Source organism: Sorex araneus, chromosome 3, assembly GCF_027595985.1.
Source record: "Sorex araneus isolate mSorAra2 chromosome 3, mSorAra2.pri, whole genome shotgun sequence".
Lineage (NCBI taxonomy): Eukaryota > Metazoa > Chordata > Mammalia > Eulipotyphla > Soricidae > Sorex > Sorex araneus.
Genome location: NC_073304.1, coordinates 88,419,629 through 88,703,489, shown reverse-complemented (window position 1 = coordinate 88,703,489; position 283,861 = coordinate 88,419,629). Strand labels below are relative to the sequence as shown.

Below are 283,861 nucleotides of genomic sequence, written 5' to 3'. Positions count from 1 at the left end.
GTAGAGCACCACAGGGTATGGCCCCCAAAGCAAATCAAAACAGAATAGAGGGGCCAGAGAGAGAGAGAGAGAGACAGACAGACAGACAGACAGACAGAGAAAACAGGGGATCAGGCACTTGCCTTGCATAAGTCCAGCCCAGATTCGATTCTCAGTACAGCATATGGTTCCATGAGCACGGCCAGGAATGAATGACCCTGCAGCACAGAGACAGGAGTAAGTCATAAGTACTGCTGGTTGTGGCTAAAACCAAACAACTACAGTGTGTGTGTTTGTGTGTGTGTGTGTGTGTGTGTGTGTGTGTGTGTGTGTAGGGTCAGTTAAAGTAGGCTACATATGGTGGCACTAGTCCTTCCCTCAGCTATCACTAACCCCTGAGAGTTAAATACTCAGAAGTCTTCTGGTAGAATATTTGAGAAAAAGAAGTGCCTTTCACATTGTGTTTGGACTCCACTGCTGAGACTCACCTTATTCTCATTCCCTTTCTTCCACTCAGGTTTCCCCTATGTTCTTTTTTTTTTTTTTTTTTTTTTTTTTTGGTTTTTGGGTCACACCTGGCGATGCACAGGGGTTACTCCTGGCTCTTCACTCAGGAATTACCCCTGGCGGTGCTCAGGGGACCATATGGGATGCTGGGATTCGAACCCGGGTTGGCCGCGTGCAAGGCAAACGCCCTACCCGCTGTGCTATCGCTCCAGCCCCCTCCCCTATGTTCTTTTATCTGCCTCCTCCATTTGTGGGTATCCTTAGAAGCCTAGCCCTTTTCCTCTGGGTCCATTACTTAACTACTTCTGGCAAAAAAAGCAATTATCAGAGAAGAGAGATAGTTTAGCACTTGGCATGCGGTCATTCTCTGAGAGCTGGAAAATATTACCTGTGTTGTGGGGATTTATTAGGTGTATTAAGGAGTAGTTATCAAATAAACCTCAACTAAAACTATCAAGTAAAGCTATCAAGTAAAACTACTGGGGTTGTGTATATTTACACAGGTAAAAGAGGGAGATAATTTTCCAGAGAAGAGTTGTTATTTGATTGAGAGGGTAGCCACTAACACTAATAAAAATAAGAAATAGGGCAGGAAAGATATTTTGCCGAATGTGTGTATGGTGGGGGAGGGACACATGTGTCCTTGCTTACAACCAACCCTGTTTCCATCCCTGGCACCATATATGGTCCCCTGAGTACTGCCAGGGTGGCCCCCAAACCCCGAACAAAAGCAAGCAAATAAAAAAAAGCCACCAGGGAACAAGAAAAGAGAACTACAGAAGGAAAAATAAGACTTGCCTAGATGAGCAGAGAAATATTTCAAGTTCAGGGAGCATCTATGCAAATATGAACAATATCTCTACTAAGAAAAGATCCAAATTTGTCTACTTATTTTCAGTGAGAGTAAGAAAGCACAAAGTGTCAGGGGACCGTGCAGTGCTGGTGACCAACCCAGGACTTCCATGTGCAAAACATGTGCTCCAACTCTTTGAGCTATCTTCCTAGCCATAAGACTCATTAAAAGTGAAAATAAAAAAAATCCCCACTCCACCAGAGCTTGGGAGATAGCTCAAAAGGCTGGAGTGCATGCTTTGCACGCAGAGACCTGCTTCAATCCCCTAAACTGTATGGTCGCCCAAGCATCACCAGGAGCAACCCCCGAGCACTGAGCTGGGAGTAGTCCTTGAGCGCACAGGTATGCATTCCAAATCCCTTCCCCTCTTCCCTATTCCTTCCCTTTCTCCCTCCCTCTTCCCTTTCCTTCTTCCTTCCTTCCTTCCTTCCTTCCTTCCTTTCTTCCTTCCTTCCTTCCTTCCTTTTTTCTTTCTTCCTTTCTTTCCTTTCTTTGTGGTTTTTGGGCCACACTCAGTGGTGCTTAGGGCTTACCCCTGGCTCTGCACTCAGGTATCACTCCTGGTATGCTTGGGGGATAATATGGGGTGCCAGGTTATAAAGAGAATGAACCCAGGTCACCCGTGTGCAAGGTAAATGCCCTACCCACCGTATCCAACCTTCCAAATACATTTTCTACAGAATACAAGAAATAATCAAATATAAATGTGGTATTAAATTTAATAATTATTATGGATCATTAATAATATTCAATATCTATAAAGCACTTTATAATGTGAGGAATAATGTATGATCCTTGAATTTTTTTTTAATCATGGATAACTAGAAAACGAATCACATTTTCAGAAGGAAGAGAAGATATCTAGAATTGCCACACCAAACAGTGCTCAAGTCCTGGCTTTGCGCTCAGGGATCACTCCTGACAGGGCTCGGGGAACACATGTGGTGGTGAGGAGTGAACCCAGGGCGCTACCCACTCTACTACTGCTCTGCCCCCAATCTAGATGTTTTATTAACTTGTTTGAAAGATTGGAGTGGTGGAATTGATAGGAAGTCTGAGCATGGATTAGGGAGGTATTGCTTTCCCTTAGGGTCAGTCCTTAGAATCTTCTCCAGATCATTTAGAAGGCCTGGGAGTCAGGATAATGAGGGACTCCACTGATGAATTGGTATGATCCTTGAGACTGCAGGGAAGATGCAGGGAATTTAGAACTGTTTTGACTAAGAAAACCTAAATGAGGATGTAAAAATAATGACAATACAGGGCCTGAGAGATAGTACAGGGGTTAAAGCACTTGCCTTGATTCACCAACCCAGCTTTAATCCTCAGTACCCTGAGCCCTCAGTACACAGAGCCAGGAGAAAGCTCTGAGCACAAGGGGATGTGGCCTAAGAAAGAAAGTAATAACTGAATATGCTTTCATATTCAGTGTCCTTGTGTTTAGTTTTTCATTTTACTCTCTTATAGATGAGAAAATGGAGTCTGAGGAAAGGTCACGAATCTTCAGTTTGCAAGGCTGCACAGCTTAGGGAAGTGGAGACCAGCAATAAAATCAGGACTTGTCTGGTTCCACACCTGGGTGGTTGAGAACAAGCAAAGTTGTGGGGCTAAGAATCTACTTGCTGCCTTGTCCACATCCCTTGTCCTCACACCAAAAACCTGTTTCTTCCTTTAGCTTTCGGATGTTGTTTTGCCTCTGTTTTTGTCTCCCACCTCCCTACCTCCCTCTGATTCTACTAACACTTTAAACCTACATCTATTGGCTCTCTGCATATTTCAAACTTCGTTTTTGTGTTTTGTTTTTGTTTTGTTCGTTTGGGGGCCACACCCGGCAGAGCTCTGGGCTTAATCCTGGTCTGCGCCCAGGAATCACTGACGGTGCTCGCGGTACCATGTAGAGTGCCAGGGATCGAGCCAGACCAGTCGCGTGCAAGGCAAGCGCCTTACCCGCTGTACTCTCTCTCCGGCCCCTATGTTCCGTTTTCACTAAACAAACAGAGGCTATGATTTTTACTTTACACAGGTGTAAGGGCACAATTCTTACCTCTTCCTCTGCAACTGGCTTCCTCCCTTCCTCCCTCGCCCCGCCGCCCCCTCCCCACCCCTTTCTCGGCCTCGCAGGCAAGTCCGTCGGGAGGCTCGGAACTGGAGCGACGCAGTTCGAAAGGAAAGGAAGCCTCAGGTCGCGCTTTATCCCCAGGGCCACTAGGGGCCACCCTCCTCCGCGCACAGGCGCGGGCCAACGCAGCCTGACTGGAGCCGGATCGCGCCCTCCGCTGATTGGTGGCTCGGCGGAGAAGTCGCGCTGCCATTGGGCGGCTGTCAGGTGTCGCTGCCGGCAGGTTCGGCTGCGCGAGCGGAGGGAGGCGGGTGAGTGAGGGCCGGGGGCGGTGGGGGAGTGGCTGGGGCTGGGGGCGGTATCGGAGGGGGTGGGCGCGGGGCCTGTGGGCGCGGGGAGCGCCGAGGGCCGCGCGGCGGGCGGTGTCGGGGCCGTGGCGCAAGGAGGCGCCGCCGCCGGGCCTCAATGTCAGCGTCGGGAGAGCGGGGCGCGGGCAGCGGGGGCGGGCAGAGGCCAGCGGAGTCTGGACGGGAGGGCGGTGTTCGTGCCCCGCGGCCGTGGGGGGAGTGGACACGGAGGGCTCGGCGCGGGGAGAGAGGTGCGCGCGCCGGTCTGCGTGAGGACCAGGGGGGCTCGCGCGGGCAGAGGGGGCGGACGGGGGCGGCCGAGCGGCGTGAGGAAGGGCTGGTTGCAGAGCGAGGTGAGCCGGGAGGAAGGTGAGGAGGGGAGAGGGAAGCCGGGATCTCACCGGCAGGCGCGGGGCGCGGGGGCTTCGGGCAGACGCTGCTACCCGGCGCGGTGACTCATCTGAGGGTGGCTGAAGGCTGGGAGGGGGGAGCCGGGAGCGAGAGGATGTGTTGGGTTATTAATTGCGCGAGTTGGCCTGCGTTGGTGCCTCCGCAGTCTTGTCGCTGCTTGGGGAGAGAAGAGAGTTGGTAGGGAGAACTGGGGGCCGCCGCGCAGTTCACTGTGTCAGGATAAAGACTTGCGTTACGTGGGAAGGGTCAGAAATGGCATCGAAAGAAACGGAGGTGTCGCCTGTGTGGGTCACCTGCGGGCATTTTCTTGCCTGGACTCTGCTGAGGCGGTTCCCGGCCTGAGGTACCTAAATCATCAGGTGCCTGGTGATTTAGGAACGCCAAAGGCTATTGACAGAGCCCCAACTTCTAAGGAATAAGAAGTGTACCCTTCTTTTTGCTTCTTCAGAACTGATGTATGGCTGGTTTTTTTTTTTTGGGGGGGGGGGCGCCGCACCCAGCAGTACTCAGGGCTTACTCCTGACTCTGCACTCAGGAATCATACCTGAGGGGTCTGGGGGGCTTTATGTGGTGCCAGGGGTCTAACCCAGGTCAGCCTCATGTAAGCCCAGTGTCCTACCTACAGTACTATGACTCTGGCCTCCAGATCTGATTTACACATAAATAACCCTGAGGAGATTGCCCTCTGCTCCTGGCTCTGCCCTTACCAACAAGTTCCCTCCTCCTTCCCTTCCTTCCTCCCTCTCTCCTCACCTCCTCTGTCCTTCCTTCCCTCCCCTCCTCCCTTCCTTTTACATTGGTTCAGGCCAGAGTAAGACTGCCCTTTAGCCTAATGTAGAATAAAGTTCTTTTTTCTTTCGTAATAAACTATTGGGGGAGAGGGGGAAGAGGAAAAGAACACAGAAAACAAGGGAGTGACTTTGGAACACCACATTAAACCCAAGCTTCTCCCAGAGGTACATCTAAATAAATCTTGGCTTATTTCATAGCTATTTTTGTCAGGCTTCTATTTTTGCTTTGTTAACTATGGAATTAGATCTTTCATCTCTTTAGACCATATTTGAGAAGACTCTCCTTTCCTGTTCTATTATCACCCCCTGATACAGAGTTATAGAATTTCAAAAACTTGACTGTGTAGAGTCAATAGAAAAATGAAAGGATCTGATTGGCTGAAAGGGTCAAGGGTTAGGAATCTTAGACTTGAGAGAAAGTTCCTGCTTCAGATAAAGGATAAAGAGTGCAACAAAACCCTACTTGCTTAAACTCTACCAGGATTTCTGGAATGCCTCAAGTCATGGAAAATGGGTCAGGTCACTTAAAAGTTCAAAGAAATAGCCTGTTAATCAGGAGCAGCAAGAGTACTTTTAAGACCAACAGTCCATTACTGGAGATGTTAGTTCTGAGGAGAATGTTATAGTTGTTGAGCAATGGAGCCAGCAGATGGTGAAGACTGCAAAGGTCGAGCACTATATGAAGGACAGCTATAACTTTCTAATTAGAGCTGCAAACCCCACTTGTAATAATGCAGGGTTTAAATTTAAAATGTGAAATGTAATTACTGAATACTATTTCACAAGTCCACTGGGGCCAGAGAGACAGCACACAGTGGGTAAGGGCATTAGCCTTGTATGTGCCTGACCTGGGTTCAATCCTGGGTATACCATATGGTCCCCCTCCCCTCCCCAAGCCTGCCAGGAATGATTCCTGAGTGCAAGCCACACCTGAGCACTGCTGGGTGTGGTCCCAAAACAAAAGGGTAAATCTGTTTACTTAAGAACTTTGGCTTTTATTAGTCATTAGTCAGTGATTCTGGGAACTTTTGGAAACCATGTAAAATTGCTGATTTATGACTCAATTTCATTTTTGGAAAATAAACACCTGTAGCGCCACAATTCAGCACTAATAAACATGAACCTTTTGCTTATTTATTTCACATTTGTTTGTTTGTTTTGGGCTTATATCCAACATTGCTGAGAGCTTACTCCTTGCTCTGCTCAGGAATCACTTCTGGCAGTGCTTGGATGTCTATATAGAGCTGAAGATTATACGAGGGTTCATCATATGTAAGGCAAGTTCCTTAACTCTTGGACTATCTCTTTGGTCTGGTTTCAGATCTTTTTTAAAATAGAAGTAGACATAGGTTAAGTTTGTGAAGTTTAGTTCAAATTCTTAGTTCTGTTCTTCTCGAGTGTGATAGTGGTTTTCTTTATGGACATGCATTTCTAGTCCATGTTTTTATACTTCTAGTTATGCATATGGTCTACAGATACATATATAATTATATAGTCATAAGCATAGTAATTGTATTTATTGTATTGCCTGTATATTTCTGCAATTTGTATTGAGAAGCTCTTCATGTTTTCACCAGTAACCTTAAAAGTTGCTGTTAGTCTGTAATTTGTGTATACTAGATTGTAATTTTTTTTTTGCTTTTGGGCTATTACTGGCAATGCTCAGGGGTTACTCCCGGCTCTGCAATCAGGAATTACTCCTCACAAGCTTGGGGGACCATATTAGAGCAACCGGGATTGAACCCGGCACAGTTGTGTGCAATGCAAATGACCTACCCACTGTACTATTGCGTCGGCCCCAGGTAGGGGATTTTAATATATCACAAGATACCCTCAATGAATGCTTTTTGAGTTCATGCTTAGAATAAACATGGGGGTTAAAGGTAAATGTAGCTGAGCTCTTTCATTCCTCATCCCTAAAGTAAATTCCCTGTGTTCAGAAATCACTGTGGAAAAGGGAAGGGTGAGGCATGGTTTGGGAATGAATCCAAAGTTTGAAATGTCACTCTAACCTTCTCTTCTAATAGGAATCAGTAGACGCCCTCCATGAGAAACTGCCTGTCCCATTTGCTGCTGGAGTGAATGGTGTTTTCTGCTGGCTGACTCAGGGGCATGCCAGCACTGTAAGGGTTAATCTCCTGATCCTCTTACCAGTCTCCTGGTTGTGAGTGGGTGAACGGGATGGAAAAGGGAGAGCAGGCTTTTCTTTTATGAATCTTTAGTCATTTCAAGCCATTGCCCCACATGCCTGTTTTTCTGTTGATCTTCCTTCCTGTAGAGTCTTAACTATTTATCCTAGTCCTGCTGTAGTTCCCTCTTACTTTCTTATTCCTTGACACCCCACCCCCACCCCAATCCCATCCCTATTCTTTGCTAGAAGAGGGGTTGGAGAAAGGAGGGACTTGGGTTGATGGGATATGGGACACCCTTCACTTCATCCCTGCAGAGCGGGATGAGTGGGCGCTCCGGCGGGGATGTGGTCATTGCCGGCCAGTGAGGGCGAGAGCGCCACAGCCCACTTCTTTCTTGGAGCTGGAGATGAGGGCCTGGACACCCGTGGAATAGGCATGAGGACAGACGAGAGTGACAGCGAACTCCTTGAGGAAGATGAAGTGGTAAGACTAGGGCAAATGATGGAAATTGATGTTGGGACCCCTTCTTAAGAGATTTCTTTGGTTGGCAACAGCATAGACTCCCTATCATAAAAATGCTCAGTCCAATTCAGGACTTATGAATTGGACTGAGGGTTATGGCCATGGGTTACACCCGGCGGTGCACAGGGGCTACTCCTGGCTTATGCATTCAGGAATTACTCCTGGTGTTGCTCAGAGGACCATATGGGATGCTGGGAATCAAACCTGAGTCTGCCACATGCAAGGCAAATGCCCTACCCACTATGCTATTGCTCCAGCCCCAGATGCTGCTCTTTGAAGCCTCCACCTATTCTCTCTCTTGTTGTCTCATGTATATTGGTTCTGTGCTTGAAAACCATTTCCTATTCTGGATAGACTGCTATACAATAGGAATCCCTCAAAATGCCCCAATCTAGAACATACTTTGGAGACAAGCTTTACCTTATATATTCAAACAACTCCTGTTAAGAAACTTTGCCCTAAGGCGATTGTGTTCCCTGGTTGGGATGGTCTGTTTCTGAGTTTCTGACAGCACTTCCTCTCTGTAGCCCCCTGAACCACAGATCATTGTTGGCATCTGCGCCATGACCAAGAAATCCAAGTCCAAGCCAATGACCCAAATTCTAGAGCGACTCTGCCGATTTGACTACCTGACTGTTATTATCCTTGGAGAAGATGTCATCCTCAATGAGCCTGTGGAAAACTGGCCATCCTGCCACTGCCTCATCTCTTTTCACTCCAAAGGTTGGGGTCTGGGAAGAAGTGATTTGGGGCCACTAGACTGGGAAGTGGAGTTCCTGAGGGTCTTAACACAGAAAAGAACATTGCTGGGGCTGGAGCGATAGCACAGCGGGTTGGGCGTTTGCCTTGCACGCGGCCAACCTGGGTTTGATCGCCGGCATCCCATATGGTCCCCCAAGCACTGCCAGGAGTAATTCCTGAGTGCAAAGCCAGGAGTAACCCCTGAGTATCGCTGGGTGTGACCCAAAAAGCAAAAAAAAAAAAAGAAAAGAACATTGCTGAGGGATTTCTTTTCCCTCCATCGGGGAGGATTTATTGGGGGTATTTGCAAGCTCATATTTTTTACCTAAGAACACGCTAACTTAGGGTCTTTGATTGAATTTGGACCTAAAAATTGTTGCTTTTTAATTTTTTTTTTAGATGAATGTTCAGGGAGTTGGGCTGAGAGATTAGTGGTGGCTTGGGTCGGTTGAGAAGCTTAGTAGAAGCTAACAGCTTTAATCTATTTCTCTTATTGTTTTCCCACTTTATCTCTTTAGCTTTCTTTTGATCTCTCAATTTCTCTTCTCCATCCCAGGCTTTCCTCTGGACAAAGCTGTTGCTTACTCTAAGCTTCGAAACCCCTTTCTTATCAATGACCTGGCTATGCAGTATTACATCCAGGACAGGTATGGCTTTCTGTAGGCTGGTGGGATGGTGGCCCTGAGATCATGGGTTTCTAGGGAATCCACCCTGGGAGGGGCAGAGTCAAACTAACATGTTTAATTTATATACAATTGAGTTTGATACCCTGGTGTTTCCAGTTCTTGAGTACAGGAAATCCCTAGTCTTCCCCCTTTGACACCATCCCCCACCTCTCCCAGCTAATTTATTTGGGGGTGACAGGAGGGAGGTGTACCGGATCCTGCAGGAGGAGGGTATTGATCTGCCTCGATATGCTGTACTCAACCGTGACCCTGCCCGACCTGAAGGTGAGTATCTGGCTTTGTCCAGTTTTATCCTGCCTGGCCTTGTATGTCTCAGCCCACTTTGCTATCCTCTAGACATCTATGTACCAACTATTTTAAGAGTATATTTATTGGATTATGGGTGGAGTTAGAGCCATGCATCTTGAGAGCAGAGCCTTGGACATCTTATAGAATTTATATAATACCATATGACAACATGGCTATAAAAATGTGAGGTTGGGAAGTAAAATTCAGAGAATTGGGAGTTGAAAGTATTCTATAACCCTTGGCTCTGGACACACACACACACACACACACACACACACACACACCTCTAACTATTTTTCAGAGTGTAACCTGATAGAAGGTGAAGACCAGGTAGAGGTGAATGGAGCTGTCTTTCCCAAGCCCTTTGTGGAGAAGCCCGTGAGTGCTGAGGACCACAATGTTTACATCTATTACCCCAGCTCAGCTGGAGGAGGAAGCCAGCGTCTCTTCCGTAAGGTGCATTTGTGGAATATGAGAGGGAGAAGGACAAGAATGAGGTTGTGGGGCTAGATAGATGGTACAGTGGGTAGGGCATTTGTCTTGCACACGGCCAACCTGGGTTTGATCCCTGACATCACATATGACCCCTGAGCCTTACCAGGAGTCATCCCTGAGTGTAAAGCCAGGAGTAAATCCTGAGCACTTCCAGGTGTGGCTCCCCTCAATCACCTAAAAAAGTAATGAGGTTATGGGGCCCCAGAAAGATAGCACAGGGTTCAAGGCATTTACCTTCCATCCAGCTCACCCTGATTCGATGACTGGCACCTCAGTGATCACCTAAGAATTGCCAGGGTCACTCCTGAGCACAGAGACAGGAATAGTCCCTGAGCAGCAGTACTGGATAAGGATCCCCTGCACTATGCCCCCTCCCCCCAGCCAAAAAATGATGAGAAAAGCTGGATGATTTGTGGACCAGGGAGAGGCAGCTTTTTTCTATTTTCTTTTCCTCCTAAAGATTGGTAGCCGGAGCAGTGTTTACTCTCCTGAGAGCAGCGTCCGAAAGACAGGATCGTACATCTATGAAGAATTTATGCCAACAGACGGCACCGATGTCAAGGTTATGGTGGATACAGGGATTTAAGAGATTTTAAGTGTTTGGGTGGAGGTGGGGTATTGAGAAGCCAATGGAAATGCATGGAGTGGGAGGTCATAGAAAATAAATATTCAGGTGAAGATAACAAATGGTTGGGAATGAACATTTACATCATCATTGTCACAGGGCAAGAGTGATTTGGTATGTGGTATAGGTTGGTGAGTTATTTCTTAGTAAAGAACTAGTTGGTAGTGAAATCTTAAGAAATGTTCATTGTGATGCTTCTTTAGGACTTAGCAACAAAATTGTTAGTCTCCTTGTTCTTAATTCTCGGGGTTTTTTGGGGTGTTGGTGGTGACAGGTGTGTTTTTATTATTTCACTTGAAACTAGTCTTCATATCTAGTGCTCACATTGTCTTCTCACATGCAGGGTGAGCAATGGGCATACTCAGTGGTGCTATGTACCTGCAGGTGTATACAGTGGGGCCCGATTATGCCCATGCTGAAGCCAGAAAGTCTCCTGCTTTGGATGGGAAGGTTGAACGAGACAGTGAAGGAAAAGAGATTAGATATCCAGTTATGCTGACTGCCATGGAAAAACTGGTGGCCAGGAAAGTCTGCGTGGCTTTTAAGGTAGGAGTCCTATGGTGGGTTGCAGAATGAGGGAGAGGATCTGGAAAGGAAGAGTGACCTTATTGCCTCTTTTCTCCCAAAGCAAACAGTTTGTGGATTTGACCTTCTTCGTGCCAATGGTCACTCCTTTGTGTGTGATGTCAATGGCTTCAGTTTTGTCAAGAACTCTATGAAATACTATGATGACTGTGCCAAGATTCTGGGGTAAGGGACACATTGTCCAGACTGGGGAAGAATGGGTCTAGAGAACAGTTTGAAAGCTTTTCCTTCTTTTACATCTTAAAAATATCATGAAAAATGACTAAAAAAATGACTAAAAACAAATGAACATACAAAACATAGAAATGGCTCCTCAGCTCCCTTGACTTCACAACACTGTACTCCCAGAGATAATTGCTGTTAAAAGTCTTATTTTTTTGTTTCGGAACCCCCTACACCTCCTACACACATACACACACACACACACACACACACACACACACACACGCACACACACACGCACACACACACACGCACACACACATGCACACACACACGCACACACACACGCACACACACGCGCACACATGCACGCACGCACGTAAACATACCTACCAATACCCAGGAATCCAGGGGGCACTCTGGTGTACCAGGCCAGATGGTTCAATATGAGGGTCCAAGGATGCTTCTGTGCTGCTATTTGGAGCCTTTGTAGCTGCGCCCCCACCCCCCGTCCTGCTGGGTCACCTTAGCTGTTCTCAGTCCTCCTGGACTATATCTGGTGAATGTCTAGGAGACCATATGGTACTGGGACTCAGATGTCGTTGAATCATATCATGCCTTGCATGTAACTTAACCCCTGTGCTATCTCTCTGGCCCTTGTTAATAGTTTTTTAAACAAAAGAGTATGTTGTTTCCTTCCTTGTATAACTGTTTATTTTTATTAAATATTGTTGCACTTAATGCTTCTAAGAATTGACCACATGGGGGGCTGGAGCAATAGTTTAGTGGGTAGGGCATTAGCCTTGCACACAGCCGACTGTGTTAGATTCCCAGCATCCCATATAGTCTCCCAAGTACTGCCAAGAGTAATTCCTGAGTGCAAAGCCAGGAGTAACCCCTGTGCATTACCGGGTGTAACCCAAAAAACAACAACAAAAAAATGACCACATGGGGCTGGAGAGAGTTTAATGCATAAGATGCTTGCCTTGAATGCATCCAACTCAGTTTCTGTTCCCTGCACCCCAGATAGTCCCCCAAGCACTGCCAAGAGTGATCCCTGAGCACAGGAGTAAGCTCTGAGTACTGTACGGTGTGATCCCAAAACAAAAATTGGCCATAAGACATAAAATATTTTAAACTCTAAAAACTGTAAAAATTAACATGGTAAGCATCCTTGTATTCACCACATATATTAACTAAAATACTAGGGCTCAGAGAGATAAAATAGGGTTTAAGGCACTTGCCATACACATGATTGACCCCAGCTTTGATCCCTGATACCATATGGTCTCCCAAACACCACTGGGAAAGACCACAGCATAGATCTAGAAGAAATAAAATACTAAGAAACAAAATACAGCTGAAACCTCAACATTCTTTTCTTAGTTATATTCCTTTCCCTCCCACTTAAAATGAAACATAGCACTTAATTTGCTGTTTGTCATACATGTGCACTTATTAATGATTTTACTACAAACGTTGGAGTCCTTAATACAGAGTTTAGACTTTATGTTAATGTAGTCTCTTGCAGCTTTTCATGCACTTCAGGCACTTCATGAATGTAGCTTATGTTTCTTCATTTTCACAAAGCTGTTTCATCTTTCTCCTGCCAGGAACACCATCATGCGGGAGCTTGCCCCACAGTTCCAGATCCCGTGGTCTATCCCCACAGAGGCTGAGGACATCCCCATTGTTCCTACCACGTCTGGCACTATGTAAGCAAAGTGGTAGTGAAAAACAAAGTGAAAAACTATGGAATAGCCTCCTTTAGGTACCTAAGTTGAATCAGTGATTACTTCCTGACCCTGTGCTATTTGACTAGTGGAACTTGCATCTCCTCCTGGCAGTTTTCTCAGTCCTTCCTAGACTTCGAATCTCACGCTGCTTTCCTCTCTTCTTCAGCCTGTCAAGTAGGATGAGACTGTAGGAGGTAGTGCGGCATGGGGCTGGGAAGAATGCTTAACTTTATTCCCTATTTCAGGATGGAACTTCGTTGTGTCATCGCCATTATCCGTCATGGGGATCGTACCCCCAAGCAGAAGATGAAGATGGAAGTGACCCACCCCAGGTAGGAGGAGTGTCCTCATATAGGTTATCAGTTTTTGGGAAAGGAAAGAGGGCATGGTCAGCTGCTTGAAGCTTTGATTGTCTCACTCCACACTAAACTGTCTCCTCATTTCTTCAGGTTCTTTAGTTTATTTGAAAAACATGGAGGCTACAAGACAGGGAAATTAAAACTGAAGCGGCCTGAGCAGCTACAGGTAGGGTGGTGTGAATATGGCCAGGAGGAAAAAGATAGAGGATATAGGATTTGGGGCATTGATGCAAGCCCAGACGGACATAAGTAGCTGCTTGAGACTAGGCCACCTGCATGGATACCCTTTTATCTCCTCCAGGAGGTGCTGGACATCACAAGGCTGCTTTTAGCTGAACTGGAGAAAGAACCAAGTGGTGAGATTGAAGAGAAGACTGGAAAACTAGAACAGTTAAAGTCCGTGCTGGAAATGTGAGAAAGGGGACAGGGAAAAGGTGCCAGTAACAGGTAGATGTAATGCAAGGGTGGAAAGAGAACTAAGCTTTATCCTGCAGGTATGGCCATTTCTCAGGCATCAACCGGAAGGTGCAGTTGACTTACTATCCTCATGGAGTGAAAGCTTCAAATGAGAGACAAGGTAAAGTATAATACCCCCTGCCCACTATCACCTGAGCTCTTATTAATTTTTTGGTTTATTTTGTGGGCTACATCTGGTGGTGCTCAAGGATTACTCCTGGTGGGTTCAGGGAGGCATATGAGGTACTAGGGATTGAACCCAGATCAGTAGTGTGCAAGACAAACTCCCTATGTACTGTCACTCTGGCTCCCCTGAGCTCTTATTCTTTCTTTCTTTTTTTTTTTTTTTTGCTTTTTGGGCCACACCCAGCGATGTACAGGGGTTACTCCTGGCGGTGCCCGGGGGACCATATGGGATGCTGGGAATCAAACCCGGGTCGGCCGCATGCAGGGCAAACGCCCTACCTGCTGTGCTATTGCTCCAGTCCCATGAGCTCTTATTCTTGAACCCTTAAATGACCGCTACCTCAAATCATCATTCTGGGCCCCCCTAAAGACTGATCCATAAAGTGTTCTACTTCTGCTCCTTAGACTGGTACTGATGCACTGTTGTTTATTCGGGCAGATTTGCAGGGGGAAACTCTGGCTCCATCGCTTTTGCTGGTACTGAAGTGGGGTGGAGAACTGACTCCTGCTGGTCGGGTGCAGGCTGAGGAGCTGGGGCGAGCTTTTCGCTGCATGTACCCTGGAGGACAGGGTGAGTGATTGCGGGCTAGATGCCTAGCTGGCTGGGAGGGGGGAACAGTAAGTTGAAGGGATGAAGGTTCAGAGGAATCGGGGAAGTTAGAGGAAAAATGGCCTTTCCTTTCACATGGGCAATTTATTTTATAGTAGTTTATTTCTAGTCTACCCTTTGCCTTCAGGTGACTATGCAGGTTTCCCCGGCTGTGGATTGCTGCGTCTCCACAGCACTTTCCGCCATGATCTCAAGATCTATGCCTCTGATGAGGGACGGGTCCAGATGACTGCTGCTGCCTTTGCCAAGGTACACACAGTCCTCATACAGCCACAGCTTCCATTAGGTAGAGAAGCAGAGAACTGGGAGAACTTGGTAGGAAATTTCAGTGTCTTTTCTGTGCCTGAGCCCCTTTCCTTCTACTGAAAATGTGCTGAGAATAATGAGCCTGAACGGGCCTCTTGACCTAGGCTCCACCTCTCCCAGCCACATTCATCTGATCTCTGGGGCAGTCTCAGACTAGGGCAACTAGATTCAGAGGGTAACTAGTGGATTTTGTGCTTCTCCTCCAGGGTCTTCTGGCTTTAGAAGGGGAGCTGACACCCATTTTGGTACAAATGGTGAAAAGTGCCAACATGAATGGGCTCCTGGACAGTGATGGTGACTCCTTGAGCAGCTGCCAGCATCGGGTGAAGGCTCGGCTCCACCATATTTTGCAGCAGGATTCAACTTTTGGCCCTGAGGATTATGATCAGGTCAGACTCTTCCTGTCTTTGTATTCTGGATCCCAAATTCCTGGAATTCTAACGATGTTAAATTATGGTACTTACTCTATGCCAAATACCATTTTACATGCTTTCTACTTATCTTATTTGACCATTACCACTTGCAATAGTTATGGCTCCATAATCTCTGAAACATTTCAGAAATTCAAAAAATTATCATGTTTGGCACCAAAAATTCATTTGGCTGGAAAAACTGACATGAATTGTCATAACACTATTTCTAATCCTTATTTTATTCATTAAGTATAAGTATTCATATGAGCATTCTACAGAAATATTGATGTGTCTATATTTTTTTAAGTATGATTCAAATTATAATAATCTCAAAACCAGGCCAAAATAAATCAATTGATTTTAATTTTTTTTTTTTTTTTTTTGCTTTTTGGGTCACACCTGGCGATGCACAGGGGTTACTCCTGGCTCTGCACTCAGGAATTACCCCTGGCGGTGCTCAGGGGACCATATGGGATGCTGGGATTTGAACCGGGGTCGGCCGCGTGCAAGGCAAACGCCCTACCCGCTGTGCTATCTCTCCAGCCCCAATCAATTGATTTTAAAACTCAAAATATGTAATGAGATGTTATATATTGGAAGGAATTTCTGGGTGCTAGAAATACACTCAGATTTCTTGACCTGGTAATAATTATACATGATTGCTCACTTTGTGAAATTTCATTGACTGTTACTGTTGATCTGTGCACTTTTTGATACATATGAATATTATAAAATTCACTGATTTTTATTTATTTGCTTTAAAAAATTTTGTTTATTTTTAATTAAATCACCATAAGATATAGTTACAAAGCTTTCATGATTGAGTTTCAGTCATACAATGATCAAACACCCATCCCTCCACCAGTGTACATTTTCTACGACAAATGTCTCCAGTATCTCTGCCACCATTCCCAGCCCACCTCACCCCACCCATAGCCTTTATGGTATATGCCTTTATATGCCCACTTTCCTTTATATTCTTTCTGTACTTTTGCGCATTATGGCTTGCAATACAGATACTGAGAGGTCATCATGTTTGGTTCTTTGTCTACTTTCAGCACACATCTTCCTCCCCAGTGATCCATCCCTTCAACCATTATTGGATTGGTGGTCCCTTTGCTTTCCCAGTTGCCTTCTCCCCCAGTACATGAGGCAGGCTGTCAACTGTGGAGCAATCCTCCTAGTCCTTGTCTCTACTGTCCTTGGGTGTTAGTCTCATATTACTATATTTTATATTCTACACATGAGTGCTTTATATTATATTTATCTTTATGTTCCACAGATGAGTGCAATCTTTGTATGCCTGTCCCGCTCTTTCTGACTCATTTCACTTAGCATGATACTCTTCATGTCCATCCACTTATAGGCAAATTTCATGACTTCATCTTTTCTAATAGTTGCATAGTATTCTATTGTATAGATTTTCTAAAGTTTCTTTCACCAGTCGTCTGTTCTTGGGCACTTGGGTTGTTTCCAGATTCTGACTATTGTGAACAGTGCTGCAATGAACATATGGGTGCAGATGTCATTTCTACTGTGCTCTTTTGCTCCCCAGGGATATATTCTCAGAAGTGGTATTGCTGGGTCATATGGAAGCTCTATATCTAGTTTTTTGAGGAATGCCCATATTGTTTTCCAAAATGGCTGGACTAGTCATTATTTCCACCAACAATGACTGAGAGTCCCTTTCTTTCCACCTCCATGCCAGCACTGCTTGTTCTTCTTTATTTTGATGTGTGCCAGTCTCAGTGGTGTAAGATGGTATCTCATTGTTGTTTTGATTTGCATTTCCCTGATGATTAGTGATGTAGAGCATTTTTCATGTGCTTTTTGGCCATTTGTATTTCTTTTCTGAGGAAGTTTCTCTTTATTTCTTCTCCATTTTTTGATGGGGTTAGAGGGTTTTTTTCTTGTAGAGTTCTACCAATGTCTTGTATATCCTGAATATTAACCCCTTATCTGATGTGTACTGGGTGAATAATTTTTCCCATTCCATGGGCTCTCTATATTTTGGTCACTGTTTCTTTTGAGGTGCAGAAGATTCTTAGTTTAATGTAGTCTCATTTGTTTATGTTTGTTTCCAATTGCTTGGAGATTGGTGTTTCACCCTTAAAGATGCCTTTAGTTTCATTATATGTCTGTTTATACTGAAGGTATTGCTGTATGACATATAGTGTATGCACTGTATTACTTCCCTAAAATCCAAAAATTTTCATTTCCAAAACACAAGACCCATGGAAAAGATGTTTCACCTATCTGTTGCTTCATGAAAAAACTATCCCCAAGTTCAGCTAATTAACACAACAGCCATTTCATTCTCCTATATAGTCCTATAGTTCTAGCTGAATGGGTCTTACTTGGGTCTTTTCCTGAAATTTCCTGAATGTTGACTGGTACTCTGACTGTAACTGGGATGGTCATCTGGGAAGACTGCACTCTCTTTCTTTTCAGGGTATCTCTGTGGTCTTAGTTGTTTTTTCCACATGTTTTCTCTATGTGATTTCTCTAATTTGTAGCATAACTGCTTTTGTTTTTATTTTGGGGCCATACCCAGGGATGCTAAAAAATGACTCCTGGCTAGGTGTTCAGGATTTATTTGATGCTTGGGAGACCATGAAGTGTCAGGGATTAAACTCAGGCCTCCATATGCAAAACATGCACTCTAGCCAATTGAGTTCTATCTCTCTGTCTTGTAGCTGACTTCTTATTTTGTTTTGTTTTGGGACCACACCTCGCCGATGCTCAAGGGTAACTCCTGGCTCTGCATTCAGGAATCATTCCTGGAAGTGCTTGGGGACCATATGGGATGCAGGGATAGAATCTTGGTCTGCCGCATGCAAGGCAAATATCCTACCTGCTGTACTATCTCTCTGGTCCCTCATAGCTTGACTTCTTAAAACATCAATTAGTTAGTTGGCTGAAGAGACAGTACAGGTGTGAAGGCAGTCTCCTTGCATCTGCCCTGACTTTGATCCCCACCACCACATCTGGTTTTCCTGAGCATTTCCAGAAGTAACCCTGAGCACAGAGCCAGAAATAGTCTCTGAGCACTAATGTGGGTAGCCCCAAACCTAAAAAAACAAAAAGTCACTTAGGATTCTTCCAAAGGTAAAAGCTCCCAGCAAAAGTAACTCAACATTACTTTATTCCTTTGTTTTGAGCAGGAGAGAGTTGGGGTTTGAACCACACCAGGCTATGCTAATACTTTACTCCTGGTTCTGTGCTCAGGGATCACTCTTGGTGTGCTTGGGGGACTATAAGAGGTACCAGAGATTGAACTGGGGTTGGTTGGACAAGTGAAAGGCAAGCACCTTAACCTCTTTACTATATCTCTGGTCCCACCTTATTTTATTGCTTTTTAAATTTTTTTAAAATTTTGGTTAAGAGGCCAGCCTGGGGGCTGGAGCAATAGCACAGCGGGTAGGGCATTTGCCTTGCACGCGGTCGACCCGGGTTCGATTCCCAGCATCCCATATGGTCCCCTGAGCACCGCCAGGAGTAACCTCTGTGCATCTCCAGGTGTGACCCCCCCCAAAAAAAGCAAAGAGGCCAGCCTGGATTTAAAGGAAGGGAATGGTGTCAAATAATTAATGTTATCTCTAATCCACCACAAGAACTATGAATTTGTACTACTTTTACCCCATTTTACAGCTAGAAAGTCTAGGCTTAGATTTTATGCCACTTTTTCAAGGTAACCCAACTTTATTTATTTATTTATTTATTTATTTATTTATTTATTTATTTATTTATTTTAGTTTGTATTTTTTTTAACTTTTTATTAAATCACCATGTGGAAAGTTACAAAGTTCTCAGGTTTATGTCTCAGTTATACAATATTCAGACACCCATCCCTTCACCAGTGCCCATATTCCACCACCAAAAACCCCAGTATACCCCCCGCCCCCACCCCCTACCCCCTACTGTATAACTAAAGAATTTCACTTCATTTTCTCTTTACCTTGATTACATTCCATAATTCAACACAAAATTCACTATAGTTGTTGGAGTTTCCACCCAAGAGAGACAGACCTACTACCAAGGAAGCATTTGATAATTAGTTTTCCATTGCTGAGAATGAAGAGATATGTAGCCCCACTGCTACAAGTACATAACTCTCTTTTTTTTCCTTTTTCCTTTTCCCTTTTTTTTTTCCCCCTCATCCCCCTTCCGCGCCTCATAGTATGGTGTACACCACGCCGCGTCGGCCAGCATGGGGCTTTTGCTTAGTTCCCAGTCCAGAGAGGTGGCTGCTACATTAATAACCTTCAATATTTCAACAAAAACTTACTGTTATTATTTGGAGTTCCCCCCCGCAAGTCAGACCTGTTCAGAAGGAACCGTTTCATATTGCTGACAATTATAAATGTCGCGTCCGCGCGACTTTGGATTTCTGTATAAAGTCCAGGGAAAATTCTACCAGAAATTGCATAGCCCAGCTCACAGTCCCAGTCCATTGCTATAAGAAGTCTCTGGAGTCAAAGTCTTTAGGTGCAGAGGGTCCGCTTCACGCTCAGAGGCTCCGGATTTATCTGGGCCGAGGGCGCGCCGGTTACGCCCCCTTCCCATGAGTTCCTGGGAGCCCCAAGAGTAAAAACCGAATACCTCTGGGTTTGGAGTCTTAGAAGATGGCGCCTGCCACGTGGGTGCCGCCAACCCACCATTTTCCGTGCAGGAAGACAGGGTGGGGAGGAAAAAATCCACCCCTGGGCAGCACAGAGTTGTAGCCCAGTTCACAGTCCCAGTGCATTGCTATTAGATGCTGCGCTGGATGCCCGAATGTGTTAGAGCTCTGGAATCAAAGTCTTTAGGCGCAGAGGGTCCAAGGTAACCCAACTTTAACCCAAGAAGTCTGGAACCCAGAATGTAACTCTATAGAATATTATCTCACAGTATTAACTATAGGGGATGCAATAATCTAACATTATTCTTTCTCCTATGGATAAATGCCTTAATTAACTCGCTGTCATATTCTAGATCAGTGTTTCTCCTATATGGGTTTTCCACTATGGGCTCCTTTTAGCCTTTCTCTCTTGTGGCCTCCCTGTCCTAGCAGTTGGTCTCCTCCTGTGCCATGTCCTCCTGTTTACATATTTTCACCCCTGGCTCTCATAGAATATCCTTGGGACCTACAAATGAGCCATGGATGAGAAACTTCCTACACAATGATTTTTGTTTGTTATTTTGTTTGGGGGTCAGGATGTGCTCAGGGCTCACTCCTAGTTCTGTATTCAGGGATCATTCCTGGTGAGGATCAGGGGACCATATGTGGTCATAGGAATTAGACCTAGGTTGGGTATGTGCAAGGCAAGCACCTTACCCACTGAACTGTCTTTCTGGCCCAGTGATTTTTTTTTTTTTTTGGTCATACCTGATGGTGTTCAGGGGCTACTCCTGGCTTTGTACTCAGGATACCATGAAGCATGGCAATCAAACCCAGGGTCTCCTGCTTGAAAAGTGTATGCTCATCCTGTTGGACTATCTCTCTGTCCCCATGACATTGCTGTTGTTTGTTTGTTAAGGGGCATTGCCAAGGGTGTTTAATAGGCCTGGGGGCTCCTCTGAGTGATTTTCCACTACCTAGATTGGTGGCAAGAACCTAAGAATGCAGAAGCTGGTGCAGCTCTACAATGGTGGGGATTACCTGGGCCTCCTTGGTGGTTTGAGGGATCCTACCAGGGTCAGTCATAAGCAAGGCATGGGTCTTAATCCCTGTACTTTTCTTTGGCCCTTAGACAATGGCAGATCCTTATTTATGATAGATTATCCTTCCCCTCCTTCCTCTTCTCTACTTTAACCATGTTAGTGGTTTCTCAGTGATACTAAGTGGTTCACACTGTTGTATAAATTACTCCTAGCTCTGTGCTCAGGAATTACTCCTGATAGTGCTTGGGTGACTATTATATAGACCAGAGATATAGAGTGAGCATGGACCCTCAGCATTGAACTAGATCTAGTTCAAACTAGACTCTAGATTGAACTAGGGTTGGCTGCATGCAAGGCAAGAGCCTAAACCCCTTTATTCTCTCTCCAGCCTTGGACTTTAAGACTCCTTAAGATCAGGGGCTGGAGGAATAGCACAGAGGGTAGGGCGTTTGCCTTGCACGCGGCCGACCCGGGTTCGAATCCCAGCATCCCATATGGTCCCCTGAGCACCGCCAGGGGTGATTCCTGAGTGCAGAGCCAGGAGTAACCCCTGTGCATTGCCGGGTGTGACCCCCCACAAAAACAAGACTCCTTAAGATCAGCACTTCTTAGATTATTGTGCTACAAATCTGTCTTCATCTGAATGCCCTAGAACTGCTATTATGTTCAGAGACCAGGGTGCTCATTAGAGTGAGCCAAAAAAACATGTTTTGTTGTTTCTAATAAGCTCACCAGAATCTGGGCAATGACAACAAACTTACCATGTTTTTCTTCTCTCTGATCCCCATAGCTGGCTCCCACTGGAAGTACATCCCTGCTCAACTCTATGGCTGTCATTCAGAATCCTGTGAAGGTCTGTGATCAGGTATTTGCCCTGATTGAAAACCTCACCCACCAGATCCGGGAGCGGATGCAGGACCCCAGGTCGGTAGGTGGGTATGAATGCTACTATCTTCCCTTCAAGGTTTCAGGTATGGATGGGTACTACTGTGTCCTTTCCTATTTGTCCTCAACAATACATTCTCATCTCTCTAAATCTACTTCAGATTTAGTAGGATCTCTTGTTAGAGGTAAAATTGTTGGCTCTCTTGGGGCTGGAGCGATAGTACAGTGAATAGGGTGCTTGCCTTGCATGTGGCTGATGGTCCCTCAAATCCCAATAGGAGCGATCCCTGAGCACAGAGTTAGAAGTAAGTCCTGAGCACTGCCAGGTATGCCCCTGTCAGCTGCCCCCCCAAAAAAGCTGGATGGTCAGGGGGCTCTCTCTGACTATTCTTCTTCCTTCCAGACCTGCAACTCTATCACAGTGAAACACTAGAGCTAATGCTCCAGCGTTGGAGCAAGTTAGAACGTGACTTTCGGCAGAAGAGTGGACGCTATGATATCAGTAAGATCCCTGACATCTATGACTGTGTCAAGTATGATGTGCAGCACAATGGAAGTCTGGCGCTTCAAGGCACAGCAGAGTTGCTCCGTCTCTCCAAAGCACTAGCCGATGTGGTTATTCCCCAGGTGTGTCTTGAATAGGATCTAGCCTGGCTGGGGAGGAATAGAAGGGGAAGCAGAAACCAGGGAAAAGAAACTCAAAGAACAAATTAGTTGAGTTCCCAGAATTCTGAGGGTCCATGCTCACTCTGAATAAGTGGATCCTTTTTCAGGAGGCCAGCTCATAGCACCTGGAGAGGGGGAATACGACTGTTATGAAAGTAACCTGGGGGCTGGAGAGATTCTACAGAAGGGAGGGTGCTTGCCTTGCACATGGCCAACCTGGGTTCTATCCCCAGTATCCCATATGGTCCCAAGAACCACCAAGAATGATTCCTGAGTGCAGAGTCCCCTGATTATTGCTGGGTGTGACCCAAAAACCAAATGAAAGAAAGCCCTCGACCTGAGGTAAAGACAGGCATGATCTTGGGCTTGGGAATGTGAGACAAGAGGAGAACAAGATTCATGGAGGTACTTATCCCTGGCCTGTGACCCCTAGGAGTACGGGATCAGTCGGGAAGAGAAACTGGAAATTGCTGTGGGCTTCTGTCTTCCACTGTTGCGAAAGATACTACTTGACCTACAAAGAACCCACGAGGATGAGTCTGTCAACAAGCTGCATCCCCTGTGAGGGAGGGCTGGGAGGGGTGCTGGATGGAGGGAGGGGCTTGTCAGGGAGTCTGCTCGGGCATCCAGGCTGGGATAGCTAGGGGAATCAAGTATAGAAGGTGTCCTGGGCAGGAAAGGAGAGGTTTAGAGATGGGAGGAGCAGGGCTGCGGAGGGGTGGGACTGGATTATCTGACATTGTTAAGTGATTTAGCTGTTAATCTCAGGTACTCCCGAGGAGTGCTATCTCCAGGTCGCCACGTTCGAACGAGACTGTATTTCACCAGTGAAAGCCACGTTCACTCCCTCCTCAGTGTCTTCCGTTATGGGGGACTTCTTGATGTAAGGCTCCTGCCTCCTTCAGCCTGTGGACATCCTTCCCCACCATTCTTATATTTTCCTCCTACTTCTCTCTCACTGCAAACTTTCTCTGTTCTCTTTGTTTCCCTGTCCACTACCTAACTCCCTTATCCTTGGTCTTTGGCTCATGTTTTCTTTTGTTTGGTAGGAGACCAAGGATGCACAGTGGCAGCGGGCATTGGCATATCTTAGTGCCATTTCAGAACTCAACTACATGACGCAGATTGTTATCATGCTTTATGAGGACAACACACGGGTGAGGAGCTCATCGGGTAGGGTGAGAAGAGGCCTCTTCTTTCTCTTCTATCCCTTTCTAGTGAAGGAAAAAAAACCCCAAAAAATAAAACCAAAAATACCCAACTCTCTTATCCTTAGAATTAATAGAATCCAGGCAATTAGGCACAGCAAGACCTAGTATCCAAAAGGTTCTTGCTAGAACAGAATGATGTTACAGGATGCCACTGATCCAGAGGGAAAACATGGCATTAGTTCTGGCACTAGGGAGATATGGAACTTGGGAAGGTATTTACATGATTCTTCATTTGAACATTGATTCTCAGGGCCTCACATTTGGAGGCATATGTTCTGTCACTGAGCCACCTCCCTGGTCCTACAAATACATCTTTTGTTTGTTTGTTTGTTTTGAAGCCACAACTAGCAGCTCTCAGGGGTACTCCTTGCTCTATTGTTGGGGATCACTCCTGGCAGTGCTAGGGGGACCATATGTAGAGCCAGGAATCAAGTCTGGGCCTTCTTTGTGCAAAGCATGTGCTCAGTTCATTGAACTATTTCTCCAGCCAGCATATATATATATACATATATACATATATGACTTGGGGGCAACAACCAGAGGTGATCAGGGCTTACAGGGCTTACTCCTGGCTCAGTGCTCAGGAATTACTCCTGGTAGTACTTTGGGGAGCCATCTGTGGTGTTGGGAATTTAATTTGGGTATGGCTGTATCTAGGGCAAGGACCCAACCCTCTGTACTACTCCCCAGCCTCACAAGATATCTTTAGGTATGCTTTTGCGTGCACTAAATTATTGTGAGATGGAGGAGAGTTGCAGAATTGGAAGTTAGAAAGTCACGTGAGTGTAAATTGCAAATGTTGGAAGTGAGAGAATGAGGATCCTGTAATAACAAATCACAGTCAGCTCTAGAACTGGAGAGATAGGGTAGGGCGTTTGCCTTGCACTCAGGTTTGATCCTGGCATGCTATATGGTCCCCGAGTACTGCTGAGAGTAATTCCTGAGCATAGAGACAGGAGTAAGCCCTTAGTACTGCTAAGTCCACCCTCCCATTCCCAAAGAAAAGAAAACAAAAATCAAAATACAAATGATAGATCAGCCCTAGACCTTGAAATCTCAGCCCTGGGAAGATACACCATTGGGCGTCCCTCTCTCTTGTCTCACCTGGTCTCCCACCACTATATCCAGCTTTTCAAATACCCTCTTTATCTGGCATCACCCCATAGGATCCCTTCTCAGAGGAGCGGTTCCATGTGGAGCTGCACTTCAGCCCTGGTGTGAAAGGTGTGGAAGAAGAAGGCAGCGCGCCCACTGGCTATGGGTTCCGTCCAGCCTCTTCTGAGGTGGGTCAGAATTCTGGGGTGGGGGACTAGGGAATTCAGGGACCCAGTGGTGGGAAACATGGAAACAACACAAAAAGCTTCAGGATTGGGGAGTTTGAGCCATCTCTCCTATCTGTTTCTGTTGTTGAATAGAATGTGGAGATGAAAACAGACCAAGGCAGCATGGAGAACCTGTGTCCAGGGAAGGCACCCGATGAGGCCGACCGGGCATTGCAGACGTCACCCCAGCCCCCTGAAGGCCCTGGCCTCCCCAGGAGATCGCCCCTCATTCGTAACAGAAAAGCCGGCTCCATGGAGGTAACGGGAAGGCTTGGGAGAAAGAAATGGGAAAAGCGCTCATAGGACAATTTCCATCTTTCTTCTGAATCTCCTTGGGGATGGCGGATTCTTGGGGCCTTAAGCAGAGTCCTCCTGGCCCTGATAGATATGTTTTACTTAATCTCTCTTTCACAGCTGGTCTCCCAATAAAGCTTCTTTAAGCTGTTGCTACTTCTGAGATTAAAAGACATGCCAGTGAGAGGTACCTGAGAGATAAGGATTTTAAGAGATGAGCTTGAGGAGGAGGTCTCTGGATGAAAATGAAAAGGCAGTTCTTTGGAAGGAAATATAGTAGGAACAGCATGAACTCTGAGCTAAAAATCTCAGTCTGGTACTTAGAAGTTGTGTGACCTTGGACAGGTAACTTCAAACCTCGCATATTTCCATCATAAATTATATCCACCTCATAGATGCTCAGTAAATGGTAAAAATAATCATACACATGGTATAAAAGGTCGGACTCTATTTCTTTGTTCCTTTGGCTTAAAGTAATTTGTTCTTGTTCAGACAAGAACAAATACCTGTCACTTTAACCCCTCCAGGGTTATTTGTACTGTCATCCCAGAAGAGATAATCAGGCCTGAAATTCTATCTTTCTTTTGTTTTGATGAGGTTTATTTGCTGGAGCCTGTGCTCAATTATCCTTGATACTGGTTCTTTAGCCTAGAAGAGGGAACTGTTGTAAATATAACATTATTTCCAGTCAACTGCCCTAGGGGGTTTGATCTTTTCTTCCTGAAAAGATTATTTCCCATTTGGCCCCTTGATATATCCCTGCCTGAGAGACTATCTGATTTTTGTTTGTTTTCATACATTAATCTATTCACATGACTCTGGGACAACTCCCTGTCTTAAAGGAATTGGGTCTATTTCAGGGATATTCTACAAGACTCTGTTACTAGCTTATATAGGTGTAGTCAGGGGGTTATTGCTCAGATTTTGGAGAAAGCTGAGAAGACAAACTGCCATCTCCCTGTGGAATTACCCTTTTATTCCCGATAATTTAAGGAGGATTTGAAGTTGTAAAACTCAGAAGTTCTTTAAGTGGTAAGTGTATCATTTTCTCTTTGAGGTGCAAGTTAATTTAGTATACATAGTGTGCTGTACCCTACAGACTACCGAGAATAGAGCAAATGGTCAGATGACCTATAATTTTCTTTCAGTAAACTGCTCCTCTACATCTAAATATCTGTCTCTATTCATGTGGCCTGGCAGTCTCTCTGGCACAGTGGTGCTTATCCCCCTCTTTTTGAGGGTTCTCTGTGTATCGTCTGTTTAACTTGATGGTAACTTCTTTATTAGGCCTACAAGAAGCTTCTTTTTATAATCACATGCCTTTCTTTCAGTTGATTGTGCTTCCAATATCATGGCTCATCCAGGATGAGGATTGCCCAGGATATGCTCCTAAGTTGTGCAAGAAAAGCTCTCTGCTCCTTAGTCACACACACAGTCTTTTGGGTTTTCTTGTTTGTTTGCTTTGGGCCACACCCAGAAATGCTCAGGGCTTACCTTGGCTCTGCACTCAGGGATCACTCCTGGCAGGCTTGGGGGACCATATGTGGTACCAGGAATTGAAGAAAACACCTAACCTGCTGTACTGTCTCTCTGGCCCAGTCACACAGTCTTTTGACATTACTATTTCCTCTCTTTGTTCTTTAAGTAAAGGCACTGGCAGTTTTATCCACAGCAACACCTCCTCTTATTTCTTCCTTTCATCTTCTCATCTCACTTTAGATGTTTTTGGAATGTCAGATCTGTGAACTTCCTGTCAGCTGTGCCCTAAGTCATCATCTTTACTAGCACTATTACTAGCTTTTCACAAAAGGCACTGGGGCTTTTGGGAGCCTAAGGTTTAAAGGAGCCATGACCGGCTTTCCAACTGGTGTAATTGCAGGTCATGAACATGCAGTGCACGGGGAACCTGGACCTGATCCCCTTACGGGGACGGCGCCGCAGGAGGTCAGGAGACCTCCCCCGGCCTTCCCCAACCATCGGCCTACAGCCCCGAGCTGTGTCCACCACTCACCTGGCGTCCTGCACACAGGTGTCCCTCCCTACCTCATCTTTCTTTTCTGACTGTGTCTTTGCCTTTTGGGATCTAGACATAGAACCCTGACTAGGTGGGTTAGAGGGTGGGGTTGTATGACTGGGCACTTTTTAGAAATCTATTCCATGTCCCCCGGAAAGAAGGAAGGGCTCTTGTTTCAAACTTAGCCGTGACTACTAATAGCTGTCCCCTGGAAAGAAGGGAGAGAGTGGCCAGACTTTATTTCTTACTGTTGCCAAATGATGGTAGTGGGCTTTCTCAGTGCTGAGGAATGAGAAAGCTAAGGAATCCTGCTCTGCTGAGTACTGAGAATGGTTGAATAATGATTTCTCAGGTTTGGAGTGGGAGGGATATGGGGAAAGGCATTTTGGAAATAGAAGTATCTTCTAGTGTAAAAGGATTTTCTTGTCAGTTCCTCCACAAAGGACAATCTTTCCTTTTCATTCTTCACTACTAAAAACCCTGTGATTTCTCCCAACTTTTTGACACTGCTTGACTTTATAGGGGCAGGAATTCAGGACCTGGGTTTTAAACTTCTTGGTGGAGATGACAGATGATGATACAGGTTCTTTTTCTCCAGGTGCTCTCTGAGACTTCATCCTCAAGACCCGGTGGCTACCGGCTCTTTTCATCCTCACGCCCACCGACAGAGATGAAGCAGAGTGGCCTTGGTAAGGCTTTCCAGCCTCTCTTGCCTGATGTTGGAAGGGGGTGTCTGTCTGTTCTTAAAAGATTTTTTTTGGTGTGTGTGAGAAACCTTGGTTATGGGAATTGGGGTAAGTCAATGGAGCAGTCAGTGGGACTAGGGAAAGTAAATTGGAAGATAATGTATGATTATTTCCTTTTCAGGAAGATTGCCTTTTGGTACTTTTTCTCTTTTAGAGGAAGTGGGGAAAGGTTGGGGCCACACCTGGTGGTATACCAGGGCTGCTCCTGGATCTGTGCTCAAGGGCTCCTCCTAGGTGGTGCTCGGGAGACCATGAGATGGCAGGGATCAAACTGGGGTCTGGAAGCATGCAAGACAGAAGCCTTAACCCCTGCGCCCTCTGTAGCTTGTATCTTGGGTTTTCTACACTAGCTCCTGTTTCTCTGGCTAAAGGGATTTTGGCGTGGGGGGGTCTTTCTTTCTCATTCCTTATCTGTCCCTCCAGTCTAACCCAGACCTTAAGTGGCTATGGAGACTGTGAATCTTCAGAGTTAAAAGAGACAGAGTAATAAATAGAGGTACTTGTGAGTCTTTTAAGTGTCATAGTACTCTTTTGGAGAACTTCTTCCTCTAAGGCCTATATTTATTACAATTCTACTCTAGCCCTTTTACTTTCAAGACCCTTTCCTTCATTCTTTCCTAATCCTGTCATTTTTTTCCTTCCTTTCTGAAAATTGAGGGACAAACCTGAGACTGGTGTAGTGGCAGAGGCTTCTCTCAGGATTTAAGAGAGTGTCTCTTGATATTTTTGATTCCTGGAGAGGGGTGGAGAACATCATTCAACCCTTCCTAAGAACGCAGACTGCAGGAAGGACCAAGCCTCAGAGGGTATTGTATTTTGGGGGAGGTGGGGAGTGATCCTTGGGAGGGGTTTTCTTTGAATCTAGTGCCTTGTGAACTAGCTGCTAGAACTGATGCTTAGAGACAATTGTGTGGGGTGTGGACTTAGCCCTCTGCCTTTTTGTCATGTCTTATTATTCCTTCTACTTTGTTCCTTTTTTTAACCCTTTTCCATGATACTCAATTTCTTAGCCCCTATATAATTAGCATTTAGGCCAGCAAGTGAGGGAAAGATTTGGTAGCTTTCCTGGCTACTTTATGGGAACAAGTTGCCATCTAGATCCCAGAAATGCAAGATGATTTGGGGCATGAAAAATAGTGGCAAATGCATAGAACTGTGACATAAACTTTTCTTCCCAGAAGTCCTTGTAAAGAATAGGATTCAAGTAGGCTAGGAGAAGAGAATCGGTATATTCGACCCAACTGAGAGTGCTGTCATGATCAAGTCAGGGGCACAGCTGTGGGACTGGTTTACAGACTGTGGTAGGAAGAGAGATGGGTCATCCTCAGACATATGCCAGGGTCTAGATGTGTAGGATGGGTAGGGAATTACTCGGAGGAGAAAGTTAAGAACAAAACTCAGTGTGGTCTGTGATAGGGCCTGCTAGTTTCAGCCTCTCTGAAGAAAGCAGCCTATTTTGTGAAACTTTTTACTTTCCAAAACCCCATTCTAGAGCCTGTTTGAGCATGAAAGCTAGAAGTTGATGCAAAAAGAGCAGTGGTAAACATCCAACCATGACCCTGCCTTTGTGGGCTTGAAGGCAGCTGGCCTCTTTCCCACTTAATCCATCTCCTTTATGAATATTAAGGGTGTTAGTGTAGATTTATAAGTAAAGGGACAAATCCCACAAATTTGGGGGTTGATGTGGTTCCTTCCTGCTCAGTCTGCCTTCATTGGCTACTGTAGGAGAGAAGACCAAGGTTTCACAACTCTGTTCTTGGCTTCATATTTGTCTTGTTTTATTTTGGGTGTTGGGGCCCCACCTGGCAGTACTGGGGTCCTACTCCTGGTGGTGCTCAGGGGACTCTGCAGTATCAGGGATTGAACCCAGGCTTCCTACATGTAAAGCAAGTGCTCAGCACTTTGAGCCATTCTGTGGTCCAGCCTCATCTTTGGAATAGCATATATCCTGATTTATGTGCTTTGGAAGTTCTTTAAAAAATTTTTTTTAACTGGGGCTGAAGAAATAGTACAGTGGATGGGATGTTTGCCTTACCAACCCTGGTTTTGATCCCTGGCTCTCTCTATGGTTCTCTGAGTCCCACCAGGAGTGATCCCTGAGTGCAGAGCAAGGGGTAAGCCCTGAGCACTTCCAAGTTTAGCCCCCCAAAACAAACCCAAAAGAAAAAGTTTTATTAACTCTTTGGCCTGACAATAGAGTTTTCTTTTTCTCACTTTAGTTGTCTAGGCATCTATCTTGCTTGAGCATAGGGCTTATAAGACAATAGCTTTTGAGAGCACAAATTAAAAACATGTGAGTTTTATTTACTGCTCACCAGGGCACTTTCTTCTTAGCACATTATAGGCATGCTCTGCTTACAATCAGCTGACTCCTAACATGTTTTTCTTTCTGTACTTATCTTGTTTGTTTTGGGGATCACACCTGGTAATACTCAGGCATTACTCCTGGCTCTGCACTCAGCAATTACTCCTGGGAAGCTTCAGGAGCCATACAGGATGCCAGGGATTGAACCTGGGTCAGCTCCGTGCAAGGCAAGCACTCTACCCACTGTACTATTTCTCTGGCCCCTCTGTTTGCATTGATCTTCACACAGAAGCAGTGCTCTGTTTCTTCTTGACTAAAAGTAATTATTGATTTTATGATTGAACATAATTGATCCTTAGGGCCAAGCTTAGATCACAACAAGCTGTATGACTCTGAGAAAATGAGGTCCCTTCTGAATTTCCGTGTTTATAAACTGCAGGATCTGAATTCCTTCCAGTTTAACAGATGCAGTGAAAGCTAGAACAATTATATAGTGGGTAGAGCACTTGCTTTGAATGTGGCCAACTTGGGTTCGATCCCTGGCACCACATATGATTCCTTGAGCTGACCAGGAGTGATCCCTGAGCGCAGATCCAGGAGTAAGCCCTGAGTAATCCCCCTGATGTGGTCTAAAAACCAAATAAAGGGGCCAGAGCGATAGTACAAAGGGTAGGACATTTGCCTTGCCTGTGGCTGACCCGGGTTCAACCTCTGGCATCCCATACGGTCCCCCAAGTAGGAGTAACCCCTGAGCATCACTGGGTGTGGCCCAAAAAGCAAAAACAAAAATAAATAAAATAAAGGGATACATTAAAAAAATTATTGTATTGGGGCTGGAGTGATAGGACAGCGGGTAGGATGTTTGCCTTGCACACAGCCGACCTGGGTTCAATTCCCAACATCCCAGATGGTCCCCCGAGCACCACCAGAAGTAATTCCTGAGTGCATGAGCCAGGAGTAATCCCTGAGCAATGCCTTGTGTGACCCAAAAAGCAATAAATAAATAAATAAATAAATCGCTGTATCACTGTCATCCCATTGCTCATCAATTTGCTCGAACGGTCACCAGTAATGTGTCCATTGTGAGACTTGTTGTTACTGTTTTTGGCATATCAAATACACCATGGGTAGCTTGCCAGGTTCTGCTGTGTGAGCGAGATACTCTCAGTAGCTTGCGGGGCTCTCCAAGAGAAGCGGAGGAATCGAACCTGGGTCGGCCTCGTGCAAGGCAAACACCCTACCCATGGTGCTATTGCTCCAGGTAAATAAAACCAAATAAATAAATTTAAAAAATTTTTAATTCATATTTTGTTTCTTAGGTAAGGTAAGAAGGCCTAAAGAGGGGCTTGAGTGATAATACAGGAAGTAGGGTGCTTGCCTGGAAAATGACCTGGGGTCAATCCCTGGCACCCTATAATGGTCCCCAAGCACTAGCAGGAGAGTTATCCCTGAATTTAGACCCAGGAGTAAGCCCTGAGTACAGCTGCATGTGGCCCCAAAGCAAAAGCAAAATAAAACCAAAAAAAGGTCAACCAATAGATTGAAGAGGAAATACATCAGTGAAAATCTTAGGAGGAACTAGAACATAGGAGAATTTGGAATTTGAGCTATGTGCTCAAACTTAGTCTCTAATTTTAATCAGTATTCTTACTTTTATTTAGGCTTTTGCTTCTTTGTTTTTATTATACCCAGTAGTACTCTGAGACTAATACACAGTAGTACCCTGGCTTGGGGGTTACTTCTGGTTGTACTTAGGGGTTATCTGGTGCCAGGATTTAAGCTGGACCTCCAGTATGCCATGCATAAACTCAGCTCTTTGAGCTATCATCTGATCCTGTTCTTTCCTTCTAAATCTTTAATGGACTAGATTTCTGGGTTCTTTCAACTCTAAATTCAGGATAAGGAACACTGAATTAAATTTAATTAAAATTAGAGAGATCTACCTGTTCTTGCTTGGTTTATTTTTTGTTTTCTCTTTCTCTTTCTTTCCTTCTTTCTTTCTTCTTCCTTCCTTCCTTCCTCTTTCTTTCTTTCTTTCTTTCTTTCTTTCTTTCTTTCTTTCTTTCTTTCTTTCTTTCTTTCTTTCTTTCTTTCCTTCCTTCTTTTCTTCTTTCTTTCTTCTTTCTTTTTTTTTTTTTTGCCAACTATACCCAGGAGTTTCTGGGAACTATTTCCAGCATGTGCTGGGAAGCCACTTCCAGTGGTGCTCAGGGGACCATGTGTTACTGGGGTTAGAACCTGGGGGTTAGAATTCACATTTAAAGAATATATTCTAGCCCTTTGAATAAACTCCAGCCCAATCTTCCTCTTAGCATTTCTGAGTGCATCCTGGAGAGTGTAGTCTATCCCTTTGAGAAGCTTTAAATCCTCTAATATGACTAATCCCGTATTTGTAGTAGCAACTTGTATCTGCCATGTAGAACTTTAAAATACCTCCTGTGCTTGCCCAGTGTGGCACTAGTGAAAACTGTTTGAGGTCATGTACAGTGGCCTACAAGTGGTGCCGCTGAGTGGCTGCGTGTGTCTTGGTGTTGTCCTGTGAAGTTGTGTGTACTTTTTGTGATAATTGCAGCTTTGCGTGGCTACTAATCCACTCCCGGCCTTGCAGGCTCACAGTGCACAGGGCTGTTCAGCACCACAGTGCTGGGCGGCTCCTCCAGTGCCCCGAATCTTCAGGACTACGCCCGCAGCCATGGCAAAAAACTACCACCTGCCAGTCTGAAGCACCGAGATGGTATGTGGGTGGGTTTTGGGGGGCAACTCTTTTCTTCATTGTGCCCCCAACAAGGATGCAGCTCAAGAGCTATTCATGCTTAAGATGGCAATGATTCTGGCTTTATAACAAGTGTTCTTCATAAACTATAGAGGGGAGAAGGAACCATAGATCCCATGCACCCTTCCATTTGCATTCCCTGTCGCCATATTAGTATTACTTATTTATGCTTATCCCTCCATAATCTCCCACATACAGCCCTGCTACATCAATTTACTCCACTTTTGTATTCTTTCCTGGATTCTGGTCTGTAGGGTAAGGATCAAGAAGATTGGTCCATGATCAGGAAGAATGCAGTGGAACCTCAATCAAAATCTAGAGAATCAGAAATGGGGAAGTTGCTCAGCCAAGGCAGGAAAATGTTATGGAAAGAGATCGGGGGAAGGGATGCAAGTTTCTTTTACAAAGATTTTATTTTTAAATTGCCAGAAAGAGGACATGGTGGTAAAAATAGGGTTGTTTGTGGGACTGTATTGTGGTAAAGATGACACACGGATTCCTAAGATGAGATTTTACTAAAGGAAAAGATAGAAATATAGTTGTCAGGAATCTAAGGGATAGGGTGGGAGCAGATCATATAACCGCTAACTATGAAGTATAGAGTATTTTGCACCAAAATCCAGAGCAGAGGGTGGGAACAGGGGTGGGTATAATCCCCATGATGTCTTTTCTCTCCAGAGCTCTTGTTTGTCCCGGCCGTAAAACGATTTTCTGTGTCGTTTGCAAAGCATCCGACTAACGGTACGTTTGCTTCTGACTCAACGTCATTCCTCCTCACCACATCACCTCAGACACTTAACCTCTGAGTTCTGACACTAACTTTTGTCTTTCCTTCCACTGTGTTCACACCCAACTGTCTTGGAATGAACCACTCCCGAAGTGTCCCTCCTGGGACATATCCCTTTTGTGGCAAACTTTGGCCTCACCTACAGCCTGGCTGCTTGATCCCTGAGGCAACTCAGGGTCTTATTTCCATGGTCACCACCATCACCATTGTGTTCCATTTTTCATTGTGTTTACCCAAACATGAAGTCAACTGCTTCCTTTCCCATCACATGATTGCTGGACTTTGTACAAACATGACAATTAGTCTCCTTAGGAAGAGAATAGTACTTCCTTGTTCATCCTCATTTCTTCTCTTTTTTACCCCCCTTCATTCCTTCGCATATATAATCCAAATCCTTCTGCGTTTTTTTTCACCTATTCTTTTGTTGGGATAGATGATTTGTCTGTCTCTCTTTTGGAGTGCTGTAATTCTCAGCAACCAAGCCATAAGAGCATTGGTCTTGAGCATATAATTTTTCTTTTCCATATTCCTAACTCCTGCCATTTTGTGTACCTTGTGTGGTTCCTGTGCTCCTGACATCTGCTTCATGTTACTACTAACCTACTGCCGGGACCTGGAAAAAAGGTGCCCAGATTGATTGGGATGAAAGGGAAAAATAAGGGAGTAGGACATAGTAGATGAAGGAAAGAGGATTATACCTCGAGTCTCTGCTCATGGTTTCCATGTAGCCCCTATGACACTGTTATCTCAGGGAAACTTGGTGAAGAACTGAGATATCTACTGAGGAGTTTATGGGAACTCAGAAGTAATATTTCATGAATTTTCAAGAACTTAGTTTGCCCACACCAAGTTGGGAAATTTAGGGATCTGTGTAGCCCCAAAACAAAAAGGCTGTGATCTCTTTATAGAGTGCAGCAGAGAAATCTAGGATTCATTTTCTATTTTTTTTATATCCATAGTTGTTTTTTCCCCTTAATTGGATATTATCTTCCAGGTAAATCCAGTTGTTTTAGCTATGGTTTTCTTTTTGTGTAAGATCTAAAACTATCTGAAAGGAGAACAATTAGTTTGACTTCCAGACTGAAAATCTCCCTCAGGTACTGATTTTCTTCCTTAACCAGGTGTGTGTCTTTGCCAGGCAGCTGAAACCTCTCTTTAGGTTGACTATCCCACTGGTTTTCAACCTTTCTACACCTGCAGACCAGCACCACTTTACAGTCCAGCAGTGCAAACCTCCTGGACTATGCTATATTTGCTCAGTTTACATCCCACCCAGCTCTTATTTATACCTGTGACAGGAACTCCCTACTCAGAGTGGCTTGACTGTATATACACATGTTTAACTTTGTGCTTTTCTGACCTTTATGTGCACCATTGTTTCCAGAATAGAACCTCATGTACAACACAATACATGTCCCATGTGCCCGGGACACATGGACTTAGGAGATATATAACTTAGAGAACAGGACCCTGAAATAATAACCACATGAAAGATTTACTTTTTAGGCTCAGGCTCTAATTTGCATGACCATCTCCAGTGTGTCACGTGAAAATGTTCAAAGCCATAAAACAACCTCCAGCCTGTTTATTTTTAGCTCCCCAAAACCTTAGTTAGCAGCCTTAATTAGTTGAAAAAAAATTAATCCCACCAAAAGAAGAAGAAAGACAATGACAGTTCAGATATTGGGCAGGAGAGTAAATTCTAGATATCCTCCAACCCACTGTATTTTTCCCTCAGGAGTCTTCTGGCCTTTGTTGTTCTAGTACTTGAGCTTGGTGGCTAAAGTATAAGAAGCAAGAAGATGGATTCACCTGTTGGCAGTGAGAAAAATGGGATGCTTTTGATGTCTCTTAGTAAAGTTTATCTAGATCTAATTTAATCCTCAGGATGATAGGATGGCTCTGATCTCTGGTCAAATCTTGCTTTTGACTGTCCCAGCAGTCTCTGAGTGGATACTCACTCTGCAGTTGCTTGTGGCAGATTAATCACAATAATATGTCAGTCTACTGTACTGCCATCAGCATCTCCGTGTCATGATATCTAGTTTTGAAAGAGAAGTTGGAAAAATGAGCCTCATTTTGGGAAGGAGGCAAGGCCATGTTGTCTCCTTATTTTGATAGGAAAACGTCTCTCGGCCAATCCTGCCTCTTTTTCTGATAAGGTTCTATCACATCCTGTGACCGTATCTAGTATATAATATGCCTCGTTACTAAACTGCATGCAGACCTCACCAAGGTAAACTAATGTAATGGAAGAGAGATTAGGCCACTCTCAACCAAAATATCAGTATGTCCATTGGATTTGCCAAGCCATTATCTTCTAGGGGCCCACATAACTGTCTATTCATTGATATAGTTAGTGCTCACCACCAGACTCACATGGGTAAAGGCTTATCTTCTGATATTCAGACTAAAGCCATAGTTTTACAGGATACCCTGTTGAACTAGTTCTTTCTGAATAGTTATCCTCAGTTCTCTTCTCTATAACCAACCCTTATCATCTTGTCTTAAAATTCCATAGTTTTTTCCCCAAGATTTTTCCTTACTCTTGTACCATTGTCCACATGCCTTGCACTTTCTTGTACCTTATAACTTAATGGCACATATCCACAGAGTTTGCTAAGCAGGTAAAATAATGAGTAGTTCAGATTTGAAGCCTCATCACTCACCAGCTGAACAAAGTACTGTGAGACTCACACCAGTGGGAAAAACATAAAATTGTCTTAATGTTGACTACTGTAATAGACATAATATCTCCCAAGTCCTGAGATTTATGTAAACTTTTTAATAAAACCTGTATATTTAATTAAGAGGAGGAAAAGAAAATCAATATTGACATTGTCATATGTTTATTTCCTTTTTACATACGCCCTATTTTAAAGGACTCTTGTACCAATGCCAGCTGCCAAATGCAGACCCACTAATATGGCTTTAAATCTGGTCCAGAGGGCCAGAACCTTTAGAAGCCTTGTTAGCTTAACATTTTATCTTGATACCAATATCATTCTTTACTCTCTTTCATGATGGAATCTTTTCATCTCTATCCTAACCTCATAACTGCTTTGTGCCAATCTTCTGAGAAGCAGGCCCTAACTCAGGTTTGCCCAAGAATGATCAGGAACACTGGAACTCTGGTCAAGGTTTCTGGCCACAGAACTGCGAGCTCTTGACCATCCACAATATGACTTCTGTCTGCAGGCACTGGCTAAATTATGGCCAATGAGAAAGGAGAGGGCCTTGCTGGATGATGAGGTCTTGCCTCTTCCTTGACATTCACTGTGTGATATCAGTTCTCTTCTTCCCAACAAGAAATACTCAGTGGCTCTGACCACCTCTACTTCTCTCTTAGCTCACCTTGGAGCTGAGTGGCCCCCACCTCCCAGTAATGCTTATGCCAGTCAGTGCCCCCCTCATTGTCTCTTCCTCTTTTCTTTCTTTATCTTTGTGCTTCCTGCCGTGGTTCCCCCAACCCCTCCAGAGCTGCTGGATGACCAGCACCCTGTGGTCCAGTTGCTGCGCAGTTTTTCCTCTGACTGCTCAGGGGGCCGGCCAGTCTCCTTGGATGCCACGCTGGCGCATCACCTGCACCAGTGCTCCTACCACCTGCGCCTCTTCCGGAACTGGCTGCGCTCAGGCCAGGATGACCCCGAGTGCCTCTACGGTACCCCCTGCCACCAAGCTGGCTGCTGCCACTACCCTGGCTGGGACTGACTGCTTTGCTTATTGCACTTCTGGCAGGAGAGCCCACCTGTTCCTTTCTCCTATTTCCCCTAAGGTTATGTGACTTGCGTTTAGTTGCTTGAATGGGATTGGGGCCAGACTGCCTGGTAGCTATAGCATTGGCTGCTCATCCCCTTCCTATTCGCCTTCCTCACTGCCTCCTAATGTTACTCAGTTCTAGTTCTGTGCAATACAAGAGTAGTCTCTTGCCCTGAAAACTGTTCTGATCTCTGTAACCCTTCACTACCACTATCTTCAAATCTAAATATTTTTCTAACTACTTTAAGGAGCTAGAAACTAGAATACTTTTGACCTACCACAAGAGTATGTGTGTGGGGAAGAGGGGGAGGCACAGAGGTTATGAGGCACAGAGGTTTCATTGAACCTTTGAAGCCAACTAGGGCCAGAGGTTTAGAAGATGGTGAGGTATAATCCTTTTGAGTTATAGGTTTTAGTCATTGGTGAACAGGAGACCATATTTTCTGTATGTATTGCTGTCCTGGCAGCCATTTACTTCCTTTGAATAGATGTAGAAGAGTTACAGATAGGAAATATTGAAGACCAAAATAATATTTGAAAGGTATGCATCTTGATCCTCCAACGGGAAGTGTTTTTTTACCCTTTTCATCTATACTCCCTAAATTAGGTTTACATGTTTAGTTATACCCTTCACCCTACCCAGACTTGTGAACTTACATTGGAATTGTTGGATTCAGAGCAAAGAATCAGTATTTACTCTTTTTTTTTCCTAGAGGGTTTGCCTCGTTTTCTATTGAACAGAGAGATCCTAGCCAGTCTGGGGTCTTCCAGTGAGAGAAGAAGGGAAAAACTTTGATGTGATGATGTGATGGAAATGACCAAGAAAGAACTTCCATCCCCAGCTTGTTCATGCATGTAGTTTTACTGGGCTGAGCTTCATGTGTGTTGCATGCTCTTCAGCTTGCTTTTAAAAATATCCGGCTTTTCTACCCATATCCTAAATCTGCATGAGTCCCTCCTCAGATTTCATGCCCTCCTCTTTAATCTGGTTCTCTTTTATGTAAAACCTGAAATCTGCTGTTTTTTCCCCAGCTCCATGGCCTCCCTGTCTCATTTTAGACTTACAAGGTCACTCCTTGTCTCTGGACCCTTGTTAACATTCCCTGAAAAAGCACAAAAGTAGGCATTTACCCTATTGGGATTCTGTTGATTTATTTTAATGGACCATTTCAGGCTGTCCACAGGATGAAAGGTGATTTCTTTCACCTGGAGGCCTTAGCAGGTAGTTTTTAAAAGAAATCTGAGTGAGAAAATAGACTCCTATAGGGGCTCTCAGGAGTTCCCTCTTCTGAAGTCTTGGATACCCCACACTTAAAAAGCCACAGGCTCTTCTGTTGGCTTTCAGGGACTCTCCATACTTCCTTGACCAGTTGGAATAGATCTGGCAAGAATAGTACTGACTTTGTCCATCCTATTCTCCAACAGGATTTGAAGGATGCTCCATGGTGCCTACCATCTACCCGCTGGAAACGCTGCATAATGCTCTGTCCCTTCGTCAAGTGAGTGAATTCTTGAGTAGAGTCTGCCAGCGCCATACTGATGTCCAAGTACAGGCATCTGCAGGTATGGAAAGTACCCATGTATATTCTTATCTTTGTGCCCTCTGCCCATGCTTCCTAGAATATAAGGAGTACATTTAAAGGCAAACAATCCAGAAAGATGGAAAACTAGACTTGAAAATATGTTTAATTGCAGAGGCCAATTCCATATCATAGAAATGTCACTCCTTCCTAAAATAATTTATAAACTAAATACAACCCTATTAAAAATTATATGTATAATTTCTAGTTCAATAAATCTCATGAAAAAACAAACAAGCAGGAATAACCAACAAAACCCTGAAAGGAAGAAGAACAAATAAGAATTAATATCCCCAGATTTTAAAACACTCCACTAAAAAACTTAAGTAATAGGGGACCTGATCAGTAGTACAGAAGATAGGGCACTTGGCTTGTATGAGGTGTACCTGAGTTCGATCTCTGGCACCACATATGGTTCTCTAAGCCCTTCAGGAGTGATCCTTGAGCACAGAACCACGGGTAAGCTCCGAATACCACCCAGTGTGGCTCTTTAGGAGGGCTGGAGCAATGGTACAGTGGGTAGGACACTTGTCTTGCATGCACCTAACTCAGATTAGTCTGATTCTCGACACCCATATGGTTCCCTGAACAAGCCCCACCAGAACTGATCCCTGGCCATAGAGCCAGGAGAAAACCCTTAGCACTGCTGGATGTAGCCACTCCCTTCAAGAAAATAAATAAATACATCTTTAAAAGGATTTATTTAGTCTGAAATTAAAGAGCACTAAAAAGTAACTTGAAACAATACCAAAATATAAAGAATTCTGCTAAAGAGAATTTCTTTGGCAAATATAAGAGCCAATATTAATGTACTTTGGGCTTATAGCATTTTTTGTTTCTTGTATGACTTAGCACAAAATCAATAAAACAATCTTTATAAGTCGTTGTTAAGAGACACACAGTGTAGAAGTATATAAATTTTAAGGTTCAATCCCCAGCACTGCAAAAACAATTTATATAATATATACATATAGACTAGAGAGATAGTATAGCAGGTTATACAAGCCTGAGTGCGGATAGGAATAAGCCCTGAGCACTGCCAGGTGTGCCCAAAATCTATCTATCTTTAACAGTCACATTTAAGAGTAATATTTAATAGTAATATCTAAGAGTCACACTTTGTAAGCCTGCAGTCCTAGGACCACTCCTATTAGAACTTGATCAAGAAGAGGCTGTCGGTGCTCAGGAGAGTGAGACTTGGGGGCCACCAGGGCCATATATGGATCACCATGGCCACACCCAGCAGAGCTTAAGGAGGAGTATTGCAGTGCTGGGGATCTAACATGAGGCCTTGCATATGCTCTGCTTGAACTATATCTCTGATCCTTAAAGATATGCTTTATGATAAAAACAAAATAAGGTGGGGGGGCTGGAGAGATAGCACAGCGGGTAGGGCGCTTGCCTTGCACGTGGCCGACCCAGGTTTAAATCCCAGCATCCCATATGGTCCCCTGAGCACGGCCAGGGGTAATTCCTGAGTGCAGAGCCAGGAGTAACCCCTGTGCATTGCCGGGTGTGACCCAAAAAGCAAAAAAAAAAAAAAAAAAGGTGGGGGCTGAACTTCATAGGAGCAAAGTTTTTATGTAACTAAACTTAAGTAGCCAGCGATTCATTTGTGACTGTCCAAAGGGACATTAATTGTAATCCTTGTGGTAGCTACTAAGAAAATATTTTTAAGATGAAAGTAGAGGGCTGAGAGATATACAGGTGCTTAAGTGCTCGCCTTGCAAAACAGCTGACTCAGGTTCAATCCACAGTATTTCATATTAGTCCATATGGTCCCCTGAGCACCACCAGGAGTGATTCCTGAACATAGAGCCAGGAGTAAGCCCTGAGCACTGCCAGGTGTGGCCCCAAGAAACAAAAATGGGCAATTAGCGGGCGCTGTAGTGATGTATGCATGTAATGATGTATGCATGAAACTGTCATTAATACTATTGTAGGGACTGCAGCAATAGCACAGCGGGTAGGGCGTTTGCCTTTCACATGGCCAATCCAGGTTTGATTCTCAGCATCCCATATGGTCCCCTGAGCACTGCCAGGAGTAATTCCTGAGTACAGAGCCAGGAATATCCCCTGTGCATTGCCAGGTGTGATCCAAAAAGAAAAATAAAATTTTTTTAAATAGTATTGTAAATCTTCCCCCTCAATAAAATGGGAAAATAAAGAAAAACTTGAAAGAGACAGCAGGGCATGGAGAAACTAGCACAGTGACTTAGCAAGCATATGGTTATAAATTCAAATTCCCAGTGTCCCCTATGCACTGAACACCATCCTGGCAGCTCTGCTATTGGTGATCCCCAGCACCACAGGTGATTTTTCAGTTGCTTAGTAGCCAAGTGTATATAAACACCACAAAATGGGATGAAGCCACTGGTGAGCACTGGAACTAAAAATGTGCCACTCTACAACTAGGAAGTGTGATCTCTGGTGAGTACATGCATGAGAACCACAGCAATTCCCTGTGAAGGATCACAGCTGTAACTTGCATTCATTAGCTAAGAGTGGGAGCCCAAGAGCCCCTGTATAGGAACTGTAGCTAATGGAGCGCAAATCTCAGAGAGCACCAGCACCAAGTGTGCAAGTGCAACCTGATGTGTGACCCCTGGCAAGTACCACAGCTAAAACTGCAAATACTACAAGCAATCGATGTTATAACCCTTGATGCTGAAACAACAACAGCTTCAACAACAATGAAGGGAAGGGGGAGGGGAAGAGGGAATAAATGAGCAGACGCATACATATGCCTATAGTGGTGATCCCTGAGCACAGGATCAGAAGTGAGCCCTGAGCACCTTCAATGTGCCTCCCAGCCAACCCCCAAAACCAATAAATATATTTTGAAAATAGGCCCCAAAGAAGGCAAAAAACAGAGGGGGTGGAAGCTGAGAGATTGTACAGTGGGTGGGGCATTTGCTTTGCACGTTCCTGACTGGATTTGATCACCCCTGAGCACAGAACCCTGATCACCGCCAGGTTTGGCCCAACCCCTTCGCCCCCAGTAACTATTTTTAATTATATCTCCAAAAACAGTTTAAAAGAATGGACAGTTGAATGGGCAGTTCTGAAAGGAAATATACAAATAACCAAGAAACACATAAAAAGATGTTCACTGTCTATAGTCATTAGGGTTTTGCAAATCAAAACGACCTGAGACACCATATTATACCCACTAAAATGGCTACAATTGAAAAGGAAAATAGAAAATGTGTTGGTTGGTGAGGTTGTCTTACATTACAGAGAGAAATGTAAAATGGTACAGCCTCCATGGTTTTGACAGTTCCTCAAAAAGCTAAACATGGAATTACCATATGGTCCAGCAGCTTCACTTGCAGATATACCCTGAAAATTAAAAAATGTAGCCAGAGAAATACTTATACACAAATGTTCATGATAACACTATTCACAGTGGTCATTTTTAAAGGTTTATTTGTGGTATGTGGCTATGTATGTAGGGAGAAGATTCTTATGTTTTAGAAGTGCATATTAAAATATTTATTAGAGTTAAATGTTTCATAATATTTGCCATTTATTTTAGTATGAAGGAATAGATGCAACAAATATGACAAGGTAACATACTAATGTGTTACTTCTAGGACATTAGTATGTAGGTACTGACTACCTCAGCTACTTAAATTTTTTGGAAAATATTTTTAATATAAAACATTTAATATTAAAAATGCTTGTGTGTAGAGGCCCTTAAAAATGCTGGTTATCAGCTTGAGCAAGGGTAAGTTGATTTTTATATTTATTGAGAACCTGTGGTCCTTGGATTCTTTTCTCATATGCTTTCCCCCTTCCTTCTCTCTCCCCCACTTGTCCAGCCCTCTTTGATTCTATGCGCAGCAACCAGGTCTCAGATAACCCATTTTCCCCACCCCGTACTCTTCATTCACCTACCCTACAACTCCGGCAGCGCTCTGAGAAGCCCCCTTGGTGTAAGTAATCCTTCTGGGACTTTCTAGAGGCAGGCCAGGATGAAAGGTTTGGTGAATGGGAGACCTGTCACTTGTAAAGGAAGAAAAGATGAGGGTGAAAGACCAGCATAACCCACTGGGGAGGCTCTTTCATCTGTTTCATGATAAAGGGAGGATCTCTTGCTCTATTTTGTTACCACTGACCTTTATGCCCTCTTTTTGTTTGGGGCCACACCCAGAGGTGCTCAGGATTTACTCCTGGCTCTGTACTTAGAGATTACTATTGGCAGGGCTAACGCACCAAATGGGGTGCTGGGGATCAAACCCAAGTTGGCTGCGTGGAAGGCAAATATCTTACCTGTATTCTGTCTCTCCAACCCCCTTACATACCCTCTTGATCCCACTGGAAATGCTCCTAAAAGATCCAGAGAGAGTTCTTTTGGGAAGAAGATAGAGACTTTATTCTCAGATTCCCCATTTATAATCTACAGGTTTTTCCAATAAACATACTGGAGAAGAAACCTAGTCATTTAACCCTAGGTGTTGCTTTGCATCTCTTCTTTACAATATCTAACCTATCACCAATTATCCTAGGTAACTGTGAATAGTGAAGCCACAAGGAGTTCTTAGATTGTAGGTAGGGGGAGGTGCCAGTGGTAGTCAAAGGGAGGATTTAAAAAAAATCATTTCTTGGGGCCTGTACTATCTCACTAGCCATAAGAAATTAATTTTTTATCTGTGGTGTTGGGGAGCAAATGCAGGGTCTCACACATGCTATGAATCTGATGAGCTTCATTCCTGGCCCTTAAATTCTTTGCTTTGTTAGTTTGTTTTCTGTGGCCACATCTAATTTTATTCATTTTATTTGTTTTCGGTCCACATCAAGTGATGCTTAAGGTTTCTCCTGACTCTGCACTTAGGAATTACTTCTAGTGGTGCTTAGGGGACCATATAGGATTCTGGAGATCGAACCTAGGTCAGCCATGTACAGAGCAAATGCCTTACATACTGTCTCTTCGGCCCTTGGGCCCACATCTAATGGTGCTCAGAGGCTATTCATGAGTGTGCTCAGGGTAACTCCCAGTGAATTCTTTGTGTGTGTGTGTGTGTGTGTGTGTGTGTGTGAGGGCGCATGTGTTATGTGTGTGTGGGGACCAAACCCAGCAGTGCGTAGGGGTTATTCCTGGCTCTGCACTCAGAGATCACTCCTGGCAGGCTCAGGGGACCATATGGGATGCTGAGGATCAAAACCAGGTTGACCACGTGTAAGGCAAGTGCCTTGCCCTATTGCTCTGATCCCATTCCCAGTGATTTTCAATGGATACATGCGATGCCAAGGATAGAACCCAAGCCTCTTGCATGCAAAAGCATGTACTCATTGAACTATCTCAGTCCAAAGAAAGGATTCTTAACAAAAGATGTGTATTTGTTTTTATTAAGGGATTTTTTTGAAAGTAGAGAAGTTTATTGGAAAGCTGCAGAGAGAAGAAAAGAAACTTCCAAATGGGAAGGAACTTAATGTAATGTAGGACTAAGTTATTAAGGGATTGTTTTAAGAAAATGTTATACTTATCCTTTTCCCTCTCTCCCTTTCTCCCCTACATTTTTCCTCTTAAACTATAGATGAGATTCTTTGGAGCTGGAACCTGGACACTTTTTGTTGGTTTTGGTTTTGGTTTTTGGGCCACACCCAGGGATGCTCAAGAGCTATATTCCTGGTCATGTGCTCAGGAGTAACCCATGGCAATGCTTGTGAACGAGGGATAATCCCGGGTTGACTGCATGCAAGGCAAGCACCGTACCTACTGAAATATCTCTCTCTGGTTCACTCTTTTTTTTTTTTTAAATGAGTGTTGGGGGAACCCACACCCAGTGGTGCTCAAGTTTTTCTCTTGGCTTTGTGGTCATGGATCACTTCTTGCAGTGCTGAGGGAATCAGATGGGGTGCTGAATATAGGACGATGATTGGATGTGTGCAAAGAAGTCAGCTTAATTCCTCTATTGTCTCTCTGGCTCCCACATTTCAATTTTTATTTCATATTTTAATTTTTTCATTCTTTAATTTGGTGACCACACATGGCAGTTCTCCACTATATATTTAGGGATCATTCCTGGCAGTGCTTGGAGGGCCATGTGCAGTGCCAGAGATCAGTCCTAGGTTGATTGCATGCAAAACAAGCACCTTAACTTCTGTTCTGTCTTTCCATACCCATTACTAAACATTTTTGATTAGAATGAAAAACTTAAAAATTAAAGAAGTGGGCTGGAAAAATAGTGCAGCTGGTAAAGTGCTTGCCTTTCATGCAGGCAATCTGGATTCAGTCCCCAGAACCCTACCTGGTTCTGAGCCTCTGGGTTCAGAGCCAGGAGTAAACCCTGAGCACAGTTTTTTTCCCAATTTTTTTTTTAAAAAAGAAGTTCTCACAAGGGCTGGACAGATTGTGCATTTGACTTGTACACAGCCAACCTAGGTTTGATCCCAAGCATCCCATATGGTCCCCCAAGCACTCAAGAGTAATTCCTAAGTACTGACCCAGGGGTAACCCCTGAGTACCACCAGGTATGGCCCCCTCACAAAATTAAGTTCCCATAATTTTATATATACTCCAAACACAATCTTATTTATAACCCTGTTTGACTCTAGGGTAAAATGTTTAAATGCTTCCAAAATAGGATTTATGATCCAGTTGGAGTTGTGATCATCTTTTTGTGAAAGAACTTGGTGGAGCAAGCACTCAAGCACTTTCTTCTGAAGTCTTAAATGTATACTTCAATGTTCTTGCTGTGATATAAATTAGGCCAGAGCAGCAGTTCCTGAACCGAGCTAATTGAGAACAACCTAGGGAGAATTCAGACTCTCTTGCCCCAAGACATGAGTATCAGGCTCTCTGTTCTGGCATTTGAAATATCTAGTGTTGATTCTCCTCTTCTACCTTGTCTGACTTGTTCTCCTGACTTTGCTTTACAGACAGCAGTGGCCCTTCCAGCACTGTGTCCAGTGCAGGTCCTTCCTCTCCTACTGCAGTGGATGGTAACTGCCAGTTTGGCTTTAGCGATCAATACTCCCTAAGTTCACAAGTGACTGAAGGAAGTCAAGGTCTTGGGCTGCTCCAGAAGAGCCCTGGAAATGGGGCACAAGAACTTCCTATAGAAGGTAGACAGGAACCTTTCAAACCAAACCAGTTCCCACAGGAACCACTTGCAGAAACCGGCCAGCCATGTCAGGATATCCCTGAAGAGGACAGTCAGCTGTGCCAACAGATGCCTGACTGTAGCCCGCCGTGCCCAGAGAACCAAGACAATATGAACCAGTCATGTCAAGAGGTCCCTCAAATCAGCCTGCTATGCCAGAAAGTCTCTGAGGAAGCTTGCCAGCTTTGCCAGAAGAGCTCTCTGGAGACCAGCCAGCCATGTCAGGAGGGGCCTGTGGAGGCTGCCAGACTTGTTCCTAGGTTCCCTGAAGGGGCTAATGTCTTAGCCCAGGAAATCCTCCTAGAAGTTGACAAACCCACACAAGAAATGCCCAAGAAATCCAGCCAGTCATGCCGGGAGTTCTCTGTGGAAGTTGGGAGGTTGATCCAAGAGGCTTCTGTGATCAGTTTGTCTCAGAACACCCCTGAAGTTGAGAAACCATCCAGAGAGTTCCCCAGGGAAGGTGACCTGCAGGTCCATGAGGTGTCTGAGGAGGTTCATCCCACTTTCCGAGCCGTCCCTAAAGTGATTGGCCCACTGCCTACACAGAGTGTGCCCCAAACTCAGTGTCTGTCGAGTGATTCAAGTCCCCAGAGCCAGTCTCCTACACATGACCAGCACTCACCCTTCCCACCAGCAACACATGAGTAATCGTTTCCTCACTAGTGGTGTCACAATATACCAGCTATTTGAGCTAGCAACTTTTTCTGTTGCCTAACTCACCTGCCAACAACAGACCTTGGGTCTCACCAGAGATGTCTGAGGAAAGGAGCCCTCTTGGCATCATGCATACCAGGCCAGCATTGGGCCTGGGGAGGAGCCAATCTCATGTTCAAAAGAGTCATTGAGTCCTCACCTAACTCTTAGACCTGACTTAAATATTTTTCTCATGGCTGGACTGGCCTGTCATTACCAGTCTTCTCAGCATCCCAGGAGATGCCACTTAACTGCTGAAGATACTATCAGGACAGCAAGAGCAAAGTGGGACTCTAAGATCTCCATTTTTCTAAGGAAATATTCAGACTTCTCAAGGTACCCTTAGACCATATGTGCATTCAAGGGGATTCTTGTCTTTGCTAGCACGCCTCAGGTAGTTTCAGGATGGCAATCTGAAATGTCCAGGAGAAAAGAGTCCCCTTCTCAAACAAACATCCATTGTGGCCAGTAATCTGTAAACTGGACTTATGGGTGTTTTCATATCATCCCCAAGTGCCCCCTCTGCCCCGGCCCTGTTCCTCTGGACAGTAGCTCTAGGGGGAAAAATAGGAAATAGATTGCTGTGAAAATTTCCAGAGTAATGACTTACAAATGCTTTAGGGGGTCTTGACTATTCTGTGAAGCTGTGCCTCCTTTTGTTGTGGGGCTATTGGCCTTAGGAAATGCTGTAGTAGAATTGAGGTCTATTTTAAGCAATCAACAGAGATCAATATTGTACAGATGAGCAAAGATCAAATATATATATATAAATATATAAATATATATTTCTGTAATAGCGTCAGGGGCAGCCTGGCCAAAGACCAAACACTCCAGGGCCCCCAAGAGGTTTGTTCTTACATCCTTGTGTCTTTAGGGCCAAGTGTGATTATGAAGCTTTTCCCAAAGATTGGGGGATGGGAATGGGATGGGGTAGAAACATAATACAGTCATTAGTCGGGGGCCGGAACATTATGAGTGCTCAATAAATATTAAATCATGAGAATGGATAATGATGGTGGTGATGTCCTTGTGGATTTACGAATGAATATGACAGGGCTGGAGAGATAGTACAGCGGGTAGTGTGTTTGTCTTGCACACTGCTGACCCAGGTTCAACCCCTGGAGTCCCTTTTGGTCCCTTGAATTTGCCAGGAGTGATCCCTGAATGCAGAGCCAAGAGTAACACCTGAGGTGTCCCCCTCGTCCAAAAAAGTACCTGTAAGTCAATTATGTCTGTGACTGAATTAGTAAAAAGTCATAGTAATTGAGGGGCTGGTGAGGGAGGTAGTATAGTGGGTACAGCTCTTGCCTTGCATGGGGCTGACCCAGTATTCAGTTCTACCCCGGCACCATTATATGGTCCCCAAAGTACTGAATGGAGTGCTCCCTGAGCATAGAGCCAGGAGTAAGCCCTCAGCACCACCAGGTGTGACCCACTCCACCACCCAAATTAATTATAATTGAGCAGAAAGGGGCTATAAAAATATAGAGACAGGCACTGCAGGAGGTCCCTGGAGCAGTCAGTCCACTATCCTGAAGTGTCTTATATGAGTTGTGTTGTGGGGGAGTAAACTTCTGTGTGAACCCAGAGGATATGCCTTTCTAACCAGTTACTTGGAATCGGCCTCTTAGTTTTTCACTCTGATGCTTTGGAGTATCAGGAAACAGTTACAAATGGGTTATTTCTTGATCCCTATTCATTGAGAGTCCATCATCACTGGGAGGGCTCAAATGGGCCCATCCTCATAGTAACGTTCACAGCTTGTTTTTTCCTGACATTACCAAGACTGGACTGGTCTGGAGCAATAGCATAGCAGATAGGGCCAGGTTCGATTCTTCCATTTCTCTCACAGAGCCTGGCAAGCTACCGAGAGTATCCTGCCCATATGGCAGAGCCTGGCGAACTACCTGTGGCTTATTCGATATGCCAAAAACAGTAAACAAGTCTCACAATGGAGACGTTACTGGTGCCCTCTCGGGCAAATCGATGAACAATGGGATGACAGTGCTACAGACAGTGCTACATTACCAATCCTGACGGTTCAGTAAGAGATGCTTATCACTCCAGTGGACTTTGTATTTTGCAGGCCCCCCTACTTCTTTGTGGCTTGGTGTTGGATCCACACCTGCTGGTACTCAGAGGCTACCCCCAGTGCAGTGCTTCAGAGCCACTCCCAGCAGTGCCCAGATTACCATGTGGTATAGGGATCGTACCTGGGGTTCCCACATGCTTTGTGTGTGCTCCATCCCTCTGACCCCAACTTCTTACCTCTTTGGTGGTCCCTATTCAAGGTATCTAATGCTGGTTATTGATTGGGTCCTCAACACTTGATGTGTAGATCCCCTTCCATGGAGTCCCCTGTTCCTCTTTCCTTCCCTGAGTTAAATGTCAGTCCCCACACTAGGCACTCTCACTGATATTCAGGTTTTGCTGGCTCCCCGTGACCTTTTCTCCCCTCCCGCACCCTGTTCTCTGATTTCCTTGGGTTCTGCAACAGCTCCCAGCTATCAGAGACATTGAGATAAATGACAATGCTAGGAGAAGCACAGAGGGAAAAGCTGACACCCACTACTAAGCAAGGTGTGGAGTCAGAAAAAGCCTAAGCAGCACTACAGGGTCTATAATGAACTTGATTTATTGTTAGAGTTGGAGGCGGCTCCGTTACAGCAGCTGGGAACTATAGCAGGGAAGTGTGGGGAGGAGCAGAGCACAGCAGCACAGGGAAAGTGGGGGTGAGGAAGAACACAGGGTGGGCTCATTTTGGTTTCCACAGTCATTTGGCAGAGAAGCCAAGCCCTGACAAGAGCAAGTGTCTGGATTTCTCGGTCCAGCAGTGATCTGGCAGGGCTGCTCATGGGCTTGCTTGGGGCGAGGTCCTCTTCTGGGGGTTATTTTCAGCCTGTTTTCATCTCATTTAGTAGGAGTTCAGCTGTAGCTCAGCTTTTTTCTCCCGCTTTTCTTCCTCCCTCTCATTGTCCCCAAGTCCTCTGGCATGGCCTCTACCTCCAGATCCAATAGTTTGGGGCTGGAAAGGCAGCCAGTGTTCCCATTTCAGCTGCAAGATGGCAGAGTGGAATGTTGGAGGAGTTACACATTGTTGGGGTGTCATATGTTGGGATGTCAGGCAGTGGCTTAATTTTAACCCATTACACACCAGGCCACAGCAGATGACCACATGCAGAGAAGCCAAGCAGGGGGTGAGAAGGGAGCAGTAGAATTGAAATGGGTGGATGAGAACTTCAGAGGGTCAGGAGTGTGGAAGAGTTCAGGAATTGGAGCAGGGCTCTCCTTGTCCCTTTGTATGCTGCTCAGCAGGCCTGGTCCGGGCACAGCCCTGTATGTGAGTAGTATGAAGCAAGGGGTGGGAGGCTTAGCTCCTTTCTTCTCTCGCCAGTCTGTTGATCAAAAGAGCTTCAAGTTTTGAATTGAGACATTCAGATGCGTAGGGAAGCAGTGAGATGGTGTAGCAGCGCTGTACCCCTGGTCCCTGCCGGAACCCAGGCATTGGTGGATAAGGAGATGGGAGATGGAAGAAAGGACACAGCTCTGGGCACCTTGCTAGCAGTATCCTGCCCCCAGGTCACATAATTTACTTTTGGAAATCCTTCCTTGGGATGCTAAATAAATAGGTTCAGATAAAGAGGCCCTGGGGTTGGGGATCTGCTCTCCCTCTGTGCAGAAGGCTGCCCTCTGAGATCCGTCCTCACTGCCCACCCATTACCAGCATTTTGCAGTCCCAGGAGAGATGGTCACCCCAGTCTCAGGTAACCTCTTAGCTTAACTTTGTACCTTCTCAGGTATGGATGGGGTGGGGCAAAGATCACCCTCTCCCACTTAGCCCAGCCCAAGTCCCCACAACAGAACATCCCATTCTCCTGCCCCACCCCCAGCTCCCATCTCTCTCGACCCCAAAGGACTCTGCAATAGCCATTCTCTAAGGGAGCAGGGGAGAGGTGCCTGGGGATGGAGAGTGCTTCTTTCAGAACTCAATCTTGCAGGCAGGGAAGGACTCATCCTGCATGACCACAGTGCTGCTGCTCGCCAGGACGAGGACGTTCAGTTGTTGCTGCTGCTCGTGAGTCTGCTGGTACCACTCACGAGTCACTTCCGTGTCATGTGTAGGGATCAGAGTCACCTAGGAGAGAGAGAGCACATGCCAGTGTGAAAGGAATAGGATTGGAAAGGAAGTGTGTGTGTGTGTGTGTGTGTGTGTGTATGTATGTGTGTGTGTATGTGTGTGTGTGTGGTGTGTATACATGGACCCAGGGGAAATCCAACAGTAGGGTGTCATCTCACAACCCATAGAAAGGGCTTAGTCCTGGGAAAGGACTCTGGATCCCACAGTTGCTTCTGTGATGCCCCTTACCACTCACCTGAAGATTCTCTCCCCACTGGGCCTTGCCCTCAAGCAGGGCATCCAGCACAGCCCGGCTTGGCTCACCATTGGCAGGGTCATTCCCGCTGACCACATAGTAGGATGCACGCACTCGACGGAAGAAGTCGTGGTCAGCTGTCTTGCCACTGCAGTGATTTGGGATATAGGCGAGGTCCACATAAACGGGGAGGCCAGAGCCACCCTTGGAACCCAGGGCCACTGTAGAGACAAGCCAAGACTCATTGTAGAGGGAAAGCAGGCCATTTGGGGCCACCTTCTCCTTCCTTTTCCTCCCACCCCTGGAGCCTCTGACCAACCATCCCCAGCTCAAACCCAGTCTCTGACCTTCCAAGTTCTACTTACTTGATCCTGCCTTGAGTCCATTGGCGAGGCCTTTGGACATTGGGCTGTGTCCATCCTTCTCCTCAGCTGCAGTGACCTGGCTTGGAGTGCTGCGTGTTCGGGGTGTGACCCGGGATGCTCGATCTGTAGGTCCTTTACCAGGGGTGGGTGAGCGCTTTCCCCGAAGATCCAGACGTCGGGCAGGTGATGCTGGCTTGGCCCTGCCCAGGGGCCTGCGCCCTACTCTCCCCTGTGCCTTCTCCTTCTCCCGGATCCTCTCTACCCTTCCAGATTCTGAGCTGAGCCCCTCAGGGTCAGCCATGCAAACATCAGGGCGAGGAGGGGCTGGGTGGGGGTCTGGCTGAGGGACAGGGGGTGGGTCATGGCCAGGCCTGGGATGGTGAGTTCCACTGACTCCCCCGGCTTTGTCTACAGGTAGGAAGTCCCCGTCTTCATCTGAGTCGAGGGCTGCCTCAGCCGTGATGGAGGGACACTCCTCAGTTTCTGGAGGAACGTCAGAATCAGACTGTGAGGAGCCCGAGTCACTGGCTGATGTTGGAGGGGTCTCATCAGCCACAGGGCACGGTCCCCCTGTGACGCCTGGCCCCCCTACCCGGCGCCTTCCCCCTCTCCCTACCAACCGAGTTTCTTCGGTGGAGGGATCACTGTCCCCCAGGGACTGGAGCAGAGGCGGGTTCAGGAAGGAGGGGGACAGCTCTCCACGGTGGGACCTGGGCTCGGCAGCACATCCCTGGGGCCCAGCCTCCATGTCGGGGGAGATACTTCTGGGCCGGCCTCCAGAGGCCCCTCCAGGGAATAATGGCTGTTCAGGGGACGCCAGTGTCTCGGGCCGGGGGCTCCTCTCAGCTCCCTCGGGCCAAACCCCTCGATCCCAGGCAGGACAGGCCTCAGCCTCTTCTTTCTCCACCTTGGCTGGAGGAGGACCTGGGAGGTTGAGGCTAGTTTCTGTTGGGCCATTGGTGGCACAATCCCCCGAGGGACTCTGGAAGGGGCTGGGCTTCTGGGCGGGTACCCCTGAGTACTCCAGGTGGGAGGGCACGGTGCCATCGTCCAAGTCTTTAGGCTGGCTTGGGGCTGGAGCTGGGGCCAAGTCCAGCGATGTTAAGGGTGCTGGGCTCAGAGAAGTGAAGTCCCAGAGGCTGTGGGCAGCTGGTTCCATTCCTGGGACTGGCTCACCAGAACTCTGGCCTGCAGCCTCCAGGCCCGGAGGGAAGCGCTCAGCCACACTAGAAATCACAGGTGTGGTGGCCTCAGAGGAGGAGCCTTCAGACAGCGCTGGGGAGGCGGGTCTTGGCAGATTGGAGAGAAGAGGGGCCCCAGGAGAGCTGGGGGATGGGAGCTGGGGCAGTGAGGAGTCCAGGCTGGGGGCCTTGGTAACTTCTAAGTACTCGTCGTGCCGGGCTCTGGTGGGAGGCCCTGGGGCCAGAGCCAAAGCTCGATCACCAGAGAAGGCAAGGGAGCCACAGGGGGCTGAGCGGGGCTCCGCAGGAGAGGGCAGCTGGGGGGGAGCCGGCTGCAGGGATGAAAAGCCAAAGGCCGAAGCAGGAAAATCCAGGCTTGGCCGGGCAGGACCCAGGTGGGAGTCCAAGGAAGGGCTCATCTGGGCCTCACTTGTGGGCCACAGTTTCGAGGGGTCTGCAGGGTTGGGGTGAGGGGGACTTGGAGACTGAGCCTCTTTCTCTGGCTGCTCCCGAGCCCCCTTCTCCAGCTCTGAGTCACTAGTACTGTCATCCCAGTGCCCTCGGCTCAACTCCTTAGGGGATGGGGTTCTCCTGTCTGGGCTGCAGCTTAGAATGTTACCATTCAGAGGGGGGCTGGGGCCTTTGCTCAAGGAGATGGGAGCCCGAGGTGGTACAGCAGGTGGGGAGAAACTGGGCAGCCCACTTGGGCCAGACTCGGGCTCTTGTCTGGGGGGTAGGGCAGGTCCCGCCAAGGCCGCGTAGCTGAAGGCGGGCGTGTCAGGCTGGAGATTCTTGGGCGAGACAGGAGACGAAAGCTCCTTTTCCGCAGAGGTGTTCCGGCCAGCAGCCTCTTCCTTGGTTGAAATGTGGGGAGGCCAGTCTCCAGCTGCCCCGAGGGGTGGCTCCCGCGTGGGGCATGCAGGTCCCAGCCCGGTGAGCATCATCTGCTCATAGATGTCTGCATACTGGAAGCTGCGCTCGTCAGGGTACGGTGTGGGCTCTCTCTCCTCTGGCTCTGCCTGCTCTGGCTCCTTGGCCATGTGGCTCTCGCTGGCCTCTGGGACCTTGGAGCTGTGGGGGCTGCTGTCCAGAGCCCCTGGCCCACCTTCTCCTTCCCTTTCTCCTTCTGCCTTGCGGTAGTCCTTCCCCAGCGGAGAGTACGGCCCACCTTCCAACTCGGCTGCTCCCTCCTGCACGGCCGCCACCACACTGTCATACTCGGCTGTGCCCCAGGAGAAGGGTGCAGGAGTGTGTGGCTCAGGGGCAGGTGTGGGGGGAGCTGGAGCAGGGGAGAGGGGGGCAGGGGGCAGGGGCCTGTCCTTGGGCACCCATGGTGGGATGTCAGCCAGCCATGAGGGCGTGGCAGGCTCATTCCTCATGGGTGACACAGGCGTAGGCTCTGGGACAGGGCTCTCCTGTCCTGGGGCTGGAGGAACCCTCTGCCCAACCATCTCAGGAGGGGACGTAGGAGGAGAGATGATCTCAAAAGGGGAGCGAGTCAGCTTGTCTTCTTCATCTGGGGGCAGCCCAACTGGTGACTCGGCAAGCCAGCGCTCTACCTCCAGACCCTTCTGTGGCGAGGCCTCCTGGAAACCCTTAAAGTCTGAGGCCCAGGGACTCTGGGGCATGTGCTCCAGGCGGGGCACTCCTTGTTCCTCATCTGGCCCCTCGTCAAGGAATGTGCTCTCCCTCTCCTCTGTGTATCGTGACCGGGCTCCCTGGCCCCCCAGCTCATGAGGGAACCAGACCTTCCGCTCACAGCTCAGTTCCCCCCAGTATTTGTCCTGTTCCAGGGCCACATCCTCGCTGCCCTGCCAGTACCTGTCCTCCTGCTTAGAGGTGCCCTCCCAGGTTGGGACAGGCTCTTTGTGTTCTCCCACTGGCTCTCCTCGGGCTAGAGTGGTCTCCCTCCACTCGGGGGCCAGGTCCTGCTTCTGCCAGCATGTCTCTTCCTGTTCCTGGGTCTTGACCCCTAACCCCAGACTCTCCTTCAGTCCCAGGACTTGGGTTTTCTCCAGCAGATCATCTTCTTTCTCCTCCACGGGCTTCCCTTTTTCTGGAGATTTTCCCCCTAGGATGTCTTCCTTGGGTTTCACTGTTTGATCCTTCGGCTCCGGGGCTTTGCTCTTCTCTCCCAGAGCCTCAGCTTTCTCTTCAGCAGTTTTATCCTTTTCATCCAGGGCTTCCTCCTTCTGTCCCAAGGCCCAGTATTTTTGTCCTAAGTCCTCATCCTTCTTTTCTGGAGACGTGTCCTCTTCAGGGCCTTTGTCTGTCTGTTCTACGGCCTTGCCCTTATACTCAGGTGCCTTGTCCCCTGGAACTTTGTCTTTAGGTTCAGAGTCTCTGACGATTTGTCCTAAGGCTTCTTCTTTCTCTCTCAATACTCTGTCCTCTGGTTTCAGCATCTTGTCTCTTTGTTCTGAGTCTCTCTCTGTAGGTTCCAGGGCCGCGTCTCTTTGTTCTACATCTCTGCCTTTTTGTTCGGAAGCCTTGTCCTGCTGTTCCATGACTTTGCTCTTTTCTTCAAGAGCTTCATCTTTCCAATTGGTTGCTGGATCCTTCTGCTCTGTGACACTATCCTCCTCCTCTAGAGTTTTGTCCTTCTGCTGCTGGACTGCGTCCTTTAGTTCAGGTCCCTTGTCCTTCTGCTCTGGGAGCCTGGCTTTCACTTCTGGAACTTTGCTTTCCCACTCCATGGCAAGGTCTTCCATTGCTGGGCTTGGCAAAGACTCAGCACTCTGAGTGAGGGAACTCTCAGGGGTCAGGATGTGCTCGCCAGGGCTACTGGTCACCCTGGCTGAGTGCTTCTCATCGCCTGACAGCTGAGAGTGAGAGAAGGAGCCAGCAGATAATTTTCTGTCAGGGCTCTCATCAGTGAGATCTGCCTGTGCAGAATATACAGTGGTCTCATCTGTGGCAGGTGACACTGTGGCTGCATGGAGTTCTACAACAGACACAGGGGCGAGATGGTGAGGGGTGTCCTCAGACTGCTTTAGCGGCCCCTTTTCTTCCTTTCCCAGGCTCAGTTCCCCAAATTGGAGGGTGCCAAGGCTTTCCGGAGAGAGCTGTTTAGAAGAGATATCCAGAGAAGTCTCCTTGCTGGGACTTTCTTCTGAGAGAGAGAGGGATTGGGTATCTTCTGGGGAGACCTGTGGCCAAAGTCCTTTGTGTAGGTGCTGCCCTGGCAGGCCGCAGGGAGACTGGAGGCTGGACTCCTGGTGGGCAGTGTCTGGTGAGATCACACTGAGGACAGAGAGAGACTCTGCATCTTCAGGGGAGAGGCTTTGGTCAGGAAATTGGAGCATGTCGTCTTTCTGAGGCTCTCCAGGTTCTTGGAGTGATGTTCTCAAATCTCTGGGAAGGGCTTCTGCTCCTCGAGATGGGACCGAGGGCTCTCCTACTTCCAGAGTTTCAAAGACAATTGCTTTGTCCTGTTCTGGCAAGAGCTGGATGGTGCATCCTGGATAGCTCTCAGCAATGCTCACGGGGGCTTCCTGAGCCTGGGGGCTCCTGGGAGGAAGCACCTGTTCCTCTTTAGGTTTTTCCTCTGTGGCATCTTCCTTGCCTACACCTGGTGTGCGTTTAGTGTCTCCCCAGGGGCCTGCTTCCTCAAAGTCCTGGGGCTCAGATTTTTCTTCAACTGGAGATTGATGAAAGGGTGTGTGGGTAGCACTGGGTGGGCCAGACGGTGGCGGAGAAGCCATTTTCACTGTGCTGTCATCTGGGCTGAAGCAGCGCTCCTCCACTTCTCCGAGGACTCCTTCCCCATGATGTAGGGTGTGCCCAGGGACACCAAACATCGGGGCCCCATCCTGACTGTGCAGCTTCTCAGACATTACTGCTTTTGCAGTTTCTTCCTCTTCCTTTACCACAGCTCTCCCTCCAGGTACCCCTCTCCCCATAGTCTCTCCCCTCTTCTCTGACTCTCCAGTCACAGAGAAATCCTCGCAGGGTGGTGATTTGAAGCCTTTGTCTTCTTCCAATGAGGAGGTGGGTGAGATGGTACCAGCTGAGGGCACGTAGTCCAGGCCCTGAGTGGCTTCAGTGCGGGATGAGGGGATGCTTGTGACGGTGTCAAGCAGCAGGGAACTCTTGCCTGTCTCCTCTGTCTGGGGAGCAGTGAGTGAAGCCACAGACTGGTCCTCAGCCACAGATGTTGCGAAGGAAGAAAGTTTGTCGCATTCAGTGATAGAAGTGGCTGAGGACACGTGCTCCTCTTCTGCCAAAGGGGCAGCCACTATGTTAGGGGAGTAGGTAAGTTCAGTCTCGGCAGCACCATAACTCTTGCTGGAGGTGGCAGGAATTGTGCTATCTGCAGGCTGGGTGGCCTCAAAGGTGCCAGGACCTTCAGGCCCAGGGAGGTCATATGTGCTGGCAGGAAATCGAGGTGGAGCTGGGCGTTCCTCTGGCTCATCATGGATCTCCTCATCTGATATGGTCTGCTCAGTCTCTGAGTAGCCAGGAATTGTCTCATCCTGGATGTAAGAGACGTGCTCTGTGGCCCCTGCAGGTGTGGCCAGGCTGCTTAGGAAAGATGAAGCCTCTCTCTCAGGGGCCTTGCCATGGAGTCCCAGTTCCCGACCACCAAGACCCTCCCTGCCTCTTGGCATTACCTTCAAGGCTTCCTGCATATGCTTTTGGTAAAAATTTTCAGCCTTGGTCTCTTCCTCTTCCTCCTCATCTGAAGGGTGCAACTCTTCCATCTCCTCTACCTCAGCCTTCTCTATCACATCCTCCTTTACCTCAGGTTCACTTTCCTCTTGGGCCTCTGCTTTCTCAGGTAGCCTGTGTGCTTCCTTCTGCTTCTCTTCCCAGCTGTCTTTCTTTCCCTCTGTTTCAACTCCAGAATCTTGGCCTTTCTCTCTGCCACCTTGTTCCTCAGGGACATCAGGAACAACCTTCTCCTTTATCACAGGTTCTTCTTGTTTCAGCCCTGGGACAGAGGGAGGTGTCCCTCTGATGCCTGTGCAGGGGGGGATCTCCTCTTTAGTATCTGGTTTTTCTCCTAGTCCCGCATCCCTCTGTTCAGCCAACAGTGCCCTTTCCTCACGCTTCATCTCCTCAAAGTCCTGCGTGAGATCCTCAGGTGAAGAAAGAACCAGTTCCCGGTGCCCACTGACCACCGGAAGTGGTACAGTCCCCTTCTGGGCTGGGGGTGTTCGGGGCTCAGAGGATGGTTCCTTCTCCCCACGGACAGCCCGATTCTTGTCCACCTTGACTCTCCCGGGGGTCTTGGCTTTATAGAGGGTCTTACGCACTTCGGGGGTAAAAGGCTTTAGGTCTGGCTTGGAAATCTTCTTGACCTCAGCTTTGGTGTCTTTCCTCTTCTCCTCCTTCTTGGTATCCTTCTTCTCCTCCTTCCTCCCTTCATCCCTCTTAAGCTCCTTCCTCTCCTTCTTGATCTCTTTTTTCTCTTTGTCCTTTTTCTCTTCTAGTTTGGATATCTTTTCTTTCAGGTGCTTCTTCCCCACCTTGTCTTTGATCAGTTTTCGCTTCTCCGCCTTCAGCGCCTCACTTGACTCCATTCTGACCCTGTCAGACTTGGTAGACTTCTCTGGAGGCTTCTCAGATGACTCTTTTGCCTTCTTCTCTGTCTTGGCTAATTCCTTGGCCAGCTCTGAGCGGGCCTCCTTGACTCCTTCTTCAGCTACTTCATCTCGTTTGGCCAGCTTGCTCACAGCTGTCTTGGTAGTGGCCTTGAGGCTCTCCTTGCTGTCTGCCCGCTGTTTGATTTTGCTGGGTTTGAGGTTGGCAGGTACAGCCCCAGCCGCCAGGTCCTTCTGGGTGACCACAGGGTAGCGCAGGAAGTCCAGGTGCCGGAGTTTTTCCAGGCCCTCCAAGATCTTGTTCTGGGGAGCATTCCCTGGGAAAAGCACACGCACAATCTTCTCCGTGGGGTTGGCTGGTAGCCAAACGATCAGAGCAGTGATCGATGTCAGGTACGGCACGGAGATCTCGGCCTCCTTCCCATTAGCCAGCACAATACCTGTCTTAGCTTTACTATTGCCTGCCCACTTTTGCATCAGGAACTGCATCTCCTTGCTGTCCTTGACAGGGTTAAGGACATACATGTCCAGTCGGCCCACACCCATCTTGTGGAATAGGGTCAGGGGCTCGATGGTGTTGCTGACGACGCGGTACAGAGGCTCGGCCTGTATGCCCAGGCGGTTGAGGTGCTGCAGAGTGAGGCAGGCCTCCTCAATGCTGCGCTTGGCCTTCCGGGAGGCATCAGGCAGTCGAAGCTTATCGGGCACGTTGAAGAAGACAACTCCAAGCTCGGGGGAGATAAGGTTCTTCACCCAGTCGCTGTAGCTGCTAGAGCCCTGGGACTGCTCCTCCTCTAGCTCGGCCACTTTGCGCTGCAAGAGTCCATTGATACCTGGCAGGTTGTCGGCCCCGATGTGTGTGAGCAGCACTGAGTCGATACGGTCCAGGTGCCGCACCAGCTTCCAGAAGCAGGACTTGCGGTCTGAGCCGCCATCCACCAGGATGTTGAAACCATTGACAGCAAAAAGGGCGGAGTCCCCACGGCCTCCAGGGAAGATGTAGCAGCAAGGCTTGGAGAGCTTGAGGAAGCCCCCTGAAGTGGGGGGCTCTAGCAGGTCAAAGGGGGATGGCACATCCACAGTCTCAGAGACATACTCAGAGAACTCAGCCACGCCATCCATGGTGGGCAGTGTGGGCTCAGGGTTTAGCCGCAGGTGCAGGGTCTCTTGGGAACTGGACAGTCCCAGGTGGCTCCAGTCACCCTCCCCTAAGCAGGACACGGTGAGGAAGGCCTGGGTCCCAGGGTCTCTATTGCTGAGCAATTGGGCAAGCTAGAGGAATGGGAGATAAAGCTTGATCAGGCCATCAAGTCAGAGTCAATCTGCCAATCCCTACCTCTCTCTGAGGTAATCTCCCCTTCTACCAGGGCCCCCAGTGATCAATGAATATGAGATCCTTGCTTCCTTGATCCCTCCCCACAGCTACCCCATAATCTAGTCCTACCCCATAATCTCTTCTTCCCAGGCACTCAGACATTGAACTTACCTCGGGGTTGTGAAGGACCTGAGCAAAGTTTTGGAAGGAGTAAGTGCCGCTTTGTAAGATGAGATCTCCGCCGGGTTCTAAACTTTGCCCACTTAGAATCAGTAGTTTGTGAGCTGCTGGACTGCTGAGAAGATGGTGAACCTAGAATGGAAGAATGGGACGAGGTCACAGATGGAGGAAAGTCAGGGAAAGGCCTGAGTTTCTCCAGGAAAAAGTTCACCCTCCACTCAGAACTACCAGGACATATGCCACATTAACTGCAGACTGCAAGGCAGCTGAGATAGCAGAGCGGCTGGCTCAATGCCAGGTTGCCAAGTCTAGGAATTCTTGACCTTAAAGCATAGCACTGGCAGGGGTAGATTACAGTACTTCACGCAGAGCTGGCTGGCCTTACCTCGGAGCTGATACTGTCCGCACTGGGGTTTACTAAGACGATGGTCTCTAGGGTCTCACTCTGGTGGGAAAGGGTCCTCTGGCCTGAAGGAAAGATGCAAGAATTTTTACACACATGCGGGTGTGCACTAAAATGAGAATTATGTGGGACAGCAAAGAAGGTATTATTAGGAAATGGCTTAAGAGGGAAAGAAGTTTGGCTGTGCAGATCCTGCCACTTTGGCTATTCCCGAAAAATGTTCAGAGACGGGTTCCTCCAGCCCTTTCTCAGCATTTCCTCCTTTCCTTCACTCACCCTCTGTTGCCCAGTGTCCCCACCCCCTCAGACTAGAATACAGCCTCAGACAGTAGGGGTGACAAGTAGCCTTTGTCTCTCACTAGCACCAGGCTCCGGGTGCTGCCTGGGTAGGGAGCGGCAGGCTAGGCAGAAGGGAGGGCTCCCGGGACCAGGATCCTCTCAGTTCCCTGCTCTGTCCCTGCTTTCATGCTAGCAGAATGGGCACTAGGAGATGGAGAGAGGCCCATCTGAGCATCTGGGGAGTGGCTTCGGACTCCCCATCCTCCTTTCCAATGTCCCCATCTATCCAGAAATCCCCTTCCCAAAACAGTCTCTTCTTTTCTTTTCTTTTCTTTTCTTTTCTTTTCTTTTCTTTTCTTTTCTTTTCTTTTCTTTTTAATGGAAGGAGGCACACCGGCATTGCTCAGGGCTTACTTCTGGCTCTGGGCTCTTGGACCACTCACTGGACTGTGGGGACCATAAGAGGTGCCAAGGATTAAACACAGCTTTTGCAAAGCAAATTCCTTACCCACTGTGTGCCGGCCCCAGCTCTGTGTCACTTAAACCCTTAGGGTTTTATAATTCAGAAAATAAAGAGACAACCACTGTGTGCTCCCTGGATTCTCAGAGTCCAAGCCCGCACTCACAAGCACGCACAATCATATTATCCCCCAAGCCCTTCCCTGCTCCCTCTCCCACTTCACCTCCACATCCATCCTGAGAGTCCCCACAAAGTGAGTAACCCATGTGGGATATCCATCCCAAGTGATCAGTTTCTCCTCTCAAACTCATTCCTCCTACAGAACTGCTACTGTGGAAATGGGAATTCAAGGGCTACAAACAAGAAATAAATAGGAAGCAGGGATTCACAGCATTCCCCAGGCCTTGGATACTCTCAAGTTCCCCTTCTAATTCCCTGCTCCAGACCGCAGTAGAAACAGCTAGCAGTGCAGCAAAGGAGGGAGGAGACAGAGGACAGCCAGCAGGTGAGACAGAAGACACCTGGATACCCTCGAATACCCTCTACTTCCCTGCTCCTGACTGCAGTGGAACAATTAGCAGTGCAGCAAGGAAAGGAGACAGAGGACAAAGGAGACAGCCAGCAGGTGAGACAGGAGACACCTGGCAGTAGGCTGCTATTCCTGTACAGCATCAGCTGTCTGTTACTGGTCAGGCAAGGCTAAGGGATGGGCAGGGGAGTGGGCAGCTGGAGGGTACTGGTAAAGATAGGGATCGGGTGCTCACTATCTGCCCTAAGAGTCTCTTCTGTGACCCTATGGTCCTTCTCTCAACTTTTTCTAAGTATACACTAGAGGGTCCTGGGGGCCATTGTCAGGAGGCCATTGCCACAGCCATTGCCATTGTTGTGTATGTGTGTGTGTGTGTGAGAGAGAGAGAGAGAGAGAGAGACAGACAGAGACAAAGACAGAGATGTTGCAGGGGAAATGACCCATGGATGAGGCAGAGACTCAAACCCTGTGGCGGTAAAAGGGTCCACTAGGAGTCCTGTGAGACTGAAGGGAAGCTCTGAGGTCAGTCCTGAGGGTGAGAGTCACCTCAGAGTCAGGCAGGGGCAGGCTGGGGCAGAGAAGTGATATCACGCAAGAATCCGGGAGCAGCCGGAGCAGTTCCGTTTAGAGAGCTAAATCCCTGCCCTACCGCACCCCCAACACACTTGAGGAAGGTCAGAAAGAAAAAAAAAACTATATATCCGGGGTACAGACTGACTTGCTCTCTCCTCTCCCCTCTCCTCCCTCCCCCAAAGCTCGTCTCCTTGCCAATCCCAGCTGATCACCTTTTCCTCCCCAGTTCAGTTCTCAGTACAAGGGCACAAGACCCGACCCCTACCCATGTGCTCGCCAGGTCTGACTTGCAACTAACTCGTCTGTAACCAGGCCCCTCCTGTTCGGGCCTGGGAAAATGCCCTTCGCGTCCCCCACCCCCCGCTCCCCCGCAATCCCCCTGACGGACCCGGCCCGCTAGCCCGTGTTCGGCGCGGCGGGCGCGGGGCGTGCGGGCCGGGCGGCGGGAGGCAGGTGTCTCCGCAGCGCGGCGGCGGGCGGGGCGCGCGGGCAGCTGCAGTTTGCCGCAGTGTGTGTGCGAGTGTGTGCGAGTGTGCGCGCTGAGCGCCGCGCCGGCTCCGCCCCCACCCCCCACCCCAGCATGACAAGTCATTTTCTTGGCTGCCTCTGCAGGGGGGTGGGGTGGGGGTGCCGGCAGGGAGGAGAAACGGGCTCGTCTGTTCGAGTCCCCATCTTGGGCCGGGGAACCGAGATGCGGTGGGGGTGGGGCCGAGGCCCGGACCATGTGGGGTTGACAGCGCCGGGAATGCGGGGCAGCTGCCGCCGAGCGAGCGCGCTCCATCTCCGGAGGGGGCCGGAGGGGGGTGGGTGCTGAGCCTCAGTCTCGGGCGAGTCACAGGGAACGGGGGTGCGGGGAGCCCGCTGCAAACAGGCTGGTGGCTGGGGCGGCGGGTGCCACGTCTTAAGGACCGTTTCCTTGCTTCTGCATCGTACCCCCACCTTCCCTTAAAAAAAAGCCGAAACCTCACTGTCCGGGGTCCCCACGAGCAGCTAAGCCGACCAGCAGCTGACACCACAGACCCTCCCTTTAGGCCTAGCCCCATCGCCTCGCCATTCCCCCAGAACCAAAGACACAGCCCGCAAACTCCTCCAGCTCCCCAGACTGAGGGGTAGAGCAATGACCCCGCCGCATGCGGCTGCCCGGGGACCGACGTCTCCCACCCAGCCCAGCATGCCCTGCCCAGCCCTGGCGGAGAGGTGGCTGTCCCAGTCCCGCCCCGGCCTCTGCCCGGTTCTGGTTCCGGCCTGGCCCCACAGCCAGGAACGTTCATCTTCTCTCACCATCCCCAACCTGCCCAACCCTCTGCACGAGTTCCAGACACAACAGATTAGGTACCAACTCCCTTCCCGTGACCCCATCCCACCTCCGCATCACCGCGTCCTCGGTTCCCCCGGCCAAGCCCAAGCGATTCGGTTCAGCTCTTACCCTGGGGTGCCGTGTGGAGCCCTCATGGAGGCTGCAGCTCCGGCCTCAGCCGGCAGCTTCGGGGAAGAGTCTGCCGCACTAGGGGTGGGAGTGTGGGGGGGTGGGGGGGCGCTTGCTGGATGGGGAGGGCGGCGCCAGGGCGGGGAAGAGGGGCTGGTCCATGACGAGGCACTGGAAACTTAACTATTTCTTTGCCTTCATGTCAGTGCTTTCGTGCGGCTGCTTAGTTCAGGGGGATGCTGAGGCGCTGTCTAGCAACCCAACCAGAGTGATCTCCAGTGGCCCCAAAAGCCCTTGTGTCCCCACCCCACCCCCACCCCCAAGTCTGCTTGAAATACTCTTTTAGCATCACCCAAAGACTAAAGTCTCACGCTAAGGGTACATTACCGGGATATGGAAGGGAGGGCAGCCTGGGCCCTCCCCCCCTTCTCTCTGGAACCATCTGCTGTCTCTCCCTTCGGACCCTGGGAATGACCCTCAGTCCCTAGAGAAGCTCGAGACAAAGAAGTTGGAGGTCTGAAAGAGGAAGGCGTCTGAGGGGAAGACTGAGGACTGGCATGCTCTGAGCCGGGCTAGCTTTTGAGCCGGAGCCATAGAAATGGGGGGTGGGGGTGGGCAGAAATAAGTCCAAGTTAGAGGTGGTTTGAAATAATGGAGTGGATACATGGTTCCTAGCCATCAGGGGTGGGACACAGGGACCCTGGGAGCCACATGCAATTCAGTGCCAATGCAGCACTGATCACAGAGGCACCTTGACTGGGCCTGAGCAGGCAGTTTGGGCAAAGGTAGGGCGGCTTCTTGCCTTTTAGTGACAGAAGGGACTGAAGAAGGATCAGCTGGACCCCAGCTTCTCGCAAGACTTTCCCATTATAGGGTAATTACTCAATATCACATCAGTTTAAAAACTGTAGGGGCCAGAGCGAGAGTACAGCAGTCAGGTCACTTGCCTTGCATGCGGCAGACACAGGTTTGATCTCCAGAGTCTCATATGTTTCCTCTGAGCCTGCCAGGAGTGACCCTTGAATATTAAGCCAGGAGTCAGCCCAGAGCACTGCTGGGTGCAGCCAAAAAAAAAAAAAAAAACCCACCCTAACTATATAATATATATTAGGGGCAGGTGAAGGGAAAATAATTTTTTTAAATAAAAATATATATTAGGGGTCCAAAGCAGTGGGTAGGGCATTTACCTGGCATAAGGCGAACCTGGTTTTGATCCCAGCAACACATATGGTTCCCCTGAGCCCTGCCAGGAATGATCCCTGAGCTCAGAGCCAGGAGAAAGTCCTGAGCATTGCTGGGTATGGCCCAGAAACCTTTTTAAAAACTATGTATATATCAAAATTATTCTACTGTATTGAGTCCTATTCTCTTCTAGTCTCTGGCCTCCTCTATCTCTTTAAAGTCTTTGTCTTACACTATCTTGATCTCCTAACATCCGCCCTTAGATGTTTAGTGCTCCACGGGAGAGCTCCAGTAGAGATCCTTCAATGCTCTGGCTCTCACAGAGTCCTGCCCTCCTCTCCTCCCTTCCATCAAACCTTCCCAGTTCCGGCTAACTCAAGTAGACATCCACCCACTCGAACCCCAGCACCAACTCCACCCTTGCCCCAGGCTGCCAAAAGCTGCTTTTGAAGGTCAGAGAAGCCAAAATAGTCTCTGCTCTCAGCATCCTCCATCCCCCAATCACTGCAGCCAGCGAGAGGAGGAGCTGAGTCACCAGCCAGGGGAGGGGAAGGAGGGGCCAGCAGAGGGGGGGAGGAATCCTTGCTCAGATCAGGGATGCAAAGCAGCAACATGGCAACAGCCTGGCATTTGGCGAGAGGAGACCATCTGCAGAGACACATATCCAAACTAGACTGAGTTTGGAGCATCACAAAAGGGAAACACCTCCCTCCTGCAGTTTCATAGTTCCTATTTGCTCCCAATTCAGAGCTATCTCCTCTCCATATTCTGGTGAAGTTGTCTGGGGTGTGCTAAGATGGAAACAAACTGACTTAATGACAATATAACATTTCCCAGCCCAAGAGCCCACCCCTACTACTCACAATAGCATCCACCAGGGCCCAGACTCTGGGCACATAGTTTCAACTCAAACTGAGTTTCCTTCAGCCTCACCCTCTAAGAAGCTGCTGGCCACAACTAGTCCTCCAGCCTCCTGTTCCTAGACTCTGCTACAATTAAGTGGTGAGATGCTAGAAAGGCTTGAGTTTAGAGAATTCAGCAGTCTTAGATTTGAGATCTGCCTTTATTATTTTACTAATTCTCATACAGTTTGCTTCCTGGACTATTATAGTACCATTTTCCAACAAGGCTGTGAAAATTGGCATAAAAGATGAAAAGGCTGGGGACCCAACAGGTAAGTACAGTTGCTTTAAATGCAGCTAATCTAGGTTCAGTCCCCAGTACCCAAGCCCCAACCCTTGCAGGAGTGATTCCTTAATGCAGAGCCAAAAGTAAGCTCTGAGCTCTGCGGGGTGTGGATCTCCCCAGCCTGCCCCCTCAAAAAAAGAAAAAAGATGAAAAGATGCTTCATTTTTAGAATTCTGAATCTGCAGTGCACAAATGTTACTGAAAGTCTATTTCCCACTTGAGGAAGACTTATGAGAGATCATCTAGGTGACAAGAGAAATCTGAAATCAAAATCTCAGACCGAACTATGTAAACCCAACATTAGAGGTTCCAACAGTAAGAAATTTGGACCATGAAGTTGCTCTATTAATTCAGGATGACTTTCATTTTTTGTTTGTTTGTATGTTTGTCTGGAGACCACACCCAGAGATGCTTTAAGGGTTACTCCTGGCTCTACACTCAGGAATCACTCCTGGCGATGCTGGGAGATTCAGTGCGGGGGACTATATATGGGATGCCAAGGATTGAATCCGGGTCAGCCGCATGCAAGGCAAGTCCCCTACCCACTATACTATCTCTCCAGCCCTAGATGACTTTCATCTTTATCAAAGTCACAGAACCACCTCTTCCTGAGCCCATCAGTGATAATGGAGAGTAGGACCCAAGTTCTCCAAACTGGTCCTTCAGCCTTTTAGTCTTAGAATATAAATCATGAACTACAAATTGTGAAGCCTCTCCTTTTCCTATAGGAATCCAGTAGTAGAAGAATCTGAACGCTGTTTAAACTCAGTTTCCATCAATTTTTCTAATTTTTCCTGAGTTTGTTCTGTTTTTATTTCTAGGGTTATGAGCAAAAGCCAAGACTAGGGGTTTTTTTTATTACTATTATGTTAGAACACACAGAAGCTGTAGCTTTTTCATGGGGGTCAGAATGGAAGCCTTCAACACACTATTGGTGACTGACTGATGCAATATTCACCTTGGAAAGTCCTTTCTTGATTTTACCACTAGAAGGAGCTGAGCTACTGACTCTTCTTCATAGGGTCCCCTAATTTTGTGTTTGTATGTGTTGGTGTTGAGGTGGCAGTTTCTAGAAATAATTACACTCTCCCCATCAGTGTAGGATTATACATCCTACCTTTTGCCCCCCGTTTTCAGTAGTTTGGCCCAGGACTTGAGACAGAGAAGAATGTGGCCCTTTAGGGGATAGAATGGGACCCAGGGAGGATTAGGTCAGGAGGTACAAACGTTTCCCCTTCTTTGAGGCCGCCCTGCAGCCTGGTTCCCTTTGCCTCTCCACTAATGTGAAGCTGAAGGGAGGGGCAGTGTCTGCAGCTGCTCAAGGCTGACTGTTGTTTGTGGGGACAGCTGAAAGAGGAGCCAGCAGGGGTGGGGCTGCGGCTGTCCTGAGCCATGTGGGTTTTTCCAGGAAATTCTTCACTATTCTCCAGGGATAGAGACAGGTCACCATGACAATGTCCAAATCTAAAAAAAAATCAGTATGCTTAAGTATCGTAGAAGCCCCTTCAGGATATCCTGGCAAAACTACTTGATTGAAAAGATATAGTAGGTATTTATATATGTTTTTTATAAGAGGCACATCTTTTTCCTAAGATGTGCCCGAAAGGAACTATGTATCTCCCTAAAAATGGTTTCCCAAGGGGTCAAAGACATACTACAGTGGGTAAGTAGCTTGCCTTGCATATGGCCAACTCGGATTTGATCTCCAGTACCACATGTAGTTCCTGAGCACTGTCAGGTGGGATTCCTGGGCACAGAACCAGGACTAAACTCTGATTACTGGTGGGCATAGCCCCAAAGCCAGAAAAATAAAAACAATGAAATATTGGGGCCGAATAATACAGTGGTCAGGAAGTTTGCCTTGCATGCAAGTTTCATCCCCCTCATTCCCAAGCCTTGATAGGAGTGATCCCTGAGTGAAAAACCAGGAGTAAACCCTGATCACTGCTGGGTGTGGCCCAAAAAACAAAGTCTTCCCAAGCATTTCTGCAAAGGGCTCCTCAGTATTTTGGTTAACTGTTTATTATTTCATTTGTGTAAAATGAGGGATGTCCTGAAGGGGCTTTTAAGATACTTAAGCATACAGATTTTTTTTTTTTAGATTCAGACATTGTCATGGTGATCTGTCTCTACCTCTGAGGTGGGGGGGATATTATACCTAGCAGTGCTCAGGGGCTACTCCTGGTTCTGTGCTCAAGAGTAATCCCTGAAAAAAAAAAGAGTAATCCCTGATGTAACTCTGAGGCTCAGTGGATCATATGTGGTGCTGGGGGTTGGCTACAAGCAAAGTAAATACCTTCACACGTATACTAACTCTCCAGTCCAGTTCAGTTTATTCTTACATCATTCCGGAAAGTACCTCTCTCTGTAGCCTCCATGTCCGAAAGGATAAGCTTCATAAATTCAGTGTGAATTTTTTGTTGTGGTGGTGGTGGTGGTGGCTGGGAATTCAAACATTATAGGGTTTGAATTCTATACTGTTACTCAGGGGTTGCTCCCGGTATTTGAGGACCATGTGGTGCCAGGATTCCAAGCTGGGCCGTCTGCATGCAAAGCATGTCTTCTAACCCTGGGAGGTATCATTATATCCTCAATGTGAATTATTTGCATCAGCAAATCATCCTCAAATTCAGTCACTAACTTCATTCTCTCTTCCCTTTATCTAGCTTTGTACCTAAGTTCCTAGGAAAATAATAAGTAGTAACATGATTATCAATCAACTTGTGCTCACTGGGGGAGTCATGACATGAAAGATTCTAAGCAAAAAGTAGTTTTAAACAGTGAGTGGATAGTTTTACAAGAAGCCAGCATTAGGGGGACACCAGCTTTACATTTTTTAAATGTTGTATATACCCTAGGATAACGGAGTATTAGTGGATAACAGTTATATAACAGTTATATTAGCCTGTTTTCACCTCTTTCCCAGAGCATTTCTAGAGGAGTCAATGATCACGAAAGTGACCAAAGATCTCACAGCAGGAGAAGAAGGAAAAGAAGGGGAGTGACTACCATACTGAATAACTGAACTTTTTTTTTTTGCTTTTTGGGTCATACTTGGCGATGCACAGGGGTCACTCCTGGCTCTGCACTCAGGAATTACCCCTGGTGGTGCTCAGGGGACCATATGGGATGCTGGGAATCGAACCTGGGTCGGCTGCATGCAAGGCAAACACCCTACCCACTATGCTATTGCTCCAGCCCCAGAAAATTATTTATATAATATACAAATTCACTTGCTTGGTGGCAGTGACAATGGAGTTATTTGGGGGGTGACCCCTAAGCAGTGCTCAGGGGGCAAGGGAACTGAGCTTGGGGACCACTCCCTGTAATATTCAGCCAGCACTTTGGATAGTTCAATGCTCAGGCCCAGTCACATGAGAGTGGTTGGGCCCTATAGTGCTGAGGATCACCAAGGGCAAGCCCGGCAGAGCTCTGGGACAACCAAGGTTATACCAAGGATGCAGGAGAGGGGAGGACATCCAGGGCTCTACCCAGCTCAGGGGAGGGGCAAATGAGTTGCTGGGGCTTAAACCTGGGTCCCTGCACATTCAAGTCATGTACCCCTGACTGCTAAGCTATCTCCCAGCCCGAGCTGGATAGATAACATGTTCCATTAAGGCACTGCTGTATGGATTGGTGTATCAGCATATATGCAGATACCCAAAAGTTTCACAATAATGGGATGTAGGACTTTCTGCAGTTTCTCTACAGACATTATGGAATGATTGCTCCTAAAATGCTCTACTCAACCTTCTAGCCCTTTCTCCCACCTATAATAGAACTGTACACTGTGAGTGATAATACAAAGGGTAGGGCACTTGCCTTGCACACACCCAACCCAGTTTGATCTATGCACCACATAAGGTCCTTGAGCCAGGGGCTGGAGCAATAGCACAGCGGGTAGGGCATTTGCCTTGCACACAGCCGACATGGGTTCGATTCCCAGCATCCCAAATGGCCCCCTGAGCACCACCAGGGGTGGTTCCTGAGTGCAGAGCCAGGATCTCAGAGCCAAACTTCCAAGACGGAAACAGAGACTAGTTACTGTAGCAATAAATGTAGGAGACTCAGTTTAGGCTCTAGACTTCATTCTCATCAGCCTTTGTTGGTATAGGATTCTGCATTGGTAGTAGAGATCTGTTGGCTGCACCAAAGGAGAACTTGAAATCCTGAAACTGGAGGCTAGGCGTGAAACTAGAGGCTAGGCAGGTTACCCAAAGGAAAGTACTACATAAGGGTCTGGCAAGGTGAATGAAGGCTTCAGAGTTCTCTGTAAAATGAAGCTGGGATATCCAGAAAGGGAAACACACACACACACACACACACACACACACACACACACACACACACACGATTTCTGCATAAAAGCTGATTGATCACTTAAGAGAAGTACCTCTTTCTCAACAGCTGTCCTTAAAACACTCTCTTCTCAGGTAAAAATTACAGTCTCCAGGCTTCCTCCCACATATTATTATCTCCTTATAAAATCTAAGAGGTATGTAGATTGTTGAGGAGCTTTGCAACTTTCTCTTCTGGAATCCTTCTCTTTTCCTAGCCTCAAACCTCCCACAAGGCTAGGTCTGCCAGGGGGCACTGGACCTTTGATCTTCTGTGACTAATCCTCACCCAAAAAGACTGCAAAAAAGACTCTGATAAAAGCCAGAGAGATAGCACAGGTAGGGCATTTGCCTTGTTCAAGGCAGAGCCAGTTTGATCAGCAGTATCCCATATGGTTCCCCCAAGTTCCACCAAGAATGATCCCTGAGCACAGAGCCACAAGCACCTGAGCACCACAGGGTGCAACCCCAAAACAATACAAATAAGACAAGTGACAATTGTTCTAACCTTTAACCTCTGTGGAGAAGTGAGCTAGGTGCCTGGTAATGAAGAGTCTCAATTCTTGGTTCAAGTCAAAAGATGATAAGTCAATATTCCAGGAGAGAATTCCTGTGAAAGAAAAAGAAGGTTCTAGATAAGGTGCTTGTGAGGTAGATTTCACGGAGGCTCACATAAGGGGCAAAGAATAGAGGGGATAAGAATGGCTGCCACAATCAACTCCACTAATGTCTTTTTTTTTTAATCCCCCTCCCCCCATTCACTAATGTCTTTTTAAGTGTAGCTAGAGGAAGTGGAGTGATAGCAAGGCATATTTAAGGCGCTGCTTGCCTTGCACATGATTGACCTGAATTCTGTCCCCAGCACTACATATGGTCCCCTGAGCCCACACAGGAATGATCCCCGAGCACAGAACCATGAGTGGGCCCTAAGTACAGTCAGATGTATGCCCCAATAAATAAATAAATAGGTAGATAGCTAACCCCTATAGTTATCCCCTGTCCTTTCTCTTGGGCTTTGGTGGAGCCAGAAAGAGAAAAATCTACTCTTAGTAATTTATGAGTTTCTTTGTAAAAATTTTCTTATAATTTCCCCCAATTGTGTTGGCTAGAAAGATAGTACAGAGGTAAGGTGCTCGCTTTGCACATGGTCAACCCAGGTTCAATTCCTGACACTGCATGTAATCCCTGAGTGATCTCTAAGCACTGAGCCAGGAGTAAGCCTTTAGCACCACTTCGTGTTCCCTTCCCCCAGAAAACTTGCCTAATTTTGGTAGAAGTAACATCAAAAACCCATTCCCAGGTACTGGGGCTGCCTATATGGTCTTCCAGTTTAGTAGGATTCTATACTCTCCTGTCGCCCCCCTCCTTGCCTCCACCCCTTGCAGTTAGCTGGCTTGCACCCCGCAGGTGGCTCCGCAGCATTGCGACACAGGCAGGCAACTGGGGAGGGAGGTGGAGATAGAGAAGAAGCTTGTGGCCAGGAAGGTCACTTGCTCAGATTAGTTGCTGGTGCTGGAAGATGAGAGACTTATCATAACGTTCAGAAAACACTTTGTGACTGTTGGGGACCTTAAAGAAAAACTAAGACAGAGACATGAAGTCTGCAGTGGATGATGAGGACTTTCAGACATGTGGTCCGAGACACTGCGGGAGTGGGTCGTGACCAGAGGGGCTCTCGGGGCTGCATGCATACTTCCACCTCTGGGAGATTACAGAACTCCTGACTGTGAGGAAAGGATGGAGAGGCAAGACATTAGGTGCGCGGGAGGATACGGATACATGACACAGAAGATGCTGGTGTCAGGGGCAAGTGATTCAGATTAACGGGGCACGCAGATCTCAGGTAATGCACAGTAGGGATGGAGGAGGCAGACATAGGCTCAAGGAGGTGGATGCAGATGCCGGAGAAGCGCGGGGTGAAGGATGCCTGGAGCACAGCAAGGACAGAGGCTCACCTTGTTCAAGGTGGGCCCGCACGGCCCTCAGTTGACTTTCTGTACCGATATCACCGATCACGATGAGCAAAGAATGTTTCCGCAGGTCCCAGCGAGCCGCCGTCACCGCGGCTCCGGCCTCGCACAGCGGCTCCGCGGGGTTCTGAGCCTGCGGAGAGCTAAGGCTTCCGAGCCCGAGCCCGGGACTTGTCTCCATGGCAACGCCGCGAGGCCACCCGGGCGCAGCCTCGGTCTCCATGGAAACTCCGTTGAGGTGCTAGGCCGGCGGCGTCCGCTGCAGGGAGAGTGCGCGCGGTTCTTAAAGGCCGGCAGCCGGCGTCGCTCATTGGCTGCTGCCTGTCAGGGGGCGGAGCCCCAGAGCCGCAGCGGCGCGCACGCTCGGGCTCTGCGGCGTCCCGCAGCTTGGGGTGGTGGCTGCGGCCAGGGTTCCTCGCGCGTTCTCCTGAGGGCGCTCTCGCTCTGACTTGAGCGGAGATGGGGGCTCTAAGGGACTGCTTCGGCGTCCCGAGAAGCTTCTAGCTAGAACGTTTTTCTGATAACTGCTGTCTGACAATTCCGCAGCCCTGCCGGAACTGTGGGGAGCCATCTTGTCTCTCTCGGGCTCCGAGTCTTTCTCTCGTTGTCTCCGTCTGTGTCGGTGCCTGTGCAATCTAGCTTTTTCTTCCTTTCTCCCTCCCCACCATGCCTGCCAGGATCCTTGGCTCCGTCTTTGGTGTCCCCGCCCTCACTGCCCTCGCTCCTGGGAGTGCTCGCGAAGGCTGCGCAGTGTGGAGGGACGAAATGACCTTCCGGCCCTGAGTTCTGAAGATTAGAGGCTGGCGCCTCTCTATCTCCGCTGGGTGCAGTGAGCTCAGACTGCAGCAAGGGGCATTTGGGTAAAACCCAGGACACACCCTCCCCGACACATGTAACGTGACACAGCGAGATAGGGACTCTGCTATTACTCCCTCCAGGGGATTCTCAAACCAGATGGGGTATGTTTGCACCCAAGAAGAGGTTGATTCTTCCAAAACTAAAGAACCAGACGATTGCAAGAGGACTGAGGAGGCTAGCGGTGTTTCATAACTGACTGGAACAACCTTGTAAAAGCGCTGATGCCTACCCCACTCCTCAATTGTCCTCACCACCCACTTTGCACTCTGCAGACCTACGGTCCTAACACCTACTCTGCACTCTTCTTTTACTCTGTAAAGTGAATCATTCTGTTCATGTTCACAGAGCCTGTCTTTCACCAGGTACTTTAGCAGCACTTTGGGGCGTACCATATGCCTTACACTTGGGATAGTACAGGTGGTGGAAAGGAGCACAGTTCCTGGTTCACCAAGGCTGCCTGTGAGCCACATTCTGACTCACCTCTTCTTAGAGACTCTGCGATGGCTTGGACAATGTCTGCATTCACAGCAACCCTGGTTCCTATCCTGGAATTGGTGCTATAATTAGAGCAAAGCAGTCATTCCATTCTGCAATATGTACATGGCCCCAACAATCCGTTTTTACCAGAGAAATAAAAGAGTACTGACAACATCGGTCTTGCTCTGTGTGACATGAGACAGTATTCTACTACACCTTCAACCATTTGCAGATGTGAATCTGGTAAAAGGCATTGGAGAGATATGCAGGCCTCTTGCAATCAAGAGTGCCACAGGGAGGCGTTGAGCTAGAATAGGTTGTAGAAAGATGGGGACAGTTTCCATGGCAACTGTGGAGATGAGTGTTTAACTGGCACCGAGCCACAGTGTAAGGGTCAGCAGCAGTTAAACACAGGCTTTGCTTTCATCAAGCCTGACAAAGAAGCTAGACAATAGATCTGATTGGTATAGGGAGGGGATCAGATGGTAGGGACAGAAATTCAGGCTATGATTGCAGGCCTGCTAGAATTTAATTTTATTAATTACAGCTGCAAATGCAAGCTGTAATAGTACTAAAATTATGTATGTGTATTTTTTTATACATGTATAACTATAGCAGACTCTTTGTTGCCCAAGGACAATGTCAGAAAGATTGGCTACAGATATCTCTATTTTGAAGGGGAGGAGAGCCACACCTGGCAATGCTCGGGCTATTTCTGATTCTGTGCTCAGGATCAGTCATGGCAGTGAACTATATAAAGTGCTGGGATTGAGTCAGGGTTGGCTGCCTATAAGAAAGTGCCTTATCCCTGTACTATTTCTCAACCCCAAGATAGAATAATTTTCTTTATTTCTGTTTTTGAGCTACATCCAGCAATGCTCAGGGGAATTGAACTGAGCTCAGCCACATGCAGTTCTCTCTCTGACACTCTGACACTCATAGGTATCTCTTAATGATCCCACTCCTTAATTGGTAACAATATCTCATCCTTTGAATGAGGATCCCAGTATTACTGTATTATTAGAAAGTATTAATTCATGGCAAACAGCACTGTGAAAAATGCTCTCTGGAGAGAACTATGAAGAGCAGGGAAGATAGTGCAAAGAACTACAGTGTATGCAAGCATGCTGAGCCCTGGGCTTTGTCACTGGAACCACATGGTCCTCCTAGCACCACCATCATGAACAGTGTGCCAGGAATAATCCCTGAGCACCGCTGGGTGTGCCTCTCCCTGCAAAAAAGTACTATGGGAGTGTTAGCACTTTGTCCAGAATTTTATAACAAGAAAAAAATTGTTGCATGAAAATACAGGTACTGGAAAGCTAAGTAAAACTAAATTTTTAAAAAATAAAACTTTAAATTTATCCTAGTTTTAATCTCATGATAAATTACCCAATAGGAAAAACACATGCTTAGCAAAGTAGGGGGGACATCTCTAAACCTTTGTGAAAAGAAATTTATACGTGGTATTTAAATTATTAAAATCCTGATGAGAAAAAGCTGAACTTTATATAATAAGTTACATTTGAATTGTGTGGGGGAATGGGGAGAAAAGGAAAATCCATTCAATGTTTAGGGGTATTTGTAGGATTTCAGCCAGCTCTTATAATTCATAAAAAGATACTGGCTCCTTCCTCAGTTCTAAGTTGAATGTCACTAGTTTTTGTGAGGAGTTGAGTTTGGCATAATTCCAGCCTGCTCTGCGGGATTGCCTGTCTTATCAACCAAAATATCCAAAAGGAGCTGCAGCAGCTCAGATTCCCACCCTGTACTCAGTTCTGCCTATAAAGCATTCTTTGCAGAGAGAGGTGGGTTGGATTACAGGATTGCTGTGTCAGAGGCTTATCCCTAGCTACTGGGGAAAATGCTATGGTCATAATGCATACTGGTAGCCATAAGGTCACCTCTTAGCATGGACAGCTGGTTTATCTGTAAAAGGTATTGACTAAAATAACCTCTAAAAAGGAGCTGAGTAATATCATTTTTAAAAGGTTGAGATGGGAGCTAAGTTTGTATTTATTTCATATCTGATATACAGAGGAGGCCCACAGAGAATATTTGTTGCATAATTTCCCTACTTATTATTTGTTCACATTAAGTGTTAAGAATGCAGGCACTGGGTTTACGTTCCTCCTACACAGCATTGCAAAGGAAAACAAAGAAATTCTCTCCTCATTCTCTGCATTGCTTTTTTTTTTTGCATTTTGGGTCACGCCCAGCGGATGCTCAGGGGTTACTCCTGGCTTTGCACTCAGGAATTACTCCTGGGGGTGCTTGGGGGACCATATGGGATGCCGGGGATCGAACCCGGGTGGGCGGCGTGCAAGGCAAACGCCCTACCCGCTGTGCTATCGCTCCGATCCCCTGCATTGCTTTTGTTTTTTTATAAGAAATGATTTCCCTGATTCCCGAAAGTGAAAAAGTAATGATTATGAATACCATTTTCCCCTATTGTTCCATTACTCTGTGAAAGTATTTATGACCTCTGATCGTCCTTTAACTTTAGTCTAATTAAAAATGCTTCTTTCTTCAGAGATCTCTAAAGATTTTCTTGTGGTGGTAAGATGATAGTGGTAGGAGCCAGAGAGACAGTCCAGGGGCTAAGTGCTTGCTTTACATGTGGCCAACACTTGAGTACCATCAACAGTGAGCCAGACGTATTCATTGAGCACTGCTGGGTGTGGCCCTCAACCTCACCTCATCCTCAAGATGAGAGTGGTAAAGAGAATTTGAGTCTAAGTAGAAAACTTTGTTTTGAGGTTTTGAGGCCATGCCTGTGTATGAATTAAAATTCTCATATTTTTTCCCCCAAAGGGATTCAGAAAATTATTTTATTTTATTTTTTGTAAGGAGAAAATCTTCCCTTTACCCTGTCACAAATTAAAAATACTTTTTCTCATCAGTTTTTCTTTGGAGATCCTTTATAAGCTCTGACTTCCCTTTCTAAATTGCCTCCTGTGAGTACCTTGATTGACCCCTTCATTTCTAAGCTGCTTATCTTTCCCTAGGTCATTCTACTTTCCTGTTAAGATTGCCTCTTTTTCCATGAAGGTTTGTCCTCGTAGTTACTATTTAGGATTTTTTAAAAAAAATTTTTTTAATTTTAAAATTTTTTAAAAAATTTTAAATGAATCACCGTGAGGTACAGTTATAGACTTACAAACTTTTGTGCTTACATTTTAGTTAAACAATGATTGAGTACCCATCCCCCCACCAGTGCCCATTCTCCACCACCAATAATCCCAGTATCCCTCCCACTACCCCCACCCCGTCCCCCCACCCTCACCCTGCCTCTGTCATAGGGCATTCCCTTTTGCTATCTCTCTCCTTTTGGGTGTTGTGGTTTGCAATATAGGTATTGAATGGCCATCATGTTCGGTCTATAGTTATTTAGGATTTTTTTAAAGTTTTATTTTGGTTTGTTTTTGCGGGTTGGGGCCTTATCTAAGCAAGTACTTACAAGGCAAATACTCTACGTCTGAGTTTAAACCCAACCCAAATTTGATTTACTTTATTTGTGCAATATGTTACATTTCATTCCACAAATGATTTAAGGAGTATGACCTATCAAACAAAGCTGCTTCTCTGCAAATGACTTCCTCACTTGCCAGTTGTTCATGATGTTTATGCTTTCTCTGCTTTAGTTTTCCCATTGTGAAATTATTACAATAGCACCCTATGTCTGGGGTTATTTTGAAATTAATTGGGTGATTTTTTTTTTAACTGGGTGATCTTTTTTGTTTGTTTTGGGCCACACCTAGAGATGCTCAGGGGCTACTCCTGGCTCTACACTCTTGGCAGTGCTCTGGAGACCATATGGGATGCCAGGGATTGAACCTGGGTTGGCTGTATGCAAGTCAAATGCCCTATCTGCTGTACTATTGCACGAGCTCTTGTGCAGTCTCTTAAATATGCTTAGAAAAATGCCTGCAGTTTATTTATTTAGTCATTCGTTCATTAGATAATATTTTTTGCACACTTTCTGTGTACCAACAAATGGATCACACAAAGAAGTCTATTCTTGTGAGCTTACATTCTACTCTAGTAGGAGAGATAGACGATTAGTAATATTATTTTAATATTAAATAGTACATCAGGTAGCGCATAAGGTGGTAGTACAGCAGGTAGGGCATCAAAGCTGACCCAGGGGTTGGAACGATAGCACAGCGGGTAAAGTATTTGCCTTGCACATGGCCGACCTGAATTCGATTCCTAGCATCCCATATGGTCCCCCAAGCACCGCTGGAAGTAATTCCTGAGTACATGAGCCAGGAGTAACTCCTGTGCATCACTGGATGTAACCCAAAAAGCAAAAAAAAAAAAAAAAACCTAACCCAGGTTTGATCTCTAGCACCCCATGGTTCCCTAAGCGCCTATAGAGGGCCATCATTTAAGCTTTCTAAAAACAAGTTCCAGTGGTACATTTTCATAGTCATTGTAAATGCATACTTCATGAATACATATGAAGTGCTTTATTCATACATTCATACCTTATTTGAAACTCTATAATGGACAAAATAATTTATGGTAATATGATTCAAATAAGTGGTTTCTTAGGTTTGGGTAGGAGGTGAGAATTGATCGTATAGGGGTACATGGTAATTCCTATATGATGAAAATATTCGATAATTAATAGGGGTGGTAGCTACACACATGTACACATTCAAACAATGCAATTATAATGGGTATACTTTAGTGGATAGAAATGATATTTAAAGTTAATACAAGTAATGCCAGGGCGGGAAAAATAGCACACAGGTTAAGGTTCTTGCTTTGTACAGAGCAGACTCAGATTTGATCCTCGGCATCCCATATTGTTCCCTGAGCACTGCCAGGAATGACTGCTGAGTGCAGAGCCAGAAATAAACCTGAGCACCACTGAGTATGTCCCCAAAGCAAAACAAACAAACAAAATGCAATACTTCTTCACACTGATAATAGATGTTAGTGAGGATGTATGAAATTATCATACACTGTGGGAATGTAAAATATACAGCCATAGGAAAACTGGTCATTTCTTATATAGTTAAATAAATACATATGCTGGGGTCTAGTATTTTCTATCATAGCTAGTTATCCAAGAGAAATGAATGCATAAGTTTACTTGTTCATGAATATTCACAATATTTTATCTCATTTATTTGTTTTTCGACCACACAAACATTATTCAGGGGCTTCTCCTTACTCGTTTACTGCTCAGAGGTCACTCGTGGTGTTGTGCAAGCTTAGCACCTCTACTTAGAATGGTCCAAACCTACTCATGTATCCATCAGCAGAATATTCGATAAACAAGTAATTGTATGTGTATATAATGAAAAACTTAAAACAAATAATTATGGTGGGTCCAGAAAGATATTACAGTGGGCAGGACTCGTCTTGCACATGGTTAACCTGGGTTTGATCCCTCGCACCCCAAACCCAGCCAGGAGTGATCACTGAGCATAGAGCCAGGAGTAAGACCTGAATACCGCCAGATATGTCTCCACCTCCTCCAAATAACACCAGAAAGAATTATGGAACTGTACAACATGGATGAATTTCCAAATTCATCCAAATTTCCAAATTCATCAAACCAAACCAAATGTTAGGTTTAAGAAAAGAAATAATAAAGATTTTATGTACTTTTTTCCTTTTCTTCATTCCGGTGGATCAACCCTAAGGCCTCATGCTTGTTAGGCATGCCTCTATTGCTGAGTCACATTCCAGCTCTTTTTGTTGTTGTTGTTGTTGTTGTTTTTCGGGGACACACCCAGCTGTGCCCAGGGTTTACTTCTGGCTCTGTGCTCAGGAATCACTCTTGGTAATGCCCAGGGGACCATATGGGATGTAGGGGATTGAACTTGGGTTGTTGTATGCAAGGCAAGCGCCCTACCCACTGAACTATTTATCTGGCCCCACATCCCAAGCTCTTAACTGTTCTTTTCCCCAAAAAATTTATATTGTGGTAAAATACACAAAAAATGGAACTGAATACAGTTAAATTATATTAATATGGTAGCACAGCAGTAGGGCGTTTGCCTTTCACGCCGCCGACCGTTCGATTCCTCCGCCCCTCTCGGAGAGCCCTGCAAGCTACCGAGAATATCTAGCCCGCACAGCAGAGCCTGGCAAGCTACCCGTGGAGTATTAGATATGCCAAAGACAGTAACAATAAGTCTCACATTGAGAGACGTTACTGGTGCCCGCTCAAACAAATCGATGAACAACGGGGTGACGGTGACATAATATTGTACAATAAGCACTACCATCCATTCTCCAAATTCATTTCACCCTATAATTCTAGGGATTAGGGAGATAACTTATTGATCAGGAATGTATGCCTTGCATGTGAAGGGACCTGAGTGCCAACTCCAGCACCACATGTTACCCTGAACCTAGTCAAGTGTGGTCCCGGTGCTCCAACACCACTATAACCAAACAGCATCAAGTTGCTTGGCCAAGTATTGAGCTGTCTGTCCCAGTTGGCTAAATATCTCTGAATGTGACTCTTGGCTCTGAGCATTGTTTGGGTAGCCCTCCAACAACAACAAAACAACCCTAAGGTGGGAGTTGGAGAGATAATACAATGGATAAGGCACTTCCCTTGCATGTGATCCCCAGTACCTCATATAGCCTCCAAACCTGGCAGGATGGATTCTTGAGTACAGATCCAAAAGTAAACCCAGAGCATCACCAGGCATGACCCCCAAATCAAAAACCAAACCAAACCAAACAATGACAACAAAAAATTCAACAACAAAACTCTGAAATTCTATTCCCATTAAACCATAATTCCTCATTCCCTCTTCCCCTATCTCAAAAAACCCTCATGATTCTACTTTCTATAATTTTGAGTAAGTGCCTCATTTATTTTTTTTAGTGAGGCAAGATAATTTTTATTGAATGAAACTACTTATTTGCAAGAGGGAGATAGAAGAAAAATAATATATTTGAGAGAACAAGAGCTTGAAAGAGCAAGAAAACAAGCAGAGACAGAGACATGCAAGCAAGATACTCATTCAAGGAAGAACATGGGCTTGAAGGAGCAAGCCTAAGTGCCTCACTTAAATGGAATCATACAGTTTGTCTTGTGATTCACTTATTTTACTTAGCATAATGTTCCCAAGATTCATCCATTTTGTAGCATATGTCTTAACTTATAAGTCTTTAAATTTTCCTTTAAGTTGATACCATGAATTGAACCTAGGACTCCATGTATAAGCTACATACTCAGCCTTAACTGTAAATTTTGAATAGGATATTCCCTATGGGAAAAATCAACTATAAAAAAGCTACCCTTCCTCTCTCCCTCCCTCCCTCCCTGCCTCCCTTTGCTCCTATTTTTCCCTCCCTTCCTCCCTCCCTCCCTCCCTCCCTCCCTCCCTCCCTCCCTCCCTCCCTCCCTTCCTTCCTTCCTTCCTTCCTTCCTTCCTTCCTTCCTTCCTTCCTTCCTTCCTTCCTTCCTTCCTTCCTTCCTTCCTTCCTTCCTTCCTTTCTTTCTCTCTCTTTCTTTCCCATTCCTAGTGATCCTCAGGACATACACCTGACTCAGAGGTTGCTTCTAGTGATGCTCGGGATCCTGTGGTATCGGAAATTTAACCCCAGACTACCCAAACACAAAGTAAGTGCTCTATCATTGAGCCACATCTCTGGCTCAAAACTGTTTTCACTGCTCAGGTCAATGGTAATAATTACGGGTTTTTTTTGAAATGATTATATGTAATAGAATAAAGAAAAAATGTATATTTTTTGGGTCACACCTGGCAATGCACAGGGGTTACTCCTGGCTCATGCACTCAGGAATTACTCTTGGCTGTGCTCAGGGGACCATACGGGATGATGGGAACCGAAGGCAAACACCCTACCCGCTGTGCTATCACTCCAGCCCCGAATAAAGAAAATATTAATGTGAGAATGAACATATCATTATAGAGAGATATTGTACAGATTAAAGTCTAAAAAATTAGGTAAAATTCCAGAAATTATCAAAATTATTTATTTATTTATTTATTTTTGGTTTTTGGGTCACACCCGGCAATGCTCAGGGGTTACTCCTGGCTCTACACTTGGGAATTACTTCTGGCAGTGCTTGGGGGACCATATGGGATGCTGGGAATCAAACCCGGGTCAGCTGCACGCAAGGCAAATGCCCTACCTGCTGTGCTATTGCTCCAGCCCCGAAAATTAATTTTTAATATCCAAGTTATCCTCAGTCCAGTAGTAATAAGCATTTCAACCATCCAGACTATGGTCTTTAAATGCCATTTTCCAATATAATGGATCAAGGCTTCTTAGTGAAATGTCTGATTCTAGATCTGGGGCAGGAAATAAACAAAATTAGTCTGGAACATCTTGTTATACCAGGAAACAAGCTGTCAAAAATTACTGGAATCATATCAAAGGATTGGATCTGAAGGGACTTCCAATCTAAAGAATGGTTAATAGGTGTCTCAAAATGAACAAAACTGGGGCTGGAGCGATAGCACAGCGGGTAGGGCGTTTGCCTTGCACGTGGTCGACCCGGGTTCGATTCCCAGCATCCCATATGGTCCCCTGAGCACTGCCAGGAATGATTTCTGAGTGCAGAGCCAGGAGTAACCCCTGTGCATTGCCAGGTGTGACCCAAAAAGCAAAAAAAAAAAAAAAAAAAAAAAAGAAGAAGAACAAAGCTGCAGTGGATTGTAGACATATGTTAAATTCATGAATTTGTATTAATGCCAAAAAAAATTCTAAAGGTGTTTGGAGTTGAGAGTCAATGTGTTGTTCTGAAAACTAGTTAGTCAAAGGAAATATTCAAGCATTTATCCTATTTAGATAATCAAATATATTTTTTAAATTAGTTTGTTTGGTTTTGGTTTTGGGGTCCCATGCAGAGGTGGCTAACTGTTGATTCTGTATTCAGAAGTCACTAGTGATGGTTAGGGGACCATATGCAGATGGAACCAGAGTTGCAGTTAAAGTAACTGTATGCAAAGAAGTGCATTACCACCTATATTATCTCTTTGGCCCTAATAATTCAACATTTAAAGAAAAGGTTCTGGCATATGTATTTCTATGTTCATTGCAGCACTGTTTACAATAGCCAGAATCTGGAAAAAACCAGAGTGCCCCAAAACAGATGACTGGTTAAAGAAACTCTGGTACATCTACACAATGGAATACTATGTAGCTGTCAGAAAACATGAAGTCATGAAATTTGCATATAAATGGATCAACATGGAAAGTATCATGTTGAGTGAAATGAGTCAGAAAGAAAGAGACAGACATAGAAAGATTGCACTCATATGTGGAATATAATGTAACTGAGAAGTACAAGTTGGCAACGATGCAACTTCTGGCAGATATCTCTCTGGACTTAGTTACTAAAATACTAAATTACATATAGTATAGTTACTAAAATACTAAATTTAGTAAATACTAAATACCCATCACCCCGCTCCAGGCCGCTCTCTGGACACACCACAAGACACTTAATACCCGTTATTCCTGCACCATATTTGATGGGATTCAAATATAGTGTGAACCATGGTAACACCTCTAAGGGCGATTGGAGGCCACCCTAAAAGCCTCCATCCCTCTTGGAGAGCCCAGCAAGCTATCCCACCCACACAGCAGAGCCTAGTAAGCTACCCGTGGCGTATTTGATATGCCAACAACAGTAACAGCAATCGGCCTCATTCACCTGATACCGAAAGAGCTCCCAATACAGCACTGTTAAGAAAGATGAGCAAGGGGAAACCTTAAGTAAGGCGCGGCGGGGACAAGCTCGTGGCAGCTGGTGCCTGGCTGCCTGCATGGGCTGGGGGCTGCGCTCGGGCTCCTCCTCGTCCCTCTGCTCCTGCTGGGGAACGGCCCATGGCGGGGCAGGCTCTGTCTACCTGCAGGTAATGTTGACATGTCAGAGAAACTCCAATGGAGACACTAATGGATTCTGGGAGTTTGGCCTTAATGGACAGAAATCCCTCATCTTTCACCCAGAAAATGAAAACTGGGAAATGGTTCACCCTGGAGGCAAATCGCTTAAAGAGAAGTGGGAGAAAGATCATAAGATGATCCGGTTCTTAAAGATGATGTCTATGGGAGACTGTAAGAAGTGGCTGGAGGATTTTGGGGAACACTTGGACAGAAATGCACCATCAGCTCCACCCTCAAGTCCGTCTCATGAGCCTGGACTGGGAGTCTTAGCAAGGAATTCCACAGATGTCTCCATTTCAGCACCATCAAACACAACTTCAAGTCCATCTCTCCTTACTCGGCACTCTTCTAGAACCAGGATCTTCATTTCTGTCGTCTTTGTCATTGTCATCTTTTCAGTTTTTTTTTACTGTTCTTGGAAGAAAGATATCACTGTTCGATGGGATTCACGTTCAAATAGAATATGCCAAAAACTCAACCATCAATAATGGTATGGTATAGATCACAATTTCTTTTTTTTTTAGCTTTTTAAAAAAGTTTCATTTAATTTTTTTAAGTTTTTACTTTATTGAATCACCATGAAAAAAATTACAAAGCTTTCAGGTTTAAGTCTCAGTCATATACTGATTAAACCCCCATCCCTTCACCAGTGCACATGTTCCACCACCAAGAACCCCAATATACCCCCTCCTCCCCACCCCCCACCTAAGTAGCTAATGATCTTCCCTTTATTCTCTCTATACTTTGAATATATTCATTATTTCAATAGAGAACTCACTAATATTGTTTGGAATTTCCCCCCAACAATCAGGCTTGCTGAAAAAACATCCTTTAATAATTTCATTGCTGAGAGTGAAGACTCTGAGTTGCAGCCGAGCGGTTTTGGGTTTCTGATATTTTAGCTCAGTTCACAGTCTAGATGCATAGCTGCAAGAAGCCTCTCTGGGTGCCAAAATGGGTTAGAAGACCTCTCGATCAAAGTCTTTAGGAGCAGAGGGTCCGTTTCTCGTGCCGCAGCTCCGTAGATCACAGTTTCTTAATAAAATAAACAAATGAAAAGTTTTAAATGATAAAAATAAAAGAAAGATGAGCAAGGAGAGGCTGAAAAATCTCAGGGATGAACTAGACTGCCAAAACGAAGAAAGACTGAAATGATTGTCTGTACTTTCAACGCACATACACTGGTATCAGAAGCATCCGTCGAGGACCTGATGGTGCAAACACAGAAGATTAAGTACGACGTCATTGGTCTGACCTAAACAAAAAGACATCAATCACATCACCGCCATTTTCGACACTGGAGAAGAATTGTTCCTCGGAACATTGACAACAGAGGCTTCGGTGGTGTCGGTGTCCTTGTCAACACGAACTTGGCCATGAGCATTGATTCACTTGAATGCCTAACAACCCGAATCAGACAATTATGCTTGAATAGATGTGGCTCTTTGCCTGCAGTTTCTGTCTTTGTCATCTACGCACCAACATCAAACTATGATGAAGAAGAAATTGAGAGGTTCTACATGGAACTGGAGAAGTTCTATAAAGAAGACCACACCTACTACAAGATCATTGTTGGTGATTTTTTTTTTTTTTTGCTTTTTGGGTCACACCTGGCGATGCACAGGGGTCACTCCTGGCTCATGCACTCAGGAATCACCCCTGGAGGTGCTCAGGGGACCATATGGGATGCTGGGATTCGAACCCGGGTTGGCCGCGTGCAAGGCAAATGCCCTACCCGCTGTGCTATCACTCCAGCCCCATTGTTGGTGATTTTTAATCGCTGGGTGTGTGACCCGAAAAGCAAAAAAACAAAAGAAATCATGATTAATTTTTTTTCTTTTTGGATCACACCCGGCAATGCACAGGGGTTACTCCAGGAATTACTCCTGGTGGTGCTCAGGGGACCATATGGGATGCTGGTAATCGAACCCAGGTCAACCATGTGCAAGGCAAACGCCCTACCCGCTACCCTATCGCTCCAGCCCCTAATATTAATTTTATTTGGATGTATTAATGATGTTATGTGTAAAAGTCATAGATATACTACAAGAGGTAAGCCACTTGCCTTGCATGTAGCTTGCATGCGAAACCCTAGTTAGAATCCTCAGCATTGATATTGTTCCCTGAGCATTTCCCCAGGTCACTTATGAGCACAGAACTATAAATAGTCCCTATGCACTTCTGGGTGTGGCCAAAACCCTCAATCAAGCAACAACAAAAAGTATTATTTAAAGACACTTGCAGCTATTTGTAGTTGAAAAATTATATGATGCCTGGGATTTGCTTAAAACTTATCAGTTGGTGGTAAATGGGTGGGAATATAAATAAAATAAGACCAGACATTTGCTGATAATTACACTGTAGCACTGTAGCACTGTTGTCCCATTGTTCATCGATTTGCTCGAGCGGGCACCGGTAACATCTCCATTGTTAGACTTGTTACTGTTTTTGGCATATCGAATACCCCATGGGTAGCTTGCCAGGCTCTGATAATTATAGAGGTTAAGTGATAATATCATGGCTTGCTTTTAATTTTAATCTAAAAATATCTCCAAACATTTTTGTAATAAGCTACAGGAAGGTTAAAGTTTTCATCAACTGGTGGGGCCAGAGTAGCAATAGCATAGTGTGTAGGCCACTTGCCTTGCATGCAGCTGACCTGGGTTCAGTCCCTGGCGTCCTATATGGTCCCCCAAGCCCTGCCAAGAGTGATTCCTAAGTGTAGAGTCAGGAGTAAGTCCTGAGCATTGCCAGGTTTGCACCCCCTGTAAACAAAAATAAAAATAATACTCCCCTCTCCCTCCAAAAAAAGTTGCCATCAACTGAAAGTTGAAGGAAAGTTACAAATACAGTAATTTGCTAGAATGATTAATTAAATTTAAACATACTAAATTTGGATGACACTTAGCACCCAAGTAGAGATATTGAATAGTCAGTGAGAGATACAAGTTCAGGATTTGGAAAAGAGAAATGAGTTAGAGATAGAAAGTTGGGGATTGTTGGCATACAGCTGGGTCTCATTCCCCCGACCCTGAAAGAGCCTCCAATGTGGCATTGTTGGGAAGGACGAGTAGAGAGAAGCTTCTAAAATCTCAGGGTTAGGACGTTACTGAGACCGCTTGAGAAATTCGATGATCAATGGGATGATGATGATGATGATGATGATGATGATGATGATGATGATGATGATAGTTGGTACTTAGAGCAATTAAAGAAAGAAATAAGAAACTGGAGAGACATTTTGATTTGCATGCGACTGACCCAGGTTCCATCTCAAGCACCCTATATGGTCCCCTGAGCCTTACCAGGAATGATCCTTGAGTCCAGAACCAGGAGTAAGTCCAACAAAAAAAGAAAGAAGTGAGATGTATGATTATGTAACTCAGAGGTAGAGTATTTGCTTTGCATGTGTGACGTTCTATATTCAATCCCCAGCACTATCCTTTCCCGAACCCTGAAAAAGTTTCTGTGTGTGAGCCAATAACTCAAAGGGCAAGAGATACTCAAGTTCAATCCTGGCACCACTGGGTGTGGTCCTTGAGTACCGCCATAAATGGATCCTCCTATATATATATATATATATATATATATATATATACATATATACACACACACATATATATTCAAAAAAGGAAAGAAACAAGAGTAAATAGAACTGGGGATGGAGACGAGAGATAAGTCAGTGGACTGAGTGCATGCTTTGCATATGGCAGGATTGTGATACCACTGAATGATGGGAGCACAGAAAAAGAGGGACCCTTGACTACCACCATTGTGGCCCCCAAACAAAGCAAAACTAAAAGCAAACTAAAAAGCACTCAATAAATATTCACCATAAAAAGTAAAGATTAAATTAAATTGTAACCATATAGCAAATTATTTTGCTTCCCTCTCTGAACTATTTTTCATGGTATCTTGTATTATATTTATTTTTTATGTCTTACCTTTTAGTTTCTACATTCAGAGAACTTATAAATTTTAAGTTCTCTAAATGTATGAATTAGATTTTAATCACCTTTATACATTTCTGACTCTACCATCCTGCAGCCAGAATGATGCTTTGCACATAAGAGAGATAAAATTAATAAAAGAACTTTGAGTTTATAAATAAAGTTTTGGTTAGGGCTATGGATTTTCTGACTTTTGATTCATAAAACCATATTGATGGCTTATATGTGAGCTAGGGCTAAGAGTTGTTCTGTTGTTCTTGAGGACTTGTTATAGTCAACACAGTAGCTCCGTACAGCTTTAGTCAGCCTTTGGGACAGATCCAGCCATCCTGTGACACTATAAAAGAAAGAAGGGTTACGAATGGCCAAAAGGCACATGAAAAAGTGCTCTACGTCACTAATCATCAGAGAGATGCAAATCAAAACAAACCACGAGATACCACCTCACACCACAGAGACTAGCACACATCCAAAAGAACAAAAGCAACCGATGTTGGAGAGGATGTGGGGAGAAAGGGACCCTTCTACACTGTTGGTGGGAATGCCGACTGGTTCAGCCCTTCTGGAAAACAATATGGACGATTCTCAAAAAATTAGATATTGAGTTCCCATTTGACCCAGCAATACCACTGCTGGGAATATATCCCAGAGAGGCAAAAAAATATAGTCGAAACGACATCTGCACATGTATGTTCATCGCAGCACTGTTTACAATAGCCAGAATCTGGAAAAAACCCGAATGCCCTAGAACGGATGACTGGTTGAGGAAACTTTGGTACATCTATACAATGGAATACTATGCAGCTGTTAGGAAAAAGGAAATCATGAATTTTGCATATAAGTGGATCGGCATGGAAAGTTTCATGCTGAGTGAAATGAGTCAGAAAGAGAGAGACAGACATAGAAAGATTGCACTCATCTGTGGTATATAGAATAATAGAGTGGGAGACTAACACCCAAGAATTGTAGAAATAAGTACCAAGAGGTTGACTCCATGGTTTGGAGGCTGGCCTCACATTTTGGGGAAAGGGCAACTCAGAGAAGGGATCACCAACTATAATGTAGTCGAAGGCCATGCAGGGGAAGGGTGTTGTGGGCTGAATGAGGGCTAGAGACTGAGAACAGTGGCCACTCAACACCTTTATTGCAAACCATAACAGCTAATTAGAGAGAGAGAACAGAAGGGAATGCCCTGCCACAGTGGCAGGGTGGGGTGGGGGGAGATGGGATTGGGGAGGGTGGGAGGGATGCTGGGTTTACTGGTGGTGGAGAATGGGCACTGGTGAAGGGATGGGTTCCCGAACTTTGTATGAGGGAAGCATAAGCACAAAAGTGTATAAATCTGTAACTGTACCCTCATGGTGATTCACTAATTAAAAATAAATAAATTTTTTTAAAAAAGAAAGAAGGGTGAGGGTACTCTGGAGTAAAGAGAATACCAAATAGTGACATGGAGTGCTATATGCAAAACTAGTCTCCATAGATATAAATTATTTTTACACACACACACACACACACACACACAGACACTTGCTTCTGAAGATAAGTGAACATTTCCCAGCTCAGCCACACATGCGTTAGAAGGAATAAATTTGATGTTCTTGTTTAGTGAAGTTTTTTTTTTTTTGAGGGTGGCACACTCAGTGGTACTCAGGGCTAATTCTTGGTGGGTCTAGGGGGCCAAATAGGAAGCCAGGTATTGAACCCAGGTCAGCTACCATGTACAAGGCAAGCATCTTACCCTGTATTGTTGCTCTGACCCCTGCTTTAACATTTTAATTATATTGTCTTTTCTTTGTTAATTTTTTCATAAAAGATGTGTTAACAGCTTTTCAGTTTCTTCTGTTTTCATCATTTTTTTTGTTTTTGGGTCACACCTGGCCATGCACAGTGGTTACTCCTGGTTTTGCACTCAGGAATTACCCCTGGCCATGCTCAGGGGACCATATGGGATGCTGGGATTTGAACCAGGGTCGGCCGCATGCAAGGCAAACGCCCTACCCGCTGTGCTATCTCTCCAGCCCCTTCATCATATTATTTTAGCTACTATTAATTCCTAGAACACCAGACACCCGTATTTAGTATTAATAACTAAAACTAATACTGCTAAAACAAAAATAGTTTTGTTTTAGAAGTTTTATGATTATTTTTGTTTTGTTTTTGGGCCACGTCCAGCTGTGCTCAGGGCTTCCTCCTGACTCTGTACTTAGAGATAACTCCTGTCTGGGCTTGAGGTACAATATGTGGTGTTGGCCAGTTCTCTGCAAGTACAGTGAAGCCCACTCACTATACTATTTCTTCGTCTCAGTTTTACCATTTCTTTTTTTTTTTTTAAAGGAGTACTTTATTTTTTTTTTATTTTATTTTTTGCTTTTTGGGTCACACCCAGCTCCTGGCTTTGCACTCAGGAATTGCTCCTGGCAGTGCTTGGGGGACCATATGGGATGCCGGGGATCGAACCCAGGTCGGCCGAGTGCAAGGCAAACGCCCTACCCGCTGTGCTATCGCTCCGGCCCCTCAGTTTTACCATTTCTTTGTCACTGTTCTTTTTCCTCTTTCTTGGTGTTTGGATCCTTGAGTGCAGTCACCTGTGCTCAAGGATTACTCCTAGTTCTGTGCTTATGGAGCACTCCTGGCAGTGCTTAGAGGACCATGTAGGAAGCCAGGTATTGAGCCAAGGTTGGCTGTGTGCAAGGTAAGCGCCTTACCTGTTGTACTCTCTCTGGCCCGTTACTGCTCCTTAATTACAGATATATAAGGCTTCTGTAGTTAGACTGCTGAATTCTCACTCTCATATTAGCTGTGAAGCACTGTGCAAATTGTCTCATTTCTCTAACTTAAGCGTCCTTATCTATGATCCTCAGCACAGGGTTGTGAGACTTCTAGGTGAGTTAATGAATCTAAAATAGAGCACTGTAGACATAGTAAAATGGCAATGTCATATTGTTAGTTAATTATATCAGTATATCAGTGGACATGATTGTACTGGTACTGAAAAGCCTAGAGGTCAGAATAAATTATAGAATCAACTGTATGTCAAATATATAATTATATGATAATTGAATTATATAGCTGAAAGGGGGTATATAATTCTTTTGTTGTTGCTTTATTTTGTTTTTGAGTTTGGGGCCACACCTGGCAGTGCTTAGTACTTCTGGCTCTGTGCTAAAGGATGACTCCTGGTGAGTTTCAGGGGACCATATGTGGTGCTGGAGATGTGTGTGTGTGTGTATGTGTGTGTGTGTGTGTGTGTGTGTGTGTGTGTGTATTAGTAGAGTTCTCTGCCACTATTGAATTTCCAAAGGAAAATCACAAAGCAAATTTTAATGATCGATGAATAGGTTTCTGAAAGTGGATAAAAGTGAATTTTTTTCTTTTTGATTAAAAATATCTACGAAAAAATAAAAAGACTAATAAATAAAATATGTAACATTAATGTTTATTGTTAAATTCATTGAAATATTTTATAAACTTACTGAACCAGATGATATAATTTTAAAGTACCCAGTTGAAAATAATATGAGAGTCAGAGAGATAGGAGCAATCGTAAGGTGCCTTAGATGCAGCCAACAGAGGTTGGATCCCTGACAGCACATAGGGTCCTTGGAGTAATCCCTGAGCATAGAGCCATGAGTAAGCCCTGAGCATAGCTGGATGTAGTCCCAAAAAAACAGACAAAATAATATGAGCAATAATATCAAATTATACCATCTCAATAAAGAAATTAACTTAAAAAAATGAGAGGAAATGACTTTAAGTTTTACAAATAAAGGATGTAGCTAATTGATTAGAAGAAAATCTGACAATGAGATTGGTTAAACTTTCAAGTGAGTTAAAGCAGGGTCTGATGGGATGTTCTTACCTGGGAAAACTGCAGTTTAGATTTTTCTTTGTCTGAGGTGGCTTAGGTATAAATGCACAAGTAGATAGGCAGATGCACCTGTGAAATCTTCATAGTCCAGGAGTGAATAAAGGGTTTTGGCCCACCTTGTCACAATTAGCTACAGCCTCAGTAGGCAACCAGGGGCCTGCATTTTCTAATCTTTCTGTGTAATTTTGTGGAATAATTCAATTGCCGCACTGCCTAACAAGGAATTCACAGTCTTTATTCACAGATTTTTAAAGCTTTTGTTTTAGTTAGTAACGGTAATGACTTAATTTATTATCCTTTTTAATTCATGTTTATTGAGACATAATTTCTTTGCTCCCTCTTCTTTTATTTTGCAATGCTGGGGATTGAACCCAGGGCCTCACACATGCAAAGCTCTACTTTTGCAAGTGCCCTACCATTGTGCTACATCGCCAGCTCTTAATTTATCTTTTTATTTATTTTATTTACTTATTTTGGAGGTGAAAGTTGGGCCAGGGATGTCAACTAGGGTTGGTGGGATGAAAGACAAATACCTTAACCCCTGCACTATTGCCCTGACCCTCATTTATTCTTTTTAGTGTGCAGCTTTATGAGTTTTAAACAAAAATATAAAGTTGACACAAAATCAAGAAGACCTATCTGTTTTACTTCTCTGGCAGCAATTTTAATAGTAGAACAAAGAAAAGCAAAATCATAGTAAATTTGTTAGGGGGCTATTATTGGAATCAAAGTCTAAATTTACCCATAAGACTTGGTGGCTTGTGTTCTCTCAAATCTAGTGGGTAAGGTAACTTGTTTACTGCCTGTGGATAATGGTGACTTCATCCTTTAGGATTAATCAGTTTGATCACTGGTCTTCTCCAGGACTGGGAGTGGAGGAAGAAGGAGTCCATCATAAATGAGTTTGAGTTTAACAAATAAGATTGTTTCTGTGTTCTATTTTTATGTTTAAAAAAGTTAAATAGCTTTATTGAGGGAAGATAATAATTCTAAGAAGAATGTGCAATTGTGTGTGTGGAGAGAGAGGAGAGTAGGGTGGAAAAGGAGATGTTTGGCATCCAGAGTTGGGAGTACACCAGAGTGAAGAGCCTACATTCCATTTTTACTCCGCTAATGAAGCTTCATTTTGGAATTCTAATTATATTCCAGTTATAACCACAGTAGAGTCTGGATTTTTCAAGGAGATTTCTTTCAGAGAGTTGTTCTTTGGATCTTATAAGTAATATAGTCAGATTATTTACATGCCTTGATTCTTTTTTCTCTGTTTGTTTTTGGGCTACACCTGGCTGTGCTCTGGACTTATTCCTGGCTCTGCACTCAGGAATCACTTCTGATAGGGGTTGGGGGATAGTATAGGGTACTGGCATTCAAGCCCAGGTCAGCAATGTGCAAGATAAGTGCCTTATATTCTATACTATCCATCCCCAATACTTTATTTTCTATTTTTTAAAGCCACAATTGGTGATATTTAGGGGTTGCTCCTGGCTCTACACTCAGGAATTACTCCTGATGGTGCTTGGGGGACCATCTGGGATGCTGGGGAAATTACCCTACCCACTATAGTATCTCTCTGGTTTGATTTTTGATTTTTGTATTGGAAAACGTCATTGTAATTTATTATAGCAGGGAGATTTGGTTGGTAGGAAGCTTCACTCAGATTAGGCTATATCAAGTGCTGCATTGGGCATTCACAGCAAGAGAATCATTGTTAGGCTGTGACTAAGTAATTCTGAGTCTGGGGCAGAGGAAGGAAACTACCTTAAACTGAAAGCCTACAATGTAAATAGAACTGGCAGCATGCTAGATACTTTCCCTATAGATACTGCCCTAAGCTAGAATGCCATCTCAGATCCAACCACCAAACAAAACATATTTCTCCTGGGGTCTTTTGTTAATACTTGTCACAGCTGCCACACTATAGTCTTATAGTCCCTGAAATCATAATTAAGATAATAGACTCACTGTATTGAGTGATCTTTGGGTATAGTTAAAAGGGGAGGCTGCTGTCTGAGTCATGTTCTCTGTTCTTTCAATGGGAGGTGCAAAAGTAAATAAATGCATTGCAGACATACATAAAATTTCAGGGGCTATAGTCTCCATAGGCTACAATCTTATAAAAATCTGGGCAACAATAAGGAATATGAAGCTTGATGTATCTTCCAGGTCAGAAAGGGCAATTGAAAAGAAATATGGTTTTCTGGGGTGGGGGGTGGTATGTGTGTGTGTGTGTGTGTGTGTGTGTGTGTGTGTGTGTGGTGGTGGGAAGGGAGCGTAAACTGGAAGAAGACATAATGTAAAACCCATGAATTCAGATTATAGGCCAACAAAAGGGACCCTGATTGACACAGGGAAACCCTAGAGAGTTCACACTCCTCAGTTTCACTAGCTCTCAAGTAGTAGCTGTCCTGGTTCCTCCTCTTTGCTCTTTTATTAGAAAGCGCCTGGAAATCCTCTCCCTTTCTACGGAAGAGGGTGAAAGAAAGGGGCCTTACGGTGCAGGAAGGGTAGAAAAGCAGGATTTTTCTTTTTAAGTCCGAGCCCGAAGAAAACAATAGTCTCCGAGGCTTGGGAATATATTTCACGCCCTCTCAAGGTCCCTCTGGTTCAAGGATACTGTCATTCTCTGGCTTAGTAGGGGGGAGGGCCTGCAGCCTCCATGCTGCCATGGAAACACGCCGCCGAGTTCCTTTTTCTTACGTGGGGCGGGGCGCTGCGCCGCAGCCACCAGTCACCCGCAGGGCTTCTTGAGTGGCGGGCGGCAACAGCGAATGGGCGCGCCGATACTGCGTGACGCGCCGGGAAAAGGGGGAGTTCGCGGCTGGTGGCGGCGGCGGCGGCTACAGCGGCGACCTGGGGATCGAGCTGGAGGGACCCGGGGCGTGCAGGAGACCTCTTGCTCGAACGCGAGGGACCTCCCACCGGGATGCCTGGTACTGTTGGGAGGAAAGTGGGGCCCGAGTGGGGCCCGAAGGGCTGAATTGAGGGTTAGAAGGGCTGGCTGACCGGAGGGGGCGGGGTGGCAAGCATGGCGGCGGTGACGGGGATGGGGTTGGAGGCCCCTGAGGAGGGGGTGGGGAAGCAGTAGCGGGGAAGGCTGGGTGGTCGTGAGGAAGCGTGAGGGGCTCCACGGGTTCTGGCGGACAGGGATTACAAAGCAACCTTTTTCCCGGGCTGTAGAGGCGCCAGAAGGACAGAGGCAGAGTTGTGGGGGGATGGAAAAAGGGGCGGGGAGAGAAGAGGTTAGAAAGGAGGGGAAAGGGTGTCTACGGGAAGGTAAAGGCAGAGAAGGAGATAGGCTAGGCAGGCCGATTGTAAATAATGAGGAAAATCGAGCCCCGGGATAGGAAAACGTTGCCTGCGATTAGAAATGCAGGTTCTAATTGGCAGAGTCTGGACTGGTCCCCCTTCCCCAGCCCTCGTACTTCCGCCCCATTATTTGAGCCCAGACTTCGTGAGGGAGGCTTGTAGGTTATACAGGACTGATCTTTTGTTATTCCATTCCAGGGGAGCAGATGGACCCGACTGGAAGTCAGTTGGATTCAGATTTCTCACAGCAAGACACTCCTTGCCTAATAATTGAAGATTCCCAGCCTGAAAGCCAGGTTCTCGAAGATGATTCTGGTTCTCACTTCACGATGCTCTCTCGCCACCTTCCTAATCTGCAGGCACACAAAGAGAACCCCGTTTTGGTGAGTAATACATTTCCTTGTTTGGAAATGGTTGATTTCTTTCCCTGATCTCTATCAAAAACCTAACCAGACCACTATGTTTTGGATAAAGTTGAATTGGAAGAAAGTAATTATGGTCATAGAAAGTATGTCTCCTTTTGGATTTTTTTTTTTAATATAGTGAGGATACTGTGTGTGTATGTTTTTTAGGATATTGTGTCCAATCCTGAACAAACCACTGGAGAAGAGCAAGGAGGCAGTAATAGTGGGTTCGGTGAACATATGAAAGAAAAAGCTGCAGGTGAGGTGTTCAAGCTCTTAGTTATTGTAAACGTGTTTGGTTGGAGCTGGGTGAATTTAAAGGTTGTGGTGATTGTATATAAGGAAGTCTTGCACAGTCTGGTGCCTGCTAGACACTCAAAGGATGGATGTTCTAGGGGCCCAGGGATAATTCAGTGAAGAGTGCTATTCTGCCTTGTAGGCACAAGAAGTTTGATGCCCAACACTGTTTAGTTACATACTGAGTGCAGTCTAGGGGACACTGCCATCAGAATCTATGGTGACCCCCTCCAACTTGCATACCAACTAAGTCCGTGAGCGCTGCATTTAAGCATGTTAACCTCTCATGAAAAAAACAAGAGAAGGGAAACATTAAAAAAAGAGAAACCCCTGTGCATCGCCAGGTGTGACACAAAAAGCAAAAAATAAATAAATAAATAAATAAATAAATAAATAAAGAGAAAGATAATCTGTTTTCATGTGTGTGTGTTTTGTTTTGGGGCCATACCTGGCTGTGCTCAGGGCTGACTCCTGGCTCTTTGCATGACTTGGGATACTCTTTGAGGTGTTGGGAATTTAACCTGGATTGAACTTAAGCAAAGCAAGCACTCTACCCACTGTACTATCTCTCTGGCCCCTTAAAAATTGATATTCTGTTGTAAGCAGATTAGATTGATACAGTCTCTATTCTTGAATGCATGATAAAATTTGGTGATTAAATGCCTTTTGTACTAATTACCGATTTATTTCAGAACCCATGGATTCTTCTCATTTGGACACATGCGATTCCATCAGTCAGGTGATAGAACAGTTACCTCAGCAAAACAGGACAAGCAGGTATACTGATGTTTGAAGGAATTTTTTTAAACTTGATGAATTGTTTGGTCATATACCTGGAACCTCATCCCAGGAATAAAGGGTATTACTTTTATTTTTGTGAATTAGGGAGTGAATTTTATTTTTGTGAATTAGGATTTAGGGATGGTATTATCTCTAGTATTGTATTAGTACTGGTAGCTGGAATCTTTATTTTAAAGGTAATGACATTTTTGATATCTGCATTATTTAAATTGTCATCTATTTTGTACATGTGAAACAAAGACATTTCTCATTCTTAGTTTAGATATAACTTATTAGTGGGATTGGAGAGAGTACAGTGGGTAAGATACTTGCTTTGCATGCAGCTGACCTGGGTTCAATCCCAGGCACCCCATATGGCCCTCTTGAGCACCACCAGGAGTGCGCCCTGAGTACAATACCAGGAGTAAACCTTGTGCACCACTGGGTGTTGATCAAAACAAAACAAAAAGTATATTACCAAATCTGTTCAGGCATGCTCCCACCTCCCAACAGAAGTAACTCACCAGTTTTAGACCTATATAATTTATTTTCTAAGTCAGTGTTTTTTAGTCTTTTTACACCTATGGAGTGGTGAAAATAGTTGGTGAAAATAGTGAAAATACAGACTGGAAAACTATGTCTGCACACTGGTGCTTATACTTGTGGTTGAGAACAGTGCTTTTCTGCTTCCTTCTGCTGTGTGAGCCAGGCATACTACGTGTGGACTGGTAGAAAATTTCTGCGGCCTGGTGCCCACCTAAAGACTGGCATTTGAAAATTACCCTAAAAAGTATTCAACTGTTGCTTGGTCTTATGTATATTATATTTTGTGGGGGGGTTGGGCCACACCCAGTAGTGCTTGTTCAGATGCTGGGGGACCCGGAGGTGCAGGTGATCAAACATGCAAGGTCTAGCTCCTTAACCCCTCTCCTATCCCTTTGGCCTCTCTTTTGTTATGTATGTATCTTTATATAGTTCCTTTAGTGAATTTATCTTTGATCGGATGTTTTGTATATAATATATATATAATATTATAATATATATTATTTAGTTTCATTCTTTTTTTTTTTTTTTTGCTTCTTGGGTCACACCTGGCGATGCACAGGGGTTACTCCTGGCTCTGCACTCAGGAATTACCCCTGGAGGTGCTCAGGGGACCATATGGGATGCTGGGAATCAAACCTGGGTCGGCCGCGTGCAAGGCAAACGCCCTACCCACTGTGCTATTGCTCCAGCCCCTAGTTTCATTCTTAAAACCTGTGTAATGAAGACATGATGTTACTTCCATTACATAGATGGGAAAACTGTGAAGAGTGAAGAAGTTAACAACCTGCTCTAGAATTCATTGTTAGTGACAAAATTAAGTTTTTTTTTTTTTTCTGTATTTTGGGCCACACCCAGTGATGTTCAGGTGTTCAGGACTTACTCCTGGCTCTGTACTTAGGACTTAGGGATCATTCCTTGCAGACTCTGGGGACCATGTGGCACTGGAGATGAAACCGGGTCTGCCATGTGCAAGGCAAGCGTATGCTAAACTATTGCTCCAGCTCAACTAAGAAACAGTTTATGGGCTTTTTATTTATTAAATAAAAATTATTTTTATGCTCCCCCCACCCCTGACTTTCCCAGAAGACTTATTTGAAAGTGAAAGGCTCAGTTCATAGTGCCTGCCTTCTTCATGGCAGCCAGGACATTACTCAGTTTCTCTTTTCCTCTTGTGGCAGATGTGTGTGTGTGTTCCAGTCCTTTATTGATTGAATTTGAGGGCCTGCTTGTCCTCATAATCTTGAGCAGCTCCATTACCTGTTGATTGCTCTTTGTGGGTGGTCATACTCCTCTGGATCATGTCCAGTGTGAACTTGGTGTGTTTCATGAGGCACCATGTCCATGGCTATGCCTTGTGTTGCTAATGTTCTTGGTTACATTATGCCTCTTGTTGAGGTGCATGGTCATAGGATAGTACAGAACCATGATTGAAGCTCTTTGATGGCTACCACAGTGGAAGAATTGGTGCCACACAAAATTCTGAGATATCTGTGTTTTCAGATTGGTTTGAGTTAGTGGAATCAGAAAGTGTGCATATCCCTCACTGTAAATGAGACAGTGCTTTTGAGAAGTCTTGTGCTTTTCCATTTTGCATCAGTGTTTTTGCTCTTTTTCTAAAAAATTTGGTTACAAGTTTAATAAATGTGTAGATTTGGGGGATGCTTTATATGCTTGTTTTGGGTTTGGTTTTTGGTTCATATTTGGTGGTGTCATGGGCTACTCCTAGCTCTCTGCTTGGGCTGGTCACTGCTGGTGGTGCTCAGGGAAAACATGGGGTGCCAGGAATCAAATTTGGGCCTCCTGTATGCAAAGCATGTGCTCCAGCGCAACGAACTATTTCTCTGGCCCTGTGGCAGTTGCTTTTGTATTTTTTTTTTCTTTTTGGGTCACACCCAGCGATGCTCAGGGGCCACTCCTGGCTCTGCACTCAGGAATCACCCCTGGCGGTGCTCAGGGGACCATATGGGATGCTGGGAATCGAACCCAGGTCGGCCGTGTTCAAGGCAAACACCCTCCCCGCTGTGCTATCGCTCCAGCCCCTGTGGCAGTTGCTTTAAAGGGGCTTTTCTATCATGAAACTTACAATTTAATCAGGTAGGCGGACATTTAATTATTAAATAAATTACTACTCAATTATAGTGTGGCATTATAAAAGGGGAAAATAATAGAACATATAACCTAATGTGAGGGATAGGAGAAAGTTTTTTTAAAGAGTGTTATTTAATTGTAAAGATGAATTTGTTAGGCATAGTTGAAGGGTCAGGGAAAGATTCAGCCTGTGGGAGGTGGAGCTTTTCAAACCCAAGGTAACTGCATTTACAAAAGCCATATAACTGGAAAGAACTCTAAGGTTGATTCCAGAAGAATAAAAGCTCTTCAAAATACATGTAAATTGCTCTCCTTTGATCTATCTATGTTGTCTTACTTCATTAAAGTAGATTCTTGAAAAAAGCTGTTTGTGAACATTTCTGTTACAAAATTTTAAGATATCCTTTTTCCTCTTATGTGGAGTCCTCTTTGATGGAAACTGCTGCTCCTAAACATGGAGCATCCTAAAAATACATTAGTAAAGAAATACAGATTTTTTTATTTCTCCATTAGACATATTTAAAATTGAGATGGTTGTGGATTCACAGAAAGATAAAAGATAAAAAAGAGAGTGATCTTATGTCTCCCCAGAATCACTAGATATGATCCCTGAGTGCAGACTCGAGTAGTAATTGCTGAGCACCACTGAGTGTGGCCACCAAGTAAAAAAAAGATAGAGAAGAATTTCAGTTCCACGAGGGTTTTTATTGTTGTCCTTTTATAAACATACCCATCTCTCTCCAAGTCTGAGCCCCTGCCAACTATTTAGTGAACTCTATTTTGGTGGTTTTGTCATTTTCTAATATTTAAAAAATGTAACCATACAGTTTGCAATTTGGGGTTGACTTCTTTTTGGTCAACTCGCAGGATATCCATTCTAGTTGTTGTTATGTGTCAATAGTTTTTTTTGTTGTTGTTTTCATGCTGAGTGATGTTTCATAATGTGGATGTACCAGTTTATTTAACCATTTGCCTCGTAAGGAAATCTGAGATGATGTGGGATTTTGGCTGTTACAAATAAAGCTGCTATGACCATGCATATGACAGGTTTTTGAGTAAACATAAAGTTTTAGTATCTGTGGGATAAATAGCCTGGTGGACAATTGCTATGTTATATGGCAGTTTTATGTTTAGATTTTTGTTTTTGTTTTCTGTGTTTTTTTTTTTCTATTGTTATTTTGCCACAGCCAGTGATGCTCAGGAGCTACTCCGTGCAGAATTGTTTCACATTGCTTCTGTGTGCTTGGAGGGCCATACAGTGCCGGGGACCATCAGGCCTTTTGCATGTAAAGTGTGCACTCTAGCTCTTTGAGCTATCTGCCCGACTCTTACATATTTAGGATTTAAGAAACTGCCAGATTATCTTTATTGGTTTGGGGAGCTAAATCCCTGCTTTACCAAGCAATTTTCTAGAGTAGCTGTATCAATTTACAGTGCCATTTGCTATGTATGAAAGTGACATTTTCTCTCCACTCTCACCCATATATGGTGTCACTGTTTTTAATTTTGCCATTCTGTTGAGTGTGCAGTGATATTTTGTTGTGTTTTTTTTTTTTTCTTTTGGGAGGTGGGTGGATGGAGAAGGTATCACATCTGGCAGTAGTAGGGTAGGGATACTCCAAGCAAAGTACTTTAGAGTCACTCTGGGCAGTACTTGGGGGAACCACGTAGTGCAGGGGATTGAATCTGGTGCTCCTACATACAGAACATACACCTTAACCCAGTAAGCCATTTCCTGTCCCTTCATTGTGATTTTAATTTATATTTTCTGGTGGCTAATGCTGTTGAAAATTTTTCATATGCTCTTTCACGTGTTCTTTCGTAAACCCCTTTTAGGAAATTGTTCATCTCTTTTATCCACTTTTGGAGGCAAGGGCAGGAGTTAAGTTAGTGGCTCTGTGCTCAGGGATCACTCCTGGCAGAGCTCAGAGGATCATATGCTGTGCTATGGATTAAATCGAGATTAGCTACATGCAAGGCAAATGCTCTACAGACTATACTGTTTTTCTTGTCCCTCTTGTATATTTCCCAAATGAATTCTGTTTTGTGGCCACACATGGTGGTGCTTAGGGATCACTCCTGGGAGAAACTCCATGTGGAGGACCACATGGAGTGCCAGGGATTAAATTGGGATGACTTTGTGCAGATCAAATGTCCTATCTGCTGTACTATTGCTCCAGTCTCTCCGTCCATTTTCTAAATGAAGTCTAGTTTTGTTTTGTTTTGTTTTGTCTGGTAGCCATACCCGGTGATGCTCAGGGCTTACACCTGGTTCTGTGCTCAGGGATCACTTCTCGTGCGCTCTGGAGACCATATGTGGTATCAGGATTAAACTGTGGTTGGCTGTGCCTGGCAAATGTTCTACCGCAATACTAGCTCTCCGGCCCGTGAATTCTATTTTTTATTGTTCTAAGATTTCTTTATATATTATTAGTGCTAGTCCTTTAAAGGGTATTTAATTTGTAGGTATTTCACTGTGTAGCTTGGGTTTTTTTCTTCTTCAGAGGGTTTCTCACAGAGAAGGCTTTAAATTTTGCATAGATTTGTTAAGTATTTTAAACATAATAAACTTTTAGTTTATCATTGTGTTTGTTTTTAGCTTTTGGGCTATACCTGGCTTTGCTTAGGGGCTACTCATAGTGCAGTGTTCAGAGATTGCTCTCATTGGTGCTTAGGGGAATAGTGCTATGATGGGGATTAAATTTTGGGTTTCTACGTGAAAAAATATGTACCCTACCCTTTAGTCAACACTGCAGGCCAATAAACAGCCTACTTTTAATTTTATCTTTTGGGCCAGACCTGGTTGCACTCAGGGTTTACTTCTGACTCTGTACTCAGGGATCATTCCTGATGTTACTTGCGGGAACATATGCAGGACTGGGGATTGAATCTGGGCTGACCACATGCAAGGCAAGCTCCCTAACTGCTTTACTGTCTCTTCAATCTTTTTTTGAAAAATTCTCGGGGCCAGAGAGACAGTATAGTGGCTAAGGCATTGCCTTGTATGTAGCTCATCCAGGTTCTTTTAAAAAAAATTGATTTTTATTTATTTATTTTTCTTTTTGGTCATACCCGACAATGCTTAGGGGTTACTCCTGGTTCTGCACTCAGGAATTAACCCCTGGCGGTGCTCGGGGGGCCATATGGGATGTTGGGGATCAAACCCAGGTAGGCTGCGTGCAAGGCAAATACCCTACTTCTGTGTACTATTACTCTGACCCTGCTGATCCGGATACTGTTTCCCCCTCACCCCCCCTGCTTCTTGGGTCACACCTGGCGATGCACAGAGGTACTCCTGGCTTTGTACTCAGGAATTACTCCTGGCAGTGCTTGGGACCATATGGGATGCTGGGAATCGAACCCGGGTTGGCCGCGTGCAAGGCAAATGCCCTACCCGCTGTGCTATCGCTCCAGCCTGCTGATCCGGATTCTATCCCTGCATCCCTTATGGTTCCCTAAACCCACCAGGAGTTATTTCTGACCACAGAGCCAGAAGTAAGCCTTGAGTACTGCCTGGTGTGGCCTAAATCCCCTACCTTCTCAAGAAAAAAGCTTATAATAAAAAAAAAATTTTTTTTTCTAATCTTGTGTCCTCTTTTAGAGTTGTAATCCTCTTTATTTGTTTTTACTTCTTTTTGAGTTTATCTTCCTAGTTTATAATACTATTTTAAAGAGGAAGTAACTCTGCTTCAGAGATAGCTCTATGGGCTGAGCTGGTGCTTTGCATGCAGGAAACCTAGGTTTGACCCCTGGCAGTGCCAGGAGCAATCCTTAGCACAGAGCCATTGTAGTTCCTGAGCACCGTTGGGTGTGATGCCCTTCCCTTCCCCAACCCCCCAAACCGAAACAAACAACTTGAGTAATTCTTCTGTAACGAATCAGTTTTATTTTATTCTTTTTTAAAAATTGAATCATCATGAGATAGACTATCACAAAGCTATTCATGATCAGGTTTCAGTCACACAGTGTTCCAACACCCATCCCTCTACCAGTGTACATTTCCCACCAGCAGTGTTTCCCTCCCCCCTTCCACCTGCTTCCTCTATGGCAGGAACCTTTCTTTTCTTCCCTTCTCTTTTTTCTTTCCTTCTCTTTTATTTTCTCTATTTTTCCTTTCATTTCCTTTTTTTTTCTTTTTTGTTTTTTAAACAAAAACCAGGAGTGCTGCTATTTATTCAGCCATCAAGCTGACTGAAGTGGGCATGAACTCCTCATTACTATTTTTTGTTTTTTAAAAAATTTTTAAATTATTTATTTATTTATTTATTTGCTTTTTGGGTCACACCCGATGATGCACAGGGGTTATTCTTGGCTCTGCACTCAGGAATTACCTCTGGCATTGCTCAGGGGACCATATGGGATGCTGGGAATCGAACCTGGGTCGGCCGCGTGCAAGGCAAACGCCCTACCCGCTGTGCTATCTCTCCAGCCCCCCCTCATTATTATTTTTAAAAAAAAAATTTTAATTGAATATCAGTGAGATGGATCATTACAAAGCTGTTCATGATTGGGTTTTAGTCATACAATTATCCAGTACCCATCCTCCACCAGTGTACATTTCCCACCACCAGTATCTCCTGTTTTCCTCCCACCATTCCCCCAACACACACCGACCTCACCCCCAGCCTCCTTCTATGGCAGGCACCTTTCTTCTTTCTGTTTCTCCTTTTGTGCATTACAGTTTGCAATACAGGTACTAAGAGTTCATTGTTTTCATTCAGGGTGTTTAGTATTTTTATTGGGAAGGTACAGCTGGAGTAGGGTTTTTTAAAACTTTTTGGGTCACACCCAGCATTACTCAGGGTTTGCTCATGACTCTGCATTCAGGAATTACTCATGGTGGTGTTAAGGGGACCATATTGGATGCCCGGGATCGAGCCTGAGTCAGCCACGTGCAAGGCAAATGCCTTGCTTATTATAGTAGTGCTCTGGCCCCTGAAGTGACTTTTTTTGTTTTTTAACTGGGTGGCTGCTTTTGGGGTGTGGATGTGACTGGGGTTTTGGAAGTACAGGGATAAGGGGCGAGGTAGCCCATCCTGACTCTGAGAAAGCTTTGAGATTTCAGTCACAAAACCTGCATACCCAGATTTTAAGTAGATTAGTGTTTTGGTGAGGTCCATCCCACGAGAGTGGAGTCTGGTCAGGAACAGTAATTTTGGATTGTGGGAGCAAGTGTCCGCCCGGGGCTATGGTGGGCACCAGGCTAACCCACCCATCTCCGAACTGTCCCGATCTGTTCAGCCTTGTGTAGGTCCGAGATTTACTGTGGCTTTTGATCTCTTTCAACATTTATTTATGGGCCTCTGAAGCAAGGCCAGTAGAAGAGCTTACATTTGGTGCTGGAGTTGGTTTGTGGGGGTGACTACCGGTGCTTCCAGGAGTATAGGAAAGTGGGGGAAGGTTGCCCATCTTGACTCTAAGAAAGCCTGGAGATTTCAGTCACAAAACACATAACCCAAATTTTCAGCAGGTTAATATCTCTGTGAGGTCTGTCGCAGGTCAGTGGAGTCTGGCCAGGGACATGGTGGTGATTTGTAGGAACTGCCTGGGCTCTCCTTGGTTAGGCACTAGGATGACCTGCCCCCCCTCCGATCTACCCTGGTCTGTTCAGCTTTGCATGGATCCAAGAGTAACTGCAGCTTTGGATCTCTTTTGAGATTTATTTATGGATTTCTGAAATAAGGCCAATAAATGAGTTTCTATGGCTCAGCTGAAGGTGGTTTGTTTGTGTGGCTCCCACACATCTAACTTTTGGCTTTTTAATTTATTGGGAAGCTTGGTCCTGAGTTGTTGGAGTTCAGTCAGAGGCACAGCAGTAATTTTGCAGTATCAGGAAGTCTGAAGGCATCAGGCTGCTGATGCACTCACCCTGTGGTCCAGGTTGACCCACTGGTGGCACTACGCCCCCAGGGCCCCAGTGGTGATGGCAGCAGTGGCTTTGCTAGGGACCAGGGTCAGGGCCACGGCTGCTTTTGTTCATAGACTGGGCATTCTGGGCAGACTGCAACCACCAGTCCAGCAGACCCTGACCAGGGGGTCCCATCTTGGGTCTTTGGATGATTGGCGTTCAGGGAGATTTTCCTCCGTGATATGCTGCGGGTGGCGCGGGCTGGTATAGGTAATAAATGGCAGCAGCAGTGAATTGTGGGACCCAGAGTGGGAACTTGGGATGCCCCCTCAATTTCAGGACCCACACTCCATGGTGGTGCTGAGTTCTACGTGAAGAGCCCAATACAGACACGTTAAAACCCTGATGCAGCCCATAGCACTAATAGCAGCGGTAGCTCCATCCTCTGGCTGTCATGCCACCACCATCCTCACAAGTCCCATTCTTGTTTTCTTTTATCATATTTATTGAGGAATTGGTGCCACATGCACTGCCTTCTTGGGTACCAAGTATATGCCTCTGCGGGGCAGGACTCTGCCCTTTTTTTGGGCTCTGTCTGTGTGTGTCACTGGCAGCAAATGGCAGTTCCCTGGGCTGCGGATAGTAGTAATGGAAGGAGGAGGAGGGAGAAGCATAAATTTAATTTTTGATCAAGACAGTTCAATTTTATAATAAAAGATGAGGATTTAACTCATGTCAACACTTCCAATTTTTTTTTTTTTTTTTTTGCTTTTTGGGTCACACCCAGTGATGCTCAGGGGTTACTCCTGGCTTTGCACTCACGAATTGCTCCTGGCAGTGCTTGGGGGACCATATGGGATGCCGGGGATCGAACCCGGGTTGGCCGTGTGCAAGGCAAACGCCCTACCCTCTGTGCTATCGCTCCGGCCCCAACACTTCCAATTTTTAATAATTTTATTGTGTATTTGCATAATCCAAATGACATTTTAAGTCTTTGTGTTCTTCTCCCATAAGTTCTAGACAGCAAAGAAAAGTTTATCATAAGTACAATTTAGTTTATAATTTGATTTATTTAAAAACTCTTGACTCATATCTTTCTACAGGTATTACTTCCTATGTGCTGAAAACGTTGAGTTTTGGGGATACAGATGATTCGAAGGGATAAAAATCCTCTACTTTAATGTAGCTTATATTATGTGGATATAGCAGTACATGATAAGTAAATATGTGGTATGGTAGACACTGACAAAGACTGAAGAGAAATATGAATAGGGAGTGAGTAGGAAATGTCAGAGGAGTTGCAAGTTTAGGTAATGAAACATAGCGAATGCTTTACTATACATAAAGATTTAATTTAGAATTTTGGAAGTTTTGTTTTGGTTTTGGGGCCACAACCAGCTATGCTCAGAGCTTCTGGCTCTACTCTTAGGGATAATTCCTGGCAGGGTTTGTGGGACCACGTGGATACTGGGGATCGAAACTGTGTCAGCTGTGTGCAAGGCAAGTGCCCTAGCAGCTTTACTGTCTCTCTGGCCCCTTGAATTTGGCATGTGAAAAGAATTTTAATAAGTAATTACTACTTTTATCTGAGATAATCCGTAACTAGAGAATAAAAAGGTTCTAAGGCAGCATTTCTCAGCTGGAGGACATACTGCTCCTGTGGAATATATTTGCTTTTTGGGTCACACCCGGCAATGCACAGGGGTTACTCCTGGCTCTGCACTCAGGAATTACTCCTGGCAGTGCTCGGGGGACCATATGGAATGCTGGGAGTCGAACCCGGGTCGACTGAGTGCAAGGCAAACATCCTACCCACTATGCTATTGCTCCAGCCCCTCCTGTGGGATATTTTAAGAGGGCTACAAATGACAATTGAATAACTGGGGGGCCTCAGCAGTAGACCAGGAAGCAAGCGGATAAGATGGAAAGCCATGGGAAGGAAATAATGTTGAAAGTGGCCCATGGCGCAAAGACTGACCAAAAAAAAAAAAAAAAAAAAAAAAAAGAAGGGTTTAGAAACACTGCCCTAAGGCTCTTGAGTGGAATATTTGAGAAATAGGAGATTAGTGTTGGAGTCGACAGTTGAGAGGAATGGGTGAGAAGTCAGAAATGAGGGAACCGTATGTAAGATTCTGTACATTGGCATGAATTTGGGCTGTTACTTTTAGTGAGATAGGAAGGCTTTAAAAGATTTGAACAGAAGAATAACATTCTGGTTTAAACTTTCACAGAATTATTCTGACTGCCAGATTATGAATAGATTGAAAGGCTGGAGAAATAGTATAGTACAGGCATTAAGGCACTGGCCTTGCATCCCACCAACCTGTGTTTGAATTCCTGGCACCACATGTTGTCTCTTGAGCACTGTCAGAAGTCATTTGCGAGCACAGAGCCAACAATAGCCTCCTGAGCACAAGTTACATGTGGCCCAACACTTCCAGCCTCCCAAATCCCCAGGTGTTTGTGTGGGGGAAGAATAGACTGAAAATTACGCAAATTTTATTTCGCATAAAAGTTAAAGAATATTGAGCTACCGCTTCAAGTCAGATGAAGGCAATTAACAGTGTACAATTCTGTAGTGTAGGGGGATCTAAGATAGAGATTTAAATTACACAGTTGTCAGCATATGAAAAGTCAAGAGTCTGGATAAGATCACTATAGGGAGATGAGCATAGCTGAGGAAGAGATTTGAGAACACACTTAGCCACCAGCGTTTAGAGCTTAGGAAAAACATGAAGGTACACCGCCAAAAGAGACTGAGAATGCTTTGACGTGTATGCTTTGTACTGTCTGTCATTTACTCTTCTATTTTTTTTTGTCATTTTGCTCTTTTCTTTCTTTTGTCATATTTTCCAAGGTCATGCATATGGTTCTTCTAATTATATAAGTGATAATTCTGTTTTAGTGAGTAAAAAAATTTTTTTGGCTTTGAGCTATCTCCTGTAGTGCTTGGGCTTACTCCTGAGTTGTACTCAGAATCACTGTTGGCTTTGTGAATCATACAGGGTTCTGTGGCTTGAACCTAGGTTGGCCAAAAGCAAGGCAAGTGCCCTCTCCTTCTACTATCGCTCCAGCCCCTATCTACTGTCTCTCACAAGTGAGAGAAAATTTCTATTCCTATATCTCTTCCTTGGGCCATAGTCGTGAAAATTTCCATTTTGTGTTTCCTCGTCTTTTATGCTTAGTCAAGTATTGCTTAATGTTGTTTGTGAAATACATTAAATGTATAGAAAGTTACAGGAAAGCAAAAGAAGTCACTTATTACTCTGCCACCCAGAGGTTAATTGCTGTAAACACTTTGAAACATTTTTTCCCTATTGGTTTTAATATTTTTTATGCTTTTGATTTTTATAGTTGGCATGTGGAAAGTGGAAGTTTGTATGTTTGTTAGAGCCAGGGAGATGCCTTACAGGGCTAGAGCACATGTTTTGCATGTGAGAGCCCAGATTTGATCCCAGGCACTGCATGGTCCCCTAAGTAGCACTGAGAGATGACCCAAAAATACCAAGAAAAGAAAGAAAGAAAAGTTGTATGCTTGCTGAAATGCTCAGTAACTTTGTTGAGAGTAATTTTTAAAAAAAGTTTCAACTGACAGGGCTTGAGAAATATCTTTAAAGGATGGAGCAGGGTCGGAGAGATAATACAGGAGTTAACGTGCTTGCTTTGCATGAGGCAGACCCCAAATTGATCTGTGGCACTACATATGGTCCCCTGAGCACAGGAGTGATTCCTGAGCACAGTGCCCTGAGTACCACTGTGTGGGACCCAAAAACCAAAGGAAAAAAAAAAGGTTGGAGCATATACTTTGCATATAGAACACTAGGTTCAAACTCTAGCACTATATGATCTCCTGAGCACTGAGACAGTATATTAACCCTGAGCACCACTTATTTGGCCCCAACCCCCCCACCTCTTCAAAAAAAAAAAAAACTTTAAATATACAGAAGAAATGAAAAGAATAGTACATATTTGTTTCTCTGTATGCTTACAGACGTTATTCATACATGAGTATCTCACATATATAATTGTGTATAATATTTTTGAGAGCTGGAGTATTTGAAACTTAAGTTAGAGACATTCTAGTTCCTTTTAATTATATTAACAGTCATCCCCTAAAATAATATTATCCATAATACCATTATTATACCTTGAAAATACATAAACTATCTAATAATAGAGTTAATATTCAGATATTCAGAGTTTTGTTATTTTCTTGTTTTTCTTTTTTTTGGAATGGGGGACAACACCCAGTAATGCTTATTCTGACTCTATGCTCAAGCTCACTCCTGGCCTGGCTTGGAAGACCATATGGGGTGATGGGTGTCAAAGCCAAGCTACTATGCAACTTAGGTAGTAACAGCAGGTAGGATCTCTCTGGTGCTCAAAATAGTTTTGTTCATATTTACCATATGTATGACACAGGATCAATCCAGTCTAGGATTACATCCCCCCCTTTTTTTTTTAAAAGCATTTGTTTTTTAAAAAAGCATTTAAAAAAGCACAGCGGGTAGGGCATTTGCCTTGCATGCAGCCGACCCGGGTTTGATTCCCAGCATCCCATATGGTCCCCTGAGCACTGCCAGGAGTAATTCCTGAGTGCAGAGCCAGGAGTAGCCCCTGTGCATCACCAGGTATAATCCCCCCCAAAAAAAAGCATTTACTTCTTTTTGGAGTGTTTTGGGCCATACCTGATAGTACTCAGGTCTTGCTCATGTCTCTTTGCTCATTCATGGTGGTGTTGGGAAATCATGAGTGATGCTGAGGATCAGACCAGGGTCAGATTTATGGATTGCAAGCACGTTCATACATGTTTTTAAATTTAATTTTAAAATTATTGTTAATTAATTTATTTATTTTTAGTTTGGGGGCCATATTTGGTGATACTCATCACTTACTCCTGGTACAATGCTCAAGGCTTACTCCTAGTGATGCATGGGAGACCATATGGGGTGCTGGGGATTGAACATGGGCCATAAGTTATAGTTTAGGTAACATGGTTACAGTAGTGCTATTTTATGGTATTGATGTACAAAATTACTATATCCCACTACCACCAAAGTGCCCAGTATGTCTTCTGTTTAGTATTGTGTTTTTTTAATTCTTCTCAATGGTTTGTTTTTTTTTTTTTCTTTTTGGGTCATACTTGAGATGCACAGGGATTACTCTTAGCTTTGTACTCAGGAATCACTCCTGGCGGTGCTCAGGGGGACCATATGAGATGCTGGGAATCAAATCTGGGTCAGCCGTGTGCAAGGCAAAAGTCTTACCCGCTGTACTATTGCTCCAGCCCCCACAGTGGTTTTTTGTTTTGTTTTGTTTTTTATTTTGGGGCCACATCTGATAGAGCTCAGGGCTTTCTCCTGGCTTTGTGATCAGGAATCACTCCTGGCAGGGCTCAGAGGACCATACATGGTGCTGGGAATTGAACCCGGTTGGCCACATGCAGGGCAAGTTGTCTCCCTGCTGTACTGTCTCCCCAGCTGCTATAGTTAGTCTATTAGGTGTTCTCTTTAGAAAGAAAGTAGAAAGAAGAGCTGACTGGATAAGGTTCTTGTTTTTGTTTTGGGGCTACATCTGGTGGTGCTCAGGGCTTATTCTTGGCAGTGCTCAGGGTATCACATAGGAGCGGGGGATCAGCCTGGGTTTACCATGTGTAAGACAAGTACCCTACCCACTGTACTACTTATTTGACCCAAAGGGTTTTTTTGTTTGTTTGCTTTTTGTTTTGCTTTGGGGCCATACCTGGCAATGCTCAGGAGATACTCCTGGCTATGCACTCATGTATTACTCCTGGCAGTGGTCAGGGTTCATACAGGATGCAGGGATCAAACCCGGTCAGCTGCATTCAAGTCAAGTGCCCTAATAACTAGGTAAATTTTTTAAATTTAAAATTTCCCTAGGAAGTGGTGGTAAGAGGGGAGTCAAAATAAAATTTATTATGGTTTTAGTCAAGTGTTTCAACCTATTTGGTATGCGTGATTGTGTATTTCTATTGTGCAGTATTCTGGGACTGTCGGTAGACTCTGCTCCTGTGGTGGAGGAGAAGGAAGAAGTGACAGAAGAGAAAGAGAAAGACGAAAAGGAAGAAGATAATCTAGATGAGATCACACATTCCCTTGGTGCTGAAGGTAGCCATTTGCCTTTCCCAATAGATTAAGTCTTATAATACAAGCATGTAGATAGCTAAATTTCTTTTTAACACTGATAAAATTGAGACTAATCATTAAGAAACTTGCTTGAAATCTTAAGGTATTCCACGTAATTTGATAGTCACCAGTCTGTAGATCTTTTTTTTCTTTACTTTTTGGGTCCCACCCAGCGATGCAAAGGGGTTACTCCTGGCTCTGCATTCAGGAATCACTCCTGGCAGTGCTCAGGGGACCATATGGGATGCTGGGAATTGAACCCAGGTCAGCCTCGCACAAGGCAAATGCCCTACCCGCTGTGCTATTGCTCCAGCCCCCAGTCTGTAGATCTTTTGATTCTACATAATATATTTTACTTATCTTTCTGCTTAGTAACTCTTAGTCCTTTTCATATTAGTTTTTTTTTTTTTTGGTCCCACCCGGCGATGCACAGGGGTTACTCCTGGCTCTGCACTCAGGAATTACCCCTGGCGGTGCTCAGGGGACCATATGGGATGCTGGGAATCGAACCCGGGTTGGCCGCGTGCAAGGCAAACACCCTACCCACTGTGCTATCACTCCAGCCCCTCATATTAGTTTTTAAAGTAATTTTGGGATTTATGTTTTATGAGGCAGAAGTACAATCTGAATTGCTTATATATGGTTTGTGTATATATATTTTCAGGAAGTAAACAGTCTACCAATATTAGGTAAGGTTTTTAGTATATAGTTGTTTTTAGCATTGCACATTTTCCATTTTTACCTCAATAGGTAAATTACTTTCTATGATTTTTGGACCACACCTGATAGTGCTCAGTGTTAGTCCTGGAAGTGCTGAGGAGACCAGGCAGTGCTGGGGATGGAACCCAGCCTCCTGATTTTGAAAAATTTGGTGATGTAAGAAAAATTTCATTGTGAATGATTGACTATGATGCACTTTTTCTAAAGGGCAATAGTTTGCATGGTTTATATTATTTGACTCTTGATTTCATGGGGTTTCATTCCTAGATCCTGCTTCATCACAATTGGGCTTTGGTGTTTTGGAACTTTCCCAGAGCCAGGATGTTGAAGAAAATACTGTGCCATATGAAATAGAAAAAGAACATGTACAGTTAGCAGCCACCAACTCTGTCTATACTGGGCTATCTGATGTGGATACTAATATTGGTATGAAATATATTTTCTGGATTTATTTTTAAGCATTTTCTTTCCATACTGAAGTGATTTATTTCCTTGATATATTTCATAGATATCTAAGTTAATATAATGTAAGTTAAGATAATAATATGTCAGTCATCTTGCAAATACATAACAACTGATGACTTCTAAATTGGGATTTTTAAAAATTGAGTTTTGGGCCACATCATCTGTGCTTAGAGATTACTGGCTCTCTGCTCAGCGATGGGCTAGAGTGATAGCACAGTGGTAGGACGTTCGCCTTTCATGCGGCCGACCTGTGTTCGATTCCTCTGCCCCTCTTGGAGAGCCTGGCAAGCTACCGACAGTATTGAGCCCGCATGGCAGATCCTGGCAAGCTACCCGTGGCGTATTGGATATGCCAAAAACAGTAACAGTAAATCTCTCAATGAGAGACGTTGCAGGTGCCCGCTCGAACAAATTGATGAGCAACGGGATGACAGTGCTCAGTGATCACTCCTAGTAGGACTCAGGGGACCATTTAGGGTGCCTTGGCAATTGAGATTCTGTTGCAAATGGTTATTTTCCTTTTTTGGAATGATATCTACGTATTTTCAAGTAGTCTATCAAAGTTATTTCCATTAGATATTCTAAATTTCTATTAAAAAATCCTTCTTTCCTTTTAAAACATTAAGCAGTGAAGCTTGAAGAGCAATCTAATGAAGCTATCCCCATGGTAGAACAACTCAACAAAGATATCCCTTTGGTAGCACATCCCAGTAAGGATGTAAATCTGGCAGAAGAGCAAAATCTCCTACCTGCAAGGTAAACTCTCTCTCCCCGCCCCCTTCTCTCTGTCTCTCCCCCTTCCTCCCCTCCCCCGCCCCTTTCCTCCCCCTCCTCCTCCCCTTCCCCCCTTAGGCCTTAGTCCTCGCTCTGGATTTAGGAATCACTCCTGGCTTGGAGGACCATATGTGATGCTGGGGATTAAACCCGTATTGACTGTGTGCAAGGCAAGTGCCCTGTCTGTAGTATTATCTCTCTGGCCCTGAATTCTTTCTAAAGCCTGTTTATGATTATCCTACAATAGGATTATGCTAATTTTACTTTGCAGGCATACATAATTTTAGAAATTGTTCACTTTTCCCTCATATTGGATGTTTCTGATCCAGTAGAAATATTGATTATGATTCTCATTATAGGGGCCAGAGAGATATAGTACAGTGGATAAGGTGTTTACCTTGCACATGTGGCTGACCCAGGTTTGATTTCCAGTAGCCCATATGGTCTCTTGAGGCTGCCAGGAGTGATTCCTAAACCTAAAGCCAGGAGTAAGCCCTTAGCACAGTTCCCCCACACACACAAAAAAATAATTTCTCATTATGTCCTCATCTTTAGGAAAGTCATTTTACTGCTACTGTCATTAGTGGGTCATGCATGGTTCATTAATCTTTGGTTATCACTCTTTCCTTCTGATCTTTTCCCACAGAAGTACTTGTTTTTGTTTGTTGTTGGGCCATACCTGGCAGTGCTAGGAAGCTAACCTGGCAAGGTACTTAGGAGTCACTCCTGGCAGTGTTTGGGGCATCATGAAGTGCCAGGATAGAATCTGGTGCTCTAGCACAAAAAAGCATGCACTGGACACATTTGAGCTTTTCTCCCAGGCCTTAGAGGGACTTTTTCTTTGTGAGAGGACTTCCTAGCCTTTCTAATGAGGAATCACAAGAATTGTATGTGAAAGTCTACTGTTTCTGTACTTGATATGCACCCAGATTGTTTTGGTTTTTCAAATATCCTGCATTTGGTAGTTTATGATACAAGTTGTAGGCAGGTAGTCTTTTTTTTTTAAATTTTTATAACGTTGCTATAAAATCAAGCTCCCGGAAGCGTGCAGCTGCTTTGCAGCTGTGTGACCTCTTATAGCCTAGTTCTCCCTCTGGGAGAACCTGGCAAGCTACTGAGAGTTTCCTGCCCACATGGGAGAGCCTCACAAACTCCCCATGGCGTGTTCATATGCCTAAACCAGTAACAATGATGGGTATCATTCCTCTGACCCTGAAAGAGGCTCCAGTGTGACACCATTGGAAAGGACAAGTAAAGAGAGGCTTCTAAAATCTCAGGGCTAGGATGAATGGAGACATTACTGAGACTGCTGGAGAAATTTGATGATCAACGGGATGATGATGATGATGATGATGATGATAAATTTGTACACAATAATTTATTACATTTAATATTAGAATACCAATCCCATCACCATTATACCTTCCCACCACCTGATTTCAAATGTTTCCATCCTGAACCTCAAACCCTGTCCCCAGAACAGAACCGAAATAATTATTTTGTATTGCTTGTTATGAGTAATCTGTTAAAAATGATCCAATAAAGTTTCCTTAGAGGAAAGTGTGTGAAGATTGTTGTATTTCACCTTGGAGCCATTAAGCCCTTGTATAAGAGATTACTAACATGCTGTTAAAGGTTGAGCCTTGTTTGCATATATTTATATTTCCCCCCTGAGATTGGTTGCCTTCGGCTTTAAACCCTGTCAAATGTGATATGCTGCTCTTGGTACATCATTGGTGTAAAGTATGAGATGTGGCCATGCACTCCAGGAATTCTAAAATTAAAAATATGGTTATACAGCAGATTCACTCATTGTTAGGCTCACCCAAGCCTGTGGGGAGTGACCTTGAGCATGGCAGTTATTGGGGCACGTTTTCAGCTTCTGGGGCTCTGTTAGGGTGGGGAGGTGAACTCACCTGCCCCACTCTGGGTTGCCCCAAATGAGACAGCCTGATGTGGGGTCTGGAGTCATTTCTGCAGCATGTTTTCTATATTGCTGTCTTTTGAGAGCTTTATTTCTGAGACTCACAGACAGATAATCTTTTTTTAAGCTTTTTTGGTTCTTAACTTGGTATGAATTGGCAGTTTACCTCAGCTTTGCATACGGTGATTATTGTATCCCATAGAACATCATCTTGTTCAGTAGCTCAAGTTTGGATGTCACAGAGGAAAAGTGGATGCTTTTAATTTGGCAGAGGTGATGAATAAACATACTATTGTTGTATTACTTCCTTTAATAGGAACAGTGGGGAAAGGCATCCTGACCAAAGTTGACTGTTAGTTGATCTTTCTAAGGCAAGACACTCAGTTTAACAGTGACTGTTGACTTTAGGTCAAGGGGATTGAAAGGACCTCTGATATTAAACTGTCCACTCCTTCCAGTCAGAACGTCTAACACTGGGTGTGGCTCCTGAGCACCCTGAATACTGCCCTCCAAAGGATGCAAACATTTGAACTTAACAGCTTTTCTTTCCTGGTTTTGAATTTCCTAGGTCAGAGGATATGCCTACTAGTCCCAAAGTATCTCTTGCGATGGAAGAAAAAGAACAGCTATCTGCTCAAGAACTTCTGGAAAGTGGACTGCAGATTCAGAAGTCACCAGAGCCTGGGGTTTTGTCAACTCAGGAAGACTTGTTTGACCAGAGTAGTAAAACAGGTACAAAGAATGGTTAGTTGCTATAATTCTTCTTTAAAAACCTGGACTGTTATTTCTGTTCTTTTTTTGAGGGGAGTGAAGGCAGTTTGGGACATGCACAGTGGGTTCAGGGTTACTTCTGGTTCTGTGTTCAGGGGTCACTCTTGGAAGTGCTTGGGAGACCATATATGGTGCCAGGGATCAAAATAGGGTGACCACATACAAGACAAGTGCCTTATTCCTATACTATCTCTTTGACCTTTATTTCTGTTTTGAGATTACTATTAAAGTTAGAAGGCACTTTAGTTATTTATATTATTATTATTATTTTTTGTTTTTGCTTTTAGGCCATACCTGGTGATGCTCAGGGCTGCCTCTAGGCTCTGCACTCAGGAATTACTCCTGATAGTGTTCAGGGGACCGTATGGGATTGCTGACAATCTAACCTGGGTAAACCGAGTGTAAGGCAAATGCCCTACCCTCTGTACTATTGCTCTGGCCCCTAGAAGGCACTTTTAAAAGTATGTAAAATGGGGCAGAGATAATACTGACAGGGGTTAAGTGCTTTTCTTGCATGTAGCCAACCCTTATTTGATCCTTGGCACTGCATATTATCCCCTGAGTCCTGCCAGGAGTGATTACCTGAGCACAAAATTAGTAGTATACCCTGAGCACCGCTGGTTGTGACCCCCAAACCAAACAGAGCTAAATAAAATGGCAGTTCTTCAGGGCATGAGTAAAGAAGACTGCTTAAAAATAAAAAGTAGGGAGTTGGAGAGATAGTACAGCCAGTAGGATGCTTACATTGTACCCAGCTGGTTTGGGTTTGATCCCTGGCACCTTATGTGTTCCCTCAAACTCTGTCAGTGATTCCTTGAAAACCTAGCCAGGAACAAGCTCTGAGTACCACAGGGTGCATCCCCCAAACAAAAACAAAAATAAATAAATAAATACAGTATCAAGACATGCAGAATTGGTGATTTGGAAGGAAAATGTATTTCTAACTGATTAGAAATGGAGTTTGAGGGAACTATTGCTGTTTAATATCTTAACATAATGTTCTCTCTTTTGGGAATAAAAAAATTAAGGAATAATAAGTGTTTGTAGTAAGTTTATTATTATGGACAGAGAAGCTATTTCTATCATTATAGGTCTTTAAATCTTACTAGTATTTTTTTTTTCTTTTTGGGTCACACCTGGCTATGCACAGGGGTTACTCCTGGCTCTACACTCAGGAATTACTCCTGGCGGTGCTCAGGGGACCATATGGGATGCTAGAATCGAACTCGGGTCTGCCGCGTGCAAGGCAAATGCCCTACCTACTGTGCTATTGCTCCAGCCTTGAAATCTTACTAGTTTTATTTTGGGTTGGGACCATACCCAATGGTACTCAGGGACTCTTTCTGGTTCTGCTCAGGAGTGATCCCTGGCTGTGCTCAGGAGACCGCTGGGGATCAAATTGGCGTTGGCTTCATGCAAGGCAAATGCCCTACCTCCTGTACTATCTCTCTAACCCAGGTCTTAAAATCTGAACATGATAACACTTTTCATATTTACCTGGGCTATTTTATATGTGTGTGTGAACACACATAATTTTTCTACCACAATAGGAAGTTGTCTAATAGAATATAAAAATTAGAAAACTAGAATGGTATTTATTCCACATTTTGTTATTTTCTCATCTTCACTTGCTGCAAAATTAGAAGCTGCTAAAATAGCAAGATAGAATGTGTTGGTTGTGAAAAGAGAGGAAAAGGTTTACTATGCAGTGATGTAGGTTGATGTGCAAGACATTCACAGAAGGTTTGCCAAGAATCCTTCTTTGGTCTCACTAAATCAGTAGTGTTTTTATGAAAATCCTTAATATTTGGGATTAATACAGTTGATACATCTGTTACTACAGAGACGGGAACAATAGGAGACTCTTCATATTACAAATCCATAATATATACTCAGATACTCTTTTTCTAAAACATTAGTATTTTTATTCTCTTTGCTTCACCTTAGATTTTGGGATGAAAAGATTCATTTACTTACTGCTCTATAATTGAAGCTTCAGAAACAAGTAGAGAGTTAAGCAGGGGAATAAGTATTTTGACTTTACTTCTTCAAGCTTTGATTATGTGGTCATGAGAGAAAAAAGAGTTCTTGTTAATTCTTTTTGTTGTTGCTTTTGTTTTTTTTTTGGCCATACCTGGTGTTGCTTAGGGGTTACTCCTGGTTCTGCACTCAGGAATCAGGCTGAGGGAACTACATGGGGTTCCGGGGATTGAACCATTTCAGCCATGTGCAAGGCAAGTGCCTTCCCACTGTGTATCTTTCTGACCCTTCATTTTGTTAATTCTTAAGTCACTGTCACTGTCATCTAGTTGCTCATCAATTTGTTTGAGCGGGCACCAGTAACATCTCTCACTGTGAGACTTATTGTTACTGTTTTTGGCATATCGAATACGCCATGGGTAGCTTGCCAGGCTCTGCCGTGCAGGCGAGATACTCTCAGTAGCTTGTCGGACTCTCTGAGTGGGGCAGAGGAATCAAACATGGGTCGGCTGTGTGAAAGGCGAACGCCCTACTGCTGTGCTATCGTTCTAGCCCCAGATTTCTTAAGTAAATCTGTAATTTTAGTAAAGTGAGTCTAGTGTTTTATGGTTACTTGAGAGCTGTGTTAGCTGGAATTCCATGAATTATATTATGGTGAAGGAACTTTCTACCCTCTTTTGATAATGGTACATTACTAAATAAAAGTGTGGTTGAAATTTCTTTTCTTTTTTTAGTAGCTTCTGAAGATTGTGCTACACCTTCAAGGGAAGAAGGCATGTGTTCTCTGGCTTCCACACCAGCCACTACCCTGCACCTTCTGCAGCTTTCTGGCCAACGGTCCATTGTTCAGGAGAGTCTTTCTACGTGAGTAAACCTGAAATAGTTGGTGCCAAGTGCAGAATTTTTTTTTTTTTAACACCAAAGGTAGACTTTGGCTCCAGAATTTTGAGGGATACTCTTGTTCCTGTTAGAGTTGACAGTAGTTGGGCTTCTTTATGGATTAGAGGCTTACCTTTCAAAAAAAATTTTAGTAAAAGTACATGACCTGGGCTAGAGAGATAGTATAGTAGGGTCTTTGCCTTCACGTCGCCAGCCTGGATACTATCCTTAGCACCACCTATGGTCCACTGTGTACCACCAGTTGTGACCCCTGAGCTCAGAGCCAGAAGTAAACTCTGAGTACTGCTGAGTGTGGCCCCAAGACAAATAAATAGAGTTATGACCTTTGTACATTATTCAGAGCATCGAATCAATGTCTTAAACCTATGGGTAAATTAATACATTAAAAATTGTGTTTTCTTACCTCCTTTCCCTTTTTTTTTTCTTTCTTTTTTTTTTGGTTTTGGAGCCATATCCTGTGATACTGGGGCCTAGTCTTGGTTCATTGCTCAGGGTTGTTCCCACAGTGCAGGAAATTGTATGGTGCTAAGGATTGAACCTGGACCTCTTGCTTGCAAAGAATGTGCTCAGTCTATTGCCCTTTCTCTTTGGCCCCTCATCCTGTTTTCAGTCATGATATTGTGGGTCTGATAATTCACTTTCTCTTGTTTATAAAAAATTCATGGGTCTGGAGTGATAGCACAGTGGGTAGGGCATTTGCCTTGTACGCAGCCGACCTGGGTTCGATTCCCAGCATCCTATATGGTCCCCCAGCACTGCCAGGAGTAATTCCTGAGTGCATGAGGCAGGAGTAACCCCTGTACATTGCTGGGTGTGACCGAAAAAGCAAAAAAAAAATTATTATTATTATTATTATTATTATTATTATTATTTGTGCTTTGGTGTTTTGGGCACACTCTGATTTTTCAGGGCTTACACCTGGATCTGTACTAAGGGATCACTCCTCAAGTGCTTTGGGGGAACCATGTGGAGTGCTGTGGATGAACCTGGGTCTGCTGAGTGAAAGAAAAGCCCTTACCTGCTGTACTGTTTCGTTGGCCTCTTAAATTTGTTTTTCAATTATAAATTTTTTAATTTGTGTTTTGGGCCACATCCAGTGGTGCTCAGAACTTACTCCTAGGTCTTTCTCAGGGGTCACTCCTGATGTGACTTGGATGATCATATTGGGTGCTAAATCGTGAAAGTGGGTCAGTTACACACAAGTCACCTTACCTGCCGTACTATCTCTCTTCCCATCCTCCCCATTCACTTTTTCTTAAAATAAGTCTTTATTCTTTGTCTGTTAAAAAGTTCCTATTTGAGAGCTGGAAGATATTAAAGGGGTTAAGGCACTTGCCTTGTATGTCTGGTGTTAGAAACAGTTATATAAGTATTTGATTGAATGGTTTGGTTATTTTTGCTATTAAAAAGTGAAAACAAGGGGCTGGAGTGATAGCACAGTGGGTAAGGCATTTGCCTTGCACGCAGCTGATCTAGGTTCGATTCCCAGCATCTTATATGGTTCCTTGAGCACCGCCAGGAGTAATTCCTGAGTGCAGATCCAGGAGTAACCCCTGTGCATCACCAGGTGTGACCCAAAAAGGAAAAAAAAAAGTGAAAGCAAGGCTTGTGGCCATAGAGATAGTATAGGGGTTAAAGTGGTTGCCTTGCACATAGCTGACCCTAGTTTGAGTCCTAGCATTGCGTTTGCTCTCCCTAAGCACTGTTAGGAGTGCAAAGCCATGAGTAAACCCCAAGTACTTTGTGTATAGCCCCCAAACCCAAAAACCTGGGTGATAGAGTGAAAACAGGGTTGAAGAGATAATAGAGGTTAAAATACTTGATTTGCGGGCTGGAGTGATAGCACAGTGGGTAGGGCGTTTGTCTTGCACGCAGCTGACCTGGGTTCGATTCCCAGCATCCCATATGGTCCCCGGATCACTGCCAGGAGTAATTCCTGAGTGCATGAGCCATGAGTAAACCCTGTGCATCGCTGGGTGTGACCCCCCCCCCAAATACTTGATTTGCATTTGTATGCAGCTGACCCTACTTCTGTCCCTACACTCTGGTCCCTTGAGCATTGTAAGAATCGGACATTGAGCACAGAACCAAGGTAGCTTCTGAGTACCTATCCTTCCCCCCCCAAAAAAAAATAAAAAGTAAAAACAAATACAGAAACACAGAACTTTGGCTTGTAAAATAAACTGTGATTCTCTCTTTATATAAGGAATTCTTCAGATCTTGTTGCTCCTTCCCCTGATGCTTTCCAGTCTACACCTTTTATCGTCCCCAGCAGTCCTACAGAGCAAGAAGGGAGAAAAGGTGAGCTCTTTTCTATGTGCTTGTTGTTGGTTCTAGTTAATTCTTTGTTTTTTGGGGTTCTAGCTTGCTATTTTTTTTTAGTTGAATCCTCACAATTTTAAGAATTAAATATTTTATTTCCATTTTTAGGATAAAGAAGTAGAGATGGAGGATTCAGACTTAAGCATCTGTTTTCAGAGCTTGTGATATTTTCTTTTTTTTTTTGCAGTGGCGTTGGTGGGTGGGCAGGGTTTTCTGGGAATTGGATCTAAGGATCTCACACATGGAAGGGAAGTGCTCTACCACTGATCCACATCTCTGACCTGCATAGCCTATGTTCTTGTCAGTTCTATATTTGCCTTCTATGAGAATTTGCTCCTCAGCTTTTGAGATATAAAAAGAGTAATATTGAACTGTTAATCAAGTGTAATTTGTCCATGCCAACACTTAATCTTAGAATTTCTTTTGCTGCACAGTTCATGTTTGACTGTTTTCTCTTGAGATTAGCTTTAGGCTTTTTTTTTTTTTTTTTTTGCTTTTTGGGTCACACCCAGCGATGCTCAGGGATTACTCCTGGCTTTGCACTCAGGAATTACTCCTGGCGGTGCTTGGGGGACCATATGGGATGCCGGGGATTGAACCCGGGTCGGCCGTGTGCAAGGCGAACGCCCTACCCGCTGTGCTATCGCTCCGGCCCCAGCTTTAGGCTTTTAATTGGGCTAACTTTATTGAAAACATATGTTTAGTGATCTCTTTCATAAAAATTAAAACTGAATCCATTTAAAAAAAATTCTGGTCATGCAGACTGGATGTGGCTAAGATGTGGCTAAGATGCTAGCCATGAATCAGTCCTGGGCACTGCATGGTTTCTGAGTCTGCCAGGAGTAATCCCTAAGTTGCAGAATTGGGAGTAAGTCCTGAGCATAGTCAGTTGCTCCTTCCCGTGATGCTTTCCAGGGGGAGGTGTGGCCCTCCCAACTCCACTGCAAAAAAGAAAAAAAGGTGGAAAAACAGAACAAAAAAAGGTGAAAACTGAGGTATAATTAGGAAAAGAGTCTCAGAGGAGTCAAGTAACATTTCATGTGGTTGGATGGGTAACTCCAGAAAAGTAACGCCATTCCAATCTCTCTGTCTCTCTGTCTCTGTGTCTCATTATCTCACTGTCTCTGTCTCTGTCTCTCTCTATTTTTCTTTCTCTTTATGTATATATTCCTGTCCTTGGGGGGGGGGGAGAAAAGTATTGCTACTGCTACATTTTTAGGATTTAATCTGCATTAATTTTATTAGCTACTCTGGAGATTGTCACTTTTGTTTACGACTGACTGGCTGTTGTTATAATATTGTTTTCAGTGATATTGCAGTGAGTACTTATTTCTCAATTTGTTTTTCTCATTTTAAACTAGATGATCTGATGGATATGTCAGTGTTACCTGAAGAAGGAGAGTCTTTTCAGAAGAAATTTCCAGGAGTGGAGATGGAAAATCCTCCTCTTCCAGCTGAGCCCATTATATCACCACAAGCCTCAACACCAGTGTCTCAGAGCACGCCAGTCTTCACTCCTGGGTCACTTCCTATCCCAACCCAACCTGAATTCTCTCATGTAAGTTTTTCATATAAATTTATTCTAGGAAAAGCTTTGCTCCTCACTTTTTTTTTTTTCTTTCTTGCCATACCCAGTGATGCTCAGGGTTTCCTCCTGGCTTTGCACTCAGGAATTCTGGTAATGCTCCAATCGAGTTGGCAAGGCAAGTACCCTACTCACTGCATTATCTCTCTCTCCAGTCTATTTCCACATTTTTGTTTGTTTTCGAGCCACACCTTACAATACTTAGGGCTCATTCCTGTCTCTGCACTCAGGGATCACTCCTGGTGGCAGACCATATGAGGAGCTAGGAATTGAACCTAGCTGATTGCATAGCAAGTGCCCTACCACTCTGGCTACTCCCCACATTTTTTAAAAATAATGTTATTGAGGTATAATTGATAAAACTCAACTGTTTTAAGTATTTAGGCTAGGATTATTTTAATAAATACAGAGTTGTATAACTCATCCCAATCTAATTTTAGATGATTTCCAGATCATCTAACAATACTTATATATATACTTGTTATGTTTAAACTTAGTACTGGACTGGAGAGATAGATAACTCAGTGGACTGAATAGTGCTTTTTTTCATTCAGGGGGTCTGGATTCAATCCTTGAGGCTCCCCTATCCCTTCTCTTGACCACTTCCCTTCCCTCCCCTCCCCTCCCCTTTGTTATTTTGGGCTATATCCAGCTGTACATTATTCCTGGCTTTGCTCAGGAATCACTTCTAGAAGGGCTTGAGGAACCACATGCAGTGGTGCTTCTAGGGATCAAACTTGGTTGAATGTAAGAAAAGCACCTTATTCACTGTCCTCTCTCTTAGGCCCTATTTTTGTTGTTGTTGGGAGTGGGATGTGGTTTGGGTCACACCAGTGATGCTTTAGGTTTATTCCTGGCTCTCTGCTCAGGGATCACTTTTGGTGGGCTTGGGGAATCTTATGGGAGGCTGGGCATTGAACCTATTCATCCATATGTAAGACAGGACCCTACCCACTATTGGTCTGGCCCCACTGATAGTTTTTAGGTTTCTTTTAAAAAGCAAGAAGGAAACCAAATAAGAGTTGTAAATTATTGGTAGCCAATCACACCTAAATGCTCATATATCATTAAAAATAATTAGCTTTAAGTGAAATAAGTCAGAAAGAGAATGACAGACATAGAAGGACTGCACTCATTTGTGGAGTATAGAATAACATCACATGAGGCTGACACTCAAGGACAGTAGATACAAGGGCTAGGAGGATTGCCTCATAGCTGGAAGCCTGCTTCATGAATGGAGGAGAGAAGACAGATGGAATAGAGAAGAGATCACTATAAAATGATGGCTGGAGGAATCAGTCGGGATGGGAGATGCGTGCCGAAAGTAGATAATGGACCAAACATGATGACCTCTCAGTGTCTGTGTTGCAAGCCATTATGCCCAAAAGTAGAGAGTATGGGGAATATTGTCTGCCATGGAAGCAGGGGGAGGATGGGAAAGGGGGGATGTACAGGGGTTTTGGTGGTGGGGATTGTACACTAGTAGAGGGATGGGTGTTTGATCTTTTGTGATTGCAACCCAAACATGAAAGCTTGTAACTAACTCACGGTGATTCAGTAAAATTAAAAAAAAAAAAGTTTTATATAGTCACAGTTTGCTTTGTAAATTCGGTGTATTTGTTTTATTTTGGTTTTGGTTTCTGGGCCACAGCTGGGGGGTGCTTAAGAGGCTGCTCTCGGTGCATTGCTCAGGTGCTTCCCTTGGCTCTTTTTGCGGACCCATGAGGTGGCAGTGATCAAACCTAGGTCTTCCCCATGCTGTTTAACTATTCCATAGTTAAAATTGTTTTACTTAAAATCCCAGTTTTAGTAATGTTAGACTGTATGGTAATTTGTAAAATGGTACTCATATTTTACTTATAAAACTCCTTTGAGAAGTAATAAAAAAGAACCAGTGAGGTATTAGAGAAGTAGTACAATGGGTAGGTTGCTTGCCTTACTCTTGTCTGACCCAAGTTTGATTTTTGCTATAATCCCTCCAGGAGTGATCCCTGAGTAATAAGCCCTGAGCACTACTAGGTGTGGCTTAAAAAATAAAAAGAACAAGGACTGTTTATTAAGAACTTATTTGGTTTATTCCTGTTTTTTCCTTTTCCTTTGTTGAGGATTTGGAAAGGAGTCTTAGTTTCTCTATCAATCAAATGGAGCGATTTTTTTTTCTTTTTGGGTCACACGTGGCGATGCACAGGGGTTACTCCTAGCTCATGCACTCAGGAATCACTCCTGGCGGTGCTCAGGGGACCATATGGGATGCTGGGAATCAACCCGGGTCAACTGCATGCAAGGCAGACGCCTTACCCGCTGTGCTATCGCTCCAGCCCCTCAAATGGAGTTATTGATGTTACCTCATAGGGTAGTTTAGAAGGTTATAATATGTACATAAAGTGCCTAGAATAGTGCCTTACATGTGGAAAACCTGCTAAGGGCCAGCTGTTGCTAGCAGTGGAAGAATAAATGTACAACCATTGTATTTCTTTCTTTAGCTTTTATTTCTTAATCAAGCTTATGCATGAATGTATATATAGTTTAAAAGAGTCATCAGAATTTAGAAATAAGCTAAGCACTGACCCAAAGCATTAAGAAGAATTTTTTCATGAAAGATAGATGATATTATTGAGAACAAACAGTACTTTTATGGTGATGAATATCTTGCAAAGATATTCCTCCCAGTCCAGGGAAGTGCTGCCTGGCCATAAAGGGAGAACTTCTGAAAATCAAGCACCATCGAAAAAAATAGATTCACTTTGAGCATTTACTAAAGCTATTCAGAGACAGCTGTAAAACCAGCAGTGACAATTTGAGACAAATGAGGGATGCTGAACATAGTTTAGAAGTTCCTGAAACCTAAGGTGATTAATCAAATGTCTTTGGTTTCATGTCTTTAGATGGCTCAGCTAGTACATTCCATGCTTCCTAAAAATTTCCTCAAGAATGCTTTCATATAGTTTTTATGATAAGCATTTGATTTTACTTAAAACATTTGTAAAAGAAAAAAGAAGTTAAGGTAATTAAAGTCTCCTCGCTTCTACCCATAGCCACTTTCAGTTCTTCAAGATTTTCCTTTTTAAAAACATTGAGAGAATTTATATATATGTATATAATTTGTAAAAATAACAGGTCTCATTCCCCTGACCCTGAAAGAGCCTCCAATTGTTGGGAAAGATGAGTAAGGAGAGGCTGCTAAAATCTCAGGGCTGGGATGAATGGCTACGTTACTGGTGCCCGCTCCAGTAAATTGATGAACAACGGGATGATAGTGCCAGTGATACAGTGGTATGTACATATATATTAATGATTTCATATTTGTACATGTAACAGAGTGATTAGTGAATCTAGTTTATTATCAGCACTCATCATACTCACACATACATAACCACTCATCACAGGGAAACTTGCAAGATCTACTTTTTTTGGTTGTTGATTGTTTTTTTTGCCATATTCAGATGTGATCAGACCTTACTCTTGGCTCTGCACTTTGGGTTCACTCCTGGAAGGTTGGGAAATCCTTGGGATCAAACCCTGGTTGGCCATGTGCTAGACAAGTGCAGTACTAGCCTCCTCCCAACCCCTGCTTTTTGGAACACACCTGGCTGTGCTCAGGATCACTTCTGGGGGTATTTTGTTATTTAAAAAAAATACATGAAAGTTGTCTTATTCTGTGGGTCTGTGTTAGGTATATTATTTCCCTAAAGATGTTAATAGTAGGCTTATAGAAATAGCTCCATGGAAGAGTGTATGCTTTGTGTGTGGGAGGCCCTCATTCATCTCTTGGACTGCGTGGTCCCCCATGCATCATTGGGAGCAACCCCTGAGCACAGAGTAGGGAGTGGCCTCCAACACCGCAGGGTGTGTTCCAAAAACAAAACAAAAGATGATAGCTTTTCTTTAGGGCAGAGGTCCTCCCAAGCAGTGCTCAGGATTCTCTGCCTCTCAGGTAGAATGAGTGACTGCTGTGTTCCAAGGATGTGGTAGTGGTGGTGTGGATTGAAGGAGGGAGGCATGCAGTGTCTTACCAAACCAGGGTTTCACGCATACAAGACATGTACTCTCACCCCTGTACTATTTCCCCAGCCCATTAATTGTTTTCAGGTTTTTGTGCTACATCCGGCAGAGCTCAGCTGCTGCTCCTGACTCAGTGCTCTGGTTGTTCCCAGCTGTGGCTGAGGGGCAGCTTTGCCAGGGATTGAATTTGGGCCTCCTGCATATAATGCATTCCCTCAGCCTGTTGAGTTATCTCTCCCAATAACGGTAGAAAGAGAAGTTTTTCTAGAATAGTCCTTATTTCTTTAGGTAGATTTTAGTTATTCTTAATTTTTTTCAAATTTGATTTTCAAATCAAGACTGTTTGATAATGCTGCTTGTCTTTTTTTAAAAAGTGAAATGTGGAAAAAGAATTAAACGTTCTGAATTTTCTTCTCTTTTGAAGGGGAGCCCAGAGGGGCTGGGGACTCTCAGGGTTATCCGTGGTGTTGCTCTGGAGCTAGTGCTGGCAGTTAAACTCGGTGCCCCGTGCACGTTAAGCACACACTCCGGTGCAGTAAGCCATCTTTATGATTAGAAGTTCTGGGTAGTTGGTGCTTATTTCTGAGCTACAGTGTAATGTGATCCACTGGGCCATTAATTTTTCTTTTTGGGCCACACCTGGTGAAACTCAGAGGTTATTCCTGGGTCTGCACTCAGGAATTACTGCTGGTGGTGCTATGGGGACTGTAAGGGATGCTGGGGATCAAACCTTGATTGGCTGCATGCAAGGCAAATGTTCTGCCTGCTGTATTGTCGCTCTGGTCCCCTGCTGGGCCATTTTGTTAGGCACCTTCTCATTACAGTGTCTTGATTTGTTCTGACTAGGTCAGATTCCTCAGGAAATGTCTGCTGTTCTATTTGCTGTCATTGTTCTAGAAATTTGTTGATGGAAGAAGATGGGAGTTTATTAGGAGTCAGGTGCAGAATCCACCCAATATGTACAATTTACATTTTATTTAGTTTTCTTGTTTTCAGTGTTACTTTTTTTTTTTGTTTTTGGCTTTTGGGGTCATACCTAGGGATACTCAGGGGTTACTTCTGGCTCTGTACTCAGAAATTACTCCTGGCAGTGCTCGGGGACCATATGGGATGCCAGGAATTGATCCTGGGTGATTGCATGCAAAGCAAACACCCTACCCACTGTACTATTGCTTCGGTCCCCAGTGTGTTACTTTTTTTTGGGGGGGGGGCACACTTGGTAGTGCTTAAGGGCTTACTCCTGACTCTGTGCTCAGGAGTCATTCCTGAGATTGTTCAGGGGACCATTTTTAGTGAAGAGGAGATGACCGTGCAAACTAGTGCCTTAACCTCTGTCCCATCTCTCTGGTTGTGCTACTTTTTTTGTTTGTTTTTGGGCCACACCCGACAATGCTCAGGAATTACTCCTGGCTTTGCATTCAGTAATTACTCTTGGTAGTGTAGGGATGCCAGGTGTTGGATATCATTGGTTTGTCCTTTCCCCCTTGCCACTAGGAGCTTAGGTTTATCAGTCACACCCATCAAAGGCACTCCCATTCCTTTGTTTATCTGTAACCATTTCTACCAGTTTATCTGCTCTTCCCTTAATCAAACTCTGTTAATTGGTAAGGTCAGAACTTCCTAGGACACTGAATATTATAACATTGCCTTTCTCTCCTCTTTATGCCTTTTGAATTATTTACTTTAAAGCTATGTCTTTTTTGTATAAACACAAGAAGACAATATTATGTTTTTATAACTTGGGACTTAATTGGCCTCGAATATTATTCCCTCCCGGGCATCTGCTTTCTCCACTTAAGCCTCAGTTGCCCTCAGTTCCTAGCACCCCAAAGTAGGGTCCCCAACGTGGGACGGGAAGGATCCAGGGCAAGCGGTGAGTTATGTGCTACCCTGGCATCGAGATGGGCCTGGCCAAAGTGCCTAATTCTTAACTGTAAGTTAAGAGCTTGATCATAGACAAATGCTGTCATGATCCAATAGTAATTATGAGACTGGGACCCTGCCAGGGATAGGAAAGACTGATCTGGCCTGAGCACTGTAGTCTGAGATTGAGATGGCCCCAGGAGAGCAATTCTATAAGCTTTAATGCATCTCTTATTGTGTCCATACAAAATGATTAATATTATGAATTCTTATATGTTTGCTGGCTGAGAAGAGAAACACATTCATGGGACTCTGCCCTTGGGTGGATCCTCCTGCTGAAAGAGAATTAAGTCCTAGGAGAAGCATCCCCTGAGGAAAAAGAATCTTACCCGATTGCTGACCACACCTATGTGTATGCCCCAACCCCCTCTTCCTGTGGAGATTTAACTAGGCTGTAAGAGTGGGTTGGGGGCCAGATCCACGGGGGCTAGATCCACAGATTGAGAGAGAGACCGAGTTCCAGGGAGGCAGAGAGAGAGAGAATGAGGTAGGATGGGGGAGAAAGAAGCAGGAGGAGAATCAGAGGAGAATGGAGATGGACATGAAATAAACCGATCGAGCAACCAGTTTGGCCTCCGTCCCTTCCTTCGCCTGCCTCCTCGCCCTCGCCTTTCTTTTTATTTTTATTTTTACACACCAGGGATCCAACCCACAATGGTAGCATGCCAGGAAAGCACCCTTATCCACTGTGCTCTCTCTCTCTCTGACCCAGGAACTAATAGATACATCCTGTTCTCCAGTTTCTTGGACACTGTTTCATTCTCTAAGGCAGAGGAGGGTCAGGGAGACAGGAGTTGAGAATTGAACTCTTAACCTATTTTATTTTCAGTCATACCCACAATTGTCACTTCCAGAGTTACCTGTCTCTGTTGCCAACTCCTGAATCTTTTTTGGGAGAGGGTGGTTCTGTGATGTAATTTGGGATGTTTTTTTGGCTTTTTCCAATACTGGCTTAGAAATTCAGCTTTCTCTAGTCTGCTAAATATATTATCATTATTCTAAAATTTTGTTGGTTTATCTTTTATTCTATTTTTCTTTTTTCTTTCTATTAAAAAAAATCATTTGGTGATGCTTGGGGCATGTACTCTTGGTTAGGTGCTCAGGGGAGCATGTAGAGCTGGGGTTCTAATCCAGGGCTCTTATACAAAACATGCCCTCCAGCCCTTTGAACTATCTCTCTGGCCCTGCTCTTTCTCTCTTTTTTGAACATTTGTTCTTTTGTTGTTTTTGTTGTTGTTATTTGTTGGGGAGAGGGGTGGTAGTTTGTGTCATGCCTAGCATTATTCAGGGGCTCTATGCTCAGAAGTGACCCCTGGTGGTGCTAGGGAACCGTATATAGTACCAGGATTCAAACCCAAGTCAGCAGCAGGATGCAAGACAAGTGCTTTAGCCACTGTTAATTTCTCTGGTCCTTTAACTTTTTGTTTTTCAATTTTTATTTATTTTGATTTTGGGGCCATACCGGAGGTGCTTGGGGCTTACTTCTGGCTCTATACTCAGGGGATGACTCCTGGTGGTGCTTGGGGCACCATATGGGATGCCAGGAATTGATACTGGATTGGGTTTTATGCATACATGTGATCCCTTGATCCCTTGAGCACTGTCTGCCAGGAACAAAACCCGAGTGACCTGAGAATCAAGGAGCACCTCAAAGGTTATATTTCTCCTGAGCACCAGGGAGATACTCAAAAGTTAGGAATCCATACTTTACATGCTGGAGCCCTGGCTTTGATCCCTGGCTCCAACATGTGATCCACCTGGCTCACCATGATCCCCGAGTACCACAGAGAGTGACCCTTGAGCATCACTGAGTTGGGTATAATCACTGAACACTGCCAGTTATGGCCCCAAACCAAAACCAGATCAAAATAGTAGCAAAATATTTGGTAATCTTGAGCTTTATCTTGATGAGTGCATGACCTCAGAGATCTTTATTCTTTAATAACTGATTTAGAGGGGCTGGAGCAGTAGTATAGCGCCTTCCATGCACCTTACCAGGGTGCAATCCCCGGCATCCCATATCATCCCCCATGCGCTGCCCGGAATAATTCCTGAGTGCAGAGAAAAAAACCTGAGCATTGCTAGGTATAGGCCAAAATGCAAAAAAAAAAAAAAAAAAAGGAAGAAAAAGAAAAAAATTAGTTCATTTAGAAACCAATAACTAGTTACAGTAAAAGAAATAGGATTATGAGTAAATGATGATTTAACTCCTTTTGTTCTTTCTTAGGACATTTTCATTCCGTCTCCAAGTTTAGAAGAACCATCAAATGATGGGAAGAAAAGTGGGGATTTGCATAGTTCCTCTTTGACTGTTGAGTGTTCTAAAACTTCAGAAATTGAACCAAAGAATTCCACTGAGGATATTGGGCTATCTCTGACAGGGGATTCTTGTAAATTGATGCTGTCTGCAAGTGAGTATAGTCAGTCCCCAAAGATGGAGAGCTTGAGCTCTCATAGAATTGATGAAGATGGAGAAAACACACAGATTGAGGATACAGAACCGATGTCGCCTGTTCTTAATTCTAAGCCTGTTCCTGCTGAAAATAATAATATCTTAATGAATCCAGCACAAGATGAACAAATAGAACTGAGTCAGAATGATGACAGAGCAAAGGGAGATGACATAGAAACTAGAGATGACATAGAAACCAGAGATGACATAGAAACCAGAGATGACATAGAAACCAGAGATGACAGCATTTTAACCACTGATTGCAAAGGCAGAGAAGATAGTGTAGCAGAAGATGTTTGTATTGATCTCACATGTGATTCGGGGAGTCAGGCAGTTCCTTCTCCAGCTACTCGATCTGAAGCACTCTCTAGTGTGTTAGATCAGGAAGAAGCTATGGAAATGAAAGACCCTCATCCAGAGGAGGGCTCGACAGGATCTGATGTAGAAGAAATCCCTGAGACCCCTTGTGAAAGTCAAGAAGAGGAGCCTAAAGAGGAAAATATGGAGAGTGACCCATTGCATCTTTCTCTCACTGAAACCCAGTCCCAAGGATTGTGTCTTTCAAAGGAAATTGCCAAACAGGAATGCCAGGAAGCGATGGAAGTTGAAGCCAGTGTGATTAGTATTGACTCCCCTCCAAAACTCCCAGTACTTGATCAAGAATTGGAACACAAGGATCAGGAAGCTTGGGAAGAAGCCACTTCAGAGGACTCAAGTGTTGTCATTGTAGATGTGAAAGAACCATCTCCAAGAGTTGATGTTTCCTGTGAACCTTTAGAAGGAGTAGAGAAATGCTCAGATTCCCAGTCATGGGAGGATGATGCTCCCGAAATTGAACCATGTGTTGAGAATAGGTCCGATACCCAAGAGGAAAAGAGTGCAGACTGTGAAAGAGATTTGAAATCAGTGACCGAAGAAAAGGAACTTATTGAGGCAGACTCTCCACAGCCTCTCCTGACTGACCCGAAAACAGATGATGCTCCGAGACCTATTGAGGAGATGCAGCAGACTCAGTCTCAAGATAAAAGAGTCTCCTTAAAAGAAGACTCAAAAATGGCTAATGCAAACCAGCTGGGCACAGGCGTAGAGGCCCAGCAACTGGAGAAGGCTTCTGCTCATGCCTCTCAAAGCTTCTGTGAAAGCTCTAGTGGTAAGTGGTGTAAATCGTGTTTCCTACCAGATTGTAATTTTGTACAGAAGGTAAGAGAACTGCATGCTTAAGTAAAGCCTGAACATTAATTTAGATTTATGTATATAAATAGCCAGTAACAACTCAAATATTTATTTATTTATTTATTTTAACAACTCAAATATTTTAAAAAATTAAATTGTTATTTTTTTTCTTTTCTTTTCTTTTTTTTTGCCACACGTGGCAGTGCTCAGAGCTTATTTCTGGCTCTGTGCTTAGGGATCACTCCTATCTGCGTGGCGGGGACCATGTAGGGTATTGGGGCTTGAACCTGGCTTAGCAGAGTGTGAGGCAAACACCCTACCACTCCTGTTCTTCTTTTTCCTTTTTTCTTGATTTTTGGGCCATACCCCATAGTGCTGGGGCTTATTCCAGACTCTGTGCTCAAGGGTCACTCATAGTGGTCCTGAGGGAACCATATTGGATACTGGGGATCAAACCCAGGTCTACTGCATGGCAAGACTAATGACCTTCCTGCTGTTTGATCTCTCTGGTCCCGGTTGTTGTTTTTGATTGGAAAAAGGTACTTATGAGAAGTTAAAATGAAGTAATTTTAGTTGTAAATAACTTGAAAAAGTTATAGTTTTTTTACTGTTAGATAATTAGTCTAAAATAAATTAAATCATTCACAAGAGCATTTTTAGAGTACAAAAATATTATACTTAACATACATAGTTGTTAAACATTCTGGGAGACTAAATGAGAATGGCATAAGACTTTAATACTTCTTTTGGTTCTTTCGTTTTTTTTATTATTTATTTTTTATTAGTGAATCATTGTGAGGTACAGTTACAAACTTAAGAACTTTTGTGTTTGCATTTCAGTTATACAGTGATCGTTTACCCATCCCTTCCCTCCACCAGTGCCCATTATCTTCCACCAATGTTCCCAGTATCTCTCTCCACCCCCTTCCCTGCGGTCCACCCCCGCTCCCCCCAACACCCCCCCCCCCCCCCCCGTGGTAGGGCATTCCCTTTTCTTCTCTCTCCTTTTGGGTGTTGTGGTTTGCAATAGAGGTATTGAGTGTCCATTGTGTTGGGTCTATAGTTTACTTTTGACATGCATCTTTCAACCTGAGCGTGTCCTCCCAACATCATTTACTTGGTGGTCCCTTCTCTGTCTGAGCTGCCTTTTCTCCCAGCATGTGAGGCCAGTTTCCAAGCCGTGGAGCAGACCTCCTGGTCCTTATCTCTACTACTCTTGAGTGTTAGTCTCCCATTCTGTTACTTTATATTCCACAGATAACTGCAGTCTTTCTATGTCTGTCCCTTTCTTTCTCTTTCCATGTTGATCCACTTATATGCAAGTTTCATGACTTCATCTTTTCTAACAGCTGCATAGTATTGCATTTTGTATGTACCAACTGTGTAAAGAAACTATGTACCATAGTTTCTTTAACCAGTCATCTGTCCTTAGGCACTCTGGTTTTTTCCAGATTCTGGCTATTATAAACAGTGCTGCAATGAACATATAAGTGCAGATGTCATTTCTACCGTACCTTTTTGCCTCTCCAGAGTATATTCCCAGAAGTGGTATTGCTGGGTCAAATGAGAGCTCAATTTCTAATTTTTTGAGAATCGTCCATACTATTTTCCAAAAGGGCTGAATGGTTCTTTTATCTTTAAGGACAAAATGAATAATGTGAATTGGGTGAGCCCCAGGTTTTTTTTGTTTGTTTGTTTGTTTTTCAGATTTCTCTCTGCCAAAGTTAGGATGTTTTATGTTAATAGCATCATTGATGAAAACAACTCATGATTGTGAAAAGAGTTATAGCAGTTAGGGAATGGAAATGGGAGGGAAGTGGAGAAAAAAGGGAGAGATCACTGTAAATTTCTCCATTTGGAGTTTGTCACTGTTAATAGTTTAGGAACTTCTTTAGATATTTGTTTATGGAAATTTTGACACATGAAAACAAAACTATAAAGGTAATACTTGGAAACATAAACCTATTTAGTATGAAATTAACAATATGAAAAATTGTAACAGGTTCAGTAAGTCTTTAAGTTCACTAATGGTACTTTGAAATGGTACTTACATAATTATTGGGAAAGCTATATATGTTTTGTACTGTAGCTCTAACCTTTGGCTTATTTTATAGAATCTAATTTTAAATAGCCCTTAATGTCAGAGACACTCTTAGACTGTTTATGCATGGTGTCATGCAATTTAGAAATTCTTTTTGTTGGGGAAGCGGTCATTTTGGCCAACACCCTGTGATGCTGAGTGGTTATTCCTGGTTCAGTGCTTGGCTTTGTTTGGAGGACCCTTTTTGGTGCTAGGAATTTTAACTTGGATCAGCTGGGTGCAAGGCAAGCTACTTAACCCCTGAGCTCTTTCTAGGCCCTAGAAATTATGATAATTGTTATTTTTAAGAGAGAGTACACTTCAGAGTGTTCTCAAGGATTACTCCTGGCTTTGCTCAGGGATCAATCCCGGTGATGCTTGAGGACCATATGTGTTGCCAGGGACCTAAACTAGGTTGACCGCTTTTACAGGGCAAGTGCCTTGTCTTGATCAGATGGCAACCAGTTGCAACAAGTGACTTTTCTCTTGAGAACAAAAGGAGTGGAGTAACCTTTAGATTGTAACTGAAATTTAGAACTAAGAGAAATCTCTAGAAACTAGGGTTTTAAATACTGCTTTGGGCTAATGAAGTCTCCTGGTTCCTTAGAATTTTTGTTTTATTTTCTGTTTTGGATCATACCTGATGGTGCTCAGGGCTTACTCCTGGCTCTTAGGTCAGGGATCATTCTCAGCAAGGCTTGTGGTAGGAACCCTATGGGTGTTAGGGATCGAAGCTGAATCAACCAAATGCAAGGCAAACACCCTACCCACTATACTATGTTTCCTGCTTAGAATTTAGAGAATAAGGACAAATTTCCCACTCAGATCTTTTGACAGTGATGATATTTCCTTTTGTTCGTTCATATCTTTCCTCTTGGGTTAGTGTGCAGGATTAACAGAACATCCCATGATAATCTGGGAAGCAGAAAGGGAATTGGTAATTTAAATAATGCAAGGGAATGAAAGGTAGCAGATGGAGTCTGCCAGCAGGGTATTTTAATCAAGCCACATATTCTGTTAATCAGGTTCCCTGACAAAGAGGGAATCTTAAACAAAATCTATTATTTATTTGAATTAGAAGAATCACTGTCTCATTCTTCACTGATTTCATGGCTTCCTCATGGAAGAAAATCACATGATTTGTGGATACATCTGGGTCTATCAGCTGGAACAGAAATTATAAAAAAAAAAATACCTAAGAAATACAGAACTAAGGTTTCTTAATCTCAAAAGGATTTTTTTTCCCATGTAGAGGTTCAAAAGAATCATTGCAAAAGCAGTCGACCTAATTGCTCTTTGTTACCAGACCAAAAAACTGTCTTTATTATAATGACTTACAAATAGCAAATAGGAAATTGTATACTAACCAACTTTTTTTTTTCTAAACAACTTTTTAAGAAGTGTTTCAAAAAGAAAAATTACAGAGGGGCCTGAGCGATAGTAGAGTGAACAGGGTGTCTTCTTTGCATGTGGCTGACCCAGTTTGATCCCAGGCATCCCATATGGTTCCGAGCACTGCCAGGAGTGAACCCTGAGTGCAGAGCCAGTGTAACCCATTGCACAGCTGGCTGTGCCCCCCAAACAAATTCTAGAAAAGTCACTTTTTCATAGGCTTAGTATATTAAAGTATATTTATTAGAGTATATTTATTCTAGAAAAGTCACTTTTTCATAAGCTTAATATATTAAAGTATATTTATTAGAGTATATTAGAGTATATATTAAAGTATACTTATTAATATATTAAAGTATTTTTAGTGCTGTTAGAGAAAGAATTGGCCTTTTGGAAAATCTCAGTAAATTTAAAAGGTTTTTAATTTGCAGAATTGAGCAGCCTTAAACTAGATCAGTGTGTCTTTCAGATGATTAATTAGAAGCAGAGAAATAGAAAAGTGTTTGTAGGATATTGAATAGAAGTTTTATGAACATGAACAATTGAAGAGTAGAAATGTAGCAGCTCTTAGTTATTAAATGCTGACTTAAGAGTTTAGGAATTTATCTTCTGGTGAAACTCTTCAAGTATTTGTCCAAGAGCTAACAAGTTCAATGTCCTTTTTTTTATATGAAAGATGTTTTGCATTATGCAGAAAGAATTGGTGGTTGGGGAAAACTCAGAGAAAGTAGTTGACAGACGTTTGTAATAAATCAAGAATGAGGCATTGAAGTTTTTCCATTAGATTGTCATGGTGTGTTGGATCATTGGTGCTAATTGTAACTTTTGTTGTTGTTTCTGGACGACACTTTGAGTTACTTGGGGTTTATTCCTGCCTCTGCTCTGGGAGCACTCCTGGCAGTGCTCATAGGATCTTAAGTAGTATGGGGCATCCAACCAGGGTCAGCTGAGTTCAAGGCACAGACTTAACTCTCTGATCTATTTCTCTGGGGAAATGTAACTTTTCTTAAATTGTGTCTAGTATTGACAAAGAGAAGGAACTAATTAATTAATGCTTTTTTTTTATATTGTGGTTTGTTAGATAAAAGGAACTAAAGATTTCAACTGTTAACCTCAAACAAACAAAAAAAACCGCCAGTTTTTTTTTTCTTTTTTGGTCACACCTGGTAATGCTCAGGGGTTACTTTTGGCTCTGCACTGAGAAATACTCTGGCAGTGCTCAGGGGACTCTATGGGATGCTAGGAATTGAATTCGGGTCAAGTGTGTGCAAGGCAAACGCCTTACCTGCTATACTGTCACTCTGGCCCCTCTCCTCAGCCATTTGTTTGCAAGGCAAGCACCCTGCCCACTGTGTTGCTGCTCTGTCCCCAACATTAGACATTTTAATGTGAAGAATTCTCTGTACTGCTAAAGCTTATAAATGAACTCTTTCAGTTAGCATTACACAAAATTAAATTGCCTAAGCTTGAAACTATTCAAGTTTCTATTTGGTGGCATTGTCCCTTAGTAGATTTTGGTCCTTATTCCTTTTGACCTCTTGTGTCTCATGACCTCATGTGTCTCATGACCTCTAGATTTTGGGCTTTTTCTCTTTGCCTATCTTGTGGTTGTATACCGTAAGTACTATATATATATATAGTATATATATATAATATATATATGTATATATATAATATATATATATATTTTTAGAGACACTTAAATTGTTTATTTATTTTTGGGCCACATCCACCAGCACTCTAGGGCACTGAGCATGTACCTGAGCTCTGAGCAGGTGCCTCTCTAGTCCTTAAGTACTGTTTTTATTTTTTTATTTTAAGGTAAAGGAAATAGAGGGGCAGGGCCAGAGAGATAGCAGGTAAGGCAGTTTTACTACAGACCTAGGTTTGATCACAGGAAACACTTAGAGTCTCCTAAGCCCCACAAGGAAATGATCTCTGAGAACAGCCAGGATTAAGACCTGAGCATTTCCATGTGTGGCCCCCAAACAAAAATTTAAGAAGAAAGGAAAAGAAAAAATAGAAAGTTGATTGGGAGGCCATGGGAGGGAAGTTTGGAATAAGGCAAATTTAGGATCAAAGAAAAAGAATAATCGGAATAGTATTTTTTTTTAAAAATGTTCTTTTGTTTTAGTTTCCTTTTTATCTTTTTCAGAAACTCCATTTCATTTCACTTTGCCTAAAGAAGGTGATATTATCCCACCATTGACAGGTGCAACTCCACCTCTTATTGGGCACTTAAAATTGGAGCCCAAAAGACACAGTACTCCTATTGGTGAGTAATTGAAATAAAATTGTATTTGAAGCTGAATTCCTGAGATACCATTCTTTGTGCATACCAATCTTTTAGATTTATGGATTGAGTTTGCCTGATAAGGTTTAATTTTGCATTACGAAGAATAAGACTGTGGTGTCTGATTCTGAATTTACTCCTAGGAGGACTTGAGCGATGATGAAAAGAAAGAAAGGGTGAAAGGAAGAAAGAAAATATATATGGATCCCTTTACTTGCAGTATAATCTGTTTTTGTTTTTGTCCCTACCAAACAAAAGGGGTTTTGCTAGGGATTGAACCCAGGGCCTCATATGCCAAGCATGTTCTCTTTCACTGAGATATTCCCCAACCCCCTGAGACACTAGGGTCCAAGTGCTAAGTAGTGATAGAAAGCTATGTTATAAAGAAGAGACAGAAGCTAATATAGAAGTATTGTTATGTATTCAATTCTCTGGCTAACCAGTCTGCTGCTTGACAGAGCAAGAAAACTTAGTTCCTCCTTCCTGTAAGCAGCTGGTAGTCTGCTACATTAATCTATTTGTTTTCTCTAGTCAGTGCTGGGAGGTAACGGTCATGTCGTCTGGAGTCTCCTGCTACCTATGCCTGATGCTGGCAGATGTGGGTTGGCTGAGGGCTCATGCAGCATCCTTTGTCCAGATGCAGAAGTGGAACTGAATCCTGTTGCTCCTCTTAAGACCAGGTGTCAATACTATTGTGTAGTTGTTGATACTTGTAACAGGATCTATCCTAGGAACCTCTCTCATTCCTGCAGTTTTGGAGCCAAACAGGCAAATGATTTTGTTTTTTATGTTTATATTTTAGTTTCTTTCTTCCTCATGCCTCCCTTCTTTCAGGTATTAGCAATTATCCAGAAAGCACTGTAGCAACCAGTGAAGTGATGTCTGAAAGCATGGTGGAGACAAATGATCCCATACTTGGGAATGAAAAAGGAGATTCTGGGACTACCCCAGAAACAGATAAGTTGTGTCTAAGAATGAAACTTGTTAGTCCTGAGACTGAGGCAAGTGAAGAATCTTTGCAGTTTAGCCTGGAAAGTAAGTTTTATTTTATGCAAGTCTTGGGTATTAATGAGTAAGTCCAGATTATCTGGGAAATGTTGTTTTTGTTTTAATAATAATAGTTGGGATTTAGTAATTATTAATGTATTTGTAAATTGTTTTCACAGATTTAATATTTTGCTTTTGACCAGTCAGTGGAGTATTGCTGAAGATGCTTTATGATCTCTTTTTAGTAATTGTGCTACTTATATCTCTATGTTAAACCTGTGTCTATGTAAAGTACTTGATTTCTGTATTCAGAAATAGCTCTGAGGAGAGTAGGAAATTTAGAATTGTGCATTTCACATTGCATGTTTGTTTTTCCCACATTGAGAATAGTTTGATGTGGCCAATACAGAGAAGATACACGACAGTAGCTGCTGCAAAGTAGAGATCTGGTTCTGTTTATTTTGGTTTTTGGTCCACATTCAGTGGTGTTCAGGGTTTACTCCTGCCTCTTTGCTCAGAGAATCCACTCCTGGCAGGACTAGGAGCCATATGAGATGCTGGGGATTATACTGGGGTCAGCTGTGTGCAAGGCAAATGCCCTACCTACTGTAATACTACTCAGGCCCCAGAATCAGATTCTGGAAGGCCTTTGACGTCATATTGAGAAACTAAAAGAATTTGACTTTGGAATAATCACATTATCTAAGAGGCTTTGGAATAGTCACATTATCTAAGAGGATAATCTGAGTATTTAAATAGACATATATACACATTTCCTATTCTCCTATGGCAAACTCCTCTTTTTTTTTTTCCTCCCACACCCAACTGTGCCTAGGGCTTACTCCTGGGTCTGAGCTCAGGGATCACTCCTGGTTTCGTGTTCAGAGCTCTCTTCTGGCAGGGCTCAGGGGACTATATGGGATGCCAGGGATTGGACTCAGGTTGGCCACATATAAGGCAGGTGCCCTACCTGCTGTACTATCTGTCCAGTCCAAGTTTTTGTTTTATTTTTTTGGTGTGAGCCATACCGTGATGTCCTCAGGGCTTCCTCCTGGCTCTGCTTAGAAATCAGTTTTGGCAGTTCTCAGGAGACCAAATGGGGTGCAACCTGGTTCAAATCCCTGGCATCTCATACGGTCCCCTGAGTACTGCCATGGATCACTTCTGCTCACAGAACCAGTTATGTGTGGCCCGACTTCCTCCCACCCACAATAAATAAATATTACCATGTTTGTTTTGGGTTTACCTAGCAGTGCTCAGGGCTTATTCCTGGCTCTATATTCAGGGATTATTCCTGACAGGGTTTATGGAGCCATATGGATTCAGAGTTCAAATTTGGGTCAGTCACGTGCAAGGCATGCACTGTATCCACTGTAATTAATCTCTCCAGCCCTTGTTTTATAAATGAGGAAACAAAAAATTTCTTCCTGTGTGCTATTTTTACTTCTATGAGAAGAGTGAAATTGAGATTCAAGAGAAGATTCACTTTTATTTTTAAATGTTACTGCTTAGTCATTCGGTATTTGGAAAATTTCATTATTTTTTGGAAAACTGCTTAGTCTGTCGGAAGTTAAAACAAAATTGATTTGTGGAAGTGAGAAAAATGTGTATCATTGAATTATGTAAGAATTTTTTTGTTTGCTATTCTTATCCATTTTTATTTACTGGTAGGACAGGTTTTAAGGCATGATACTAAATCTTTCTTTGCTTGCTTATGTTTTTATTCAGAGCCTACAATTGGTGAAAGAAAAAGTGCATCTGCTGCTGTTGCTGAGGCTGTTGCCAGGTAACTGGAGATGGTTGCTATTTAGAGGAGTTTTAATATGTATAGCCACTCACTGGTAATGAGGGAAAGATGATTTGTTAAGAGAAGAACTTGAAACTCTAGCAAGAGGGATTTGATAATGTGTTGAATCTAGGCTTCATTATATAAGTCCGATAAAACTTTTGCTATTCTTAGAATTATGACTTAAAAGGTGTTTCCTATTTGTCCCTCTTGTTCATACATGACTTCTTTTCCCCTTTGGTTGAAGAGACTGACATTGCTATTGCTGTTGTTGAAGAAATGCAGTGTTTATCAGGAGAGATAAGCTTAGGCCTTATTTCATCTGAGATTCTCCTGCTCTTGGGCCTTTTTCTCTTCTCCCTGCCTGTGTGAACCATTATTTTTGCTTTGTCATGAATGCTGTAATGCTTTGTGGATGAGTATGACCTCAGCCTGACACTTTGGTGGTTAAACTTTGCCATCTGGTGGCTGAGAGAATAGAATTGTTTCATTTGTTTCTTGCATGAGTCATTCAGTATGAAAATACTAGCAGCAGTTGTTGAAATTCTAAAATCAGGCTAGGCAGATACTGTGAATAAGTTAAGCCAGCAAGGTGCGAAATACAAGTATTGACATTGAAGTTTACCTTAAGGTATACCCTTTCAAAATGGTTGATTGTTACCATGTGAACTATTAAAACCAAATTTAACTTTTTTTCTCTCTCTTTTTGGGTCACACCCAGTGATGCTCAGGGATTACTCCTGGCTCATGAACTCAGGATTTCCTCCTGGTGGTGCTCAGGGGACCATATGGGATGCTGGGAATGGAACATGACCAGTGTGCAAGGCAAACACCCTATCAGCTGTAGTGTTGCTCCAGCCCCACAAATTTTAACATTTTTAAGTAACATTTTCAAAGGCAGCTTTCCCCTACAGTGCTTGGGGCTAAGTGGTTCCATTTGGCTCCTTTTGCATGCAAAGCATACCTCTGCCCAGAAATCTGGATTTTTTTGTTAGTCTGTTTGTGGCCACACCTGCCTCTGTCTTCAGCAATTACTCCTGGAGATGCTCTGGGGACCATATGGGATGCTGGGGATCATCCCAGTCATATGCATGCAAGGCAAGCACTTTTCTTGCCATACTCCCTCTCTGACCCTGAAATCTGGATTTTTAAAAGAAAACAACTTGGGGCAGAGAGATAGTATAGTGATTGAGACCTTGCCTTGCATACTTCTGACCCTTGTTTGATCCCTTTCACTGCATATGGTCCCTCAGCACCATCAGGATTGATTCCTGCACACAAAACTGGGAGTAGGCCCTGAGTGCAATTGAATGTAGTCTCAAAAAAACAAAATAACAAAACAAGGAAACTTACTGTTTTTCATTTTTTGGGGGGCCATGCCTGGTGGTGCTCAGGGCTTCTTTCTTTTTTAAAAACAATTTTTTTTATTGAATCACCGTGTGAAAAGTAACAAAGCTTTCAGGCTTAAGTCTCAGTCATACAGTGATCGAACACCCAACCCTTTCACCAGTGCACATGTTCCACCACCAAGAATCCCAGTATACCTCCCATCCCATCGCCACCCCCTCCCCCCACCCCCACCTGTGTGGCTGATGATTTTCACTTTACTTTCTCTTTACTTTGATTACATTCAATATTTCAACAGGGAACTCACTATTATTATTTGAAATTTCCCCCCAACAATCAGACCTGCTAAAAAGGCAGCATTTGATCATTTGTTTTCCATTGCTGAGAATGAAGAGCATGTGAGGTCGTTTGGCCGATTTCTGGTACTTCAGTAACTAAGTCCAGAGTAACGATTTCTGGTACTTTAGTAACTAATTCCAGAGAAATTTCTGCAGAAATTGCATCATTGCAATTTCATACCTTTGTTTAGTGGGCCTTATTAGATGGTGGTCGTCGCCACGCTGCCGCCGGGAAAAGAAAGAAAAAGCCGAGAGAAAAAAACTTTCCCCTCCCGGGGCGGCATGGGGCTGTAGCTTAGTTCGCAGTCTAGAGGCATTTCTGCAAGAAGCTGCTGGTGCTGAAAGTAGTTAGTGGGCCTCTGGGATCATAGGCGTTCAGCAACAGAGGGGCCCTCAGGGCTTATTTCTGACTTTGCACTTAGGGATCACTCCTGGTGGGGCTTAGGGGACTGTATAGGGTGCCAGGGATCCAACTCTGGTTGGCCACATGCAAGGCAAATGCCTACCTGCTGTACTATCTGTCTGATCCCTCTTATGTTTTTCTTTTGTGAAATTTATGTGTTTCACATAAAACATGTCTGTAGAATAAATTTGACTCTCAGTTGAATTTTTTTCTCTCATATCCAAACCTTTTGATTTGAGTTTAGCTATTTCTTGGAGAAGTTTGTTCTATAGGTTCTTTCATTAAAATATGAGTTCCTCAGGGTTCTTAGTTATAAATTGAAGAAAATGAAGTTCATGATTATCTCTTTGATCTTTACAGAATTTTAAACCAGTTGCATATGTTATTAGTTCTGTTCATGTCCCCATTAAGAGGGAATAGGATATGCTGCTGAAACTTTCTTTACCTTTTGACAGAATGGGGACATGGAAAATACTGGGGAAAAAAAATTAAGGCTGATGTTAGATTGGTGAATTGTAAAATGATATAAAATTCACTGATATTATTTAAAGTAAATTTTTTATATGAGAAACTTGGTATTAGAACCTTTACTAGTTGGCTCAGTGGTAGAGCTACGTGCCTTGTATGTGTGACACCCTGAGTTCATCTCTAGCACCACAAAACAAACCAACAGAACTTTACGTGTTTACTGTTGAGTTTGCCACAGAAATCATTAAATAAGCTGATAAAATACGTTAAATATTATTGCTTCTCTGCATTTAGGTGAAGCATTGAAGTTTTTGTTATGTTTGTTGGTTTAGATTTTTTGTGTGTTTGTTTTTGAGCTACTTTCAGAGGTGCTCAAGTACTTCTCCTGGGTTGGTGCTTAGGGGCCACTCCCAATGATGCTGGGTGGAATAAGTGCAGGGAACGAAATCGAGCTCCCAAGGGAATAGCCCTTGGCTATCTCCTTGGCTCCTACTCCAAAAGTGTCAGTAGCTGGACTCTGTTCAGATTATTTGTTATCTTATTACTTCTATGAAGATTTCAAATAGATTCAAAAGTAGAATGGTATAATGAACGTTATGTATTCGTATCTAAATAAAAAATTTCCAACTGAGGGGCTGGAGAGATAGTACAGTGGGTAGGGTATTTGCATCACATGTGGCTAACCCAGGCTCAATCTCAGTCATCCTGTGTGAGCCCTCAAGCCTGCCAGAAGTGACTCCTGAGTGCAGTGCCAGGAGAAATCTATGAGTATTGCTGAGTGTGGCCCAAAAACAAAACAAAAATAACCAACTGATGGCCAGTGTGGATTTATTAATTTTTTTAAAAGATAATTTTTGTTTTGAGTTTCAATATATAATGCTGTTAACATATTTTAAAAACTGCATTAGTCAGGACTAGAATGATAGTCACGAAATCACGAAATCCCTTTAATCACCCATTTCTCAGGTGGGTTCAGTAACATCTCATTTCGTCCTTTCCCTGAGATCTTAGAAGTCCATCTCAACTCGGCCCTCCTAATGATGTTGCACTAGGGGCTCTTCAGGGTCAGGGGAATGAGATCCAGCTTGTTACTGGATTTTGCATATGAATACACCATGGGAAGCTTGCAAGGCTGTCTCATGTGGGCAGGAAACTCTCAGAAGATTGCCAGTTTCTCCCAGAGGGAGAAGTAGGCTAAAGATACCGCTTCTGAGAGCTTGCTTTTAAGTCTCTCTCTGGACGTTGGCCGTTGATGGGATTACACACACCTGGGTTCCTCTGCCGGTACCTTCATACATGAGGCCTGTCCAAACATGTGGAGAGGGGCCTCCAGCATGGCTGTAGCTAGGTTCCGGTGGTCTTCAGCCGCCGGGAGCTCTGCTCGGGGTGGGGAGGGAAGCTGGAACCCATCCCCTCCAAGGGGCCCCGGGGAAGACAGCCAGGCATGCGGGCAAGAGACTCTCTGCCAGTTTAAGAGATAATACCCAAAAACCTATCCAGTTAGAGGTGGGAGATGAGCACAGATTCAGGAGGTAAATAGAGTGCCAAACAAAAATAAAATTAAACAACTACAGTCACAGTCACACTGTAATTACAATGACAAGAATCAAAGAGTATGGTTACTTAAATTGGCAAGAGAGAAATAAGACTTCAAGTATAATGGAATCACCAAAATTCACAGCGAATCTCTCACATGAAATCCTAAAATGAAGAGGGGAATCATATTTAAAGGGTTTTTTTCTCCTTTTTTTTTTTTAATTGAATCACCGTGAGATGCAGTTACAAAGCTTTTATGTTTGAGTTTCAGTTATACAATGATAGAAACACTCATCCCTCCACCAGTGTGCATTCTTCACCATCAATGTTCCCAGTGTACTCCCCCTTTTCCAAACGCTCCCCCTCTCTGCCCCCCACCTCCTTGGCATACAATTTCCCCCATACTTTCTAAGTTTGGGCATTATATAGTTTGCAGTACAGATACTGAGAGGTTATCACATTTGGTCCTTTATCTACTTTCAACACACAGAATGATAATACAATGGGTACTGTGTTTGCCTTGCACACTGGGTCGATCTGGATTCAGTCCCCACCATCCCATATGATCCCCCAGCACTGCCACTAGTAATTTCTGAGTTCAGAGCCAGTAGTAAGCCCTGAGCATTCCTGGAAGTGGCCCCAAATACCCTCCCCCCCCAAAAAAAAATCTGTGTTAGTCTTTAATGTCATCAAGTAACGTGAAGACTTCTCTGCTTTACAATTAAAAAGAAACAATTGTTTGAATTAAGATATAGACAAGTCTACATACTGCATTTGATTGATATCTCATGTATATGCTGGCATTGTGATTTTGTTTCTTGCCATCTGGTTCCTTCATTAAATGATGCTCCATTTTGTTGGACAGGTCCAAACTAAAGTGTAATATGAAATTTTGTCAATAATAACCTGTTGATAGTCTGTCCAATGTAAAATCCAAGTGTGAGCCTCCAGTGCTATGCACTGACCAGTGTTAAGTTTATGTTAAGTTACTCCCTTTTTTTTCCTCTCAGCAATTTTTCCTTCCAGTTTTTTTTTAATTTTTAAATTTTTTAATTTTATTGAATCACCATGCGGAAAGTTACAAAATTCTCAGTCTTATGTCTCAGTTATACAATGCGCAAACACCTGTCCCTTCACCAGTGCCTATATTCCACCACCAAAAACCCCAGTATACCTCCCACCCCCATGCCCCATCCCCCGCCTGTGTAACTGATAAATTTCACTTCATTTTCTCTTTACCTTGATTACATTCCATATTTCAACACAAAACTCACTATTGTTGTTGGAGTTTCCCCCCCCCAAAAAAAACGGCCCTACTGACAAGGAAGCATTTGATAGTTTTCCATTGCTGAGAATGAAGAGATATGAAGTCGTGCTGCCATGGTAGCGGCCACGCAGTTTAGTATTTCTGTATTTTAGTAATTAAGTCCAGGGAGATTTATGTTAGAAATTGCATAATTTCTCTTCCTGGGGCAGTATGGGCAATGGCTTAGTTCACAGTCTAGAGACATGGCTGCAAGCAGTTTCTGGGACCAAAAGTAGTCTGGCTGGCCTCCGGATCGTGGTCAATCAGCAGCAAAGCTGACGCACCAAAGTGTGGCCGCCCGGGTCGAGTCTTGGCGGAGCTCAAGCCGGTATCGGCCCCTGACCAAGTGTCCCGCTGTTCCCAAGTACATAGCTCTCTCTTTTTTTTTCTCCTTCCCGCACCACCAAGTTCATACCTGCTTATAGTCCTCATAATATGGCGGACGCCACGCCGCTTCTCCCCAGAAAGGGGAAAAAAACGAGAAAGAGGGATATTTTCCCTCCTCGGCTGGCGTTCCTTCCAGTTTTGGGGTCATAGCTGGTGTGTTCAGTCCTGGCTGTGCACTCAGGGATTACACCTGGAAGGGCTTTGACAACCATATTAGGGTGCTGGGGATCCAATCCAGGTTGGCCACATGTAAGCAAACGCTGCCCACTCTATTATCTCTCCAGCCGCCCCCTCCCAGCGATTTTTTATTGACGAAACATTGTTTGTCCTATAGACTTTCCTACACTCGACACTTCTCCTGATTGCATCTTAATAGAATTTAACATAAATTTCTACAAAATTTTCTGAGAATATTCCTTGAATTTTTAATATGCTAATTTGAAACAGGTGTGAGGAATTTGCATTTTGGTGAAAGGTTTGGAGTTCTGGATTCAGATAAAAAAAATTTTATTTCTTCTTTTTGCCTACGAGAATATTCTGTAGAGGAACTTTTTCAAAACTCACACTGTGTATTGTTTTAATTGAATGTCTTAGTCCTCAGAAGACCATGTCTGTGTTTAGCTGTGAAACTCAGCAAGATGATGAAAGTCGAAGTCATGAGTCCCCCTCTGCACCCACCAGGCAAGTACTGTTTGTTTTATTTATTGGCCATATCCACAGGTGCTTCTAGGGCAGAGAGGCCCCTGGGACCACTCCAGACTGCATTTGACTCAGGTGTAGGGGCTAATGGGTTAGGGCTTGGATCTGGTGCTTCAATTCTCTAGGATTATTAGAGTTGTATTTGGTGGTACTAGAATTGGAGCGGAACTACCAGTGCCAGGGTTGAATGAACTTAGGTTGTCCTGACAGATACGTGCTCCACTCCTTTGAATCATATGGATTCAGAACCTGTGGATAGAAAAAGAATCTACGCATAAGTAAGGCCAGCTCAATTCAAACATCTCTTCAGGGGCCAAGCATATATGAACCTGGGAAGAAATGACTGGTTTAAACACTGTTCATTTAACTAACATGAGACTAATGAAACCTAGACTTCTGATAATTAATAGAAGTTTGCTGAGTACAGCTGATGTTACAATTAAACACCCCACCTGATCTTCAGAGAGGGAGAAATTGCTCTGATTGGTTCGGGGGGGGGGGAGCCTAATAGCTTGTTAATTAAGAAAAATTTCAAGGTCTGGAGAGAGAGTACAGTCACTTGCTTTGCATCCAATTTCTGGCATCCTATATGGTCCCATGAACCCCACTAAGAGTGAGCCCTGTGCACAGAGCCACGTGGAAGACCTGAATAGTGTGGCCTAGAAACAAAACAAAAAATAGTGCTTTGCTAGATTTTCTCTATAAGTGAATTTTAGGGGCCAGAAAGATAGTACAGCAGTTAAAAGACACTTCTTGTCTGCATGCATCTGGCCCTGGTTTGATCCCTGGCACTGCATATAGTCCCCTGTGTGCCATCAAGGAGTTGTTTAGGGTGGGGGCCAGTAGTTACTTAATTATTAATATTTTTTATTTGGAACCCACACCCTGTGGTATTAGTATCATTCATACAATTAAACCTTTTTTTTTTCAAGTATTATTTGTTATAGTGTCAGAAACTATAATAGTGTTTAAGTTTATGGTTATTGTTTTTGAGTTTTTGGGCTACACGTTGCAGTGATCAGGGGTTAATCCTGGCTCTGTGCTCTGGGTTTACTCCTCGAAGTACTCAGGGGAACTATATGTTGTATTCGGTCTTGAACTAGGGTCTGCTGCGTACAAGACAGTGCCTTATCCCTGGTACTATCTCCCGCTCCATGACTATATTTAGTTATCACAGTGGAATATTTCTGTGAACCTTTATTTATTTATTTATTTTTTGCTTCTTGGGTCACATCAGGTGACGCACAGGGGTCACTTCTGGCTCTGCACTCAGGAATTACTCCTGGCAGTGCTCAGGGGATCATATGGGACGATGGGAATCGAACCTGGGTCAGCCGCATGCAAGGCAAACACCCTACTCGCTGTGCTATTGCTCCAGCCCCGAACCTTTATTTTTTTTTATTTTATTTTTTTTTAATTTTTTTTTGAACCTTTATTTTTTTATAGAAGTGATATGCTCAGCCTTTTGTTTTTTCCCTTTCCCACATTTCTAGAAATGTCAGATTATGGTTCTCTTTTGTATTTACACACATACATACTTGATTACTTGACATGTTTCTTCATGTGTTTGATTTTCAGGGAGAATTTGCACCACCTCCCAAGCACTCAAGAAGAAAAGGAAAAATTGGGAAGTGATGAGAGGACCAGACAGAGTCAACAGTCTGTGAAGTCCAGTAGTCCTTCTAGGCTTTCTACTTTTCCTGTCTCCCAGAATATGGTCACACAGGGCCCATCCAGTCCTCATGGGGAAGCAATGGAGACAGGTGTCCTAGAAGGACAACAAGAAGGACAAAACAGTGATCAGGATAAACCTCTTAAGGCCTTAGTTGAAAGGCCCAGCCAAAATAACATAGGAATCCAGACAGTAGAGCATTCCCTTTGGGTCCGAGAAACTGTTTCAGCAGCAACCCAGACTGTAAAGAATGTTTGTGAACAGGGGACAAGTACAGTGGACCAGAACTCTGGAAAACAAGATGCCACAGTTCAGACTGAGAAGGGGAGTGGTGAGAAACCAGTCAGTGCTCCTGGTGATGATACAGAGTCGCTGCATAGCCAGGTGAGAGACCAGAGACAGGTCCTTAAAGGTCCTCTTTTCCTTTGGTAATTCTAGGGAATTTAACTTGTGGTACTTCTCTTATGAGAATTCTTAATGCTGTTATATAGAACAATGGTTAAAAGACAAAACAGTTTATCCAGGATAGGAAGTAGGTAGTGAATTAGGTAGGTATTAGGGATAGTTATAGCCAATGCTGATCTTTTTATAGGGAAAATGGAATAGTGCTAAAATTTAATGAACTATATTTTCACTTGATGAAAGAGAAAGCCAGAAATACAGTCTGGGTCCTATAATCTACATTCAGTCTTTTCCTTCTGTTACTCTTTTTTTCCATCCCCTTTATTGTCATCAGAGCAAATTCCTTCTCCCCCAAGTCTGTTTTACTATGGTTTCAAAATGAAGAAAGTTAGAAAGTAAAGAAGAAAGGTCTAAAGAAGCAGGAAGGACAGTTTCATCTATGTTGGAAATACATAGTAGCAGGAATATAGAGAGATGGGGGGAAAGTCCTTAAGTGACCATAGATTGCATCTAAAGGCAAAGAGTAGACAAATGGAAAGAAAAGGATTGGGGTTGATAGAGGTGTAGCTGCAAGAAAACAGGTTCTTTGAAATAGAGTAGTGATGTGTTGATACTTGTATAAATGAGTAAGAAGTCATTGGTAGAAATGTATATATTAACAAAAGAGAAAGTTTATAGAATTTCATCAGGTAGAAGTGGATCCATTGCAGGCAAAATTCAGAAGTTACTAATAGTGGTTAAATTTCCTTTTCAGTTGCTCTATCTAGTAGGTCATCTTTACTTGGGATCTGCCTAGGACAGCTTCACTAGTGATGTGCTTCTCATTCTGATCATCCAAGTTGTTTGTTTTATAAAACTAAAATAATATAGTTCCTGTTTTTGAACACCTACACCTACAGTATATCAGCATTGTGCTCAAGACAACCTGTGAGGTTGGTATTATTATTCCCATTTCACAGGTAAAGAAACCAAGCTGAAGAGAGGTTAAGTAACTTGCCCAAGATTTTGCCATCAGTAGGTGGTAGAACTGGAATTTGAACTCAGCATATATGACTTCAGAATTGGTATTCTTTTCATTATGCTATGTTGCTTTTCTATTTTCTTTAATCTTGGCCTCTATAATCTTCTTCTGTTTATCCATACCTTTCTTGGAGCTACAAGCATTCTGTTTATTTTCACCTTTTAGTAGCATAGTCTCTGGCACTTAAAGCCTTATCAGTTTTTTCAGTTTTTTTTTTTTTAAAGTTTTTATAGATTTTATTGGCGGGGGATGTGACTTAGTGGTAGAGTGCTTGCTTTGCATGTGTGAGGCTCTGAGTTTGATCCCTAATACTGCAGAAATAAAATAAAATCAAATAAACTAGTTTAACCTTTTGAATATAGAGACTGTAGCATATTATATAGACTCTGTTTTGTTTGTTTTTTTTTTCCTTAATTTTGCATTCTACTGTATTACAATTTGGTTTCTCTGGTGGTTTTTTTTTTCTTTTTTTGCTTTTTTGGGTCACACCCAGAGATGCACAGGGGTTACTCCTGCCTCTGCACTCAGGAATTACCCCTGGCAGTACTCAGGGGACCATATGAGATGCTGGGAATCGAACCCGGGTTGGCCGTGTACAAGGCAAACTCCCTACCCGCTGTGCTATTACTCCAACCCCGGTTTCTCTGTTTCTATGGAAAAAAATAAACTTGATTAAAAGATAGCAATCATGTAAGAACCACGGCATTATATTTTCCTTCACTTTCTTTTATTTTTCCTCTCTATTAAAGGGAAATAATCCCTTCTCCCATCTCAACATCATTGTCATCATCATAGGAACCAGTGTGACTAAGGTCCAGGCTTTGGGGTTGGACCATTTTACCTAGATACCGTGAGAATTACATGACAAAGGGCACATAAAACTTTGTTGCTGAGCCTGGCTCATAGTGAGTGCCTAAGCTATGCTGACTGCTGCTACTGCCTGTTGTTTTTATTCTCAGTATTGCTGCTGCTGCTGTCACCACCATAGCCACTGCTGATACCATACTACTGCCATATCATCCAGAGTGAAATAGCACATTTAAGAGCTAGGTACACCTGCTAAGAAAAGATAGGTGCTAGAAAAATGTAGTTGGTGAAGAGATACAAAATTTCAGTTGGGATGGGAAAAGATGAAAAAGTTCAAGAGGTGGGTATGATGATGTGAATGTACTTAATACCATAAACTATACTTCAAAGTTAAAATGGTGACTTTTATAATAGAAATATAGATGTTTTTGTGTCTATAACAAAAAATTGGCATTAGCCTGTTAATATTTCAAGAATGGTTAGAAGATAAGGTTGTATGGAAGTTTTCCAAGTGTCAGTGATTTTTTTTTTCTTTTTTAAAAATCTCCAGTAGTCTGGATAGGACTCAGGTCAGTGCTTGGAGAAAAGCATGTGAGGCTTACTTTTGAAATTTCTCAATTTTATATGTTAAGTAGTGTGCTGAGAGCCAGGTTTTCTATGAAGGGAAAGTGTGGTTTTATTTTCATTTTGTTTTCCTCTCAATAATGATAAGTTCCTCAAGTTATTTGTCTTTTCAGAGACCTCTTTTCAGAAGACTATTTGGAAGAGAGAGTAAGCATAGCTTTCTTTTTATCTGCCCCCCTTTCCTGTCTCTCCTTTCTTTACTCTGTCAGACATGTTTATGTAAGTTTCCTTCTTGAAGTGATCCTTAGTCTGGCTGCAGTTGAAAGAAACAGGGATGCTTCCTGACCCTATCTCAGGGATATATAAAGCACTAAAACTTTTTTAGACCACTGGTTTAGGGCTTGGCTGTATATGCAGGCAGGAGGCAGAGGTTATCTCAGTTCTGTTACAGGAACCCCCCTGATTAAGATGTGGACAAACTAATGTTCTGACTGTTCATTAACTAGAGTATGTATAGAGTTATTTTAAGGAACTGTTTGAGAGAATTTTCATACTTTCGTTTCATGTATATTTATTCATATAATTTAATATTTCCATTTTAGTAGTTTTTCTTCTCAGATGTCGTGATGTGGGATTTATTCAGGTAAATTATTAAAGCTTTTAGACAAATTATTATGATATTGTCAGAATCACCATTATTGTGATGATACATAGAGTTCTTTTCAAAGACTTGGATTCTGTAACATAGAATGCTGAACTAAAAATCTGTCTACCACAGGTGGGAGAAAGAAGTGTGCAATGGGGCAGGGGGAATGACATGGATATAGATAAACACAATGATATTAGTGTTATGAGAAAACATGAATGTAAGAATTTTTATAAATTCATTTGGTTTTGGGCTCATACCTGGTGGTTCTCAGGAAAAAAATCTTAAGTGACTTAATTGATTATTCTTTGTGGTGTAACTGGATACAAAATTCTGATTTGTTACTCTTTTCTGGGTTTGGACTAGCTCAAACTAGCTCTAGCTGTACTGTGTTTTGGGAATGGATTAAATATCTTTAATTCTAGGAGAAGTCAGTATACCTTGGTTTCACGCACCAATAAACTAGTGTTCACTTATTAATGCAGGAAAAACATAGTAGCCAAATTATTCTGGCTATATAAAATTCTAAAGAATTCCTTTCTTTTATCTCAGGAGCTATCATTGCAAGTGTAAGCTAGTATACTCGCAACTCAGCATAAAAATCAGAAGGATTACAATAGTTCAGTATATTTGAAGGGTAAAAGTTTTAGTTATATATCCTAGATATAAGTACTAAATGTTAGGGTTTTGATTCAGACGTGTCATTTTTGATGATATTAACAAACTCTTCTAGTTGTTGGCTATACAGTTGGTCCTTCCCTGTCATATCTATAGGTGAATAGAAAAGAAGGCAACTGGAAAATTCCATCACATTAGATTCATGGGACCTCTGAACATTGCTCATCTTAAAGTTGATTTGTGATCTGCCAGTTTGCAGTGAGGCCCATGCCTGTGTTCTGTATCTTCTGTCATAGGGAGAGGAAGAGTTTGAAATGCCTCAGCCTCCACACGGCCATGTCTTGCATCGCCACATGAGAACAATTCGTGAAGTTCGCACACTTGTCACTCGTGTCATCACAGATGTTTATTATGTGGATGGAACAGAAGTTGAAAGAAAAGTGACTGAGGTAATGATATGCTCTGGGTATCTGTTTATACCCATTCCCACTCCCCCTATTCTGTTAGCTAACTACTAATATTTTATTTTTCTTCATGTTTTTATTAGCTATGAGAACTGAAATAAAAATAGGAAGCCTTGTCCTTGCCTCTCAGTGTTGCTTGCTATGACCCTGATGGGTCCCTTATGTACTCTGACTAGTGTCAGGTGTGACCCCTGCAGTGATAGTGACAAAACAGACAAGAGGTCTGGAATTCTGTTTAACCCGATGGATTGCCTTACCATTGGCCTCTTATTTAGCCATTACTGTCATGCTGTCCTTTCTGTAAAGAGCAATTCTCTGTAAATCTCTCTACTAGTAAAAGGATGTTTTATGTAGTAGCATTATTATTTTTTGGTCATACCTGGCGGTGCTCATGGCTTTATGCTCAGAGATATCTCCTGGTGGCGCTTGGAGTACCATATGGGGTGCTGGGGGTAGAATAGGGGTCAGCCGTGTGCAAGGCCAATGTCCTACCAATTGTATTATCACTCCAACCCCAGGTTTAGATTTTTATCCTCCGTGAAGGATAGCCTTTAAGGAATTTTAGAGACAAAAAATGACATGCTTAGACCTGCCTGTTGGGAATGTCTGGTAGGTAGCAGTAAAACAATGAATTGGAGTACATTAAGCTTAGAGCATAATGTAGATGGGTGGTAATAAGTGACAGAGAGTGGAAGGAGAGGCTGAAAGATAATGTAGTTTTCCCTTGGACATTTAATCCAAGATCCCCACTGAATATCTGAAACTTCAGACGTATACTTTTTTTCCCCCTATATATACAAATTTATAAAAAGTTTAATTGATAAATTAGTTACAGTAAAGGATTAATAATATCACTATCACTGTCATCCCATTGTTCATCGATTTGCTCATGCGGACACCAGTAATGTCTCCATTCATCTCAGCCCTGAGTTTTTTGCTTTTTGGTTCACACCCAGTGATACACAGGGATTATTCCTGGTTCATGAACTCAGGAATTTCTCCTGACGGTGCTCGGGGGACCATATGGGATGTTGGGAATCGAACCCGGGTCGGCCGATTGCAAGGCAAATGCCCTACCCTCTGTGCTATCGCTCCAGCCCCATCAGCCCTGAGATTTTAGCTGCCTCTCCTTACTCATCTTTCCCAAAGATTGGAGACTCTTTCAGGACTAGGGGAATGAGATCTGTTATTGTTACTGTATTTGTCATATCGAATATGCCACAGGGAGCTTGCCAGGCTCTTCCATGCGGGCAGGATACTCTCGGCAGGTTGTCGGGCTGTGAGAGGGATGGAGAATGTTTATCAAAGAATGCAAGCAAGTATGTTAAAACCAAACACATGTGCTGCTTTAGGCATATCAGTGGGCTAGACTATAAGAGGTGGATCTTGGCCGTTGATGGGATTACATGGCACTGGGGGCAGTTTGTGGGTGTGACTGCCATGCTACTGGAAAATGGGAAATCTGGGTGGAGAGGCCCAGTCCCAATCCAGGCAGGCTTGGAGATCTCAGCCCTGGGTCCCTCATGCCTGGATTCCTTTGCTGGTTCCTTCATGCGTGAGGCTCATCCAAGATGGAGAGACAGGGATTAATAATAAAGTAAAAAAACTATGACAATATGTTAGAACAAAATTATATGAATATAGCCTTTCTCAAAATACCTTATTCTGTACAAAAATGTTAGGTTGTGATTGACCATAGTTATTTGAAACCATGGAGATTGAAATTGCAGATGAGCAGTTATTGTAGATGTAAGAAATATATAAGGTAAAATTGACAGACTTGGGTGAATTTCTGAATATAGGGATTGGGGAGAGGGAAGAATATCCAATAAAATGCTTGGGCTTTTCAGCCTCTATGGAAAATGGTATGGCAGCTTCTTAAACAACTGAAAATAAAGCTACCATATGGTCTATAGTACTAACCCGTGACACCTATGTCAGGAACACAAATGCACTAATTTGAAAAGATAGATTCACACTTATGCTCATTGCAATGCTATTTTCTTGTTCTTTTTTTTTTGAGGGGGATGGGTGTTTTGCATCACACCTGATAGGGATTACTCCTGACTCTGCACTCAGAGATCACTCTTGGTAGGTTGATACTAGGGATTGAAACAGGTCTTCCACATGTAAGACACTAGTGCTCTGGTCCTGCAATGCTGTTTTTAATGACCAGGATCTATAAACCACTCAAAATCCCAAGAATAGATAATTAGGTAAAAAAAAATTAGGATATATATGTATGTATATATATATATATATATATACATATATGTATCTCTCTATATATATCTCTAAAACTTTTGGAATACTATTCAGATAAAAGGTGAAATGGTAAAGTAATTGCCTCGTATGTATGGGGCCCTGTATTCAATCCAGGGTGTGAGAAGGGAACTAGAACAATGGTGGAGGGATAGGGTCACTTTGTTGGTGGGTGTGGTGTAACACTGTATGCTTAAACATAGAATTAAGTCTGTTGTAAGTCCTATCTCAATAAGAAAGAAAATGGACTCTCTTGGCTATAGAGATGGAGGGTATCTGGAGAGTTAAGTGTTTGCTAGAATTGGGTAGTGGGAAAAAAGGGAAGATCAAATGAGTAAACAACTCTTGGGATTCATATATTTTGAATCACTATTATAAAAAACTTTGCTTCTTAGTTGTTGAACTACAATAAATTTGATCACCAGCACCCCATTTGGTTCTCCCAGTACCATCAGGCATGATACCTGAGAACAGAGTCAGGAGTAATCCCTGAGCACTGTTGATGTGACCCAAAAAACAAAAAGGCAAAAAGGGAGTAAGAACAAAATCTTGAGAAATAGTTTTGGAAGAGTGGGCAGAGAAAAAGAAATCGGATACATAGACAGTGAGGTAAAATGAAAGGAATATAGAATGAATGATTTTATGAGTTCTAAGCAAGAGATTTTTCATGAAGGGAGTAATCAGAAATTATATAATGGTGTATATGTGAATGTATTGTTACTCCCTAGATAAATCATAAATTCTTAGGGAAGTTTGTTTCTTCATTATCTTCTCTGGCCAATTAGCATGATACTGCATGGTTAAGAGTGGGAAGGCAGTTCCATAGTACTTGTGTTGTAATTTCTTAATCCTGTGCCCAAAAGACATGGAGATTAAACATTTTTTTGCTAATCCTGGGAATTAGCTTCAAAGGATGTTGAACTCTGGGCTGTGATTGCATGAAGGAGGCCCAAGTTCTATCTCAGGCACCTCATTGTCCCCTGAGCACAGTCTGCAGTGACTTCTCTCTCCCCACTAGCACAGAACTGAGAGTAGACCTAGAGCATTGCTGGGTGTTGTCCAGTAAACAAGAACATGACAAACTAAAAACAGAAGGACCCTTAAAACAGTTCTAGGCAACTAACCACTGCCTGACTATTGGAGTATTGAGTATGTGAAGTAGTTTGATGTCCCTAGATAATGAAAACTTGCTTTTTTTCGTTTATGTTTTTGGTCTACACCCAGTAGTGTTCAGGGCCTATTTCCGACTCTTGTTAGGAATAACCTTTGGCGCAGTACTCATGGACCCATATGTGGTGCCAGGGTTGAAACCAGAGGCAACAGCATGCAAGGCAAGCACCTTATCTTCTGTACTATCTCTCACCTCAAACTTGCATGTTTTGAATATAGCCTTTTAAAGACAGTAACATTATTTTTAGGCAATTTTTCCTATTCCTTACCATTTCTTTGTTCACTTACTGAAAAGTTATAAAATACCTAACATTTACTGCTTTCCACTGCTAATCACATGCTCAGAAGCCAAGCATTCCTTTTCCTCCTTAAATGTTCCTGCCTCCTTACTATTGTCTTCCCTCTGATAGGATTACCTCTGTCTTTAAGTATCTGGTATCTCTGTGGTACTCTGATATCTTAGTAGCTCAAGCTTATAAACTTGTTCAATAGGAAGATAATTTATGTGAGCTCATAACAGAGGTCTCTTTCTTCCCAATCTAGTACGACCTGCACTTTATATTTCTCTTATAGAGATAAAATATATTCCCAGTAGGATGGGCAGGTCTTAAATATTCAGTATTAGTGGCTTTTAACAACTTCATGTAACTGTTACTTAAAACAACATATAATAATTTCCATTATTCCAGAAAATTTCCTCCCAACTTTGCTCTTTCTGAATTGAAATTTTTTGCCATCTTTGTGATTTTCATCTAGCATGTTAGCATTTTGTATTCATTTCTTCTTGCAGGAGACCGAAGAGCCAATTGTAGAGTGTCAGGAGTGTGAAACTGAAGTTTCTCCTTCACAGACTGGGGGTTCCTCAGGCGATCTGGGGGATATCAGCTCATTCTCCTCCAAGGCCTCCAGCTTACACCGTACATCAAGTGGGACAAGTCTCTCAGCTATGCACAGCAGTGGCAGCTCAGGGCGAGGAGCCGGACCACTCAAAGGGAAAACCAGCGGGACAGAACCCGCAGATTTTGCCTTGCCCAGTTCCCGAGGAGGCCCAGGAAAACTGAGGTGCAGACAGGGTGTCCAGAGAGAGAGCCACAGCAGGGGCAGGGTTGCAGACGTTTTGCTATCACAGGAAAAGGGGAGTAATGGGAAACTTCCCCAGCCTCCATATAGGACACGTCAACTCCTCTTACCTTTCATTCCTTGCCCATTTTGGGTTTATATAGGAGTTAGGGTGGAACCCTGCAGGAGGTTGACTTCTTTGGCCAAAAAGCCCCCATAGAAAACAGGTGAGGGAACTCTGGGAAAGTTGGCATAGGATATGCTCCTGCCATGCCCATTTTCTATAACCTACAAGTGTCTTGAATGGAGTACAGAGACTTTGGGATACTTACCCCAATATAATATATCCCTTAGCTTTTTGTTATCCCCTTTGGGGTTCAAGAGCCTAGTTCTTAGAAGCCAGCACAGGAATGGGAATGCTATTTTTGAGGGCAGCAGTAGGAAGCTTGGTTGAAGGTAGATTTGCAGAAAAGGATGTCCTTGACTTGTGATTCATCCTGTCCTCCCCACTCCCCAGCTGAGAGTTTGGTGGTGGTGTTAGGACCAACTTGCTGCTGTTCTGGAGGCCTGGCAGGTTGGCCTGGGGCCATGTAGTCAAGGGCCAAGGGGAAACTTTTTGAAGAAAGGATCCAGTGGCTGGTGCTATCAGACTAACCTGTCTTCATTCTCTAGTCCTAGAAAAGGGGTCAGTCAGACAGGGGCGCCAGTGTGTGAGGAGGATGGTGATGCAGGCCTTGGCATCAGACAGGGAGGGAAGGCTCCAGTCACGCCTCGTGGGCGCGGGCGAAGGGGCCGCCCGCCTTCTCGGACCACTGGAACCAGGTACCCGGGTAGTGTGAGATACACTTAGTCTGTGACTTGTTCAGAAAAAAAAAAAGGGAGTAGAGAAAAGAGGGGTACAGAGAGTGTGTGGGGGTAAGAGGGGCCCACATTGCCTGGGGAGTGGGCAGGGATATGTATGAGGCTGCTGAGAGACCAGGCTTCTTATGCCTGTGTTGGGGTTCTCAAAGACTGGGCTGTAGAGAACCATAGATAAAGGAAGTGGGGATTTAGTAGATAAAAACTTCTCTCTTCTTACTCTCATTGCCTTCTTTCATTTCTTATCTCTTAGAGAGACAGCTGTGCCTGGCCCCTTGGGCATAGAGGACATTTCACCCAACATGTCACCGGATGATAAATCTTTCACCCGCATTGTGCCCAGAGTGCCAGAGCCCACCAAGCGAGCAGATGTAGGTGCTGGTGCTTTGCGTCGGAGCGACTCCCCGGAGATTCCTTTCCAGGCCACTGCCGGCCCTTCTGACGGCCTAGATGCCTCCTCTCCAGGGAACAGCTTTGTAGGACTCCGTGTTGTCGCCAAATGGTCATCCAATGGTTATTTTTACTCTGGAAAAATCACACGAGATGTGGGAGCTGGGAAGTATAAATTGCTCTTTGATGATGGGTACGAGTGTGATGTGTTGGGCAAAGACATTCTGCTGTGTGACCCCATTCCATTGGATACTGAAGTAACAGCCCTCTCAGAGGATGAATATTTCAGTGCAGGTAAGAACAGATGCAGCTGTGCCCTGGGTAAGCCACCCTATGTCAGTGATGAGGAGAGTATTTACTCCTGGCACCTCTACTGTCAGAAATTCCTTCTTGTAGCATTGGCTCCTCTCACTACTGATTCTGTTTGTTGTTCAGTCAGCCTTTAATTTTGTAATGTTTTAAAAGAAAAATTGCAAAGTACAAAGTACAGGTAGTATAAGAGTTCCTGTGTACCCCTCATCCAGCTGTTTGTCTTGTCAAATTCTTACATTAACTCTATACATTTATCAAAACCAAACCAACACTGGTTCTTTCCTGTTATCTAAACTGCAGGCTTTTTAGATTCTACTAGCTTTTCTGTATGTTCTTTTCTATTTCAGGAGCCAATCCAGGATTACCACACTGCATTTAGTTCTCATGTGTCCTTTGACCTGATCTGTGGCAATTTCTAATATTTTCTTGGTTTTCATGACCTTGACAATTTTGAGGATTGCTGGTCCTTGTTTTGGGTTTGTCTCATATTTTGTTCTGATTAAATTGGAGTGATGGGTCCTGAAAGGAACATTTCAAAGCTTATTGAGGTGAAGTGCCTTTCTCATCCCATTCTCTGCTGCGGGAGGCATGTACCATTTACAGGACAGCATTGGTGATGTCATTCTTCAACAGTTGGTTATATTGGTTTATTCCTGCTTCTCCATTGAAAAGTTACTGCTTTTTCCTTTATGTCCTTAGTTCTTTCATCAGTAACTTTTAAACTGACCATTTGCCTTGATGGGGACCAAATAGGAAATTTATAGTGAGATATTTTTGCTTAGGGAGACGTGGTTAGTGCTGTGTTTGTACGTATGTATGCCTGTCACTTTCTCTGGTTTGAACAAATGGTTCTCTTACCTCTACCACCTCTACTTCCTTTTCCTGTTTTGAAGGAGCCAGTTCTGTACTGAAGATGGTGAGGGATTTGTGTTTTGATGTGCTTTTTGATGTGCCATTTTTTCGAAGTGTTTTCTCCCTTCAGTGATAAAATTTGGAGACATGTTTGTGCTGAATTTCTCATCTAAAAACATCCTTGCTGGGAATTTGAACAGTTTCCATTTGCTCCATTATTTAATTGTTAATGGGCCACTTGACCTTCTAGAAAACGTCATGAATTTAATGTGACATCAGTAGCACATAAATTGAGGTCTTGTATGACTTATGACTTACATAGTTGTATCAAATGCATTCATTCTTCTTTCAGGTGTAAATTCACTCTTGGAGGTCCACGTTTGGTCCTCCATTGTGGACAGTGGAGACAATTCTGTATCCAGAGTGAATCATGGAATCAAGGGGTAGGGATTCTGTGTCCCATTTCTTGAGGCTGTTATTCATGTCAACAGTAGATTGCTTCTAGTAGCTCTTCATTAGTGTGAAATATATTGTTGATCTTAGACTTCTTTGTGCTTTTGAGGGTGTCTTTGTGATTTAGTTTGGCAATAGAAATTTAAGATGGGAGATAAATTAACAAGGTAAAAGAAGCATTCTGTGGCAGATAAGGAGTATTCTCCTTTATATTCTTTTTTTTTAGTGGTACACACTCTGGGTTTCTCTTAGGCCTTCTTCATTCAAGCACAGTCTATGGGAGAGAACAAATTGCTCCCTTTGTTTACAGGAAAGAATATGTTAATTTATGTTTACGTTAATGCTGTTTTATATTATATATATGTTGTATGTTTGTTTATGATCAGTTGTGAGGGTGTGGGTTTTTTCACAGGCATCATAATTAGGCCTCTACATAGGTTTCTAGAATTCTAGCCCGGTTTCCTATTATATCCTAGATTGTGTTCTAACCAGAAGGCCTTACTTACCTTTCTGAATCAGCTAGATCTCTGGAGATTAGGCTGGAGAGGTGGATTAATTCCTCCTTGCCCAGCCCACCCTTTCTTTGTTCTGTATCTCTATTTTGATTTTTCTCCACAGACACATGTACTCTTAAAATGTCATCTTTTTAACCTAAAACTTAACTCAAAAATTATTAGTAGACTTCCAAAGAAACCGAGAAAGAAAACCTTACTAATTTGTAATGAGATCATTAGGAAACCATTTCAGGGGCTGGAGAGATAGTATAGGGGTCTTGTGTTCCACTGAGTAGGTTTGATCTCTGGAACTGCATATGATCACTCCTGAGCACAGAGTCAGGAATAGCCCCTGAACAACACTGGGTATATGCCCAAAAAAAAAAAAAAAAAAACCCGAAAAATAAATAAGCCATTTAACTTCAACTATTACTTAAACTACAAGTTTGGCATTAAGAAGACTTATTTTATAACTAAGAGCCTTTTTTTGCAAGTTTTCCATACCCCAGTCCTGGAGTAGCAACATGTATCTTAAGTGTTGTTGTTGTCTGAGATTAGCAGATGGAATTTTGTGAAGTCCTAACTTCAGTCTACTGTTGGATCTCCTTGTTCTCTGACTCAGGCCTTTGTGAGTGGATGTTGAGCAGCCCCTGACAACAAGCTTCTTTTATGTTGCTTTCCATCCAGGAGTGGTTAAAGGTCATAGGAAGGAGTCTGGAGAGCTGTACTACAGCATTGAAAAAGAAGGACAAAGGAAGTGGTATAAGCGAATGGCTGTCATCCTGTCCCTGGAGCAAGGGAACAGACTGAGAGAGCAGTATGGCCTCGGCCCATATGAGGCAGTAACACCCCTCACCAAGGCGGCAGATATCAGCTTAGGTAAGACCTTTGAGACCTGGGCTGTGGAGATAGTTTCACAGGCTGGGATGCTTTTTTTAAGAGGGTTCAGTCCCCAGTACTGCATGGTTTTCTGTTTTCCTGCCCCCACTACTGACTGGCATGCCTTTATTCCCCCCCTGAAAAAACAAAACAAAACAAAACAAAAAAATAGATGTTTGCCTCCTGAACCACTCTCTCTGGGCCCCTTGACTGGACTGTAGTGGTTTCTGACAGGATGAGTAATTTCTAGAGGAGTTACTAATGATTCCTTAAGCATTTATATTCCTGTAGCTTATGAGATTATAGCAAACTCTCATTTTCTGAAGCCATGGCTCTCTTCCCTTGCAGTATCAAATACTTAGTCCTTGGTTTTCTGTTTTGTTTTTTCTTTGTTTTTTTGACTATATTGGGTGGTGCTTAGGCTTTACTCCTGGCTTTGTGCACAGTGATCACTTCTCTCAGGTGCTGGGGATAAAACTGGAGTCAGCTTTATGCAAGGCAAATACTAAACATACTACTCTGTCTCTCTGGCCCTAAATCCTCAGTTTTTTCTTCCTCCACAGTTGTTTTGGAGATGAAACACATTTTGGTTTGGCAAAGACTAAAACAGAAAATATGGTGGCCTTCAAAGAGGCTTCTTGGGGAGCTGGAGCAATAGAGGACTAGTGCACTGCTTTGATGCAGGAGGTCTGGTTTAATTCTTCACAGCACTTGGTCCCAAGTTCCTCTCGGAGTGATCCCTAAGTAGTGCACAGTTCTTCTAAGCACTGCTGGATGTGGCCCCCAAAATAGCAAACAAATAAAAGGCTTCTTGGGAGGTAGAAGAAAGGGTAAATAGCAAACAAACAAAAGGCCTCTTGGGAGGTAGAAGAATATGGGTATGGCTGCATGTAATCAGGTTCTACCTAGTATCTTGGCGCTCAGGAGCTCAGAGCATGTTGCTGACCCACCTTTGGCTTATCCTACCATAGACAATTTGGTAGAAGGAAAGAGGAAACGGCGCAGTAACATCAGCTCCCCGACTACTCCGGCTTCTAGCAGTAGCAGCACAACCCCTACTCGTAAGGTCACAGAAAGCCCTCGAGCCTCCGTGGGAGTTCCTTCGGGCAAAAGGAAACTTATCACTTCTGAAGAGGAACGGTCCCCTGCCAAGCGAGGCCGGAAGTCTGCTACTGTGAAACCTGGTGAGTGTTTCCTTCTGTCTTACTCTCCCCTAAGAGCACGGAAGATAAGTCCACCGTTGGAGAGACTGGAGGCTAACCTAAGGTAATGGTCCCTTTGTCCTGGCTATAAATTTGGGGTCCTGTACAGTCCCACAGTTACTACCAAGGCACTGCCTACTGCCCCTCCTTCCCTGCATCTGCCATCAGAGTTCAGTGAGCATAGATGGGTCTTGATTACAAACATTTTCTGACTCCAGTCTGGGTTCTAAGAAAGAAATAATAAATTTAAGCATATTCAGAGGTGAATTTGTGCTAGCTCTCTTCCTTTATCAGGCTTTTATTTTCTACCTCTTGAAATTGTTCCCCTTTCCTTTGTGCTTAGGGTCCTCTGCTTTCCCAGATTTTCTATAGAAATTTTCTACTTCAGCCTGTGTCTCTCCTCTCCCTACTGTACTAACCTACCCTGTTCCAGTCCCTCATGTTTCTTATTTAATAGAGTTCAGTTTATTGTTCACTGAGTTTCTTGTCTCTGCCTCAGTGTCTATAGCTTCTGGAGACAGAAAGGTACAGTCTGCCGTGTGTGCCACGAGGGAACCTTCAGGTAGTGGTTACATTATTCTGGCACCAGAAGAACTCCTTTCTTTTTTTTCTGCATTGGAGTTGTATCAGCTCCACCCTCTCTGCTGTAATCCAGCATATATAACATGGGTAATAATGTTTCATAGAATCTCAAATAATCTGTGAGGAACAGGTGCTTGAACTCATTTTCCAGTTGAATCTAAGGCAGAGACTTGACTCACTTCCCTAAGGATGACACAGTAAGCCAGAATTCAAACTCAGGCAGTTGGATGTCGGACTCATCCAAACTCTGTCAGACTATTTTCTTGCTGCTGGTTTTATTTTAGGAAGACATGACCTGTCATCTTAGCTTCCTAATGAGCCTACGGTTCTGCTTCTGCAAGTCAGGTATCCATTTTCTTCTCAAGGACTTTTTGGGGCACTCCTAGCATGGGTGTTCTGGGAGTCCTGGACTGTCTCACTTATCTCCTTACTCCTTGGTGTTGGAACTGGGACCATTAAAGCAGATTATTTTGATGATTCCATCAGTACAATTACCAAGCACACACTACACCAACCTGGTGAAGGATAGGGTGGAAGTATCTGCTGGGGATATTTCTTGATAATAAAGTGTTTTATTTTGTTTTATTTTTAAGATTACATCAGTTTTTCTGGGGCGGTGCGCTGGTGGGCTGAAGCTTTCTAAACCTTTCACTTTTAACTAATCTTTATTGGAACTACCTTTTTTTTTTAAAGATGACTTCAGTATTTGGTTTAGCTATATAAAACCAATACTAGTTGATTTTCATATATGAAAACAATTACAACAAATATATAGTTTCTCTGCATTGTGAAATTGGTCCTAAGAATGCTGACCATAGGAATGGTCTTTGATTCATAGTTCAAAAAGTTCATCAGGACATTTTCTACCCATCGTATCATGCTTGGTGCTATGGCCTGTGCCCAGGCAGTGCCTTTATCTCTCTAGTAACTGTGTTTCTGCCCTTCCTAGGTGCAGTAGGGGCAGGAGAGTTTGTGAGCCCCTGTGAGAGTGGAGACAACATCGGTGAAACGTCTGCCCTGGAAGAGCAGAGAGGGCCTTTGCCCCTCAACAAAACCTTGTTTCTGGGCTATGCCTTTCTCCTCACCATGGCTACAACCAGTGATAAGTTGACCAGCCGTTCCAAACTGCCAGATGGTCCTACAGGAAGCAGTGAAGAAGAGGAGGGTAAGGCCCTAGTGAACCCTAGGTGTCTGACATAAGTACTCTTTCTTCCTTTCCATTCACTTAATGAGCCTCGTAGCCTCACTGCTACCTGCGTGGGAGACAGTGCAAATGGCAAGTGGCATCTTGGGCAGGGAAAATTAATTTATCTCATCCTATTTATAGACTCATTTCTTAGTATTTTCTCAAAGCAATGAAATGAGATAGATGGGGAGACAAGGCTAGAGATTTAATATGTGATTTCCCCATTTGGGGATCAATGATAGAGTTGGTATTGAACTCAGTATTTGTTTGATCCTACCACAATCATCTTAGGCAGGCCAGTTTTTGAGTGCGTTGCCATGTCCATTCATGTTTCAAGGGTGATTCATTCTGTTGAGGACTGTTAAGACTGAGAATGTGAGGGGTGATTTCAGAGAAACGGCTTCTTCTAGGCTGTTTCGATTCTTATCCCACTCTTCGTCTTAAACTAAACCCATACATTGCATAGCTGTGTTGTCTGCTACAAAGGGTTTACACCTGAAGGCTGCAGTGGGGAGCGGTGTAAATTAATTCATCTGTCATTTAGGGAATTGACAAGTATAGATGGATACAGTATGACTGACAGCAGTATCTAAATGTCTTTGTAAGGATTGAAGGTCAAGATTGATGATGTTTTTTCAGGAAATCTGATTAATGTTGAACCTTCCAAGAGGGAATTTAACTTAGAGAACATGGTGTTCAGGGGCTGGAGCAATAGCACACGGCCAACCTGGGTTCAAATCCCAGCATCCCATATGGTCCCCTGAGCACCGCCAGGAGTGATTCCTGAGTGCAGAGCCAGGAGTAACCCCTGTGCATTGCCAGGTGTGATCCAAAAAAGCAAAAAATAAAAGGTGTTCAGAAAATAAACCTGCTGTAGTAAGGTTTGCTTTGTGGGTATTTAATTCCTCTTTCCTGATTAACTAAAACTCAGTGTAACCAGCTGCAGCCATAGGCAGCTTTGTGCATGGACATGGGAAGAGTGGGTGTTGCAGTGGTTAATGGTGTCTGGGTGGTGTAAATAGAGCCACTCTGAGAGGCATTAGGCTATGAGATCAGGTGTGCCGGGGGAGTTTCAAAGTTAAACAGGTAAATACCCAGTTTGTCAGACATAATTCAGATAGATGCAGTTGTACATAGTCATGAGGAGTTCCCTAGCCAAGAATAAATAGTTTTACCTGATTGTAAATAATTGGAAGTTCCTTGAGTATTCTGCAAAGAGAGATGTCATGAAGTTAAAACACTTTCTGGTCTTATTTCCTTTCGTTTTCACAAAATGTTGAACCTCTAGTCTTTATTCCGTAATTGACTCCTGAAACTCTTCCCCAGTTTAGAACGTAACAAGGCAGCTCTATAGGTATTAAATTTATTGATTGGTACAGTGTAGGTAGAAAACCAACTTTGCAGGCTGTCTTAATTCCTTAGACTTAAGAGCCTGTGTAGATCTATTCAACTCAATTAAAAAGTTTCATCCATAACCCATGTGTACAGTTCGGAAGTAGGTCTTGTATGAATACAGAGGAATTTTAGCAGAATCTCCTGGTTTGGATTAGGAAATGTGGTTATGATAAATATATGATGTATGTTTATCCTTGGACAGTGCCCTGGCAGTATCAGAATCTTTGTTACCTTTGTTTGGCATATGAGCATGCTTAGGGTTTTCTTAGTCCCAGTAAACTTGAAGATATCATCCTCTATTGATTTGTGATTTTCAAGAAACTGTGTTGTCTTGTAGATAAACGGGAATCTTTTATGTTTCTGTTTATATCACTCAGTAAAGTATTTGTGTCAGTCTTATGAGACATGAGATTTCTCAGTCATAGGAACTGACATTGGAGTTGGGTATTGGTTACCTTTTTAATTTTTGATTTATATCAGTGTTATCTGAAGTGGGCTATGTTCCTTCCTCTCTCCTTGGAGTTCCTGGAGCCATGAGAGTAGAGAATGTAGAGACCTCTGGTATAAATGCACTGTATGTGTGTTTAAAAAGGTAGATTGGTAGATTTCCTGGAGGGTGCTGAGTACTTTTTTTTTTTTTTTCTGAAAAGGCAGTTGACCAAATAAATTACTCTCATTTAGAATGACAGAATTAAAAATCAGTTAATTTTAGTCTCTATAGCAGGATGACTCATAAATCAGATGTAAAATTAAAATAATTGAGTAAAATTACAGAAGCCAGCAATCTACACAGGCTGTTGATTACACAAATGTATAGAAGTACAGACAAAAATCAACATCGGTCAGGACTAGAAACTGTCCTAGATGAAGCAAATCTAAAATAGAATCTTGACATAAAAAGAAAAACCACGCTGGGCCTTGACAGTGACTGAGTAGAGTGTTAGTGTTGCCATTGAGATGGGACTGAGTTGAAAGGATGCAAGGACAAAACTGAAAAATAGACATTACCTTTTTTCAAATCTTGGCCACATCCAGCAGTGATCAGTTATCTCTCTTTCTCTGAGGCTCTGGGAGACCATATGGGTACTGGATTAAATTTACCAGCTCTAATTCCAACCCTGCTATTAGATTGAGTTTCTCAACTACAGAGTTTCTAGGGTGGATTTTCATTTTGAGAAGACTGGGGTAACCTTGAGTTAATAGATGAGCAATATAAGGGATCAGGGTGGACAATCAGACCTAACCAGAAGTGCAGAAGGCTGGTGGGGCATCAGCACTGCTGGGGCAGCCCCAGCAGGCAGGGTGGGCACCAGATAGGTATAGGTGCCATCTCTGTAAGGGAGCGATTGATTATTCTGTCAGGTTTTACTGCTGGGAATATGGGGGATGGGATTGCTCCGGCATTGAAATTTTATGAATATAGTTTCTTTATTTTGTTCATTAGGATTTAGAACCCTAATTAAAATTTCTAATGTCTTTTTTTCTTCTTTTTTTTTAAATGTGTGATTTATATATGAGAGGAGCAGATGACAAGAAAACAGCTCAAGTTAGATATTTGGTCAAAAGAAGCAATTTGTAATTGCCTAGGGTCATTACAGCTTCAGCTTCATCTCTCATAACCTCTGCTCCACCCTCAAGACTATAGAGCAGTCATTGATGTTCAGTGTCCTGAGGTACTTCAAGATCATCAAAGGTAGATAGTTTTCAATAAAAAGGTTGAAACAGAATTTTCTGGCTAACCTGAAACAGTTAAAATTATTGACTCCCCTCCTCCTACTTTGGGCATTCTTGTTTCTCAAAGATTGAGTATACAGGGGCTGAAAATGCTGACAAAGGGGAAATTTGAAATCTTGATTATAAAGTGCTGTTCTTCTCCACACACGGCAGAATTGGAGGAAGTGGGCTTAGGTTACAGCAGAAGTGATTTAGAGTAGACAGAAGGAACAATTTGCTGATGTTAAGGGTTATTATTCAAGTTTAAGTATACTATGGGAAGTGGTTGTGTCCGTTGCCATGAACAGTCCCATAATTTAGTCCTAGTATAGAAATGTGACATTTTTAAGGTCTAGGACCAATCTCCTGTTTCTCATCTCTTCCATCCCTCTCCTGTCTTGTCCTTCCTTTTCTCATTCTATTTTGTTATTTTGTGTTTTTGGGGGGGCTACACCCAGCAGGTTCAGGAATTACTCCTGGCTCCACACTCAGGGATCACTCCTGGCAGTGCTCAGTGCTATGAGGTGCCGGTGGCTGAACCCAGGTCAGCCATGTGCAAGGCTCTATGTTACCAACTGCATCATATCTCACCTTTTAGATCAGATTTTAGAGCTTTCAAGACATCTTTCTGATCCATAGGGAAATCCTTGACTTGTCTTTGGGATACAGTGCTGTGGAGGTAATGGGAGTGGAAAGAAATCAGTAGGAAGCAAGTATAAATTAGCAAATAAGAAACCAAGTACTAGTAATAATTATCTTGGTTATCTGTGTTTTTATATAGAAATTTTAGAAATTCCTCCATTCAACAAGCAGTACACTGAATCCCAGCTTCGAGCAGGAGCTGGCTATATTCTTGAAGACTTCAATGAAGCCCAGGTGAGTTTTTAGAAGGATGGTAATTAGAGGAATCTGCTTGCTCTGCTGAGAAAGAAGTCTTAGAGGTTGGGAAGGTTGGATACAGTACTCAAATTTCAGGAACCGGGAAACTGTGTAAAAGTTGATGCGTAAAATTGAATTTTTAATGTGTTCAAGGAAATCAGAACATTGGGTTAATGGTTATAGTTCTGTTGTGGAGGTAAAAGCAGATTAAAATTTGTGTTTAGTAGAAATTTGTTACAGTATTTCTGAGTCTTAATTTGAAAAGCTAAAAGGCTAAGAAGGATTTTGGTTGCTAGAAAATGATATGTGATAAAAGAATATCTAGAGAACCCATTTGGCTCAAAACTATCGTAAGAAAAGAGCCTTTGGACAAAAGGGCAGGCATTATATTTGGAATCTTTAGATTTGTTCTGTGTGGCTCAATAGGACTTTCCACAGAAGTTACCATATTCCCCATTTATTTTATGCTAGTGCAACACGGCCTACCAATGTCTCCTAATTGCGGATCAGCACTGTCGTACCCGGAAGTACTTCCTGTGCCTTGCCAGTGGGATTCCTTGTGTCTCTCATGTCTGGGTCCATGACAGTTGCCATGCCAACCAGCTTCAGAATTACCGAAATTACCTGCTGCCAGCTGGGTACAGCCTTGAGGAACAAAGAATTCTGGATTGGTGAGTATTTGAGAGCCCATCTACAATGGGAGGAAGATAGCAAGCTTTTGAAAGTGAGAGGGTAAATGTGTCTCAAAACTAGAATGGTCATAGGAGATAGAAAATGAGATTATTATAACAGTTCATCTAGGTTTTTTTTCCTATAGGGCATGTGAGAATTTTCATGTAGATTCAGTATCTTCAACCTTCTACGGTTAGGACATTAAGTTTTTAAACAGGCAGTATTTGAAAATACAGGCTCAGGAGCATGATTTCAGTCTCACCCTCAAAACAGACCAAAATCAGATGGTCAAGATTCCAGAGGCACCCATCAGTCACAGAAAGGGGAGATGGGGACGCCCCAATCCAGGCTTTGGCAGCATTCAGATGTACATTGAATCCCTCTGCAGAAGTGTTATTGATATTCATACCAAGGTGCTGTATCTGTTTCCTTTACAGGCAACCCCGAGAAAACCCTTTCCAGAATCTGAAGGTACTCTTGGTATCAGACCAACAGCAGAACTTCCTGGAGCTCTGGTCTGAGATTCTCATGACTGGGGGGGCAGCGTCTGTGAAGCAGCACCATTCAAGTGCCCATAACAAAGGTACCTGGAAAGTTATCACTAAATAGTTGTAACTGTTCTAAGGATTTAGAGCTGTTTGGCCTAAGTACTGATCAGTTGACTATATGCATATTTAAATGTTCAACTTTCAAGAGGTGAGTGAAGTAAAGGCCTGGACTGCCATGTGATATGTCTACTAGATGTTTCTATGAGGTGGGCATATACTGATAACTTCAGTCTCTGGTTGTGGTCAGTAGCACTGTTTACAAAGGGCTTTGGTGTGGGATGTACTGACTAAAAGGCACATCTGTCTCTAATGGGAAGCTCAGGTCTCCTTTCCTCATCTATCTTCCCTCCTTCCTGCAGATATTGCTTTAGGCGTGTTTGATGTGGTGGTGACGGACCCTTCATGCCCGGCCTCGGTGCTGAAGTGCGCTGAAGCATTGCAGCTGCCTGTGGTGTCACAGGAATGGGTCATCCAGTGCCTCATTGTTGGGGAGAGAATTGGATTTAAGCAGCATCCAAAATACAAACATGATTATGTTTCTCACTAAGAATACTTGGTCTTACTGGTTTTATTCCCTGCTGTTGTGGAAATTGTGTTTTAACCAGGTTTTAAATGTGTCTTTGTGTGTAATTGGATTCTTTGCATGGATCTTGTATATAGTTTTATTTGCTGGACTTTTATGACAAAATAAATGTTGAATCTCTTTGGTTGTAGTAACTGGGATTTCTTCATAATTTTTTTTCAAGTCTCAGAATAGCAAGACAAAAATACTATCTTTTCTGCCAAGACTTATCACTGTAGGAGGACAGCTAGCCAAAAAAACGAGTTAATTTTAAAACTTTCTGTGTTGTTGAGTCAAAAACTCTCTAAAATTCAGTGCTTCTAAAAGCCTGATTTAATGATAGGCTTAAATTAATAGCTGCACCAAGAGTTAGGTGGAATTGGGCACAGCTCTAAATTTCCTAACAATTAAGGTAAAAAAAAAATTCCTAGAGCTGAGTTCACTAACAACTAACTTTTGAGTACCCAAAACAATGCAGTTGCTGGGAATGGACAATGACCTTAAACTTGAATGGATGACTTTTTGTAAAGGTAAACATAAGAAGCACAGTGAGAATACCTGGAAATAGCCAAACATCCAGTATTTTATTACTCTTACTGTTATCACAGTTGCTGGAAGCTATTCCTTCCCTGTTTCTAATATTATCCCTGTTGGTGTTCTCAGATTTTCTAAGCAGGGATCAGCAGCAATTTCTCTGTGAAGGGCCAAACAGTAAATATTTTAGGATCTGTGGGCCATAGTGTCACAAACACTCATTTTTGCCACATGAGCATGAAAGCAACCAGAAATAATAGGTAATGACTGTGGCTGTGTTCTAATAAAAACTTTACTTACAAAACAGGTGATGGCTGATAGTTTGCTAACTCTACCCCAGAAGCAATTGTGGAAGGGAGTCATCTTTAGCTAACAACTGCAGGGACTATGGTTAATAGTAGGTGGTAGAGATGAGGACCAAATCGCTGTATTCTTTTTCAGTTAGAAGGGATAGTTCAATGAATATTTCTGCTCATGCTTATATGAACATTGATGATTTTCTGGGATGTATGGGCCACACTTGGAGAATCCCAACTTCTATGCTTATTGCAATTCTTAGAATTTGAAATTTAGCAATTTGGCCTCAAATGTTTTTGTAGTGCATCAGGAGAGCTTTTTGGGCTACACTTGGCTATGCTCAGGGGTTACTCTTGGTGGGGTTTGGGGACCATATGCAGTACCTGGGATTAAGCCTTGTTTGGTCATATCCAAAACAAGTACCTTAACTACTGTACTATCTTCTGGACACTTAAATTTTTAAAGGACATTTTAAATTCTTTGTAAAAAGTACTCTACATAAATGACATTAGCTAAAATTGCCCTTTTATTTTACTATTTTGTTTTACTATTTAAAACAACAGGAAATTATTAGTAAAATTATCAAGATATACAGGATTAAGATTCTTAAGAGTCTTAATTTTCTGGAGGTAAGGCTGTGGAATGAGGGAAAGCCTTATCTTACCTGGTGCCTTGCTTCCTTAGAGGTAACACCCAGCAGATGGCCTATCTATAAATATAGTTCTTTTTTCACATGAGCCACAAAATACTTCAGATGTTTATTGCCTTGTTTCCTGCAACTTAAATAGTACTGAGGCATGTAACAGATGTGTAGTATGTGACTCTTGAGTGAATAAACAGTTAACAGAGGTTCTCGACGTAACAAATCTTGAATTGTCAGTATCAGTAAGGAGAACTTACTCCAGTAGTCTTAGGCAAGTGACGAACTCTCCCTGAAGTGGGGCAGACCCTGCTGGATGGGAATGATGGGAGTTGTATCCCCAGCTGTTCAGTCACTGTGCTCCATTTCTATAAGAAAAGGTCATGCTCCCTCATTAGGCTGTAAACATTCGGTGAGTAGACATTCGGTGAGATGAACGGGATATTGGTTTTGTATCTTCTGTTACAGACTAGAGAAGGTGTGATTGTTACTTCAGTTTGTGAATCAGACACTGTCACATCCCAAAACTGTAAGAGAAGAAAAAGAACCCCATCAAATATACTTTCAAAGATATAAGAATCAAGGCATATGATAAAAACCAGTGAGTTTTAACTTTTACACTCTTGCACCAGCAGTTAAAAACTCACTGATGATGCCACATTTCTGTTGACTAAAATTGATTAGAAAAAATTTTGCTTGAGGACATTCAGAGTGGAAGGAGGATTATAAAGTGTTCTGAGTAAGGCAGACTTTTGAGAGAAGCCTAAATTCTACTGGATTTCTTTTTTTTTAAAGTGTAATCAGCAGGGGCGATTTCTTCCTTCAGAGGTAGAGGCACAGAAGTCACCAGGACAGGGTGCCAAGGCTGTAGAATCTGTTAGCTTCCGAATGGGAGTCAAGCTGCCTCCCAGTGCAGCCAACAACTAGATCCCCAGTACCAGATGAGTACTATACTATCTACATGGTTTTTACTGGAAAATAATCCATTAAATTGATAATGGTAATAAACACAGCCCTCTTTATCTGTGAGTTTTAGGTTCCTTATTTATAAAATGAAAGCACTTGGACTAGATGAGTAACTTCTTCAAGCTTTGGAATTCTGTGGTTCATTAAAAAGCCACATATATAAAAAGTATTGAGCTCCCCAATTATTCCTACCTGCCCAGAGTTCCACCAGCCTGGGTATAATATTTGTTATAATCTAATCGTAACAGTAGCTGTGCTAAATCTGAGTTGATCTGATGATTCCGAACACTGGAGAGAATCTTGAACAGGAGTGAAGACTGGCGGCTGAAGCCCTACAAAGAGAAGAACTCAAATGTTAAACTTACAGTTCTTAGGATTTGAAATCTAGCAATTTGACCTCAAAATTTTGAGGGGTAGGGAATATAGAGACTGTGCTTTGGAAAAGTGTTGCTCAGAGATGTATAGCATCACTGGTCTTCCCAGTTCCTAGTTCTGTTATTTCCTAAAATGACTCATCTCTCAGTACCCATTCCATAGAAAGCAGGATTTTCTCATTTGGAATAACCGGAGTATTTTGTACTGGGACTGGTGGAAACATGCATATTTTGATATAGGCAGGTAATTACTATCTTACTGAAATAGGATTTCAAGGAAATATGGAAGCTGGAAAGCAAAACAAAGCCAATGCTTTTTTGATGGGCTAAATAAATAATTTAGGGCTATACTATTTTCAACACTGTGAAGAGGCACATAATTAGCTGCTTCAGATACCAACATTTGGAATCTCTGCAACTTATTCTTTTTATATAGTGGGAAATGCTTTATTGACTCAGATGGAAGATTATTCTTTGGACAGGGCTTTGGACTTCCAGTGGCCAGGCCCACTCACCTTAACCAGTATGCTCAGCTGGGCAGCCCCACGTTCATCCAGTGGGCCCAGGTTCTGACTGACCAGTGAGCAAAAGCTGTGACAGAGATCTAAGATTTCATTCAGACAGTGAAACACCTATCCAGAAAACAGAGTTGGCATTAGGAAAAAAATGAATTACACCTGTGAAAGTAAAGATTTGGGTAAGAGCTGACTTAAATCTGCCTCTAGAGAGGCAATACTACATGAATACTACATGCAAATCCTGGCCAACCCTCAATGCAATGTGTACAAAGACCCTCCCTTTCCCAGTAAAGTTGCTCTATCTTGGTCACCCCTGGACAAACCCCCACATTAGCCTCATTTCCTAAACCCAAGGGAGTGAGCTCTTGCTTTGAACTTTTCCCTCTAGTGTTCTCTGTGCGTGGCACACTCTCCTCAAAACCAGTTCAAATCCCACTCTTGGTGGATGGTTCCCTTCCCAACACCAGCCTGATGTTTTCCCTTGCATAGTCCCTGTATTGCTCCCTGGGTATTTGCTCAGGCTATCTGTGTTGTTACTGATCTGTGTTATGTCTTGTTTCTCCAACTAGATTGTGAGCTCCTTATGGGCAGAACTATGTCTTATACCTCTTTGTATCCCCAGTGCCTTGCATACAGTAAGCACCCAATAAATATTTAATGAAAACAACCTGCTCTGATAATCTGCTTTCACCCAAGGATGCATTAGAGCCTTACAAGGACAATCTACTGTGTCTCACAGAGGTTCATTTCCATTGAGAGAATCCTTCGAGTAGTAGCTGTGTAGATCCCTCTCGAGTAGTGCAGCAACTGAATGGCCCCACATACCAGAACAAGAATGTAGGGCTGGTGTGTTATGGAACAGGAAAATAACTAGGTCACATCAGACAGAAACTAACTTATTTTAGTATTTACACGGTCATGATAATCAAGATTTTTCACCCTGGAACTGGAACCAAATCGTGAGCTTTAAAAAATACTGTGCCTGGGTTCCACTGCACAGACTTAATTCAGTGGCTTTATTTCAGTGTGGAGCCAGAGGGAAAAATAACTTTCCTGCAGGAGGATACACATTAAGTACCTTCATCCATCATATATATTCAGAAGAGATACTAATCTGGTTTATGTGGGAAAAAAAACAAAAACTTTCAAATTGGAGGATGATGATCTAAAAGATTGCTATGAAAGTTCTTTTTTTTCTCTCTCTCTTTTTTTTTTTGCTATGAAAGTTCTTATATATGGTTTTTCTGTGTGGTCAGAGAAAAATTTTTTAAATCCTTCCGAGAGTTAATAAGCACATACTCTTTCATCTATAGCTCTCACCCTATATTTTATTTTATTTTTTTAATTTTTTTTATTTTTTTGCTTTTTTGGGTCACACCCAGCAATGCTCAGGGGTTACTCCTGGCTTTGCACTCAGGAATTACTCCTGGTGGTGCTTGGGGGACCATATGGGATGCCGGGGATCGAACCCGGGTCGGCCGCGTGCAAGGCAAACGCCCTACCCGCTGTGCTATCACTCCGGCCCCCTCACCCTATATTTTAGAAATGAAAAGACATTTAAATTTTCTTCATAAAATATGTAAAAATGGAAACTGAAAAAAAAAACTGGTAATTTTTGCCTCCCAAGCAATGCTGGGGGTTATATGGACTGGAGGCCATTCCTGGGTGGAGGATGCAGTGCTGTCTGGGCGCTGCAATGCTGGGGGCCACCAGGGTCACCCCTGCCATGCTGAGGGGCCTAGAGGCCACACCTATTGATGCTTGAGGACCTTCAGAGATACACCTGGCAATGAGGATTTTTTTTTTTCTTTTTGGGACACACCCCGAGATGCACAGGGGTTACTCCTGGTTCTGCACTCAGTAATTACTTCTGGCAGTGCTCAGGGGACCATATGGGATGCTGGGAATCAAACCTGGGTCGGCTGCGTGCAAGGCAAACGCCCTACCCGCTGTGCTATTGCTCCAGCCCCTGAGTTTCTTAATGATAGTTCCACATCGTGGCAGTTCTTGACAAGAAACAGCAGAGTCTAGGGAAACCAACCAGATTTACTTACAGGTTTCAGTAAGATGAAGGACTGAGCCAGTAAATTGCTCAGGAAGTGATCATGAGCCAACCGGATGCTTTCAAAGTCTCGGGTAGAATTGATCTGATGAAGCAGCTGTGAGAACTGAGACTCTAGCACATCCACCTGATGGACAGTCACACAAAGAATTTCAGCATCTCACATATTCTGACATTCAAGGGCATTAAGATGCTTGATGGAATGAAAGAAATCTTTTGAGCCCACTTACACCCTATTCAAAGCACTTCATAGATGACCAAAGATACCATTATATTCATTGCCTTCCCTTACAAAAAGTTACTTGCCTAAAATTCCTAATATTTTAGGGAGCCACTGACTCCTTCCCTCTCCCCTGGGGCAATCCTGTCCTGTCACATCCCTTCTGCTGACTGATAAATTCTACAGGATTGCAGGAATTACAACCAACTAGGAGTTAGATTAACAATGAGATAGTGCTTTGTGGAGAAGGACCTTACTCTTTTCTCTCCATCTGTTTATTTTTACTCTCTTATAAAATGCCCTGAAGAAATTTGCCTGATGAAAAGTCCAACTCTGCTCAAACCCTAACATATTGCCAAGCACAATGCAGTTTCTCTTCAATAACTCCTGCCAACTTCTTGGATTTCTTTTCATCACCCTCCCTCTATGCTACTCCTCCCTTGGCACAGACCTGCAGGTAGTACTGAAGATTGTCCACCAAGAATGCCATGTGATTTCTCAGGCGCCACTTGACTGCATCAGTCTGGTTGGATTTGAGGTGCTTGCGCTGCATCTGCAGGGCCCAGCAGTGCTGCAGCTCCGCCTGTACCCGGCGCACACTCAGCAAGTACTTGAACACCACATTGTACCTAGGACAGAAATACTGGCTGTTCAAGAAAAGCAGCTCACATCCCACTCCCACCACATACAGACCCTCATATCACCTAGTCCTCCACGAAAGTCAAGAAAAAATTAACATAGATAAATGAATTGCAGCTTGGTACACAGTGGAATTTCACACAGAAATCAAAATGCATGAACCTCAGCAGTAGAACAGAAAGTGGCTCAGCAAATGATTCAGAATGAAAAACATTAATATCAGATTACTTAAATCTGGTACTTAGAAAATATTAACAAGAACTAAATAGAAAATATGGAATTCAGGCAAATGGTCACTATACCTTGGGTTAGGCAAGAGGGAAGGATCACAAGAGAACTGTGTGTCTGTGGGTATTACCTTAAACTCCTCCCTCTAAAGCAGGGTTGTGACAGCAGCAGGGAAGCTGAAGTAGATCTTGTTTTCACATTTCCCTTTTCTTAACTGCTCAAGCCTAACCTAGCAAGCAGCTTCCAGCTTCCAGGCCTGGGGCTGATGTTTTAACTGGTAAAGAGTTTGAAAAGTCCCTTGAAATGTTGTGGGGGTGTATTTCAAAACTATTTGTCATGTGTGCTTCCCAACTCCTGAACTTCGAGTAACCCTATTTGGGGACATCAGATCCTGATGGAGTTACCAATAGCACTTGGCAGATGCTCAGGATACAGAACAAGACGGACACCCAAGGGTCTTGAGTCCCAAGGTCCTAAGCACCTTGTTCAGCTCCTTGTTCTAGTCCCAGCTGTCAGCCCCTTTTGTCTCTCCCTGGAATAGGGATGGAATCTTTCAGGTGACTAAAATCCACAGGAAACGTTTTGGCTTCTGTTGTTGAGAGCAATAAAATATTACAAAAGTTAGGGAAGAATCTTAGATCTGATGGAATTACTAAGGGCCACACTTTTGAATCCTGAGATTGTTTTTTTAGAGGGTATAAATGGACAACTATAACCTACTGAATTAAAAGTACATAAAAATTAGGATTTTATTTTGGAAGGTCTGGGGACCTGGGGACCCTTCCTGATATCTGTCAACCAGGCCGGCAGTTCAATTCAAGGGCCCAAGGATGCAGTGCAGCTTCGTCTCTAGTGTTGGGGATAACTACACAGTTCGGGTGGTGGCAGAGCCTTGAAAGACTGGCAGTGCTCAGTAGACCATGTGATACTGGGAACTGAACCTGGGCTGCGGGCATGGCAGGCACTGTGTCTTAATCACTGTACCTACCACCTGCTGGTCCCAAACTCATGATTTTCAGAGTGTAACCCTCACATTCCTTCCAGCACTTACCACTCCCTGTTGTCTGACTTAATATCTGGTTTCCCCCTAAAGGCACTTCTGAGTTTGAAATATCTGATTTACAGACCGTGAACCACTAGCAGAGGATTGGGGGTTAGCTTAAAGTGGTTGAACTTTAACTGTATGTTCTGAGCTTGATCCCTGGCACTGCATGGCTCCCCAAGCACCACTGGATACAGCTCCAAAACCAAAACGTATCCCATGTCCCCACCCCCCCAAAAAACAAATTCTTGTGAGGAAGATGGGAGGCATCACTTTCCCCAACTTCAAACTGTACTACAAAACAGAAGTAATTAAAACAGCTGTATTGAAACAAGGCACGACTCTCAGATCAATGGAATAGAATTGAAAATCCAGGCAAAAAGATCAGCAGGTCTGTCAGCTAATTTTTTTTCCCCCTTTTTGGGTCACACCCAGCGATGCTCAGGGATTCCTCCTGGCTCTGCACTCAGGAATTACTCCTAGCGGTGCTTGGGGAACCATATGGGATGCTGGGAATCAAACCCGGGTCGGCTGCATGCAAGGCAAACACCCTACCCTCTGTGCTATCGCTCCAGCCCCTGCCAGCTAATTTTTTGATAAAGGAGAAAAAAATATGAAATGGAGCAAGGAAAGCCTCTTCCACAAGTGATGGGAACACTAGTTGGCCACATGCAAAAGAATGAACTCAAACCTCTAATACCATGCAAAAAAAACTCAAATAAAAATGAATTCACGGTATCATTGTCATCCCGTTGCTCATCGATTTGCTCGAGCGGGCACCAGTAAAGTCTCCATTGTGAGACTTGTTACTGTTTTTGGCACTGTAGCACTGTCGTAGCACTGTCATCCCATTGTTTATCGATTTGTTCGAGTGGGCACCAGTAACGTCTCCATTGTGAGACTTGTTACTGTTTTTGGTATATTGATAAAAATGAATTAAAGACCTCAATATTAGAACTGAATCCATAAGGTACATAGGAGAAAATGACTATGAAGTTAGAGGCATCTTTAAAGATGAAACACCACTAATCAAGCAAGTGAGACCACATTAAATTAAGAAACTTCTGCACCTCAAAAGAAATGATCGTCAGGATACAAAATCCACAGACTGGGAAAAATGTTCTGCCTACCACTCATCTAAAAAAGGGATAGTATCCAAAATATATAAAGCACTGGTTAAAATATACAAAGAGAAAAAAACACCTAACCCTCTCAAATGGGGAGAAGAGCTGAACAGAAACTTCTTCAAAGAAGAAAAAAATATGGCCACTGTATTTTTCATAGAGTATATGAAAAAAATGCTCTAACCACTAATCATCAGAATTGCAAATCTAAACAACAGTGAAATACTTCCTCACAGCAGAGATACTGGCATTCATCAAAAAGAACAATGACTGATGTTGGAGAAGATGTGGGCAAAAAGAGACCTTCATTCACTGCTGGTGGGAACATCGACTGATCCTGCCTTTTAGGAAGTCAATATGATCATTACTCACAAAAGTAGCCCTTGAGCTTCCATACAACCCAGCAATCCCATTCCTCAAAAGATACCCTGAGTCCAAAAACACAATAAAGAAAATACATTTGCGCTCCTATATTCAATGCAGCACTATTCACAATAGCCAATATCTGGAAACAACCCAGATGCCCAAGAATAGATGATAAGATGAAGAAACTACGGTACACAGTAGAATACTACTTGGCAGTAAGAAAAGATAAAGTCATACAGTTTGAGACTATGTGGATGGATCTGGAGAGTCTCATGTTGAGTGAAGTTAGAGGGAGAAGAACAGACACAGAATGATATCTTATATGTCACTGTCACTGTTATCCCGTTGCTCATCGATTTGTGCGAGCAGGCACCAGTAACATCTCTCATTGAGAGACTTATTGTTACTGTTTTTGGCATATCCAATACGCATGTGTAGCTTGCCAGGCTCTGCCTCTCGGGCTCGATACTCTCGGAAGCTTGCCGGGCTCTCCGAGAGGGACGGAGGAATCGAACTCGGGTCGGCCGCGTGAAAGGCCCAATTGCTGTGCTATCATTGCTCCAGCCCCTCTCATGTGGGATAGAAAAAAATTTCATAAGGGAATAACAAAACCCAAAAGGCAATAGAAATAAAGAGCAGGAAAACTGGTCTTCAGTAGGAAGCTTGCCACTGGATCCCAGGTGGTGGGGATTTATCAGGAAAGGGAACACTAGGACAACAGACACCCTGGGGTGGAGAGTGGGGGCAGGGAAGTACCTGCTCTAGAGGCAGGGGGTGGGGGGGCAGGAGGGAAATGAGATATGGCAGAGGGAAGTGGACACTGATAAGGGGATTGGTGTTGGAACATTTTATGCCTGAAACTTAATAATGAGTAACTTTGTAACTGTAATTCACAGTGATTAAAAAGAAAATTATTTAAAAATAATGATAAAAAAAAACCCCTGAAAATGTAGCTGAGTGGCTTCCTATTCTATTCTATACCTATTCTATTCCTGCTAATTTCTTCCCTGGAAGTGAGGATGTCATAATTGTCAGTGAGAAACTCAAAATACTCACTTTTCTAAGACAGCAGGAGTGAAGAGAATGTGCAGTGGCCACTGCACTTTGTAGGAAAGACCAAGGGCTGCCCAGCCAGATGCAGGAGCTTCTCGGGGAGAAGTTTCTCTAGAAGGCCCTTCTCTGGACTGAGAGGCATCTGTTCAAGAAAAAAAAACAAAAACAAAAAATAAAAACCAACGTTGCTAACCTACAAACAGAGCTTCACCAAGGTAAGCAACATTCATCAACATCGCTGACGCAAGCCTGAGCTATCAGAAGCAAAAAGGAAACTCAGGGGCTAGCAGAGAACAATTTTCTTGATGAGATTCTCTGAGGTCTTTCAGAGACTGGTTTTTCACTCTTAAGTCACCGACTGGAAACAGAGACCATTCCAGCAGCAAAACAAGACACAGCCCAAGAGCCTCACTTAAGTATTTCTGGCTCTCCCTTTCCTCTCATTTAAACTAGGGCACTGGACTTTAATTCTAAGGTCCAAAATAATATGGGTTTGAGAATAAAGATAGCTTTATGGGCTGAGCACATCTTTGCATGCAAGAGGCCCCTTTTGACTGCTGGTACTGCACGATCCCCGAGCACCACTGGGTGTGGCCCAAAACTAAAGGAACCAAAAAGAAACCCAAATTCGCCCCCCCCCCCTCCGCCCCAACAATATTGTTTCTGCAGAGTTGATGGAGGCAGAACTGACAGAACAGATGATGAGCAGCAGGAGAAAGGTGCAGAAAGAGGAACAAACCTTTATGTTCCTTGCCATGATACTCGATTGTCAGGTGCAACAGAGGGAGAAGGTTGTCGTCGTCTAGCAGGACCTTGTGTGCTGACTGCTGGAAGGCCACGTTCACATCTGTGAGGGGGAACACCTGCTCGGACAAGGGCTTGCTATCTCGAAAACCCAGAATCCCAGCCTCCCATTCTACCCCAGATAACACTAACAGCAGACATTGGTTCATTGCCTGCTGATCATTCATTCCTCTTTTCTTGCTGGTATCCAAGAAAAACATCCTGATTTTCCTATAATCCATAAAGTTCTATAGTGTTGACAATACCTGATCTTAGCGGTTGGCAAACAACCCAGGCATGATCAAACAAAACACTCTATCCCATTACACTATTTTTTCCAGGCATTTCTGAGTATGACTCAAGCCAGGCTTGAGACTCTATTCAAATAGATTCTGAAAGAGTGAAGCTCTTTTGACTAAGACCAGAGGTGCAGTATGATGTAAGCTTGGTTAGGGTCCATCTTGTTATCATATGATACAGGCTTGTCTGAGAAGGCAGAGAACAGAATGACACTAAGTCCCAAAGGTGGCCTATGAACCATTAAATTAAACTTTGCCTGAAGTCATCACACCAATGACTTTTTTTTTTTTTTGGCTACAGGAGCCAATTATTCTTTCCCCGTTATTTGAGTATGAATTGGGTTTTCTGATATCTGCAATCTAAAAAGTCCTATGTATGATGCACATCTATTATTTTGTAAATAGAAAAATCATAACCCTACTTCTGACTTTCATGCCCACCCTCATTTTCTTTTCTATTTGTTTTTGATAATTACCTCAAGTCTACTCATGGAGTTTGAATGGAAGTGGTACTAATAGGTAAAAGGTGAACCTCTACTGAGGAAAGCATATTTTATGTTTGACTTATGTCATGCAGCATGAGCTAAGCAAACCCTTTCCCTGGAACTGATTTTGAGATTGGGTCTAGCTCTTCCCACAGATACCATGAAGCATGTTTCTGGGATGGGACGAAGATCAGTGAAAAGCATCAACAGGCAAAAACAAGACAAGAGAGTCCTGCAGTATTGGAGTCCCAAGTTTCCTATGTTCTGACACCTAATTACACCTATCCCACTGAAAGATAGATCCAACAGCAAATAAATTCCCTTTGTACCTGGGTTAGCTCATGTTAGGTTTCCATCATTAACAAACTAGATAATTCAAATTCACCACTGCAAGTGGGAATGCCAATGTGTTCTGTTAGGAATGAAAGGCTATAATCTGATAAAACATCTGGCTTGAATGCCTGTACCAACTCTCCCAAGATGGGTGACAAGTAACATCCTGTTCCTAACAACCTCAGGAAGTCTACCTGGAGGCCGTTCATCTTTGCAAAGACTGCCCTGTAGCTCAGCAGGCTGCTCTTATGCCTATCTGGTTCATCCACAACCTAGAACACCCTACAACTTTAGTAAGATGGCGTTTCACTTTTGAGGGTAATTACCGTGTTCAGTTACTGCAGTGGGTGGTGTTTTTAACATGTGTTGGGCTGTGTCAATGAAGGCCTGAAACAGTTCTCCTCGTCCCAGAAGATAAAAATCTTTAATGATCTAAAAGGGGAAAAAAATCAGTTTATAATTCAGTACTCCATCAGGGCAAGGAGCTCCTCCTCAGTATCCTTAAGGAATGATACTTATTAATATAATTTATAGTTTACCAGTTTGAGCCTAACCTACAAAAGGATATAGACTTTTGGAACTTCAAAGGGGGCAAACTTCAGCAATTCCAAGCAGTAGGATGACTCGGTGTCTTAGTATCATTTATTCAACAAAAACACAATTGTGTTATGCCAGAAGAAAGCAAACATTAAACACTTTGTCTTATAGTATATTTTTGGCATTATGTAGTTTGTCCATTTGGAAGTCTGAGCACAAGCTGTGCTCTCAGGAGAGCCTAAAAAATAAAGCCACTACCCACTTTTACCATTTCAAGAGTTAAAGGAACAACTATTACCTTTAGTTGACCCAACAAATCTGACTCTTCTACCATAAGCTTCCAGAGGTGCTGTGAAAAGAATCAACATTATGATAAAAACTTTCTGAAAACTATTAATATGAAGGCTAAAAATCACATGATATCTCAACAGAGAAAATGCATCTCAAAAGATTTAATATCCATTTAAGACAAAAATTATCAATAAAATGGATACAGAGGAAACATATCTAAAAAATAAAAGCCATGTATGACAAATCTATGGCTAACATTCTACTTAATGGTGAAAAACTGAAGGCTTTCTCCTTAGCTTAGGAAGATACTTGGATATTTATTTGCCGTAACACTGGCAGGGTTTCTCGGTAATAGTCAAAGGTGTTAAGTAATGTCCTGAAATTCTGAATGGACTGAAACATGTATTCTAGACAGGAAGACACTTACTTGCCCATGGACAATAAAATTAAGAGATACCTCAAGGTCACTTTAACATATATTCTGTATCTACATTATAGCTTTGTCGTCAACACTTAGGAATTTCTGAGACAATGATCAGAAAGAAAATTATATTTGTGAGACATTACAAATCCAACGAAGGACACTAAGCTTCTTGGTAATTCTGGACACTGACACTAGTATAGTATGTATGTACATATGTGTGTGTGTGTATGCTTGCCTGCACACATGGCTGACTAATTGTGTGTATATTACCAATGATGAATCTCAGGGTCTCATCCTGGCCTACCTATTCTTCAAAATCACCTAAAGAGGTTTTTGTCGTTAGAATGATTGAATAACATAAATACAAATAAATATATAAATACAAATTTAAGAAATATGGAGCTAGGAAGGTAGCTGAAAACACTGCATTCCTTGCTTGCAGAGGCCCTGGAATTCAACTCCAGCACTGGTCACATGTTTCCCCAGCACCTCCATTACGTAGTCCTAGTGGCCCCAACAGCTGGAAAGCCTCCCCGCAGATTACTGGTCCTAATTTTAGCCGATGGATAAAGCACATTTCATTTTAGACTACTGAACTGAGTCAGAAGGCTTGGTTCTGAACTCATCTTTATCACATATTGTGCAACACCAGGCAAGTTAGCTTTTTGAGCAATTTATTTATTTATTTTTGCTTTTTTGGGTCACACCTGGCGATGCACAGGGGTTACTCCTGGCTTTGCACTCAGGAATTACCCCTGGCCGTGCTCAGGGGACCATATGGGATGCTGGAATTCGAACCCGGGTTAGCCATGTGCAAGGCAAACGCCCTAACCGCTGTGCTATCGCTCCAGCCCTGCAATTTTTTTATTTACAAAAATGGATTCTTCCTCATAAGATTAAAATACCTACAAATCAAAGAAGTATAAAGCTGTAGTAAAATATAAGGCAGTAAAGAGAATTAGTTGATTCTTTGGAGCTACTGCTAACTACATAGACAAACCCAGAAAACACTACCTGAAATGAAACCCAGTCTCCTTTATTCATTTAACTAACCAAATAGGTATCCAGCAAACTCCTGTCAGGTGTGAAAAGCTAAAACACCTCTGTATCTTACCAAGAACAGAGAGAATGCTTTCATTTGCTGTTTCTTGCCCTTCAACTCAAAAAATTTCCTCCAAGCTAATCTCTAAGGACACCAAAAAGAGACAAGGGGCCAGAGTGATATTACAGTGGGTAGGGAATTTGCCTTGTAGCTGGCTGACCCATTTGCCATCCCTGGCATCCCATATAGTGCCCTTGAGTACCAACAGGAGTTAATTCCTGAGTACAGTGCCAGGAGAAACCCTTGAGCATCACTGGGTTGGCTCAAAAACAAAAACAACAAAAAAGCAGAAACAAAAGTATTCAATTTTGGGGGAATGGTTCACTTTATTTTTCATAAAATATGTAAGGAGTGGGGTCAGAGAGACAGCATAGTGGATAAGATTGCCTCGCAGGTGGTTTGTCTTGTAGGTAAGCTTGTCTTGCAGGTGGCCAACACCAGCTAGTTCCTTGGCACCATGTATAGTTCCCCTGAACCCCACCAGTAGTAATCATGGTGTACAGAGCCAGGAGTAAGCCCCAAGCAGAGCTGTGCATGGCACCAAAAAAAAAAAAAAAAAAAAACCAAGAAAATATACAATAGTATCAATTCACAGTGATTCAATTTAAATATATATATTTATGAATATGGGTGGAGCAACAGCACAGCAGCAGGGTGTTTGCCTTGCATATAGCCGACCCGGGTTCAATTCCTCCACCCCTCTCAGAGAGCCCAGCAAGATACCAAGAGTATCTTGCCCGCACAGCAGAGCCTGGCAAGCTATCTGTGATGTATTCGATATGCCAAAAACAGTAACAAGTCTCAAAATGGAGACATTATTAGTGTCCGCTCGAGCAAATTGATGAGCAACGGGATGACAGTGACAGTGATTTATAAATATTCATATATAATTATAAATATATTTATAAATATTATAAACATTATGTGTGTGTATATATGTATATATATGTGTGTGTATATATATATATATATATACACACATGTTTGTATATATGAAAGGGGAGACAAACCTCAGCCACAGTACTTCGGATACGATCAACCACCTGCTCAAAGTCCACCAGGCTGAAGAGAGGCTGCTGCTTGAGACGATGCAGCTCTGTGGCAAAAGTGTCCTCCTGATTTTTCAGAATGGATCCTGCCCAAGAGGAAAGCACTGTCAAGGGCAGACAGAACACCAGAATAGACAAGGCTCTTCAATGCCGGGGGCTGGGGGGCCCGGGGAGGGCACTCCCTCTGACCAGGCAGTGCGGGCCCATAGAGATCAAGAAAGGAGGCCTGTGAGAAAGGGTATACTGGGCAACCAGATTACTACCTTTTCTTGTCAGGTTTACATTTTGATTCTCAAACATCTGAACAGATTCTCCAACAAAAAGGATTTTTTCAGCAACTCTCACTGGAATGTAGGATGGTAAAATCTCAACTCGCAAAGAAAACTGCTTGAGAGATGGAGCCAGCATGTTCTCCTCTTCTATCAGGCGCTAGTGAAGAAAATAATCCACATCAGAGATAAAGTCCAAAATAAACATTGGAAAACAAAAGATTTAGTAACTCCCAACCCATGATATATATATATTTCTAAAAAGGATTTTAAGTCTGAAGCCTAATTCTTAAGGTTAGAGAGATGTAATTCTATTTTCAGGCAGCAGGATGATGTGACCTGGTGATTGTAAGTTCAGCCCTCATTCTGCCTTTACTACTGTATAAAATGTATTGAGTCAAGTCTGGGACACACTAAGACTTCCTCCCTTGCATAAGGGAATAGCCATTTCCCCTCCTCTGGTCAGCATGTCTTTGTAATATATATCTGCATGGCCCAGCCTCTTACCACTATTTAACCAAAATGAGCTGGGGGCTTGGGGGTGGGTAGTATTAGCCCAGGGTGCAATTGGGGGACACTTTCTGTTTGTTCACTTAGGAAAAGGAGGCAACTGAGTGATTTTTCTGAAAAGGGGCAGTAGGCCAAATAAGTTAGGGAACCTTTGGACTAAGTGATATCATAGAGGTGTGACTCCTGACCAGCAGTCTCACCAGGGAACTTGTTAGAAATGCAAGGTCTCAAACCTTCCCTAATATCCACAAACTCAAGTCTGAGAACCAAGAGAACCTATAAACCTCAAACATGCACCACCTAATTCATTAGGCTCATCTTGAAATTTCTTTTAATGTGATCCATCTAGCTCAATAACACTGACTCAAATCACGACTGTGATCCTCATTATTTTGGGCTTCAGAGTTGGTGTTTCTCAAGGCACTATCTCAGGTCCTCTTTCCCCCTCTCTATACACACTTCTTAGACAATCACATCTTTTGTGGCTAAACTGTCCTAATAGCTACCTCTGGACTGAAAACTTAAAATCCTGGTCAGCTGTGTGCAAGGCATTAGTCCCAACTTCTATATACTAATAACCATCAATCTTTTTTTTTTTTTTTTTGCTTTATTTGGGTCACACCTGGCGATGCACAGGGGTTACTCCTGGCTCGTGCACTCAAGAATTACTCCTGGCGGTGCTTGGGGGACCATATGGGATGCTGGAACTCGAACCTGGGTTGGCCGTGTGAAAGGCAAACGCCCTACCCACTATGCTATTGCTCTAGCCCCCAATAACCATCAATCTTTAAGTTAGACTGCTTTCATGAAGTGTAGCCTTAGCCTTCACAATATTTCCCACAAGAACTCAAAATCAACATATTTAAAACTAGACCCCGGCCACATGGTGTTTAGGCATCTGGCCTATTCAGATTAAACTCCTGGCATTGCAAATCGTTTCCCAAGCCCTGCCAAGAGTGATCTATGAGCATAGAGTCAGGAATGAGCCCTGAGCACTGCCAGCTGTAGTCTCCAAACCAAAAATAAATAATAAAAACCACAGGGTAGTTATAAGATTACCTTAGGAGATTGTATTTATTAGTAATCTCTTAAAAGCGTATACTGGAGGCTGGAGCAACAGCACAGCGAGTAGGGTGTTTGCCTTGCACGCAGTCGACCCAGGTACGATTCCCAGCATCCCCTATGGTCCCCTGAGCATAGAGCCAGGAATAACCCCTGTGCATCACGGGGTGTGACCCAAAAAGCAAAAAAGAAAAAAAAAAATAAAAGCATATACTGGAAAAGGGGAAAACAAAGTGTTAGACTCTATTAGTAGCCACATTAAAATAGATATTACACTTAATTTATTAAGCTAAGAAAAAAAATAAATGTTTATAATTTAAAAATTACAGAAGAAACCAGGCTCTGAAGACCTGGAGAGTGGGGGATCAAAAACCATTTTCCTGGCAAAACTGTTATACTTCTTGCTCTGCTCACCAAGTCCTGGAGTTCTCTTAATTGTTTTCCTGTAAGTCCCCCAATGCCCAGATCCTCTTCATCCTCTTCTGGCTGGACACTGACATTCCCAGAAGATGGACCCTGTCTGATAAAGAATTCTTCATGCTGGTCCAAGAGGAGTCCATGTAGCATCCAAGCCGAGAGCTGCTTATACATGACTCCATGACACACGGCTAGAATTCTGAGTGGTAAGAAAAGCAAGAGCCGTAATAGTCCACTGAGAAAACACTGAACCCCACACCTTTTAAACTCCTCAAGGATAAGGAGGAGGGGTGGGAAGGGAGTTTGGTAAGTCATATGGCAAATGGCCATTTGTTCTAAAAATGGTTGTTCTGTTTTAAGTATTTGTGGATGGACTTAAAGGATTAAATTTCTAAGGGGTTATTTGTTTTGTTTTTAGTCCACACTTTGTGGTGGTCAGGGGCTACTACTCCTGGGTCTATGTTTGTGGGCCTCTCCTGGTGGTGCTTGGGGGACCGTGTAATACTAGGATACAAACCCAAACCTTCTACATGCAATGCATGCACTCTAACCAAATGAGCTATTGCTCCATTCCCTCAATTTTCAAATTGTGAGCCCTTCTGATTTGAAATTTTCAGAAAATGTTCCTAGAGTGTTTTATAAAGACACATTTTCTTTCCTGCTTTTGTATGAAAGCTTATAAAACTGAAGATTCCTATAAAAAATAGACTTACAGATATCTCTTTTTGACTATCACGGTATTAAATGGGTTTTAATTTGGTTGGATTTATAGGAGAGTAAGAGACTGGAGACCATGTGATGTCAGGGATCAAACTAGGTTTCTGCATGTCAGGCATGTGCACTAACCCTCGGAACTGTCTCCCTCTCTTTGGTTTCCTTTATTTTTTGGTCAGTGGGAGGTTTGGCCCACACTGGGCAATACTTCTGGTGGGGCTTGAGGGAAGATATGTGGTGCTGGGGGAATCTATCCTGAGTCTGCTCTGGCCCTGATTTCTATTTCTGAATAATTTTGTTATGATAATATTTCTAAGTGTGACATTCACTATCTCACTGTTTGTAGGCAACTGCCATTTATTGTTTTTATTTTTTCACGTAAGAATAGGTCAGGGGCTGGAGAGATAGTACAGTGGGGAGGTTGCTTGCCTTGCACGCAGCTGACCCGTGTTCCATCCCTGGTAGCCCATATGGTCCCCTGAGCCCCAGTAGGAATAATCCCTAAGTGTAGAACCATGAGTAAACCCTGGGCACCACTGGATGTAGCCACCCTAAAACAAAATTATCCAGTATATGTAACGGAAATTCTCCAAAGATAATGAAAATAAAAATTTAAAAACAATTGTTTCAAAACTATTAGCAACTAGATCCTACTTTTGATAACTCAACTCTGCTCTGCTCTGCTCATGTATCTTTTCTATCCTGGCTGTAACTTTACCCAGAGGGAACTGAGATGACCTGAAAATAAAACATGTGCAAAGCCATTTTCCCAAAACCCTCCCCATTCCCCAATTCAACCATAACTTACTTTTCTAATGCACTGCGAACTGGAGGCAAACCTCCACAGCTGTGTTTGTACACTGTTTCCAGGATTTGACAACCATGAATCTGTGGAAATATAGCCTTGTCAAACTGTATCCTCCCCACCACCTGGTTCTGGGGACTGAACTCAGACTCCCGATACATTCAAGGTACAAGCTTTACTGATTTACAGAGCTAGATTCCATTTCAGTACTTCATGTAGTACAAATGTGCTTTTTATTTATAGTTTTGGGCTTATTCATCAGTGTTCAGGCACCACACCTGTCCATGCTTGGGGAGAAGGGATGTGGTGCTAGGAATTAAACCAGGATCATGCCATAGCCTCACTCGAGGCAAAGGCCTAAACTTTTTTATTTGTACTATTATAGTACTAAATTGTACTATTTCTCTGGCCCCACAAACACATTCTACATTCAATCAAGGCATTATATAGCAGAAAATGGGGAGAAACACTCTCATAACACATATGTAGGGTCAGGGTCATGACTCAGCAGTACAGCAAGTGCTTTGCATGTGTGAGACCCTGGGGCATGACCCCAGCATTGGAAAAAAGGACATATAGTTCTGACTCCAATTCTAAATCCAACATGTGGGGCCTTCCCCCATACCATCAGGTAATTCTCTAACTTAGCTAGGTATCCTACAATTTAACTCAATTCTTACACTGCTTCTTACACTGCTTACCTAAAATGAAAGCTCTAAGTAAGTGGAAATTTCCTCACATTAATAGATAGATCGCTGTGGACCTGGAAATGTGGTTTAATGGCAGAGTGTGTGCCTCACAGGGCTCCATCCTCAGCGCCATACTATATGCTAAGTACAATTCTGGTGGCACTGCTATTCTTTTATTTTTATTAGGATTTTCTTTTTTCAAAAAATTGGTATTCATATATAATTTTTTTAAATTGAATCACAGTTACAAGGTTGTTCATGATTGGGTTTCAGTTATATAATTTTCCAAATCCCAACCCTTCCCCAATTTACATTTCCCATCACCAGTGTCCCCAGTTTCCCTCCCTCCCTTCCTCCCTCCCTTCCTCCCTCCTTCCCTCCCTCCCTCTCATTCTCTCTACTATTCTTATTTTGTTAGTTTTTGGTTCTGGGGCTACACCCACGCTGTGCTTGGGTGCTACTCCTGGCTTGTACTTGGGTCACATCAGGAAGTGCTCAAGTGACCAGGCAGTACCAGGAATCCAACCTGGGCCTCCTGAATGCACAGCATGCACTTGCAGCTATCTCTGTGACTTGTTATTGCTTTTCGTAGTCCAGAAGCCAGAATAAAAACATCTTGTAATCTCTAGTGAATTGCAACCAAGTGTGTGTGTGCAAGTAACCTCAACTCAGTGTACAATGCCTGGTCATGACAAAAATAGCAAAAGGAAGAGTAAAGGAAGGTTCAAAGACTCCTTATGCCTAGGACTGGGGAGATAGGGTTCTAGGTTCAATTTCCAGTACTGAATGTCCTTCTACACACATCAGGTGTAGTCTGGTGGCCCTCAAGCCCTCCATTTACTCCTCACTCTCCTCAAATCCGATAAATGCTGAAGGTAACCGAGGTGGACAGCCAGACATGGACTGTCTCCATAATTCCCTTACCTACAAGGTCCCGTCCAACTTGGGGAGCGAGTTAACTTTTTTAATTAATTTTTTTGGTTTGTTTTTCTGTCATACCAGGCGGTGCTCAGTGAGTACTCCTGGCAGAACTAATGGGACCATATGGCGTGCCAGGAATAGAACCTGAGTTGGCTGCATGCAGGCAAGTGCCCTACCTGTTGTACTATCTCACTGTCCCAGAGAAAGAGTTTAGAGCTAAGAGCATAGTCTTCGGAATCTTACAGACTTGGGTTTATATTCGAGCTCTATCATTTATAACCATCTGTGTGACCTTCAGCACAATCCCTAATCTATTTTACCAAGATGTTAGAATTTGTAAAGTACTTATTTTCAAGCTGTTTGTAGCTCAATATCCTTAGGTGGTAACAAGAATCACCTCTGAAGAGCCAAAATGCACCTCCTTCATGGCTTTGCTGACACAGTTAAAGTAACACAATTTTTATATAGCAAAAACTGAAGTGGAAACAAGGCAAATTAACTTTGTCACTAGTTATATTTCTTAAGGTGAACATTCTCATATAAACTAAGGCAGAAATACAGTTCATAAAACCATGAATGAGCTAACCATGTTTAAATCCTTTGTCCTATCTGGGGCAACTATAGGCCAGCAGATTCTTCCAAGATGAAGTCTCTAAGCCTTTTTATTCAGTCATCAACAATGTCAGAAAAGACATCCTCGGTTCATTGCAGCACTGTTTACAATAGCCAGAATCTGGAAAAAACCCGAGTGCCTGAGAACAGATGACTGGTTAAAGAAACTTTGGTACATCTACACAATGGAATACTATGCAGCTATTAGAAAAGATGAAGTCATGACCTTTGCATATAAGTGGATCAACATGGAAAGTATCATGCTAAGTGAAATGAGTCAGAAAGAGAGAGACATAGAAAGATTGCACTCATCTATGGAATATAAAGTAACAGAATGGGAGATTAGCACCCAAGAATAGTAGAGATAAGTACCAGGAGGTTGGCTCCACAGCTTGAAAGCTGGCCTCACACGCTGGAGGAAAAGGCAGCTCAGATAGAGAAGGGAACACCAGGTAAAGTGTGGTTCGAGGTCACGCTGAGGATGGGAGATACGCACTGAAAGTGGACTATGGATCAAACACGAAGGCCACTCAATACCTCTATTGCAAACAACAACACCCAAAAGGAGAGAGATAACAAAAGGGGATGCCCTGCCACAGAGGCAGGGCGGGAGGGGTGGGAAGGGGGGTTGGAAGGGATACTGGGATCATTGGTGGTGGAGAATGGGCACCGGTGGAGGGATGGGTACTCGAGCATTGTATGACTGAAACACAAGCACGAAAAGTTGTAAATCTGTAACTGTACCTCATGGTAATTCACTAATAAAAAAATAATAATAATTAAAAAAAAAAAGAAAAGACATTCTCCTGACATTTTAGATCCTAATTTTTCAATGCATTTGATAAAAGTCAGTAAGAAGAATGGATATGCTTAGGTAGTAAAATAAACCGCTAATCAAATTCTCTGTAAACTCTTAATACCCTAACCATCAACCTTTTTTTTCCAAAGAATTAAGTTCCTGCTTCTACATAGTACAAAATTCTCTCAACTCCAAACATGTATAAACATTTTCTCTTTCTACCCAGCAGTGTTCTAGGAACATCTATTAATACTTCCTTCACTTTCAGGACAGGGAATGCTTAGGGGCAGGGTTATGATTTGTTTTTGCATTCTTGACATTTAGTATTAGACCAAATCAAACCATGCTGAATACATTAAAAAAAACTGCTAAAAGCTAAGCTTTTTTAAAAAGAATTAAAGCAAAATTAATTTAAAATATTATTTAAATTTTTACCACGGCAGAAAGACAGTTCTCACCTTTTGACTTTTAATTTGCTCTACTACAACCATCACAGAAGGGAAAAGGAGCTGGAACTGCAAAATAGAGGATAATTAGGAAGGTATACAATCCCGCCCATATGGCAGAACCTGGCAAGCTACCCATGGCATATTCTATATGCCAAAAACAGTAACAACAAGTCTCACAATGGAGACATTACTGGTACCCGCTCGAGCAAATCAATGAACAATGGGACAACAGTGCTACAGTGCAGTGCTATAATCAAAGACCAAGAAAATAAAAAAAAAAATTAACCCCAGAAATGCTTTATGAATAGTTCAAGTTAACATAAAGCAGGCACCCAATCACTGAATAGCCAATATTCAGTATCTCAAGGTAATCTAATATGGAAACTGGCTGCATACAGAGAGAATGGTGTGTAGAAGCAGTTTCTATTTCTTTTTTTTTTGTTTTTTTTTTGTTTTGTTTTTTGGGTCACACCTGGCGATGCACAGGGGTTACTCCTGGCTCTGCATTCAGGAATTACTCCTGGCGGTGCTCAGGGGACATATGGGATGCTGGGAATCGAACCCGGGTCGGCCGCATGCAAGGCAAACGCCCTACCCGCTGTGCTATTGCTCCAGCCCTGAAGCAGTTTCTATTTCTGAGGCTGGCATAAATGTTGATGTTGAAGTCAACAGACAGAATTAACATCAGGCATTAAGTTTTAACTAATTTTGAAGCTTTCAAACAGTCTGATCTAAGAAAGCATTAAAACATGAAATACTAGGTACTGAATCCAAAACCACCAAAGGTCTCAAAAATAATATCATAATTTAAATTATCCTAATTGTTCTAAGAGATTCCAAGGAACTTTGCATTTGGGCAACATACCTGATCTAAGGAGTAATTGACATGTGATATGGAGAGATGGGGATCAGCCACAAACTGCAAAACAAAATATGGTGATTAGGGCGCCACACTAAATAGCTCAAATCTACCTCATCTAAGAAAACTAGAAGAGAATCTTAGTGCTGGTTTTAGGTTAATAAAATGTTTATCTATAAAAGGTTACTAGCCTCCTGGGGGATAGTTAAAAGGACTAATGTGCATGCTTTGTACGTGGGAGGCCCAGGTTTGATTCCTGGCACCACACGGTCCCCTGAGTACTGCTAGGAGCAACCCCAAGAAACATGCCAACAGTAGTTCCTGAGCACCACTAGTTTCTTCCAAAATAAAAGAAAATAGGGCCAGAGAGATAGTACAACCTGTAGGGCTCTTGCCTTATATAGCCTTCCTGGGCTCAATCCCTGGCACCCTATATGGTCCCCTGATCACCACCAAAAGTGATCCCTGAGCTGGATGTGGCCCCCAAACCAAAAACCATAAAACAAAACCCCACCCCCCCACCCAAAAATGTTATTTTATTTTTTTGTTTTGTTTTTTTGGGGCCCATACCCTGGTGGTGCTCAGGGCTTATTCCTGGCTCTGCACTGTGAGATCATTCCTGGTGAGGCTTTAAGAACCATATGGGGGCTGGTGATTAAATCTCAGGCTGACCATGTGCAAGGCAAGCATGTGGTCAGCCTTCTGTACTATCGCTCTGGCCTCACCAAAACTAAAATGTTACTAATTTTGATTTTTAGGTGATAAAACCGAAGCTAAGATCCTTTTTTTTTTTTTTTTTTTGGCTTTTTGGGTCACACCCGGTGATGCTCAGGGATTACTCCTGGCTCTGCATCTCAGGAATTACTCCTGGCAGTGCTCAGGGGACGATATGGGATGCTGGGAATCGAACCCGGGTCAGCCACGTGCAAGGCAAACACCCTACCTGCTGTGCTATCGCTCGAGCCCCATGAAGCTAAGATTCTTATGACTGCCTCACAAACCTTTACAATTGAGTGTCACTGCCTTTGCTTTTGCGCTTTGATGATGTTTTAGTTAATCACACAGGGTGCATTATACCTTACAACTCCACAGAAAACAGTTAACTTTTACCCAGGTGGCCACATCAAATGGCATTTCAAATATGAGAGCTGTCCAATTTGCTGTACCTGAGATATTGTTCACCATTTTTCCTCTTTCTCACCTCTTGCTCCAAATCAAGCAATGCTTGTCGATAAGGCTGCAAAACTGAATCTAGCCCTGTGCAGAAGGCCCTTAGGTAGATTCCATGTAATCCACCTTGGCCCTGCTGAGACTGATGGTGATCCTGAAATAAAAAAAGAGAAGTCAATGTCTCAGCTTAGTCCCTGAAACCTGAGGAAGACATTCTCCTTCATTAGTGGTACTGTGTTTGCTAACTTTATCCCCTAACAAGCAGAAAGTGAGAGGAAAACCTGACTAAAGACACAGTACTTTGAGTTCTGATCTTTTAAGATGTAACATTTAACTTTTCCAAGTGATTCAGACATAAGCAACCAAGTAATATTCCATACTTCAGTGGAACTTTTCCCAACAACTCAATTCTTTTTTTTTTTTAAATTTATTTATTTTTAATTAGAGAATCACCGTGAGGGTACAGTTACAGATTTATACACTTTTGTGCTTATACTTCCCTCATACAAAGTTTGGAACCCATCCCTTCACCAGTGCCCATTCTCCACCACCCGTAAACCCAGTGTCCCTCCCACCCTCCCCAATCCCATCTCCCCCCCACCCCACCCTGCCACTGTGGCAGGGCATTCCCTTCTGTTCTCTCTCTCTAATTAGCTGTTGTGGTTTGCAATAAAGGTGTTGAGTGGCCGCTGTGCTCAGTCTCTAGCCCTCATTCAGCCCGCAACTCCCTTCCCCCACATGGCCTTCGACTACAATGTAGTTGGTGATCGCTTCTCTGAGTTGACCTTTCCCCGGAACGTGAGGCCAGCCTCGAAGCCATGGAGTCAACCTCCTGGTACTTATTTCTACAGTTCTTGGGTGTTAGTCTCCCACTCTGTTATTCTATATACCATAGATGAGTGCAATCTTTCTATGTCTGTCTCTCTCTTTCTGACTCATTTCACTCAGCATGAAACTTTTCATGCCCATCCACTTAACTACAAAATTCTTGACCTCCTTTTTTCTAACAGCTGCATAGTATTCCATTGTATAGATGTACCAAAGTTTCCTCAACCAGTCATCCGTTCTGGGGCATTCGGGTTTTTTCCAGATTCTGGCTATTGTAAACAGTGCTGCGATGAACATACATGTGCAGATGTTGTTTCGATTGTACTTTTTTGCCTCTCTGGGATATATTCCCAGCAGTGGTATTGCTGGGTCAAATGGGAATTCATTATCTAATTTTTTGAGAGTCGTCCAAATTGTTTTCCAGAAGGGCTGAACCAGTCGGCATTCCCACCAGCAGTGAAGAAGGGTCCCTTTCTCCCCACATCCTCTCCAACAGCGGTTGCTTTTGTTCTTTTGGATGTGTGCTAGTCTCTGTGGTGTGAGGTGGTATCTCAAAGTTGTTTTGATCTGCATCTCTCTGATGATTAGTGATGAAGAGCACTTTTTCATGTGCCTTTTGGCCATTCGTATTTCTTCCTTGGTAAAGTTTCTGTTCATTTCTTCGCCCCATTTTTTGATGGGGTTGGATGTTTTCTTCTTGTAGAGTTCAACCAGTGCTTTATATACCATTGATATCAACCCCTTATCTGATGGGTATTGTGTAAATATCCTTTCCCATTCTGTGGATAGTCTTTGTATTCTGGTCACTGTATCTCTTGCGGTGCAGAAGCTTTTTAGTTTAATGTAGTCCCATTTGTTGATCTCTGTTTTTACTAGATTGCTTAGTTCCGTGTCACCTTTGAAGATACCTTTATCTTCAATATCGTGGAGGGTTTCGCCGACCTTGTCTTCAATGTGGTTTGTGGTCTAATGTTGAGGTCTTTAATCCATTTTGATCTGACTTTTGTGCATGGTGTCAGGTCAAGGTCTAAACCCATTTTTTTGCATGTGGTTGTCCAGTTGTGCCAGCACCATTCCAACAACTCAATTCTAACCTTGTAACTTCCAGGTTAAAATCTCATGGGTAGCTTCCTATTGCTCCTGAACAACATCTAAACTCTGATACATGGCATACAATGCTTTTAGTACTCTGGCTTACCCATCTCTACAACATTCCCTCTTACTGACTCCAATTTCACATTCTCTCTCTTTTTTTTGGGGGGGGGGTCACACCCGGCAATGCTCAGGGGTTACTCCTGGCTCTGTACTCAGGAATTAACCCTGGCAGTGCTTGGGGGACCATATGGGATGCTGGGAATTGAACCCGGGTCGGCCGAGTGCAAGGCGAATTCCCTATCCACTGTGCTATCTCTCCAGCCCTCAACACATTCTCATTTCTAAGTGAACCACAATTCGCCAAATGTGTCTTAACTCTACTTTTCACTGCTTGACTCTATTTTTCACTCAGACGTGTTTTGCCTGTAACTGCATGCATCTTTATCACAAACACCTACTCTCCCTGCTGGCCTCAATTCCAAAGTCTTCTCTGCAAAGTTCTTCCTAAATCTCTCTTAGGGAATTAACAGCCTCCCCACTTCACTGCTTTCCTAGTTTCTCTTCTGTACTGGAATTAAACTTCTGTCTATATATGCTGCCTCACAAGATCAAGATCTTCATAGCAGTCATGCTATTAAGTATTTGAAAGGCATTTAGATGAATCCTCGTGGGATTAAACAACAAAAAAGAATGTCATAATTTTAGTAAGTTTTCAAAAGCTATCAAAAAAGAATTATATAAAGGGAATTATATAAATCATATAAAATATATAATTTTTATATAAATTATATTTTAAAAGTATTTACACTTTCTTCTCTTTCCCCACTCCCTCCACCCCATGTTTAGGCCATATCCAGTGGTGTTCAGGACTTACTCCTGGCTCTGTGCTCAGAAGATCACTCTTGGGGAAGCTCAGGGACAAGGGATGACTTGAACTTAGGTTAGCTGTATGCAAGGCAAGTACCCTATCCACTGTATCATCTCTCTGGCCCCTGCACCTTACTCTTTATATTCAGCATCCAGCACAGGTCTTAAAATAGGCAGTATTTCCCAAAGTAGGCAACACTGCCCCCCAGGGAGTGAGGAAATGATTGAGGGGCTGGGGGGCGGGGGTGGTAACCTTGGGAGTAATTGGAAGATGCTTTTAAGGACGGTAGACTTCTAGGAGGGCATAAGTGATTTTTCTTTTTTCCTGTGAAGAGGGTAGAAGGTCAAACAAGTTTGGTTACTCCCAGAGCAGAGGTTATATATATTGTGAATAAACATAATGACATCAGTTTTCCTCCTAGTGTCTCTTTCTCCTACCTGGTACGACAATTCATTAGGAACACAAACTTGATGGCTAACAAGGGGAGTTCTGAGATTTTCACCAAGAAGCTATTTACAAATAAGTCTTGTGTTTCAGAAACCTGAAAAAAATTTTTTTGCTTGATTTTGGGTCACATCTGGCTGTACTCAGGGCTAACTCCTAGCTATGTACTCAGGATCACTCCTTGCAGGACTTGGGGTACCATATGCATACTGAGGCTGGAACCGGGCTGGATGCATGCAAGACAAGTGCCTAAGAGTTTCTTTAGTAGTTTTATCTGAGGAATCTCCACTAAGCTGACTAGTGATTCCAATGACTAGTCTCTTTGACTATGCACTGATCTGGTGATTAGGATTTGGTGAATATAATAACAAAATTCAGTAACAAATGTGGTAAGAAGCTTGGCTTCCTTTGAGCTCTGGGGTTGTAAGGCAGCACCAGAGGATGATGCAAGGGAAATTAGTAGGTCCTAAAGATAAATGTTCACAGTTATAATAAGAACAGCAGGGTACAGGGTGAAACAGATCAGACTGGCTTACAACCAGCCAATTTAATTCTGAGCTCATGTCATTTTCAAGAACTGAATGTCTTCATTTATTATAAAATCAAGGAGAAATGAGTTTATTTTTTATTTAAAAAACAAAAGAGAGATACTGTAGATGTATAGAGTTTGGGAAAATAGTGTAAATAAGGAGAAAAACTTTTTCTTCAACCCTCCTAAGTTCTTGTCTGAGATATCTTCTATAGATTAAAAGGAGAAAAAAATTATTATTATTATTATTATTATTTTTTTTGTGTGTGCTTTTTGGATCACATTTGGCGATGCACGATGCACAGGGGTTACTCCTGGCTCTGCACTCAGGAATTACCCCTGGCGGTGCTCAGGGGACCATATGGGATGCTGGGAATCGAAACTGGGTTGGCTGTTGGCCGTGTGCAAGGCAAACGCCCTACCCACTATGCCACTGCTCCAGCCCCCAAAATTAATTTCTTATATACGGAAATCCCACAAAGAACACCAAGTTTTTAGCTACTCAATCAAATGGGTACTATGAATAGTACTTACACCCGAGAATAGTAGAGATGAGTACCAGAAGGATTTCTCTACGGCTTGGAAGCCAGCCTCGCATGCTGGGAGAAAAGGCAGCTCAGAGAAGGGACCACCAAGTAAAGGGTGCTTGGAGGGGCCTGCTCAGGATGGGAGATGCAAGTTGAAATAGACTATAGACCAAACATGATGGCCACTCAATACCTATACTGCAACCCACTACACTCAAAAGGAGAGAGAGAGCAAAAGGGAATGCCCTGCCACAGAGGCGGGGTGGAGGTGGTGGGGGTGGTGGGATACTGGGATCATTGGTGGTGGAGAATGGGCACTGCTGAAGGAATAGGTACTCGATCATTGTATGACTGAAATGTAAGCATGAAAATTTGGAAGTCTGCAACTGTACTTCATGGTGATTCATTAAAAAAATTTTGTCTTTAAAAAAAAAGGATACTATGGTACCCTGAATGAGGGAGAAAGACTCTTGGGCCTAAGACTTCAAATGAAGGCAAGACTACTACTGGAAGAGAGGAAAAGCAAATCTTTGGTAAATAAAAATGTTAGGTAATAAACTACCTCTGACGCTTTATAGTTATCTCTAGTGATATCTGTCTTCCTGTAACAGGCTCGCTACAAAAATTCTTTAAGGCAGTGAAGGAGGAGGGAAAAAGAAAAATTTCCTTTTTTGGTGGGAGTATACCTCAGCAGTAGGGCACTTACCTTGCATTTGTGATTGCTGATTTGATTGCTGGTGCCACATGGCATCCCTCAGCCCCAAGAACCCTGGTGGTCTCCAAGCACTTCTGGGCATGCTCCCCCCAGGTATCCTCATGCCAAAGAATCATATTTGGGGGTGGCAAACACTGCTCCTCCCCTGCAGTAGGAATTCACTTATTATATTAAGATAAAATCTACACGGGCCAGGAAGCTAGCTCAAAGGGCTAGAGTGAATGCTCTGCATGTGTGAGGCCCTGGGTTCAGTCTCTGGCACCATAAGGTCCACCGAACACCACTGGGAGTGACATTCAAGCACTGAGCTGGAGTTGCCCCCTTGAACACTGCTGTGTGACCCCAAATCCCAAAAGACTACACAGTTAAACAATATAGTAGCACTGTTGTCCCACTGTTCATCGTTTTGCTCGAGTGGGCACCTGTACTGTCTCCATTGTGAGACTTGTTACTGTTTTGGTATATAGAATATGCCATGGGTAGCTTGCCAAGCTCTGCCATGCGGGCAGGATACTCTCGGTAGCTTGCCGGGCTCTCCAAGAGGGATGGAGGAATCGGACACAAGTTGGTCGCGTGCAAGGCAATTTTTTTTAAAAGTTATATAAAAAATCGGTAAGTCGGGGCTGGAGCGATAGCACAGCGGGTAGGGCGTTTGCCTTGCATGCAGCCGACCCAGGTTCAAATCCCAGCATCCCATATGGTCCCCTGAGCACGGCCAGGGGTAATTCCTGAGTGCAGAGCCAGGAGTAACCCCTGTGCATCGCCAGGTATGACCCAAAAAGCAAAAAAAAAAAAAAAAAAAAAAAATCAGTAAGTCTCACAATGAGAGCCATTACTGGTGCCCGCTCGAACAAATCAATGAACAACGGGATGACAGTGACAGATATAAAAAATAATTTTATATAAAAATAATTTTTAAAGTTATATAAAAATTAAATTGTAGTCATGAAATATATAATTATATTAATATTAGAGTTCCAAATCTGATAACTATGTATTATCATTAACATGATTTCATAGCAAAATTTATTTAATTAAAAAACTGTTTTGTTTTTGGCCCACACTGTGCTCAGGGATAATTCTTGGCAGATTCACAGTACCATGTGGGGTGATGGAACCTGAACCCAGGTTGGCCACGTGCAACCTACTATCTCTCCAGCCCCTAAATTTATTACATTTTAAACTCTAAGTTTATGTAATTCCTCTGCAATAAAAACTAGAGTAAGAATCAGAAACCCAAAGCATATGAGATGATTTGCCTATGCAAGTAAGAAGTAGAAAGCTTGGGATCAGAGAGATAATATTGTGGGTAAGGCATCTGCCTTGCACGCAGCCAACCCGGGTTCGATCCCCAGCATCCCATATGGTCCTCCAAGCACTGTTAATTCCTCAGTGCAGAGCCAGGAGTAATCCCTGAGTATCACCAGCTATAACCCCAAAAAACAAAAATAAAAATTTAAAAAGAAAGCCTAAAAAATTGTCTCTCTCAATTTCACTAAAGTATCTATGGGGACCATATGGAGTGTCAGAGATCAAAGCTAGGTTGGCCACATGCACAGCAAGCACCCTACCTGCTGTACTGTAAAAGAAGTTAAAAATTTTTTAGCACTGGAATAATTTAGGAAAAGACTAGGTTCCCCTCAAAGGAAATACACCTCAGGACCAATTCAGGGCCAGGAATGTTGGTTAGTGGTGAAGTGGCAGAATGGCAAAGGAACATGAAATAATGTTTACCCCTCTGGCCTTGGAACTCTGGTCCAGCTCAAACTGATTTTCTCCTGAAATTCAGGCCAACCTGTTCTCTCTATCAATCTACCTAAATTGCACAATCCCTCTCTTTTTCTTCAGTGCTAGAGACTGAACCCAGGACATGCAAAGCAAGTACTCTACCACTGACCAACATTCCTGGCCCTAAATTTGGTCCTTAAGTATTATTTCTTTTGAGGGGAACCTAGCCTTCACCTAAATAATTCCAGTGCTAAAAAATTTTTAACTTCTTGTATAGTACAGCAGATAGGGTGCTTGCCGTGCATGCGACCGACCTGGGTTTGATCTCCAACACCCCATATGGTCCCCATGTCCACCAGGAGAAACCCCTAAGCACTGCCAGGGTTGGCCCAAAAAAAGAAACAAAAAAGACCCCCCCAAGAAAAAAAAAAAAGAAATCTTAACTTCTTAGACTTATTTCCCAAGAATTACCAGAAGAGTCATTAAAAGTCTGACAGAGCTCCTGTCCACTGAGGGGCTTCCCTGGGAACAGGAACTTACCTGTTGCTGCACATGGCCTGTGTACTGTTCAATGAACTCAGTGAAGCGAATATAGTCTGTGCCTAGCCGGCAGAGTCGATTCAGGACGCTGGTTTCACTGGGGTGAAGAAATGGAAAGTCCTGTGATACCTGCTCAGGAAGAGAAATACTTGTAGAAACATTGATATGGCTGATATCACTGCATGCAGGTTTTTGAAGTACTTCAAATGCTTTTCATTATTTATCTTTTTCTCAAGAAGATTCTGCAATACTATCTCTCCAGCCTGCAATAAGGCCTCTTTAGCAATATAATTCAAAGCAGGAGCCAGACTCCTACTTTTAGGAATTACAAACTATAAAATTTTGTGGTTTTATTTCTATAAAAATGTAAGATTGAGCCAAAGTGATAGTACCGCAAGTAAGGCGTTTGTCTTGCACACACCTGATCTGAGTTAGATCCCTGGCATCCCATATGGTACCCTGAGCACTGCCAGGAGTGATTCTTGAGTACAGAGCCAGGAGTAAGCCCCGAGCATTGCTGGATGTTGCCCCCAAACAAACAAAAATTACTAATTTTCAGACCCAGAGTGATATTATAGCAGGTAGGGCATCTGCCTTGCATGAAGTTGACCTGGGTTCGATATTCAGCACCCCAGATGGGGTCCTTGAGTTCACCAGGAGCAATCCCTCCATGGCAGAGAGTCAGAAGTAAACCCTGAGCACTCTGTGGTGTGCCACCACCTCACCCAAAATTATTGATTTATCCATTTATAAGTGTCCAATTCAGAGACAGTAAGTGTATTCACACTGTTGTATGACCATCTCTACCAAACACCACCACAACTTTTCCAGTTTCCCAAACTGGAATTCTATACTCATTTAGTCCTACCCTTTCTCTCTTCCCACCTGTTTTTTGCTATCAGCCTTCCATACTGTTTCTAATGACCTAACTAAGCATCACAAATAAGTGGAAACATGAAATGAGTGGAAACATACAAAAAAATCAAAAATTGGGAACATACACTTAAAACCACAAAGAGATGGGCTTATTTCACATAGTACAGCATCTCCCAAGTTCATGTAAGTGTCATAGCAAGTGTCAGAATTTTTCCATTTTCAACTAAAAACTCAACTAAAGAGCAGTACTGCCCCCTACCCTTACCACAGACTAAAGCATCTAAAAAAGGTGTGGGACATCATGGCAGGTAGTGCAATCCCAATGTGCATGAGTATGTCAGCACAACAGTGACCCTCAGCAAGTACCACAACTATATGAACAAGACCTCTAGTGAGCAAGAATGAAAGCAATGCAAATAAAAAGGAGTGCACTGCATTTACCCCAGTGAATACCATACCAGATAAGTGATTTCCAATAAGTTACCCTACATTGCCACTACAACATTAACAGAGGGAAGAAAACGAAGAGGGTGACACAGAATAAGTGTTTTTATTTGGGGGGGTCACATCCAGCAATGCTCAGGGGTTACTCTTGGTCTTGCACTCAGGAATTACTCCTGGTGGTGCTGTGGGGACCATATAGGTTGCCGGGGATAGAACCCATGTCAGCCACATGCAAGAGCCAAATGTCCTCCAACTACTGCCCCAATCCCTGTTTTATAAGGTTTTATGGACCAGAGTTTCTTAAGACTTTTTCTCTTCTTCTTCTTTTTTTTTTTTAAAGTGAAGTAAGATAGCTGAATGAAATTTAAAAGACATGAGTGGGGGTTGGAGAGATAGTACAGCGTACAGTGGGGAAGGCGCTCGCCTTGCACACTGACCTCGATTTGATCTCTGGCATCCCATATGGTACCCTAAGCTCTAACAGGATTGACTCATGAACACAGAGCCAGGAGTATCACCCCTGAGTATCACCAGGTGTGGCCCCAAAACAAAACAAAAAATGTGTGTGTGTGTGTGTGTGTGTGTGTGTGTGTGTGGCGGGGGAGGGGGGAGGAAGAGCAGAGAGGAATACTATATATTGGAGAGATAGAACAGCAGGTAAGGCATTTGCCTTGCATACAGTCAACCTGGGTTCAATCCCTGGAACCCCATATGGAGTACAGCCAGGAGTGATTCCTAAGTGCACAACCAGGAGTAACCCCTGAGAGTCACTGGGTGTGGCGCAAAAACACCAAGATACTGAGAGGGAGAGAGGGGGAGAGGGAGAAACAGAGTGTGTGTGTGTGTGTGTGTGTGTGTGTGTGTGTGTGTGAGAGAGAGAGAGAGAGAGAGAGGCATTTTCAGGGAGAACTTGGGCTTGAAAGAGCAAGCTCTTAAAACTTTGTCCACCCAAGAACCCCTTTCACCTGAGAAATACAAGAGCTAGCAGTTACCAGTTGATTTTGAAGTAATGAATGCATTTAGAAATCTTTTACCGTACTGAATTTTTCATGTTCCTTCACACTGAAGTTGTGAAACCATCGCAACCCAGTTTACACAGCTAAATTTTAGACTGTGATTTTCCTAAGCTACTTCTCTAGAAACAGAATGTTTTCTTGACCAGGATTAGATATAAATCTTACCACTGGTTCTAGCCACATAAAGGTGTCTGAACTTCACCTTGCTCATTTGTAAACCGAGGCCAACAATGCACAAATGCACAATAGTTTACTGAATGTATTGGGTAACATTCATTACTTCCAGCAGGAGAAGAAAAGAGTAGTTCAAATGTGGGAATCAGACAAACTAAACTAAGATTTAAAAAAACAAACTTTTCTAATGACTCGCTATGTGATGTGAGTGAATTTTTTACCAGTCCAAGTCTAGCTTAATCTGTAAAAAGAGATTGGTGATTGTGAAAATGAAATGAGATCACACGCACAGTACTGAGCCTTCTATATTCCTGGCTACAAGAAGACCTGGTTCTCAATTCTCTTAGAAGACATTTCCTCAAAAATAAGTAATGAGGGAAACACAAAAGGTGTTTTTGTTTTTCACTCAAAGCTGATTGGGCCCGGGTTGTGCGTTAAGACTATTGTAATTGGATTAGTCTTCAAAACTCTCTTTTCATTGGTCGTGGGGCCGCGCCTGGCGGTGTTTAGGGCTCACTGCTGGCGGTGCTCTGGGGATCCTGTGGGATGCCTGAGACACCCGGGAGGCTGCGAACTGCGGTGCTACCTCGCGGGCTTCCAGAACTCAAGAGCGAAAATGGAAGGCGCCTCTCCCTCCGAGGGCCCGTCCCCGTGTCCTCAGACACCTCGCCTCGGGGCCCTGGCTCCTGCCTCCACACCCCCGAAGGCGGAGTCTTTTGTGGGGGGTAAGCCGGGGTTTCCAGCCGAGCTCCAGACTCTCGGCGCGTCCCTGAGACCCTTCTCCAGGTCTTCGGGACCCCGGGCACAGCCCTCCCGCGACCCGCGTGGGATGCTCAACCCATCGCCTCCACGCGCGCTCTCGGCTCGGGCTCGTCCCCCCTCACCGCGCGCGCTCCTTCCCGCGCCCTGAGCCCCAAAGGGTACCTGGAGGCCACTCCGTTTGTTCCAGGTGAAAATGGACCCTGGGTATCCGCTCAGCGCCAGCAGCAGTTCGTGGATCATTCCCACGGCGGACCTCGAGTCCCCGGACCCGTTACCTCCGCCTCCAGCGCTTCTCCCGGGCGGCTCCGGAGGCGTGGGCTTTTCTCTTGGACACGCGACTGGCTCCCTCTCCCCGCCCAAGGAGGGGCGGTTCGTCCCGAGGGGCCCCGGCGAGAGGAGAGCACGGGAAGAGAGCACGGGCTCGGGCGCCGCGGCCCGGAAATACGCCGCGCAGCGCCGGGCCCACCCGCTCGAGTCCCGCCGCGCTCCAGAGCGCGGCTCTCCGCGGCGTTCTCTGCGCATGCGCCCGAGTCGGCCGCTCGGACTTCCGGCTTGGGCGCCGGATTCGGAGGCAGGAGAGTCGGAGCTGGGGCTGGACCCGGAGTGGGTGAGGCTGGCCCTGGGCCGAGCGGCAAGTTGGGTTAGGGGCACGCCGAGAGGAAGACACTCCTGTGGGTGGACTGGAGGTTGCCCCCGGACGCTTTCGTCCTCTCGGAGGTCTCTGGAGGGACTGCCAGACAGCCCAGAGAGTGACCTGGCCGAAGGGAGCGAAGACAAAGAGGCCGGAACCCCGCAGCCGCCGCTTCTTGAGCTGAGCCACCCTGGCCTCGGGAGATTCCTGACAGTGTTCCCTCAGACTCCGTCTCCGCCAACTTAGCGCGATTCTTCCCACGTCCGCGAGGCCCTCGCGTTAGGAGCCAAAGCCAACTTGCCCCGATGCGCAGACTTCCAGTCAGGAGTTCCCGAATGTCTGCCGTGTGATTCTTTCCGCTCCGAGGGAAACCAAGATCCAGTATGCAGTGCTTGCTTTTTGCCAGGGGTGGGCATTGGGAGTGCTGGTGTTGGGGGGCGAGGGGGTAGGGGAGACACGGAGGACCTGGGGGAGCTAGCTGCGCAGATTTTTGTTGCCTTCAGCCTGGTGGGGACCCCTCTGTCTTAGTCGTGCTGCCCAGGTTTCCAGTTTGGTTCGAACTCTTTATGATCAGGGGAGCTAAAAGGGATCGGATTATGGGCCGGGGGCAGTAGAAGAACAGACCGTATTTATATTCTCTGCTGCTTTTTAGCCTGTCCTGGAAGTCATTCCATAAGTGCAGCTTTCAAAGACGTCTCTCATGTCCTGACGTTGGTGTCAAACAGATGGGAAGTCAGGGCAGCTCTGGCAGCACTTTAGACTGATGAGTATAGTTGTGATGGTGTTATCTCTCTCTCCTTAGGAGGAAACTCTTCCCGAGAGAGACTCATCTGCCGGATGTTCTTGAAGAGCATGGGAAGATAGGTGTAAACCCTAATCCTAATAAGACCAGACTTTCTCGCTGTGAACGATGGCTAAACCCACCCTGAGAGGGAATGGCGCTAACTGTGAGACCTTTCGGCAGCGCTTCAGGAGGCTTCATTACCAGGAGGTAGCTGGACCCCGAGAAGCTTTCAGCCACCTCTGGGAACTTTGCTGTCGGTGGCTGAGGCCCGAGGTGCACACCAAGGAGCAGATTGTTGAATTGCTGGTGCTAGAACAGTTCCTGACCATCTTACCAGGGAAGATCCAGAATTGGGTGCAGGAGCAGCGTCCAGAAAATGGAGAGGAGGCAGTGGCTCTGGTGGAAGATTTAGAGAGAGAACCTGGAAGACCTGGACATTCGGTGAGAAGGGTGGGGGAATTCATAAGTGTGTAATGGGGATAGAGGATAAAGGCCAAGTTCAGGTATAGACAGGTTTAAAGAGGGGCACAGTTTCCCTTGGTTGATGCTTATACTTCTGGTCCTGAGACAGGTAACTTTTTCAGATACAGCTTATCTGGAGATGCTACCTGGGTGTATCTTTGCTCCCCTATTAAGAGTTTTCAGAATTTAGGTATTTTTTTTTTTTAATTTTCAAAGTAGGGAAGAAAAGGAATTATTTCTTAGTCTCTGGGTTGCATTTCAGCTGTTCTAAAGACCCTTGCTTCCTGTAATTTCCCCCCCCCCACACCACCACCCAGCTATGACAGAAGGGTATGATCTTTTTGGGGGTATTAATCTCCTCTGGGAATGCCCCTCATTATGACTTTGCAGTGACAACTAATGGGGGTTGTTTCTAGGTCAAAGTCTCTGTGAAGGGGCAGGAAGTTCGCTTGGAGAAGATGACACCCCTGAAATCATCACGAGAGTTATTAAGTATTCAGCAGGAGTCAGTGGAGCCCCAGCCCAGGGGAGTACACAAGAAAGAGAGGGCAAGAAGCCCAGACCTGGGACCACAGGAGCAGATGAACCCAAAGGAGAAGCTCAGAACTTGTCAAAGGAGCGGTGAGGAGTAGATTCATATGGGAGGACAGGATGCCATTCAAAGTTGGGAAATAGGGTTGGGAATAGTGAGTGGGGAAAGGATTATCAGGAGTGAGTGGAATTTGTAGAATATGGGATTTCTTGGATTCCTCCTAGAGGCGTGCAGTTAAGCCTCTTACTGTAGTGTTCTATTTCTCTTTTAATAAGTGCCAAAGGTTTCCTTGCTTGTTTTTTCAGAATTTAGAACTATTTTATTTCTCCTATAATGACACTAGAAAGGTATTTTCTAGATGCAGATGCTTTTCTGTCCTTTTTTTTTTCTGGTGGGAGGGGGGAAGCATACCTGGTGGTACTCAGTGCTTACTTCTGGCTCTGTGCTCAGGGATCACTCCTGGTGAGCTTTGGGACCATATGAGCTGCTGGGGATTGAACTTGGGTCAGGTGCAAGGCAAGTGCCTTACCCACTGTACTATCTCTCCTGTCCCTCTTTTCTATTCTTGAAGGCACATCTTCCTTTAAGTTACTGCCTTTCTCCAAGTTAAACTTTTCTTTTTTAACTTTTTGGGCTATACCTGGTAGTACTCATGAGCTACTCCTGGTGGTGCTCAGAGGTCAGGGATTGAACCCTTGGCTGCAGCATGCAAAGCAAATGCTCCCTGGCCCTAAACTTTAATACCAAGCTCTTCCCTTAAAGCTACATTCTTCAGATCTACTCATTTTCCAAGTCTCCCTTGGAAACTTAAAAGTTCTCCAAATAATAGTTTTAATTTTAGAGAACTAATTATATATATCCTCCCCGTGAGTTAATAGGTTGAGACAGTAAGAATATTGCTTCAGAATTTCACTGCATCTTCTTTCAGTATAACTCAGTTGATGATTATTGTTCTTCTGGTCACTCCCAGAACTTGTAGCTTTCCCCATTCTCATTGTATTTGTGCATGGTGCTTAAATTCTTGCACAAGTCTGTAGAACTTGTTTTTCTTGTTTGCATTATATTATATATATACATATATATGTGTGTATATATATGTATATATATATATATATTTTAGATCTACTCTTAGCAACTTTCAAATATGCAACCATTTTTTTTTTTTTTTTTTTGCTTTTTGGGTCACACCCGGCGATGCACAGGGATTACTCCTGGCTGTGCACTCAGGAACCACCCCTGGCGGTGCTCGGGGGACCATATGGGATGCTGGGATTTGAACCCGGGTCGGCCGCGTGCAAGGCAAACGCCCTACCCACTGTGCTATCACTCCAGCCCCCTCATGATTTATTTTTTTAACTAAAAGTTAGTACCTTTTGCAGTGAATTTGGTAATGGTCTATATTTATTTAGATACTCAGATACAGTCTCTTAACCCCACAGACAGACTTGCAGTGTTTGAATACTTATGTACTTTTCACCTTGCAGAAAATTCTGCAATAAGAAAAAGTGCTTATTCTCAAAGAACTTATAATATGACTGAGGACATAATAAAAAACTATGAACTGAACTGAATTGAAAAATGTCAAACAACTACTTGATAATGCAATGGGTGGCACAGTAGGAGTCTGGCAGAATGGGAGATGAGTGAGGCTGTTGGGAAGATTTCATGAGGGGCACTGAGAAACTTTTTGAAGGATGGGTTAAATTTGGATGAAGGAAGAACTGAAGGCACAGAGCAGTGAATAATAGTACACTGTGTTTTAAAAAGAAGAACCTACACTGTATGGACAGTGCCTGATGGACATTTTATTAAGGCTCAGTGTGAGGTGAGTAGACCAAAGTGGAGTGTTAGCAGCATTGGTGACTATGCCCTTCCCAATGTGAGAAGAAATTAAGTATCAAATGAAAAAAAATTTGGGGGGGGCCACAATTGATGGTTCTGTGCCCTGGGTGAGCTTAGGGATCATTCCTGGTGGTACTGGGAGACCATATGGAGTGCCAGGGACTGAACTCAGGTTGGCTGCATGCAAGGCAGACACCCTACCCAGTGTACTATTGCTCAGGCCTTCAACTTAAATGTAGAAATGAAGGATACACGAAAGGGAAGCCTTTAAAATTGTTGACTGAAATGAAAAGGATGTGAATGAGTTGAAGATAATCTCTGCTCCCCTCTCCTTGAAATCCCTGTGAGTTTAATTCTTTAGTAATAAGTGGAGGATATAGGACACAGGAGGTAGGTGACTTCCCAGCAGTGCCACAACTTACAGCTGGTCAGGTGGCCTCAGAGTAACTAGGAACAGATATATGCACTTTACACACAACAAAACCTTTTCCTCATTACCTTGCTCTGGAAAGTAACTATTTTTTTAGGTTTTATTTTCCCCACTTTCTTCAACCCAATGAACTTCCTAAAAACATTTTCTTACTTGCTTTATAAACCTAATGGATAAAAAAGGCAGGTATGAACTCAGAGATGTTTTTAAAGACCAGTCCAAACTATATTTTGTTTACTTTCCTACAAGCAGGATTTCCATTTCCTAAATCCGGTATGGTCTCCAGGTTGGAGCAAGGACAGCCATGGATCCCAGATAAGGAGAAGGAACTGCAAGCCACAGGAGATAAACAAAAGCATGCTGATTTGTTATCATCCAGGAAAGAGAGAAAAAACTGGGTGGAACAGGATCACCGGGCCTTTGAGGATGAAAAGGTGGCAGGTGTACATTGGGGTTATGAAGAGACGAGAACTCTACTCGCAATTCTCAGTCAGACTGAGTTTTATGAGGCTCTCCGAAACTGTCATCGAAACAGCCAAGTGTATGGGGCTGTGGCTGAGCGGCTGCGGAAATATGGCTTTCTCCGGACCCTAGAACAATGCCGGACCAAGTTCAAAGGTCTCCAAAAGAGCTATCGAAAAGTTAAGAATGGACACCCACCTGAGACATGCCCCTTCTTTGAAGACATGGAAGCCCTGATGAGTGCTCAGGTCATTGCTTTGCCCAGCAATGGCCTTGAGGAGGCAGTGTCTCACTCTGGCCTGGTGGGCAGTGACACTGAGAGAGAAGAGCCAGGGCAAGGGGACTGGCAGCATGATGAGAGAGCAGAAGAGACCACTGCTGAGGAGTCTGACAGTGATGAAATGGGCCAGGAGGTTACGCCTAAGGACCCCAACAACTCAACTGCCTCTGTCGTTTTTCGAAGCCCAAGTGGTAAGATTTTCTTGTTGGGATTTTGGAATTATATTTGAGGCAGAATTGAATTGGACATAATAGGAAGCTTAACATCAACTTTCAGTAACACGTGACTTAGACATAGGTTGCTGTTGCTGTCGCCCCGTTGTTTATCAATTTGCTCGAGCGGGCACCAGTAACATCTCCATTGTGAGACTTGTTGTTACTGTTTTTGGCATATTGAATACGCCACGGGTAGCTTGCCAGGCTCTGCCATGTGAACGGGATACTCTCGGTAGCTTGCCAGGCTCTCCGAGAGGGATGGAGGAATCAAACCTGGTCGGCCGCATCCAAGGCAAATGCCCTACCCGCTGTGCTGTCGCTCCAGTCCTATCAATTATGTGTGGCAACTATCAATTATGTATACCAATTATGTATATTTTATTCCATTTTTTAAAAAATCAGATGAGTAAGTAAAAGAATAATTTTAGGTACTTATAATACACTCAGATAATAAAAGTCCTATGAAGGATTCTCATGCTTTCACTTCTTTAATAGATTTTTCTCCTGATTTCCCTGAAAAATCATAAATTCATTGAGAAAAATATTTGGGAGAACCAATTATATGATCATGGTGCTTTATTTTCTTACTCTCCCCAATCTCAAAGTCAGATTATGTGTATTTCTTTTTTCTTAGAATATATAGGGAAAGATTGTAAAGATTGCAAAGTTGGGAAGACATTTTGTCTCCTCTTTGAGATTTGCAGCATAAGTTAGCATTTTACCAGGACCAAGAAGTTCTGCAGCAAGAAACTTAGTTTAACAACCCTATGCTGAAATATTATTTTTGTAAAGAAACTTTTTAAAAAAGTATCTTATTATTGTCGATAGAATCTGTTCAACTATATTATGAAAAGAACACCAAAACATGGGTCAGAAGACTACCAAAAATGAATGACTTTGGAGACCTCTCTAGCCATGTCCAAGTATTTTTCTTTAACTGTAAAATGGGACTTGTTATCAGGACAACATCCTTGTAACATTGCATTTCCACTGCCAACAGTGATTGTTTTCTTCCTTTTAAAATTATCTGTGTGAGGTTACTTTAGTTTTGTTCTGATCTTTTAGTTTTCCTTTTCCTTCCTTTTTTTCATTCATTAATCTCCACCTTTTTTTTTTTTCTAAGAAAACAAATCACAAATGTGGATCATGCTAGCGGCTGCTTCCCATCCCAGCCCCATATTTTTCCAGTGCTGATTCTGTCTCCCAGTTTTTTTTTCTCTTCTCCTTTATTTGAATTGAGAGAATAATGGAAGGATTATAATCTGCACCTGCCTCTCAAGTAGGAAAAGACTAGCTCCTTTTCCTCTTTCTTGGGTACTTTCAGGATTCAGACTGTAATCATCCTGACAAAGTGCTGCACAAGCCAGGGAGAAGGGAATCCTGCAGCATTTGCATGGGTTCAGGCATGAAGATTCTGTTTGCTGTTTCCTTCCTTCTTGACTTCTGCTAGTCCTTTTCAATTTAAGGATGAGTTGCATGATTACTAAATCCTTATTTTGTACCCTCTAGTCATTTGCTATTGCTGGGTTACAAAAAAAGGTCATAGGGATGAGACAACAATGAAATTCTGTGAGAGTCTGTTCTTGAGATTTTTCCCATTCTCAGGAAAACAGAAGAAACAGGGCTGATGAAAAAACAATTTTTAGAAAAGTTAAGGATGATAATCAGTTATTTTTTAGTTAGGATCAGTGTTGGAGAGTTCCCAGACCCAGTTTCCAGTGAGAGTTGTGTGTGGAGACTCCCCATGCCAACAAGCAATTTTTAAAAGTTTTTTTGGGGGGCCACACCCATCAGTGGTCAGGGCTTACAGCCAGGTTGTATTACCTTACCTGCTGTACTACCTCTCTGGCCCCACTGACAAGTAGTTCTTAACACCATCAGGATATCTGATAATTCAGCTCAATTCTGATATTAACCTGAAGCTAGCATCAGAGTCCACATTTTAAGGGCTCAATCTTCCAAGACCACCCTCTTTAAATACTAGTTACAAACTCCATACAGTTCCTTGTGCTGCTAACTGGCAGATCAGACTGATCAGAGGTACTACAATTTCCTCCTGACTTTGGGTTTCAGTTATGAGCCCATAAGATTCTCTATGCTTCTGATGACTGGTTATAGATCAGAGGTTCCCAGTATACTCTCCCAAGTTTAATTAATTTGCTATAACAGCACACAGAACTTGGGAAACCTGTTTTTCACTAGATTGGTGGTCTTCAGTCACAGACTGGTATGAGTTCACAGGTGTAGAAAGGTTGAAAACCACTGGTCTGCCACCTTGGCTACATCTACCTGTTCATGACCAGTATGCAGGACAGGTGCTATTCTGTAGGTGTAAAATGGTTGAAAAATGCTACACTAGATTTCTGACTAATTACAAAGAAATTTTAAGGATATGGAAGAGAGGCAAAGGGCAAGATCTTGGGGAAAAGACAGGGAGCTTCTATGCCTTCTATTTAGGTACATTATTCCCTCTAAGTCTCCATGTGTTCATTCCAGAAACACTTTGAAGCCTCCTGTTGGGTGTTCATGGAGATTTCACTTACTAATCTAAGAAGAGACACCCTGGCTGGCTAATAGTACAGAGGTTAACTCTGATGCTAGCACATACTACTGGTAACTAATGCTTGGCTATGGCTTAATTAATACAGATTGCAGCCCTGCAGTCAATGTGTTTTAAGGCTCTTGTCTTGCATGAAGCTGACTCTGGTTTCAATTTCCTGGCACCACATAAAATCACCAGAGCAGTGCCAGGAGTGATCTCTGAGCATAGAGCCAGGATGAAGCCCTGAGCATAGCCAGGTGTGGCACCCAAAACAAAAGAAAATTTATCACTAACACCTAAGGAAATTCTAAATGTATTTATTTCTCTAAATGACACCACCACAGTTAGAATTTCAGAAAAACCAGCAGGATGGAGATTTTTTTTTTTTCTTTTTGGGTCACACTCGGCAATGCACAGGGGTCACTCCTGGCTCTGCACTCAGAAATTACCCCTGGCGGTTCTCAGGGAACCATATGGGATGCTGGGAATCGAACCCGGGTCAGCTGCATGCAAGGCAAACACCCTACCTGCTGTGCTATGGCTCCAGCCCCCTGGAGATTCTTTATATTTATTCCAGTATACATAGTAATTGCTTTAGAAATCAGATAGCATGGCCTCTTTTTTGGAGGGAGGGGGGTTGGGCCACACCTGGCTTTCCTCAAAAATCACTCCTGGTTGGGCTTGGGAATGTCAGGGATTGGAATCCGGGTCAGCGGCATACAAGGCAAGTGCCTAACCTGCTGTACTATCTCTCTGGCCCTTTAATATTGTTAAACAAAATGTCAGAGTAAAGGTCTCTGTAAAACTGGTACAGGACATAGATAAAATATTCTGTAGTTAGTGTAGATTTTGGAAAGATGAAGTATTTTTACTCTTTTTCAGGAACCCAAATTTTAGGTGATTTATCATGGTGTAGCTGATAGGTCTGAGGAGTTGAAGGTCTAAAACACTGGATTAAGTGGTGCTGAAATTTTTCTTCTGGTGGCAGGTGTACACTGGGGCTATGAAGAGACCAAGACTTACCTTGCAATTCTTAGTGAAACTCAGTTTTATGAAGCCCTCCAGAACTGTCACCGCAACAGCCAATTGTATGGAGCAGTGGCTGAGCGGTTATGGGAATATGGCTTCCTTAGGACACCAGAGCAGTGTCGGACAAAATTTAAAAGTCTACAGACTAGCTATCGGAAAGTCAAGAATGGCCAAACATTAGAAACCTGTCCCTTCTATGAAGAGATGGATGCTTTGGTAAGTGCCAGGGTTGTTGTCCCACCTGCTGATGGCCAAGAAGAGAAAGCTTCTTGCCTCATCCAGGCCAGTGACATTGATGTTGAGAAGCAAGCTGAGGATGCAGAAGAGATCGAAGAAGAAGATTCTGATGATGATGATGACGAAGACGATGATGAGGATACTGAGCTACCACCCCCAGAGGCTGTTAGGAACCGTGCTCCAGTCTTATTCCAGAGCCCCAGTGGTAAGATCCTTTTTGTCTTAAAAAGCAAAGGAGGCAGTAGAATTTAGGAGAAAATCATAAGTTTGAAAACAAGGACTCCTATGCCTGGCTCGCATAGGTTCTTGAAATTGCCTTATCTCTTCCCTGTTAACTATCTACCAAAATGGCTCTTATGGGAGATAAATTATTCATGTGACTTGCCTCTTCATAATTGCAAACTTTGTAAATCTGCTATCATCATGTGAAAGCTTGAGATCTCAGGCAATTTACTGAGAAGGAAATCTGGAAGCTAGCTTTTTCTTTGGGGGGGGGCAGGGAGGCGGGAAGGCATAGTGGCACCCAATGGTGCTTAGGGCTTACTCTTAGCTTTGCATTCATGGAATCCTCCTGGTATTGCTGGGGTTCCACATGTGGAGCCAGGAATGGAACCCTAGATGGCTGCATGCAATGCAAGTGCCTTACCCACTGTACTCTTTCTCCATTCTGCAAGCTAACATTTCTTAAGCTGCATGATATATGCCCATAACAGGACGTAGTTGATTTCAAAAGGTCATTCATTCTCACGTTTTCCCTTCTAGCTTCAGATTGTATACTAACTGTATAACTGCTTTATTCACATGTGAAAATGAAAGAATCTTTTCATCTTCTGACATACATTTGCATATCTGAAGTTTTTAGAGAATTGACCCTTTGACTCTTAGCTGCTATGTTGAAAAAAATAAAAGCAAAACATAGCTTCACTGTGGTTTTCCTTCTCATCGGAAGAGTTCTAATTTTAGTCAAACGTATATGCATATGAACCTGGGCTCTATACAAGTTATTACCTTAGAGTAAGTCACTTAACCATGTAAATTTGCTTACATAGTGAGACCTACTTACATTGTAGGCTGATGTGAATGAACTAGTGGTGAAGAACCTAGCACAATGCCTAGGGACATATTAAGTATTTAGTATTAGTTTTCTTTCCAAAAGTTCTGCAAGTCAGTATTCTTCAAGGATATTCCATGGACTATAGAGTCTATGGAGTATTCCTTTGTTCTACTAGAAAATGCTGTTCTCTAGTGTTTTGGGAAATGGCAAAATTTGATCCTTTTGAGACTCATAATATATACTTATATTATTTAAATTTCTGAAATTTCATTTAGTTTCATTTAGTTAAAGGAATCTATTTCTAGGGGCATTTCATAAGACTAACCACTGGGTAGAAATCTGCCTTTGAGGAGGAGTATATAGGTATATACTTATCATTCTTTTGTAATCAGATTTACTTTTGGGAATCCAGAGTCCAAAGTTTAATCTGAAATATCTCAAATTCAACAGATTCATAGAAAATTAAGAAGTTTCAGTCTAGACCCAGAAGAACCTAATATCTGGTTCTTAGGAAAGTATTAAAGGTAGAGAGAGAGAAAGGGGAGAGAGAAGAAAACTGGGGACATTGGTGGTGAGAAATGTAGACTGGTGAAAGGATGGGTGTTGGAACATTATATAACTGAAACCCAATCATGAACAACCTTGTAACTGTAACTCACTGATTCAATAAACTTTTTTAAAAAGGCATATATATATGCCTTTTATATATATATATATGTATAGGGGAAGCTTAGGTTGAACATTAAAATAGTATTTTGGAACATTTATAATTACTTTTCCACAGGCAAAGAGAATGTTTTAGAGGGATACTTCCTAGTAAGGTTTATCTCTAACAGAAGAATTTTTTATTCCTTGAAAAACATTATGTACTTTTCTACCCTGTGTGAGGGGTTTGGGCCACACCATGTAGTGCTCAAGAGCTCTTCCTGGATGTGTTTAAGTGCAAGCCCTGACAGGTTCAGGTACCGTATGTGGTGCCAGAGATCGAACCCAGGTCCATCGCATTGAGGGCGTGTACCTTACCTGCTGTCCTCTCTCTCTGTCCCTCTCTAACCTGTGTTTTTTGTTCTCAACATTTATTGGGATATGAGGGGGAAGGAATTCTTCAGGTGTTTTAGATATAAAACTTTCTCTGCCTGAGTATTCCTATCTAATCCTTTCAATTACTAGCAAAGGACACAAACTAGAATACTATGATAGATCTGAAATGAGGTAAAAATACAGCATCAGAAAGTGTCTTATTACCCTCAAAGCATGGCGATAGTCTTTAAATTGGTAAGTTTTCTTCATTATACTGAAAGGGTTTTTTGAAGATCCTAGGTATCCAGGAAAAGAATATATTAATCAGCTCCTATGTAGATAGGAAGCATGTGATAGGTTACCAAATAGGTAAGTGAACTACTGGATTTCTTTTTTTTTTTCCTTTTTTGGTGAAGCAGGTACTTTTTGTTGATACTTATTTGGAAAGATGTGATGGGAGAGGGAGGGAAAAGCATATATTTGAGAATTGGAGAAGTATACAGGCTTCTCCAGAGTGGAAATAAGCAAGCAAAGAAACAGAGACAAACAAGTGAGGTACATGTTCAATCTCTTAGTCGATGTTCAAGTTCATCAACAGGGACTTGACAAGTAAGCAAACATTAGAATTTTAATAGATTGTAGTTAGAGATCTAGAGCTCTTTAATTTTTTATGTTTAAGCATTTAATGTGATCTTTGTTTTAGCTAAAACATAGAAGTAAGGAAATAGATAATTTTGTTTTGTTTGGCGGGGTCACATCTGGTGGTATTTGAGAATTATTTCCAGCTCTGTGCTCAGAGGTTCTCCTAGTGGTACTCCAGGAGATCATGCAGTGCTGGCCCTTTAGCCCTGCTTGCAAAGCACACATGCAGTCCACTGAGTTATTCCCTAGTCTAGAAATAAATAATTTTAAAAAGTCTATTCTCTTACCAGGTTTTGAGGCTGGATTTGAAAATGAAGTGAATCTAAAACGGGATATTTCTGAAGAAGTACAGTTACATAGAACATTGCTTGCAAGATCAGAAAGGAAAATTTCCCGGCGTCTTAACCAGGGTAGAAGAAGTGAGAGTGAATACAGATCAGGAAGACAGTGGGAAAAAACTCCAGGGGAAAGAAGAGGAAAACCAACACTCCCAGAGAGGAACTTAGGTAAAGTTATTAGTCATCAAAGACCTTACTCAGGAGAAAGACCCTACAAGTATCTGAGACATGGCAAAAGCTTTGGTCCTAATTCCCACCTTATGAATCAGATATCCCATCAAGTGGAAAATCCATATAAATGTGCCGACTGTGGAAAAAGCTTCAGTTGGAGTGCGCGCCTCATTAGACACCGAAGAATCCATACTGGAGAAAAACCTTATAAGTGTCTTGATTGTGGGAAAAGTTTCCGTGACAGCTCAAACTTCATCACCCACAGGAGGATCCACACAGGAGAGAAACCATATCAGTGTGGTGAGTGTGGAAAACGTTTCAATCAAAGCTCAAGTCTTATAATTCACCAGAGAACCCACACAGGAGAAAAGCCCTATCAATGTGAAGAATGTGGAAAAAGCTTCAATAACAGTTCTCATTTCAGTGCACATCGGAGGATCCACACTGGAGAGAAACCCCATGTATGTACCGACTGTGGAAAGAGTTTCAGTAAGAGTTCTGACTTACGTGCCCATCATAGAACCCACACAGGTGAGAAACCTTATGGGTGTCGTGATTGTGGCAAGTGCTTCAGTAAAAGCTCTGTTCTGAATAAGCACCGAGAAATTCATACACGAGAAAAGCTGCTTTCACAACCAGCACCCAAGTAAGCCCCTGAGGTTCTTTAAAGAAAAGAGCTTCAATAAATGTATGTCTGGAAGTCTTCTTATAGTGAGATGTACCTCCTATACTGTGCCTAACTAGCATTAGTAAAATCTTTAGGATGCACCCCACTGTTAGTTTGTTTCTTCTGGATCTAGATTTAATTTTACAAGGCAGTCTTAAGAAAGAAAGGAAGATTTCAGTCCTTTTTTTGGGTCTACATCTGAATGGATAGTGTCTATGTTTTTCCCTTAACAGAGAAGACATTTTTGTAGATCCCAAGAGCTTGATATGAACTCTTTCCAATGATTCAGCTGTATATTGAATAGAAAAACCTATTACCTGCATTTATTGAACGGGTATATTTTCAACAATGTAAATGCACAACAGTGAATCTTCCTGTTCACTTCAGTCTTTGCTCAGAATGATATGTGTTGTTGCAGACTTTAAGGGTGTGTGTGTGGGGGGGGGGGCTGAGGGCCCATACCTGGCGGTGCTCAGGGCTTATTCCTGGCTCTTGGCTCAGGGATCACTCCTGGCAGGCTCAGGGGATCATATGGGATGCAGGGATTGAGCCTGGGTTGGCCGCATGCAAGGTAAGCCCCTTATCCACTATACCATCACTCTGGCCTCCACTGCAAACTTTTAATTTACTGTAAAAGAGAGTTTAAATGTTTGTCTTGTTTCTCATCTGTGGACATATCACCCAGAACCTAGGTGTAAACTATGGGAAAACCATGTAAACTAGGTTTAAACTAGGTTTACATGGTTTTGAGATATGACCCTGAACTTCTTAGTTTCTTCCAAACCTGGAGTTTGGGAATATACAACTACACTTAGAGCATCTAGTTTAATTTTCTTAGGTGTTTTTAATTTTTTTCCAGAAGGGGTGGGGCTGGGGGCTACTCCTGATTCTGTGCTTAGGGAAACATGGTGTCAGAAATTGAATCATGGTTGGCCATACGCAAGACAAGCATCTTAACCCCTACTGGCTCTCCAGCCTCTTGAATTTTCTTTCTCTTTATCTCTCTCTCTCTCTTTTTTTTTGGCCTATCTTATCTCAGTTTTATCTGTCTCTTATGGCCCAGAAGCCTAGAAAATAAGCCAGCTGAATATGGTGACAGGAAAAGCATCTAAAGCTCTAAAAAGAGGAAATCTATACACTCCAAAGTCACGTATTATCTACCTTGTATAGTATTAACCTACAATGAGCAATTGCTACTGCCGCATTCCAGTGAACTGGGAAAACATTACATTGTGCCAATAATTCTTTACCCTAAGGGCAAAGAGGACAACATATTCAGTTCAGTGGAATTGCCAATACCCATGCATATATTGCACATACTCAACTTTATACATCTATTTTATAATTTTTTATCTGTTTTGGCCACAGCAATGCTTAGAGGTATCTCCTGGGTCTGCACTCAAGAATCATTCCTGGTGGTGCTCAGGGGACCATATGGGATGCCAGGAATTGGACCTGGGTCAAGGCAAGCACCCTACCCACTGTACTATCTCTCTGTCCCTGTATACATCTATTTTTAAAGCACCTCCTTAAATACATTCTGATCTTTATAATCAAGTATTATTGAATTATAGCTATAATTATTTCTAGTAGTGTGATAAGCCCTGTATAGCACAAGTTAAACTGTTCTGTCTCTATAAAACAGATGGCACAGATGTGGACAAATTATAAATGCACATGTATAGTTGCAACAGTTTTAGAAAAATCTATCAAACATAGTTGTAAGATGATAAGTTGTTAAGGTATATTGGAATTGCTAAAAGAAAAAACTTGGTGAAGCAGGATGGGTTCAAAGGAGTAAAGGTTAAGAAACCTTCAGTTTGAGAAGGCCTGGAGCAATAGCACAGCGGATAGGACGTTTGCCTTGCTCTTGGCCAACACGGGTTTGATTCCTTCGTCCCTCTCAGAGAACCCGGCAAGCTACCGAGAGTATCCTGCCCGCATGGCAGAGCCTGGCAAGCTACCCGTGGCGTATTCGATATGCCAAAAACAGTAACAAGTCTTACGATGGAGACAATACTGATGCATGCTCGAGCAAATGGATGAGCAACTGGATGACAGTGACAGTGACTTTCTTTCAGTTTTAGAAAGTTCATATCCCCTTGAGTGTATACGAGATAAGGAAAAGAAGAGACGTGTTTTTTGAGATGAAAGAGAGGGCAAAAATAGACTATGTAATGAAAATTAAAGTTTAATTTTCCCCAGTGCTGACTGGGGAAAACTGAGCAATTTTAGGGGTCTAGCTTATATGAAATATGAAAGCCAGAAACTAGTATCTTGTAAAAAAGATACTTTGAAGGGTAGGTCAGAGGAAAGGTAAAATAAGAAAACAGCCAAGGCTAGGATTTGATATTTATATTTAACTAGAGTCCTGTGGCTAGAGTGAGATGTAGGAAAGTAGTGGGGAGAGGGAATATTCTATGATGTTGGATGAGAGATTAATTAGGGTTCTAGTGCTAAAGAATCCTAGTACAAAGAATCTCCTAACAGTAGAAATTATGGAGAGTTGGTATCTCAATTATGCTGCCTAAGCATATAGGAAATTACAAAGAACACCAATCTGAAACAGTGCCTTAGGATGGCTTAGGAAGATGCTATATTTTTCCAAAATGAGAAATTATTGTCTTTATGTATAGTTTTTTGGAAAAAGCATTTGTTGGGATATTAAAATAAAAATGTTTTATTCTTGCAACCAGTTCCATTTCTGTTAAGCTGAATAATGTTTATACCTTAATCTGCTTCTCAGGGATACCATATTAATAAAAGCTGTCTATAAAGTTGTATTTCTTCCTATTTCTTTGGGGAGGGGCAATTTACTGTGAGTATTCTTGTTTGAATCTTTGTATTCTAGCAGAGAAAAAAATGTGAATGAGGTGAGAGAGAAATTAAAATGAAAATCCTTCCTTGGTATTTGCATCTTTATTAAAACAAACCATTAGAATGCATTACAATTTGGCACAGAGAGTGAGTCTTATTTATTTAGCAGGAGCTCCCACATGTGATTTCAGTCAAATGGGCTGGTGGTTCAATGCAAGGGCCTGAGGATGTGATACTGCTGAGGCCCTGAGTTACTGGGGATACCTAGGCCACCCCAGGGGCCTTCAGTGCTACACCTGCAATGCTTGGGGGATCATGTGGTGCCAATAATCAAATCTAACCATTGTACTACCTCCTGGCTCCTCAGGCCTGCTTTAAGGGAACCAGGATCAGCTCCAATAGCCAAATAAAGAAGAGGAAAAGGGAAATTCCTAGAGGGGTGGGGAACCATTTTTTCTACCATGGACTATTTGAATATTTATATCACCATTCATGAACCATTCACTACGAGCAGACAGGCTACAAAGGGCAGCCAATGAGAAGCATACATATCTGCCTCATTATGTACCAGGGCCAGACCACATAATTTCTCAGGTCATATATGTTCCCTATCTCAGTAAAAACAGTTTATCTCACACTAGCTCACAAACCATTACTTATCAGCATGTCTGTCCAGTCTTGATAGAAGCAAAATAACAGCCTTCTAAAGTTCTTAGAGAAGAGAAACCAAGTCCACTGACTATACTCTTAGAGAACTATTATTATTATTATTTTTGCTTTTTTGGGTCACACCTGGCAATGTACAGGGGTTACTCCTGTCTCATGCACTCAGGAATTACTCCTGGCAGTGCTCAGGGGACCATATGGGATGCTGGGAATCGAACCTGGGTCGGCCATGTAGAAGGCAAATGCCCTACCTGCTGTGCTATCACTCCAGCCCCTCTTAGAGAACTCCTAAGGCCTCAGATTAGGTTGGGTGTGCAGCAAAAGAATGTATTAGGAGGAGCTGGATAATCAATATTCTAATCAGTTGTAATATGTTCTCATTGTTGCTGCCACTTCTTTTACTATAATCTGAATATAGACTTGTCAAATCTTCAAAAATCATTTTTATGATGACCAGATAGGGAAGAAAAGAGAAGTTTAGGATGGGATAATCCTAAACTTAAGTGTAGGATGGCTTTATTATGTAATTCAAGATCTAATATTAAAACTTTACTCCTATACATTCATAAAGCTATCTAGTGACACTCAGATCTCAAAAGTTTGTTTTTGTTTTGGGGCCAAACCCAAAGGACATTAACCCTCACTGCTATGGGTTATTAAAAAAAAGCAATATATGTAATACAGTCTACTATACATACTACATATGTAATGTATATGCATTATATATATAATACTGTATCTGTAATATAGCCTGAAGAAAACAGTTTTGGAGAATACTTAATTGAAGGGAGTCTGAAAGAACACAATGAACTATAGGAATGTCACAAATTAGAGAGCTTCCAAGTCCTTTCTTTCCTTATTTTCCCCAACTTATTTGAGCTAGTAATTCTAAAACTTTTTCTGCTGAAAACTACTTTAATTTTTTTTTCTGAATCAAACGGATGGGACTGCTCACTGGTCAATATCACCAGTGGACAGGATTTTGGTTATCAGAAACATTCTGACTTCCAGTTAGCAGCAAAAGGTGAGCTATGTAAAATTTCAGAGCGCACTAGTCAATTTAAGACACAATTGCCAAGCACCTTCTATGAGCAGGCGCTGGTGATGGAATATGGGCGGAAGATCCTGGTTGCAACCATATTTGCAAGTAGTTCACCTCCTTACAAGTTAAAAATATAACACTTTGGGCTTCAGGTGATTCCACTTCTTCCTCAGTTCAGACTTGGTGCCGTCAGAAGCAAAGATGTAGTTGATGGACTCATAAGACAAATCCCACAACTGGGGTTGGGTCAAATGAAATGTTTCAGCTGCCAGCTTATATTCTTGAGAAAGATTTGTTGCAAAAACACCCTTATCATCGGTCTGTCAATATAAGCAAAAGCATTTGAAAATGACAAAGTAAATTATTTTAAAAAGTCTTTGTTTATAATTGATTTTCCAATTTGCCAAACTTCCAAGAGTCTAAGCAGAGGTCTAAAAATTAGAGGAGTGGGGGGTAGGGGGGAGGTATACTGGGGCTCCTGGTGGTGGAAAATGTGCACTGGTGATGGGATGGGTGTTGAGCATTGTATAAACGGAGACTTAAGACTGAAAGCTCTGTAATTTTCCACATGGTGATTCAATTAAATAAATTAATAAAAATAAAAATAAAAATTATCCATGCAGGTCTATGAACAGACTTATTTATCCTTAAAAAACAAAGGCTGGGAAGATAGTTCAAAGGACTGAAGTGCATGCTTTGCATAAGGGATCTCTGGGTTTAACTGCATGGCTCCCTGAGTACTGTCAGGACCAGTCCCAAAGACAAGCCAAGAGTAGCTCTGCCAAAAGTAGCCCCTGTCAAAGCAAAGCACAAACACAAAAGCTCCTCAGCCATGGCTACATATTCAAATCACGTAGGGAGGTTTTAATACATAGCAGGGTGGCCCTGGACCTGATATGTCTGCATGGACCCCAAGCAGTATGGGGTGATACCCAGAACCACTAAGTCTAAGCAGCAGTGTGCTGCTGGACCCAAGCACTGCAGTGTCTTGCTTGGTCAGCGCCCAGGCCTCTTGAGCACTGTTAGGTTCAAAAGAAAAACATACCATGCCAAGGATTCACTTGAGGTAAAATAAAAATCCAGTGTAAAAGGATGAGTGCTAGGCAGAGTTTTGTCTGTCTGAAGTTTTAGTAAGTACATTTAAAGACAGTGTTTCCATAATAGTGAGTTTTGTTGAAATATTGAATGCAATCAAAGTGAAAGTAAAGTGAAATTTATTAGCTCACATGTGGGGGGGCTAAGGGTGGGGGGGCTAGGGGCTTGGGGGGGCTAGGGGTGTGGGGGTGTGGGGTGGAGCTATATTGTGATTCTTGGTGGTGGAATATGTGCACTGGTGAAGGGATGGGTGTTCGAGCATTGTATAACTGAGACTTAAACCTGAAAACTTCGTAACTTTCCAAATGGTGAAAAAAATTAAAAAAAAAAAAGACAGTGTTTCCTCCGGTGAACAATAATGCCTCTGGGAGATGCTGGAATAGTCCAGTGGGTGGTAATGGTAGATTTCAGTGAGGTACTGAATAATTTTTCTGAAAAGGGGTGGTAGGCCAAAAAAAAACTTTTCCCCATAGAGCTGAGTCTTTCATTCTGGTCCTTTGCATCCTCTTTTGCCCCAAATCCCTTCTTACACCTCTGCTTGGGAATGACACCTCTATTTGGGAATAACATTAAGGCATGCAAGGCAGTCAGTTCCCTAATGAACCTCTGATTTAATGTAAGTTGGGGACTGAAAAGAGCAAATATTTCACACTTACACAGATCACAGAAGGATGGCCAATGCTGTACCAGAATCCAAAATGATGCTGGTCATAAGATGGAACTGTCTGACTTTTAATGTTTGAGGTCAAACAGAGTTCTAGATTAAAAGAGGAAAAAGTACTCAGTGGATTCACATAGTGTTTACCAGGCAGATACATAAAAATTCATCTGAAAGAAATTTTCCCAAACTATACTAATTTCCAGTCGTTTGTTATTTTACAGAATTGACCTTTTGTTAGTTGTGAGACTTGCAATTAGTAAAACTGCAGAAAATGTATGTGAATTTCTGGCAGCAACTGACCCAGACAGGGAAGAACGAACATCTCCTTCAAGCCATGTACTTCTTTCTTTCTGTTTAGCAAAATGGAAAAGAAAGGAGAGTGTAATAAGCTAGTCACTCTGAAGAAGCAAAGAAATGTGTCATCACAAAAATTTTTGAAGGGGTGTTCCTTGTTCTTACATTGGAGGCTAAAATAAAAATAGGAAAACAGCAGCACTACCTGAGAGTAGTTGTATTAGAAGGAGTCATAAGCAAAAATGGGCTATTTCCATGGCTCAGAGAAAACATTGAAACTCTTTCAGACAGCCACCTATTACTGGTAAGCCCATCTTAAGAGGATGTCTTCATTAACAAATTTCTGTTTTGAAATACTATACCAGGCTCTCCAGTTGAGTAAAGTGACTTGACTGATGGTGTTGGCTGACTTGGGTGAGGCAGCCTCAACAGGGCCACTCAGTCCAAATGGATGGAAACTCAACCTGCCCCTTCCCTCTGCTGGGCCACTATACCAAGTAAAATCCCATGCAAGTGCTTTCTATCTTCTCTATTTTTATGGATATTTAAAAATGTCCTTAGTAATGGTGGTGGGAAATGTACACTGGTGAAGGGAAGGGTGTTAGAACGTTGTATGACTGAAACTGAATCATGTACAGCTTTCTAACTATGTACCTCACTGTGATTCAATTTAAATATATGTATATGTATATATATATAAACTAAGAATCTCCCCATCCCTCCCAAAATGTCCTTAGTTAAAACAAATAAACCTCACTCATTAGGAATTTCTAAAAACTCTATATAGTTTTTAGCAATATAAGCAATTTAGCAATTTTTATAATGAGTTATAAAAAACACATACCCGCATAAGTATTTTGACAAATTGGTAAATTTAGAAAAAAATTTTTTGGGGGGTGGGGAGTGGGGGATGCACTCCGAGCAATGCTCAGGGTTACTCCTGGCTCTGCACTCAGAAATTACGCCTGGCAGTGCTTTGGGATGCCGGGTATTGAACCTGGATCAGCCACATGCAAAACAAATGCCTTACCTGGTGTACTGTTGCTCCAGCCCCTCTAATTTGTAAATTCTACCCATTTGGTAGACTCAGTTTTAGCCAGGCACTTTTTTCCCTCTGTAGAAAGGCTTTCTCTTGTCTGTCTGGTCAAAAGTGATCAAAACACATATCTGTCCTTTATATTTTCTTCAAAGTCCCTAATGCTTCTCTTCTTACATATTTGTTTATGATCTTTCTTATTTGTACTAAAATAGTACAGGGCTGGAGCGATAGCACAGCGGGTAGGGCGTTTGCCTTGTACGCAGCCGACCAAGGTTCGATTCCTCCTCTGGCAAGCTACCGAGAGTATCTCGCCTGCACGGCGGAGCCTGGCAAGCTACCCGCGGTGTATTTAATATGCCAAAAACAGTAACAAGTCTCACAGTGGAGATGTGCTGCTTGAGAAAATTGATGAACAACGGGATGACAGTGACAGTGACTAAAATACAAGTCCCTTGAAAGAGAAACTCAATCTGTTTTATTTTCTATTGTATTCCCAGCAATTCAATCATTTCAGCAGTGACTAAACAGAGTAGGAAATTCATAAATATTTGTTAAATAAAAACAGCTCCAGTATACATCTGTAGACAATGGAATAATGGTAAGATGACAGATAAAAATCTACGGGTATTTTCTTTTTGTTGTTTTGGGACCATACCCAGCAATGCTCAGAGATTACTACTGTCTCTGAACTCAGGAATTATTCCTCGTGGTGCTCAGCAGACCATGTGGGATGTCAGGAATTGAGCCGAGGTTGGCCATGTGCAAGATAAGCGCCTTCCCTGCTCTACTATCTCTCTGGCCCTGATATTTTTCTATAATTCTTTTGTGTGTGAGTGTGAGTGTGTGTGTATGTGTGTGGGGGGGGGTACATTCAGTGGTAGCCAGAGGTTACTCATCTCTGCACTTAGGAATCACTCCTGGTGAGCTCTGGGGACCATATGGGATGTGGGGGATCAAACCCGGGTAGGTTGCGTGCAAGGCAAGTGCCCTACTCACTGTACAATCACTGTGGCCCTATAATTCTTAACTGTTACATGAAGATCAGACATTTTGTAATGCTGATCTTGTTTAAGTCATTCAAAATACATGATTACCCTATTCCTTTAATTCCAGGGGCTAGGTGAGCAAGACAGGTAAAGGCACTAGTGTCACCATCGAATGGAAACTAAAGCTTTGTTAACAAGTGAGGCTCAGAAAGCACATACAGTATGCAATTTTAATCTCTGAATGACATTTATCTCTTTATGCTTTACCTGTGAGTTATAAACCGGGGGTAGGGTGGGCTGGAGAAGAAAGGGACAGAGGATTATCTGGAAGATCTGAAGTCCTGAATCTTACCCAGTGGTATCCGGTGGTGCCTCACAAAGTCTACTAGATGCAGAGAATCTTCATCTGATGAATTGAGGAATGTCCCATGACCAATTCTGTCAGGAAGAAGATCCAGGAGTACTTGTGTTTCTTTTGTTTGGTTTGGAATCTCAAAAAGGAAAGATGAGACTATTACTCACTTCTTTCAGTGGTTCTTAAATGTACTTTTTTCTATAGCAAGTTATTTTGTTCCCTAAGAAAGTAACACATTCCAGAAAGCTGAATTACCCCTTCCCATTCACTTCTAATATGCATCACAATGGCAATAATAATTGTAAACTCAAAATAATAAAAACCAAAGATCTTATGCCTTTTTACAGAAATGCTCCCTTAAACCTCAGGAAAATCTTATACATTATTAAGATGAAGAGATTAAAGTCCAAAAGAAAAGCAATAAGGGGCCCAAAGAACAATTTAGAATGACCAGAATTATCCCTTGCATGTAGAGATCAAGAGTTCAATCCCTGGTGCTGCCACATGTATCAAATGTGATCCTATCAGCTCCACTTGTGACAGAGTCACAAGTCATTTCTGGCTGCAACACAGGTGTGGGTAAGCACAACACCAAAGAAGTGTGACTACAGAGTATGACTCCTGGCAAGAGCATGTGTGAACATTAAAGTAACCCCAGTGAACACTACAAGTAAGCATATACAGGAGCACAACTAAGACTGTGACCCCAGTGAGCATGTGTGCAAACATCACAACTAAAGGACTGTAATCCTCAAGTGAACACTGTGGCACAGTATACCAGCACTGCAGTCTGATCCTTGGTAAGCACAACTGAATGTGCGTACACCACACCCTGGTGTGTGTGCAACCCCAGTCACAGCAACAAAAGTGACAAAGGAAAGGTGTGTGTGAGGGGATAAGGGGGTATTAAAAACCTTGTCAAATTTTCTAAATTGTCCAGATTATCAAAAACGTAATGAGTTTTTTGTTGAAATATTGGATGTAATCAAAGTAAAGAGAAAGTAAAGTGAAATTTATCAGCTACACAGGCGGGGGTGGGGGGAAGTTTACTGTGGTTCTTGGTGGTGGAATATGTGCACTGGTGAAGGGATGGGTGTTTGAGCATTGTGTAACTGAGACTTAAGCCTGAAAGCTTTGTAACTTTCCACATGGTGATTCAATAAAAAAAATTTTTAATCAAAAAAATTAATAAAAGTCTCACATCTCTTTATGTATATATGTTGTTGTATATATGTATTCATACAATGAAGACCTGGGAAAACTGGCAAAACACAACATGACATTTCGAGATGAATGGCAACCTTAGATTTACAAGAGATTTCTTTAATTAAACAACCTAAATATTCTAATGGAATTTTGCCTTTAAAAAATTTTCCCGTGACACAAAAGACTGATATGCTGTGCTTAAAAAAAGCATCACTCAAATTAATAAGTGCCACTATTTTATACCTATACTTAAAATATTTGAGTTGAGAAGCCTAGCTGATAAGGCCGATCTAATATTTAAAAACAAGTTAGAAGGGTTGGGGTGATGGGGAATCCCAGACACTGTCGACAAGTTCCAAGGGCCAGACTCATTGTTGAGATTCAACTGCCAAATGTTACACTGTCTTCATTGATGTCTTTTTCTTTAGTTGAATAGTTTGTCAACCTCCCCCTTGATTTTCATGAGGTAGCCCAAGGTTGAGAGCATTAAGTCTACATTTCCTTATGTCATATTCTGCAGCTCCATTAACAATTAGACAAAGACATTGGTCAATGTTTATATAAGATTTTAAGAGCCTAATCTTCCCCTGGTACGTTTATTTGTATTATTATACAAAATACAGTATATGTTCACAATACTGAGTATAAATACTGTGTTGTATTTATTTGTACTATATATGGACTGGAGTGATAGCACAGTGGGTAGGGCATTTGCCTTATACATAGCCGACCCAGGTTCGACTCCTCCATCCCTCTCGGAGAGCCTGGCAAGCTACTGAGAGTATCTCGCCCACATGGCAGAGCCTGGCAAGCTACCTGTGACATATTCGATATGCCAAAAACAGTAACAAGTCTCACAATGGAGATGTTACTGGTGTCTGCTCGAGCAAATCAATGAACAACGGAACGACAGTCTACAGTCCTACATATATGTGTATTCACATATCTAAGAAATATCTCATAAAATTTTAAACATAAAACTATTAATATAAGAAGCACTTAACTATAAGAAGCAGAACCAAATGGGAAGGGGATATTTCATTTAAAAAGTTTGTCCTGTACAAGAACTGAGCATTGAAAGCAGGTAAAGGGATATACATGATAACCTTTCAGCATCTGATTCACAAACCATAATGCCTAAAAGAGAGAAAGAAAAGAGAGGTACCTGCCACAGAGGCAGGCTGGGGTAGGGGGTGGCTTGAAGAGGTGGGAGGAAAACTTAGGACACTGGTGCTGGAAAATTACACTGCTGGAGGGATGGGTGTTGGAACATGGTGTTACTGAAATGCAATCATGAACAAATTTGTAATGCTTTATCTCTCATGGTGATTCAGTTAAAAAATAAATTAAAAAAAATAAAAATAAAAACTTTGTCCTGTATACTTCTCTACACTTGGTTTTTCTTCATATATGTACATGTTTGTGTTTGTGTGTGTGTGTGTATGTGTGTGTGTGTATATATATATATATATATAAAACTTTTGTAGCTAAAAATGCAAAATTTTCAAAAATTTGTCCAAGGTTGGCTTTTAATTACCAAAATGAGATTATCAAGCAGTTGGAGAAATGGAGGATTGGGGAGGGAGAGGTGGAGTAGAGGTGAAGTAAGGATAGTGCTAGAAGGTTTTAAGCACTTTGGTGATGAAGGTAAAGTAATTTTGCACACAAAAACCATAAATGTTGCCCTTTGGACCCTGCTGTGGAGCGAGCATGATGGAAGAGCCCAAGGAAACGCCCTTGGACTCCAAACAGCCCACTGAACTAATTCCGGCATGGGACCAGAGACCCCACGGTGCGCTGAAACAGTGGGAACCGGGCATCCCCCAATTCTCTTAACCTCTCTCTCTCTCCACTCCTCCCTCCTGAGCACAGCGCAGGATTCGCGGTTTTCCTGAGCGCAAAATGGAGACGCCGAGCCTCTCTCTAGGCTTCTCCATCTTATGAGCACCATAAAAGGGTAAAAGTTTGTAGTGATGTTATTTCTGGTTGTACTTTCCCTGGACTTTATACAGAAACCCAAAACCTAATGTCATCTTAGCATCAGCAATATGTAATATGTCCCTTTTTAATGGGTCGGACTTTTGTGGGAGATCCTAACAAGAATAGTAAGTCTGTTGCTGAAATATTGACGGCAATCAAAGTGGTAGCCATCTCTCTAGACTGAACTAAGCTATATCCCCACGCCGGCTGAGAAGAAATTTTCTTCTTTCTCGGGAAGAAATGCGGCGTGTCGTCAACTACAGTGTGATGTCCATTAAGCAAACAGACCTGGTGGCGTGGGAATGGGATATAAGGGGAAAAATTATGTACATGGAACAGTGGGACGCTGGTGGAATCTTGAGCTGGAGCCGATACCAGCGCAAGCCCTTCGGTTCCAGAAACTGCTTGCAGACACTCTACTAGTCTATCAACTAAGCCAGAGCCCCACGCCTGCCGATGACGGGAAATAACCATCCTCTTCGGGTTTTTTTTCCCTTGTCAGGCAGCGTGGCGATTACTAAACAGGCGTGAACTCGGTGGCGCGGGGCAAGGGGGAAAAAGAAAAGTTATGTAACAAACAGCGGGACTTAATATCTCTATATTCTTAGCAGTGGAGAACTATCAAATGCCTCCTTGGCAATAGGACTGCTTTTCTTTTTTGGGGGAAACCCCAACAACGGTAGTGAGTTATGTGTTGAAACATGGAATGTAATCGAGATAAGGCGTAAACGAAGTGAAACTTATCATGTACAAGGGTGGGGACTGGGGAGGTGGGAGGGGGCGGCAGGTATACTGGGGGGTTGGTGATGGAAGATGGGCACTGGTGAAGGGAAGGGTGTTTGAGAATTGTATAACCGACATAATCCTGAGAACTATGTAACCCTCCACATGGTGATTCAATAAAATTAAAAAAAAATAATAAAAAAAAACAAAAACCATAAATGTTAACATTATTGTAGTCATATTACCTAAGCTTTATTAAAGTTTTTTCAAAACAGTTTATAGAACTTGAGGTGGGGAGATAGTACAGTGGGCAGGGTGCTTGCCTTGCATGCAACCAGCCTGCATTTGATCCCCTGGTCTCCTGAGCACCACCAGGGGTGATCCTTGAGTGCAGAGCCAGGAGTTAGGCCTGAGCAGAACCAGGTGTAGCCCAAAACGAAAACAAAACACAAAAGCTATAGAAATAGTAAACCCATCTATAAAATGGAGGAAAGTGTAGTGGTATCCCTCACAGAGAGAGTATTTTAGAAAGTCACTCTTTTCCAGCCATAGTCTGTGCATCACCCGTCACTGTGCGCACCCTATAAAGGGGCTGAGGGTTCTGATCTCTGATCAAGGCACTGATCTCCCTGAAAAATCTTATAGTGAGTCCTTTCTTGCCAGCACGTGTGATATGTTCAGGTCCTTTTTACTAAGAGAAGTCCTTCCTGTGAGAGGAACTGGTGTTTTTCCTAATGCAGTTCGACAATGACAAGATGATGGAAATTCATGCAGTTTCTCTAGCAAGAGGTTGCTTAGCTGTTTAAATTTTTTAATTATGGGTCTCCCCAGTGGTGATAGGGGCCACCTGGACTATATAAGCAGTGATCAGGAGGTCACACGGTGCCAAAAACTGAACCCAGCACCCTGTGCATGTTAGGCATCCAGTTCTTATGAGCTTTTTCCCCAGTCCCTTTGTTTAGCTTACATGTATAAGTCAGCAGTCACTCCCAGGAACCACAAAAATGAAAACAGGCATAAAAGGCTAACGTAAGTTAAGCTTTTATAACTATAATTTATATTTTAAAATATCCTACTTTCCCTTTCTAGAAGTTTTTTTCTAGACCAGGTATATTTTTAGCCATTTACAAAAGATCCTATTATTTTCCATTGTAATTTACCCACCCCAGCCGTATTTTACAATATTTTTTTACCTCTGATAGATGCAACGCCAACTTTAAACCTGCTTTTTTAGCTTCAAGAAGAGGTTCCAAGAAGTCTTTTGCTTGTCCTGCCTTGAAAATAAAAGCTAAATTGAGAATTTTAATTTTTTTGCTGTTTCAGCCACACCCAGCTGTGCTCATTGCTTATTCCTGGCTCAAAGCTCAGGGACCACTCCTAGTGGTGCTCAGGAGATCATATACAGTGTCAGGGGTAAACCCCAAGTGGGATACATGAAAGACAAGTACCTTCCTTACCCACTGTACTATCTGATCCAAGGTCAACTAATCTGTCTTAATTTATAAGTTATAAGTTATGAGAGAACCTGTGAGTTATTATGATACAATATTTGTGTTTTAGGGTTTTTATTTGGGGGAGGAGTGTCACATCTGGCAATGCTCAGGGTTTACTCCTGGCTCTGTGCTCAAAAGTCACTCCTGGCAAACTCGGGTAAACCACACTGGATGTCCAGGATTGAACCTGGGTCGGCCACATGTAAGGCAAGTGCCCTGCTCACTGTACTATCACTCAGGGTCCCTTATGAGATAACTAAATCCTAGCCATAAATAAGCATTAATTAAGCACTAGAATTTCATTGTCTGGAAGGAAGGAATTTTCCTCCTATGAATGTAGAATGATACTACTTGTGAATGATACTCTTTGGAGAGATGAAGAAAATAGAAGTCATGCAAATCTTTATTCCTTTTTCAAGGAACTTAATTTTTTTGTGCAGAACACTGTCTAAAAGTTGATGCTACATCCTCATCATTAAAGGTAGAACAGAAATTCATCCACAGAGAGGCTCTGCAGGATCTCTCAGGAATGCTAATCCAAGCTAATCCCTATTCCATAAGCAGATTCTAAGTTTTAGAAATAAAATTTACTTAGAAAAAATAACTTACAGCAGGGGCACCACTGAGGTCAACACCAAGAACTATGTCCTCTGCAGAAAGAAAGAACTCCTGGGCAAGTTTAACAGTCTCCTTGGCTACTGTAGAGCCACCTCTTCTATCAATTGCTATCAAATACCTTTCATGTAAAAAAAAGAATAAAAATTAATATGGAACAAAAGAAGTTAGTTTTGAGTGAGACCATGGGAATGGAAGGCTACATGTAATGTATCTTCTCAGAAATGTACACCCTGAAATGCCAAGAGGAAATTACACCAAAGTTACAAGCATCAAATATCTAGTCATTGATCAAATGTCTAATTGTCTCATGTTTTTTGTTCATGCATGTTTTTTGGCTTGCCTGATTCAGGGTCCATATAAAATTCACACATTGTTTTGGTCAATATGTTTGTGTTCATCTATAGCTACTTTCTTCACTCCTCATTCCACACACCCTGTCTCTTGCAATTTATTTATTGAAAATTTGGGTCATTTGTCTGTTCTATCAAATTTCCCATGGTCAAAATTTTGGTGACTGAATTCTACTGTTAGCATGTTCTCTTGTCTCTTGTATTTTCAATTAATTGGTAATTCTAAGTAGTTTGGGATTTATCAGAGAAGCTTCTTTGTTTTGGAGGGCTTCCTAGTAGTACTCAGGGAGCATGAGGCCTTTCCCAGCAATACTCAGTTCCAGACCAGACAGCTCAATGTACGGACCAGTGATGTGGTGCTGTGTGGGTCCAATGCTGCTGAGGGCAACCCCAGCACTGCTTGGGGGTCAGGTGCATAGAGTGCCCCTAACACCGTTCCCTTGCCCCCACCCCGCCAAAAAAAAAAAAGACTGTTTCTGACATTTTTATAAAGAATCATACAGAGAAAATAAGTGGGATAACTGTGGATGATTTGGGGTGATACCTTAGATAAAGTAGTCAAGGAAGGCCCCTCTGAGGAGTGACAGCTGAACTGAGATCTGAATAATGAGGGGCAGCCACACAGCCTTGGTGGAAGTGTGCTCTGGGCCAATGCAACAAGAAACAAACAAAGCAGAGGAGGACAGCCTTGAACTTTCTGAGAAACAGAGCAGGTCAATGTGTAATAAATGAAGAGGAATGGTCCAGATGAAAACTCTGGATTTTAGCTTAAGAGTATTGAGAAACCATACTTCACTGGAATGATAGTAGTCAAAATGTTGTTGCCATATGAATAGTTTTAGGATTGCATGCTCAATTTTAAATAAGTCTGCTGTTTTTCTACTGTAAGATGAAAATCAGTTACTGGTTGATAAATAAAATTACATTACACTAGGCTGGAGAGCTGGCTCAACTGTTTGGAGCACATGCTTTGCATACAGGTAACCTGGGTTGGATCCCTAGCAGTGCATGATTCCCAGGCACCAGCAAGAGTGGCCCCTAAGCACTACGTCCCTGAGGACTGCTGAATTCACGTGCACATACACACACACACAGAGTAAAATTTATATTCTAGATGGATTTGGGTTTTGTTTTTGTTTTTATTTTTGGGTCACAACCAGTAATGCTCAGGGTTTACCCCAGCTCTGCACTCAAGAATCACTCCTGTTGGTACTCGGGAGTACACAGAGATGCCGGGGATTAAACCCAGGTCAGCTGTATACAAGGTAAGCGCCTTACCTGCTGTACTATCTGGGCCACATTCTAGTTCATTAAATGATGGCATCTAAGGACCAAGACATCTTACCTAACATCAATGTCCAAGTTTTCTTCTTTGCATTGTTTTATACCCTCAAGTACAGATTCCACGTAAGTCTTTTCAGTCATTCCTAGAAAGCACAAACAGAAAACAAAAACAGAAAGATCATCAATAGTTTCCTCCAACACTATATGAAAAAAAGCATTATTTCCCTATAAGAAAAAAAGCATTTTTATTTCATGTTGTAACAAGAGCATTGTGAAAAAGAAATTAAATGAATACATTTTAGTGAAATGGCCCTTCTGAACTTTAGTAAAAGCTAGTTGAATATTAATAAAATTTCAAAATAAATAAGTAGAAAAATGAAAGATATAAAATACAAGGTCCACTTAAAAATATCTTTATATTCAACAGACATAAAAATTGCACATTGCTATACAATTTTAGATGCTTGTTGAACAAAATAAGAACAAGTCCTTTTGTGAGACCTGTCCTTTAAAAAAATATATTTAGCAAAATATTTTTCTGCTGGCTCAGAAAAAATATTTTCCTGGGTCTCCTGCTCCGTATTTCCTCTTTGCCTCACTGTTTCCTACCCAGGACACTAGAAATGTTCTTTCAACTTTGGATGTGCAAGTTCTCTTCTAAAGAGATATGAAAGAGAACTCTCTAGAACCAGCTTCTCTCTAAAATTCCATTATATCCCAATTACTAAATGCCTTTGTACCTTTTGGCTTGCTCTTCAAGCCCCTCTTCTCCCTTGAACATGTATCTCACTTGCATGTCTGTCTCTTTGCTTGCCTGTTTGCACTCTGGAGAAGCCTGTGTTCTCTCTTGAACACATATGCCTCTCTTTCTCTCCCTTCACTTATTTCTAAGTAAGTTCCATTTTCAATAGAAACTACCTTGCCTTACTATTTTGCCAAAAAGGGAAGTTTTTTAAAAATAAAATAAAATGCTTATGTACTTTTTATGTAAAAGCTCTATGAAACCAGAAAACTTAATTTTTAAAAAAAGAGGGTCGGTGAAGGCTGGACGATAGTACAGCGGGTAGGGCATTTGCCTTGCACGCAGCCGAACCCAGGTTTGATTCCCAGCATCCCATATGGTCCCCCAAGCACTGCCAGGAGTAATTCCTGAGTGCAAAGCCAGGAGTAACCCCTATGCATTGCCGGTGTGACCCAAAAAAGCAAAAAAAAAAAAGGGGGGGGTTGGAGCTGGAGAGATACCACAGTAGGCAGCACATCTGCCTTGCACATGGCCAACCCAGGCTTGACCCTGGCATGCTCCATATGGCCCCCTGAGCACCACCAGGAGTAATTCCTGAGTACAGAGCCAGGAGTAATCTCTGAGCATTACCAGGTGTGGCCCCCCACAAAATAATAATAAAATAAAGCAACTTGTAATACTACCCTAAATAAACATACAAACACACACACACTTTTTAAAACTATTTTTATTTTTCTTAATTTTTTAAAATTTATTTATTTTTTAATTAGTGAGTCACTATGTTTAAAACTTGAATTTTTTATTGTGTTTAAAACTTGAAACACTGTGATTTACAAGTTTATTCATAATACAGTTGTTTCAGGTATTCAATGTTCCAACACTAATCCCACCACCACCAGTGTGACCTTCCCTCCACCAATGTCCCCAGTTTCCCACCCACTCCCACAAGCTTGCTTGTTATAACATGTATCTCACAATGGTGTTACTAAAGTCATAGTCTGAGAATTTACCAAGCTGTTTGGTGTTAGTTGAGGCTTCTGTATTAATTGTTTTTGCTCACTGAGCTTAGTGGGCTTCTACATGACTTTCCCATCTAACTTGCTGTACTCCTATGGGGCTGTCAATATTGTGAAATTAGGAGGTATTGCACAACCATGTATGCAATTGCACATTTCAGTAGCCATGGGATGGGAACAATTCAGCAGCTTGGCATCTTTTTAGAGATTAAATGTGGACTTGTGAAGCTGGGCCATTTTTTATGCCAGATGATGTAGGGACATACACATTTTTAAAAAGATAATGTGCTATTAGGTATATGTGTATGCTGTTAAATACATAACTATATACTCTGAGCATATGTCCCATCACTAAAGTTTCTCTGCAAATATTTTTAAATAGTTGCCTAATATTCCATTATTTAACCATTCCCTTGTTTCATACATAGGTTATCATTACCCCTCTTATAAATATAGGAGCTACACTGTGTGTGTGTGTGTTGGTGTGTGTGAAGTTGGGGTGTTAACCTTCTGATGCTCAGAAATGTGTGATATAGTTCTAGAGTTTCAACTCAGCACCTTGAAATTGCAAGACTAATTATCCCCTTTTGAATCTCCTTTTGAAGAGCACACTACATCTAATAATTGACAGGGTTTTTTTCCCCCTCTGCTTTCCTTTTATACTCCTCACCAGCATTACTTGGAATTGTCTTCAGTTTTATTTTTTTTTTAATTTATTTATTTTTAATTAGAGAATCACCGTGAGGGTACAGTTACAGATTTATACACTTTTGTGCTTATACTGTCTTCAGTTTTAAAATGGGAGGTACAAATCTTCCGCTTTTGGGCTTGTAATATGGCACAAAAGGTTGGAATGCATGCTGTGTATATGGGAGCCTGAGGTTTAATCCTCTGCATGCCCTACCACCACCCACAACTCTGAGCACCCACCCAGATGTGGCCCAAAAAAATAAAACAGAAAAGAATATTCTACTAGTCCCACTTCAATAGTCACTTTTCTATATGCAGCTTCAAAATTTTTATTCCTGAACAATTACTGGGTGACAATGTAAGGAAAACAAGCTGACAGGTTATGGCTTTTTTTGATCATACACAAGGTGCTAAGAGAGACCAAATGATACTCTATGGTATCTTCTGATTCAGCTCTTCTGGGAAAGAGGGTCCCAGGCTTTATCCAGAACTGCTCCTCTCCAGACAGGTTTTACCATATCACAGCTTGCTGCTGATTTAAGAAACTTAGAATCTCTGAGGAGGGAATTGCCTACATTTTAGTGATTGTCATAAAATAAAATTCTTTATTTAGTGCACCATGTTACAAGAGCTCTGATACTATTCAAGTTAGACTTTTAAAGACAATGCACCTTTAAGTGACCAAATTTTCTTTTCTTGGAGTAAGAACAAGAACTAAGCTCTGAAGCTCTTCAAGTTAGACTTTTAAAGACAATTCTCCTTTAAGTAGCCAAATTTTCTTTTCCTGGAGTAAAAACAAAAACTAAGAAATTTTGGGTGTGTGTGGGGGGGGTGGAGGTGGGGGTGCTACAACACCTTTTGGTCAGGGCTTATTCCTGGTTCTGTGACAGGAATTACTCCTGGAAGGCTTGCAGAACCATATGGAGTGTCAAGGGTTGAACCTGGGCCAACTGCCTACAAGGCAAGTACTCTATCTACTATACTAACTCTTCAGCCCAAGAACAATGGAATTTTTTGCAGGATTTTTAATTTCCCTTAAGCAGATAATACCTGATCTGACTTTATTTATATTTTTTGGGCCACACTCAGCTGTGCTCATGGATCATTCCTGGTGATCTTTGGATGGACAATATGTGATACCAGGGATCAAACCAGGGTCAGCTGCATGCAAAGCAAGCACCTTACCCACTGCATTATCTCTTCGGCTCCTTGGCCTGATTTCTTAACTTACAAATAACTCCCTCACTAATAATTCATATCATTAGTTTATAACAGAAGATTTGGAGGTGGCTCTAGCTTTATCATGATGTAAAAGAAAAAATCTTCATATTTTCCACTTGAAATACATAAATGACTAAAGTACACAAGGAAAGTACAGTACATTTTCTGAGAAGCTAATTAAAGTCTACCTGTAGAATTTTCTCTTCTGGGTGTGCTCCTGAGTTCCAGGTACTTGACACCATCATCTGAAAATTCTTTAATGACATCTTTTGTGACCTGATAATAAAAAGTGTATACTAATACTTATATTAGTGCAACGGTACAATGAATATACCCAGTGCTAAAGTTTGATTTTATTCATTAAGTTTTATTTTCAGAGAAAACTGGAAGTCTTCCATGTGGTTAAGATATCCTACTCTCACACCCCTGAGGATCAAGAGAGAATGACAGCATATCCAGTAGCTCCCAACAGCCCCCTCGATGCCACTGATATTCAAATATGTACATCAGCCACATCTTTTGTTGCTTTCCCTCATTTTTATTCATTTTAACCATTTCTCTATTGCCTGGTGAACATAACAGCAGACTGAACATACAAAAAAATGAAGCAAAACTAAAACCCAGTCAAAACCATTGTGTAGTATTAGAAAGATACATGTGGATATAAGCAATTAAGATGACAAGACATTACTGAGGTACCATTAAGTTATGGCTTAAATTACTTTAGAATAAATAGCATTTTTTCAAGTTTTTCTTGGGATTCTACTTACCAAAAATACTTAGAAATTTTCTTTTGAGGACCATATATGTACAAGGGCTGGCCATGTAGAAGGCAAGCACTTTAAAGCCTGTACTAGTTCTCTGGTCCTTCCTTGTTTTGTCAGTTCTAAGGGGCTATATGATATCAGGTATCAAACTCAGAGTCTCATGTTTCCTAGACATAATTCTGTACTCCTTAAGCTATCCTCCCATTTCCAAAAATGACATTCTATCTTATTTACATACAATTATTATTGTACTTTGGGTAATATGATTACCATAGTGTTAATGCATATGGTTTTGATGTAGTTACTGTACCTTCACCACCACCACACACATGCCCAAGACTCTCCCCCATTGTCCTTATATTTCTTCTGGTTCTCATCTACCTTCCCCCCCTTCCTCCACTGTTTGTTAATCTGAGCTTTGTAATTCAAACGAAGGGATTATCATCATTCAACACTGTCTAGTCCCTTGTCGTCTCCCTATACCACATATTAGTGAGATTACACAGTACTTGGCCTTCTCACTCAGATTTATTTTACTTAACGTCACTACCTTCAGGTTCCATCCAGGTTGCAAAGAGTGCAAGATCTCATCTTTTTTTATAGTTGCATAGTATTCTATTGTGTGTATATCTTACAACTTGTTAGTTTTTCTTTTTGGGCCACACCTGACAGGGCTCAGGGCATATTCCTGGTTCAACACTCAGGAATCACTCCTGGTGGCGCCATGGGAACTATATGTGGTGCCTGAGATTGAACTTCGGCCAGCAGCATGCAAGGCAAGTGTCTTATCTCCTGTACTATCATAACTCTTCCCACACTGCCCCCATCCCAACTTCTCAATCCTTCATCAGCAAAGAAAACATTTTAAAATGTCATCCTGGCTCAGTAGTGACATGCAAGTTCTAGGGCTTGGCCAACAGTGCCAAATAAATAATAAAAATAAAAATGCCATTCTGATCAACATTATAGAAGGTAGCCTGACATATTAGTCTCTAAAGGGAACATCATTTAGAGAACACAATTGTATCCTCTAGTGCTTAACCACCAGAAGAAGAGCACAATCTCCTTAAGGATTGACCATTCTATCTCTAAATATTTCTTGAGATTTTACATCTTTTACATTAATTTTTTATTTTGGGGCTACTCCAAATGGTGCTTGGGTCGCTACTCCCAGCTTTGTGCTCAGAGGTTGTTCCCTGTGGTGCTTGATGAATCGTGAGATACAAAGATCAAACCCAGGCCTCTTGCATGTAAAGCACATGCTCATCCCATTGAGCTATCTCTCTGGCACTCTTCATTCCTTAAGAGGAAGTTAAAACTTCCACTTAGGTAGTTAAATGTTTCTCAAAGAATACTGCTAATGCCTTTTAAAATACATGAGTGTGGTTAAACACTTCTTTCTTTCTTTGCTTTTTTATTGTTGTTGTTGTTGTTGTTTGGGGGCCACACTCAATGGTACTCAGGCTTACTCCTAGCTCTGCATCCAGGGAGCACTCCTGTCAGGGCTGGAGGACTAATGAGGAGGCTGGGATTGAACTCCAGTCAGTCGCAAGCAAAGCAAGCGCCTTCTGCACTATAGCTACAACCCTGATTAAAATTTTGTATGACAAGTTTTAAGTGGAAGGCGAGACCAGATTTCCTTTGCCTTATCATCTTCTAAGAGAAGATGAGCTTGGTTTTTCATATCTTTTTTTTAAACATTTTTTTTAATTGAATCACTGTCAGATATACCCTTCCAAAGTTGTTCATGACTAGATTTCAGTCATAGAGTATTTCAACACCCATCCTCCACCAGTGTACATTTCCCAGCACCAGTGTCCCTGTACTATTTTTAAGTGGAGAATAATTGTTCCCCCCACTCCACCTATCTTCTGGTAGCAGCAATCAGTTCCCTCCCATCACCCCCACCCCCCACCCGCACTTTTCTTGGTTCTTCATATCTTTTTACAATGAATGTAGCCTTTTGATAATAGCTGTTTGGCAACATCTTACCTTGTTTTTGTAAAGAATAGCTATAAAAAAGAAAACACTGAGGCTAGAGAGACAATACAGAGGTTAAGATACTTACCTGGTATGAGCCTTTGGCTGCACCCTAATTCAAATTCTGGTACCACATATGCTCCCCTGAGTACTGCCAGGTATGACCCCTGAGCACAAGGTCAGGTGTGGTCCCCTGTCTCTTCCCTTTCTCTGCAAAAGGAAACACTTTTCACCAGACTCTGAGAGTACTGAGCCACACCTGGTGGTTCTCAGGGACTACTCCAGACTCAGCTTGGTAGGATGCTCAGGGCATAATCTGGTTCGGGGGAAGAAGGGGTCAGGTCTGGGTTTCCTCATTCACAGCATTGTGCGCCAACATACTGAGCTATTTCCTGGGCCCTCACCAGGTTTTTTTAGTTCTTTTGTTTGTTTGTTTTTAGGCCACATCTGGCAATACTTAGGGGCTACTCTTAGGTCTACATTCAAGAATTACTCCTGGCAGGGCTCAGGGGACCATATGGGATGCCAGAGTTGACCCCAGGTTGGCTGCATGCAAGGCAAGCACCTTACCCGCTATATTACTGCTCCAGCCTCCCCATCAGATTTTTGATGAAAGCAACAGATCATGCACAACAACATAAATGTCATAAATTAATAATTTTTAAACCAGTCTAAAAATTGAATCATTTCTCACCAACAGAATATCTTCAGGGCTAGTAGTAACCTGATGAATAATTTGAAACATCTGGAAACATCTGCAACAAAAATTAAGTGTTAACATAGACTAGCCATCAAAAATTCAAGAAATTCAAAAAAAATTCAAGAAAAACAATAAGTTAGATTCTAGAGTAACAGTAATTATATACTTATAAAAAATTAGATGCACTTAATTAAAACTACAGATGAGCTCTTCAAATTTCATAGCTCTTAAAAAACAATCAAATAACTAAAAAAGAAACTACTATGACTATAATATTAGAAAGATTAGACTTGTGGATGAAGGGGTTGAGACATAATTGATGATGCTCAAGGGCTATTTCTAGCTCTGTGCTCAGGAATAAGCCCTGTGGAAATGTCTGTGATGCCCAGGACTGAATCAGACTCAGAGGCATATAAGGCAAATGTCTTACCTCCTGTACTATGTCTCTAGTCCTAGATATTTTTAAGTGGAGAATAATTGTTCCCCCCACTCCACCTATCTTCTGGTAGCAGCAATCAGTAGGGGAAAATGAGCACACTTATATTTTTGAATAGCACTGTAGCACTGTCATCCCCTTGTTTATCGATTTGCTCGAGTGGGCACCAGTAACGTCTCCATTGTGAGACTGTTTTTGGCATATCAAATACGCCATGGATAGCTTGCCAGGCTCTGCCATGCGGGTGGGTACTCTCAGTAGCTTACCGGGCTCTCTGAGAGGGAGAATCGAACGGAGGAATCAAACCCGGGTCGGCCGCATGCAAGGCAAACACCCTACCCGCTGTGCTATTGCTCCAGTCTAAAAAAATATTCTATTATAGGGCTGGAGCAAGGATAATACAGAGGTTAAAGCACATGCTCTGCATGTAGCTGACCTGCTTTGATTCCCAGCACCACATGGTCCCCCAAGCATCACTGGGTTCAATCTTGGAGACTCCTAGCATTGCTGGGCTGGTCCAAGTAATTCCCCACACTATAAGGCCTGAGCTGCAAAACATTCTCAGTCAGGTCCCTGCAATGAATTATTGACCTGGCTGACTGAGAATAGTCAGGAGAGACCCCACCCCAACCCCTGCCCCTACCCACAAAGAATATTCAATATAGTATAATTTCTAAAATAATACAAATGTCAAAAAATACTGTTAACAGCTGGAAAATTGCTGTGTGTCAAGTTATAGTCTCCATATCCAAAGGCTACCCCATAACTTTAATTACCAGAATTTGGAATGTTATACTGGTTACAATCTCAAAATAGTCATAGGGAACTAAAGCTCATCCTGTCCCCAAACTCACTCATCTAAAGTTCTTTTCTTTCTCTTGTCAATCACAGTGAGATGATTCTGGATTTTAAGATCTGGCTTCTTAGCTATTAATTTCTTCATGGTATTAGAACTAATAGATCCATTTAAGTGGGCATGAAGTTCCTAAAACAAAACAATACAATCAGTAAAAACATTTCAGGGATCTACTGAATTCACAGTATCACATTAACTAAGAGATATTTGTAGTTAGAAGGAAAGATTTCCTATTAGATTTAACTATATAAGTATCATTTATTTATTTTTGAGGGCCTCACATGGTTCTGCATCTAGAAATTACTCCTGGCAGTGCTCAAGGACCACATAGGATGCTGGGGATCAAATATGGGTTGGCTGCATGCAAGGCAAGCACCCTACTCACTGGACTACCTCTCCAACCCCTATATAACTTTTAAAGTATAAATCTTATCTATAATATTTATTTTACTTTTGTAAAGAGAAAAAACAGAAGTAATTATAATCAGCAACCATTCCAGAATTATGTGATAAATTCTCACCACTTTAGGTAATTCTGTGTAAAATGTTGTGCTCAAGGGCTGTTGTTCCTTTGTTTCCATCATCATTTTGTCAGAATAAAGTCTCTCAAAGCACTCTAATTTTCGGTATGAAAAATATGATGTTTTTCAAACTGAAGTTTTGTGGTCATAAATTCTTTCAGATCACTTCACCTCCACACGTTTTGATAAGATTAGTTGTAGTTCTGAGCTCAACTTCACCTATGCAAATAAATGTGAACATTTTCAGATATTGATATAAAAGCAAAGAAGAGATTTTTTTTCCAATGTATTCCTCAGAAAAGAAAATTCCCTCTGGAGTTAACTTAAGTGAGTTAACAACAAGAATTAGGAAAAGGACTCAAGCTGATAAAAGATGAATTAAAATTCAGTATTTTTAAGGATATCTTACCTTTTAACATTTTCTATACATACATATTCTATACATACATATAAATTTCCATAAAACAAGAATTATATAAGACCTACCCGAGGTTTTTATATAAAAAAAAGTTGTATTCCATGAGATACCACCTCACACCACAGAGACTGGCACACATCCAAAAGAACAAAAGCAACCGCTGTTGGAGAGGATGTGGGGAGAAAGGGACCCTTCTACACTGCTGGTGGGAATGCCGGCTAGTTCAGCCCTTTTGGAAAACAGTATGGACGATTCTCAGAAAACTAGAGGTTGAGCTCCCATTTGACCCAGCAATACCACTGCTGGGAATATATCCCAGAGAGGCAAAAAAGTACAATCGAAACAACATCTGCACATGTATGTTCATCGCAGCACTGTTTACAATAGCCAGAATCTGGAAAAAACCCGAATGCCCCAAAACGGATGACTGGTTGAGGAAACTTTGGTACATCTATACAATGGAATACTATGCAGCTGTTAGAAAAAAGGAAGTCAAGAATTTTGTAGTTAAGTGGATGGGCATGAAAAGTTTCATGCTGAGTGAAATGAGTCAGAAAGAGAGAGACAGACATAGAAAGACTGCACTCATCTATGGTATATAGAATATCAGAGTGGGAGACTAATACCCAAGAACCGTAGAAATAAGTACCAGGAGGTTGACCCCATGGCTTCGCGGCTGGCCTCACGTTCCGGGGAAAGGGCAACTCAGAGAAGCGATCACCAACTACATTGTAGTTGAAGGCCATGTGGGGGAAGGGAGTTGCGGGCTGAATGAGGGCTAGAGACTGAGCACAGCGGCCACTCAACACCTTTATTGCAAACCACAACAGCTAATTAGAGAGAGAGAACAGAAGGGAATGCCCTGCCACAGTGGCAGGGTGGGGTGGGGGGGAGATGGGAGTGGGGAGGGTGGGAGGGACGCCGGGTTTACGGGTGGTGGAGAATGGGCACTGGTGAAGGGATGGGTTCCCAAACTTTGTATGAGGGAAGTATAAGCACAAAAGTGTATAAATCTGTAACTGTACCCTCACGGTGATTCTCTAATTAAAAATAAATAAATTATAAAAAAAAAGTTGTATTTCTTGAATTGCTTGAAATATATAAAGGGAGAGCAAAGGTATCTTTACATCTTTATATAATAGATTTTTATATCTTTATCTAACAGATATATGGCAAGAAATATTAGTAAGGCAACAAAATGGGCACACCTTATTTGTTCCACCTGTTCAAATCACAACCCCTGGAAGCTGGATAATACAGCAGGCAAGGTGCTTGTTTTGGGACAACCCAAGTTCTTTCCCTAGGACTCTTGAATAAAGAGTCAGAAGTAAGTTCTGAGTACTACCAGTTATGGCCCAAGAACAATAAAGGAGAACTCTCCCCCACAAATCAAAACCAACATACAATCCAGAAAAACTTAAGCTACTCCTGAGTGTTTCAAATTGCTTGATGGTCACTTGAAGTCTGGTTACCCCAATCTCATGGATATAAATTTGTTTTAGTAATAGTTTGTATGTTTTCTCACCAGACTGAGGCTCTCCCTTGTAAACAGAAAAGTACCTCTTCTGTAGTCAAAGTCCTTTTAGAAAAGATTAGATTTTGTTTGGCTTTTGAGCCACACCTGAAGATGCTCAAGAATTACTCCTGCTTCAGAGTAATTCAGGGATCACTCCTGGCAGTGCTCAGAGGACCATAGAGGAAGCCAGGGATTGAACCTGGGTCAGTCATATGCAAGGCAAGTGTTCTTACCAGCTGTACTTTCTCCTGCCTGAAAAGATTGTACTTTTTACTTAGCTGGGGACCTCTTGAACTTTATAATGATTGAGAAAGCCATTTTATTGGGCAGATGCTTTAACATGTTTATGCTATCTGCCAGTTCTTTCTTTTTTGTTAAGACATTTTATAGTGTTGGGGCTAGAGTGATAGTAGAACATATAGGGTTCCTGCCTTGCACATAGCCAACCCAAGTTTGATCCCCAGCACCACATATGGTCCCCTGAGGCCTAACAGGAATAATTCCTGAGTGCAGAACCTGGCGTAAGGCCTCAGTACCACCAGGCATGGCTCCAAAACAGAACAAAAACACACAAAAACATTTTCACTATGCCTACAATTTTCTTTTTTTTTTCTTTCTTTTTGGATCACACCCAGCGATGCTCAGGGGTTACTCCTGGCTCTGCACTCAGGAATTACTCCTGGTGCTTGGGGAACCATATGGGATGCTGGGGATTGAACCTGTGTCAGCTGCGTGCAATTGTACTATCGTTGTACTATACCCATTGTACTATAGTTCCAGCCCTGCCTACCATTTTCAACTGCTTGGAGTCAACAGCCCTAGCTCCCATGTTCATTAGATTTTGTTTGGTTTTTGTTCAGAGGTCAACCATAATTCAGTGTGCAAAATGTAAAAGCCTAACATCAAGAATAATTACATTTGGGGAATGGGAGGATGAAAAGAAAAAAACAAAACAATAAAACATGCTCTGGTTGAGCAGTACCTTCACAAAGTACTCTAGGGATGGCCTTAAGCAACACATCCTACAATCTGTTAGAAGAGACAACTCCAAAAAAATTCTCTTCAGCCTCTCTGCAAACTGACTCCATCAAGTACTGTGGCTAAGTCCTTGCACAGTCAAACTTCAGGGAAGAGACTTAGGTGTCCAATTTATGTGACACTTCTGAAAAAAGTACCATATTCTGGCTGATCTGCACATCATCTGACCTGAATTTAGTGTTTCCAGAAAAATAAAGCAAGTTAGTACCTAAGAAATTCGCTTTCTCAAAATGATCAAACAGGCCTGTAAATGGTTTTCTCATGCTGTTTATTACCTTGTCTTTTTCTTACTCCTTTCCACAAACATCTTCTAATCTATTACAAAGGGGGAAATCTTCCTAACTGAATTCACAACCTTGGGGAACTAACCAAATTCCACAGTCAAAACAGTTTCAACTCCGCATTCACACTTAACTCACAAGCTAAAATAGTTTTGAATAACCACACAGTCCTTGATGATTTCCTTGCCAAACAAGGAGATATCTATGTGACAGTGATAGATGTATGATGGCTGTATGACATAGAAGCATGTATGTCAAATGCCTCTGGAAAGGTATAAATTTAATTACATAAAATTAAGAAACAAGTATATTGGTTTAAGCAAATGTACCACATAGCCTTGGTTTACTGATCTGCTTAGCCAAGTGCTTTTTGTGTTTTTTTTTTTCCCTGAAAGTTGTAGTTTCTGGCTTAGTATCATCATACATCGGACTTGTAGCATTTAATTATGCTCTGTATGTTTAAATCTTATAACTTTTGCCTATAAAACTAATGAGGCAATGATAATCAACACTCCAAAAAAATTCACTCCAAAAGTTCAACTCACTTTTCCCTCTCCACTGGTTAATTCCTGTCAGGCGACCAACGTGCATGTATAGTATTAGCTTCTACCTGAAAAAGCTCTATTTTATTCCACAATTCTCTCTTGCTACTGCCCCAATCTCGCCTTTCCTTCTGAGCTGGGTTCCTTGAAAGCATTAATTTAGTTATCTCCATTTCCTCACCCCTTCGGTTCACTGAAACATGGATTTGGCGCTTACAGCACCATAGAAATTACCTTCACTATAACAAGCTCTAAAACATTCTATCAAAGGGGCATTGCTCACCCAACAAACCTCTATCCTGACTCAAACCTTGCAGCAATTGGGATGATTCAAGTCCAAACGAGCTGGTCTCCAAAGCTCCTACTGGTAACCAGCATGCTATACCGCTTCTCTGTAACCATACTCAGTCATCTGGTTTCCATTTCAGCACGTACAGCCACCACATCCCACCATGCCTACGTAAGTATCCTTAATAGCGCTGGAATCAAGTGATTTCCATGCATCCAATTCTGAAAGGCGATGGGCATCTTAAGCCTGCAGTAAGAACCTCCGTGGAAATAATCCTCTTCCATGATCCCGTCTCAGGTGGACCCTGGGCACGGACCCTGAAGGGGGCTTAGAGGGCGAAATTAGGGCTGAGAAACAGCGACAGCTGCTTTACTTCCAGTCAGCTTGACCTGGCACCTGAAATGCTGGGGACTCAGCAATACCCATCTGTGAGAAAGCACCTGTGTCGGGCGCAACGAGGGCTCTGTCAAGTTTTCTTCCTTTCCCTGGGACTTGTTTTCAGATTGAAACATTAATTTTCCTAACGACAAATACATTAAATAAGTAGCAAGAGTCAGCCACAAAGGAACAACCCCTTCGCTGCTCCATCAAGGGTCTTAATCCTTCCAGAACTCAATGCATATCTTGCCCTCCAGGACTAGTGGCCAATCCCCCTCACTCACCTCTTCAATTAATTTTGTCAACAACGGACTCTATGGCACATTTTCCCCTTTAGGAGGTCTATGGAAGAGTGACCGCCCCCGCGAAAAGATGCAAAGCCGGAAAATCAGAGTCAAGTCAGGAGCGCTGGAACTTTGACACAAGCGACAGCGTCCATCCTGCCGATTGGCCAGGCGCGCTCTTCCGGAAGTGACGCACCTCGGCCCGCGGAAGAAGCGTCGGGAGTGGGGGGGCTTAGTTTCTCCCGCCAGCCCGTAAAGTGGACTAGACCCCGGCACCCAGCTCACCACCTCGACCGAACCACCCGCTCCGTCCCTCCTCACCATGGGCCCCCGGGGTCGCGGGCGTCGGGCGGGGGCGGTCCAGAGCACCAACGACAGCAGCGCCCTGAGCAAGTGCTCCCTGGCCGCGCGCGGGTACGTGCACGACGCCTTCGCCGCGAGGCTGGTTCCGGGCTCCGCTCGCCGCGCGCCGCTCATCCACCGCGGCTACTACGTGCGCGCGCGCGCCGTGGAGCACTGTGTGCGCGCCTTCCTGGCGCGGACGAGCGCGGGCCCGGGCGCCCAGATCCTCTCGCTGGGAGCCGGCTCGGACTCTCTGTATTTTCGCCTCAAAGCCGCTGGCCGTCTCGCGGGGGCGGCTGTCTGGGAGGTGGATTTTCCGGAAGTGGCGCGGCGCAAAGCGGACCGGATTCTAGAGGTGCCGGAACTGTGCGCGCTCACCGGACCTCACCGCAGCCCGGCCTCGCCGTCCGCCTTGTGTTTTGAGGCCTCGGACTACCGCATCCTGGGCCTGGACCTGCGGCAGCTCCAGCGGTTGGACCAAGCCCTGACTGAAGCAGGCCTGGACGCTGCCACGCCCACTCTGCTCCTGGCCGAAGTGGTGTTGACCTACCTCGAACCCGACAGCGCCTCGGCTGTCATCGCCTGGGCAGCCCAACGTTTTCCAGATGCCCTCTTCGTGGTGTATGAGCAGATGAGGCCTCATGACGCCTTTGGCCAGGTCATGCAGCAACATTTTCGCCAGCTAAATTCTCCCTTGCATGGCCTTGATCGCTTTCCCAATGTGGAGGCCCAACAGCACCGCTTCCTGCAAGCTGGCTGGAGCAGCTGCGTGGTCATGGACATGAACGAATTCTATCGCTGCTTTCTCCCCACCGAAGAACGCCAACGCGTGGAAAGTCTCGAACCGTTTGATGAGTTTGAGGAGTGGCATCTGAAGTGCTCCCACTATTTCATTCTGGCTGCTTCTCAGGGAGACGCTCTCTCCCAGACTGTGGTGTTTCCACCCTCTACGGCTTTTACACTGGTAGAGCCTGCTCTCCTTTCAGGGGTCTTCCCCGCCAGTGTTGTCACCAGTGAGAGCCAGGGCCCAGGCCTTAAGAGATACGGTCATGCCTCGGTGCTTTTGAGCCAGGGCACTATTCTTAGCACAGGAGGATTTGGAGAGCAGGAGGGGCGGCACTGCCGAGTGAGCAAGTTCCACTTGCTGTCGAGATACAGTAACTTGGAATGGAAAGGCAATCACACAGGCTGTAGCGGGTCTGGAGCCCGGTGGGATGGACGCCTATATCACACCATGACAAGACTTTCAGATATTCACGTTCTCGTTCTGGGAGGGAGACTGTCCCCAGTAACTCCAGCCTTGGATAGTCTCCACCTTCATGTTAGCAAGAGTGAGGATAATAGTGCCTCGCACCTAGAGGTCACCATAACAAAGGCTGGCCCAGAAGAAAATTCCACTTTGTCATGTTGGCGACACTCAGCAACAGAAGTGTCCTACCAGAATCAGAAATACTTGTTTGTATATGGGGGGCGAAGTGTGGTGGAACCTGTATTAAGTGACTGGCATTTCCTGCACCTGGGGACCATGGCTTGGGTCAAGATCCCAGTGGAGGGGGAAGTCCCCAAAGGTCGGCATTCCCACAGTGCCTGCAGTTGGCGAGGGGGAGCCCTTATTGCTGGAGGGCTGGGTGCTTCCGAGGAGCCACTGAACTCTGTATCCTTTCTGAAACCCGTCTCTTGTGGATTCCTCTGGGAGTCAGTAGTCATCCAGCCTCCCATTACCCCAAGGTACTCCCACACAGCCCATGTGCTCAATGGGAAACTTCTACTGATTGGAGGAGTCTGCATTCATTCTGCTTCAGTTCCTGGAGTGACTGTTATCGATTTGAGTACAGGATTGAGCTCTGAGTATCATATTGACAAAACATGTGTGCCTTGGCCGTTAATGTTGCACAACCATACGAGCATCCTCCTTCCTGAAGAACAAGAGATCCTGCTCCTTGGAGGTGGTGGGAACTGCTTTTCCTTTGGCACTTACTTCAACCCCCATACAGTGTCATTGGATATTTCTTCCTTAAGTGCTGGACAGTAAGGATTGGATTTAAGTACACAATAAAGTTTTTGCACAAATAGAATTTGAACTTAGTTTACAGATGCTACCTGTGACTCTTCACATCCCTTTTCTTTTTTTCTTTTTATTACCATGAGTGCAGAAAGAGGATTGTTAAAATACATATTGACTGAGATGGTAGCCCCACTTCCCCCCCAAAAAAATTCACCAATTAAGCCTATTTAAAGAAAATGATCATACAGAGATCATACAGGGACCTTTAGAGTACATATATTAATGAATTTCTTTTTCACATTTTCTAATCTAAGTTTATTCATTTATTGAATTATAATAGCCTTTAACTCAAGTCGTGAAAAAATTCCCACTTCTGGTGCTGGAAAGATAGTAGGGGTGGGGGGATGGAGGAGAGGAGGGCCTTACATGTGGCTAACTTGGTTTTGATCCCTGGCACCACAAATGGTACCCTGAGCCTGCCAGGAGTAAGCCCTGAGCACAGTGTGACTCAAAAAAAAAAAAAATCCTAAATTTCCAGTAATGTGCTTTGTGATTTGAGATAACTTGGGAAATGTTTCAGATAGATCTTTTTTATCTCCATGTGGTATCATAAGGTTGACTGCAGTTTTGCAGTCATAGTTTTGCAGACATAGTTTTGACCTCATTATTTGTGTCTGAAACTTCACCCAGTTTCAGTCTAATTACAACATTGTGCACTTTGGTGCAGCAGAGAACTCTAGAATAGCTATAACAAGACACATTTGAGGGACTTTAGTGAGAAAGATACTTTGTTCTATTGGGGGGTGTGAGGGGAAGACAGTCAATGGTCCTATATTTATTTGAATTTATGTTGATAAATCAAATACTTGATGTTTCAACTCATTTTGTATGTGGTATAATGTTTTGATCCAGGGCCAAGAATATAGCTCAGCAGTGGACCACTTGCCTTGTATGTGTAAGGGTTCAATTCCTTGCACTAAAAAATAGTAATAAAAAAAAATGCCTGGGCCAGAGAGATAATACAGCAGGTAGGGCATTTGCCTTGTATACAGCCAACCCAAGTCTGATCCCCAGCATCCCAATGGTTTCCCAAGTGTACCAGGAGTAATTCCCGAGTGCAGAGCCAGGAGTAAGCCCTGAGCATCACCATAACTTTTATCACGTAGTCCTCTCTTACAAGACATACCTCTAATTTTATATCATTCCAAGTTCTAGTAATTGTCTTTTCCTACTTTACCAGGCCTCAGAGTTGTAAAGGCTCCATACAGTATCTAAGCATCAATGTTCGATATAGTAGCTATTACCTACATGTGGCTTCTTAAGTTTAATTTAATTTAGATTTTTAAAAATTGAAAATTTATTGGCTTAGTTGCACTAACCACATTTTAAATAACCACGTGTAGTAATCTACAGTGTAGGTGTAGAATATTTCCATTATTGCAGAATGAGCTAGTGAAGCTACTTCAAGAAGGGAGTTCACCATCTTGACTGGGTTTCTTAGTCTTGCCCACTCACTTTTGGTATCTTTACTAAACTTACCTCAATGCCCTTTGAGTTGACCATCTTTCCTAGTATGGCTTCTGAGGGCAATGAGACATCTTAGGTATTTAGCCTTAATGACAAGTCTTCTATTGTGTATACTTTGCAAATTTCATATCTTATTAAGACAGTGGATTTTGGTGTTACCCTATATACTCTTTAGTATGTTTTACTACTATTCAATTTTTGAAATTTTGGTAATAACTTCAGATTCTATAAATACTTAAATCCTACGTGGATTTTGCAAGATAGACACAACTGTTGCTTAACCTGCTTCCCTGGAACTTTGCAAGAGCCCTTTCTAGGAAAGTTATTAGTTACAATCATGAGTGAGTCCTGGTAAACAAAGGGCTTAACACACACCTTGGCGTCTGACAAGGTTAGTGTCGGGCCAGGTAGTAGATACATGACAAACATGTGATCAGAGGTGGAAAATACTGCTCTGTGTCCTAGTTCCAAATTTACCACAGCTTACTTCTGACTTTCAAGAGCAGATAGAACAGTGCTGAAATGAGTATGCTCAGCTAATAGTGTTGTACCTAATTTCCAAGTATGTCTTCCATCATGCTATTTCCTACCTGATGCCATCAATCATTGTTGTTTCACTATGTAGGGGTGGGAGACAACATGGCTGGAGGGGAGACCAAGAGAATATGGATATTAGTAGCAGTGATGCCTCTCTTGCACTGCCCAGTTTGGTACATTATGAGTAATTAGGTTTGTTCTCCCCAGGGAAACCACGTTTTCTGTGATTACCAGATTAAGCATACCCTCCACCTCTAACTCCGGACATGCATCATACTCAGTTAAATAATTATTTATTTCTCAAGCTTTACTCATTAGATGTATTAGAAGTTTTGTCAGCAACATTTACTCTGTCTTTGGTATGAGTTGGTGCTGGATTCCAGTTTCAAAACAGTAATCAGCAGCAGTTAGGAATGTGGGCCCGATTGAGAACTGAAGTTGGGACAATAATATTTGGGTTTTTTTTATGTCACTTCTGAATGTTTTTGCTAGAAAACTTTTGTTTTAGAATTCTGGAGTACTAATGAAAGTTAATCAAAGGGCCTATTTTTAAGTTTAGTGATGGTATTCTTGAGAGCAGTCAAGTGTCCCGGCAACTGAAAACCTCCACAACCCAACCACTGCCACGCTCCAGGCCACTTTCCACACACTCGGGCCGAGCCTCATGCATCAGTGAACATATTCCTGGGCTACATGGCTGCGACACATCATAAGACACTCCCTACCCATTTTCCATAAAATCATAGAGTGATGTATATTTATATATGTGTGTGTGTGTGTGTGTGTGTGTGTGTGTGTGTGTGTGTGTGTGTGCCTCTCGGAGAGCCTGGCAAGATACCGAGAGTTTCCTGCCCGCACCACACAGAGCCTGGCAAGCTCCACATGGCGTATTCAATGTGCCAAATACAGTAACAATAACAGGTCTCATTCCCCTCATCCTGAAAGAGCCTCTGATCGTTGGGAAAGATGAGTAAGGAGAGACTGCTAAAATCTCAGGGCTGGGAGAATGGAGATGTTACTGGTACCTGCTCGAGTAAATTGATGAACAATGGGATGACAGTGATACAGTGATACAATGATTGTTAGAGCAGAAAACTAGTAAAGAAAACACGGTTATTCTGTTTTTGGTTTTGGGCCACACTCATTGGTCTCCAGGTTTACTTCTGTTTTCACTCAGGATCACTCCTGACTGGCTTGGGGGAACCTAGGAGATGCTAGGTTTTGAATCTGGGTTGACTATGTGCAAGGCAAGCCCTACCCACTGTACTATCACTCCATCTCCGAATATTTTATTTTATTTTGTCTTTTTGGGTGATACTCAGAGGTTACTCTTGGCTCTGCACTCAGAATTTACTCCTGGAAGTGCTTGGGGGAACCTATGGGATGCTGGGGATCAAATCTGTGTCGATTGTGTACAAGGCAAACCCCCTACCCATTGTACTATTGCTCTGGGCCATAGGATAATTTTTTTTAAAATATCTACGCTGGGGCTGGAGCAACAGCACAGCAAGTAGGACGTTTGCCTTGCACGCGGCTAACCCAGGTTTGATTCCCAGCATCCCATATGGTCCCATGAGCACCGCCAGGGGTAATTCCTGAGTGCAGTGTGACCCAAAATGCACAGAGTGACCCCTGTGCATCACCGGGTGTGACCCAAAAAGCAGAAAAAAAAATCTACGCTGTCAGAGTATCCCAAAAAAATGCATAATACTAATGAGGATGGAAGGCGATAAACAAGGTTAAGAACTTTAAAAAAAAAAAAAACACTGATAACCAACTTAATGTTACTTACCTTTTGAATGAAAATGAAAAAAAAAACTCTCTATTATTTTCCTTTGTATTGAAGACAACTGAATTTAAGTTCAAAGTAATTTTAAGTTGCAAATATTCCCCAAATAAAGGAAGAAAATATTACTTAGTAACTAAAAAGAGGGAAAAGAACTAAGCCAGAAAGACAATACAGAGGTTGTCTGTATGGGTGCAAGGTTGAGTCTCTTGTCTTTCATCTCACCAGACCTGGTTTGATCATTGGCACCTCCAGGAGTCACTACTGTGCATCACAGGGTATGGTGACTACCACCCAACCCCTCCCTGCCAGCCAAAGAAATATTAATCTTACTTACTCATCTAGAATTTGTTCTCCAAAGACCAGAACTGTTGCTTTCTTGATTGTTTTATGGATTTTACTATGAATATCTATTTCTCATCTTTTTGCAGCCTTAGTCCTCAGCAATGTTAGGAAGTTGGCTTATACTACATATAATCTATGAGCGGTAGCACAGCAGGTAGGGCGTTTGCCTTGCACATGGCTGACCCGGGATCGATTCTTTCCTCCCTCTCAGAGAGCCCGGCAAGCTACCGAGAGTATCCCGTCCACACAGCAGAGGCTGGCAAATTACCTGTGGAGTATTCGATATGCCAAAAACAGTAACAACAAGTCTCACAATGGAGATGTTACTGGTGCCCGCTTGAGCAAATCGATGAACAATGGGACAACAGTGCTACAGTGCTACTCTAGTGCCTAAGCATTGCCTTGGTCTTCTCTTACAATTCAGATGATTTCTGGGTTTATTCCATATATATTTGTGATCCTAAATCAAACCTAAAGCAACTTACGTGTACTGTGGCACACATCTCACATTACATTTTTTTGGAAATCACTCCTTTGCAACAACCCCAGATGTGATCAACTATTCTCTGTGCCAGAGATGCCTCTGCTTTTTGAAGAGTCTGGTGAATAAAAGGACTAATTACAAAAGTGAATGCTTAATAATAGGAACCATTCAACAATGTCAGTGTAACATTGTAACTAAATTAAACCCTTTGATGGCAGTAATGAAAAGCGGTAATAAAATAACATTAGGTTAGCAAAGCAGATGATGAATACTTGCTAATCACCTCTGGATGGAAGTTAAAAGAGGGAAGGAAAATATGTAGAGCAGAAATTATGAAACTCATAATTATCTGTAGAGTGCTGAGATTTCCTTGAGTGCCAATAATTATGTAGTAAACAAAAGAGTTTTGTCATTCCAATGTTTAGTGAAATGGACAGTCAAATAAAATATATGGTTTGGGAGAAAAAATTCATTGACTGAAAGAAGTTGTTCATCTAGTTTACTTCTCCTTTCTCCAACATAGTAAATGTTTGAGAAATACTTGTTGGATAGAGACTCAACTCAACTCTCAAGTAAATTATATTAGAACATTACTATTATGCTTCCCATGCAAACATAGATGTTAGAGTTCCTTCAATTATTGTGTATGGATGGAGAACATTAAGTTTTTAAGTATCTCAATAAAGAGTCTTATTTTATTACCTTGTTTTATTTTGTTTTGTTTTTGGTCACACTCCATGGTGCTCAGGGCTTACTCATAGCTCTGTACTTGGGGATCACTCCTGGAGGCTCAGGATTCCATACAACAGGGTACCAGGAATAGAATACAGGTCAGTTGGGTGCAAGGAAAGTACCCTACCCACTGTACTATCTCTCTAGCTCTACAAATGTTTTGTTTGGTTTTTTTTTTTTATCACACCCAGCGATGCTCAGGGGTTATTCCTGGCTCTGCACTCAGGAATTACTCCTGGCGGTGCTCAGGGGACCACATGGGATGCTGGGAATCAAACCCAGGTCAGCTGCATGCAAGGCAAACTCCCTACCCGCTGTGCTATCACTCAGCCGCCTGGTTTGCGTTGTTGTTGTTGTTATTGTTTGCTTTTGGGTCCTGGTGGTGCTCAGGGGACCATATGGGATGCTGGGACTTGAACCTGGGTTGGCTGCATGGAAGGCAAACATGCCCTACCTGCTGTGCCAAATGTTTTCCAACTCCAGCCCAAATGTTCTCTTTTTAATTTGATTGACTTGACCTACGTAGAAATGGTAGAATTACTGATGTTACTCTGGACTTTACAGAATAGACCTGTACCTTCTCCCTGATTGCAATTTCCAGTTGATCTTCATTCCCTTTTGCTCAACAGTGCATCATGATTACTTCATTTCCTTTGGAGATGAAATGAGTTAACTTTGCCAAAAGGCTAATAAGAGGAAGGAGGAACACACAATTGAACGTGCTCATGAGCATGTTTATGAACAGGATCTTCCTAGGATATTATGATGCTTCATTGGGCATGACTTGGTGTATCACTCTCAAAGTAAGTTTAATAGAGGGAGAGGGAAGGCTTAGCCCTAATTATTTATATGAAATCATTTGCCACCTAATTGACAGAATCAAGTTTGGGAAATAAATTGCAATAAGAATAATTTTGGAGGGGCTGGAGCGATAGCACAGCGGGTAGGGCATTTGCCTTGCATGTGGCCGACCCGAGTTCGATTCCCAGCATCCCATATGGTCCCTGGAGCACTGCCAGGAGTGATTCCTGAGTGCATGAGCCAGGAGTAATCCCTGTGCATTGCTGGGTCTGACTCAAAAAGCAAAAAGAATACTTTTGGAGATATTTGACCATGTTCTTTTTATTCCTTCCCTAACTTTTGTCCATATTTTTAGACTTTCATTAGGAACTTAACCTCTGATTCATATTTAGAACTATTTCTGAAAAAATTAGCAAAGCTGATCTTTCCTTTTATGCTTACATCAGCAACATAACATTTGGTAGAAAAAACCCAAGCCTTGCATTGGAAGGAAAAGAAGAAAAAAGAAAACATTAAAAAAAAAACCATAATTAAAAAGTTAGTATCTAGACCATACACCAAAGTAACTTTGGGAAAATTGAACCTTGTTTGAATTGAAGCATGTTTTTATATCTAGGTCCAGGTCTGATACATAATAAATATCCAACATATGTTTGTCACATTAATGGATAGATGATTAATTTAAATTAAGATAATAATAAATCTTGAGTTGTACTGTTAAGAGAAATTATCACCAGAAAAAAATTTTAAATATTGTAAAATTACAGCAATTAAAAAAATGTTTAATATAGGTACCAGAATAGGCAATAAGTCAATGGAACAAAGAATTCAGGAACAGACTGTATGATGAAAAAAAGGTAACATTCTGGGGCTGGAGAGATAATGCAGTGGGTAGAGCATTTGCCTTGCACATGACCTACCTGGATTTGATCTCCAGCAACACATATGGTCCCATAATACCACTGGTGCAAAGCCAGGAATAACACCTGAGTATAGAAGGTGTGACACACAAAAGCAAACAAATAAAAACAAACAAATTTTAAAAAAATCTTAAATTGGTGAGGAAAGGCCGGACCATTTAGTGTGTGACTTGGGTCCACCTGGTTAATTATTATTATTATAAACAGTAACAACAAGTCTCACAATGGAAACGTTACTGGTGCCCGCTTGAGCAAATCGATGAACAATGGGATGACAGTGCTACAGTGCAGTGCTATTTTTTTTTAAAAAAAGCTGTTACCATTCATTTAAAGTTTTTGAGTAGAAAAAAAAAAACATTAAAATGTTGAACAATTGGGGCCAGGAATGTGGCTCAGTGGTAGAGTAAATGCCTTACATATATGAGCTCTGGATTCAATCCTTAGCACTATAGAAAAAAAAAAGAGGGGCCGGAGCAATAGCACGGTGGGTAGGGTCTTGCCTTGCATGCTGCTGACCCAGATTCAACCCTATCTCCCACCCCATACCCACCAGGAGTAATTCTGAGCACAGAACCAGGTGTAAACCCCAGGTACCACTGGGTATAGCAGAGAGAGAGAAAGAGAGAGAGAGAGAGAGAGAGAGAGAGAGAAGAAAAATCTAAAAGATTTGTGACATCTCTCTTCTTCTCAGAGTCATGTAGCAGAGAGATTTGATTTTTCCCTTTTTAATTCAGTCCCTAAAATTATATAATTCATTCCTATTTCTCAATACCACCTTCTGAGATTTGATAAAATGGAAAATAGAATAATGTAAAGTGAATTTTTTCGATTGACCAGTTTCACTCATTCATTATTCATTCATTAGTTCATTCAACAGTTAAGTGTCCTAAACAGGTTCTATCAATAAATCAAACTATATCTTGTGAAATTTGTTGTCTAGCAGGGTAAAATAAGAGCTCAAGCAGTAAAGATGATGAATACAAAGCATATTAGAAGTAATAAGAATTATGGAAAAAAGGAAAAGTTGTATAATATAAGGGAAATTAGAAGGTATGGGGGAAAGGAAAATAAATACCAAATAAGGTAAATAAATCATTCTCTCTAATTAGAGGAAGGAAAAACACACAATTGAACGAACTCATGAACATGTTTATGAACAGGATCTTCCTAGAATATGAGTCATGAAGTTTTAGCAAAAACTTGAGGAGCTGATAGACAAGTTAAATTTGTGGGGAAAGAGGATGGGATATCTAAAGTTTCTAAAAGTAGTTAATTGGGAAAGTTTGGTCTTAATCTGGGTAAAAAAAGGAAATTGGGGGCCTTTAAGTCTGGATTAAAATCTGGGAGTTTGGGGGGCCTGAAAGAATACAGTAAGTAAGCACTTGCCTTGCTTGCATCTGACCCAAGTTCGATCCCTGGTACCACATATAGTCCTGCCAGGAGTGATCCCTGAGCACAGAGCCAGGAGTCAGCATTGGGCAAAACTAGGTATGGCTCAAAAAAGCGAAACAAAGGTGATATAGCTTGACTTATTATTATTATTATTAATTTGGGGGACATGCCTAGTGATGCTCAGGGCTCCTAAAAATGCTTAGGGTACCATATGCGGTTTCAGGGATCAAACTGGGGTTGGAAGCATGCAAGGCAAGGCAAGTTTTTTATCTCTGTACTCTATCTGTCTTGCCTTGACTTAAGTTTTAGAAGAACCCCTTGAACATTATGATACAGACTGTTAGTCAAGCATAACAAAAATCCCTACATTTGTTGGAAGTAATGAAATATTAAATATTTGAAATACATTAATAATTTGAGAAATATTAAATCATTGGAAACTATAAAAATTATGGGATTAGGGTATATATTGAAGTCAGAAACAATAACAATCCCTAATGAACTGGTTGTGGGGTATGAATGAAAAAGTGGAAGGATAAGTGGATTTCAAAATTTGGGGGTCTAAACTACTAGAAAGTTGGAGTTGCCATCAACAGAAGCAGAAGAAGGTTCGAATAGCACAAATCTGTGGCAGGTTTGGAGTTCAGATGGGGTACATTGATCTTGGATACTTGTCAAATTACTATATGAAATACAGGAATAGGACTGGGAAGTAAAAATGACTGAACTGGGAGCCAAGGATGCAGTTCAGCAGTTAAAATACATATCTTACATATATCCCTAGTATCACAAAACAAAATATTTCATTATATATTATTATTTTTATACCCACTGTAATTCTCTTTTTTTTTTAAATTAAATCACTGTGAGATACACAGTTACAAAGTTGTTCGTGGTTGGGTTTCAGTCATATAATATTCTAACACCCTTCCCTTCACTAGTGTACATTTTACCCCACAGGTGTCCCCAGTTATCCACTGTAACTCTTTTATTTTTTCTTTTTTGGTCACACCTGGCAATGCACAGGGGTTACTCCTGGTTCTGCCTCAGGAATTACTCCTGGCGGTGTTCAGGGGACCATATGGGACGCTGGGAATCGAACCCGGGTCAGCTGAGTGCAAGGCAAATGCCCTACCCACTGTACTATCGCTCCAGGCCCCTTCACTGTAATTCTTTTTATTTATTTATTTATTTATTTATTTATTTATTTTTGCTTTTTGGGTCACACCCGGCGATGCACAGGGGTCACTCCTGGCTCTGCACTCAGGAATTATCCCTGGAGGTGCTCAGGGGACCATATGGGATGCTGGGAATCAAACCCAGGAGGGGGGTGCACATGCAAGGCAAACACCCTAACCGCTGTGCTATCACTCCAGCCCCCTCCACTGTAATTCTTGATTAGAAACTTTTTCATCAAATCAGAATCTGACATTCTTTATTTCACAAGCCTCTCCCCACCACGCCTCTTCTTACTTGACACCCCACTTATACGGAACTATGCTAAGTTCCCAAGTACACAATACTATTTCATGCTTCCATTCTTTACTTGGTGTCTCCCAGATGAATCTCTTGATACTGCACTTCTTACATCACTCACAAACCATTCCAACTTTATTCATACCACTCCTACTTGACTTTCAAAGCTTATCTTTGGAAAGCATGCCTGGTTTTAATCCTGCTGCCCTTCAGGCTGGGGTGGGTTGCTTTTCTGTATTGACATAGCACCTTGTAAATATCATTCATATTATACTTACCATATTGTGTTGTAATCTATTTTCCAGTTTGTTGTCTCAGTCCAGACTGAAGCTCCTTCAGGGCAAGAAAGGTATTTTATTCACCTTTATATTCCCAGTACCTGTTACTCTGTAAACATTCAGACTGAATAAAGATCTCCCATGTGGGTACTGACTAAAGTCAGATCTTTTCGTATTCTTTCAATATAATAAATCCTGTGGCATTGGCTTCTGGAGGGGTAAGAGAATGAAGAATAATACAATGACATCCTCTAAAACACAAGTTTTTGTCATGCAAGCTTGTGACTTAGTCTCAAAGAGAATTAACTAGAGATTCTAAAACAAAGCTATTACATACTGTATTTTCTGACCCTGGACTTTTTTAAAAGATAGTACAGGAGTTAAGGCACTTGCCTTGTACATGACTGACCAAGGCTACCAGGAGAGATCTCTGAGTACAGAGCCAGGATTAAGTCCTGAACACAGCCATGAGTGGACCCAAAATGAAAGAGAGAGGGAGAAAGAAAGAGGGAGAGAAAGAAAGAGAGAGGATCTAACTATGGTGTTTTGAACCTGCATTTTACCTGGTGCCCCAATTTCCTTTGAATTTTTCAGATTGAGTAAACCTCAATTTTGTTATTTTTGGTGGTTTGAGCTAAACTATTATTTTTTTTTTTTGATAATCAATAATTGCTTAATGTATTCAATACTTTCTTTTTTTTTTTTTTTTTTAATATATATTTTTTTTTATTGTGTAAAGTTACAAAGTTACAAAGTTTTCAGGTTTAAATCTCAGTTATACAATGCTCGAATACCCATCCCTTCACCAGTGCTCATATTCCACCACCAAGAATCCCAGTATTGAGCTAAACTATTAAACCCACACTTCTTTGATTCAGCCAGAAATACAGAAACTCAAGATTTCTATAACTAGCAGTATCCTAGCCAACAGTTCATTTAAAAGCATTTTTTTGCAAAGAACTACAGATGCAGTACAGCATTTTTTTAAAATTTATTTTTAATTAGTGAATCACCGTGAGGGTACAGTTACAGATTTATACACTTTTGTGCTCATGCTTCTCCCATACAAAGTTCGGGAACCCATCCCTTCACCAGTGCCCATTCTCCACCACCAGTAAACCCAGCATCCCTCCCACCCTCCCCAATCCCATCTCCTCCCACCCCACCCTGCCACTGTGGCAGGGCATTCCCTTCTGTTCTCTCTCTCTAATTAGCTGTTATGGTTTGCAATAAAGGTGTTGAGAGGCCTCTGTGCTCAGTCTCTAGCCCTCATTCAGCCCGCAACACCCTTCCCCCGAATGGCCAACTACATTATAGTTGGTGATCCCTTCTCTGAGTTGCCCTTTCCCCAGAATGTGAGGCCAGCCTCCAAACCATGGAGTCAACCTCCTGGTACTTATTTCTACAATTCTTGGGTGTTAGTCTCCCACTCTATTATTCTATATACCACAGATGAGTGCAATCTTTCTATGTCTGTCTCTCTCTTTCTGACTCATTTCACTCAGCATGAAACTTTCCATGCCGATCCACTTATATGCACTTCATGATTTCCTTTTTTCTAACAGCTGCATAGTATTCCATTGTATAGATGTACCAAAGTTTCCTCAACCAGTCATCCGTTCTAGGGCATTTGTTTTTTTTCCAGATTCTGGCTATTGTAAACAGGCAGTACAGCATTTAAAACTTACACACAGTCAGCCTGGGTTCAGTCCCCAGCACCACACATGGTTCTTCAAGCCCCTTGCAGGGGAACCAGGATTAAACCCTGAGCACCACTGGGTGTGGCCTGTCCCCTATCTCCTGCTTCTCCAAAGTTGTTAAAAAAAACATTTATTGCTGCTGCTTATTGTGTAAGATATATGCTCCTTGTAGAAACAGAAAAAGGAAAGTCTGCTAAATTTAAATATTTTCTGGAATTTTCTAACCAGATTGGCTTCTCACTGCCTTCTTACAAATTTTGAATAATTGCTTTCACAACCACAAAAAAGTTAATTTCAAGGATCAAATGACTGATAGTTCTCATATGTGATTCTCCTTTAGTTAGGATCTGCATAAGTTCTTGGTTGATTAATTTTTTCATTAATGAGTGATCATCTCCACTTGCCTATATCTGATATTAATAACTTTAGGTCCTCAAGGTTGCTACAAAGATAAAATTAATATGGTAGTATCCACAGCTTTTTCTTTTACAAGATGGAAATATGGAATGTAAAATCCATTCTGAAGAACTGAGAAGTACAGCAAATACAAAAAATATTAGTTCAAATTGTTAACCTGAATTAATGTTTAGGCTTAATGTAAAGAACTACCATGAACAGAACTATGAAAAGCATTCATTCTAGACAACTGAACCAATAGTGGCTATATAGTTTAAACTCATGAGATTTGGGGCCAGAGCAATAGTACAGTAAGGTATTATCAAGGTACCAGAGTGAAAGTACAGCAAGGGTGCTTCCCTCAAATGCGATTGACTTTTGCCCAACCCCTGGCATCCCATATGGTCCCCTGAGCACCACCAGGAGTAATTTCTGAGTGCATACCCAGGAGTCAGTCCTGAACACCGCTGAGTGTGGTCCATTAAAATTTTTTTAAGAATATAAGCACATCCTGTAACTGTACCCTCACGGTGATTCTCTAATTAAAAATAAAAAAAAAAAGAATATAAACACATCTATGTTCATTGTAGCATTATTAACAAGATCCAAGATCTGTGAACAACTTGTCCCCAGCATCAGACAAATTAATAAATAAATTATGATACACACACAGAGGAATACTATTATACTATGAGAAAAGATCCCCCACCCCCTGCCTGGCTATCTTCACCAGGGCCCTTCGGAGGGGGGCAGATTAAATTTCCCTCCCTGCCCTGAGCAGAGCTGCAGCAGCCAAAGACCTCTGGAACCCAGCCACAGCCATGCTCAAGGCCACTCTCCACACTCTCAGACAAGCCTCACAGCAGAAGGACCCAAGTGTGTGGGACCTGGGGCTGAGATCTCCAGGCCTGCTCGGATCAGGACTGGGCCTCCTTCACCCAGATCCTCCATTTTCCAGTAGCCAGGCAGTCACATCCACAAACTGCCCCTGGTGCTGTGTAATCCCATCAATGGTCAAGATCCAGAGATTATAAAACAAAGCTCCTGTAAGTGCTAGACCTCTTATTGTCTAGTTCTCCATCTCAGAGAACTTGGCAAGCTACCGAGAGTATTCTGTCCTCACGGCAGCGCCCAGCAAACTCCGTGTGGCGTATTCGATATGCTAAAAATAGTAATAATGATGGGTCTCATTCCCCTGACCCTGAAAGAGCCTCTAATGTGGCACCATTGGGAAGGAGAGTAAAGAGGGGTTGCTAAAATCTCAGGGCTAGGACGAATGGAGACATTACTGGTGCCTGCTTGAGCAAATTGATGAACAACGGGATGACAGAGACAGTGACAGTGATGTTTGATGATGGGCTGGAGCGATAGCACAGCAGATAGGACATTTGCCTTGCATGAGGCCGACCCGGATTCAATTCCTCTGCCCCTCTCAAAGAGCCCGGCAAGCTACCGAGAGTATCTTGTCCACACAGCAGAGCCTGGCAAGCTACCCGTGGCATATTCGATATGCCAAAAACAGTAGCAAGTCTCACAATGAAGATGTTACTGGTGCCCACTCGAGCAAATCGATGAACAATGGGATGACAGTGCTACAGTCCTACAATGCTAAGTGAAATGAATCAGAAAGAAAGACAAATACCAGATGATCTTACTCATGTGGAGTATAAAGAAGCAAAGCAAAAGATTATGCAATTCCCAATGGAAACAAACTGGAGATACAGCCAATAGAACTGTGATCTGAAGATACTCAGTGGGTCAGGGAGAAAGGACTTTTAGTAATGATGGAAATCTTTTGACAGTTTGGTGATGGTCATGGTGTAGCAGCACTGAAAATATAAAATAAAAATATCAGTACTATAATTAACAAAATCAATAATTTTTAAATTGAAGTAAAGGACTAGAGAGACAGGATAATAGGGAGGGCACTTGCTCATGTCTACCATAGTAAGTTTTGAGTATAGTTATGGTTACACATTATAAACCATAGTTCTTGCTTATGTCTTTTTGAATTAATGTTTTTGTGTTCTTGGGAGAGATGCCAGGAGTGGAAGTACAGGATCATGTGGAATCTCTGTTTTTAATTTATTGAGAAGTTCCCAAACTATTTTCCAAAGAGACTGAACCAAGTATCAGTCCCAGAAGTGAGTTAGGATGAAAAACACTTTTTCACATGTCTGCTGCCTATCTCTATGTCATTTTAAAGGAATTATCTGTTTAACCCCTCTGTCCATTTTTTGTTAGGGTTTTCATTGTGTTGGTGAGTTTTGAGAGTGTTTAATGTATCTTAAATATTAACTTTTGATGCATGATCTGAGAAGATTTTCTCCCAATTAGAGATGTCTTTCTCTGAAAGAAAGATGTCTTTCAGGCCTCATTTCCTTCACATTGCAGATTTTTGGGGGTTTAGTTTGAGGTTATCCTATCTGTTTATTTCTGCTTTTGTTTTGTTTACCAGTGAGGGCATATCAGGGAAGACTCCTCTGAGATCAAGAACTTGGAGGGTCCTACCTAATGTTTTCTTCAGTGTAATTTACAGAAACAAGTTTGATATTAAGGTATTTAGTCCATTTTGAATAAATCTTTGTATAAGTTGTGAGTCAGGCACCTAATTCCATTTCCTTTGGCATGTGGTTTTTAGATTTTTGCAGTACCATTTGTTGAAGAAGCACTGACAAGATAATTTTACAAGATGTAAATAGAACATTTAGCTGAGTAGGAGGCATGTGATAAGGGCTCAAAAAATACTAGCCATGACAAAAGGAGGAAGGGATACTCTAAGACTTTCTAGGAGTAGTTTATTCCCGAAGTTTACTGACCATTAAATATGGCCAGCCCATATTTAATGACCAATTACACTGTATTTCATCTTATAATGGGAATATCTATGGTGTCTTATCCTCAGGAAACTGAACCTAAAAAAAGAATAATTGGAAGAAAATTGGTATGAATAATAAAATTTATTTATTTAGTTTAGGGACCATATCTAATGGTATTCAGGAGCTCTTCCTGACTGTGCTCAGTGGTGATCCTGTGTGGTGTAGGGGGACCACAGGTAGTACCGTGAATTATAACCAGGTTCTTCCACATGCAAAGCAAGTGCCTTGCCTTCTGTTCTATCTCTCTGGTGCTTGAACAGCAATGTTTAAGACTCAAAATGTCTTAGAGAACCAGACAAAGCGTTTAAGATAACTTACTTAATTACGCAGATGATTCTTGACATAGTAGATTTGAATGGAATGGGGCAGAATAGCCAAAGACTGTTGTGCCATAGTGTGAGATAACTGCTTTGTAAAGAACAGATGAGTAAGCCGTAAAAAAGCAGAAGCAAGTATGCCATGCCTCTGGACTCCGAGCTAGGCTATTTCATTCAGGGCACCCCAGAGTGGGGCGGGTGAGGCCCCTCCCTGCCCCAAGGGACCCAGCCCAGGCAACCAAAAACCTTCAGGACTCAACTGCCACCATGCTCACAGCCACTCTCCACATGCTCAGGCTGAGCCTCACCCATGAGTGAACCTATACTTGGACATCTCATACCTCACACCACTCATATTCCAAGAGTAGCGCACCACATTAAATGGGGTTTAAAGTAGAAGGCAACCAATCTTAGAGGAAATATATGTTTAAAGATATATTTATATCTATCTATATATAAAAGCACACAAGTCTCAACCCTTTACAAGATATTAGTAATCTATTATAGATGTGCTTACTGGTCCCCCGGTGAAATGCAACAATCTTCACATACTCTCCCCTAAGGAAAGTTTTTTGGAGCATTTTCAGCGTTTTATTCATAACAAACAATACAAAATAAACTATTTCGGTTCTGCTTTGAAGCAGGGGTTGAGGTTTAAGATGGAAACGTCCAAAATATGGTGGTGGGATTGGTGTTCGAATATTAAATATAATTAAATATTGTGAACTACTTTATAAAATAAAATTAAAATTAAAAAAAAAAAGAAACAGGACCAAGAGGCAAGAATTTCTTGTTAACAATGGAGGTAATGCCTCGGGAATGCTTCCAAACAAATTTTCTTTCTTGATGATTCTTACTTGGCTCTCTGAGGTAATTTTAGCCTTTAAACTTAGACTAAGATACTGAAGCACAAAACAAGATAAAAGACATAAGAAGGGCTTTCTGACAGGAAAGAGTTGAAATCCCTCTGGTCTTGGAAGGAAGAGAAGAGAAGCAGCAATGTCAAGAACTGACATAGTATCTTCCCACTCTTCTACTCCTCTTCTACTTCTTCTGGGGCTTAAAACTGAGGAGTGGAGCGATGAGTTTAGACAACTCTTAAAGCATGGGGTATTCTCATTTCTCAGAGCAAAGCTTAGGAAAATTGTAAAGCCTCTTAGCACCCCCATTCTTTCCCCATGATATATATATATATATATATATATATATATATAAGCACCAGAGCAACATGAGTGACCTGACAGGGAACAGAAGGATCTGAAATAGTGTCACAGTTTCCCAGTCAGTGCACAGCATTTAATAGAACCAGAAATTGCTTCTTAGTCAGCACAAGACAAAAGTATTGATAGACCCAGAAAAGAGGCAGAGGTTTGGGATCAGATTTACAGGAAACTGTATGTAAAAGACACCCAGTGTCACATTCAGAGAACAAGGCAAGGCCTTCTTAATCTCAGCAGAACAATAGAGGATAGAGCAGGAACAGATATCAGACGCCCAGGATCAGAGAAGAGCCAGAGGTCTGAGTCTCTATGAGGATATGTAAGTTTCCCTACGTTCTGAAGCCAGTTTAGGAAGGTGCAGAGAGGGAATGAAGCATTGAGATTGAAGAAAATGCCTGAGCAGAGTTTACACTCTTAAATGAGAAAAGGCACACAATTAACTGAGGTTACACAACTGACAAATGAGCCTGTGACTCAGTTGATACACTATACCTGAACAAACACTGAGGTGGATGAATTCTTGAGTTGTCCTGAGAAGTGTGGATTGAAAGTCGCTGGTTATTGGGGGGCCACCATGGAATCTAGGCAGAAGAGTTAAATGGCACTAAAAGCAATCTGATAGAGCCATGTAGGACAGGGTGAAGAGAGGGCCATCTGGAAGCAGGATGGATGAAACCATCAGTATCTTAAACCAGGTCAAAACCTAAAGCTCAGAATAAAACAATAGAATATCTAGAGGAAGGAATACATACTATGCTGTTTGTAATGTAATTAATAGCAGAACTATCATGCTATGTGTTATCTCCGTGTAAAAAATGGCAACATCAATGGACAGAAATGAGGAGTTGGGGAAGAGACAATTTAAGGAGGAAATAAATTTAGTTTGGGATATGTGGATGGTGTTCAACATTGCAGACACAAATCAATTTTCCAAGAGCTAGGATGAGATTCAATGGGACACAAGTGAGCTTTTAATCTGAGATCAGTCAATTTAGGCTTTTGGTTAACGTGGAGGAGATAGTAAAATCAATCTTCAAATTTAAGACACATTTTTGTTCACTTGAACCCACACTGTTGTGTTTACATTATCATTTATATTATGACAGAAAAATGAAATTACAATTTTAATGTAATGTATTTTCTTTCCCAAGCATTGGAGACATTTACTCAGTCCAGTAAGAGGTGAATATAGAAGACATAAGTAGGGGCTGGAGTGATAGCACAGCGGGTAGGGCATTTGCCTTGCACGTGGCCGACCTGGGTTGGAATCCCGGCATCCCATATGGTCCCCTGAGCACCGCCAGGAGTGATTACTGAGTGCAGAGCCAGGAGTAACCCCTGTGCATCGCTGGGTGTGACCCAAAAAGCAAAAAAAAAAAGTCATAAGTAATCAGTAATTTCTGTAGTTAACAGAAAATGTTTCTGATATCTCAGGTTCTTTGCTAGGCTCAGCTATTTCCAGATTATGAACCCAACCTTACAGTTACTCAACAAATGCCTTAACCCTTCCTTGTTCATTATATCGAATAAGCTGTCAACAAGCTCTGGTCCTGTTTTCTTCACTACCAAAAAACCTGAGTCATTTGCTGAGGTAATAATCATCATATGTAACCATCTAGGGGATGGGTGATTTCCAGACATGGAACAAGAAGATGGGTAATGAAATACAGAACTAACTGGTCAACTCCTGTAGGCCAAGCCAAAGGCAACCTCAGCAAAAAAACCAAAACAACAACAACAAACCCACAGAGAAAGCCAAGAAAAAAGAGGGGCCTTACTTGAGCAGAAATATACTTCTAACAATAGTCATAATTGCTCTTATAATGCAAGCTGACTCCATGCCCAGAACTGGGCCAAATGCTTTAAAGCATTATCTCCTGTAATCCTCACAACCCTGTGAAGAAGTATGATTACTAGATCCCTTTGAAGATGAAGAAACTGAAACTTAGAGAGGGATTTAGTTTGCTCGTGGTAGAAAGAGGAATCAAACTCAGGTGTGAGAATTCTGTGTAATGCATTCTCAAACTAGCACTGAAGTGCTAACAAATAGGAGTTGAACAAATAGGCTAGCAGGTAAGGGCACTTGCCTTGCTTGTGGCTGACCTAGGTTCTATCCCAGGCACCCTATATGGTCCCTTGAGCCCTGCCAAGAGTGATCTCTGAGTGCAGAGCCAAGAATATGCCCTGAGCACTGCCAGGTGCGGCCCCCACATCAAAAACCAAAACCAAACTGAACAATACAGCATCAACCAGTAGGAACAATAGCCACAACAAGATGCCTTTGACTTGTTAAAGACCAAAGCTGGCATTGTGGAGCCAGTGCTTGAGGGATGTTCCATGAGGTAGTGCTGCTTGTCAGACTGGCCAGGCAGGCACATTGGACCCTGACTCTCAAATGCCCAAACCTCCTTCACTGTTTCTACTCCTTTTATTTTTTAATGGTTTTTCATTTGTTTGTTTGCTTTTTGGGTCACACCCAGTGATGCTCAGAGGTTACTCCTGGCTCTGCACTCAGGAATCACTCCTGGCAGTGCTCAGGGGACCATATGGGATGCCAGGGATCACCCCAGGTGGTCTGCGTGCAAGGCAAGTGCTCTACCCACTGTACTATCACTCCAGCATTTTTACAGGTCTGTGACTTCGTGCCACACTGATGTCAAACAACCAAGGTAATGGTTTGTGTAGCAGCTGCCGACACAAACTTTGAACTGAACCAGTGTACTTTTATCCAGACCAATTCACCAAGCATGAAACTATGATGAAAATGTGTAGTGTCGGGGCTGGAGCTATAGCACAGCAGGTAGGGCGTTTGCCTTGCACCAGGCCGACCCGGGTTCTAATCCCAGCATCCCATATGGTCCCATGAGCACCGCCAGGGGTGATTCCTGAGTGAAGAGCCAGGAGTAATCCCTGTGCATCGCCAGGTGTGACCCAAAAACCAAAAAAGAAAAAAAAAAGAAAATGTGTAGTATTTTCTGGTGCTGATGTCATGTAAGAGACCACCACAGGTGCCCAGTCACGGTGCTGTCACTTGAAAACTAACAGGAACGAGCAAGTTTGGGGACTTGTGCTGGGGAGAAAAGAAATCTAAAGTCATATCTGCACCAACAAATGTACCTACTCTTCTATTAGATGCCTTAGAAATCAGGCTCCTTTGAACATCTCATTCCATCTCTTTGTTTTGAGTCAAAATTCATCTGTCTTAGGTCAAAACTTAAGAGAGTCTAACTTTAATACCCTGGGTAAGTACCCAAACAGAAGATGTGATGTCTGTCCTGCTATCTGCCCCCCATCCTCCGGGAGGCATCTTGGCCCACTTTTGAGGCCAGAGGTTAATGTCATTTGGGGGACTGTAATTCTCTGGCCTGTGGGCTGAGTGGAAACAACTGCTGTTTTGAACCTTGGAACTTTGATTAGTGATCACACACTGCACCTCATCTTGAGGTGTTGCTAAAACCACCAACACCCAAGGCACCTAGTCTCATTCTAAAATGTCCAGGTGCTCTTTCCAGGTACTCTGTTTAGAAGGAAATGGGTTCAATTTTCAGATCCATCCTTTCACTGTGTCTTTTAATTAAAGAGAGAGAAAAGAAGAAAAGTGCGTGTCATGGAAGCAGGCTGGAGCTTTGGGATGGCAGGAGGGATATGGGGGGATATTGGTTGTGGGAATTGTACACTGGTGGAGGGATGGGTGTTGGGTTATACAACTGAAACATTATCATGAAAGCTTTGTAATTGTATCTCAGGGCGATTCAATTAAAAAATCTAGATTTGAATCCATAATAAATGACCTTGAGCAATGTGCATTAAAATATGCATAACAATTTTGAATGATTTTCAAGAATATACTGCTGTTTGTAATATGATCAGTGTAATGTGATCAAGTAGATTTAATCCTCAGAAAATGTAGGCTACTATAGTTTAAATTTTTTAATATTTTATTTGAAGTATGTGCGATTATTTCATAAAAATCACTCTATTGGGTAAAGCAAAAAAATGAAGAAGAAGAAGAAGAAGAAGAAGAAGAAGAAGAGGAAGAGGAAGAAGAAGAAGAAGAAGAAGAGGAAGAAGAGGAAGAGGAAGAAGAAGAAGAGGAAGAAGAAGAAGAGGAAGAAGAGGAAATGGAGCTTCCTTCTCCCATCCTCTGATGAAAATCCTGAGTTTCTGCCCTCTCCAGAAATCTATCTTACTGCTTCTATTTTATTGATGGTTACACAATAGGCTGGGGATGGAGACTCAAGGAACATGGATGTCTGTGAAGGTCGTGAATCTCCTAGCTTGCCCCAAACACATGCCTCTCAGGATATGAAGCCATCTGTCATTCATTTTTCCTGTGAAAGTGTTGAAACAATGACTTAGCCGTGCAACCATCAGGCATTCTGGCCCGGCCCCTTGCTTAGGACTAGGATTTCGTCAGTCTAAGTCAGAGAACAGCCACACCTCTCCTTAATGATTTTAACCCAAAGTCTATCCCAACCAATGAGACTCAAAGCCAGAATAATCATTAACAACACAGACTGACACACAATGACCGTAACCTGATTTCCTGTCAAGTTTAAATAAACTTTCCATCACCTCACCTGATGGCCCTTCCTCTGCTTTAAAAGTTGTGCAGGGAGTTGCTCAAGTTCATTCCACAGATGAGCTGACCCATCTCTAAACAACAAGCAGGGAATTGTCAGGCATAGGTGGAGTCATGAAGCCTGAAACACACTTTAGGAGTAAAAATCAAGCAACGAAGCAAGGAAGGCTACTCTGCATCCTTTTGTTTGTCAAGAGATCAGAGGGAATCCAGACCAGAATTGAAACCTAGTCACAGAAACTTGGAGTTGCATGTAACTCAGACAGCCAGAGAATGTCTAATGAGCAATGTTCAGAATGCCATGCTCCTTGTGCAGCTCCAAAGTGGCAATAACACTTGTCCATTTGACTGATAAATGGCAAAAGAAAGACCCTTCATGGCAGTCACGTAGGGGATAGAAAAGGAGTACATTTAAGAACCTAGGTTCCCCTCTGTGTTACCTAGGAAAGTCACATGACCTCTCTGGTACAATTTTCTCATCTGTAAAATGGGTTTGAGAACAGGAGATTTGATAGCACTTAGCTCACAGGTATCTATGGAGATCATAGAAATCAGTGTCTTGTGTACAGTTCAGCAAATAGAAGATACACAAAACAAAAACATCCCTTCCTCCCTCCCTCCCACCCTCTTCCCTCTGTCCCTCCCTCCCTCCCTCCCTCCCTCCCTCCCTCCCTCCCTCTCTCCCTTCCTTCCTTCCTTCCTTCCTTCCTTCCTTCCTTCCTTCCTTCCTTCCTTCCTTCCTTCCTTCCTTCCTTCTTACCCTCCTTTCCTCCTTCCTTCCTTCTTCCTTTTTCACCTCTTTCTTTCTTGTCTATGGAGAAATGAAACCAACCAGTAAGTTCTTTTCTCTTTCATGAGAAAATTGCCTTGTACCAAATTAGTTATATAGCAAAATGCTTACCACAAAGACACTTGCAGCAAAACTATAGGATACCCTTACTTCAGATTCTTCAGATTCTTCCCATGTCTCCCATTCTGTCAGGAGAAAATGAAAAACCAAAAGTGAATTAAGATAAAATTGTCAGCAAGTGAGCCAGGGATGCAACTTAGCCCTGAGTTTGATCCCTGGCACCACTCAAGTAAAACAAAATGAAAACAGATTAGATGAGGGCATTCTGGCTGTGACATCCGTAATCCCATTGATCACCAGGGTTGATTCAGCTGATCTGACTGGCTAGGCAGGGGTCCCCTTCCTCCCTCAGCACTCCAGGTGTGTCCCTCCATGTGCACCGCTGAAGAGGTAAGTCTTTCCTGAGTAGAAACAGACCAGTCTTTGGTCAAGGGTACAGGAGAAGCTGTGCTCTACTGCTAGAATCTCAAACAAGCTCTCAAAGAAGACAAGTTGTTGTTTTCAACCTGGGTAAACCTCAAAAGTGATATTTAAAGTAAAAGAATCCAGGATCCAGAAAGATAGTACAGGGTTTAAGGCAAGTGGCCAATTGTGGTTCAATCCCAGGCAGCACATGTAGTCCCCCCCTTAGCTCCACCAAGAGTGACCCTTGAGCGCAGAGTCAAGGGTAAGCCCTGAGTACCACCAGATATGGCCCCAAAAGCCAACCCCACCAAAAAAAAATAGAGAAATCAATCCACACAAGGACACATGTTACAGCATTGTATTTATGTGATATATCTGGAATAAATTCAGAGGCAGAAAATAGTCTAGTTGTTGCCAGTGGAGTAGGAGAATGAGAAGCATAATTTCATGATTCTGGAGCTTAGGGGCATAATAAAAATGTTTTAGAAGTATATGGTGATGAAAAGTCACATAATAAATTCCTGGGGCCTCTGTAATATTGTTAAAGTAGTAATTTTTATGTGATGTGCTGGCACAATAAAATGTATTATTATAAGTAGTGATTATTATTTATTATTGTAATTGGGTCTCTCTGGAGAACTGAGTAGAGTCTACCTCAGCATAAAAGATTGCATTTCCCATGGCCTAGAAAATGAGGGAGAATATTGTAGCAGGAAGATTTAAAGAGAGTTGGTTCACCCAGAAGAGCCCTCACCTTTCCTGTAGCCATCTTGAACCATGAGGTGACCTCCAGGAACTAACCTGGAACCAAGATACTGAGTAGTAGTCTAGAGACCAGAAACCGGCTCAGTGATTAAGCACTTGTCTTACACATGTGAGGCCTTGGGTTTGTTCCCAGGAACCACAGACATTTGATTTTTGATGAAATCATTAACACAGCTCTGGTCTCCCATAATTCCTTCATGTGAAAGACAAATATATTTAGATTTAAGCCACTATTATTCTTATTTTATTATAATTATCATTTCTGTCTTGGCCCCTGAGCTCAACTCTAATTAATCACCTATCTCAGAAGGGCCTGAAATACTACCTCACAGCCCTATCAACTTTCCGAGACAATTCATTCTTGAATTCTCTCTATTCGTGTTTAACCATCCTCACATTCTTTACATATCTGCTTTCCACTTCCCATCTCACAGTGTGAGGATGACTGGGTCTCCCGCTTCACTGGCAAAATATAAATTACCACATCAGAAATCCCTCCACTCCTTGCCAAACTTGCCTGCCTGCTTTTACTCCCTTATTATCTTCCCCCTTGTTACTGCAGATCAAGTCCTTCCTCCTCTCGAGGCAAGCATCTTCACCTGGAGCCTGAGGTGGCTCCTCACAGCCTCGTAGAGGCCTTACTTACTCTCTCAGTTGCTCCAGAGCCCACATAATGATGTTTATGTGCAGACTCGGTCCACAAACATGTTTTGTTTGGTACAGAGAAGGTTTCCTACCTTCCCACCCCACCTTTTATTTTTATTTTACTAACAATAAGAAATAATTTGCATGCAGGTAAAATTCACCCTTAATAGTATATGATCTCACAAGTTTTGACAAGCTTGTACTCATTTTTGCCTATAGTACAATCATCACAGTCCACATCCCCCCCAACCCTGGTACATCATATAATCATTTGGAAAAAGACCATGTTCTCTGTCTCATGTGTTTTCTGTCACTCTAATTTTTATTTATTTATTTATTTATTTATTTATTTATTTATTTATTTATTTATTTATTTTCTGGTGGGGCTGGAGCGATAGCACAGCGGGTAGGGTGTTTGCCTTGCAAGCGGCAGACTCAGGTTCAATTCCTATGTCCCTCTAAGAGAGCCCAGCAAGCTAGCGAGAGTATCTCGCCCGCACAGCAGAGCCTGGCAAGCTACCCGTGACATATTTGATATGCCCAAAACAGTAACAACAAGTCTCACAATGGAGATGTTACTGGTGCCAGCTAGAGCAAATTCATGAGCAACGGGATGACAGTGCTACGACAGTGCTACGGTGCTATCTTCTGGTGCTGGGGGTGGGGGTGGGACTTCCTATGAGGGGCTCATGGAACCTGGGGGCTGCTCTCAGCAGTTTCTGGCTAATTCCAGCCAAACAAATGTTTCAGTGAGAAGGCCTGAAGGGACAGTGTTGCTTGAACCCTATGGTGTGGGATTATAGCAGTGCTGGGGCAGAGTGATATGGCTATGTGGAGCTGAGGAACTGAGGCCATTGCATGCAATCCAAGAATCTTAAGCCTTAACCTTATCTCTTTGACCCTATCACTCTGATTTTTTATCTCATTACCTCACCCATTTTGTTACCTGAGTGTTCTCTTGGACATTTGAGTTGGAGGTCCCTGGATTAGTTCTTTATTAGTTTCCCTGAGTCTTTTTCTTTTTGCTTCCAGAGTTGGAAATAGAAAGATTCTATTGGAAAGTAAAAGGGAAAGGGAAAGAAACTCCCCAGATTGGGGTGGTTGGGGTGCAGGACTCAGTATAGAACTAAATTCTCTTTCCTTTGTCTTTAGCCAATTTCCAAGCAATCCTAAATTATGCTCAATCCTCTTACATATGGGAAAATCCCTCCCTTGATCTCTTCAGGTGCTACCTTTCACTTTCTACTAAACATTTTGAAAGAGGCATTCTTTGGCAACACACTTGGTCAAATTCAAACTCCAGCTTCCACCCCCCATAGACCTAGGTAAGAAGCCTTTTCTATTTCCTTGGGGGAGAATTTACATGTGAAGAAGGCAAGCTGAACCAATATTTGCTACAACTTTCTCTGATAAATTTCTCATCTTGCCCCAAGTGGAATGCAGAATATTGTCAGAATTTTGATAAGACCTTTTAGTGCAAATTAGGTCAATTTGTTCTTTTATGTTCCAGTTACAAACAGTGCAAGGCCTACCTACCTTGATGGATATAGATTCAATTTGCCAATTTTGTTGACAAATGACTTCTGTCTTTATTGTCCTTTGTATTTTTTGGTTTGGGTGCCATACCTATCCATGCTCAGGGGATAGTTCTGATTGTGCTTGGGGGAGCATGCAATGCCCAGGGATTGGGTCTGTTAAACTGGGTTGAGATCCCACATGAAGACAGGTTTCGATGCAATAAGCAAAATGCCTTTATTGGTTTGTTCGAGCTAGAGCCCTCATCCAGCTCACCATCACAGGGGCAGCCTTCTTGGAATAAGTGGCCCTGAACCTCAAAAACTTTTATACTATAGCATTATATAACAGGGTCTTTCCACAGACCACATTTTGGGCCGCAGTCTGAGGGGTTTTTCACTGCTTGTACTTACCCGATTGGGTGTAAGTTGGAGTTACATAAGGGTTACATGGTGGGACCGGAGGTGGGGGGGTGCTTCCTACCTGTAACTGATTGGAAACTTTAGGTAATCTCACTATGGCTATCTCACTTCAGGGAAACCATGACACAATTCCAGGAATTCTCAAACGGAAATCTAGGCCTAGCTGCTGGCTTTTTAATGAGCCTGCCATGGCCCTGCCTTTGCTTTCTCTATTTCTCAGTTTAGGCACCCGCATGCCGTGCCTGTACTTAACCTGTTAAACTCTCTGAACCCCCATAATCTTGTGAAAGAACTGCCCAGTGTGATAAACCCTGAATGTCATTTCTCCCATGAAGTAAGATATTAGGATTCACTTAGACATTTGGAAAAGAAAAGCAATGAAGGGAGGGGGAAACCCCAAGCCCAAACCTTGAAATCTTATTCCTACAATCTGAAAAAAGTGTGTAATATTTAAATACCACTGAATATTATTTTTAGTAGGAAACAAAGGAATAGGAAAATATTTTCTCCAACTGGCTCCTGCCTCTTAAAATACTACCTTCATTGATCTCCTTTTACTATTCATGAATGTGTGTGGTGCCAGGGATAAAACTGGCTCTTCACCCATAAAAGGCAGATACACTTATCTCTGAGCCACTGTCCTGGTCCCACTGATTATTTTCATTTTTAGAAAAAATTTTAAATTTTTATCCTTTGCCTATTTTCTTTTTTAAAATTAATTTCTTTTTAAAATTTTATTGAATCATTATGAGATACAAAGTTATTAAGCTGTTCATGATCAGGTTTCAGTCATACAATATCTCAATACCCATGCCTCCACCAGTCTACATTTTTTAACACCTATGTCCCCAGTTTTCCTTCCAACACCCTCCCCCTCCCCTCCGCCTATCTCTACAGCAGGCTCTCTCTCTCTCTCTCTCTCTCTCTCTCTCTCTCTCTCCTCCCTCTCTCTGTCTCTCACTCTCTCTCCTTTTGCACATTATGGTTTGCAATACAGATTACAGATTCTGAGAGGTTACACTGATTATTTTTAAGTGAAAATGAAGCCTGATCAAAGGTAAGGAAGTCAATCTTGATTTTCGTCTGAATTCACTATCTCCACTTTCTCTCCTCCTACTTAGTCCTCCTCTCCAATCATTTTTCTGCTCTGGTCACATCAAAAATCTCAGCCCTGAGGTACAATAATCTCCACACCACAAGCTGTTCAAGGTGTTGGATACTTTTCAGACATTAGACTACTTGACTTAACAGCCCTTCAGACCCATAAGCATCCATGCTTCTCCACGTTGCCTTCTTGAGACAACCGCCTTGTGGTTTTTCTGCTTCCTCTCCCACTGCAGAGCAGCTCCATTGCCTGGTCATTCTCCTCTACTCAGTGCTAAGGTTCCTCAGAGATCAGTCCAAGGCTCTCTTCTTATTCTATAAACATTCACTTATTCAAATCCTTTCCTCTAATGACTGTCTTTTGTTTTTATTTCCTAGGTCACACCTGGCTGTACTTGAGGATCACTCCCTGTTGTGATCGGGGTTTCATGGGGTGTGAGATTTCAAACCTGGGTTTCTGCAGTCAAAGCATGTGCATCAACCCTCAGCGTTTGAGGCTTAGCTTCTTATAGCTCTAATCCAGACCTTTCCTCTAAGGTAAAGGTTCATCTGCTCAGGAGTCTAAACAGCCTCTCTGATAACACTGCAAGCCCTGAACCTGGTACCTGTTCTAACCCCCGACAGGGCCCTCTTCCAGTATTTTCCATTTTAAGAATAGGGGGTTCAGAGCTTCTGAGCATTGCAAGGTAGCACAATCCATCTCCCCACCCTCCCAACAAAATAAGGAAACTTTGAACTCTGACATCTCCCTCTTTATGTCTCAGTGTCTTTGTGTCTCTCTGTCTGTCTCTCTTGTTCTGAAAATACAGTAAATCACCACAGTTAGTTTTATCCCCAATGCTTCTGGACTTTTCCACATCTCCAGTGCCACTGTGGTGGCCCTGATCTCCTGCATTTCTCACCAATTTTATGCAGGGACCTTCCAACAGGTCTCTTGCATTTGCGACATACTGCACTCAAGTCAGAACAACCTCTTGAAGAGCAAAGCTGACACTCCACTACTCTTGTGTAGAACCCTTAATACCTTCTCTTTTCTCTCAGGAAAAATAATCTCCAAACAAAATTCCAGCACACCTTTCTTCATCTTCTGGGATTTTTCCTTTACTTGAGGCAGTATATTGACCCTACTTCTTAGGGACAAATCAATTCTGGAGTACAAAAGGGCCAGCCAAGGTACAGTCCTAAACCAGGCTCTCTAGGCTGCAAACTTGGGCTTTATCCATCTGGTCACATGTCCTTCAAAGATGCCAATCAACTAACAAAGTTCTGTAATATTTACAAGGATGAGTAAGAAAATAAGTTGGGATGGGGTGAGGGGGGCCAAGTTCAATTTTAAACGTGTCAATTTTGGAGTGACTACAGTATTTTCAAGTGATGATCCCTGTAGACATACAGAAGGGTGTGGATAATAATCCTCCAAGAGAGGATTAGAGTGTGTCTGTATTTACTTTAGAGTTAAAGATTCCCAGGGCATGCTGTCTAGTGAGACGAATTCAGCAGGTGGCTTAATCTCAGCAGAGTTTGCTCTATGATTGACATGAAGATGATTCTACAGTAAAAAGGACTTTTTATTCTAAAAAATAAATGTAAAACTTGAAAATACAGGACCTGGGGAAATAGCTCAAAGCAGTGAAGTGCATGCCTGGCATACACAAAGCCGTGAGTTTGATATCTGGCACTGAATGTATCCCCCAGCCCAGTATAGTTCCCGGAGTACTAGTGACTGTGTCTCTGGTGGCTACCAGTACCACAGGCACAGACCCAATTAGGCTGCCAGGTACTTCCTGGTGTAACTCCCCCAGCACCCAATCACAGCTTGGGGTAGGGGGCCCCAAGGCAAAATCAAACACAAAAAACTTCACTGCATTGGACAGACATGTGGACATAAGATATAAAATATATAAACAAATTATAATAACATGATTAAAGAAAATGCAAGACCATAATGGACATTGATCATAACAATCCATCTATTATAACTTAACTTAAAATTTAGGAGGCTGGAGCAATAGCACAGCGGGTAGGGCGTTTGCCTTGCATGCAGCCGACCTGGGTTCAATTCCCAGCATCCCATATGGTCCCTGAACACCTCCAGGAGTAATTCCAGAGTGCATAAGCCAGGAATAACCCCTGTGCATCGCTGAGTGTGACCCAAAAAGCAAAAAAAAAATTAATTGTCCAAGATATCTATTACGAATGGTGATAGATTCAAAATATTGATTCCAATTGGGGATGACAGGGTATAAGAAAGAAGCTAATGTAGGTAGCATTGTAAAGAAAAAAATGAAGCTAGTGACATGGAAATTGGCTCAGGAAATATAGCTTTCATAATGTTGATTCATTTATAAATTCATAACTGTATCAAATTTCATTTCATAAAGGTAATACTCTCAAACCTCTGGAGTAACATTTCTTTTCTTTGTTCCTATAAAAACCCATTGTTTTAAAAAGTGAGTGTGGAAGCTGGGGATATGATTCTATGGGCTAGGGTTCATTCTGTGCATATGGGAGCCCTGCTTTTGATACTCAGAACAGCATAGTCCTCCAGTAGCACGATGGTAGTGCTCCCAGGAACTAAGCCCAGAGTAGTCCCTGAGCACTGGAGGGTTTGATTTTTTATTTTTTGAGGGCAAGCACCTTACCAGGTGTACTGTCTCCCTGGCCTGATTTTGTATCTTTGAGACCATGGAGCACCATAACAACGCTGGACATATTTTATTTTCATTTATTTTTAAAATTTATTTTATTTTACTTTATAAAATACTTCACAATATTTGATTACATTTATTATTCAAATGCCAATCCCACCACAATAACACCTTCCCACCACTGTATTTCAGATTTGCATCCCAAACCCTAACCCCTGCCCCCAAAGCAGAATCGAAATAATTTATGTTGCATTGTTTGTTATGAATAATCCACTAAAAATGATCCAAAAAGGGTTTCTTAGAGGAAAGTGTATGAAGACTGTATATTTCACCCAGGAGCCATTAAGCCCTTCTATAAGAGATTACTAACATGTTTAAAGGTTTGAGCCTTGTGTGCTTATATCTATATCTATGTATATCTGTAAAAATATATTTCCCTCTAAGATTGGTTGCCTTCTACTTTAAACCCCATCAAATGTGGTGCGCTACTCTTGGAGTATGAATGGTGTGTAGTATGAGATGCCAGGGATAGGTTTCGTCATGGGTGAGGGTCGGTCCCGTGTGGAGAGCAGCCGTGAGTGTGGTGGTGGTGGTGGTTGAGTTCTGGAGGTTTTTGGCTGCTGGGGCTGGCTCTTTGGGACATGGAGGGCCTCACTCGCCCCCCTCCAGGGTGCCCCGTGTGAAACAGCCTGGCACGAGGTCTGGAGGCATGTCTACGACGTCTGGAGGGTTTGATCTTAAAATAAATAATTTTCTTAGAAAAGTGAGTTGGGTTGCTTTCCTGTGCTCCTTTCAGAAGGCTTCGTCTCCCACTCCCCACTTTGCTCCTGTCACTTCTCTTGTCTCTATCATATCACCCCTAAACTGCAGCCTGCCATGACAGATCCCAGATCTCAATTCCTCTCCCAAGCACCTTCCTAGAACACCTTCATCGTTTAAAGCCTATTACTCAGGAAGTTTCCTTCACGGAGGCTGTTTGTATGCATTCTATCTCCTCCAGTAGATTCTAAGCTCCTCAGGGTTCCAGGTCTATAGAGTCTAAGCTTCTTAGGGTCTATATCTTCATGTGGCTCAAAACTTCTAATATGGTGCCAGCAGCATTTTGTCTTGTTGTTTTTGTGGTGCCAGGGATTGATACCCGGTCCTTACAAATGCAAGTGCCACGACTCTGGCCCTTCTCTAGTTATTTTATTGTCACTGTCATCACGTTGCTCATCGATTTGTTCAAGTGGGCCCCAGTAACGTCTCTCATTGTGAGACTTATTGTTACTGTTTTGGCATATCCAATATGCCACAGGTAGCTTGCCAGGCTCTGCTGTGCGGGCGCGATACTCTCGGTAGCTTGCTGGGCTCTCCGAGAGGGGTGGAGGATTCAAACATAGTGAAAGTTGAACGCCCTACTGCTGTGCTATTGATCCAGGCCAGTTATTTTACATGGAAAATAAATCATTCAAAGTAGCAGCTTTGGGTGAGGGATTGAACCCAGGACCTTGCACATACCAGGCAAGTGCTTTACTTTTGAGCTATAACCCTGATCAAAGAATCAAAGTGAGAAAGGATATTGATTGACTGGCAAGTCAGTCTTCTCTCCCTCTCTCTCTCTCTCTTTTTTTTAGTGGTGGTGGGGTTTAATCATGGAGTCTAGAGCTGGGCATGTGCTCTAGCACTTGAGCTCTCTCCCTGACTCGGGTCACACAGTCTTGACAGATCGCTTAGGTTTAACCAAATGGATGTTACTTGGTTGGGTAATAATATTGTAGTTATGGCCTAGGGAGATGATACAGATGGTAAGGATCTTGTCTAGCATGCAGGTGGCCTGAGTTTCATCCCTGGAACCACGTATAGTCCCCAGGCCATATCACGAGTGGTCCCTGAGCAAAGAGCCAGGGTTAAACCCTGAGTCCAGCCTAGAGTGGCTCCAAAACCAAAATAATGATATAATACCAAGTTATTGGTTTTTCAGAAACCTCTTTTCCTAGCTTAGGCCCAAAATAAAAATTTAAGAATCTACATTAATAGAGACGGGCAGAGCCTGGCAAGCTACCTGTGGTGTATTCGATATGCCAAAAACAGTAACGATAAGGTCTCATTCCCCTGACCCTGAAAGAGCCTCCAATCATTGGGGAAGATGAGTAAGGAAAGGCTGCTAAAATCTCAGGGCTGAGGGGCTGGAGCGATAGCATAGCGGGTAGGGCATTTGCCTTGCACGCGGCCAATCCGGGTTCGAATCCCAGCATCCCATATAGTCCCCTAAGCACTGCCTGGAGTAATTCCTGAATGCAAAGCCAGGAGTAAGCCCTGTTCATCACTGGGTGTGACCCAAAAAGAAAAAAAAATCTCAGGGCTGAGAGGAATAGAGACATTACCGGTGCCTGCTCCAGTAAATCGTGGAACAGGATGACAGTGATACATTAATAGAGATGACAAGGCAAAGAGTGTTACATTATTAAAGTATGTTCAAATAGCATGTTGAAGTTCTCACTTAAAAAAAT

General features: G+C 42.9%; 8 protein-coding genes across 44 annotated transcripts; 4 read left to right on the top strand and 4 right to left on the bottom strand.

Moving 5' to 3' along the window:
- The first annotated feature begins 3,651 nt into the window (after positions 1-3,651).
- On the top strand, positions 3,652-47,385 carry PPIP5K1 (diphosphoinositol pentakisphosphate kinase 1). Of its 21 annotated transcripts, none has more exons than XM_055129893.1 (33): positions 3,652-3,709; positions 6,975-7,070; positions 7,394-7,562; positions 8,129-8,324; positions 8,899-8,989; positions 9,207-9,292; positions 9,618-9,772; positions 10,272-10,373; positions 10,821-10,982; positions 11,065-11,186; positions 12,797-12,898; positions 13,165-13,251; positions 13,369-13,444; positions 13,580-13,689; positions 13,773-13,855; positions 14,360-14,491; positions 14,658-14,779; positions 15,043-15,225; positions 21,683-21,824; positions 22,181-22,404; positions 22,877-23,004; positions 23,212-23,326; positions 23,493-23,600; positions 24,821-24,937; positions 25,070-25,234; positions 27,150-27,299; positions 27,883-27,973; positions 32,944-33,069; positions 33,787-33,849; positions 37,374-37,556; positions 39,080-39,217; positions 43,059-43,172; positions 46,120-47,385. In XM_055129893.1, exons 3-33 carry the CDS (start codon positions 7,422-7,424, stop codon positions 46,992-46,994), a joined length of 4,689 nt encoding a protein of 1,562 aa, XP_054985868.1. In that variant the 5' UTR covers positions 3,652-3,709; positions 6,975-7,070; positions 7,394-7,421; the 3' UTR covers positions 46,995-47,385. The 21 variants fall into 21 exon arrangements, with proteins under 21 accessions (XP_054985868.1, XP_054985870.1, XP_054985871.1 ...); XM_055129895.1 differs by lacking the exon at positions 3,652-3,709 and adding an exon at positions 3,796-3,996; XM_055129896.1 differs by lacking the exon at positions 3,652-3,709 and adding an exon at positions 4,059-4,098.
- Positions 47,386-49,656: 2,271 nt separating this feature from the next.
- Positions 49,657-72,584, bottom strand: MAP1A (microtubule associated protein 1A). Its single transcript, XM_004609612.3, has 7 exons — positions 72,332-72,584; positions 70,885-70,986; positions 60,385-60,467; positions 59,991-60,131; positions 51,778-59,776; positions 51,413-51,633; positions 49,657-51,174 (listed from the first exon to the last, which is right to left on the bottom strand). Exons 1-7 carry the CDS (start codon positions 72,567-72,569, stop codon positions 51,019-51,021), a joined length of 8,940 nt encoding a protein of 2,979 aa, XP_004609669.3. The 5' UTR covers positions 72,570-72,584; the 3' UTR covers positions 49,657-51,018.
- LOC129403280 (proline-rich protein 12-like) lies at positions 60,477-63,650 on the bottom strand. The gene is made up of 2 exons (XM_055129914.1): positions 62,509-63,650; positions 60,477-61,494 (listed from the first exon to the last, which is right to left on the bottom strand). The coding sequence occupies exons 1-2, from the start codon at positions 63,022-63,024 to the stop codon at positions 61,285-61,287; spliced, it is 726 nt and encodes a 241-aa protein (XP_054985889.1). The 5' UTR covers positions 63,025-63,650; the 3' UTR covers positions 60,477-61,284.
- A 21,628-nt stretch (positions 72,585-94,212) lies between the features above and the next one.
- Positions 94,213-170,641, top strand: TP53BP1 (tumor protein p53 binding protein 1). 13 transcript variants are annotated; one of them, XM_055130646.1, is made up of 30 exons: positions 94,213-94,326; positions 94,901-95,085; positions 95,275-95,365; positions 96,096-96,180; positions 110,666-110,793; positions 111,799-111,957; positions 112,626-112,752; positions 115,263-115,438; positions 118,180-118,309; positions 120,552-120,646; positions 122,029-122,225; positions 130,405-131,779; positions 137,430-137,549; positions 138,402-138,602; positions 140,283-140,340; positions 146,720-146,806; positions 148,403-148,880; positions 151,464-151,497; positions 151,893-151,933; positions 152,851-153,003; positions 157,241-157,512; positions 158,182-158,331; positions 158,621-159,051; positions 161,556-161,747; positions 162,719-162,931; positions 164,481-164,696; positions 168,607-168,701; positions 169,176-169,375; positions 169,814-169,959; positions 170,284-170,641. In XM_055130646.1, exons 1-30 carry the CDS (start codon positions 94,320-94,322, stop codon positions 170,469-170,471), a joined length of 6,030 nt encoding a protein of 2,009 aa, XP_054986621.1. In that variant the 5' UTR covers positions 94,213-94,319; the 3' UTR covers positions 170,472-170,641. The 13 variants fall into 13 exon arrangements, with proteins under 13 accessions (XP_054986621.1, XP_054986623.1, XP_054986622.1 ...); XM_055130648.1 differs by having other exon boundaries at positions 112,623-112,752; positions 115,263-115,426; positions 118,183-118,309; XM_055130647.1 differs by having other exon boundaries at positions 112,623-112,752; positions 115,263-115,426.
- Positions 170,642-170,794: 153 nt separating this feature from the next.
- On the bottom strand, positions 170,795-206,321 carry TUBGCP4 (tubulin gamma complex associated protein 4). 2 transcript variants are annotated; one of them, XM_004609611.2, is made up of 18 exons: positions 205,837-206,321; positions 202,403-202,531; positions 195,160-195,282; positions 193,965-194,018; positions 193,109-193,165; positions 189,633-189,712; positions 188,108-188,309; positions 186,116-186,281; positions 185,814-185,938; positions 183,285-183,335; positions 182,776-182,881; positions 181,289-181,396; positions 180,553-180,691; positions 176,549-176,726; positions 175,870-176,004; positions 173,813-173,929; positions 173,116-173,255; positions 170,795-172,484 (listed from the first exon to the last, which is right to left on the bottom strand). In XM_004609611.2, exons 1-18 carry the CDS (start codon positions 206,194-206,196, stop codon positions 172,472-172,474), a joined length of 2,283 nt encoding a protein of 760 aa, XP_004609668.2. In that variant the 5' UTR covers positions 206,197-206,321; the 3' UTR covers positions 170,795-172,471. The 2 variants fall into 2 exon arrangements, with proteins under 2 accessions (XP_004609668.2, XP_054986632.1); XM_055130657.1 differs by lacking the exon at positions 205,837-206,321 and adding an exon at positions 200,126-200,279 and having other exon boundaries at positions 202,403-202,534.
- Positions 206,322-206,549: 228 nt separating this feature from the next.
- Positions 206,550-219,004, top strand: ZSCAN29 (zinc finger and SCAN domain containing 29). Its single transcript, XM_004609610.2, has 6 exons — positions 206,550-206,686; positions 207,108-207,530; positions 207,968-208,172; positions 210,608-211,288; positions 214,843-215,325; positions 218,127-219,004. The coding sequence occupies exons 2-6, from the start codon at positions 207,216-207,218 to the stop codon at positions 218,993-218,995; spliced, it is 2,553 nt and encodes an 850-aa protein (XP_004609667.2). The 5' UTR covers positions 206,550-206,686; positions 207,108-207,215; the 3' UTR covers positions 218,996-219,004.
- Positions 219,005-219,066: 62 nt separating this feature from the next.
- Positions 219,067-249,751, bottom strand: ADAL (adenosine deaminase like). Of its 4 annotated transcripts, none has more exons than XM_055130659.1 (11): positions 249,618-249,751; positions 244,551-244,769; positions 244,028-244,158; positions 242,732-242,792; positions 239,479-239,566; positions 235,683-235,764; positions 233,979-234,105; positions 233,070-233,150; positions 227,965-228,103; positions 225,289-225,389; positions 219,067-223,857 (listed from the first exon to the last, which is right to left on the bottom strand). In XM_055130659.1, exons 2-11 carry the CDS (start codon positions 244,614-244,616, stop codon positions 223,663-223,665), a joined length of 1,071 nt encoding a protein of 356 aa, XP_054986634.1. In that variant the 5' UTR covers positions 244,617-244,769; positions 249,618-249,751; the 3' UTR covers positions 219,067-223,662. The 4 variants fall into 4 exon arrangements, with proteins under 4 accessions (XP_054986634.1, XP_054986633.1, XP_054986636.1 ...); XM_055130658.1 differs by lacking the exon at positions 249,618-249,751 and adding an exon at positions 249,297-249,476; XM_055130660.1 differs by lacking the exons at positions 244,028-244,158; positions 249,618-249,751 and adding an exon at positions 249,297-249,474 and having other exon boundaries at positions 221,879-223,857.
- LCMT2 (leucine carboxyl methyltransferase 2) lies at positions 249,529-251,937 on the top strand. The gene has a single exon (XM_004609607.3). The coding sequence runs from the start codon at positions 249,619-249,621 to the stop codon at positions 251,668-251,670; it is 2,052 nt and encodes a 683-aa protein (XP_004609664.2). The 5' UTR covers positions 249,529-249,618; the 3' UTR covers positions 251,671-251,937.
- Positions 251,938-283,861: the final 31,924 nt, after the last annotated feature.

What these genes read in the sequence shown, in the direction of transcription:
- PPIP5K1 (XM_055129893.1), top strand. Translation starts at nt 7,422, where the DNA reads ATGTGGTCATTGCCGGCCAGTGAGGGCGAGAGCGCCACAGCCCACTTC. An exon ending in AGCGGCCTGAGCAGCTACAG is followed by an intron (nt 13,445 to 13,579) that starts GTAGGGTGGTGT and finishes TATCTCCTCCAG; the next exon opens with GAGGTGCTGGACATCACAAG. An exon ending in CATGTACCCTGGAGGACAGG is followed by an intron (nt 14,492 to 14,657) that starts GTGAGTGATTGC and finishes CTTTGCCTTCAG; the next exon opens with GTGACTATGCAGGTTTCCCC.
- LOC129403280 (XM_055129914.1), bottom strand. Translation starts at nt 63,024, where the DNA reads ATGGAGCGCGCTCGCTCGGCGGCAGCTGCCCCGCATTCCCGGCGCTGT. An exon ending in CAGACCTGGCGAGCACATGG is followed by an intron (nt 61,495 to 62,508) that starts GTAGGGGTCGGG and finishes TCTTGTTTGTAG; the next exon opens with CCCTTGAATTCCCATTTCCA.
- MAP1A (XM_004609612.3), bottom strand. Translation starts at nt 72,569, where the DNA reads ATGGAGACCGAGGCTGCGCCCGGGTGGCCTCGCGGCGTTGCCATGGAG. An exon ending in TGGACTCAAGGCAGGATCAA is followed by an intron (nt 51,634 to 51,777) that starts GTAAGTAGAACT and finishes TTGTCTCTACAG; the next exon opens with TGGCCCTGGGTTCCAAGGGT. An exon ending in AGTGGGGAGAGAATCTTCAG is followed by an intron (nt 51,175 to 51,412) that starts GTGAGTGGTAAG and finishes TCTCTCTCCTAG; the next exon opens with GTGACTCTGATCCCTACACA.
- TP53BP1 (XM_055130643.1), top strand. An exon ending in AGAGCAAGAAGGGAGAAAAG is followed by an intron (nt 120,647 to 122,028) that starts GTGAGCTCTTTT and finishes ATTTTAAACTAG; the next exon opens with ATGATCTGATGGATATGTCA. An exon ending in GTCTGCTACTGTGAAACCTG is followed by an intron (nt 162,932 to 164,480) that starts GTGAGTGTTTCC and finishes TGCCCTTCCTAG; the next exon opens with GTGCAGTAGGGGCAGGAGAG.
- TUBGCP4 (XM_004609611.2), bottom strand. Translation starts at nt 206,196, where the DNA reads ATGCGCAGAGAACGCCGCGGAGAGCCGCGCTCTGGAGCGCGGCGGGAC. An exon ending in GTTCGCAGTGCATTAGAAAA is followed by an intron (nt 188,310 to 189,632) that starts GTAAGTTATGGT and finishes CTTACCACTCAG; the next exon opens with AATTCTAGCCGTGTGTCATG. An exon ending in TCCGAAGTACTGTGGCTGAG is followed by an intron (nt 183,336 to 185,813) that starts GTTTGTCTCCCC and finishes TTCTTTTCACAG; the next exon opens with CACCTCTGGAAGCTTATGGT.
- ZSCAN29 (XM_004609610.2), top strand. Translation starts at nt 207,216, where the DNA reads ATGGCTAAACCCACCCTGAGAGGGAATGGCGCTAACTGTGAGACCTTT. An exon ending in CAGAACTTGTCAAAGGAGCG is followed by an intron (nt 208,173 to 210,607) that starts GTGAGGAGTAGA and finishes TCCTACAAGCAG; the next exon opens with GATTTCCATTTCCTAAATCC. An exon ending in CGTTTTTCGAAGCCCAAGTG is followed by an intron (nt 211,289 to 214,842) that starts GTAAGATTTTCT and finishes TTCTGGTGGCAG; the next exon opens with GTGTACACTGGGGCTATGAA.
- ADAL (XM_055130659.1), bottom strand. Translation starts at nt 244,616, where the DNA reads ATGATGATGGAAACAAAGGAACAACAGCCCTTGAGCACAACATTTTAC. An exon ending in CAGAAGAGAAAATTCTACAG is followed by an intron (nt 235,765 to 239,478) that starts GTAGACTTTAAT and finishes TGTGCTTTCTAG; the next exon opens with GAATGACTGAAAAGACTTAC. An exon ending in GCACCACCGGATACCACTGG is followed by an intron (nt 225,390 to 227,964) that starts GTAAGATTCAGG and finishes CTTTTAATCTAG; the next exon opens with AACTCTGTTTGACCTCAAAC.
- LCMT2 (XM_004609607.3), top strand. Translation starts at nt 249,619, where the DNA reads ATGGGCCCCCGGGGTCGCGGGCGTCGGGCGGGGGCGGTCCAGAGCACC.